Source organism: Neodiprion lecontei, chromosome 5 (assembly GCF_021901455.1).
Source record: "Neodiprion lecontei isolate iyNeoLeco1 chromosome 5, iyNeoLeco1.1, whole genome shotgun sequence".
Lineage (NCBI taxonomy): Eukaryota > Metazoa > Arthropoda > Insecta > Hymenoptera > Diprionidae > Neodiprion > Neodiprion lecontei.
Window position 1 is genome coordinate 2,056,528 of NC_060264.1, and position 280,110 is coordinate 2,336,637.

General features: G+C 37.5%; 29 protein-coding genes and 1 long non-coding RNA gene across 72 annotated transcripts in view; 16 read left to right on the plus strand and 14 right to left on the minus strand.

Annotated features, from left to right (window-relative positions):
• Nucleotides 1-4,070: 4,070 nt before the first annotated feature.
• LOC107228016 lies at nt 4,071-20,396 on the plus strand. Its single transcript, XM_046740161.1, has 15 exons — nt 4,071-4,119; nt 11,785-11,886; nt 12,479-12,658; nt 13,270-13,361; nt 13,668-13,781; nt 13,983-14,018; nt 15,292-15,429; nt 15,822-16,055; nt 16,621-16,749; nt 17,037-17,231; nt 17,994-18,075; nt 18,152-18,365; nt 19,119-19,337; nt 19,445-19,536; nt 19,614-20,396. The coding sequence occupies exons 2-15, from the start codon at nt 11,806-11,808 to the stop codon at nt 19,773-19,775; spliced, it is 1,968 nt and encodes a 655-aa protein (XP_046596117.1). The 5' UTR covers nt 4,071-4,119; nt 11,785-11,805; the 3' UTR covers nt 19,776-20,396.
• Nucleotides 20,397-20,773: 377 nt separating this feature from the next.
• Nucleotides 20,774-25,068, minus strand: LOC107228026 (ankyrin repeat and zinc finger domain-containing protein 1). 3 transcript variants are annotated; one of them, XM_046740159.1, is made up of 13 exons: nt 24,810-24,891; nt 24,497-24,680; nt 24,168-24,374; nt 23,750-24,096; nt 23,446-23,560; nt 23,132-23,286; nt 22,790-23,015; nt 22,453-22,713; nt 22,165-22,371; nt 21,808-22,090; nt 21,539-21,680; nt 21,281-21,454; nt 20,774-21,208 (listed from the first exon to the last, which is right to left on the minus strand). In XM_046740159.1, the coding sequence occupies exons 2-13, from the start codon at nt 24,594-24,596 to the stop codon at nt 21,041-21,043; spliced, it is 2,385 nt and encodes a 794-aa protein (XP_046596115.1). In that variant the 5' UTR covers nt 24,597-24,680; nt 24,810-24,891; the 3' UTR covers nt 20,774-21,040. The 3 variants fall into 3 exon arrangements, 2 of the variants coding, with proteins under 2 accessions (XP_046596115.1, XP_015524854.1); XR_006904420.1 differs by lacking the exon at nt 20,774-21,208 and adding an exon at nt 24,961-25,068 and having other exon boundaries at nt 21,394-21,454; nt 21,539-21,615; nt 24,810-24,887; XM_015669368.2 differs by lacking the exon at nt 24,810-24,891 and having other exon boundaries at nt 24,497-24,795.
• A 344-nt stretch (nt 25,069-25,412) lies between these two features.
• Nucleotides 25,413-28,486, minus strand: LOC107228027. The gene is made up of 3 exons (XM_015669369.2): nt 28,151-28,486; nt 27,092-27,437; nt 25,413-27,005 (listed from the first exon to the last, which is right to left on the minus strand). Exons 1-3 carry the CDS (start codon nt 28,332-28,334, stop codon nt 26,918-26,920), a joined length of 618 nt encoding a protein of 205 aa, XP_015524855.1. The 5' UTR covers nt 28,335-28,486; the 3' UTR covers nt 25,413-26,917.
• Nucleotides 28,487-29,510: 1,024 nt separating this feature from the next.
• On the plus strand, nt 29,511-39,240 carry LOC107228030 (unconventional myosin ID). 2 transcript variants are annotated; one of them, XM_015669371.2, is made up of 15 exons: nt 29,511-29,711; nt 31,630-31,736; nt 32,965-33,160; nt 33,419-33,638; nt 33,857-34,069; nt 34,284-34,484; nt 34,567-34,768; nt 34,861-35,030; nt 35,125-35,385; nt 35,514-35,758; nt 35,862-36,024; nt 36,119-36,451; nt 36,533-36,723; nt 36,864-37,112; nt 37,190-39,240. In XM_015669371.2, exons 1-15 carry the CDS (start codon nt 29,623-29,625, stop codon nt 37,398-37,400), a joined length of 3,051 nt encoding a protein of 1,016 aa, XP_015524857.1. In that variant the 5' UTR covers nt 29,511-29,622; the 3' UTR covers nt 37,401-39,240. The 2 variants fall into 2 exon arrangements, with proteins under 2 accessions (XP_015524857.1, XP_046596108.1); XM_046740152.1 differs by lacking the exons at nt 32,965-33,160; nt 33,419-33,638 and having other exon boundaries at nt 29,573-29,711.
• A 13-nt stretch (nt 39,241-39,253) lies between these two features.
• LOC107228037 (ubiquitin carboxyl-terminal hydrolase 5) lies at nt 39,254-43,195 on the minus strand. 2 transcript variants are annotated; one of them, XM_046740158.1, is made up of 13 exons: nt 42,893-43,195; nt 42,688-42,813; nt 42,263-42,424; nt 42,078-42,184; nt 41,455-41,982; nt 41,296-41,367; nt 40,999-41,191; nt 40,762-40,914; nt 40,506-40,687; nt 40,008-40,393; nt 39,661-39,870; nt 39,486-39,595; nt 39,254-39,395 (listed from the first exon to the last, which is right to left on the minus strand). In XM_046740158.1, the coding sequence occupies exons 1-13, from the start codon at nt 42,986-42,988 to the stop codon at nt 39,330-39,332; spliced, it is 2,391 nt and encodes a 796-aa protein (XP_046596114.1). In that variant the 5' UTR covers nt 42,989-43,195; the 3' UTR covers nt 39,254-39,329. The 2 variants fall into 2 exon arrangements, with proteins under 2 accessions (XP_046596114.1, XP_015524866.1); XM_015669380.2 differs by having other exon boundaries at nt 42,263-42,439; nt 42,893-43,193.
• Nucleotides 43,196-43,696: 501 nt separating this feature from the next.
• LOC107228042 (replication protein A 70 kDa DNA-binding subunit) lies at nt 43,697-48,185 on the plus strand. The gene is made up of 13 exons (XM_015669385.2): nt 43,697-44,018; nt 44,091-44,138; nt 44,465-44,661; nt 44,791-44,957; nt 45,190-45,292; nt 45,377-45,539; nt 45,688-45,892; nt 45,984-46,096; nt 46,180-46,346; nt 46,433-46,670; nt 46,813-46,896; nt 46,977-47,171; nt 47,301-48,185. The coding sequence occupies exons 1-13, from the start codon at nt 43,989-43,991 to the stop codon at nt 47,412-47,414; spliced, it is 1,824 nt and encodes a 607-aa protein (XP_015524871.1). The 5' UTR covers nt 43,697-43,988; the 3' UTR covers nt 47,415-48,185.
• Nucleotides 48,186-48,399: 214 nt separating this feature from the next.
• Nucleotides 48,400-54,660, plus strand: LOC107228010 (ATP-dependent translocase ABCB1-like). Its single transcript, XM_015669349.2, has 19 exons — nt 48,400-48,553; nt 48,632-48,689; nt 48,965-49,329; nt 49,413-49,584; nt 50,029-50,349; nt 50,412-50,636; nt 50,728-50,853; nt 50,934-51,137; nt 51,228-51,398; nt 51,562-51,723; nt 51,872-51,976; nt 52,118-52,279; nt 52,353-52,457; nt 52,590-52,955; nt 53,103-53,344; nt 53,442-53,601; nt 53,726-53,920; nt 54,017-54,370; nt 54,446-54,660. Exons 1-19 carry the CDS (start codon nt 48,423-48,425, stop codon nt 54,635-54,637), a joined length of 3,816 nt encoding a protein of 1,271 aa, XP_015524835.1. The 5' UTR covers nt 48,400-48,422; the 3' UTR covers nt 54,638-54,660.
• A 2,249-nt stretch (nt 54,661-56,909) lies between these two features.
• On the plus strand, nt 56,910-63,855 carry LOC107228031 (ATP-dependent translocase ABCB1). Its single transcript, XM_015669372.2, has 19 exons — nt 56,910-57,059; nt 57,146-57,203; nt 57,663-58,027; nt 58,107-58,278; nt 58,701-59,021; nt 59,136-59,360; nt 59,467-59,592; nt 59,680-59,883; nt 59,964-60,134; nt 60,255-60,416; nt 60,527-60,622; nt 60,762-60,926; nt 61,011-61,115; nt 61,236-61,601; nt 61,771-62,012; nt 62,090-62,249; nt 62,426-62,620; nt 62,942-63,295; nt 63,371-63,855. The coding sequence occupies exons 1-19, from the start codon at nt 56,929-56,931 to the stop codon at nt 63,560-63,562; spliced, it is 3,810 nt and encodes a 1,269-aa protein (XP_015524858.1). The 5' UTR covers nt 56,910-56,928; the 3' UTR covers nt 63,563-63,855.
• A 1,334-nt stretch (nt 63,856-65,189) lies between these two features.
• Nucleotides 65,190-66,775, minus strand: LOC107228036. 2 transcript variants are annotated; one of them, XM_046740166.1, is made up of 5 exons: nt 66,631-66,775; nt 66,191-66,336; nt 65,926-66,082; nt 65,720-65,839; nt 65,190-65,544 (listed from the first exon to the last, which is right to left on the minus strand). In XM_046740166.1, the coding sequence occupies exons 1-5, from the start codon at nt 66,695-66,697 to the stop codon at nt 65,348-65,350; spliced, it is 687 nt and encodes a 228-aa protein (XP_046596122.1). In that variant the 5' UTR covers nt 66,698-66,775; the 3' UTR covers nt 65,190-65,347. The 2 variants fall into 2 exon arrangements, with proteins under 2 accessions (XP_046596122.1, XP_015524865.1); XM_015669379.2 differs by lacking the exon at nt 66,631-66,775 and adding an exon at nt 66,436-66,624.
• A 172-nt stretch (nt 66,776-66,947) lies between these two features.
• Nucleotides 66,948-69,606, plus strand: LOC107228035 (bifunctional coenzyme A synthase). Its single transcript, XM_015669378.2, has 5 exons — nt 66,948-67,539; nt 67,628-67,971; nt 68,060-68,314; nt 68,406-68,588; nt 68,662-69,606. The coding sequence occupies exons 1-5, from the start codon at nt 66,963-66,965 to the stop codon at nt 68,863-68,865; spliced, it is 1,563 nt and encodes a 520-aa protein (XP_015524864.1). The 5' UTR covers nt 66,948-66,962; the 3' UTR covers nt 68,866-69,606.
• Nucleotides 69,607-70,097: 491 nt separating this feature from the next.
• LOC107228034 (tyrosine-protein phosphatase non-receptor type 4) lies at nt 70,098-80,049 on the plus strand. Of its 6 annotated transcripts, XM_015669376.2 has the most exons (18): nt 70,098-71,228; nt 71,396-71,489; nt 72,330-72,541; nt 72,621-72,752; nt 72,956-72,998; nt 73,170-73,337; nt 73,440-73,560; nt 73,782-73,869; nt 74,556-74,708; nt 74,814-75,046; nt 75,504-75,674; nt 75,992-76,169; nt 76,314-76,481; nt 76,756-76,931; nt 77,044-77,243; nt 77,341-77,684; nt 77,867-78,151; nt 78,252-80,049. In XM_015669376.2, exons 2-18 carry the CDS (start codon nt 71,474-71,476, stop codon nt 78,333-78,335), a joined length of 2,772 nt encoding a protein of 923 aa, XP_015524862.1. In that variant the 5' UTR covers nt 70,098-71,228; nt 71,396-71,473; the 3' UTR covers nt 78,336-80,049. The 6 variants fall into 6 exon arrangements, with proteins under 6 accessions (XP_015524862.1, XP_046596113.1, XP_046596111.1 ...); XM_046740157.1 differs by lacking the exon at nt 71,396-71,489; XM_046740155.1 differs by lacking the exon at nt 71,396-71,489 and having other exon boundaries at nt 70,098-70,388.
• A 128-nt stretch (nt 80,050-80,177) lies between these two features.
• LOC107228014 (tRNA N(3)-methylcytidine methyltransferase METTL2) lies at nt 80,178-82,140 on the minus strand. The gene is made up of 6 exons (XM_015669354.2): nt 81,871-82,140; nt 81,512-81,664; nt 81,054-81,368; nt 80,871-80,984; nt 80,397-80,569; nt 80,178-80,317 (listed from the first exon to the last, which is right to left on the minus strand). Exons 1-6 carry the CDS (start codon nt 81,978-81,980, stop codon nt 80,178-80,180), a joined length of 1,005 nt encoding a protein of 334 aa, XP_015524840.1. The 5' UTR covers nt 81,981-82,140.
• A 5,286-nt stretch (nt 82,141-87,426) lies between these two features.
• On the minus strand, nt 87,427-95,653 carry LOC107228013 (putative inorganic phosphate cotransporter). 3 transcript variants are annotated; one of them, XM_046740075.1, is made up of 9 exons: nt 93,480-95,653; nt 93,156-93,429; nt 92,486-92,625; nt 92,094-92,394; nt 91,713-91,954; nt 90,897-90,926; nt 90,261-90,410; nt 88,354-88,731; nt 87,427-88,224 (listed from the first exon to the last, which is right to left on the minus strand). In XM_046740075.1, exons 2-9 carry the CDS (start codon nt 93,247-93,249, stop codon nt 87,985-87,987), a joined length of 1,575 nt encoding a protein of 524 aa, XP_046596031.1. In that variant the 5' UTR covers nt 93,250-93,429; nt 93,480-95,653; the 3' UTR covers nt 87,427-87,984. The 3 variants fall into 3 exon arrangements, with proteins under 3 accessions (XP_046596031.1, XP_015524838.1, XP_015524839.1); XM_015669352.2 differs by having other exon boundaries at nt 93,156-95,653; XM_015669353.2 differs by lacking the exon at nt 90,897-90,926 and having other exon boundaries at nt 93,156-95,653.
• A 190-nt stretch (nt 95,654-95,843) lies between these two features.
• Nucleotides 95,844-102,327, minus strand: LOC107228029 (putative inorganic phosphate cotransporter). Of its 2 annotated transcripts, none has more exons than XM_015669370.2 (8): nt 102,106-102,327; nt 99,984-100,117; nt 98,841-99,141; nt 97,635-97,873; nt 97,373-97,522; nt 96,600-96,977; nt 96,333-96,465; nt 95,844-96,186 (listed from the first exon to the last, which is right to left on the minus strand). In XM_015669370.2, the coding sequence occupies exons 1-8, from the start codon at nt 102,185-102,187 to the stop codon at nt 96,131-96,133; spliced, it is 1,473 nt and encodes a 490-aa protein (XP_015524856.1). In that variant the 5' UTR covers nt 102,188-102,327; the 3' UTR covers nt 95,844-96,130. The 2 variants fall into 2 exon arrangements, with proteins under 2 accessions (XP_015524856.1, XP_046596033.1); XM_046740077.1 differs by lacking the exon at nt 102,106-102,327 and adding an exon at nt 99,303-99,438 and having other exon boundaries at nt 99,984-100,120.
• Nucleotides 102,328-102,626: 299 nt separating this feature from the next.
• Nucleotides 102,627-106,269, minus strand: LOC107228012 (protein suppressor of hairy wing). 3 transcript variants are annotated; one of them, XM_046740086.1, is made up of 6 exons: nt 106,136-106,269; nt 104,527-104,719; nt 104,270-104,409; nt 103,856-104,018; nt 103,478-103,732; nt 102,627-103,412 (listed from the first exon to the last, which is right to left on the minus strand). In XM_046740086.1, the coding sequence occupies exons 2-6, from the start codon at nt 104,674-104,676 to the stop codon at nt 103,236-103,238; spliced, it is 885 nt and encodes a 294-aa protein (XP_046596042.1). In that variant the 5' UTR covers nt 104,677-104,719; nt 106,136-106,269; the 3' UTR covers nt 102,627-103,235. The 3 variants fall into 3 exon arrangements, with proteins under 3 accessions (XP_046596042.1, XP_015524837.1, XP_046596041.1); XM_015669351.2 differs by lacking the exon at nt 106,136-106,269 and adding an exon at nt 105,161-106,095; XM_046740085.1 differs by lacking the exon at nt 106,136-106,269 and adding an exon at nt 104,903-105,046.
• LOC107228043 (protein deltex) lies at nt 106,136-110,051 on the minus strand. 3 transcript variants are annotated; one of them, XM_046740074.1, is made up of 7 exons: nt 109,410-109,865; nt 108,724-108,931; nt 108,348-108,617; nt 107,911-108,199; nt 107,515-107,836; nt 107,073-107,432; nt 106,136-106,373 (listed from the first exon to the last, which is right to left on the minus strand). In XM_046740074.1, exons 1-6 carry the CDS (start codon nt 109,559-109,561, stop codon nt 107,078-107,080), a joined length of 1,596 nt encoding a protein of 531 aa, XP_046596030.1. In that variant the 5' UTR covers nt 109,562-109,865; the 3' UTR covers nt 106,136-106,373; nt 107,073-107,077. The 3 variants fall into 3 exon arrangements, with proteins under 3 accessions (XP_046596030.1, XP_046596029.1, XP_015524874.1); XM_046740073.1 differs by lacking the exon at nt 106,136-106,373 and adding an exon at nt 109,926-110,051 and having other exon boundaries at nt 106,451-107,432; nt 109,410-109,820; XM_015669388.2 differs by lacking the exon at nt 106,136-106,373 and having other exon boundaries at nt 106,451-107,432; nt 108,724-108,916.
• Nucleotides 110,052-110,057: 6 nt separating this feature from the next.
• On the plus strand, nt 110,058-113,861 carry LOC107228046 (ubiquitin carboxyl-terminal hydrolase 30). Of its 3 annotated transcripts, none has more exons than XM_015669391.2 (6): nt 110,058-110,971; nt 111,156-111,314; nt 111,386-111,552; nt 111,669-112,097; nt 112,183-112,521; nt 112,615-113,861. In XM_015669391.2, exons 1-6 carry the CDS (start codon nt 110,872-110,874, stop codon nt 112,867-112,869), a joined length of 1,449 nt encoding a protein of 482 aa, XP_015524877.1. In that variant the 5' UTR covers nt 110,058-110,871; the 3' UTR covers nt 112,870-113,861. The 3 variants fall into 3 exon arrangements, with proteins under 3 accessions (XP_015524877.1, XP_046596034.1, XP_046596035.1); XM_046740078.1 differs by having other exon boundaries at nt 110,955-111,056; XM_046740079.1 differs by lacking the exon at nt 110,058-110,971 and having other exon boundaries at nt 111,179-111,314; nt 111,388-111,552.
• A 142-nt stretch (nt 113,862-114,003) lies between these two features.
• On the plus strand, nt 114,004-115,675 carry LOC107228009 (N-glycosylase/DNA lyase). The gene is made up of 3 exons (XM_015669347.2): nt 114,004-114,430; nt 114,569-114,880; nt 114,952-115,675. The coding sequence occupies exons 1-3, from the start codon at nt 114,303-114,305 to the stop codon at nt 115,568-115,570; spliced, it is 1,059 nt and encodes a 352-aa protein (XP_015524833.1). The 5' UTR covers nt 114,004-114,302; the 3' UTR covers nt 115,571-115,675.
• Nucleotides 115,649-117,852, minus strand: LOC107228019 (SPRY domain-containing SOCS box protein 3). 2 transcript variants are annotated; one of them, XM_015669359.2, is made up of 6 exons: nt 117,716-117,852; nt 117,439-117,641; nt 116,924-117,114; nt 116,612-116,840; nt 116,313-116,540; nt 115,649-116,234 (listed from the first exon to the last, which is right to left on the minus strand). In XM_015669359.2, the coding sequence occupies exons 2-6, from the start codon at nt 117,545-117,547 to the stop codon at nt 116,032-116,034; spliced, it is 960 nt and encodes a 319-aa protein (XP_015524845.1). In that variant the 5' UTR covers nt 117,548-117,641; nt 117,716-117,852; the 3' UTR covers nt 115,649-116,031. The 2 variants fall into 2 exon arrangements, with proteins under 2 accessions (XP_015524845.1, XP_015524846.1); XM_015669360.2 differs by lacking the exon at nt 117,716-117,852 and having other exon boundaries at nt 117,439-117,657.
• Nucleotides 117,853-118,242: 390 nt separating this feature from the next.
• Nucleotides 118,243-127,315, plus strand: LOC107228017 (protein KIAA0100). Its single transcript, XM_015669357.2, has 17 exons — nt 118,243-118,345; nt 118,418-118,516; nt 118,609-118,735; nt 118,830-119,021; nt 119,116-119,367; nt 119,443-119,604; nt 119,688-119,900; nt 119,960-120,227; nt 120,289-120,511; nt 120,584-120,702; nt 120,770-121,090; nt 121,205-121,638; nt 121,712-123,806; nt 123,896-124,140; nt 124,206-125,262; nt 125,351-125,568; nt 125,642-127,315. Exons 2-17 carry the CDS (start codon nt 118,458-118,460, stop codon nt 125,924-125,926), a joined length of 6,270 nt encoding a protein of 2,089 aa, XP_015524843.1. The 5' UTR covers nt 118,243-118,345; nt 118,418-118,457; the 3' UTR covers nt 125,927-127,315.
• Nucleotides 126,548-128,403, minus strand: LOC107228020 (sesquipedalian-1). Its single transcript, XM_015669362.2, has 2 exons — nt 127,979-128,403; nt 126,548-127,905 (listed from the first exon to the last, which is right to left on the minus strand). Exons 1-2 carry the CDS (start codon nt 128,270-128,272, stop codon nt 127,549-127,551), a joined length of 651 nt encoding a protein of 216 aa, XP_015524848.1. The 5' UTR covers nt 128,273-128,403; the 3' UTR covers nt 126,548-127,548.
• Nucleotides 128,404-128,705: 302 nt separating this feature from the next.
• LOC107228018 (corepressor interacting with RBPJ 1) lies at nt 128,706-131,020 on the plus strand. The gene is made up of 6 exons (XM_015669358.2): nt 128,706-128,951; nt 129,063-129,157; nt 129,240-129,490; nt 129,583-129,715; nt 129,962-130,093; nt 130,182-131,020. Exons 1-6 carry the CDS (start codon nt 128,880-128,882, stop codon nt 130,594-130,596), a joined length of 1,098 nt encoding a protein of 365 aa, XP_015524844.1. The 5' UTR covers nt 128,706-128,879; the 3' UTR covers nt 130,597-131,020.
• Nucleotides 131,021-135,700: 4,680 nt separating this feature from the next.
• LOC107228033 (ribosomal protein S6 kinase beta-1) lies at nt 135,701-143,677 on the minus strand. Of its 5 annotated transcripts, none has more exons than XM_046740083.1 (14): nt 143,463-143,677; nt 143,088-143,259; nt 142,606-142,646; nt 141,067-141,241; nt 140,855-140,938; nt 140,096-140,229; nt 139,944-140,006; nt 139,505-139,633; nt 139,285-139,375; nt 139,081-139,197; nt 138,511-138,642; nt 138,314-138,421; nt 137,995-138,173; nt 135,701-137,865 (listed from the first exon to the last, which is right to left on the minus strand). In XM_046740083.1, the coding sequence occupies exons 2-14, from the start codon at nt 143,202-143,204 to the stop codon at nt 137,790-137,792; spliced, it is 1,446 nt and encodes a 481-aa protein (XP_046596039.1). In that variant the 5' UTR covers nt 143,205-143,259; nt 143,463-143,677; the 3' UTR covers nt 135,701-137,789. The 5 variants fall into 5 exon arrangements, with proteins under 5 accessions (XP_046596039.1, XP_046596036.1, XP_046596038.1 ...); XM_046740080.1 differs by having other exon boundaries at nt 143,439-143,677; XM_046740082.1 differs by having other exon boundaries at nt 143,428-143,677.
• A 141-nt stretch (nt 143,678-143,818) lies between these two features.
• Nucleotides 143,819-146,854, plus strand: LOC107228032 (RPA-interacting protein). The gene is made up of 3 exons (XM_015669374.2): nt 143,819-144,110; nt 144,521-144,740; nt 144,825-146,854. The coding sequence occupies exons 1-3, from the start codon at nt 144,003-144,005 to the stop codon at nt 145,160-145,162; spliced, it is 666 nt and encodes a 221-aa protein (XP_015524860.1). The 5' UTR covers nt 143,819-144,002; the 3' UTR covers nt 145,163-146,854.
• A 77-nt stretch (nt 146,855-146,931) lies between these two features.
• On the minus strand, nt 146,932-172,314 carry LOC107228025 (MLX-interacting protein). Of its 5 annotated transcripts, none has more exons than XM_046740070.1 (16): nt 172,191-172,314; nt 167,851-168,644; nt 158,985-159,091; nt 155,907-155,980; nt 153,766-153,891; nt 153,436-153,658; nt 153,236-153,331; nt 151,562-151,937; nt 150,888-151,431; nt 150,611-150,799; nt 150,219-150,363; nt 149,942-150,138; nt 149,404-149,852; nt 149,191-149,314; nt 148,977-149,106; nt 146,932-148,859 (listed from the first exon to the last, which is right to left on the minus strand). In XM_046740070.1, the coding sequence occupies exons 2-16, from the start codon at nt 168,189-168,191 to the stop codon at nt 148,738-148,740; spliced, it is 3,243 nt and encodes a 1,080-aa protein (XP_046596026.1). In that variant the 5' UTR covers nt 168,192-168,644; nt 172,191-172,314; the 3' UTR covers nt 146,932-148,737. The 5 variants fall into 5 exon arrangements, with proteins under 5 accessions (XP_046596026.1, XP_046596025.1, XP_046596027.1 ...); XM_046740069.1 differs by having other exon boundaries at nt 172,164-172,305; XM_046740071.1 differs by having other exon boundaries at nt 158,985-159,087; nt 171,890-172,305.
• A 1,365-nt stretch (nt 172,315-173,679) lies between these two features.
• LOC107228024 lies at nt 173,680-184,026 on the minus strand. Of its 2 annotated transcripts, XM_015669366.2 has the most exons (4): nt 183,664-184,026; nt 183,195-183,582; nt 174,323-174,472; nt 173,683-174,244 (listed from the first exon to the last, which is right to left on the minus strand). In XM_015669366.2, the coding sequence occupies exons 2-4, from the start codon at nt 183,327-183,329 to the stop codon at nt 174,164-174,166; spliced, it is 366 nt and encodes a 121-aa protein (XP_015524852.1). In that variant the 5' UTR covers nt 183,330-183,582; nt 183,664-184,026; the 3' UTR covers nt 173,683-174,163. The 2 variants fall into 2 exon arrangements, with proteins under 2 accessions (XP_046596045.1, XP_015524852.1); XM_046740089.1 differs by lacking the exons at nt 183,195-183,582; nt 183,664-184,026 and adding an exon at nt 175,476-175,726 and having other exon boundaries at nt 173,680-174,244.
• LOC107228021 lies at nt 177,572-178,882 on the plus strand. 2 transcript variants are annotated; one of them, XM_046740088.1, is made up of 4 exons: nt 177,572-177,703; nt 177,784-178,088; nt 178,168-178,338; nt 178,436-178,882. In XM_046740088.1, exons 2-4 carry the CDS (start codon nt 177,877-177,879, stop codon nt 178,512-178,514), a joined length of 462 nt encoding a protein of 153 aa, XP_046596044.1. In that variant the 5' UTR covers nt 177,572-177,703; nt 177,784-177,876; the 3' UTR covers nt 178,515-178,882. The 2 variants fall into 2 exon arrangements, with proteins under 2 accessions (XP_046596044.1, XP_015524849.1); XM_015669363.2 differs by having other exon boundaries at nt 177,671-178,088.
• Nucleotides 181,463-182,926, plus strand: LOC107228023. The gene is made up of 3 exons (XM_015669365.2): nt 181,463-181,827; nt 181,888-182,058; nt 182,152-182,926. The coding sequence occupies exons 1-3, from the start codon at nt 181,761-181,763 to the stop codon at nt 182,304-182,306; spliced, it is 393 nt and encodes a 130-aa protein (XP_015524851.1). The 5' UTR covers nt 181,463-181,760; the 3' UTR covers nt 182,307-182,926.
• Nucleotides 184,027-184,077: 51 nt separating the features above from the next.
• LOC124294530 lies at nt 184,078-185,334 on the plus strand. Its single transcript, XR_006904414.1, has 2 exons — nt 184,078-184,338; nt 184,421-185,334. It is a non-coding gene; the product is annotated as an uncharacterized LOC124294530 (long non-coding RNA).
• A 2,800-nt stretch (nt 185,335-188,134) lies between these two features.
• Nucleotides 188,135-280,110, plus strand: part of LOC107225027 (RNA binding protein fox-1 homolog 2) — a 126,012-nt gene continuing 34,036 nt past the window's right edge. For 3 of the 13 annotated variants that reach the window (XM_046742210.1, XM_046742208.1, XM_046742211.1), the window contains exons 1-7: nt 188,147-188,636; nt 207,222-207,342; nt 254,075-254,362; nt 257,253-257,525; nt 259,948-260,001; nt 271,244-271,336; nt 279,860-279,914. In XM_046742210.1, the coding sequence (XP_046598166.1) occupies nt 254,078-254,362; nt 257,253-257,525; nt 259,948-260,001; nt 271,244-271,336; nt 279,860-279,914 (760 nt within the window). In that variant the 5' untranslated portion in view covers nt 188,147-188,636; nt 207,222-207,342; nt 254,075-254,077. Of the gene's footprint in view, nt 188,637-207,221; nt 207,343-254,074; nt 254,363-257,252; nt 257,526-259,947; nt 260,002-271,243; nt 271,337-279,859; nt 279,915-280,110 lie in introns of all 13 variants that reach the window. The other 10 variants (XM_046742203.1, XM_046742205.1, XM_046742206.1 and 7 more) reach the window with 8 other exon arrangements.

The window sequence follows — 280,110 nt, forward strand, 5'->3', positions numbered from 1 at the left end:
ACTCGAGTTTGTCGGGAATAAATTTCGTCGGTACGATAAGCCGGGGTCGTCTCTCGTATCCGAGCCTTAGAGCGTCGGGTGAGAATTACATGAACCTTAGAATAGACGAGGAGAGATTGTCAGCGCCGAACGTTAACTCGGCCGGTCTTCAGGACCGGGAATTTGAACTGCGTCGAGGATCCCACGACGCGACTCACGTCCTACGCCGCGATCCTCCTCACAAAAGGGAACGACTTTCGCAGCCAACGCTGGTCCCCGGGGATTACTACCCGGGTCGAGGCCATCAGAGACTGTCGCAGCCGTGTCTGAGCTCGGGACGAGACCTTCAGGCGATACTGAACTCGCCGATAAAGCACAAGCGGTTCTTCCCCCCGCCGAAGGTCGCCAGTCAGAGAGACAGGCTGTACCAAATGGACTTCGGAACGCCAAGATCACGGCTACTCAGGGAATCGCAGCCCTCTATCGACCTGTCCAAGTTCAACAGAGACAGATTCTCGATACCGGAACTGGAAACGTCGAACGACTTGAAGCTGATGGCCGGTACCCCGAAGCAGAGATACAGCCTGGACAGTTCTCTTAACGAGCCGAGACGGCGTTCGAGGCTTTTGCCGATAGCGAGTTCGCCGATATCCGAGAACCTTACGGGCAAGATGGATCAGCACCAAATCGCCGAGGGAAAGAACGCGGCCGATGGTCTCGAGTCCGTTCTTATAACCAGCACGACACCGTTGCTGCCCAGGGTCGAGGGAGTCTTCGACCCACAACTGCCGATAATCTCGTCGTTACCTGCACCGACGGCGAACAATTCTAACCAGCGAATGTCGGTCCCGGACATAAGCACGTCGAGTTTACGCCGCTTGTTGGATCCTCCTGCCAAGCAGAGGCACAGCCTGACTGAAAACCCCCGACATTGTCTGATTCCGTCGATAAAAAAGTCAACGAAAAGGGTCAGAAACGGTCTACAGCGAATGATATGCACCGTGGACAGTAACAAGCTAAAGACGGAAACGTACAGGGATTCGGTCGAGGCGAATGACCAGATATCCAAGGACCACGAACCACCACCACCACCATCGAATAACAACGTTCAGCGGCACTATTCCTACACCTACGAAACAACGACCGAAGACTCGGCTTGCAGTGGGAAAGTAAAAGAGAAGGCAATCATGTCGATTGTACCGAGGAAGAAGTTTCTCGAGAGTAACTTCGACAGGAATGAACAGGTGATAACAACCGTGATAGAGAGCGAGGTACCGATGATACTGACAAGCCCGAAGAGCATGAGCAAACCAACGATTTACGGATGCGAGACTCCAAAGTGGATGAGAAAGTACCTCCGAGAACCGGAAACTGACAATGAGTCGACACCAGAGATGCCAAGAAGACAGAGTCGAACGAGCAAAATTAAGGCCTGGCAAACCTCGAATCAAGACTCGGTGGACTCGGTCGACTCGGAGAAATTAACGGCGGAGTGCGTCAACTTTCAACCAACATTTGAGGATACGGTAGTCAAACGGAAAGCGGACAAGGGACGGAACGATACTCGTAAGGTGCGGATCGACGCGTCGGCATTCAAGTCCGGCTGGATAGAAACAGAAATTTGCAGATTGTACGGACTCGACTGCAGCGACGGCACAGATACCGAGGAGGAATCGACCTCGATATAAGATCAACGTCTCCGTCGCGTTAACCTTCAGGTGGCACCTCGGGGTCGTTGAAGATCCCAATTGAAAATTGCATGCAGTAACGAAGCAATTTAATATTTTGACTTAAATTTTTTTTGGGTATTCGCTTAAGGGTGGGAGGTGATACAGCTTGGACGGTCTAAAATCATGCCTGTTTGTGGGAGTTTTTTGTTTCTTTTTAAGAAAATGAAAACACTTGAAGCGATTTAAGTTTTAATCGATAAACAAGTTTTAAAGATTGTGTAAATATTTCAAGTCGATCGGACGAAAATTGACCGAGGAATTTGCGCCACCGGATTGAAAACGTTATCGTTCGATAATTATACGCGCCATTCCGCCATTTTGTTGTTAATTTCAATGAAAAAATTCTAAAATATTCTTAGAACTATAAACAGTAAAGCCCTCAAACTCAAATTGTTCCGAGTGTTGTCATCTTCTGAAAAATAAAAACTCCTAAAAATAGGTATGATTTCAAACCGTCCAAAGTGTACCCCCCCCCCCCCCCCCCCTTCCAACGTATCTTTTACAAGTTAAAAAAGGTTGCAACAATAATTTTTAATTTTAATCGACTCCAAGGTGCCAACTTCACTAACCAATTGCCGGCGTGATTGAAAGCTCGAAGTAAATTAATCGAAGAGTCCAACAATGAGGAATAATTAGTCAAAGAGTGGATTAATTACGTTATCTACATAGTTTGAATTACCACCGACGACAACAAAAAATTATTTATAATTTCATTTAAATTTTATAATTATTATCAGCGTATGGCAGGGTGAGACATTCATAGTATATAATTAATACAATTCTCTACGAAGAAAATATTGTGAAATAATAAATTAAATTTTCTTCATTAAAACCCGTCACACTGGATCGTAAAGAATTTTTTCCATGCCACAACTCTTTCTATTCTGTAATATCTGTCGTCTCTGAGTCATTTACATGATATTATAAATATAAACTTGTTAGATCACTTTAAGACATTCTAAATATCTCAACAGCTGTATAAATGAATTATTGCAAATTTTTATCGATAATGTATCGCAATGTTTTTTTACCGTTCTTTTCTTTTTTTCTTGCGTCGTTGAAATCGTTTCGAAAATTTCCCCACCATCGTATAATTAAAAATAAACAAATAAGTTTCTAAGGTAGTAGTACATATACTGCGACGAAAAAAAAAAATAAAACTTCAAATCACTGTTATACATATATTATAAATATTTAATATTAAATGTACGATATTATTGGTACAAGATCAATTTGTGCGCGTAAAATACTAGTCATTCGTAAATTGAAAATATATATATATATATATATATATATACATATATACATACGTATTATGCGATAAGGATGTATTTTAGATTGTTGTTATTATTATCATCGTCGCAATTACATACGTGTAACTTACAACATATATAATTTTTTTTAAATTTCACCAATCTCGCTGATTGAAAGATTATTTTTAACTTACCTAACCACCGAGTGATAAAAAATTAAATATATACACGGATATACGTATATTCAATTGTTTTATCTCATCGTCGCACTTTGATAGTAATTATTATTATTATTATTATTATTATTATTAACGTTGTTACTACTATTGCAAAACTATTGTTGTTATTATTATTATTATTTATATCATTATTTATATTATTACCGATATTATTATACCGCATCTGTTAAGTTTACGCTTAGAAAAATAAATCTTGAAAAAAGCTTTAAAAAAAGAAAACAAACGTCACGCAATTAGCGAAACCAGCGGTATTTATACTGATATTGTCGGCACTGAAATTTCTTATTAGACGCGTCGTCTTTCAGCCATTTTGTATCGTTCAAGTCACTTAACAACAACGTCTCACCACACGGTATATAGCATATAATTACTATATCTGCAATCTTTACTTTACCGCGCGGTCAACACGCATCGCGTACTATAACATAATGTAACAATTTTCTAATATTATCATATACATACATGTGCCATATATACATGAAGTATAAAGACGTTGATTTATAATCAAATACACGTACGTATTATACGTCAAATTCGGAATAGATAACAATACATGCAGTTACATGTGTGAAATAAAAAATCCCGGTATTAATAGAATTATTAGTCACGCATACAGTTTAATGCAAAATCGAATGAAATATGTAATAATAATTTGTGTCGCGTAGTGAAATAACCATAAATTCGTAAAAAGAACAGAAAAAGAAAAAAAAAAAAAAACCCCATCGGTAACAAATACAAACTTTGCGTAAATAAATAATTATAATATACGTATATTATTCTTTTTCTTTTTTTTTTTTTTTGGTTTCTCAATTAAAAAAAAAAAAAAAAAAGAAAGGCAACGTATAAAAATAAGATGAGAAAGGAACGCGTATCCAAGCAATGATCAACTAAACGAAGACGGAGGAATTGAAACAAATGGTAAGCGTATTTCTCAATTGGCAATTACCGTACATTAAACACTATAACTATTTATACTCGGGAAGAATCAGCGGCGGCTGCTTATTTCTCCGAGTCTTTGACTCGCGCGTATAGCTGGATTAGTCATATTATCCACGGAATTTGTATTATTTTTCTAACGATAGTATGAAAATTATTCGGTCAACAACGAGTCGTAACAAATAAGTTAGGCGTACATCAATTACGTGGCTTTTCACGCCGACTCGGTAAACGGTTTACCCGAATGAAATTTTTCATTTCCGTTCGCCAACGATTTTTTATTTTTTATTTTTTTTTCGCATTAACAAAACCCCTGAAAAGCTTTTGACATTTTTTTCAAATTCATCATCAATCACTCGTGATTTTTCAAACCCCTCTCGAAACCGTCCGAATTGACTTTTACGAAACGAGAGAACGAGAAAAAAAAAAAAAAAAATGAACAAAATGATTTGTTTCTCGAAATTAAACATTTTCACGCGAGACTCAAGGTGGGACTTTTTTCTGATTTTTTTTTTCTTCCGATCGTTTTTCTATTTTCATACTTGTCAAAAATCTATCACAACACGTCATACCGCATCTCCGATTCGATTGCTGATTAATTTATTTTTTTTTTTCTTCTTTTTTCATCGCTTCCCTGGTTCCAAGATACACTCGCGATTTTTTGCTTTTCCCTTTCATAATTTCGTAACGAATTTTCAACAGGTACGAAAATCAAGAATGAATATGAACGGAAATAATGAAGAACATTATTCTACACAAATCGTCGAACCGTAATGATACATTAATGTAACGATGATTTCTAATTATTTCAACAAGAGAGAGGATCAGGTTTACCGTAAAATAATCGCCTTGAAATAACTCATGAAAATCTTTACGATTCACGAGACTTGTATCCGTTGAAAATACAAGAAACGTAAACTTGAGGTATAACATATTGTTTACGCAATCGATATTATTAATCTAACGAATATACGCGGATAAAATTTCAATTAAAAAATTCAAACGTAATAATGCTCCGATAATCTCGTGTTTTTACACAATTGCAATCCTCCCCCCCCCCCCCCCCCCCCCCCTCTCCGTCACTGGAATTGAAACGCAGTATTCAAAGCTGCGTAATATAATACGTGCGTATAATACACTTGCGAGAGAAATTTTTAGTTCCGGTTATCGCTCGTTCCTTAACTGTTTTCATTTTTTACCACAATCGACAAAATATACTTCCATATAGAGAATGAAAATCAGTTTTCCAGCTGTTACCGGAAGGTCTGTTATCCGTTGCTATTCTTTCTCATTACTATCGCCGTTGCCATATTTTTTTGCAACCGTTGCGAAAATTTAACGCTCGTGCAAGAATAAATTGACGTTAAAGCCTTGTTCAACTTAAAAAAAGTAGAATAAACCTCACGAACTGATTTTGCGTTGCAACGACCAAAAAAAAAAGGATCAACGATAACGCAAAATTGTTACGCTCATCTCGTTTTTCCTAATTCCAACAATATTCAAACACTTTTTTTTTTTTTAACGATACCCGTTTCGATCAATTTTTCCAGTCACTGTTAACAAATGAAATATTTCTCCGTCAAATCCATCGCACCAATGAATATTCAAAATTAATCTAAATCCGGTGAATGCATCCGCACGAGAAAACACATCGGAACGTAAAAGATGAAAAAAGTAAAACAACGCGTGCGAAAAAAACAGAAATAAAAAATAACTGGTTGAACAAACAACCGCGGTTACATGGATTTTTACGATAATCAAACTAAATCGTCCTCACGCTGCTGCCGTCGTACTAAACAATAATTATTATTATTATTATTATTATTATTATTATTGTACACGATATAGTTTCGCAATACTCGTTATACGTGTCGTCAAGTTTCTGTAACAACAATAACAAATAAAAAAAACAATAACAACAACGATAACGGGAGAATCGAGGACGATCACAGCGAAGTCGGTCAAGTTCGATCTCATTTTCATCCCCCGGCTAGGCGCTCTTGCGTATCCCAATTTAGATATCCTTACAGGATGTACACCTTGTGTATAAAATACACACGATATATAAACATATGTATACATACGTGTACATGTATATACCTTCCCCGCTGCCCGGCTGCCTTTTCTCCTCCTCGTTAAGTAAAGCTTCTTCACGGAGGGGTGGGTGGGGGGTTATCGCGTTACGTTGCCTTTCATCCCTCGCATCCTTTTTTTGTAATCCAAGTTATACAACACGTATTCTTGCACACATCGGTTATTTTATAGGTAAGCGTTGAACGGATGATAAAAAAAAAAAAAATTTGTCCCTACGCCTATGCGTATGCATATATATATGTGTATGTATACATATATATATGTATGTATGTATGTATGTACCTATATCGGGGTGGTTATTATTTGCCCAATGTTCGAATTTCAATCGTGCAAACCCCCCTCATTTGTTTCTGAATTTGAAGATAAGAAACAGAAAAAAAAAAAAAAAAACCTTTTAACCCGATATTAACGTCCTAACTCGATGTTTACTTATTTTACGTTACGGAAAAATGCGTGCGTTTGACATTTTTTTTTTTTTTTTTTAAAGAAATCTAATACCGAAATTATCTTAAAACCGTGTACCATAAAAAATATTTCCTCTTTTGTGCCGCAGTAAAAAATTTCTTTTTTAACAATTTGTATGCAAAAAAAAAAAAAAAAAAAATCCAACACTCATCATGTTATTAGCGAAAAACGAAGAAATAGATGGAAATTGAATGGTTAGATTTGCGTAACGTTATACGAAGCATATTTTTTGCCGGGCAAAGATTGTTTCCATTTTTTTTTTTTACGATACAAAGTTTACAACGTGACAAACAATCTTTTTTAAGAAAAAAAAATTTCGAACGCATACACTTTTCCATACGAAAATTCGACTGCTTTGCGGGGGCGTCTTTGGGGATTTAGCCAATGTTTTTTTCTTTTTTTTTTTTTGCCTACATATGTTTGTTACTTTTGAGGGGTGGATGAACGCGGAGAAATGACGACACGACCAAAATAAGAAACAACCCAAGCCAAGGGAGAAATCTTTATACGTATGTATTCCTAAACTACGCGTATAAGAATCGATTCTTCCTTTAGTTTGAAAAACAAAAGTACTTACGAATGCTGTTAGTATATATATACATATGTATGTGTGTGTGTGTGTGTGTTTTTTTGTAACTATACCTATGTATAAAAAGTATTGTAGACAGCAGCGAACTGGTCCTTTGGACGTAAACAATTTTAAAAGGTGGATTTAGAACGGGACGACTGCAGACGTCGCGACGCCACAACTTCACCCCTCAATTTACTACCCGAGTAAGGTCCAACTTTTGGAAAAACAAGCTTTACTACACTGAGAATAATTTCATTTCCTACAGTGACTAGAAAAATTGATTGAAACGGGTGTCGTTAAAAAAAAAAAAAAAAAAAAAAACGTAACGAGAAAGAATACCAACGGCTAGAAAACTAATTTTCATTTTATACCTAGAACTATATTTCTCGATTTTGTTAAAAAAAAAAAAAAAAAAAATGATAACAGTTAAGGAACTAAAAATTTCTCTCGGTATCCGAGGTCGGAATTTATTTAAAAGCGACAATCTTATCCAATTATCCGTCTGTCGAGATGATCGCGGATCGATACGGAAAATCAGGTATCGGTTAATTATGCAAAAAGAAACCAGAAACGGAACAAAAAAAAAAAAAAAAACACGACAAACATGAAATCACCGCGGTAAATGTACGAATGAAAAAAAGAAAAAAAAAAAAGTAGAAAATAACGCATCACGGTCGTGTGTAAGAATATACGAAGGAGGAAAACCTCGAGGACGCTTGTCCTATTAAATTCGACACGATACCAATTTCAGGACATTCAAATTACCGCTGCGCGTATAAAAGTTTACATTGATACAGAGAGGTAATTTCCCTTCGTTAAACTGTAAATTATATACATATATATATATATATATATTTAACTATATTTACAAACAATATTTCTCTTCGGGGTTTTTTTTTTTTTTGTCAGATTGAAAATTAAGATAACGATTAATTTTCAATTTTTATTTCCTAATTGTATTTATACTGTAATAACGTGTAGAGAAAAAATTTGACCTTCGAATGAAGAAGAAAAAAAAAATATATATATATATATATAATAACAACATCAACCCGTTACGGAACATAAATTGATCGAACAGATTTGTTCCTTTTTTTTTATTTTTTTTTTTGTTTTTTTTTCCCCGACAAGTATGTATTGAAAAGAAGGCGATGCACATAAAAGATTACATTATAGGTGTACGTATGAACGTGACATAATTTAATCGCGATAGGTAGATGAAGAGAGAGAGAGAGATAGGGGGAGAGAGGCATACCTCCGTAACCTTGTGAGGAGAGGGTTACGTGAGGCGGGGATTCCCGAGGGATGATAGGATAAGGTTTTGCGCGAGCGCCCTGATGCAACAATTTTCTCCCCCCCCCCCCCCCCCCCTCCGGCAATTATACCATTGTTCGTAAGGACTTTGTCACAATCTCTGACTCCGTAAACGACGGACGCGTCGACGGTATTTGAAAAACTATCCAAGCTTTTGCAAAAATTTTTCTCCCACCTCGTCCGACATCGACGTGTTGTAAAATTTCAACCTCTTCTTTTTCACGCCGTCTTTCAAAACTTACTGCGATAAACTTCACGAGTGTGAAACGATAACGCCGCGCGTTGTTCGCAAGAACGTAATTGCGAAAAAAGTAAAACGAATAAGAAGAAAAAAAAAAAACAAAAAAAAACAAAAAAAAAATATCGATACGGAGCGTGTTTTCGAAAGGTAATTAGAAGGAAGGAAAGAAAAATAATACATCGACGACTCTTCGTTCGAATGAGAGAGAGAAAAAAAAAATACGACGAAAAACGAAACACTGACAAAAAAAAAAAAAAAAAAAACAAACAAACAACAGCAACGACAAATCACCGCGAGAAATTTTTACTTCCGGTCACCGCTTCGGTACTTTCATCCGATATTCAAACAGTTTTCTTCAACGATACCCGTTTTACTGAATTTTTCCAGTCACCGTAACAAATGAAATTTCTCTCAGTGATTGACACGATCTTTTTTTTCATTTTTTGTGGTTTCATAAGAAACAGTAATAAAATGAAACGATTTAGAAAAAAAAAACAATTTTCCATCCTCAATCTTCGTAAAATTAGAAAACATAAAATAAAAAAAAGAAATCCGTTTTCTCGCGTCAAGTGCCGAGCTGCGTGATTTGCGTTGTACGATAATGATAACAACAACGGTAACAACAATAATAATATCGATACGGTGAAAAAAAAAAAAAATATATATATATATATACGCATGCGTATATGGTGATATAGTTTATGTGAATATTGAAAGGGAATCCGACGATTATCGGAAGTACGGATGAGCTGCCGCCGCTTGCTTTCGGTATTTCAACATTATCCGTACCTTCTAGGACATTGAAAATGTGTCGTGCAAACTTGCTAACAGGGTTCTAAAGCTGTGACCGACTATGGCGTTATAACTAACTGTACGTAACATGATACACGCGTATCAGGATTGTAAAGGTATGCATACGTTGGAATTAATCAGACGTTCACTTATTTGGCGACAAGTTATAAAAGCGAGATTCAATTATAGCCTTAGACCCAATTAGCAAGCTTACGCGACATCATTTCAAAATCGGAGAAGGTAGGATAATATTACATATCGAATGTTCGAAGCGGCAGCGTCGTCGGCATCCTATAATCGCATAAAATATAATAATTAAATGTTTAAACACTCATACGTATAGGTGTATATGTGTATATGTGCGTATTCACGCGTGTACGAAGACAAATATGAATAAGAAGAAGAACGATCGACGTGAAAAACGACAATACTGTTAATAATTACTAATACATGTTTGTTAACGTGAAAAGTTTTTTTTCGGAACGGTAATTAAATTGCGATATTATTCTCGCGTGTTTGTAGGTGAATATCGAATATGCGCGGATCGATCGTTTTTTTTTTTTGTTGTTGTTGTTGTTGTTGTTGGTGGTGGTGTTTTTGTTGTTGTCGTTGTTGTTGTTGTTGTATACAAATTATAAACTGTACGAATGAAATTACTTCGGGGTCAATTGATGCGCGAAAATTGACCGTCAAAATTGCATATTTCCCGATAAAATAAAAAAATTACGAATCGCCGCTGTTTAGACCTGTCTTTATTTACTTACGAATCTGTAAGAAATAATTTTCATGCGCTTATTTTGCGCATTGTTATTTATTTATTTACGTTTTTATGCAAGTACAATATTTCCCAATATTATCGTTTGCGGCGTTCGTATATATATATAAACTGTAGGTATGCAAAACGTAAAAACCACATAGAAATTCGGAATTTCTTAGCACAAGTTTTTTCGTTCGATAAAACACAGGTACAGGTATAATAGAGCAAAAATTAAAAGAAATCGTAATAAAAAACATGATAAAAAAGAATATATATCTCGTTTATCGGACCGAATGTGTAAAAATATCAGGTGTAAAAAAAATAATAACAAGAAGAAAGGCAATCAAGTAAACTTGGTGCAATTTGCGTTATACGATTATTAATTTTAACCGAGAACTACGTGTCGTTCATTTTCGCGTATCGATATATATATATATATTATTATATATATGTATGTATGTATATAAATATTATACCTGTCCTTAAGAAGAGTGAAATCAAATTTCGATCGTCACAACCCTGAAATTGGTTGAAGATAATTTTTAAAAAATCGCGTGACTAATGCCAAAAGGGCGTACTACAGCAGTTAGATAGGGATCCATGCCAAAAGGGCGTATAAAAAAATTTTTTTTTGCCATTCGACTTAAAATCACTCGAAACGTAAAGATCTGCAAAAAAAAATTTTTAGATGTACTAACGCCGAAAGGGCGTATCTCAAGATATACGCCCTTTTGGCTTTAGGAAATTGCCGGCCTAAAGCCAAAAGGGCGTATAAAAAAAATCAAGATTTTTCAAAATTTTGAATAAAAATTGCATATTATTGAGTAAGGAATAAATTAGAAATTATTATCAAAAAAATAATACGCCCTTTTGGCTTTATAACTTGAGATATACGCCCTTTTGGCTTTGAAAATTTTTTTTTCATTTTTAGGCTTAGAATATATTGACAAAACGATTGGCACAAAAAAAAAAAATTATACGCCCTTTTGGTTTTGAAAAGCCAAAAGGGCGTACAATTTTTATACGCCCTTTTGGCATTAGTCACGCGAAATATTGCATAATTATCCACCCCTAGAAAGTCTTACTTTTTCTCATGGAAAATTCACTGATTTTTCCAAGTTTTTAATCAAAATTGCGAAATGGTAAGATTAGGAAAAAAATATGAACGAAGATGAATTTGTACCGTTTAAAACGCCACTTGGAAAATTTGGCTATCTCTATTTTTGACGCCGCCAACCAATTTTTTGTGCGACAAGAATGGAGGGGGTAGAAAAAAGGATGTGCAAAATGTTTGTTTTTTTAAATCATTTCGAACCAATTTGAAGGGTACGAGCATCGAAACTCGATTTCACCGTCATTAAAGACAGGTCTAATAAATCTAGTATGAAAAAAATGATTGTTATCAATATCCAGTGACAAGGGAGAAGAAACAAAATGACCGTCGAAGAATCACCGAAATCGCGGAGGCCTTCCAGTGGAACAGGAAACGAAAACACTGAGCTAAAAAGCAGTCAGGTAAGTGAATAATTTTAATTATACACTCGGTTAATTACGTTACAAGTAAAACAACAGATGGCGTTTGAAAATTCATGTATTCAATATTCGCAGTCAGATCTTCTCTCTCTCTCTCTCTCTCTCATTTCTTCATCTTGATCTATATTATTTCCATTTTTTCATTTTCTTTGTCGTTATACTTTTGTTCTACAATATTGCTAGCCCTGATCCTGCTGCCACGCAGTTATCTCACCGCCACATAATTGTCATCCAGATTTCAGATATTTGAATAAAAAATTTCATTTGTTACAGTAACTAGAAAAATTGAGTAAAACAGATATCGTTAAAAAAAACTGTTTGAATATTGGATAGAATTACGAAAAAAAAACAAAAAAAAAAAAACAAAAAACGCCGTTATTTCGCGATTCTTCAACTGTCCGAAACTTTCGTTTATTAAACCGTAATAAAATCAAAACTCATTTAATACATCAAAATCTCAGTTCCTTAAAAAATGATTGTAAATTTCTTTACAAACGATGATTTTTTTTTTTTTTTTCACCAACAATCCGTTACCGACAAACGTTTTACCGACTTGAACCTCGTTAATTTTAAGGTAAAACCAAAGACCGGATGTTTCCGTATAAACCCTGGATCAAAAGACGGTCAACGAGTATACTTGATCCAGATGATTTTACTGCCATTTATACCGATAGCCGCGCTTATAGCCCAAAGTTGTCACAGCATGGCGACGGCCGTAAAAGTTCTTCACAGAGCGGAAAACGTCGAACAACAGGTGACGCGATTTTACAAAAGATTAAGTATAACTCTTACATACCTATAGGCATAACAATACGATTATTTAAATAAATTTTCCGCACGAGCCTCGAACGAATGATTTTGCGTAACTGGGCGCAGAAAGAAAAAAAAAAAAAAAAAACGAACCTAACCAATCAGTCGTTACTCCACGTCAAAACTCATAGAAAGAATGAATCTCCGATCCCATAATCATTCCGCTAATTAATCCAAATCTTTCTGTTGTCCCCCCCCCCCCCTCCCCCCTCTTCCTCCTGCTCCTCCTCACCTCCGACATCGACGACGCTGTCTTTAACTCGTTATATTCGCTTTTATCAATTTCCGTCATTACGATTAATTATCCAGGTTAGTGATGAAAAAAAAAAAACGAAAAGAAGAGAAAAAAAAAAAAAAAAAAGAAACGCTGCAGCTTCGGTTTGTTACGTCATTCGAATAATGCAATTAATGCGATTGCCTCGCGGAAAATGTATAATCCGTAATCTTGGACAAAGTGAAGAAAAAGGAAAGAAAGAAAAAAAAAAAACCAACAACATTTTTAACAATCACGTAACGATCGTTGAACAGATTATTTTCTTCCCGTTTCTCTTTCAGATCGGTATTACAGTTGAGATCGGACGTTTGTTAACCGCGTTTCAACAGGAACGAACGCAAAGTGCTATTTACATATTTACCGGTGAGAACAGGTGAGTTTTCTTTTCTTTTCTTTTTTTTCTTTTTTTATCTTTTATTACACATATCGTATAAAACAGATATACGCGTACGTGTATTCATTTATTTAACAAAAATAATCATAAATTTTACCAATCAATTTTGAGAACAAAATAATACGAATCGTTGTATAATGTTAGATATTTTTTTAACTCGTACAATAAATATCAATAATATATTGTTAAAACTTCATATATGTATATATATATATATATATATATATATATATATGAAGTTTTAACAAAATATTGCATATTATTCACAAATTTTAACATTCGCAGAACGGCACTGAACAACGCTTACGCAAATACGGACGAGCTGCTGAGGGATGCAAATTGGAGTTCTTGGAACGAAGATTCGTCGTCCGGCATCCGTTTTCACTTGACGAATTTCAGGTGGCTCTATAACTTTAACCTCAAATACACGTATAACATTTTGTTTTGTTGTTATTGAATTTTATACGAAAGTTTTAAACGGTTATTTAGACTTGTCGTTATTTTTTATTTTTTTTTTTTTTATTGTGTTTTTTTTTTTCTGCCCACTCTGTTTGTTATTTTCAACAACAATTTAACGAAGTACAGATTTATCTGTTTCAGCAAAGTGCGACGTGACGTTTTAATTACAAGAACAGCGTAAGTCCGATTGGTATAAGAATTGTTTTCGTTGTAATTGTAAATCTGGACAACAGGGGATTAATGATGAAATAATAATAACGAATAATCGAGACCTAACGCATTTTGCAATAACTGTGAATGCGGACAATTGTAGAAAGAAACTTGAGATACTTTGCAAGTTCTGCGTGTAACTGCGTAAAAAATTTCACCAATTTTTAAGAATCGATTGAAAACTTTTATGAAAATTGGTATTGTGAGGCTTTTTGAGTCGCTAATCACTAAACTGAGGTCAGACTTGCGAAATTTAAATTTGGCGTATTCGATAAACTGAAGAAAAAAAACTAAAAACATTTGGATTTTTATGAAAATTGATACTCGTCGGTTTGTTGGGCGGATGATCGCGAATCTGAAGTCGGATTGCGAAATCCAAAATGACGATTCAATGCGACGGAAAAAAAATCTAAAAATATTCCGATTTCGGTGGAAATTGGCAGGCGCAGATTTTTCGGGTCATCGATAACGAATCCAAGATCAGACTTCCAAAATTTGTAACGCTGGATCCGTTAGAGTGGTTAAAAATAACAAAAAATCGTCATATTTTCACGTAACACTCTTTTTCTCTCTCTCTTTCTCTCTCTCTCTCTATGAACTTGGAACCTGCAGTGTGGGAACTGGAAGTTCGAAAGCTGGCTCATGGCCAGCGTAAAACCGCTTGTTTTTTCGTTTCCTCTTTACGAACGTATCGCTTAGTAATCACGAGTATTCGTCAAGTTGCTACGACAAATAGAAGTCTGATCCTGAAACAGACTTTCTAGTTTCCATGTCACGTCGCAGCGTGTAACAGCCAGCGAGTGATATCATGTTCTTTTAAGGATATAAAAAAAAGTGCACGTCAATAATTGTACGAATAATTTGATACGGATGCACCGCATAGCGTAACATACCTGACGCAATTGGATATCGAGAAATTTGCAATCGTGTAAACAGGACCAAATTTGCATGGTAATATTTTCTTTTGCCGCGGCCATGATATCGTCATTGAATTCCGATATCGTCGTACGAAACACAGCAAATAATCCATGCGCGCGACTTTCGCACAAATCAATATTTATTCGCATAATCGCTAATCGGTGCAAAATTAATTACGAAATAATTTCCTTCTTCCGTTCCATTCTTCATTATATCATACATCCTTTATTCCTTGAGAATAAAAATGAAAAACATTGAAAATCAAGCGATTTACGAGTAACGTACGCAATTATTTTTTTTTTTTTTAATCGCTTCTCTCCAGGTGCGGAAACCTGACGCAGGAATGTGGCAACGGGGCGGCCGTTGAAGGCATGACGAGATGGTACGTAAGAGCGAATCACCAAATGCTGGAGCGAATCTCAGAACGCATAGGAAGCACGGCGACGGGAAATGTCTGGAGGTACGGTGACGCGGATGAAGGAAGACTCTCTTTAATTCCAATTTATCAAACCGGCAGAGAAATAGAGACAGGAATTGAAAAATAGAGATTTGTCGTTTTGCTAATTCCGGTGTTTGAAAAAACTTTCAAAGGAGCCTGCAGAATCCTTACGGAAATTCGTTCGATCGAATCGTTTGATTTAAAGTCCCCTCGAAGCTTTACAATCCATGAAAATCACGAAATCCATAGATATCAAAAAAATCTGTTCTCACCTTTCTTCCGAAGCCTGTATCTCGAAAACTGCTGATTTTTGGTATTTGTGTCCGTGAGAATTATTGATCGGGAGGATATGTACTATAACGTGATGAAAATGCAGCCAAATTCCATGAGAATTTTCTTTTGCATTTTCACAGATTGCTGATAGCGTACAAGTACATAATGAGAAGCGTGGAACACGTGACGATATCCGTGATATTCGGATTGCAAAAGTACACCGAGGGACAGCTCAGCAATCAAGGATTAACTTCGTACGTCGAACACGATACTCTGGCTCGCGAGTATTTCGAGGCGATTCACCATTTTGCCCCGGGGCTTTTGCCTCTCGCAGACGACGAAGCTGGCGGTATTAAACGGGAGGTTGATCGTCGGTGAGTTGTTTACTTCGCACGATTTTTCTGGTTTCAATAAATCCGGCATCGTTTCATTCTTTTTTTTTTTTTTTTTTCTCTACTTTTACGAAATATTGCTTTTCAATTAACGGTAAAAAGAGTGGTGATTGTTTTTTTTTTTTTTTTATTTGCCATAATTTCATTAACGCACCTTATATTATTGACGAATTAATCAGTGCATTGTTTACTTTTATAAAAATATAATTTACACAGTATTCCTGGAAATAGGAAATACACAGGGAAATTTACTTGAAGAATCCTGATATTTTATTTTGAAAATGTCTGTTCAAAAGAAGAAATTAGAACGTCGATAATTGTATTTTAAACATTTACGATTCGTAAAATTCATGTAGATCACTTTGCGCCTTGTCGCAGGCAACTCGTCGTCGAAATCGCAAACGTGCGATGGGTTGCCTGCCGCCAGGCGTTCGAATTTTCAACTTGTACCACATACCGGGTGTCGAATTCCTTCAAAGGATAATCGAAAAAAGGAGATCATAATTTTTCCTTTGAAAATCAAATATCCGCATCTTCAAACTTTCAGACGCGAGGAAATTTCGTCAAATGTGAAAAGCGCGAGTAACATGATGTTACTGAACTCCTACTACATCGAAATGAACGAATACGTGGAAGTTCTCCGGAGTTACGGAACCGAATTGCAACACCTGATTCGGTACGTAAACGTCTGAAATCTCACTAGAAAACCCGATACAATTATGAATAACTGAGTAGAACAGACAAACGAACGAGTAAAGAAAACCAAATAGAAGATGACGGAGGCGAATTTCGAGAAGAAATTATCGTTACACCGTAATGAGAATGATAGGCATAGATGTATAAAAGATGGGCTGTAGCCAAGGTGTGAGAATTTCGAGACAGAGAGAGAGAGAGAGAGAGAGAGAGAGGGAGAGAGAGGGAGAGTTGAAATAAGAATGGAAAAATCTATTGTACTGTTTTCAGCACTGGGTCTATTTTTGCTCGTAGGCAGCACCTTTTCAAAGAAATGAGGTCTGCGTCTAACCAGCAGGGTGTAGTCATCGCGATCCTAGCGCTGGTCCTGATTATCTCACCAGTGATAATCCTGCTAATCGGAAACGCGGCTCTAACGATTCAATACTTTGCGGGATCCCTCGTCTCGAGGACTCAGGAACTGAGGTAACGGTTAAACCGTTCGATTTTCAAACGACAATTAAATACGCTGCACGTACATACCTAGTATGTATGTACTAGGGTGGTCTTTGAAAAGGTAATTTTAAAATTTCGACCGGCTCCACATAATTAAAAAATAATTTCGTAATTCTTTCTATTCAACCCTTTCAGGGGTACATCAAATCCACCGAACGGATTGAGATAAAACTTGGTGCGGGTGTTTTTTGGAATGCTGATTACGAAACTGAACTCAAAATTTGAAAACTAAGAGTGTTGGATCCAATATGATGAACGAAAACCCCAAAGTCGATTGATATCGCCATATTGTATCCACCGTTTTGAACTTTTTAATTTCGAGTTCGGATTTGTAATCACCGACCTCGAAAGCCTCCGATTAACGAGTTTTATTGAAATATAATCACTTTTTGAATTTTGCCTCACCATATTGGATCCGCCATTTTGAATTTACAAATTTTGAGTTCAGATTCGTAATCAGCGATCCAAGAAAAACCTTCCTATACCAAATTTCATCTGAATCTGTTTGATAAATTTTCTGTGCCCTTGAAAGGGTCGAATGGAATCCACCCTCTTTGGAGCACGGGTTAGAGTCGAGATAAAAAAACTGAAAAAATTAGGGAATAATTTTTTAATTATCTGGAGCCGATTTGGGGGGCGAGTCGGTCAAAATTGAATAACGACCTTTTTAAAGGCCATCCTCGTACGTATGCATTTACATACATACTCGTACAATGGATGATTTACTCGCAGAAGGGAAAAGGGAAAGAGCGATCGTTTGCTCTTTCAAATGCTGCCGCCGACCGTCGTCAAACAGCTCAAACAACAGAAGCAGGTAAGCCGAAAACTGTGGAAGAAAAAACAATCGTCAAACTCACCTTCCGTCTCCCGTTTTCTTTTTTTTTCCCCAGGTGCCGGCGGAGGACTTTGAATCCGTGACGATATACTTCAGCGACATCGTCGGCTTCACCGACCTCAGCTCCAACAGCACGCCGATGGAGATCGTCAACATGCTCAACACTCTCTACAGGCTCTTCGATTCCCGGATCCAAAAATACGACGTCTATAAGGTCGAGACGATCGGCGACGCGTACATGGTCGTCAGCGGATTGCCGCAGAGAAACGGTACCGATTCTTACACTGCGTAGAAAAACTCGATACGCCGATCGCGGGGTTGACACGGAATGAAAACGCGGACCGGCAGGATTTCACTTCGGTTCGAAAGATAACTGCGTAACGACGGCTAACTTCACGACACTGGTCGAGCCAATCGCGTAGTCGTCGATGACAAGTGACGCTCATTTCGAAATCGAGACACGACACAAACGGCGTACAACGCGAAACTTTTTTCATATACACTTTTCATCACTTTAAAAAAGGCGATTTGAAAGACTGAAGCTATCCGAAGCCTCAGATTTACTCGGAGCTTCCGTATAACGCGACGAAAACTGAATAACTGAGAAGTTAGCCCCGCACGACTCGCCCGCGACACGACCGAACGAACAGTTGAGAGCTACTAATTGTATGTATTTAGAGCCGTAAGAGGCGCCACCGGCGTGAGGTTGGCGCTTGGCGCGAAGGGCTGAGTTTGAATTTCTCAAGAAGTTAATAAATAAATTGCACGCACTTAAGCACGGCACTCGCATCTCAATTGTAAAACTCGATTAACACGCTTTTTTTGATATTTATCAGAGTTCTGAAAATATATACCATACAACCACGAAACTTTTGATAATTATCTATATCTGAAAACATGGAAGAGACGAAATTTTTGTGAATGATGAAAAAGGGGGGACCTGACGATTTATTGGCAGGAAAGTTCGCACGTAATTATCGTTGCCACTTACAAATTAATGATGTATGTAATTTTCAACGCAGGGTCTAAGCACGTTGGTGAGATAGCGACAATGTCGCTCGATCTTTTGTCTGGAATACGATGCTACACTATACCGCATCGCCAAGGAGAGAGGCTCGAAATTCGAATAGGGGTGAACACAGGTCCCTGCGTCGCTGGGGTTGTCGGCACAACGATGCCACGATACTGTCTCTTCGGGGATACGATTAACACTGCGAGTAGGATGGAATCGACAGGAGAAGGTTCGCTACCAAACTCAAATTCTTCAACGTTCAACTTGTTCTTGAAATTTTCATTTTCACTCTACGATAAACAATTTGACTTACTCGATTCGTTTGACTCTCAACAGCGATGAAGATCCAAGTATCGCAAAACACAAAAGATGCACTCGACGATTTAGGAGGCTACATTACAGAGTTGAGAGGAAGTATGGAAGTTAAAGTAAGTGTGCGGAAGATGGAACAGCTGCGTGATAATCGATCTTTACCACACACTAATTACTTCAACATTTATTTTAGGGTAAAGGAATGATGAACACCTACTGGCTTACGGGAAAAGAAGAGGAGCTACCTCCGCCTGTCGACCAAGTGGAAAGCATTTTTACGCTGTGTTCGTTCATAGAGCCAGAATTTTTGCAGATTATAAACGAAATGGACGATACTCCATTCTCAATGTTGTAGAGCCAAGAGAATAAACCGTCGCTGTACAGAACGGAGCAGAGTTCAGAGGCTTACACTATAGAGATGAACGTGTATTTGAAATTTCGATTCAGTAAATCTCTGATTACGTCAAACAAATCGACCACCATTTAATTTTACAGAAATGTAGCTTTGAATATCGATTATATAAAAGTGAAATATAGAAGGCGTGTATCTGTTGGATATCAATTTTTAAAAGAAAAAAACGGATGCAGCTAACGCGTTCAAATGATAAATATGTGCAATTTACATATCAGTAGATATTGAATTATCTGTCCTGTCGCTATACGTTCTCAGTGTTATCGTTGTCCAATTAGAACGTATCATTATAGTGGTACAAAAATGAACGAAGATGTGTGTCAATTAATGTATCGTATCGATTAAGTAAATTGGTTAGTCTTAATTATAGATGGTGCATTACTGAATATATTGAATTAAGATTTAATATTCAGACGTAAATATTGGAAAAGTATTTTACTGGTTGGGATCAATAATGTAGGAAGGATGTACGTACAAGAAAATATAATTTGGAAATATGAAATAACTGTAAGTTCAGTAAACAAACGCGTAAACATGCTATATTATAAGGGAGAAATATACGTTTTTCAATGTATCTCAAGTTATTTTATTACCACCAAATAATATTCGAATGAGATTAAAAGTTGACTAAGACTTTATTGCGTTCTTTGTTTCACAAGACAATGCGCTACTTCGCTGATTGATGATGAAAGACCAACTTGAAGGAAGACTTTACTGACTTTTTGGTAAAATTTTATAGAATCATTTCTAAAAAATGACGTACACACGTTTTCACATACGGTTTAATCAGCAATCATCCCAGCACACTGAATTACCAAGTTTTCTGTAATAACTATATTTACCACTCAATAGATGACAATATATAATCATGCCACAGAACATATTGCATTAACACTGTACTCAATATCACACTCGTAGCACGGTCGCCGTAACTATCAATCTAAGCTTTCTAAAATTTTATTTGATAAAATTGTATGCGTAATGCGAATACAAGGCACAGGCACATTATAAACCTGACAGATTTTTAGGGTACATTTAATATTTAGGATGTATCAAGTTCTGTCACCTGTGTCTGTTCACGTAATTATCGAGATATGAACTTGTTTTAAAACAATGAGTCCAAATAAAAAGTAAGTAAAAATAAAACACGTACCTAAATCCTTTTTGAGAAACTAATTAATCTGTAGATATTATGCATTAAAATTTTGCTAGTTCTGCTTCACGCCACGATGACTTTTCAGGCAAACCATGGAGCAGAAGCGGTTGGCATTATACTCAAAAGGTATTTGATTGGTCATGTCAGTACCACACTCAAAGCATCGAGAAAATATCATCCCTCCCTGTTGCATGATACGACGTTCGGCAGCCAACGCTCTCTGGAAGATAAAATTGTACCAATGAGATGTTGTATTGTGGAAAAATACCATTTAGAATAACAATCAGCTTACCTTTTCTCTGTCACTGAGATTGAGAAACCGCTTTTTGAGCGCTTCTTCTTGCCTCTGATTGTCCAATTCCTTTTTCTTTATTTTCTCCTTTTCTCGTTTAGCTTTCTTCAGTAACTTCTTCTTTTCAGCTAATTCTAGTTCCATTTCATCAGTCAGCGGGCCAGGTATTTGGGACTTGAGAAATTGATAAGTATACACAATAACACGCTTGTTAAATCAGATAGCTCAGAAAAGTGACTAAAATCAGCGTTCGATTACCTTGGTATAATCAAATTTGTTGGGATTAGCGGCCATAAATCTTCTGAACGTATTTCTTGTCTCTTTATCAACTGTTGCTGTGTAGGGAGTTTGAAATTTTTTATTCTTATTACACGGGTCTGAACCAATTTCCAGTAAACTCCTGAAAGGCAGAAGAAAAAAAACTTGACACAAGCTGTCGCTTTGAAAATTCTCAAACTGTGCCACATTTTCAAAGACTGCCATACAAATTTTTACGGAATTCAAGACTAATATTTCTCAAATCTTACCATACGACTTTAAGATATCCACCATTAGCTGCGAGATGTAAGGGGGTATTGCCTTCTTCGTTAGATTCGTTAACGAGCTTCACAACGTTGTCCATTTTCATGAAATTAGTAGGATCTTCGTTTATCTCCTGACCATTTGCTAACTGTTCTTCTAAACTCTGGCACCTTTGAATCTCACTCAATGCTGATTCCAGAGCAGACGAGAGCAGCTCTATGTCTCCCAATTTACAAGCGGTCCATAATTTCTGTTTCAAATTATACAGGCTTGCATTCGGTGACGGTTCTGCAGAACGAAAAAGAATAGCAACCACACGGTGTTGGTTATTCGATAATTAACTAATCAAATCGCCAAATCACCGTCATTTTTCTCTTTTTTGGACTTCCTCTTTTGCCGGCGTCCTTTTTTAGCCTTAATGTATCGCGGCACTGTGTCTTGGAAGGCTTGGAGATGCTCGTTGAAATCCATCTCAAGGCTCTGTTCAATCAACGGAACTTCATTTGTCGGACCACTATCATCGTCAGATTCTGACTCGGAAGAGGACTGAGCTAATCGCGCTACGATGTCTGGAATGTACAATGAAAACATTTTTGAATATTTGAAAATTAATAACTCCCTATCGGTTCAAATTTTGGCATAGTTATTACCAGGCAACGGACGCCGAGGGCTTTTCCGAGGTTTTGCTCTATCTATGTGAGACTTAAGACTGCGATATTGTCGTTCCAATGACGTTTGCGACATTCTCTTCGATTTTTCGTTATCGACAGCACCATTGGTAAAAGGAGGGATGATTTCTGAGGTGGGCGTACTTTCCGGTATTCCGTCAAGAATGTCGACCTTTGATACCTTTTTCCGAATCGGTTGTTTTGGTGAAATGGGAAACGAATCTGTAAACTCCGTAGCCGAGCCTATACGAGAACAAAACGAAGATAAAAAAACTTTTTCACATAAAACGTGGACATTTTCTTTCAATAAATTACCCACCGTACACCTCCAGACTGCTCAGAATATCATACACTCTTTTAACTTCGTTGAATGTCGCACGCCTAGTAGGAAAAGGCAGCGGCCTTAGTCTTGGATCGTTTTTATCAAGCGGAGGATTTTTACCGCCGAATAAAACGGTGCGATTTTGAGGTCCGACTGCTCTGTACAAAATCAACGAGGAACTAACAAGGTGTGTTGTCCACGATTCCAATATCTCTTGAATGTGCTAAAAAAATTCATGAGACATGTTATTGATACGATAGCTATTGTAGTAATGAATTCAACTTCAGTTACAACGCTACGGTGCAACCATAGTTTAGACAATGAATGTGAATACCGTACTTGAATAAGTGCAGCCTCATTATATCGCCGCAAACTAGCTCCCGCACTCTTTGGATGCGTTCCTGCACTTCTGTTGTCTCTTGAGCTTTGAGAGCCGCCTTGCTTGGCACGCACGGTGTAGCAATGATATGTTTTATGAACTACAGGTATGCCATCTGGACATAAATTTGATGCGTTGAAATTGGATAAAACAATGTCTGGCTCAAAGTAAGGTCAGTGTATTGAATACTTAGCGTATTTAAGATCAGATCAGATGGATATGTAAAAAATTCACCTGGAATAAGTGAATAAAATGTATTCAAGTGCTAAATTACTCTGAAATACTGCAGCCGCAAAGTGGCCACCTCCCAGCATAATGACAGTCCATGTAGTATTTTTCCCACTCTCAAGCGCCTGTGCAACCATCTCTATGTCTAGCTCCGGAATTTCCTAAAATGTAATTCCATCTCGCCTGACCATCTCTTTAACAAACAATAGGCCGAATCATTTGGATAAAGTGTATTTTCATGCGGAGGTAGCAGTGCAGAAGCATTTTACTACTTCCAGAGTGTACCTCTTGTCTCATAACTGGGTTCAGAGTGATTCGTAGATTAAACGAGCAATTGAATTCCTTCTTACCTTCTTATTATGAAGCAGGCATCGATATATGCTGAATATATTTCCTTCATCATTTTCAAAAAATACTTTAGAGTGACGACTCGCGACGAGGAGAAGCTCCTGTGCTCGCTTCTTCTGCAAAGCATCCTCATCCAACTCAGTGTCCGAACTATCGGAAACGGATTCAGCTATTTTTCTCTTTCGCTCCTCTTTCCGGTTCTTGTCGTCCACGGGTATGAGTATGCTGCTACTTGTTGTTTTACTATTTCCCGCTTTGGAGTCGGTGCGTGAACTTCCAGTCTCAGAGGTCCCAGTCTCGTCGTCATTTTCAGACTCAGATTCACTCCCCGAAATGCTTGACACATCGTCTGAAAGTATTCAATTTTCGTATTAATTGTGATCAAAGGAGAATTTCCCGCTAATGTTAAACGTTATTCACCCTTGTCAGCCATTAAGCTGAAGTTTCCTTCACTGATGGACTTTAAACCACCCAGCCGCTGTTTGAGATTGTAACGATGCCAGTCTAGCTTGTAATGAAGCCTCTGCTGGGCTTTGTCCTCAAAAACTGTATTGCAAAAGGAGCAGCTCAGCGAGTCCGAAACAACAAGTTCCTCCAACTGGCAGAGTACTTTTTCCACGCCTAAGGCTGGGGGTAAATATTTTTTTTTAAAACATATGACACCTGTCAGTTTGTAGATAACGCGATGTTGTCACACGATCTAGATGATAAAATTATCAAAACTATGTACCGTGAATTTTGAAACTCACCAGAGGCTGATTTCAACTGCATACATTGCGCAACCTTTATTCCTTTGGTTATATTAACGAAGTCGTCGCGATTGTGTATTCTGAACACCTGATGATCCATTTTTCCTTTGTTTCTTTTTCTCTAAGCTCTAAACCTTTACTACTTTTTATTAGCGGCTCTCACGGATCCTGGGATAAAATTACACTGAAATAGTGATAATTAACTTGATTAGAATACGAGGCTTACAAGCAAATTCAATACGTCCGCGAAAAAATTTCACGGACGATGCAACGCGGAAGATTTGCACAATACTGCGAAAGTACGAAAAGATACCTCGATTACATCATCGCCAAGATATTCGATCCGTGTCAAAAACATCTGTCTCGAAACTGCTATGACGTCCCTCCGTCCCTACGTGAAGAAAGTAAAATTCCACGTTGCGAGGCTTTCGGTGAAGAAAAAAAAAACAAAGAAAATTTATCACCTGCTGCATCCGTTTCTCGGTTTTCGTTTTCTTGATTTTTTTTTAAATAAAATTTGTGCTAATTAGGCCCCTTTCCGACAACATCCAATCGCGATTGATGAGCTTCAACCAATCAGCTGCCATCCATGTGCCTGATATTTTCAATTCAGAACTTACTACATATTTTCACTACAGCTGCGACTCCCGCGCGATTTAAAAAACGTAAGCTTGCAGAGATGGTTTTTTTCTTTTCTTACGATAAAATTGTCACTGTTATATATATATATATATATATCTTTTCTCTCGCGTTGCTTTCAATTAATCAAAGGCCGTGAATAACTTGTAAAATATAAAAATTTCGGAGTCACCGGATTAGTGGGTAACAGAAGAAAAAAAAAAGAATTGCCCGTCGTGTCTGGTTAAAAGATGGGAAAGGAAGGAAGTGACAGGGGAAATAAACTGGAGAATTATAATGATTACGAGTAGTTCTTTAATCTACTACAATTCATAAATCTTATAGAGTTGCACAGAATGATTAAAGAAATAGCCAAAAACAATTTGAGAAGTACATATAATACAGTTTTTGCCTGTATAGTGATGAAAGCAATTAAGCATCAAAGCGATTTGAACAAATTCCAGTTTGTTCTTATCAATTATTCCTATACTACTAATTTTAATAAAGCTATTTGTATGGGTATAAAATTTATTGAGAACTGTTATTGTAGCAATCACCGAGAACAAGACCACACTCTGTACATTATTTCATGTACATACGTGTAGCTATTAAATTAACGTACTTATCAATTGTGCATGAAGGAAATAATAATAATAATCATCAATACAATGCTAGACATACGAATTCAATGAAGTTACAGAATTTGACTCTCTAAAAAACATTTAGGAGCAAATAAAATAAAGCTGTACAGTCAACGAAAGAAAACATGGATTGGTATAATGCTCACAAGCAAAATAAAAAAGTGGAAAGAAAAAATATTATCGTGACTCTCCTCATTAGCCACTAAGGATGCAATGTGTATACATATGTTTAAGTATATGTGTAAAAAACTCTGTGATACAATTAATTTATAGATAGAACCAGTATAATACGTAATACAAAATCACATTTTCCCCGCAGAAAGCAAGTATGTCTCTGACCACATCCTTGTGACAATTTACACAATTTAAAGCACAATCATAATGAGTGTTAAATATAGCAGCTATTAAGTCAGTCTTACAGTAATATTAGTTAAATTAGTTAGTTAGTATTTTTTCATATCCTAAATTACACATTTTGTATATATGTATATAAAACTCTTTGTACCAAAACAGTTTGTTCTTCTTTCATCTTTTTTTCATTCTTAAAAAAATGTGTAAATATTGCGCTGTATAGCAAGTTTGATTTACGAAAAGAGCTCTGTACTTGAGTATACCCGTGTATTTGTAGGAAACCATAGCATAGTATAGGAATTGTAAATTGAAGGAAAAGTAAAAAAAAAAACATTTTGTGAACCGCAAGTTAGAAGTGCAATAGTAATGCACGCTAATCCATGCAACATAAATACATGAGCTTTTCCTAGGTACATAGTGACAAAAGACCAGAAAAAAGATAAAAATAAGCTAAAATATTACTCTAATTATTCATCAGATTAATACTTGACATATCCATAATATTTATATAAGTTTTCCATAAATAACGACATGAATTTACATGTTATAAAAAATCATAATAAATAAAATAAACAACTATGTTATATATTTTGAATATATATATATATGTGTGTGTGTGTGTGTGTGTGTGTGTAATGTGTGTCTGTCTGTGTGTGTTTATACTGTACAATATAGCACTACACAGATATTTGATCAATTACTTTCATCAAAGATTTGCGTTACAAACAAAACAATACACTTTTAAAGTGTTAGCTGCTCCGAACACAACATCTCGTCTTCCACTTTACCTGAGATAACGCCATAGCGCAAATCACAAAGTCAAGTATATAAAGATCAAAATCCCATTGAGCACACCAACAAAGTAGTTTACCTGCATGCTGTACCTTGACGACTGGCCACTGCAAAGAATATTTTAGCATATACTTTAAGAATAAGTTTGGCTGAAGGTAAAAACGAAGCTATCATCATTTACTAGGTGACCTACCTTTTTTTCAAGAGGCTCAAAGGGGATGGCGGATTAACTCCGGGTACACTACTGTCCTTGTAAACAATGTACCAAGTGAAACCCATCATTGCCAATCCGCTCAGAGTTGCTCGTATCCAGAGCCAATTGTTTCTTGAAAATCTGACAACGGCACTGGACACCGCCTCTTCGTATCGCTGGCTAACGTTAACTAACTTTTCACCAGCAGTCACCAATCGATCGCTGCTAAACTCGAATCGCGGTTTTAGGCTTGATATGCTCATGACGGAGAGGTTGGAGATGCTAGGAAAAGCGGGCATTGATGGCAGTTTGTAATCGCCTTGGATTTGCCACTGCAAATCGACGCCTGGGGAGAGGAGGCACATTTGTTAATTGACAAAACACATCGCAAACAAATCTTCAAGCATGCACATATCGGTACAGAGGTATATGTATATTGGATAGCATAGGGCATATTCCAGGGATTCGGCACCACTATTGTTACGAATATTTTATTAACGACGAACACGACCCTGGGCTGGATAGGTGCTGGTCATCGGATAAAAATAGAAGGTCTGATTACACGAAATTCGTTCAACTACGATATATACATATTACGAATTTTGAAATCGCATTGGAAATGATGACGGATAATTTAATTTTTCTATCAGATTTTGACGATTCATCTTTTCCATTGCGATTTACGTTATAATTTCTAACGACTCATCGTGTACGAGAACGAATCATTGACATCGATTTTAATTTATCCGAGAAATATCTCAAGTCTCCTGCACGCTCACCGTCGGTTCGGAATTCATGTGGCGTCACCGTAAAAAGGCACACCTCTTTAAAAAATAAAAAAAATAAAACAAACAAACTTTTGACACGGACTATTCTATCCCTACGGCGATACCTGTAAGGGTGTACGTCATAATGCATATATGTATATGCGTATGTAGATACGACACACCTGTCCAGGAGTAAACAATCACCTGATTGTACGCTACGCGTTTCACATTTATCATACTCAAATAATCTATTGTAGAGAACGACCCAACGCTCGTTACGTGAGTGACTTACCGTAATTCAGGAGTAATTTCCCGATAACAATCGACAGCGAGAAGCAGAATAGGAACAAGCTGAAGGTCCATTCGTTTATCTGTAACTTTTCCCGAAATCCGTGGTAATTTTTGTTGGTCTCGGTTTCTGCATGACCGTTGTTACTCGGCTTCCAGCCGTTCGTTTTGGAGAACGACATGTTCATCTTTTAATATCTTTTCGGCTATTTAAAGAGCCTGCAAGCTGCGACTCACACACTGTAATACCTGGCGCAGATTCTCCTTATGGGCGAGAAACTCCCGACCCAACGAGAGGCTTAGGACCCACTACCCGATTCTTCGAGTTTCGACTGACTTCACGATTACTCACGCAACAGTGTAGTAACGGCCAAAAATAATCATGAACGAAATGCGAGGCCAGACACCCGCTCGCGTCGAGTGCGCATGCGTCAGAGAAAAAAAAAGAACTCGGGCTCTGAACTTTCAGTGCTGTATCAAGTTAGAACGGACCCATCAAACATCAACCGGAGTTGTTCTGATTTTGATTTCCGTAATATTGGGATCAATTTCAATTTGCAGTGTGTCATCCGGTGGAAAAAAAATCAAACTGATGCAGCCAGGCTGACAGCTGACCGTGTTTTTTCGTGTTTGGAGCGTAGAACAGGTATATTATTGATTATGTTTAATTAATTTGCGTGACTTGAGTAATTTCAAACTCCAATAATTACGATCTGCCTTCATTAAAATCAAAAACTTAGGTTATGTGGTGATAAAACGACGCCGACAACCAGGCTCTGACGTCATGAGGACATTTTACAACAGCCCAGTCGAAACGGACATTAGAAATTGCAGTAATTGAATACCACAATTTTCTCAATCTCATCGTTGTCGGGGGGCTGAGGATCGTTGATAATCTAAATCCAGAATTTCAACCAACTTCTACAGTTGCTTTGGCCGCCATATTGAATTTAGAGGGAATTTGTTTTTGCTAAATAACTCGCCAATTTTCGTCTTTTCAATAAAAATGGTAATAACCAAACTTCTAGGAAACTTAACTCTCTACAACTTTGGCCGTGACAATTTTTTACCTGCAATTGATACTTTTTGACTTAAACCTGAAAAAAGAGGGTGAAATTAAATTACCGCATTATCTCGTTTATTTTTAACTCTAGCGCATCATTGAAGATGAACAAACTCGTAGGAAATGAAATTCTCCGCCATTTCGATGAGAGGAAGATAAAATTGGGATATGCAATTATCGCGAACAATAAGGCAGAATTAGGCTCCAGAATCATACAGCACTGTCGGTTGGTGGTTGCCGGTGGCGCTGCGGTGGTGGGAGCGAAGTTGGCATTTAGCATTCGTGATTCGTTTGCCGGCGAGCAGTACGCGCTGTCAGGTTGCGGTGTTTGAAAGATTTGACATCAGTTTGCGTTCGCGCGCCTCGTGCGATAGAAGCGTTGGTTAAACATTACAACAGTGCGATAGGTATCGATGGCAGACCAGGAGGACGTCGGTATTGGTGATTTCGTCCTGCTGGACGAAATCACGTTGGAAAAAGTGGTGGATAACCTGTGTGTCAGGTAAATATAATATCTCACGTTAATACGCGCAGACGACGAGCGGCCTATAAGGTAGTTCTCGATCAGCAATTTTTTCTTTATTTGGTATAAAAGACGTCGAGGTTCGCTACCGGTTGAAAATGATATCCTCGTGTCGAGAAATCGGCTCGCAAACGTTAGCAGAAACTAGAAACCCCCTTGCGCCCCGATCGAAAGATACGGCTCTTCTTATTTCTAACGTCGACCGTAAAGAGGGCGTGGCTAAACAATTGCAGGTGGTTGCAACTTACATTTCGAACTTGAACGCGTCGTACGGCGCGCATATTAATGATATTTACTCGACGCGATTTACACATGTGGCAACGTGCGGCCTCGATAAAAATTTTAGATTTTAATCGGAAGAAGAAGAAGAAGAAGTTTAGTAATACACCCGTGAACGAACGCTCGGAGAAAAAACTGTCACTTTATGTCAGCCCTCTCTATTTCTCTCTCTCTCTCTCTACGATATGTTTTTTACTCTATAAATAAAATCCCTCGTCGCGTACTCGACTCGGTTTGTCGGTGGCACGCTAAGAGAAAACATTCCTTTGTCGTAAGTGTTAAGGATACTATCGCGCGTTATGACCTCATAGCGTTTTTGGTCTGGTGACGTAAAAATAAACTGCAAGGACGTTTTCGTTCCTAACGATACGAGCACACGTTTATGTACGATGTATGTACAATGAACGTATACTACATAACACACCGCATGAATGTCCTACTATACGTATGTATCATCTGGAACATGAGTCATTCTCCAGCTCCTCACTCAACCTACGCCGATGATACATTCTCTCAATGTTGCACGTAACAATTTATGCATAATCCTACACGTTTACTTGCATACAATGAAAATTAACCGCCCTTGTAATCCGTATGCGAATACTGTTCGTATCGGCATATGTAAATTGGTATAATACGAGGACGATGGAAAAGGGTTTTCCACTTTACTTCCGAACTGGAGTTAAAGTTTCAATAGACTTTCACCCAACAAATCACTTCTCACCCAAACCTGGCCAAATGAAAATTCTGAATTTATTCAAAAATATGTAAACCGTTGAAAATTAACTTACCCAGCAAATAGTAAAACCTTTCAAGAAAAAGAGTTTTCCAATCTTTGAATTTTCCAGAAGCAAGCTGTAATGTAATTGGGTCAGATCGCTTCTGTTATTCAGAACGAGTCATTCTAACTTTACCTACAAATCCATGTATTTTCCACAAATGAAATGCGTCAGAGTTTGATAAGAGATTTTCTTCCACCGTGCATTGTACTTTCCCAATTTTATTTCTTTAAACAAACTTTGCTCTGAATTATCACTGTAAAAAATACTTTACCAGAGACTTTCCTGTCTTTTGTCTGTATTTTCAATTACGCGTGCGTTTTACAGTACCGATGCAATAAAGACGTACAACGTTGCCATTATTATTATTATTGTTATTGTTATTATTATTATTTCCTTATTATATCATCTCGCTGTGCTGTTACCGTATATAAGTCACGCATAAGTGTTATTATCTGAAGTGAGATTACGTTATCTTGTGAAAGAATGGGAAAATGGGGAGAAAAAAAAAACCGTTAACTTCCACTGATAAAGCCAATCTCGTCGACCATTAGTCAAGGACAAAATTATATTTCTAAACAATTAATGGCTAATAATAATTACTGAATCGATCAAGAACTGCAGTGTCTTGAAGCTTGCATTTTATTGATTTAAATACGGCCAAGGATGGTCGATTCATTGCTGGAACTTGTAGAATCAAAGAAAACTTAGACGAAAATATCAGCCTTATTTAAGAACAGGGGTATATGTTTAAATTAAAAAAAAAAAAATTCCCTGGTGTTCACTGGGAAAAGCAAGTTCGATATATGATTTTTATTTATTTTTGTTCTTATCGCTAGATTCAATGGCGGAAAAATCTACACCTACATCGGCGAGGTTTGCGTCAGCGTCAACCCGTACAGAACTACAAATATCTATGGTCACGACCAGATTACTAAATACAAAGGTAACCACTGCGGCCAATGTTAGCTTTGGCTATCTTGCACTATCTGTGCGCAAATATGCTATCAGAAAGACGTTTTTTTCAAATTGCGCTTAGCTAGAGTGTCTACACTGAGCCGAGTTATCGCACAAGCTAGAAATGCACTTGTCGCGTATACCAGTTCAATCTTCATTTACCGTTCGTTGCTGTCCGTCGAACATTTAACGTCAATATTTCCCAAAATCGAGGATTACGTCTGCCGAATATAAAATGAATGTCCTCAAGGTGACAGTGACACATTTGTCTTATCTATGAAATATCAATGGCAGAAAATGACACAGATAGAAACTATGAGTCAGATACTCGGTAATTTTGATAAGGATATATAATTTGGAAACAATTTGATAAAGTGCAATTGATTTTATGTAACGCTGACATGTGTCCACTCACACACTCTGGAAGGTTAATGAATAAGAAAACATTTCCGTTAATTCAAACTTTGTTAATGTGTCTTGTTTTTTATTTTGAACGTTGATCATTTTCTAATAATATCGTTTCGATTCTAGAACAACGGTTGAATTCCGAAGTTACTATTGGGCAACATCATTGAAAACAGAGAGCGAGTTAGATAATGAATGTTGACTTTCCAGTTCTAGTTACAGTAATGAGTAACAACAAGGGAAAGTCGACTCCAGGTTCACATTATAAGTCAGCTGTAAAAAGTAAAGTCACTCTGCTTGAAAGGAACGATTTAACTGTAATTAGAAAACTATTAATAATCGTCTGAAAAATCAACTTGTGCACCAAGCATTGGTGTAGAGCTAACTTACTTATCTGTTCAAATTTTTATCGTTTTTTTATAAACCGGATCAGATTAGGTAGCAAAAATACATGTGTAACTTTCGTGATAAATGGAATTTTACGTGCCTATAATTCTAGCTAAATTAGTCATACATTGTTAAATGTTTATCGTGCATCAACGAGCCATTGAACTGTAAACAATGCAGATGACAGGGTAAAAACAGGTGTGTAAATTGAATCGTTGAGCCGTGCAACGGTATTCACTGTGACCATTGTATCGCGATGAAAAAAGGTTCTGCTTGAATGTCTTACCATTATATGCAGTTTAGTCGAATGTCACACACAATTGATCGATTTACTATCAATCAACTTCCATGTTGATAGTCTCTTATCGTATGCTGCACGTTTGTTTGTTCAATGAGAAGAAAGGAATTTGCTTTGAAATTTTCAGGAAGAGAATTGTTCGAAAATGTGCCGCACATTTTTGCTATTGCTGATGCGGCGCATAGAGAGATGAAACAGCAAGGCCGCGATACCTGTATAGTTATCAGCGGGGAATCGGGATCAGGAAAAACAGAAGCTAGTAAAATTATTATGAAATATATAGCAGCTGTGACAAATCAGGGAGGCCAGCAAGAGATCGAAAGGTACGAATTTCGCTTGAACTTAAACTTTGGTTGATGTCAAACTCGTTTTATTGCAATGAGACAAATCTTTGATTTTTTACCATTGATCATGAATTATATGCAACGGATAAAAATCATCCTTGGTTTTGACAATGAAAAATAGAACCTGATTATTTTCATATTTTTTCAAAAGAAAGGTATGAGTATGTATTCAAGTAGCCCGATCTTCTTACCGATACTATTTTTTCCTCAACGTCGACTGATTATAATTACTTTCAGAGTAAAGAATGTACTCATACAATCAAACGCGATTTTGGAAGCATTTGGTAATGCAAAAACAAATCGTAACGACAATTCGTCGCGATTTGGAAAATATATGGATATAAACTTTGACTTCAAAGGCGACCCTATCGGAGGTCACATTAGCAACTATCTGCTTGAAAAATCCCGCGTCGTACACCAGCAAAAGGGAGAACGTAATTTCCACTGCTTTTATCAGGTATGATTGATGGAATTGAATTACGTCACGTAAGAAAGAAAAAATTCGGTACGTCTGTGTTATGATTACATTGAAAGTATGTTATCAGTACATAATCACCTGTCGGAATAGATAAAACTGACTGAATTTAGAAATGATTAATTTATGCCGACTAAACATTGGCTTTTATATCAACGTGCTCTCAAAAATGATACTACAAAGAAATTAAATATTTTCAGCTACTCAATGGATGTCCAGAGGTTGAATTAAATAAATTAGGATTACTCAGAGATCCTAACGAATATCATTACGCTAGGCAGGGGGACACCAGTCGTACCGGCAATTCAGACAGAGCTGACTTCAAAACTGTTTCATCTGCTTTGACAACTCTCGGATTTTCACAAAACGAAATCCAGACAACCTGGAACATAATTGCAGCCATTTTACACATTGTTAGTTTTAATAGTTTTTTCTAAACATAAATTTTCTATTATTTTATTATCGCAAAATTGATCGCGTCACAAGTAATCAGTTTTTTTACCCATGATTAAAGTCACTTGATGGCAATTTGTTTCTTTTTTTATTCAACAAAATACTATCTGAAGTCTTGTGGCACAATTTAGAGTAGAGAAAGATCTTTGAATTAAATAATGTTGATTGCTTCAGGGAAACATCAAGTTTTCATTGATCGAGGAAAAATTATCGATTGATGGTAGTTCCCTGAATGATGCGGCTGAACGTCTTTCCCTAAGTCATCAGGACCTTAGCATTGCTCTTTCACAAAGAGTTATAGCTGCAGGTGGAGAAGTTATGCAAAAGACGCATACTCTTGTAGAAGCTGAATACGGCAGAGATGCTTTAGCCAAGGTGAACGAATGATGGATTTTTATTGTATAACACAGTATAGGCCGTGTTTTTATCATTTATTTTATATACAATTACCTTACAGGCGATCTATGATAGATTATTTACATGGATTATAAACCGAATTAACGATACCATAAATGTCGACCAAACCAACATCACTAAGACCTATAAAAGTACACTGATCGGTGTGCTTGATATTTACGGTTTTGAAATTTTCGATGTCAACAGTTTTGAGCAGTTTTGCATAAATTATTGCAACGAAAAATTGCAGCAGCTTTTTATCGGTTAGTAAAGAGATAATGTTACCCTTTTTTTTTTACAAATCAAGGTGCGACGACGAGGTGCATTATTTTAACTTGTAAATTTCAATTCTTAGAGTTGGTGTTGAAGCAAGAGCAAGAAGAATACAACAGAGAAGGCATAGCATGGAAGAATATTGAATACTTCAACAATCAAGTGATATGTGATCTTGTGGAACAACAGCACAAGGGTATTTTGGCGATTATGGATGAAGCTTGTCTTAACGTTGGAAAAGTAAACGATGCGGTGCGTAATTTTTGTACTTTCTTAAAACTTCCGACCAAACCAGTGAATTGAAAATCAACAGACTTCATTTAATTTAAATTACTTCCGCTTACAGATGCTCCTTGAAGCTCTAGATAAAAAGCTTGCTGATCACAAACACTATACTTCAAGACAATTGAGACCAATGGATAAAGAGCTCGAGCATAAAACTCATTTCAGAATCAAACATTACGCAGGTGACGTTGTGTATGATATCAATGGGTTCATAGAGAAGAATAAAGACACTCTTTTCCAAGATTTCAAACGTCTATTATTTGGAAGTAGCAATTCTATAATCAGTAACATGTGGCCAGAAGGTGCTCAAGACATCACAAAAGTGAGTATCAGATATTAGTTATCGAGAGAGAGTTAAACTATCTTTATTTCGATACGAGCTCAGCTTCCTCTTAGCATAGTCATTACTTTCGCATTTTTGTATTAACAATATTTCATCGCATTCTATAGACTACGAAACGGCCGTTAACCGCCGGCACTTTGTTCCGCAACTCAATGGTTGCTCTAGTCAAAAATCTAACGAGCAAAGAGCCGTTCTACGTCCGTTGTATCAAACCCAACGAAGTCAAATCACCGGTTGTATTTGACAATGAAAGAGTTAGTCATCAAGTAAGGTACCTGGGATTAGTTGAAAATATACTTGTCAGAAGAGCCGGATTTGTATACAGGCAACGTTACGATAGATTCTTGAAAAGGTAATTACGTTTATCAAAATATTCAAATCGGGGAATCATACTTCTCACCAAGTATATTTAGACGCGACCATTATTATTAACAAATGCGTACTTCGCTGCGCAGGTACAAAATGATTTCACAGTATACCTGGCCAAACTTCAGAGGTGGTACCGATAAAGAGGGAGTTAGAACTCTGATGGAAGAAAAAGGTTTCGCCGACGACGTGATGTACGGTCATACTAAGATATTTGTACGGTCCCCTCGTACGTTGTTTGCTCTTGAAAAGGTAATTTTTTCTTGACCCGAGAAATTTTGCAAGCAGTCGATTTAACTACCAAGTGCAAAGAGAGTCATAATATGATATAACAATTTCATTTCAGGCAAGAAGCGACTTGATACCGGGTATTGTTATATTATTGCAAAAACAGTGGAGAGGCTATTTGTGTCGGCAACGTTACAAGAAGATGAAGGCCGCTCTTGTTATAATGGCATATTACCGCAAGTACAAACAGCGTTCTTATATACAGCAGCTGGAACGAACTTTCAGAAATGCAAGCTCCCTACGAGATTACGGCAGGAGCTTGCCATGGCCAGCGGAAAATTTTGCTATCAGACCTGTTATACCTTCCTTGAAAAAAATGTATGCTAGATGGCGGGCTTGGATGGTACTCAAAGTTATTCCCAGAGAAGATTGGCCGCAATTGCGAATCAAGGTTCTTTTAATTGTTCACTTTCTCATTGATTCAAACTCGGGCGACCAGATTTTCTTATTTATAAGAATTCTTATTTTTTAGATGGCAGCTGCGTCCGCGTTGCGTTCTAAACGACATAATTGGGGTCAAGAACGCCGCTGGGAGGGTAATTACTTGTCAAAACAGGACGAAAATCCCCACAGCAGTACTTTCAATACTTCGATAAATAATCTTAAAAATACAGATCACTTTACGTCAATACTCTTCAGTGGATTCATCTTAAAAACAAATAAGTAATGCAATTTTTTTCGCTTAGACACTTTTATAGCACTATCAAATTTCTGACTTCACTGTCTAATAAGCTTTCCTCTTTTTTTTTACTTCTGTCATTCTTAGAGATTATATTTAATGCTTTTCTTTAACTTGTCCACAGATTTCAAAAGGTTGCTGAGCGAGTTTTTGTCGTAACCGATCATGCTGTGTATAAACTTGATAATTCCAAGTTTAAGTCCATGAAAAAGGGAACCCCCTTCGCCAATATCACTGGCTTGAGTGTTTCACCAGGTAAAGACCAGCTCATAGGAATCCATACCAACCTGGGAAACGATTTCATATTTTCAATTCTGAGCAAAGAAGACAGAGTTGGTGAACTTGTTGGCATTCTTTGCAACAGATTTTATCAGTAAGTCGAATCTACTATCGCATTCATATTTTCTATGTAAAATTGTCAACATTAATCAATTTGAATTCTCCTTACAGGCTACAACGAGCTGATCTCCCGGTGACAGTTGCATCGTCATTCAATTGCAAGCTTGGCAATAAGAGTAAAGTAGTGAAAGTTAATGTACAGCCCGAGTTGTTAGAACCGACATTTAAAAAAGATGGTAGTAATATTATTTATGGTATACCTCCGTCACCCGCTATCAATAATGGAAATGATACCAGATTAGACATCAAGCATGCTAGCTAATTTCTAACTGGACATTTATACTTACAATCAAGATCCTTGCGTAAAATATTCCAAGTTAGGTGAGAAAAACAAAAAACACGAAATATACATCAATATTTCATAACTTCCAGTATATTTTCTTGTATATATTAATAAGTATTTAATGCAGCGATAGTTGGCTGTACTTAATACAATTATAAGTTTCCATTTTTCAAGCATTACCTAACATCTGAGAAAAAGTTTTTGTTTTTTAATTCTCTTTTACCCCCCAACGGAAGTACGTGCCTTTAACTTTTATTGATTTGAAATGATGTTGTTAATTACATATGTATAAAGTATGATACTATAAGTACCAAAGGAAAACAAATTACTTTTGACATTTGTCTGTAATTTATATGCATTATAAGAGTGAAAACAATGGTGCTTGAGGAATGTTGGTTAGCCTAATAGTAGTATTTCTTGATTAGTGAATAATAGCAAAGATATATAATATTTTTGATGATACGGTTCATTTAAAACGACAGCTTCGTATGAAGAGATTTCTTTTAGTACGATGTTCACAAATCAAATAATATGTATATTTCTAGTTCCATAATTGTCAAACATTTATTTGATGTGTTGAAACAAACTGTGAACAAAGCTTGTTTCGATAGATGATTACGTTTTACATATTTTGAGGAAGTTGAAAGAAAGGGTGCAGAAAACTTGCGTCATATCCCAAAGAAATTATTGACGCTTTAAAATCGACGTACTTAAAACTGTGATTGATGACAAGTAATATTCCCAATCAATTCATTATATTTCAGCGTAATACTGCTTATTTATTTGAATCGTTACTAACATAGTTTTATCCTCACAACTAATGAAATGTAAAAAAAATCAGACACAGAAACAGAATGTATAAGCATTGAGCTATATAGATATACACAGGTTATATACAATTTAGTAAAACGTCAGTACACCGGTATAAAACTATTAAGCATTGTGCCATTGCATGAAAAAAAAGAAAAAAAAATTATTCTCATTCATAAGCTTGATATTTGATGAGAGTTTCTGTAAAATGAGTCGATTACATCTACTTATGGCGAATGTTTTTACTTGCTTGTAATTACTATATAAATCAATTTTAAATTATATTTACATAGAATGTAAGAGATTTGTTACTTAATACGAGCGTTTGACCATGTTCAAAACAGAAACGTTTAAATGCGAACAGCATAATGCGAAGTGATACAATATTAGAGAAACACGTGAATTACGTGCACAAGTGCCATATAAATTCTTTTCCTCTTATCGTTGAATTGACATGATACATACAAACTTTAAATATTTTCTAACATGTTCCAAAGTGGGGAAAAGAAATTCTGACTTACCACGAAGACGCAGTAATTCAATTCCTACTTTTTAACAGAAACTGCACCACTATACATGCACTGTCAGTGATGTTGAAACTTAAAACTGTTTTTACTACGGCCAATCTGACGAAAGGATATACCTAACTTCAGATTTGAAATTTTAAGCATTTACAATTTTCGAAACGTTTTCCCCAATTACTATTACACAATCATGAATTTTATTCGCTCGATTTTATGTGAAGTTTCAACCACGAGTATTGATAATACAACTGATGTCAATATTTGAAGACATTTTTTTCTAATACAGATTTCTATGTACTGTTATACGTGCCTTAATAAATAATTAAGTAAAAAAGTTTTCTGCTATACTTTAGTCTTTAAATTAAGAGGACGAAAAATTGTTAGTAAGTGTATAAACGATGATTCGCATATAATTTCTGTGCAGGATACATCATCAAGTTCAATAAAACGTACAAATTAAACGAATTAGATAATGAATAATGAAAGAATGCGTTGACATGATTTAGATTTTTATTTTATTGTTAAATTTTGGTGTACGATAAAAAGTTTTTACAAAACATGCCCATTCAAATTTCTATTCGATACGTTGATACAGGTATAAGTAGCCCAATTCCTTTGGTGGATTTTCAGATAGTGCAACCTGGAATGTAGATACAACTCAATGAAATGCGCTGCACATTATGATTTTGGTAGCATACAAAAGAAATGTCTCAGAAGACATAACGCTCACCTTTTCATCGTTGAATATTACCCAGCGATTATCTTTCAGCAAATGACAAACGTAGTGGCCAACCATAGTTGAGGTACCCATATGAGAAATGAAACCAACTAATTTGTATCCTGAATCAAAATGAAAATTTAATATTTGACTCGATACTTTAAGTCATAATTAATGCATAACTCACGTTCATTTCCATCTCTAAACGCAGCATCCTGCACCGGACCTTCTTCTGTGTCAGGAGCATCCAGTTCTGCTTGGTGACTGAAAATCCAGTCTGCTGCGCGTTCGAGATTGTTATCGGTTGCTTTCAAAGCCTTAGTTGCTTGTTCTTTGGTGAAACCCATGCTCATCACCATTTGGAGGGCTTCTTCGTTCGGTTTGAAGTCCGTTTTTCCTAAAATTACAGATTTCATTAATTCAAATCTCTTGGCTTTTCGACACGCTCATTTCTTTTTACAACTACTGAATAATTCACCATGCCAATGTTTCATAACGTAATTAATCATTTTGAAATTTGACAGAATTACTTGCCTGCCTTCATGTCGATACCCGGAGGCACAAATGGATCTGCAAAATCGGAATCTAGGATATGCTCCATGAGCCAGTTAGTTGCGGCTTCCAAGCCTCGATTTTCCGTGAAGAATAACGATCTCTTGCAAGCTTCTGGTGGAAAACCCATATCCTTCAACTGTTCGAGAATGGCTTCATCGAAAACAGGAGGTGGCGGTTCAGAGCCGGCAAGTTCCGGTAGCAATTCTTCTCCACTTTGTAATCCCAGCCCACGAAGCATACTTAAATCCAACTGATCTGGCATCTCGATAGCAACGTCCAATTTAATGGGGATCCAATCTTCTCTCAGGGTGAATTTTTTTAGATGAATAACCAAGTAATCCGGAAAACTTGCGAGACTCGTGACCCTGTGAAAGTAGTTCATCTTATCAGTGCCATTGTTTAAAAAAAGTTATGTACGTTTGTGCGAACAAAGTATAAAATAAGCTAGATAAATATTTTCTAAAAAATAGACCGTACTTGCATGCATTTGTTTTCTGGTTTAGAGCTGTACTATAAAATTGTTCTACAATTTCAGGCTGGGTGAACATCTCCAGACACGATGAAAGTTTTATTCGAGGTCTGACGATGCTGTTGGAATCCATCTTTTGACCCTTTGCTTCTACTTCCTTTTTCTTTGCCTCAAAAGCAGCGACTTCTTCCTGTGAACACGAAACTAGCGGTTCATGGATCGCAAAAATAGCGTGATAGACAAAAAATTGTCATAAAATCGTACCTGATTTACAGCTGCTTTGAGCGGTATGGGAAGTGGCAGCAAATATTCGGGACGATGAGTGTACTTAACTTTGCCAGATCCTCCACATTGATATCTTTCCTCCACTTTAAATTTAAAGCAATCTGCAGGATTGGCTTGATGACGGCTATTGCGCTACTCAACAGAAAGTTACTTAATGATTCGATTATTAAAAAAAGTGTGCTCTGGTTACAGATTCTGTAATGATCCAATAATTACATCTAAAAGATCTATCAGCCGGAGGAAAAATTCTTGTGCATCTTGCTGATGGTTGGTTGAAAAGTCCGGATGACTACGACCGACAAGAGTCTTGAACATTCTCGGAGGTATGCCTTGGCGTCGTTCGTCTTCCGAGCCAGACGGCGGCTGAACAGAGTACTTCCCAGAGACTAGACCCACTCCTAATTTTGCCCTGATAACATTGCTTCGTTATGTATGCGTACTTCCAAAGATATCTTGTATTGTTTAGTGATAACTATTGGGCATGATCAACGAAGCATACTTTGCAAAACTTACATTTGTGTATTAAAATCGTTTGCAGGATCATTGCCAGACTGTTGAAAAAGTTGCGGAGCTCCCTCAACATATCTGTAATCGTACAACAGAGCACACAGTAAACAAATTTGTCAAAGAGAACGAATTCGACAGACTAGGAGTTTATGGTGAAGAATATACCTTTTTATAAAGTCAGGTATGGTGAACACCATCTGCATGACGCTATTCAGGTAACAGGAATTACCCAAATTAACGAGTCCCGTGTATCCAGGGCCGTAAATAGCAGTTAATTTGCTCGCAGCCTCCTGAAGTGCTACCCATTCATCAAATTTCTGATTAAGGTCCAACTCTAATTCGACCATAGATTTATCAGTCTTCTCCATATGGGTAATATTGATGCCCCAGTGTGCTAGATGCGTGATAAGATGCGGATCTTCAACCATGTCATCTTCATCGTAAGAAAAAACATCCCCTTTTCCTTCTTTGGTAATTGTTCCGAGCTTAACAGCCAAAGGGTGGCCCGTGGTGCGATAGTGTTCAATGGCATGATCATTCCCACCAGTTCCGTCATAAAACTTCCGCCCGCAGAGTATTGACCCATCGGTTAAATTGAGCCATAGGTTCGTGGTCAAATCACAGTTCTCACATTTCCAGCCGCTTGGAGGAATCTTCTTTCCATTGCCCAACTGTTTTAAATTTGCGGCATGCCTGGATAATGAAAAAATAACCTGGTTTAGCCTTGGTAATAATAATTCAGTACATGTAAAGCCAACATTATCAATTTCGTCAGTTTTGTCTATTACTTTGAAACTATTCTCGCTTCTCCGTCCCAAGTTCCAGCTAAGGCTTCTGTTTCTGCTAACTTTGAGGCAGACTCTGCTTCCAATAGAGATTTTATGGCAGTTTTAACCTGGCGAATAATTTAACGATTGATTTAAATTCTTCACTGGATACTGCTTATTTGCGCACTACTTAATATAGCACATACTTGTTCAGGCAAATCATCCTTAGGATACGGTATTGTTACATAATTGGGCAATATAACAATCTCGTAGGATTCGTCATACTCGTATTTTTTAGTATCCGGTGTGAATCCTCCCACAACCCCGATCGCTAAACGGGTTATTTTTTTCTCAGGACCATCCCCTTGCTGCTCGGCAGGTATCTGTAATACGTTATAGATAAATAGTTGGAAAAATAAGTGCCATAAATGTCAGTATCCAGAAGTATATTTTTAATTGTTGTTTCACCATCTGTTTCCACTGCATTCAACGACTCTCGTAAACATATTTAGAGAAAGACTTATACGTTATGCCTTGAGAACTTAGCCGTAACATTTTGGAATAAATTTTGCAGAATGTAACTGACGTATGGTAAGCTATAATTGAAAACAAGTAAAGGAAGCATACTTACTTCTTTTTTTGATCTCTTCAAGCGAAGAAATACAGGGTTATTGGTCCTTTGATAGTAAGCATCGACATGATCCTGACCTAGTCCCAAATATGTTGTAAGATTGAGGTAGAGTCCATTCGGCGATTCCTTGTATAGAATTTATACGATTAGACTTGATACGGAAAAATGAGAGGTACAGTGCGACAGAATAAAATATGAAACTCACTGGTGTGTCAAACGAGAAAACACATTCATCTTTATATATTTTGTCTCCCCGCTGGGGTATTTTTATTTTATTTAAGTACTGTACTAGCTCGCCCATCGTGTCAAACAGTAGATCTAATTTAATATACGTGGGAAATTAATATCAGGAGGATTCTTTACGCACTAGACAGTCCGTAGTTTCATTCTTTTTGTAAATATGATGAATATAACCAACAAATATCTAGCCGGCCACAATTGATGTCAATGATTTGCGTTAATCAAAGGGAAACCGATGTGGAACCGGAAATCAACAGTCAAGCGGCGTTTTACTGCAACACATAGTTATACCTATGTATAGTTTCAAGAGATTGTCCCGGTATGTAATAGCGAATGCGAAACCGTTGGCTATGCATTCCCAAAATTAGCTGGCAGGGCTAAAAACTTCGTATGATAGAGATACAGCTACCGCCGAATTCGGCAGTGCAAAAGAAATAAGAGATTGTTGACAGCACTGGGAGCTAACACCCGTATTCATAGTCCCTCCTTATCTCAAGGATAAAGAACGCCTTGATGAAGGCTTCCTTGAATCTCGAGGCGTCCTCGTTTCATAGTCACAACTTGGCTCTCCCTTCCAGAAGGAAGACATATTTAGGGATATGTGATTGCTTATAGTGGTAAAACTGCTGATGAGAGTGTATAACCTCAAAGAAGTTAACCTGTAAACTGGCTGTGATCGCGTCATACGGGTCATAAGTGCACAGACGCCAAGCGCAAGCGCAAGCGTTGGCGACATGAAACGAAACAGCCAATCGCAGTGCCGAAGGTTTCCTCAAGGAAGCTCGAGATCTGCCTTGAAAGAAGGAGGCCAATAAGATTCCTTATTCTGTCGAGGAAGGTCTATGAAATGTGAAATGAGGAACAAGGAATCCTTGTTATTTCATTGTTTGGCGCGAAACAACTTGTCCGGTGTCTTCGAGGCACGCTTCACCAACCTCACTTCCTTTACGTTTTAATGACACTGAGCAAGTGAATCTCCTACTCCGCATCACGGTTCTTCAAACTTTCAGAGATATTTTTTGAGAATTGAACAGGTGACCGCTTCTCGTTACTCCGGAAAAATGTACGAACTTAGTGAAGGAGCCTTGGACGTAAGTTTCCTGACGTATCTTATTAACATATTCGTGTAATAATCGTTCATGTCAATGAATTTTTTCCCACAGCAAATCATGAACGGTGTCGAGGTCGAAAAGCCGATTTTACAGATATTGGTGAGCAGATCCATTCAATATTATACGTGATTCATACACTGGATACCCATAAAACAGAATTTCATTGTTAACCATCTGCCAACAGTCACGCTGAAGCATCAATCCACCAATACTCCAATCTAATAACGATCGAACAGTCGCTTAATCCACATACTTCAATTCATTCTAATACAATTGAGATTGAATTATTCTTTTAACTATTATGATACATCCTTGAAGTAAAGCGCCTTCGTTGTCTCAGATGTTTAATATTTTGTTTTCAAACTTCCCCTGTTCTATCTACTATTTCTGGAAATTCTTGTTTCGTCATAATACTTTTCTTTCAGGGACACAAAAAGCTGCAATCGGCGAGCACTCAGGAGCGCTATCGCCTCCTAGTTTCAGATGGTAAAAGAATTAACTCATACGCGATGTTGGCTACACAGCTAAACTCGCTGATTACCAACGACCAACTGACAGAGTTTTCCGTGTGCCAAGTTAATCGATACGCAATTAGTATGATCAACAATTCAGGAACACAGAAGTAAGTTCACAGGAAAACAAGTGTTACATGTTCCATATCACTATTTTTTTTTATTAGAATCGTCGGACATATTTTTTCATGGATTGCTGATGTTTTTTCTGAATTTCGGTTTACTATTTGATCAATCAGGAGAGTGATGGTCATACTCAACATTGACGTTAAGATTCCGGGCACTGAAGTGGGCTGCAAAATAGGAAATCCTACCCAGCAAGACGGCAATGTACAGAACGGAGATTCTACTCCTGCTGCCCGATCAGCAGCGCCTGTACCAAAAACTAATAATTCCTCAAATTCTGGTAAACCGTGAAAAACACTTGTGTTATTGCATGAATCAGAATCGTCGGTATTATCCAATCTTAATTAAATACTATTTTGATACTGTTAAACACTAAAAGATTCATATTTACTTATTTCTTTTTAATTAACCTTTTTATTCTTATGTTATGCTATGGCGAAACACTATTTTTTTTTTTTTTTTTTTTTAACTGAATTTGTGGCAAAATTATATATAAATCTCACTTTTAATAGTTCGTCCTGGAAGACAGCAGCAATCTTATCTTAATGATTCAGTATCCTCTGGTGCTGGTATCTCAACTACACCGATAGAAGCCCTGAGTCCTTATCAAAACAGGTAATCATGTCATTTAGCAGTTTTAGTTTTTGTGGTGTAAAAAATATGCAACTACAAATTGAAAGTTGTGTATTTACTTAACAGGTGGGTAATCAGAGCTAGAGTAGCCAATAAGTCAGCTATAAAAACGTGGAGCAATGCACGTGGCGAAGGTTCCCTCTTTTCTATGGATTTAGTCGATGAGACTGGCGAGATTCGCTGCACTGCATTCAGAGATCAATGTGACAAATTTTACAACATGATCGAGGTATGTTCAGATTAACTCATTTTCATGCAATCATTTGTGACTACTTGTGACTACGCATTAACTTGTGACTAATATCAGTTGTTATAGTAACGTAATATATTGTTAAAATTATTCAAATTTTTTTTATCAAGTTTTTCTTTCTTACTAGTTTGGAAAAATTTACTATATTTCACGTTGTCAACTGAAGCCAGCGAACAAGCAATTCAGTAATTTGAAAAATGAATACGAGATGACAATGACATCCGAAACAGAGGTTGTTCCTTGTCACGACGATTCTGACGAGATCCCAACAGTGAAGTACGATTTTGCACCAATCAGTGAAATTGATGGAAAGGAGCCGAATGCAATAATTGGTATGTTTTTGTTATTCCCATTCACGGGCCTGTGTTAAGAAATGAGATATCAAATATTTTTTTACTCGTACTGGTATATTCTTTTTTCTAGATGTGCTTGGCGTTTGCAAATCTTGTAGTGATATCACAACTGTAGTTGCGAGGACTACAAGAAAAGAGCTTAAGAAGAGGGATGTCAATCTTGTTGACGAAAGCAATACAATGGTACCAGAAGAATTTCTAGCATATCACCACAAGTTCAACATACCTAGTAAAACTGACTAATTGTCACATCTTATTCAATTCAGGTTACTCTCACATTATGGGGAACCCAGGCGGACGAGTTTGATGGATCTTCTAATCCTGTTGTTGCCGTGAAAGGTGCACGTCTTGCCGAATTTAATGGTGGAAAATCTCTGTCTACCCTTAATTCGTCAGTGCTCCAGATTGACCCAGACATTCCCGAAGCTCATAGGTACAAACTGTCAATCTTCCGATTCTCATAGCAACAGATTTGCACACAATGAGACAGTTTGACTGAATATCATTGTTACTTATTAGGCTCCGTGGTTGGTACAACACAACTGGATGCACAGAGAATGTGCATACCATTTCTAAGGGGCTGGGCGGTGGCAGTGGGGGAATGAATGGTCCGTGGTTGACGTTCAAGGAGGCTAAAGACATGCAGCTGGGCTGCAGAGAAACTCCCGACTACTTCATCGTCAAGGCAACTATCAATATGATAAGGACTGAAAACTCTCTTTACAAAGCGTGCCCGACCGATGACTGTAAAAAAAAAGTAAGTAACTCGTGATACTGATGAAGCGCGCACATCTGGAAAAATTGCCCTTAAAAATGTCACACTTTGAAACAAATGCCTCAGTGAAAGAATAATGTACCCAAATGTAGCCCAACAATAATTTTTTTTTTCCATACAACAGCTTATCGATCAGTCCAATGAAATGTATCGTTGTGAAAAGTGTAACAGGAACTATCCAAACTTCAAATATCGACTGCTGGCCAGTGTGAGTATCAAATACAATATTAGTGTGTCAATTTCTGAGAGTGCAGTCTTGTGACTCAATCATGAATATTCTTGTCTCAGATCAATCTCGCAGACTGGACAGACAACCAATGGGTAACCGCGTTCAATGAGGAGGCTGAAAAGATTTTGGGAATGACGGCACAAGAAATTGGTGAATTGAAGGATAATGATGATGAAGCGTTTCTTGAAAAGTTCGGTGAATCTGCTTTCAAAACTTTCCTTCTCAAATTGAGAGTAAAAATGGAAAACTATAGCGTAAGTCATTCAGCTTCCATTCAAATTTGTAGGTTACTTTTTCAGGATATCAAATATAATTTTTATCCAGTTCTAAATTGGAACAACTGTTTTTCAACACCTAAGCCTAAATGCCATTTGTTTTTACAGGATGAGAACAGATTGAAGTCCACCGTAGTGAATGTGACCCCGCTGGATATTAAAAGCTACAACAATCATCTGATCGCGCAAATTAAAGAACTTTCCAACATGGGCAAGGCATAAATTTTTAGCCCAAGTTTCGATTACTTAAATGTTGAAACGTTATTGTAAGGTATTATTATTATTATTATTGTTGTTATTATTGTTATTTTCACTATACCGAGCTTGTAACAGCGGTTTGTACAATTTATGCAATGCTGATTCGGTTTAATGTTATCAATATATTAAGTTAATTTATATAAGTGTCCCATGAATATTGCTACTCTAATGAATATTTTTAATTGATCACCAATATTCCACGATCTTTGCTCTATGTGCTCGAATATATTGTACCATTTATAAATACGGTATTGTTCCGAATATACCCCGAGGTTTTTTTTTTTTTTTTGTTAGCATCCGCCAAGATCGTCCTCGTCTTATATGTAGTTAACTAAGAAAAACTCCCTCAAATACTGTCTTAGAATTGGGGGTTGGCTTGTACTCTGAACAATACGGTACATATATTTACTCGTATACTTATTAAAATAAACTTCGAATTTTGCTGTAAATTTGGTCGTATTTTAACTCGAGATACGTGAACTGAAAATCGGCAGCTATGAAGAATGTTGGCAGTTATGCTGAGGTCTGATTAGCCTGGAAATTTTCGTAGGCTCACGATCAATGATAATAACTCTAACACCCCTAATACATTTATGAGAAAGCAAGTTCTGGAACTGGTAATATTTCGTATCAAGGTCGTTTTTTTTAAATTTATGGGCATATTACTAAATAAGAAAACTTGAGAAAAATTATTTTAGAATGCTTTATAAATAAAAAATTGAAGTTAAAGGAAAATGAAAGAAGTGAATTAAACATTTTTGTCAGACAGATATTTTGCTACAAAACTGATCATATCTGATAATCTTAATTCAGCAAGTCACTTACTACATTCTGATAAGCTTATGTTTCTGACTATAAATTGACAAAGTTATTTTTCTATATCTTGATAGTGTACTGATATGACACGTGTTGCTTGGAATATCTCGTATAATATAACTTAGTATAGTGTCAGTCGACATTGACAAAACAATCATGAAGAGTTCTAAAAAATTGAAACTAACTCTGCCAGATGAAAAACGTGCAACTGAATTTCCTAACACAGATCCCATTAAAATAACAGGGTTTCGAATTAACGAACACACAATTGATGGAACTGAGAAAAGGTCAGTTATTTTGAATAATAATGAAAAGCTTGTATTACTTTATACATTGTACTTACGTTTTTACACATTAATTTTCAGCCAAACAACAGAGTTAACGAAACTCACAAAATACCGACCAATTGCATATTACAAGTTGGTAAGTATTTTATTTACTATGACTTGGTTGTTCCACCTCCCTGGTAAAATTTACCTTCTAAATAAACTGCTAAAGTGCCAATGTAATTAAGATGAGGTGCCTTATTGCGGGTAAATTTTATCAAGAAGATAGCGAATAATCGGAGTTCATTGGCAGATTTTATTAATTGACATAATTTTATATTGATTCTCATTACGAATTACCCTCCCACTAATAATTCAGTCAGACTATTGAATGACTAGGTATCTCTATACATGTCAGATTTTCTTTTACAGTACAGATACACTAATGCTTTGGACAAGTTTCTTCTCATTATTGGTGGCATTTGTGCCATCGCCACTGGATGTTGTGCACCAATTAATACACTGCTATTGGGCCAGCTCGTCGGAGCAGTGGTAGATGCAACGCTAACTGCTGATTCCACAGGGCTCATGGATGCAGTTATATTATTTTCGATAGGGAACGTCAGTGTCGCTACTTTCTTGCTAATATTTTCTTATGTGAGCATTGTTATCTACAATTACGTTGGGCAACGTCAGATATACCGAATCCGGAACATGAACTTTCAATCTGCTTTGCATCAAGAGGTTTCATGGTATGACTTAAACCCAAGTAGCGATATAGCAAGCAGATTGGCAGAGTGAGTACCGTTACAAACTATTAGTTGATAGAGTCAATCTTTGCCATTATTGATGTCACAACTTATATATAATGTTTTAAAAGGGATATAACTAAACTAGAAGATGGAATCTCGGAAAAGGCCGTTATGTTCATCCACAATATGAGTTCTGTTGTGAGCTGCTTTGTACTAGGATTTGTAAGGGGATGGGCACTCGCTCTAGTCTGTCTCGTCACATTCCCTATCGCAGTCCTAATAATGGAGACAATTATGAGGGTAAATATTCCAATTTAGTTTTCACAGGCAATTTGACACTGATAAACTTTCTCCACTGACCCAATTTTGTCTTTTCGTCTTGCACTGTATCACATATTACGTTACATGGCATAACTCAAGCACGTTTTGCAGCTTATCTGAACTTAAGTATTGATTGGAGTTATCATATGAATAACAGATTAAATCTAACATTTTTCCATCGGCATAATACACAAAATTCACATAATCTAAAACACGACTATATTTCACTTCTCGCAGGATATGTGTTATAAGATATCAGAATAATATTGCCAAGTTTTCTTTGGTATTCTGCGAAAACTACAATTGTCTTATAGTATTTTAATACTGCTCTTTATTCCGTAGTTATATATATATAAATGATAACTTTTATAATACTTTATTCTACCTTCAAAATAAAATTACATATATGTGAACATTGTTTAGATAACTTCTCGGTTGTCCCGCCACGAAATTGAAGCGTACGCCAAAGCAGGAACAATTGCTGAAGAAGTACTATCAGCAATGCGCACTGTGGTTGCATTTGGAGGGCAAAAGCTAGAACTCAAAAGATATGCCGAAAATTTGTCGTATGCATATTATAACAACGTAAAGAAAGGTTTTTTTTCTGGCCTGGGGTTTGGATTATCGTGGATCTTCATATATTCTAACTATGCATTATCATTTTGGTTTGGCGTTGGACTTGTTATCGAAGAAAGAGATCTTGATGAGAGTGAACAAACTTATAATGCTGCTAATATGATCACAGTAAGTTGCTTTAATAAGCCACATTTGTTTAACAGTCTGAAGGTTCATGAAAAACTTCACAGATATTCTTTGCCATCCTGATGGGTTGCCAAAACTTCGGAACAGCTTCGCCATTTATTGACGCTTTTGGAACCGCTAAGGCAGCAGGTTCTAAAATTTTTGCTGTTATTGAGAGAAACTCTTCTATCAACAGCTTGTCAAATGATGGTAATAAACCAATGGAGATAAATGGACAAATCGTGTTTAAAAATGTTCTTTTCAAATATCCTTCGAGACCAAATGTTGAGGTTTGTTATCATTGGCTCGGACAAAATTCTTCATTCAATGACAACATTTACGCTATGGTACATCTGTATATACTGAAAGTCTTAATAATAGGTATTGAAGAGTTTAAACCTCAGGATCAATCCTGGAGAGACTGTGGCATTAGTAGGTGGATCAGGATGCGGTAAATCAACTTGTATTCAGCTTTTACAAAGATTCTACGATCCGTCCGAGGGGCAAGTAAGTTTGCACTCCAATATCGTCATATTAGGAACTTTGTCTGTGTAGTTCTTAAAAATTTAAAGACGTTTATCTTTCAGATTCTCTTGGATGGGCATGACTTGAAAGATCTGAATGTGTCATGGTTGAGAAGTAACATAGGAGTTGTTGGTCAGGAGCCTGTGCTATTTGGTACAACTATTGCTGAGAATATTCGTTATGGAAAAATTGATGCGACTGACGAAGAGATTACTGCTGCAGCTAAGAAGGCAAACGCTCATGATTTCATCATAAAATTGCACAAGGTAAATGTTGTAAGATGTCTCATACATACTAAGTCTCAATTCAATTGAATTTTGACTTAAAATTGAAATTTAAGCTTCTGTTGGTTTCAGGGATATGATACATTGGTTGGTGAAAGGGGAGCTCAAATTTCAGGTGGACAAAAACAAAGAATCGCAATAGCCAGAGCGATTGTACGAAACCCAAAGATCTTGCTCCTTGACGAAGCTACATCGGCTCTCGATACACGCAGTGAAGCAAAAGTACAAGCTGCACTTGATAAGGTAATTCAATTTATTTTCTACGTGTAAATTGTTGCGACATTATACTGTGCAACAAAATCTGATTCAAAGTAGAGAAAATACCATTACTTGATCTGTATATTATAAGATGAAATCATGATTCATTTAAAAATAAGTGTAATATTTCAACGTTATACCATTTCAGGCAAGTGAAGGAAGAACTACAATTATTGTAGCGCACAGACTATCTACAATAAGAAGTGCAGATAAAATTATTGTACTTTCTAAAGGCTTAGTGGTAGAGCAAGGGAATCACAATGAATTAATGGCATTCAAAAAACATTACTATGAACTTGTTACTACGCAAGTGAGTCTCGTGTTATAGCCCAGATAATTGAAACTAGCGAAATGCTGATAAATACCTTACACTATTATATACTTTATGAGATTAATGATACTTTTGTCATCTTCCTGTCAATTATTTTACAAGATTTATCAGTGCTTTACTACTTTAGATATATGAAAGCGAAGAAGCTGACGGGGCAAATATCTTACTCAGTTATGCAAAGGATAACGACAGTGATGACGAAGATGATCAAAAAATTGTTACGAATGTAAAGGTGGGTTTTCTTTCTTCAAGTTGTACAATAACGAACCTTACTCAGTATCGGTTATTACCTAGTATAATTCAGTCTCCTTAAATGATAAGTTTCTGTACATAAGCATTGATAATTCTCGTTGTTGTTGATCATATTTTATAGGATTTTGAAACAGAAGCTATAGACACAGGGAACATCTCCATCAGGAACGTTATAAAATATAACATGCCTGAAATTCATTATATTATTATCGCATGTTTGGCATCTATTATTGTCGGCTGTGCTCCACCAGTATTTGCTATCCTGTTTGGTGATATAATCGGAGTAAGAATCATGTATGCGATTATGTCTTACCTTAAAAGCAAACTCATTGGTATTCATGAATTGATTATTACAGGTTTTATCATATTCTGATACTGAGCAAATTAGAAGCGAATCCAACGTTTATTGTCTATACTTCGTAGGTATTGGTTTCGCAATTGGGATTGTAACTTTCATACAGGTAAATTATTCTCGATTTCAATATGATCTGATTCCGACTAATGTCACTGAATAACATTGATTTTAGTTTGATCTACTTAATTTATAAGAAAACTTCAATTTACATCTATGATGATGAAACTAAACATTGTAGATATTTCTTTTTGACTTCGCTGGTGAACGACTAACGATGCGTATGCGTGAGTTAGCTTTCGGTGCAATGTTAAAGCAAGAAATGGCTTGGTTTGACGATACTAATAATGGAACTGGATCTCTGTGTGCAAAACTATCTGGCGAAGCTGCTGCTATACAAGGTGCAACTGGACAGCGAATCGGTGTCCTAATACAGTCAGTCAGTACAATCACGCTCGGTCTGACCATTTCCATGTATTATGAGTGGCGATTGGGACTGGTTGGTCTTGCATTTATGCCATTTATTCTCGCTACTATTTATATGCAAGGTATCATGATGGCACACGAAGCTCTGAAGTATCAGAAATCCTTGGAAGATTCTACAAAGGTATATTAGACAATAGTATAATACTCCTTTCCTAGCCTAGCTGCAAAATTTTGCTGGGTTTGATTCTCTGTAAAATATTCTATGGTTTATAATTTCAACTAATGATTTATCCTTTTTTTCACTTTGAAGTTGTATTCGTTCTTCTAGATTGCGGTTGAAGCAGTGACCAACATTCGTACAGTCGCTGGACTTGGAAGGGAGGAAACTTTCCAGCTGGCATATGCAGAGGCAATGAATCCATCTTTCCAACTTGCTAAAAGAAATACCCACTATCGTGCTTTGGTATTTGCCTGTGCCAGGTCTATTGTTTTATATGCGTTTGCTGTTGTTATGTGGTATGGCGGGACGCTAATTAATAACGAAGGACTAGACTATCCCATAGTTTTCAAGTGAGTCAACAAGTCACTGAGAAACTTGAATGGTACACGTCTTTATTTGATTTGATATATTCGTAACGTATCCGATCAATTATTTATTTTCAAAAAGGGTTGCCCAAGCTCTCATCATGGGCACTGTGATGGTGGCTAATGCATCAGCCTTCGCACCAGATTACCAAAAGGGTTTAATTGCAGCTGCCAAAGTTTTTGCGCTATTTAACAGAAAACCAAAGATCGTGGATCCAGCTAACCCCCAAGAAACGAAGCAGGTGAGCATATTTTAGAAGCGTTCAACATCAGTTTTTGATTATTTTTTGGGCACACCATCCGCAACTTGATTTATCAACTTAAATTTTACTTCACAAGACTTTTCACATGCCCAAACTCTTTCAGACTGACATGGGTAAAGTCGAATACAACTCAGTTACATTCGAGTATCCGACTAGACCAGGAATCACAATTTTAAAAGCTTTAGATCTTGATGTTCCTTCGGGAAAAACAATTGCCTTAATTGGATCAAGTGGATGTGGCAAAAGCACAATTATTCAATTGCTTGAACGATTTTATGATCCAAATTCAGGCACTGTTGTAAGTTATCTTACGTTTCAGAAATCAATGATATGAACATTAGATATGTTGAACTGATGTTAAAGTTTAGGTAATGAGTAATGCGTTTTTCTTTAGGAACTGGATAACACAGATATTTCATCTGTGACCCTTGTTTCCTTGAGATCTAATTTAGGGATAGTATCACAAGAACCATCGTTGTTTGCCCGCACAATTGCCGAAAACATTGCCTACGGCGATAATTCACGACAAGTTCCGATGGTAGATATTATCAGCGCCGCTAAAAAAGCCAATATACACGAGTTCATCCTGTCTCTTCCGCTCGGATATGACACCAAGCTCGGTACTAAAGGTACACAGATTTCTGGAGGTCAAAAACAAAGAATAGCTATCGCCAGAGCTTTAATAAGGAATCCCAAAGTTCTTTTGCTTGATGAAGCAACCTCTGCTCTCGATATGGAAAGTGAGAAGGTAAGATTTTGTAGCCATACTCACTGAAAATACGGTTATTCATGGCATTTATTTATTCTTTACACCCTCGTGCAGATTGTTCAAGCAGCACTGGATGAAGCGAAAGAAGGTAGAACTTGTATAACTATCGCACACAGACTTTCTACTATCCAAGATGCAGACAAGATATGTGTATTGGACCAAGGTGTTGTAGTGGAAAGTGGAACGCATACAGAGCTCGTTGCTAAAAAAGGACTGTACTACAAATTACGTATGTTACAGGGATGAGAAATAAAGGGTTGCATTTATAATCATTAGTATTAATACTTGAACCTCTGATAGCACTAACATTTCCATGCTAGGCTGTGGATATCTAGAGTGTGAAAATGTTCCATCTTAACTTCAATGCCGATTTCATATATCCGTAATCTTATGATTTAGTATGATTAGATCGTTTAGAAGATAGAATTATAGTGAATTTATCTCCTTGGCCCTACAGTAAAATTTGAAGGACATAGCATGTGGCGATCAAACTGATCTTTTTTTTACCTGGATTGCTTATGCTAACATTCACATCATTTTCGGTTGATTAGAAGCGATTTTATAGCATCCCTGCACAATCACTGTGCTCATATAAATTTCTTCATAGTATATAATTCTGCCAAGAGAGTAGACTACCCACAAACGCGACCAATTTCAATAATACGTCATTTTAACACAGCTAATAACAGAAGTGCAAATAAGGCTTTGGTTAAAAAACAATTTTCGTTTTAATCCAATGAATGCCAACGAAACTCTGGCATCGGACATTTCCAAAGTCTAAGTTGATCAGAGAAAGACCCGATATTGAATGTACCAAAGAAATTAACAATAAAAATAAAATCATGGTGTTAAAAATTATTCTTTCACATTTTTATTCATACTGATGATGTAGACCTCAGGTGGACCAGATAATAAAGTGCACTTTATTTTTTCAACTTACATAATTCTAATTCTGTTTAATCTCTACGGTAAGATCTGTTGTGATAAACAAAATTACCTGATAGAACATACCTATTAAATGATTAAATATGAAATTTCACGATTCGTGATTAATCACAAGTAAATATAACTAAGAAAATTTACATATATATATATACATATATGTGAGTAGGCTGCTAAAAAATTGTGTAAATTTTGAGAATTTATATCTTGACGACCAATTCTTCAAATCAATTGGCGTTTATTTTATTCGAAAGTCTGCAGATTAAATTTGATTTACATCTTTTCATTATTATGATCAGTCGATAGGAAGCATTGTTATTGACAATAATGTCGACCATTTCGCCGTCAGTGACACATTTTTTAGTGCTCATGATGCCAAAAATGGCTCAACCGATTTACCTCAAATTGGACGACAATATTATTGAATACTCTATCTTCTTTGTCATAGCCCGATTTATTTTTCATTCGTTTTTATTAAAGAAATTGTAACTTATCAAAGTTGAGAATCTATTGTTTCTCCAAAATTCAGGACCCTTTTTAATTATTCATTAAGCGACAAAAAAAATATGAAGTGTAAATAAAAAGTGGGATCGTGGCAAAGAAGAGAAACTATCCGAGAATACTGTCGCCCAATTTGATGTAGATTGGTTAAACCGTTTTTTAGATGTGGTTAGCACTGTCAAACATGTCAGCAAATAAAATGATTTATGTTAATAGTGAATAACAATACTCCATCTTAATTTATTGTAATAAACGAAATGTATGGATAAAGCTGGATCTACATACTTTTGAATGAAACAAACCCCGATCAAATTGAATAATTGTTTCTCGAAATAAAAATTCCTCACTTTCGTCAATTTTTTCAGTCACTACTTATACACTTTGCACCAACATATTGTGTAATAAATTTAAAAAAATATTTCACGTATCGATGTGCGTGCAAGAGTACAAATTTCATAATTGGTATGGTAGATTTATACTGACAGTGACGATTTTGATTATACAAAAAAAAAACAGTTGTGATATTTTCCGTAAATTTATTATACATATATAATTATATACACAGTGTTTTATTATACAGAGAATTTACAGTGACTCATACCAATGACTCTCATTTTGTTCCCAGCCAAAGATAAGCATATTGATTTCAAAGATATTGAATTCATTCTTATGATATCGAACTGGAAAATTGAGTAAGCTTGACTTCTGTATTAAAGAATTTCATTGTATTGGATTTAAAGTCTGTTGCACAGAATTCTGACAAACGGACGAAAAATTTTATTAATGTGTCCAATGTTTATGCACTCTCCAAAGTTGTTGAAAAGTATGTATTCAAATATTCGCAAGGCTTGAGCTTATTACATCATTGGCAACTTTGGGCGAAAAACCCAGGTAATCAGAAGAGAAAATATAACAGAGTTAACAACCGGTATTGCAAAGTCTGTAAGTATTGCGTTTGAGCCTAATCAAGGTTGTCATTGTATAATCTTGATAAAACATTGATTAGATATCTGTCGATCGGTTTAAATTACGTAGGTACATTCAATTCAGTTCATTCTATAGCAGGGCTGCAGTATGCTAACTTGTCAGTTACCATGAAGAACGTCAAGAAATTAGAGCTAGCTATGGTAGCCCAGGACCCAAGCACCATTTCATCTAAAGCTAATCCCATTGAAATATTAGGGTTCCGACCGACTGATGAAGAGTCTAAAGAAACTGAAAATCAGTAAGTAACTTCTAATTATTATTTTACAAGTTACATATTTATTTCATACACTTATGCTGAAGTTTTTTTCTTCAATAATCTTTCAGCAAGTCTGCAGAAAAGCCAAAACCCCCAGAATATCCAGCAATATCTTTTTGGAAATTGGTAAATGTTTTACTCATACTATTTTATATTTATTTCAACCAGTGTTTTTCAACGTTCTTGAATTCGCGACCCCTTTGCAAGTAAAAAAAATTTACTGACCCCCCAGGTCTATAATAAAACTATGCTAGTGATTTCAAAGAATTTTTAAAATGAAAGGATTCCTCGCAAAACATCCTTTTTGTTTTTTACTTTTATCTGGCTTGCCACTGCGAGCCCCCGAGCAAGACTTGGCGATCCCCCTGGGGGTCACGACGCATAGGTTGAAAAACACTGATCTATACTATTGATTTCTCGGAAACATTATTTTAGATGTTACAATTAAATGTCTAATTAATTATGTAATGCTTAATCTTCGACAAGCACCGACCCACTGTCCAGTCTGATTATTATTTATTCATTCGATCAACACGTGGATCTATTTCTTAGATTATTATAACCATATCCAATTTATTTTTTCAGTTTAAATACTCTGATGGATGTGAAAAGTTTTTTCTCGTCATTGGCGCTATTTCCGCGGTTGTTACCGGTTTTTGTCAGCCAGCTAATATATATATTTATGGTGATCTGATAGGATCAATGGTACAAGCAGCACTTCTCGAGGACTATACGCAGCTTATGGATTCAGTTGTGTTATTTGCAATTTTGAATTCAGTCATTGGAATTATTATGCTCTCATTCAGTTACATAAGCATAATGTTATACAACATTGCTGGACAGCGTCAGATATACAGAATTCGAAATATGTATTTAGAATCTGCGCTACATCAGGACATTTCATGGTACGATTTAACTCCAAGTGGTGATGTCGCAAGCAGATTGGCAGAGTAAGTTTAACCAGATAATGGTCATGAATGTTTTAAGCACCCTGAACATGAAATTGTTTAATTTGTAAAATTTCTACAGGGATATAACTAAGCTAGAAGAAGGAATTTCTGAAAAGACTGTTATGTTCATCCATAACATGAGTGCCTTCGTGGGGTGTGTTATCGTAGCATTCACCAAGGGATGGAAACTCGCACTCGTCTGCATGGTTTCACTCCCTGTCACAGTGCTAGTCATTGGAGCAGTTGTATCGGTAATTATACTTCCATGATCTTTAAACATTATTTTATCATAGATAAATTTTAATTTCGGAGTGTTTTTCAGAGTTCTATTAATCTTGTGAGTCATCATCACATCCGGTGTACTCTTAATTTTATCTGTAAATAACTGGAGGCAAAATAGCACGCATAGTTCAACGCGACATTTCAATACTGATTAGATCCGGTACTCGCTGTTGTATTTAGATCCAACATTACTACTTCACGTCAGATAATACTAAATAATAATCTAGAGATCTAAAATATCTTATTATTTATGACAGCTTATCATTTAGGTCATATCGGAATGACTCTGCAAACTTGAATAGAGACACGTCTGCTAAATCAAATTTTCATTGCAAAAATGCATTGACTATGCTTATCTTTTGAAAATTGAATATTCACAAATTTATTGCAGATTACTTCTCGATTGGCACGCAAGGAAATTGAAGCATACGCTAAAGCAGGATCAATTGCAGAAGAAGTACTGTCGGCAATGCGTACTGTTGTTGCATTTGGGGGCCAGAAACTAGAACTAACAAGATATACAGAGAATTTAATATATGCCTATAAGAATAATACGAAGAGAGCTATGTTCTCAGGATTTGGGTTTGGAATGCTATGGTTTTTCATATACTCCAGCTATGCGCTATCGTTCTGGTACGGCGTCGGCCTTATTATTGAAGAACGGAACCTCGATACAAGTGAACAGACATATGATGCTGCTACAATGATCACAGTAAGATGGTCGTTCAAAAAATGTATTTAATTTCTAGTTCATATTCAAATTAACTCTTCTTCTAAACCCTCAGTTATTTCAGTCTGGATTTTCAATTTTCGAGAATTTTCGCAGGTATTCTTAGCTGTGATGATGGGATCTATGAACTTTGGAACAGCTTCTCCGTTTATAGAAGCTTTTGGAATTGCCAAAGCAGCAGGGGCTAAAGTTTTCGCTGTTATTGAAAGAAAGTCTTCCATCGACAGTCTGTCAAATGATGGTGTTAAGCCGAAAAACACCAATGGAGCTATTGAATTCAAAAATGTTGTTTTCAATTACCCTTCACGGCCAGATATTGAGGTATGTTACAGACAGATCTTATTTTTAAGTGTTTCAATCGTCAAGGAAATGGAAAATTCCCAACCATTTTTCATGCTAAAATTGAATTGAAATATTTTTTCGTTAGGTTTTGGGAGGTTTAAACCTGACTATCAATCCAGGAGAAACAGTGGCGTTAGTAGGTGGATCTGGGTGTGGGAAATCAACGTGTATTCAGCTTTTACAAAGGTTCTATGATCCACCTGGGGGACAAGTAAGTCTATGTTTAAATGTCGCATTATTACTAACTACATACTACGTCGTTTGGAAGAAAGGTTCTGAACTTACTCTGTACTATTAGATTCTTTTAGACGGGCAGGACTTGAAAGACTTGAATGTTGAATGGCTGAGAAGCAACATCGGAATTGTTGGTCAGGAACCCGTGTTGTTTGACACAACCATCGCTGAGAACATTCGTTATGGAAAAATTAATGCAACTGAAGAAGAAATTGTCGCTGCAGCTAAGAAGGCAAATGCACACGATTTTATTACAAAGCTGCATAAGGTAAGCATTATAATATGTTTCGAAGTCAGTGAGACAAATTTTAATGCAACACACTAAACTGAAACTTGAATGAATTTCAGGGGTATGACACATTGGTTGGTGAAAGGGGAGCTCAAATTTCAGGTGGGCAAAAGCAAAGAATCGCTATAGCCCGAGCATTAGTACGAAACCCAAGGATCTTGCTCCTCGACGAAGCAACTTCAGCTCTGGATACTCGTAGTGAAGCGAAAGTACAAGCGGCACTAGATAGGGTGATTCAATTTCTTTTATACATTTCAGTTGGGGCTCCACTGCCGATATCACAAACTGAACAAAATACCTGGTACAATTTCAGTCAACAATAGCTGATATCATATTTTAATATCTTCCAGGCAAGTGAAGGAAGAACTACCATTATTGTAGCTCACAGACTATCGACAATAAGAGATGCAAATAAAATCATTGTACTCGCGAAAGGTATAGCGGTAGAGCAAGGAAGTCACGACGATTTAATGAAATTGAAACAACACTATTATGGTCTAGTTACTTCGCAGGTAATTTTTTTTTTTTTTTTACCTTTGATCGTTACGTGATCGAAGTTCATTTATTGCAATAGATTTGCTGCACAATAACTTCAACACTTATCAATGTTAAAATATTTTAGATATCTGAACTAGAAGAATCAGGCAGAAAAGATCAAACACGTAGTGATGAAATAGAAGAAGATGAAGATAATGAAAAAGTAATCATGAATAGACAGGTACGCTTTGTAGGCTGTGTTACGATTGAAGTGATTCACATGCACGGACGATACATGAATCATAATGTTTGATATGACTATCTGGTACACTGCTTGTCAAATATCATAAATACCTGTTATCTGTGACAATATTTTTTAGAATACTTTGTACGAAGAAGTTACAGAAACTTCGGCAGTCTCTATGCTCAATGTTCTAAAGTATAATGAACCTGAAAAATATTATATTATTCTTGCCTGTTTGACCTCTGCCATCGTTGGATGTTCTACACCGTTATTTGCCATTCTATTCGGGGACCTGATCGGGGTAAGAATCAGACGATTCTTCAGGATATGACTATTTGAATTTTTCTTGAAAAACTTGACTTATGCTATTGAAATAACATTCCAGATTCTATCATATCCTGACGTTGACCAAGTTAGAAGTGAAACCAACATGTATTGCCTCTATTTTGTGCTGATTGGGATCCTAGTTGGGTCAGCTACTTTTATCCAGGTAAATAATTTATAGACTTTATTTGTAAAAACTAAACTTTTAATCATAAGGTCAATGAAATTTAGCTGGCGCATTATTGTATTAGCGTCGATTAATCAAACATAACTTTTAATATCGCAGATATTCGTTTTTGGTATTGCTGGTGAACGACTTACAATGAGGATGCGAGAATTAGCATTTGGCACGATGTTGAAACAAGAGATGGCTTGGTTTGACGTTCCCAGTAACGGGACTGGTTCTCTATGTGCTAAACTGTCTGGAGAAGCTGCTGCTATACAGGGTGCAACTGGACAGCGAATTGGTACCCTTATACAATCTGCCACTACAATTGTACTGGGCTTGGCACTTGCTATGTACTATGAATGGAGATTAGGACTTGTCGGAACAGCATTTATACCGTTCATTCTAGTCACTATTTATCTCCAAGGCTTAATAATGCATAAGGAATCTTTCGATTATCACAAGAGCTTAGAACAATCTACCAAGGTATCCAAACCAGAAATAGTCTTCAGTTTGAATTTCTTACTACATATCTTATCACTTGGTCAATTCAGGGTTTGACTCTCTCTGCCTATTAATTATTATTATTCGAGTATGAAAAGCTCGTTGTTGGTTACATTTAACACATAAATTAATTTAAAATTCAACATTGTAGATAGCAGTTGAAGCAGTGTCTAACATTCGTACAGTTGCTGGACTTGGAAGAGAAGAAACTTTCCAAATAGCATACGCAGATGCAATGAGACCTTCTTTTGAACTTGGTAAAAAGAATACCCATGTACGTGCCATAGTATTTGCTCTTGCCAGATCCATTCTTTACTTTGCATATGCTGTTGTTATGTGGTATGGCGGAACTTTGATCACCAACGAAGGATTAAACTATGCTGTGGTATTCAAGTAAGCGAATTGTTTGGACCGAATCTGTTACTAAAACAATACTGTTATATTTAATTGATTATTTATGTTCTCTAAAGGGTTGCCCAGGCTCTCATCATGGGCACAGTGATGGTCGCTAATGCCTTAGCGTTTGCGCCAAACTATCAGAAAGGTTTAATTGCAGCTGGAAAAATATTTGCACTCATCAACAGAAAACCAGCGATAGTAGATCCGAAAAATCCAAACGAAGAAAAATGGGTAATTACTATTGTAGCATTTTTTTTTTTCGCATATTACCTATTCATGCTGAAATTTCTAACTCGTTTAAGATATAATTTATTCTTTGTCACGTAATTGTGGTACTCGTCATGCTAAATCCAATACGCCTTATTACTGGAATTTAATATCATTGATACCATTCAAAATCCTTTCAGAACATCACCGGTGAGGTCAATTACAATTCCGTCACATTCGAGTATCCTACCAGGCCTGGAATCGTAATCTTAAAAGCGTTGAATCTTGAAATACCATCAGGCAAAACAATCGCATTGATCGGATCTAGCGGATGTGGAAAGAGCACAACCATTCAGCTACTCGAAAGATTTTATGATCCGAATATCGGCAGTGTTGTAAGTCACACCATGTTCAGTGCGTAGTTGTGAAGTTCATACACACCTTTGTTGAATCCAATTCAAATTATTAACATTAAAATAACAAAACATTAAGAAAAAACTCACAAATTGGTAATTTTAGGAAGACTTTAAAGTAGGCTATTTTTTAAAACATGAGCACGCTTTGCTATATTTCTATTTATTGAATTTTAGACAATCTTAAGGTTGCGCTATAACGATTTCGCCTAAACAGGCACTGTCACAATAACGTTGTTACCTTCAATCTCAATTTGTCAAAGCAGTCCTTCAATAACTAAAAATGGACATTTATTTCCCTAGGAACTGGACAATAAAGATATCTCATCTGTAACTCTGGATTCTCTGAGATCCCATCTGGGTATAGTGTCGCAAGAACCATCATTGTTTGCTCGCACAATAGCCGAAAATATTGCCTATGGCGATAACTCAAGAAACGTATTAATGTCGGACATAGAGGCTGCTGCTAAAAAAGCGAATATACACACGTTTATCACGTCACTTCCACTTGGATATGATACTAAACTTGGTGATAAAGGTACCCAAATTTCCGGAGGTCAAAAACAAAGAATAGCTATCGCCAGAGCTTTAGTTAGAAATCCCAAAGTTCTTTTGCTTGACGAAGCTACATCTGCTCTTGACATGGAAAGTGAAAAGGTAAAATTTTGCAGCCACATTCACTGAAAATACGGTTATTCGTGGTATTTACTTGTTCTTTACACTCTTATGCAGATTGTACAAGCAGCACTGGACGAGGCAAAAGAAGGCAGAACATGCATAACTATCGCACACAGACTCTCTACCATCCAAGATGCTGACAAAATATGCGTTTTGGATAGAGGCGTTGTAGCGGAAAGTGGAACGCATGCAGAGCTTGTTGCTAAAAAGGGGCTTTATTACAAACTACGCACTCTACAATCCTAAAAGTGCTAGGACCAACTTCGATATAACATTGGTCAAACCAAACAATACCAGTATTCAAACCAAGCGCGTAAAAATATTGTTTACTAGTTGAATAGCCACAACTTCTTGTCACAACAGTCTCAAGTTTAGTGCCCAGTATATTATGTAATTTTCTAGCTTATATATAATTAGTTACACCCTAAAAGTGTAACAATGTTTAGTATTTTAGTAATCACTTTCAACCTCGTCAATTGTATTTTATTTAAAATCTTCATTAGATGCTGTACAATCCGCGACTAAAGCAATGCAAAGCACATCTTCTTATTACTTTCTTCTATTCTAATGATTTTTGCGTAATCCAACCTAATATTCTTCTGCAGCAAATCATAAATTTTGTGCCTCATTATTACTATCACATTACACGCGGACTTCGACCAATCTTTTCTGATTTTTCATTGGACATTTAATCATTTATTACCATTAACGTTCAACGTGTAACTTATTGTTTCATTAACGTCCATGTACCTATGTATAATTTATCATGTATCTATTGCGTATTATTGTATATTATTAACAGGGTGGTGACCGACCGGAAAAACCGAGAATAGTCAGCGAATTTCGTCTATCAGGAAAAGTCAAGAAATTATAATAGTCTACAGGAAAAAAACGTACATTTTTTATAAATAGCTTTCAAATTTCAAGTGGGCTTTAAAATTTTGCCAAGTTTGCTTTTGGAAATGGTATTGTGCAATTTCTACACGCACACACACACGCACGCACACATAGTTTTTAATATTTTCGATGTACCTGATTGTTAGTTTTGTGAAAAAAAGATAGAGAATTCTGAATTATTTGACAAGAAAAGTCAGGGAATTTTATTTAAGCAAAATTCTTGCCACCCGTATTAAAAAAAAAAAAAAACAGATAAAAACGAGAATTGATTAAAAATCATTAAACACAATTCACAGCGGCAGTTTTTTTTTTATGTTAAATACTACGCGGTAAACACGTTTCCTCGGGACTTTTCATCAATCACTTGCTATGAGTTACAAAAGTAGAATCAATCCAAATAAGGGAATTCACATCTTGGATAACAGAGTATGCTCTGAAAATTTCAAATTTCACTTTCTGAGGTCTGGTAGTAGGTTGGACTGCCCGTATGATTGGGCTTGATTATCTTCAAAACAGTTTAAGATAAAGATCTGAATTTTTCAGGATGTATTGGATTTCCATCTTGCCTAGAATCAAGTAACTGAGTATCATCCTGAAAATTTCATATTTCAATCTACAGCCATAGGGCACGAAAAGTAAACGTTAAACATATAATGTTAAAATTAGCATTATTAAAATGAAGCATTTTTTGCTCAAAAGAAATGACATCAGATATTCTCATGTACTGCAAAATAATCGTTTATTAATTTTCACTTAAGACTTTGTGTGTACATACATGAATTCTTGTTTCCAAGAAACCTTATACAAAGCTGGCGTACTATAATGGATATAAAACTTGGTCAATGAAACGGATACAACAATAGTTTCATATTGTTAAGGAGCTTCAACCCCACAACATACTTTTGCCCGTATCATTTGGTTAGTTTTAAAGTTAAGGCTTTCATGGAATCACAGAAGATGCTTCCGCCAAAGTGGAAATATTTTATGATGAACGAGAATTATTCAACCAGTGTGTAAATGGCGAATAATTAATGGCTAAAACTGGTGACAAGACCATCCAAAACTTTTTATTAAGTAAAACCAGTAGGTGTTAAACCTCCTTAATATTAATTATGGCTGTACACTACAATAGAATCAATGTCTAAACGAAGGTTTATATTTAGAATAGACCTGAATATTTTCAAGAACTAAAGGAACTGACATAGATCTGTAATCATATGTGGCAGCCTTAGTGTGCACCAATATCCACTCGGTCAGACGTTTGTGACAACCTTGTGTTGCCATTTTTAAGATTACCTTAAAACAACGACTATTTGGGTCCAAAGTGCATCCTAATAAAAAATGGACAAGCGAAATGAACGTTAATACAGGGTGCGATTGCCCAAAACGTCTTGCGATTTATATGCTGCGAAACTACTGTGGAATCTATTGACGACCAACATGCGTCGTCCCATTTACGTTCGCCTGGTTATAGACTAAAAATTTTTATTTAGGCTGCATGCATACCTGAATTAAACAATACATCCAGGCACGATAAATCTTTACTTTCTGGGTGATTTAGGTAGTGATAAATTGCTAAGCAGAGTGCATTTTCACCAGACTGCGTTGCCAGCCATGGATTAGCGCCTGTAAAGGTGTTTGATAACATTGGACGAACACCGAATGGTTGAAAAATACAAATTTATCTTCTGATATCAAGATTGAACATTTACCTTTAGCCAACATGTACTCCACTAAACATGTATGACCGTTATAACACACTAATTGAAATGGGGTAAGTCCGCTTGGTTCAAGGCTGACGTTTATCAAATACGGACAATCCCTTACTAGCCTAATGCATTTTGAGGCATAGCAAGTATCGTAACATCTCTGAAAAATTGAATACAAAATATTTTGCACCTATTCTTGTTGTACTTGCAAGAATGATAACAGATGGTAGAAATTTGGAAGTGAAAAATATGAGGATGCAATTCTTACACTGGCTGTATGATGTAACTGTGCCAATAGCTTTTTATAGTTTATAAACTTGGAACTGTCGTCTTCGGAGTGAATAATATCGACATATCGATTAACCAGCTCCGGAGGAGCTACCTCGGGTTGCGAGAACACCGTGTCGTGTTTCCCTAGATTTCAACATACGTATAATTAAGAACATAAGATTTTCAGATTCGAAAATGACTTATAGTGATCGGCAATATAGAGGTTGACAGCGTTGTACACACTTTTCAAGAGTATGATTAGACTTGACATAAGTACAACGATAAATAACACGAGCCAAAGCGATATGTAAGTAACGTCATTATTTGTTAGCAACTCTTCAAGCGTACTGAATAAAACTTCGTACGACGTTACATGGTAGCTACGAATTTTTTTCCGCAAATTGTTCATTTTAACGCGTGTACGACAATGAATCTCACATTTAAATTGAAGTTGCAGTCCGCGAGCAGACGATGTGTTTACTGCCGGTATCTTCACGGACCGCATCCCTCATTTTGGTCGTAAACCCATAAATGCGAGAACGTCGTTCGACACGTGTTACGTGTTCGTGACGTGACTCGGCAGTTGTCGGATTCAAAAAAGAAAAGCGTGTTCTTCAAGTTTATATATTGTGCCGATAACTGCCGTAGTTAAATGGAAGATCGTATTGGTATTTCATCGACAGTGGCAACGTGATCAGCGCGTCAACATCTCGATCGAAAGGGAGAGAAAAATTAACATCCTCGTTACTTTGAGGTTATAAAAAGTTAACATGGTAAACACTGGTCTGCTGATCCTAACTAATGCAACGAAAGTGTCAAAGATATTACCGGTGATAAAAAAACATGTATTGAAGACATTGTACATTCAATATTTTCCCGAGAGAAATCTCTTGTTGTCAGGTAATTACAAGCCTCGATGGCAAGGGCCAAAATATGCCCAGACCATATCTCGCATTTACTCAATCGCCTCATCCCACTCACCGAGCTTGGATGTTCGAGTTCTACTTTCGGGGATAAAGAATCCAAGTACCCCTATCATAAACACAAAGAAGCCGGTGGAAATGGTTATATTTGATCAGACCTATACTAACAACGATGCAGTTTCATTTATACAAGATTATCTCGCCAACACCTGCATGGGGTGCAGTTTTATAACTTGCGATGAAAAGGCTGTGGAGAAAAACGAAGATGATATCACGCCAGTAGACGATCTTCTCTATAAAAACGTTGTTCTCGGTGGCACATTTGATCGACTCCATAACGGGCATAAGATTTTACTTAGTAGAGCAGTTCTCAAATGCACCCAAAAGCTCACTGTAGGAGTAACAGACACCAACATGCTGCTTTGTAAGCAATTTATGATTTGTCACCTTAGCATGAAATAATATAAGCTTATTTTTCCATTTCATTTAATCGGTCAATTCTTCTTTTGCAGCAAAAATACTTTGGGAATTGATAGAGCCGACTGAGAAGAGGATAGAACGTGTGAAAGAGTTCTTGGAAGACATCGATCCGTCTTTAGCATACGATATTGTATCGATCAATGATATGTACGGTCCTACAAAGGACGATCCATCGTTTGAGATGATCGTTGTTAGTGAGGAAACGGTGAGAGGAGGTGATAAGATAAACGAGGTTCGCGTTAAAAAGGGACTAAACAAATTAGCCATGGATGTTATACGCTTGGAAGCTGATCCACACTACCAGGAACACGAGGAAGAAAAATTAAGTTCTAGCAATTACAGAATGCGGCTGCTTGGAACGAGGCTTAAAGATCCAGTGAGGGATTTTCAATACAGTTGTAAAGCTCATTAATTGAATGTACTTGGAGCTTAGAAAAATTATTAGATATTTGAACATGTTTCAGGTGATAAAAGACAAGCCATTAAAGCCGTATATAATTGGTCTAACAGGAGGTATAGCAAGCGGAAAATCGTCCGTTGGAGAAAAATTGAAAAATTTAGGAGCTGCATTAGTGAATTGTGATAAAATAGCCCATGACCTTTATGCACCTGGAAAGCTATGTTTTAACATAATTGTAGAGAATTTTGGCAACAATGTATTGAACCAAGATGGATTCATAGATAGAAAAGCTCTCGGGAAAATAGTTTTTAACGATAAAGTAAGTCAATACTTCTGTTTATAATTTTTCCACTAGATGTTTGTGACAATTTGTATTCTACATGTGATTAATTATCCAATATTTACTGAAGGCACAACTCGAAAAACTGAACAGCTTGGTCTGGCCTGCTATTTTGGAGCAAGCAAAGACTGAGATTGATAAACTTTACAAGGAGGGATATGAGATAATTGTAATGGAAGCCGCTGTTCTCATACAAGCTGGATGGCTGTCTGTTTGTCATGAAATATGGACGTGCATTATTCCCAAGGAGGAGGTAAACAAGTAAATACTATAAGTTGTAACATTCCGTACTTCAGATCTCCTAACATTTGTAATTATAAATACAGGCAATCAAGAGGGTGATGGAGAGGAATGGATTGACCGAAAGTGAAGCAAAGTCACGAGTTGAAGCCCAGCCTAGTAATACAGAGCAAATAAATAGTGCCAATGTTGTAGTTTCTACAATGTGGTCGCACAGCGTGACGCAGAAGCAGATCCAAAAAGCTTGGGATTTACTAAAAACGTACTTGGCCCGATACTCTAGCAGCTAACAAATCATTCCTTTCAGACGAATCGTGTAGGCTGTAAAATTGTTTTTTGTATTGTCTCTGGTACTTTGAAGTTTGAGACACTAATGGAACGAGTACAAAATTTGTTTTGTAAATACCATTTCTCTTTTATTTACATTTGGCTGTACTTATAGCAGCTGTACAAAGGAGGTTCCTAGAGCCAAGCTATCAAATAGTGTAAGAAACAACGAGTAGTCGAGCTTATAACCATGCTCGGTAACATCGATTCTATTATTTTTTGTTAAACTTTTCATTTATTCTTGTAATCGATTCTCTGTGTAACCTGCGGTAAAACGTTCATAGTCTACTGGTTCCGAAACAGTGGTGTACTTATATCTCGTGAAGGAATTTCTGTAAACATGATATAGGACGAAATTGTAACGCAGGCTGAAAGAAATAAGACTAGAATCTGAAAATTTCAGTAAAAAAATTTGCATTTATAGCGATGCTGTAACAAGACAAAACTGATAATGAGTTAAAGATGCTGGGCTACAAATTCATCGGATCTTCAATTGAAAAATCATCTTAGTTAAATTCGTAACATTGCTTGTAGGTACTCGAGCTCACGAAAAATGTTTACGCTGCTGACATCATCGTTGAATTTCCAAGTCTGTATGTTTAGTTAGTATATACTTGGAGCATGTAGTACTGGAGGTAGCATCTTGAGTACAGAAAGTGTGGCGAAGCAGTGAGATGAGTGAGATAAAGCACTTATGCTATGTATGTGCAACCTGTCTCTCTCGCTCCACAACCTAGTTCGCCGATAAGTTTCTTTTCGGCCAATCAAATGCAGAGTGAGAGAGACGGAGTATCCGGGGTAATCCGGGTATAGGTATACCTATATCTCGCTCTCTCAACACTACGGCCACAGTTTTCGCGAGGTTGACGACGTGAGTGGTTATGTTGAACTTGGAGGATTGCGTGCGCGCGCACATCGATAATGCAGTCAGGTTGCAGGCAGTGTAACGACCAACAGCCACCTTCACTTCAGTCGGTTGCGTTGCATTGACGGAAATTTGTCGCGAAAAGTACGAAGAGGAGATGAGTGAATAAATAAAAGAAAGTTTGAAAATATAATCTGTTTGTAAATAATAATTCGACAACAACGAAGTCGCGATTGGTTTCCTTCCGCTTTGTTAAGTCATTGTTCATAATAATAAATTCCCCACGCACGTGCAGTGTCTTTAGTCATATATATACAATAATATGAAAGTGGCATTTCTGAATTGATCGCCCTGTGTAAATTACGAAACGTCGTGTACCCCTGTAATACACGCATACTAGCCTTGCACACGTGCCACACTGTCAGTCGTCAATTAGCATACACAACGGTGCGGTGCTGTGTAGGCTATGTACGATCGTCCGAGTGGTCAGTGTTTTATGAAACCAGGCTATCTTTAGCCCGCGGACTCGAAGCCATGCATCCAGCCATTGGTTGAGTGAAAGTGCATAAAAAGCAACCCGCTTTACGCACGTTTACGAACATACGTGCGTTTGATGAATGGGTGAGTTTAAACGAACCAACTAGCGGTTAACCAGTGTCAAATGGTGACCCGTACGTGCGGTTAGGCATCGAAATTACACGGATAAGAAGAGAGAACCGCCGTGCCCGTGCAATACTGTGCAGTTGTTAACCGTTCGCGCGGGCATCGCCGCGTCTTTCGGATTGAAACCAAGTCGTTAATAAAAACTAACGTTCTTTCGAATTAAGCGTATGCATGACTCGGCACGCATTAATTGATCCTGGAGGACCGAAATACATAAAGTGGTCAGACTGATTGACCGACTCCAAAAGTTGGCGAGAGAGAGAGAAAGAGAGAGAGTGAGAGGGGGGACGTACGGATACGTATGCACGTTACCTCTCGGTGCCATGGTGTCATCAACGATATTCGTAAACACGAAAGCGCTTCGTTCGGCAGGCGCACCTTAACAGGTTGCATGCGTTCAAAGTTTGAACGATGATAGAGTCGAAGTGTCATTCAAAAATCGTCGGATCTGAATACCGAGGTGACGGAGCACCGGACGACGACGAGGTCGGGACTGGACCGGCGTTGAATTATTAATAACCCAACGTTTCCCGTCTCTGAAAACATACTAGCCAGGAGTTAACATTGTCGACGATTATTGCGAAAAATTTTATTGGGAACTTCTGATATCCTGTATCCGTCTCGTATCGCAATCAAAAGAAACATTCCGATGCTGTTGAGCGAGAAAAAGTGGACTGAAAGATAAAAAATTGGAAATCTTCAAGGGGAAAGAAATATATTTTGGGAGCTAAACGAAAATCGAAATAAATAAAATAGAAAAAAATCACAACTACTTCGCGGTTATAATATATCATGAATGTAAGTTCGAGTGTTCACTTTTTAAACATTTTTTATTTTTTTATTTCTTTCTCTTCTCTCTAACGTCTTTATTTCAATCTCCTTTCCTTACCGTTACATCTCTCAACTATTTTGAGAGTATGTGTATGCTGATCTGCTCTAAATCCAACTGGTTTATGTATGTATAGCGATGGGATAGGCGATGGGGTCTCGTTACGTAATACCAACTGGATCACTGACCTAAAAACTTAGTTAATTTAGTCCCAATGACATCCGAAGAATGTAATTACACATTTATTTTCTATTTATCAAACTTGCGGCTATGATGTTTTTTTTGTTTTTTTTTTTTTAACAGCTAATATTTTTTTCATCGTTACATGGTGTTATTTTTGTTGATGAGTTGACTAAAAAAAATGTTTCTTTGTTTCGATGCTTCGTTTTTCTCCCTCGTAGTGTCTAGTTCCTTGTTATCGATGTCGCAGAGAATTAGTATACGTCGAGGTCTGCTCTTTTATGTTTTTTTTTATTTCTACTTTTGTAAACGTTGTATACATTTCAGAGTTTGTTTTTCCAACGGTTATCAAATTAAATACTTTTCCTAAACGACCGCTGTGCACATTCCTAAAAATACTACGCATCAGCAAAAGAATTATATTGAGTCAAGATCTTTATCCAACCATCTGAACACGATCTGATTTAGTCATCTTTTTACTGTGAAGTTTTTCTGCTCCTGCTAATTTATCAGTAAACTTCTACTCAAATACTCTGCAATACTGTTTTTTTTTTTTTTCCCGTACAACCAATTTTTATCACTTTTGTCAAACAATAATTTATTATCACATGACTTACGACGGTGGGCACAGCTGAAAACTACTTAATTTAATCGTACTTTGCGAAATTCGTAAAATTGTCAAGTCATCTGGAACAAGGAATTACACTAACAGCTGTTCAATATTCGCAATAGATTCAAACCCTTGGCTTCGTTACTTCCCCCATTTTTTTTATTTTATTTATTTTTTTTGTAGCCTGGTGTGGAATCAAATCATTGAATAATTAACGATTCAAGTTTTCATTGTATTTTCTTCGAGATGTTACTTTAGTCCATGATCTTTCAATATTCAGGTCGCTGGAGCGGCAGAGAGGTGGTACCGCGACGGTGGTTGACTCGTTTTCGCTTTAGCGAAATGATTGAGAGTGTGTCTCGGAGAGCGTTGAGTGGCTCCAGTGGGAGCTACCACGTTCGCGGTGCAGAACTGGCGCGCGATCGAAGACTAAAATCCCTCTCGGCAACTGTAGTATTCCTCGACGATACTCAACACACCTTTCAGTTAGACGTAAGTTTGGTTATCAATTTTTTTTTTTGCCTCTCTTATCGTTTTATATACTCATGTAGTTATAAAAAATCTGTTTCAGAAAAGAGCCAAGGGACAGGTGCTTTTGGATATGGTCTATCAACATTTAGAGTTGATTGAAAAGGATTATTTCGGTCTACAGTATACAGACAACGGTGCCACACCTTCAGCTTGTCCCAATCCAGATATAATGGTCAGTTCACAGAGCGATTTGAGTAGATATAGCTTTGTCAGAAGTTTTGTCAAACTTACTGTTACGATTTCTTATATTTGCTCATTATGTATTTTTTTGAATTTGCCGAGTTGCCTGTATATTAACAGTGTTGTTCTATTTTACTAATTCATTTTACCACTCGTATCCCACATTGTGATACACATACGTATACTCTGTTTCAGCGATGGCTAGATCCCGCGAAACCAGTGAAGAAACAGATCAGAAGTAAGGATAAAGCCAACAGTTTTCAAAATAGCGAATAATGTTCCATTTTTATAGCTAGCACACAAATTCATTTCAAAATCCTTAATGGAGACATAATCAGTGTGTTTGATTAATAATAGAACGATAATGTCAATATTTTAGATTGCAACTAATCGTATTATATATTTACAGGTGGACAATTCTTTTTTCGAGTTAAATTTTATGTCTCTGATCCGAGCAAGCTGCAGGAAGAGTATACGAGATATCAGTTCTACCTACAAATTCGAAGGGATATTTTACAGGGAAGACTTCAACTACCTCCAAGTACAGCTTGTCTTATCGCAAGCTATACCGTTCAATGTAATGACCTAAAACACGTTTCATGCTTATCTGAAATCATGAAATTTAAATATTTTTACTATATTGCTAAGTTTTGTATTGAAGAAAGTTTGCCCCTTGCAGCTGAGCTGGGAGACTATCATCCGGAGGAACATGGCCCTGGATATTTATCTCGACTTCAATTAATTCCAGGGCAAACAGAAGACATGGAGAAAAAGATTGCTGAACTGCACAAACTTCACAAGTACGTTTAGGGTTATATTTTTAACAAAAATGAGTTGTTGCTCTGCATAATGAGAGGTTTCTCTTTAGTTAATGCAGCAAAAAATATTCCCATCGTTGTTGATGGGTGCAAAATACACAGGTGTTGTTTGTCTTTTTATTTTTGGTTGTAAAAAATGAATGCCATTTCCTCATTAACTAGTGTTGTGTGAACGCTATAATTCAATTGGTTTATTTACACAGAGGACAGCTACCCGCCGATGCAGAGTACAATTTCCTGGATCATGCTAAGCGACTGGATATGTATGGAGTCGAGTTACATAAGGCAAGGGTATGCACGATTGCCGTTGTATTTGTTCTGGCCTTTACAGATTTCCTACAGTATTGTATATATACGTATATACTTTTTGTGAATGCACCTCAGTTATGCATGAGTTGAATTGTTGGATATAAAAAAAGAACTATTTGTATTCCTAGTCCTTGGTTTTTGTGAATATAGCAAAGTTTTAAGAGAATTTCTGAAAACAATGGCATGAGAATAGTTTAATAAAGAAATTTTAGCTTCAGCCTTTTTGGCGTCAGGGTAAAATCGTGTCGTCATTCACGTGTAGTTTTACATTTTCAAATAGTAACAATTTCAATTACTTTGTCAATGCCACATACTTGTTTACATGATGCTAATTATCGTGTTGTGAATATTATTTTCATGTTTCATGCACGGCTGTAGCCTTAAATATTGAGTAGAGATGTAACACTGTAAATGTAATGGCTCTTTGTGAAATTTTTACTATCGCGTTCGTCATAAAAATTGAATTTTGAAAGATTCCCAAACTATCTCGAGGCAAAAAAATTTTCATCGACGAAAATTTTAAAAGATTGAATAAGACAAATATTTTCACTCACCGTAGATCCCCAATAATTAGCCAAACTGTAGATACAAATTTCAAAGGTATTTGAATAATGAGCTTTTCAAATAATAACTTTAATAATTTTAGTTTCTTTCTTTTCTGTTCACAGGATTCAACGAATAAAGAAATTCAGTTGGGAGTTACTTCCATAGGCTTAGTAGTCTTTCAAAATAATATAAGAATAAATGTATTTTCATGGTCGAAGATTGTTAAGATTTCATTTAAACGAAAACAATTTTTCATCCAGCTCAGAAGAGAACAGGTAATGTTATCGATAGACTAATATCCTCTAATTATCCAGTTATGAGTACTTGAACTGTGCGGATAATATTCTCCATACTTATAAAAAATTCTTACATGTATTCAGTCTGAAAACTACGATACTCTGCTTGGATTCAATATGCAAACATATCGCAGTTCAAAAAACCTATGGAAAGCGTGCGTTGAACATCACACCTTCTTCAGGCTTCACAGTCCGAAAATGCGTTCCAGACGTTTCCCTCTCACGTTGAGTAGTCGGTTCACATATTCCGGCCGAACTGAATTCCAAACTGTAGAAGATGGGAAACATCGTGCACGAGTAGAAAGAACCTTCATTAGGTAAGATGATGAATCATCCTATATTATGTGCGACGAAAATTAATCTCCTTATGGTTTGATTTAATTGGTCCCGGTTTCATTCCAAATAAAAACTACAATTTTCTTAACAAATGTTTAAATGGATAAGCTGATGGTCTTTATATGTAGCTATAGTTCTGGGATAAATTCTTTATCGCCCCAGATAAGGTTATCTATATATCAATAACAAGCTATTGATAGCTTGCTTCTAAATTTTATTCATACGCATTTGAATCAGTGCCGAGGTAAGCTGTAATGAAACGCGTGGAAAAGTATTTGGCAAAAAAAATCAGCCAGCTATTAAATTCTTATATAAATATCGTTGTTCCAAGGTGTGTAAAAATGATTGTGTTGAATAACTGTGTTACAAAACTGTGACGTATTCCACAAACTGTCTCGTATCAGGTAGCTCATCTAACAAGTGAAAATTACCTTTTAGGTCACCTAGCAAACGATTAGTGCATGGTGTCACGTCGGTACCAATTGTTGAAGATAAAGGGAAATTATCACTACAACCTGGCAGACCTGTGCGACCGTACGACAACAAAGTTCAATCTCTGGGTTCCAGAGAACCGCGGCAAGCATGGGGTGAAGGAAATCCTAGCGATGAGTCAGTAAATCATGTAATTCTCTACCCAGTTTAACCCCATTAGCTTGTAATATTGCGCCTTCAGCCTTGTCCAAATGATGAAAGTTTTAACAGATTTCTGTGTTTGTTGTTAAACTCTATGTACTGTGAATAATAATAATGACGGTTCAGAGATTTTATTTAAGTAAAAAGTATTTTAATTGTATATTTGATTTGATAGTAAAGTTACGCATGTGTCATCTACTCTAATGCGTCTTGTATCATCCACTGAAGTCAATGTTGCTTGTACATGTTGCATGATCTGGTGATCTTGGATTGGTTCATTCAACACTACACAGTGAGGGTGGTTTTTTGTCCCTCAGAGAGGAAATAACTGGAACTCATATGCAAAGCGGAGCATTTTCCCCCCTACTTGGCTCAAGAGTTTTGAGTTATGCGGACGACGATACAGCTATTGAAAGAAATATCTACGATCTTCCAGACTACAGTGAACCCACTAGTTCTCCTGCACCCCAGGTTAATCAATGATGTGTTTTAAGTACATTATTGTAATCTCTTGACATCGTTGTAGTCAACTACCTGTGTGATAATTCAATATATCCGCTGAATCTGCTTTGGTAGGTAGAAATAAATATTAAAGCTTTCATCATCTTATCACAGATACTAGAAGATGGCTTAGTCAATATAAGACTTACACCGGATGAACAAGGACGCTTTGGTTTTAATGTAAAAGGGGGACTCGATCTTGAGATGCCAATATTGGTATCACGTGTAGCACCTAATACACCAGCTGACCGCTGCTATCCCAAGTTGAATGAAGGAGACCAGGTAAACATACCATATTTTAACAACAATTTAAAGAATTGGTGTGAGTCCTTACTGGGGATTTGTGATTATTGAGCTTGATAAAACAAATATGTGAAACTTGCGATGACAAAATTTTGTTAGTAATCAATCCTAAATGACAATAAAACTAGACTGTTATATCCGTCAGTGCAATTATACCAAATAACGCACTTATATAAATGGTGCTAAACAAAGTTAATTCGAATTAAGCTTACTTGAAAATTAAACCACTTATTTAATGCTTATCTACATTTAGGTAGTTTGCATCAACGGAATTGACGTAAATGGCATGCTGCATGAACACGTCGTTAATTTAATACGACAATCTCGTGACTCGGGAACCGGTGAGCTCACACTGACAGTGAGGCCCAATGCTTTGTATAACGCACTTGCTGGAAATGATGAAGCTTCAGAAGAGGAACCGCCATACAGGTATAATTGACTCAAACAAAAATACCTACTTTAGAGATTCAATTATTCGACTTTTCATAATTGATCTAAATTCGCTATCGTTTTTTAACACTTGCAAATAATTTTTCTGTAGGTACGTCCCAGATGTCCCGCATGCCACTGTTGGCTTGGATGCTCTTGCTCAATCAATGCTGTTGCTTGCCGATGGGCTAGCAAGTGGAGCTCTAATTGCGCAATACGAACAGTTATACAGAAAAAATCCTGAGCTTGTAGCGCTTGAGTCGAAAAAGCCCGAAAATCAAAATAAAAATCGATATCGGGATATCTCTCCATGTAAGTTTCAAACCATATCTGCTTTTCCATTTTTATTACATTTATTATTTTCTAAATATTGCATTATAATGACAATATTTAACAACATTATTTACAGATGACGTTACAAGAGTTATATTAATGGGGAGTATTAACGGCGACTACATAAATGCAAATTATGTAAATATGGAGATTCCTGGGTCAGGAATTATCAATCGATATATTGCAACTCAGGGACCTTTATCCTCGACGGTCGCTGATTTTTGGCAAATGGTCTTGGAAGCAGGTAGTACGCTAGTAGTAATGCTCACAACATTGGTGGAACGTGGGCGAGCAAAATGTCACCAGTATTGGCCTGCGTTCAACGAGACGCTTACTTTGAGAAACTTGACGTTAACTTCGACTGCCGAAAACATCGAAGATACATTTGTCTTCCGAGAATTTATTCTCCGTGATATTAATGTAAGAGAAATTTTTCTTAATTTGTGTCGTAACTTTTTAAACCAAGAATTGTACATAGTTTTAAATCAGCTCATTCCAAGGTGAGCATTTATACTTGAAAAACGCATTTAATTTTCGGCGATGTGAATTCAATTCGGGTTCTCTTAAAATTCCATCTCCCACGTAAATTATTTAATTTTCAGACTGGCGAGGAGCGAGATATAACACATATGCAATATTGTGCTTGGCCGGATCACGGGGTACCCAGTGACTGGAGACAGTTTACAACTTTTACGGAACGTGTAAGGGCTGCACGTACAGGAATGGTAGAGCCCGCTGTTGTTCACTGTTCGGCAGGAATCGGTCGAACAGGTGTTTTGGTTTTGATGGAAACTGCTCTCTGCTTAATGGAAGCTAATCAGCCTGTTTATCCTCTTGACATTGTTCGCTCTATGAGGGACCAAAGAGCCATGATGATACAGAATGCTGTAAGTAAAATACCAATAACTTTATTGGTTCTCTTTTTCTATTATGAATTCTCATTACGCGTTTAGGTTGAAAATCTAAATCTAAATTGTTTTATTTCAGAGTCAATACAGGTTCGTTTGCGAAGCTGTTCATAAGGCATACACGGAAGGAATTGCCAAACCACTACCAGAATTCAGCAGATGAAAGTAAAGGGTTGTTTAAGAAACGTAAAAGAAAAATTACAATGCCATAGTCGCCTTACTCTCCGTTGTTTGATATTCGGATAGTATAGGTTGAATTCGTATAGTTTTATACCCTGACAATAATATTTTTAATCGTCTAGTAAAATGAATATCAATTCAACAAATCTTCAATCCGAATTCAGGGATTTATACTTACCTACTTTTGTAGTAAGTATTTAACAGTATGTCACTAAGCTGTTCTCAGCAGGTGGATATCATAAATTATACCACGATATTATTTTATATTGTACTCTGGAACAACGTCTAGGATTTCTATTTATATTTATCTTATAACGCGAAAACATTTAATTCTCCCAGTAAACCTTTTTTTTTTCATTGTATTAAAATCGATATGATTATTTTATATAAAGATTGTTGATCTTTTACTCGTCCAAATGGATATGTTTTACAAATTAGTACAGGCTCACGAAGCATTTATTTGCGGCGTATTAATAATGGGTATATCAACAATTATCTTGGTCTGTACAATAACGCGTGTTCCAACTAGTACTTGATACAAGGCTAATATCATGCTCGTACTTACACATGTGCATAAATGTCTGGATGATTGGTATCTTAGAAAAATTATCTTGACAAAAATACTACCATCACAAACGTTATCCGACAAATTACTCGGTTAGTTCTATTATTCTATTGTAAAACAACAGAATACGAAAATTCTTGGACCAATATTTTTTTAGAATGTGTACGGGTCTGATGTACTATCAGGGTCAGCAAAGAAGTAGTCTGATGTGGGAAAATGATTTGTGGAATGTTCTTTTTTTTTCTTTCAATACAAATTAAAGTAACAAAAATTAAATTTAGAGGCTTAAGAACAGTGCCTTGCAATGGGCTATTTAACACAGTAAGAAACGTGAATCACACATTTATATTCATATAAACAAAAAATTGGGCAACTTTTTTTTTAGTTCCTTAAAATATTATATCCGAGCTTTCCGCAATATGTTAAATTTGCGATTGTAAGTTTTTGTATCATTATAAATAATTTCAAAGCATTACACACGTACGATTAATTTATGCCGTAACTTTAATATGTAAATAGAAATAACATGGAAAGAAGACAAAATTGAATTTGTTTTAATTAGAAATTGTATTAACAAAATATTAATTACCGGATGTCTGGTATCTATATAATGGTCATATCGTCCATCTTTCTAAGTGATATACATTCTATATTCATTATATTAAGTAGTGCAAAAAATCTAGGCAAATCATTGGCAAATCATTTTAATTTCATTGTCAAAATCTTAATTGAACAATAACGTGAGCGTGCATAATAAATAATACGAACCAGTATTGATAAGTACAATACATATACGTTTATATGTGTATACGTATGTATGTATGTATAATATACATACATACGTACATACATACATATATATATATATATATATATATATATATATATATTATATATAAATTGAAAATTTTAGTACAAAAATCGTGAAACACACATTTATATAAATCATTGTCAGTTAACAAGTATTACCAGGAGTTATAATTAATTAACTGTGCTTAAGCTGTATTGAGAATAATGTCCAGTAATGTATTAAGGTGAATCTTCATTGGTAAGACATTGGTAGCTGTCTAGTCTTGTGATTGATTTGTACTTGTCAATTATTTAAATAAAATCATTTTACAAAAGTTTTAAACGTAATGTGATCATATTACGCACTTCTTACCTCACAAAGTACTTCGGTATTAAAACTGTTCCAAAATTATAAAGTATCGAAAGCGTCCTAATTCTTTTTTGATTTTTCTCTTACAACGGTTCCTATCGTCAAAATGGCTTTCGATACTTAGCTTGTATCCATACCCTATACATAGTGAGTAATTTACCACGATTCACTTGTAATCTCCTATCTATTATATTCTGCTCCTGTACAAACCCATGGCTGACAAACATATTCCTAATTTCATCTGAAATTGAAAATAAAGAAGTTCAAAAGATAATTGCAAACAAAGAATAACTCAACATGCCTTGAATATAATCAATGACCTTGGGTGAAGAAATAAACTCTTGTACCGTCCCCTCGAGCATAAAAATTATCAGACAAACATCTCCCTTTTTTGAACCTCAGCTGAGCCAAATCATACCTTCCATAATCTCTGAATAGGACTAAGCCGCCGGGTTTCAAGTATCGGTGAATCTGTTTAAGCACATTACCCATTCTGAAAAAAAAAAAGAAGTTGAAGTTGTTGGCATGAGGAAACATCTTTCAAGAATCAATATTTCACAACTTTAGAATGATCAGTTTGTAAAATAGAAGTGCGAATCGCTTTATTATGGTTTACTGAATTTCGGACAGTACTCATGTTGCCAAATAACGATATTTCCTATAAATTCAATGTTGTGTTAACATTATATAAATTTCAGCTTGATGTAAAAATATTTGAGGATAATCAGTTTCACTTAAAATATATAATTTGAGACTAAATTTGCCATTTTCAAATATCTTAAACAGATACATACTTATCCGGATGAATGGCAGATAACACGAATATCAAGACAATGATGTCTAGGCTTTGTTCATCAAATGGGGGAGCCCAATTTTCCTGTGTTGCATCAAGAACAAATGCCTGGCATCTGTAAAAGGGGGTTAATAAGCAATAAAATCATTGATGCTGAATTAAATATGCCCAAAATGTTATTTACCTTGACTGGTCATATGCAGAATTTTCTTTTAAGATGTTTATTGCAGTTGAAGAAAAATCGCAACAGTAAACAAACAAACTTGGATCTGTGTTGTAAAGGAGAATAGGAAACACTGTGTTTCCAACACCGCAACCAATTTCTAATATCCGTGAACTTAATAAATCTGACAATTGTGACGTTTGACAACATTCATCTTTATTTTCAGGTCCTGCAGATTGCGGAAACACTCGCACAGGTTGAAGGGAGTCCTTTGTCACAGTGCTGGGCGCGAGTTCGGGAAATTCGGTGAACAGCCAGTGTCTATCCTTGAAAAATCTGCAGAAAAGTGATTAAATCAAGAGAATGTAACAAGCCTAGAAGAACTGGCATCATGAGTTTATTATTAGTCACAGAATATGTGAAATTTATGCAATGGTGATGATGTAGGAATTTTACTCTAACATAAATGATGTGTATACCTGTTCTGATGAATCTTATAAAACTTATCCCAGTAAATATCTGCATCTTTTTCAAATTTCGCAATCTGTTCAGGACTTGTGAGAACTGCAGAATTTTCGGCGACTTTCTCACGAGCCTTTCGTTCCTGTTCTTCATCCCATGTCACGTTATCCCTTCAAAACATGAGTCATGCGGTACATTTAAGCTTTCATTAACGAGCGGGTTAGGCGTAAATTCATGGGTGGAGTGGAAGTACAAACGCTTCGTTTTTAAAAAATATGTACCATGTTTGTTGGATTAGTCTAGGTTAGGTTAGGTTAGATCGTGATTGATTGTAACAAATACGATTGCCACGTGAATTATTACATAATGTCCCTACCACGCGTTGTGTTGGAAAACTTGGGCATTTTCAGTGAGAGTTCGATTACCAAACTGTGGCCTTTTCTGAATATATTTCTCAATTTCCGAACTGTCCAAACCTTCCGCCATTCTTCAGACAGGAACTCTCGAACCTCGTTTTGGAGATGGGTTTTAAAAAGTTACAATTACGCGCGTTCCCGCGGCGTTTATGCCATACACGAGAAATCCATAAATACCGTGGTGTGAGTAGAGATGAAAGTAGTAAACAGGTCAAGCTTATTGGCGTAAGTATGCGTACCGTCACGAGCTGGTGACGTGACGGCGTATGAAATTACCACGTTGGTTGTATCTTTGAATAATGGTGATCTAGTAAAGGTAACCCCTTTGCATTTTTGAGGAAAATTTTGGCAATTTTGAAAAGTGCTGGCATAAATTCTTTCATGCACTATTCCGACGTAGTTTTGCGAGAGAAATCGATTGGGCACAGTCCCAATACGCTGCGATAAACGCATCAAAAGTTGCAGCCAAAAAACGAAAACCTTTTTTTTTCTACATTTTTCAGCAGGTGTTTTTCTTTCGTAATTTCTCTCCTGTTGGTCCCACGCTCTTTTCGCTGCGTTTTCCGAGTTCCTGGGGGTCCAATCGGTCGGGAAAGGGTCATACAAATCACTTCTGAGACGAAAGATTTTTTGGTCAAAAAAAATGGAAGGTTAACCCCTTTGTATTTTTGGCGAAAATTTTCGCGATTTTGAAAAGTATTGGAATCAATTCTTCCTGGCACTGTTCCGACGTAATTTTGCGAGAGAAATCGATTGGGCGCAGTCCCAATACGCTGCGATCAACGCATCAAAAGTTACAGCCAAAAAACGAAAACCTGTGTTTTCGACATTTTTCAGCAGGTGCTTTTTTCTTCGTAATTTCTCTCCTGTTGGTCCCACGCTCTTTTCGCTGCGTTTTCCGAGTTCCTGGGGGTCCAATTGGTCGGGAAAGGGTCATACAAATCACTTCTGAGACGAAAGATTTTTTGGTCAAAAAAAAAGGAAGGTTAACCCCTTTGTATTTTTGGCGAAAATTTTCGCGATTTTGAAAAGTATTGGAATCAATTCTTCCTGGCACTGTTCCGACGTAATTTTGCGAGAGAAATCGATTGGGCGCAGTCCCAATACGCTGCGATCAACGCATCAAAAGTTACAGCCAAAAAACGAGAACCTGTGTTTTCGACATTTTTCAGCAGGTGCTTTTTTCTTCGTAATTTCTCTCCTGTTGGTCCCACGCTCTTTTCGCTGCGTTTTCCGAGTTCCTGGTGGTCCAATTGGTCGGGAAAGGGTCATACAAATCACTTCTGAGACGAAAGATTTTTTGGTCAAAAAAAAAGGAAGGTTAACCCCTTTGTATTTTTGGCGAAAATTTTCGCGATTTTGAAAAGTATTGGAATCAATTCTTCCTGGCACTGTTCCGACGTAATTTTGCGAGAGAAATCGATTGGGCGCAGTCCCAATACGCTGCGATCAACGCATCAAAAGTTACAGCCAAAAAACGAAAACCTGTGTTTTCGACATTTTTCAGGAGGTGCTTTTTTCTTCGTAATTTCTCTCCTGTTGGTCCCACGCTCTCTTCGCTGCGTTTTCCGTGTTCCTGGGGGTCCAATTGGTCGGGAAAGGGTCATACAAATCACTTCTGAGACGAAAGATTTTTTGGTCAAAAAAAAAGGAAGGTTAACCCCTTTGTATTTTTGGCGAAAATTTTCGCGATTTTGAAAAGTGCTGGAATCAATTCTTCCTGGCACTGTTCCGACGTAATTTTGCGAGAGAAATCGATTGGGAGCAGTCCCAATACGCTGCGATCAACGCATCAAAAGTTACAGCCAAAAAACGAAAACCTGTGTTTTCGACATTTTTCAGCAGGTGCTTTTTTCTTCGTAATTTCTCTCCTGTTGGTCCCACGCTCTTTTCGCTGCGTTTTCCGAGTTCCTGGGGGTCCAATTGGTCGGGAAAGGGTCATACAAATCACTTCTGAGACGAAAGATTTTTTGGTCAAAAAAAAAGGAAGGTTAACCCCTTTGTATTTTTGGCGAAAATTTTCGCGATTTTGAAAAGTGCTGGAATCAATTCTTCCTGGCACTGTTCCGACGTAATTTTGCGAGAGAAATCGATTGGGAGCAGTCCCAATACGCTGCGATCAACGCATCAAAAGTTACAGCCAAAAAACGAGAACCTGTGTTTTCGACATTTTTCAACAGGTGCTTTTTTCTTCGTAATTTCTCTCCTGTTGGTCCCACGCTCTTTTCGCTGCATTTTCCGAGTTCCTGGTGGTCCAATTGGTCGGGAAAGGGTCATACAAATCACTTCTGAGACGAAAGATTTTTTGGTCAAAAAAAAAGGAAGGTTAACCCCTTTGTATTTTTGGCGAAAATTTTCGCGATTTTGAAAAGTGCTGGAATCAATTCTTCCTGGCACTGTTCCGACGTAATTTTGCGAGAGAAATCGATTGGGAGCAGTCCCAATACGCTGTGATCAACGCATCAAAAGTTACAGCCAAAAAACGAAAACCTGTGTTTTCGACATTTTTCAGCAGGTGCTTTTTTCTTCGTAATTTCTCTCCTGTTGGTCCCACGCTCTTTTCGCTGCGTTTTCCGAGTTCCTGGGGGTCCAATTGTTCGGGAAAGGGTCATACAAATCACTTCTGAGACGAAAGATTTTTTGGTCAAAAAAAAAGGAAGGTTAACCCCTTTGTATTTTTGGCGAAAATTTTCGCGATTTTGAAAAGTATTGGAATCAATTCTTCCTGGCACTGTTCCGACGTAATTTTGCGAGAGAAATCGATTGGGCGCAGTCCCAATACGCTGCGATCAACGCATCAAAAGTTACAGCCAAAAAACGAGAACCTGTGTTTTCGACATTTTTCAGCAGGTGCTTTTTTCTTCGTAATTTCTCTCCTGTTGGTCCCACGCTCTTTTCGCTGCGTTTTCCGAGTTCCTGGTGGTCCAATTGGTCGGGAAAGGGTCATACAAATCACTTCTGAGACGAAAGATTTTTTGGTCAAAAAAAAAGGAAGGTTAACCCCTTTGTATTTTTGGCGAAAATTTTCGCGATTTTGAAAAGTGCTGGAATCAATTCTTCCTGGCACTGTTCCGACGTAATTTTGCGAGAGAAATCGATTGGGAGCAGTCCCAATACGCTGCGATCAACGCATCAAAAGTTACAGCCAAAAAACGAAAACCTGTGTTTTCGACATTTTTCAGCAGGTGCTTTTTTCTTCGTAATTTCTCTCCTGTTGGTCCCACGCTCTTTTCGCTACGTTTTCCGAGTTCCTGGGGGTCCAATTGGTCGGGAAAGGGTCATACAAATCACTTCTGAGACGAAAGATTTTTTGGTCAAAAAAAAAGGAAGGTTAACCCCTTTGTATTTTTGGCGAAAATTTTCGCGATTTTGAAAAGTATTGGAATCAATTCTTCCTGGCACTGTTCCGACGTAATTTTGCGAGAGAAATCGATTGGGCGCAGTCCCAATACGCTGCGATCAACGCATCAAAAGTTACAGCCAAAAAACGAAAACCTGTGTTTTCGACATTTTTCAGCAGGTGCTTTTTTCTTCGTAATTTCTCTCCTGTTGGTCCCACGCTCTTTTCGCTGCGTTTTCCGAGTTCCTGGTGGTCCAATTGGTCGGGAAAGGGTCATACAAATCACTTCTGAGACGAAAGATTTTTTGGTCAAAAAAAAAGGAAGGTTAACCCCTTTGTATTTTTGGCGAAAATTTTCGCGATTTTGAAAAGTGCTGGAATCAATTCTTCCTGGCACTGTTCCGACGTAATTTTGCGAGAGAAATCGATTGGGAGCAGTCCCAATACGCTGCGATCAACGCATCAAAAGTTACAGCCAAAAAACGAAAACCTGTGTTTTCGACATTTTTCAGCAGGTGCTTTTTTCTTCGTAATTTCTCTCCTGTTGGTCCCACGCTCTTTTCGCTACGTTTTCCGAGTTCCTGGGGGTCCAATTGGTCGGGAAAGGGTCATACAAATCACTTCTGAGACGAAAGATTTTTTGGTCAAAAAAAAAGGAAGGTTAACCCCTTTGTATTTTTGGCGAAAATTTTCGCGATTTTGAAAAGTATTGGAATCAATTCTTCCTGGCACTGTTCCGACGTAATTTTGCGAGAGAAATCGATTGGGCGCAGTCCCAATACGCTGCGATCAACGCATCAAAAGTTACAGCCAAAAAACGAAAACCTGTGTTTTCGACATTTTTCAGGAGGTGCTTTTTTCTTCGTAATTTCTCTCCTGTTGGTCCCACGCTCTCTTCGCTGCGTTTTCCGTGTTCCTGGGGGTCCAATTAGTCAGGAAAGGATTACACAATTCGATTCTGACAATGAGACCAATAATTTCTACATGAATAAATTCGCACTGGATTGTCAAAGAGGTGGGCAAGAATAAGAACTGATTTATAGCTGAATAGTTTTAGTTTCATTTTTAGTTTATTGAATATGCCTTAATTCTAGTACAAGTGGTTGGGTGTTAGTGTATAGTATCTTTACAAGTTTCTATATTCTATCAAACTCAAAGACAAGAAAAATGCTGAAAAGTCATTCAACATTACGTACGAAATCTGCCAATTGTACAAGTTAAAAGGAGTGCAACATGCCTCATCTTAAGTCGAATATGATAAATGCCGTTCGTGATGGTTATCATTGTAGTTCGTCAGTTTAGTTTAAGTTTCGGCCTGCGTGGAGGTGCAATTTATCCCTGTTTGCAGTATAGGATGCGTGTCATATTGTATTGTTACCATTTGATGTAACCTGAAATGAAATGAATTAATAAATACATAGATTTTATCGTATTTTCTTCGTTTTTACTGAGGTGTTTGTTCAACAATATTTTTAATCCCTCTTTCACGATCCCTGTTGTTCTATTGGATTGTCAAGTGTGATTAGAATCGATTTGAAGACGAAAACATTCTAACCCCACGGTCGAAGAGTCAACAAGGCAAACATTTAGCATTTTTTCACTTCTATTTTTGGTGTAAATTTTGACGACTTTAAAAAATGCTGGAAACAATTCTTTGATGCACTATATCAACGTACTTTTGCGAGAGGAATCTATTGTGTGCTATCTGAATACAATGCGAACAACGAATCAAGAGTTACCGCCAATGAATGAAGGATTTTCTTCCTAATTTCTCTGCTATTGGTCCTACGCTGTTCGTAATGTCTTTTTTTGCATTCCTGAGGGTCCAATCAGTATAGAAAGAGCCGTACTAATCGATTCTGAGACGAAAAAATGTGGGCTCTCAAAATTGCAAAAAAGCAAGGCTAACCCCTTATAATTTTGGCAGTCATAATTTGACCGATTTGGAGAAATGCTTAAAATAAATTTTCTATACACTATATCGACGTAATTTTACGAGAGGAATCCATTGCGCGTAGTGCGAATAAGCTATGAGCAACGGATCAGTAGTTACAGCCTAAAAACGAGAAAATTTTCTTCATATTTTCTCAGCTGCTTTTCCTACGACTATTTAAATGCCGTTTTCAAATTCATTGCGGTGCGATTAGTCTAGAAAGTGTCATCGATAACTGAGATATTAAGTCCCAGAATACGTGTAATTCAGAGTTGGTTTTTCATTTTAACCACTAGATACAGCAACATACAGATTTCAATTAATTTGGTAATATCAAGAATAGGTCATAAAGATATTTGTATTTTCACAAACATTTTCAGAACTTACATTCTACTGTTGTCAGTTATCCTATTAGTGGTCCAAACACCGACATTATGATCCTGACCATAAAATTACAAACACAAAATATGATTTACGTTATATACAATTATACGCTGCAAATATACTATTTCTATTACTGTACAATGAATATAAATACACGTACTACTTTATAAATAATTTATCATTTTCCCATTGATTTAAATACCCCTTCCCCCTCCCGCCCCCCATAATATATTTTCGTATACGCAGTGAGTGCGTCGAGCGATTTTGCACTGTTCCATCCAATTATATAACTCTACGAAAGATGGAAAGTAACGACGCTTTGTACTTTCGGAATGCTTAAAAAAAGTTGGCAGTTTCGTTATCATGGCTATTATTTTCTGGTCATACTGCGTTGACCCTCGATTCCTTTGGCCAAGACTAGTATCTTTCCTTATGTGAAATTTTCTCAAGCTGTAACGAGTCGTTGGCCTTTCTGTACGACGCAGGCGATATTTGATCACATTTTTCCGACATTTTTCTGTTAGGAATCGAATCGGTTCGCGACGGTTCGTTCCACCACTGTATATCACCCGATCCGAATAACATGAAAAACAGATTTCCCAAGAAGTAAAATCCGGAGGAGATAAAGAAGACCGTCCTCCATTGCGCGACTTCGTGCTAGAAAAAAGAAGGTTAATATAATTAATTACACCAGTTTTTCCACTTGACTTTCATTCTCGCAATTATAATAAAACAGGAGAAACTTAACATATACATATATACACACACACATATATACATACTAACCGGATTAGTGACTATGAATCCCGTGATCAGGGGTGCGAGGATGGCGAAAATGTTTGCAGTACCGTTGGTCATCCCCATCAGGGTACCGGCGAAGTTCGGACTGAGATCCATGTGGTTAACTTGATATCCGCAGAGCGTGCCGACGTTGAAGGCAACGGCGATCACGAGAATGGCGACGGCCAGGACGGTTTGGCTCTTGTCCACGTAGCCTAACGCTATCAAGGCAATCGCGGGAATCCAGTGACCGATCGTGTTGCAGATCTTCCGGGACTTCCCCGTCGATACCCATCCTCGCTTCAACGTCCAATCCGAGATGTAGCTCGTCGGGAAACTCAATATCCACATTACCAAGTACGGAAGCGCGGAGATAAGACCATTCTATAATCATGGAGCAAAAAGCGTCAGTGTATATTATATGGTTTCCATCCACTTACAGGTATCAAATATAACAAAAGGGAAAATTTTTCCTCTGGATTTCACGTTTCTCATACATTACAGCTGTTCGAGCATTTCGACAAGTTTTCGGATTCGATCTGTTTTCAATTAGAAGGTCTAAAAATGTGCACAAAGATCGGCAAATGTTATAGTTTCTGATAGGTGGAATTGCCGGAGGAAATTCTGTTAGGTACAAGCTGAAGTCACGTTTGAACAGCGAGGTTTATACATTGAAACTACTACACGTATGAGTTACGAAATCAGGTCGATTGCTATGCAGGTGACGGCATAATCGCTGCGGTCTGACGACGCTTCGGAGCTGTTTATTTTTTCTTATAAATTGACGTACGTGTCCGTTGATCCTTTCCGAGTAGGAATTACCAGAGTTACCTTCGGTAGATCGCGTATCGTGTATCATACGAACTTGACCGCCATAAAACGAACTTCTGGACATGGTTAACCCGGGCGTTTCAATTCAATCCGCGTTACATTCCGCGAAGCAAACGACACATCTCTGCCCTCGGCGAAGGTTCAATGTTACTTCCAGGCGTACGTATACGTATACATATGACTTATGATATGTTACACGTATACCTAGAATGATATCCGTACCCATATATGTATATATATATATATATAAATAAATAAATACGCTGCACGATCGAACGCGTCCTCGTTGCGGTCGTTGATTTCCGACAATATTATAGGCGATAAAATTGTTGTTAATTTAGTTTGCCGTGACGTCAATTATTATTTTTCGCGACGATATTTCCAGGTGGTGTGTCGTCTGCATTAACGCACGGTTGTATTAATTTATTGAACAAGCCATATCCTGTCGTCGTATAAATCATTACAATCGATAATAAATCTCGCAATTCGCATTGCAAAATGGGGTATTGTTCGGAATACTTTGCTACCGATGATCGTATCTTACATTATTAAGTGTACGTTGGCATATATGGAATCGCGAGGTATTCCAGACAGGCGGAACTCTCCCGCAGGTTAAGATTACTCCATTTGCCACACAATTAAATCACGATTGTGTAATTCATATAATTCATAACATTTTCCTCACGTAACTCTTTAATAATTAATCAAAACTGCATAATACCGGAATCCAGATATTTCTCTAATAGATATAAGGCATTTATGTATGATGTACGTACATACGTGGAGTGATGATTAAATATACCCAGGGCAATGTGGGTCGACTCTTTGCCGCATCGCTTTGCATGATTATTTGATAAAAGAGAGTAAAAAAAAAAAAAAAAAATTGAAGTAAACCCGCCAAGTATTTCTCTATATCAATTATTGAACAATGATTATGCGACTATGTGTGCCATACAATTGCAATTATCCGGTTAATTCCTGCGAAAAGCGCTTATCGGTCCAGTTGATCTCGATCGCAATCAATCGGAACACGAGACTGTAAGTCTGGTCTAGTTATCTCGTTCATCGTTATTTGCACTCACCTCTTTGATGTTGAAGTCTAGAATGGCGTGAAGATACGTTGGGATTTCCGTCAGCAGCATCCAGAATCCCCACGTTTGGGCGCAGTGGACGACTAACAAGGCCCACATCGGTTGTGACGTAAATATCGCCTTCCACGGGGTCGAAAGAACCTAAGGTGACGAAGAGTTATTGAGACGTACGTATGTCGGTATATACTACATGTATTATACATTCGCAATTAGCTAATCGTGCAAATCTATCCGCCATCATGCGCATACGTACACACGTATAAGACGTTGAAATTCCACATGTTCGGTCATAAATGATTAATCAAATAGAAAAAATAGCTATGGAGAAAGGATTATTGACATATATTAGCACCCCGAATCCAGCAATGGGCTTTCGTTGGGGTCAAATTTAAAAAAATTCAAGTAATGATGCTCGAAAATTACTAAGCATGACAGTGTTTATAGGCAACAGTTCCGCAGCCTTGTGAGCAAAACGTGTGCAGAATAAATTGAGATAACAATCAGTGCGTCGATGATAGCAATAAGGTAGTGAGGGATTAGTTGCATATTTTTGGTATACAAAATTAGTATTATATTAATCGACATGCACTTGATAAATCGGGTACTGTAACGAGACCCCGTATTTACCTTCGTGGTAGTCGGATCGCTTTCGGGAAGCTGGAAAAATGAGAAAACAAGTTTTCGTTTAAAATCACGTACTTTTACCGCATCCAGACAGAGAGACTTTTTGATTCACCGAATGCCAATGAGCCGCATTTGCTGGCTTGATAGCGCAGTGGAATTTGGCGTAAGTCAATAATTATAATATGTACAAGATTTGCAAACACTCGCGGGACAAACAAAAAAAAAAAACGCCTAATGTGTACCAGCAACTCACACCTGTCGAAATATTCCAAAGTTCGGATAAGGAAATATTTAAAAAAATAAAGGTTTTAATGCATGTATGCATAAACAACTGAGAGTCCGATTCTTGGAAGGGGATGAAGGTAAAGTGAAAATTGATGGGAATAATTAATGGACTGAATGGTATCATTGTTACCCATGGAAATGATTCCAGAAAGGTGCGAATATTATTTGGAAATAGACGCGTGAATTATGCGGCTCTAATTGATTAAATAATTTTCGTACTAAGGTGCGAGATTTCCGAGTGAGGCAAGAAAATATTCGGCTCTAATTACCCTCGGATTTATACGTGTCCGCAATAATGCAGCATACGCCAAAGTCAATTGACATTCAACACATGTTCAACACATTTGACAACTAGCTGTCGCGGGTGAGTAGCTAACGTATATTACAGACTCGCGACCTGCAACGAAGGCCGGCGCTAGATAGTTTTTTTAACTATGTCTTTTTTCCTGTTCTCGTCATGTTTGCACATAAAATTTGGGTAAAACATCTGCAGAAAACCGTGACCAGGTGCTCATATTTCACAAGTAGTCTCACCTGGTCTTGGCAGTCCGAAGTCCGGAGACTGAGCTCAATGTATTGACGCTCCTCAGACGAGATCGACGGATGATTTGCTGGGCTGTCGGCACCGTAGAAGAACCACCATATGCTCCAGGCGATCGTCACGGTTCCCCAAAGGTAAAATACACTAGGCCATCCCGCCGAGGATCCGGCAAGAAATCCGGATATCGGAAGCGCGACTAGGGTACCGAATTGGTGACCAGCGTAGACGAACGAGCCTGAAATTCCAAACGAATAAATAACGTAAGAGAGATCAATAAAATTATATGTTAACCGACCTAGCTTGTGTACCTGCAGATGAGGTAATTCATTTCTGTCAATCTTGCGGAAAATGACGATGATGGAAGTGAGACTTACCAAGGCGGCCGCGTTCCTCTGGTGGAGCCCATTTGGACAAGAGAGTGTGAAGCGAGGGTAGAACGCATCCCTGGCAAAGTCCCATAAGCACACGACAGAAGCACACGAATATCCATCCTCCGTATCGGGCCGCAGCCGGAATAAGAAGGCTGATCCCACCGCAGATGAATACGGCGATGGCGAGAAGTTTTCGGGCCCCAAAACGCTGGGCGATCAGGCCTGCAGGTACCTGGATCAGCACATAGCCCCAGAAGAAGGAACTTAGGATGAGAGACTGCACCGATGGCTCCCAGTTGTACGTCTGGATGGGGGGAAAGAGATTTATTGATACTGCGTTCGGTATTCACGGCCATTTACCATATATAGCGGAATATCGTTCTCCGAGGACTCACGTCGAAATTCCCATTAGTTGGAGTATCCTCGTCACTTGTCATCGCGACGATCGCAACGGACATGTTCACTCGGACCGTGTAGCCGCATGAGAGTCCAAGGAACATGAGCAGCGCTTGGAAGTGCCTCGAGCCGAAGGTAGCTAATCGTGGAAAATGAAAAATCAAGTCTTAAGGACACAATCGGCAATCCATTGAAAGCGATTTCCTGCGAACGTTTTTGAAACGTATAATTGTCAACGAGTCCTGCGACTGACTCGTAGATCATATAGGTATTCGAAGAAGTTTTTATTGTATTATATGAGGAAATCAGCATGATACTGTGAAAAACTGTTGACAATTATAGTGTTCGATTATTATCAGATCATCTTCAGACTTTGCACAATAAGATGACTATGCAGCATGAAGAGGCATTGTATGATACGTATGTGCTCAATGGAGTACAGAGATAAAGAATCTTTATCTCCGACTCTCTAACCGTTAAAAACTCTCGAAATTTATGATGCACTGCGCACATACATTGGTACTCTATACACTACATTGGAAACTATGACTCTAGCTATTACACTTATTACAGACAATAGTTTTAGAGGATTAAAAAATCTTTCTCGCCGCGACCTCTCGTCGCATGATTTCATTCCATCAAAAATCACACATTATCCGTATAACTCACCGCTCGGTTTGACTCCCTGGGTCTTTGACTTGACGGTACCATCTTCGCCGGATGCAGGAGGCGCGGTGCTCAAAGCTGTTGCCTGGGGTGCCATTTCCCGACAATACGATTTCCCCGATGTTTTGCCGGGACGAAATTGATGAAAGAAATCAGGAGGAACACTGTTCGAGAAAAATTTGAGAGTAGAAAATTGAAAAACCGATCACCGGACGGGGAAACGCCGCTAGTTCTTCGCTGCAGCTGCAGAGGACGATTGAATCAACCTGCGGGACGACTTTATATCAAGACCAGCAGTGAATCTCTCCCACCTTCCCGCAAAGTTACCTGCGACAACCACATCTGTAGCTTATAATACTCGACGTACTCGAGGCACTTGCAGGGGACGTTGTTTAATTTCCTGAACTGACCGCGGGGTTGCCCGAGTCCAGGGTAACGTCCTCCGGTTGTTGCGCGGTGAGGAATTTTAACGCGTTGACGGGTGTAAGTGGAAAATTTTTTTTTGTCACTCCGTCATTACTTTCGTAAGAAAAAACACGGTGATTTAGTAATTTGTGGAATTATTATTCTAAGTAAGTTGTTCGTATTTACCGCGATATTGCTAAGTAGCTGGGAATCGGACGTAATACTTGAAATGTTATTGCTTGCGCATCCTCGATTTATTTGTATTTTTTCCACACTAAACGGTTGGTCTAATTAAAAAACCACGACGGGTGTCAACCTCGAAATCGTACATCAGAAATACATACTGACTCTGCGACAGCGTTACATGTACAACGCGTTACGTGTGACTCTTGGACCTTGGAAGTTCCATTTCTATCCAAGTATTTTATAGCGCGACAAGCTTATTATAGTTGTAATTTTACCAACGGCTTATGAGGAATATTTAGTTCAATGTCACAGACAAAAATGAATACCCAATAATGATGATAATAGTAATGATACAACAATTACAATATGCAGTCGTAATCGCTGCTAACACTGGAGTAATGATCTTTCTTTTTGTCCATTCACATGGCAATAGTTGTCAATCAAACAGAATCGTGCAACGAATACAGGAGACTACAGATTTTGACAGAATATTGTATTCCATTATTGATTGGAAAATCAGAGAATTAACTATAATCGCAAACACTTAAAGGGAAGAAAAGAAAGGTAAAAAATGTGTACTGCACCAATGGTGCGGTAGTTATCATGCTTCCTATATACTTCACGAACTGTAGATAGCGTACTACGGGTATATTTATTAAATATTGCTTTAAGCATTGCAGAAATACTTGTCTCGATTGCATTTTTCATAATTCAATCGAGCTGCGATGATCCTAATGTTAAAATAAAGAGGAGGTGGCTGCATGCTGCTTGCAGTGACTCTGTAACTATACTCATTGTCAGTGTAGCCCATTCGTCTCCAATTATTTTTTCATAACTGTCCTGTATGAATGCAACGATGTGTGCATGTACACACGTTTACCGAGCTGATAAAGCGTATAATACGTACAAAACCAGTGTCAGTTTATGATATTGTACAATTCATGAGGTCACTCGATTGGAATCTGTGGCATCCGATTGTGGCTAAACAGGTTAAACAGGATAAGGAAAAACGGCTGGAATTGCCATTTTTCAAAAATGTAAAATGGCACCTCCAGCCTTTGATAATTCTCCTCTTCAATTCGCTCCCATATCAATTCCTAAACTCAAGCCAATTATTCTCCATCTTTCTCTCTTTGCATCCCTGCATGCATTGGTGGTGATATTAAAGTTGACAATGTCCTCCTGCTTCCTTAAATGCATATGTACTAAGGCTTTGGCGAATTTCTAATCATACAAATGAAATATTCTACATTATTATTTATGACTTTATCATTTATATTACTTAGTATAACTAACTATATTACGCAGTATAATCAAATAGTATTATTATTCGGATGTCTGCTTGACAAATACCGACAGACTGTAATTTCGATGAGTAATTAACACACAGAAGACTGAAGAAATAGAGAAAAGAAAGTAAGACGAAGCTAATTTCAGCCAATTAAGGTGTAAGGAATAGCCTTAAACAGCATCGCATATTCATTGTAATTCAGACTTCAATGAGTTAGCGGTGTAAATGAATAATCTTTGACATATTTGATATTAGATATAGATGTATGCTCGTAATAAACAGAGACAGGTGAAACGGATGTATATTGTTCGATAGCAGCCATCTTTACGTGGTCACGGTTATATATCAACCTCATTTTTCTTCAATAAAAACATTGATCAATACCGTATTGTTCAGAGTAAAAGCCGACCCCGCATATAAGACGACCCCTAATTCCGAGACAGTATTTCATCAGAGTGTTTGTCTTAATTACCTGCACATAAGACAGGTCCGCGTATAAAACGGGGAGGATTTTGACGGGTGCTGTTAACGACCAAAAACTTTGGCTTATATTCGGAACAATACGGTAATTAACTTAGTACATCGGTGCATGTTATATTCTTAAAGATAATAAAACTACTCACAAACAAACGTGTAACATCCCTTTCACTTGTCAGTTGATCAAGAATTTGTAGTAATGTATCATCTATCCGTATCAGAATTTTGAATCTGCTAATTTTTTACCCTCTACATTGAAAACTGATCATATACTGATTCACATTCACAGTGTCTTGGTTTATTAAAATTACATAAAAAAAATACAAATTTGCTTTATGTTTTTTTATACTTTGGCTTTATTGTGTAAGGCATACTAAATACTTGACTAATGCTGACTTGTAGCGGTGCAGGTTCTTCCATTTTGTATATTATACAAGTTGCCCCACGCGTTTTCGTTCCTCTCACACGGAAATCAGAATTGCATTTTAGTCGAGCTTCGTAAGTATTTTACTTGAGTGGTGCTCATACTTGATGAATAAATGTACGCAATAATACTGTCAGGTAGTATTACCGAAAATTGTAGAGAAGACCGCCTCAGCTAATTCCGCGTCCCATATTGTTACTTATTTTCAGACTTGCCGTCGGTCTTTTTGCTGCTCTGATTTCTTCCGTTCTCTGTAGAATTCAAGATGTAAAATGAACATTAGATAACATGCACATAGTATTTAGGATTTTCCGGACTAAGAACCCCAACACACGTATAAATACGTACACCTATATTAGGTACTTATTTATGATAAAAAAAAAATAACGATACCGACCACTATCCGGTTTCACCTCGGTATCATTCCACGGCTGGACTTCAGCTTTTCCAAACAAAACAAACACTAAGTTACAAAGGATATAGATTCCTGCCGAGATGAAGAAGACAGTTCTCCACTGAGTGAGGTCCGTCTGTATGACAAAAATATATTTACAATCGGGGAGTATAAGAAGCAAGTTTGCATGTGTTGTTCTAAAAATGACTTAGGGAAATTCTCTGATAGAACAATAATTATAGCTTAAAAAACACGAATCTTTTTACTTACGAGATCGGTAACGATTAGACCGCAAATTAGAGGGGCGACAATGGACATAATGTTCGCTATACAATTAGTGATGGCCATCAAAGTCCCCGCAAAGTTTGGACTCAAGTCAATGTGGTTGATTTGGTAACCGCAGAGTGAGCCGGCGTTTAATCCGACCGCAAAAACGAGAATGACAACCGCGATCACGGTATGTTCGGCGGTCGCGTAGCCGAGACCCATCAAAGCGACCGCTGGACCCCAGTGCCCAATGCTGTTCGAGACCTTCCTTGAAACAGCTCGTGAAACCCAGCCGCGCCGTATCACGTAATCAGAAAACCAGCTGAACGGAAAACTGAGCAGCCACATAGCCAAGTAAGGTAACGCGGAGATGAAACCGTTCTGAAAATAACAAGAATTGATTTCAAAGGCCCGATTAGCCGACTCGGTCTGGAGTATCATCGGTAGTAATATAAGGAAAGTTCTGCGTATAGCTCCCGATACCGACATTTAACTGTTTCATAGCTCAGGCGCAAACCCTTTTTTTCTGATAATCGATACAATGGTAACGTAGAGCGCAAGGCGAAAGATGTTTTTTCGATGATCGATGAAGTCGACCAGAATAGGGATTACTCTTACCCCAAAAAAAGAGTTTGTGTCTGAGCTGTGAAGCAGCTAAAAATGTTGGTGAGATGTCGGTATGGGGATCTGTACACAAATTTCTCTTTATATCACTACTTTCGTCGTTTCAGCCTTACCTATTGATCAAACGTTATACAGCGTTTCCTAATTATTACCTTTGAGATGTCGAATCCCAAAATATGATTCATGTAGCTAGGCATTTCCGTGAGCAATGTCCAATAGCCCCAGTTTTGACCGCAGTGAACGATGATCAAAGACCAAACAGGAACTGAGGTGATTATCTTTATCCACGGTGTGGAATGTTGCTGCCGAATGTATAAACAATGAATTAATAATTTTCATTTCCTTGCATGTTCACAGAGTAGCGCAAACCGAATTGATGCAGCAATTAGCAGTAATTTAATGAATTCCATTTACCGTTTGTACATCGACCTGCCCGAGGCTTGTCTCGATGTAGTCTTTCTCCGCGGGTTTGATGCTCCGGTGACGAGCCGGACTGTCTGAGCCCCAGATAAAGAAGACGACAGACCAGACGATGGTGATCGCACCTACGAGGTAGAAGATGCTCGGCCATCCGGCCGACGATGCGGCAAGAAGTCCAGAAACCGGAAGTCCGATTACTGTTCCAAACTGCGCTCCCGCGTACGCGTAAGTTCCTGAAAATAAAAATTTTTAACGACACGATCATAACGATAACACCAAGATTAATGATATAATTGCAATATACCAACGCAGAATGACAAAAACATATATACTTGTTATACTTTACTTGACGTTCGACCCCCCAGTTTCTTCATTTTTTTTTCTTCTAGCTTTATCCTATTTCGAAGTGTGAAAAACATTTGAGTAGAATTTAAAAGAGAACCTGATAATTGATATCGTTTCAGGTTTTTTTTAATGAAGAAAAAATATACGAAAATCTACGTTACTCTCGAATGGCATGACATGGTGTGTAGACGAGTGTCTACAGGTGAGTTAGGTTCAGTTAACACGACATAAGTTAATTGTTTGAGATTACGCAATTCCAAAACAACAAAAAATTATGTAACCGTGTCTGCGATACGAAATGTACGCAAATCGCACGCGCAACCTATATAACGTAAAGATTTTATGTACGCTGATTTCTTAATACATTCTACAGCTATAACATGCCGCGTTAATCTCTTGTTTACGTACATACTCTTATAGCTGTATCGCATTTAGTTATTTTATCAGGTTTCTTTTTTCTTCAGTTTTTTTTTGTCTTTATCCTTAAAAATATTCAAATATACGTATGAAGAAGACAGAAGATGCTCACATTACACACCAGATAACACGTGATATTATCGTTGTTTATACTGCCCAGTTTGTTACCTTTTTTTCCACTTTCGTTGAATCTTATAATGACTTATACAAATTATGAAAATAAATTAAAGAGAATAAGAATTTTGCATATATACGAGACGCACACGGGGAAAAGACTTGGGCTACTGTAAAAATTTACATGGGTTCAAACCTAAAATTGAACACCGAAAGTGTCCATTCAGCATTGCACGTTGTCAAGTTCCTACTTTGAGTGACCAATTTTACACCTGAATTTGTGGGTGGTAATTTTGAAAATCTTTTAAAATCTTCGCAGTTTACCCAATCGTGCACGTTCGTTAGGCGGAACCCATTTTCCAAGAAGAGTGTGGACGGAGGGAAGAACGCAGCCCTGGGAAAGTCCCATGACGATTCTGCAGGCGCATACGGCACCCCAGTCTCCGACACGGGCGGCAACCGGTATCAAAATGTTGACAACCCCGCAAACGAACATGCATAATGACCAAAGTTTTGCGGCACTCCACAGGTGAGCGATTTGGCCTGCAGGTATCTGAGTTATGACGTAGCCCCAAAAGAAGGAGCTCAGTATATACGATTGCGTCGACGAGTCCCAGCCAAAATCCTGCGGGAGATGAGAGAAAAATTAATTTATCAGTATGTTTGTGAAATGAGGATATTAAATTGTACATTTTGTACATCTCACATTGTGCCTAACGATAATTGTGCTTAAACAATGTCGATTAACTGCTATGTAGATTTAAATTCAGTGAATATCAAATGTACCAATCGTCGAGAAGCGTGGGAATATCGATGAGGATGCTTGCGCATGCACACACCTGCGGCATTGCAATCAGCTTCTTGATTGGACGATTTCAAAACTGTATGATTGAAAAATCACCAGACCGTTATAACAAGGAATCTAAAATTCAAATTAGAAATGATTATAATTCGATCCGATGAAAATCGTTTTAAATGAGGAAGAAAAAAAAGTGTTCAATTTCAGGACATAATTTCGCGACCCAATTTACCTAGCCTCGACACTTTAAAAAGTTGATCACCTTAGCCTAGTGCGCTTGTGTGTATGTATGTATGTATTCATACGTACCTATCGCATTTGCAAATCTCCGTCGTACGATAGCAGATTAATAAAGAAAGAGCGCGAGCACTTTGCAAAGATGATTCTTTTTTCTTGTCTGATTCAGTTCTTACAACTCGAGTGTAATAATACACTATAATATGCATAATATTATCGAAAAAAAATGAGCGGGGTATAATTATAGAATATATTATCTGTACGATAATCACGAGACAGAGAATTCAACCGGTTTCATATTTATACTCAGATTTAAAAAAAACTCGAATCGATGGTAGGTATGAATATAAACCTATAATGTAATGAATGTAATTAAATGTAGTTCAAAGTAGTTAAACTAGATTTAAGTCATTACAATTACAAGTAATTACCTCGATGTCTGGATTTGATGTTGAGGAATCGGACATCGCCACAATAGCCACAGACATGTTGACTCGAAGCATGTAGGCAATGGTCATACCACAAAACATCAACAGTATCTCAAGATGCCTTACGCCAAATCCCCCTGCAGGGTCAGAGACGATTCGAATGAAAAAATATAGGAGTAACGACATTCAAAGGGAAAAATATTCGACGACAAATAAATAAATTGTACATATGTTACAAGAAAATTCTATCATCTAGTGAAGGAAAAAATATTCTTAAAGTACGTATCAGCTTGATCGAATGGAATGAAATGATCGTAAATAAAAAAAAATTCAAAAATCAGATCACTTATTAGATCACTTTGGTACATGTACATGTGTACAAGGAATTAAAAAACATTGACGTTTTAATCACCGATCGACGATGATTAAGACGCTATCATTGTACAGAGATCTCATATTTCACGGAGGATTTATCGTTGAATTTGAGTTCCAGCTTCTATTTAATAAATATAAGTAATTATCGAGATCCAAACTCGCACATTTTTTACGGACGTAATCTCACTCGGTGTATAACACCAATACGGATCGACGCAACTGAATGTTGTCGATAAGCAAATAATATATCGTACATACATCAGACTTCGAGATTGTGTAATAAACTAATAGGCTATATGGTAATCATTCAAAACTCGCTCATTCGCGATAGGATTACATATATTGTTTACAGACCCAGAGATATATAATTCATGCATTCATCACGTACCGTGCGTCTAACATACAACGTTGAATATCCATTTTCCTGAATTGCATTGATGGTATCAATTCCTCATCCAGACGGATGTATTTTTCGCAGAGGTAGCAAGTTTGCTTCCACGAATCTTCGTCGTTACCGTAACGTAACAATCAATTCCAATATAACTCATGCGGTACGAACAATAATTGTTGTAATTATTATAACAAGCCAAACTAAATAGAAGAAAAATATTGTATCGCATTTCGTTCCAGTAAACCACACGACCTTGAAACGTTTGTCGAACGTCATTCAGGTTCATTGCTTTTGTTTTGTACCATATTAATTTTTTTTTTCTATCCGTTCTGATCGCTATGAAGCCGTTCATAGTCAGCTATCAATGATATTATATCAACGATAGAACGCCTTTTACAAGCCGCAAAATAATCTAATAGTCGTCGAGTATATTAGATTACTAAATTAATATACCGTATATGACAAAAACATCAATCGCGGCGGAGATATGATCGTGCTGATAGAAAATCTGTGACACAGGTATGAAGTATACAAAGGCAGTTTAAATAAGCTTGTTATTCACCTGATTCTCATTTTTACAAAATACGGCTGACGTATGGTATGTATGTGCATATGTTTTCAGCCTTAATTCTCATCTCGATAGCTATAACACAGTACAAGACAAGAATGAGAAAAGACCTCCACCTCATATCTACGTCGGATATTAAACACATTGAAGTTAGTAACGTTATCGTGACGATTCGCGCTGATGAAAAACCGTTATTTCGCGTTCTTTGAATTGTCTGAAATCAGCAAGCCGTGATAAAACAAAACACACTCGTATTTCGAGATCTTAGTTCCTTCAAAATAGTGATTTTTTCACCAATGTTTCGTTACGATAACATTACCAACTTCAATCTCGTAGATATTAAAATACTTGATGAAATAGTTTTGACTGTAAATTTGGCAAAACATCTCCATGTGTTCCCACTACACGCATATGAATTTGTCCAAGGCACAGGTGGTGAGGTGTGTGCCAATATCTGGAATTGACAATGAGCTTGATCTCAACTATCCACATGGTTCGAACCTATGTTCCATATTCGAAATATCGATGTAAACACTCTCTCCGCGCATATAGATACATAGTTCTTAATCTGTAATCGTTCTTTTTTTCGTGATGACAAGTCGCAATTCACACAGACTTTCACGGGACGCGTAGGTGATTATAGGCTCGCCTTCAAAACCGGATTACATGGCATGATAATTAATGAAATGGTAAGAGTAACTGGTTGATTGCTGTCTAGTTGCTCGATCTCTCATCGCATAATTATTAATTGGCGTATGTCGCACGTTATGGAAATATGGGAGATCTCGTACCTGGGGCCTTCGCCTCAGGGGCGTCCGCAGGAGCGTCCGCGACCGGCAAAGTGCCAACACTATCCCGAGGAGCTGCAGTCATTTCGCGTCGAACTGGCCGCAAGAATTATCAAACCCAACTTCTTATACCGGATCGACATGCAGCATGTCTCTCAACCCCCCCTCAGAACCAGCAAACTCTTGTCAAGACTTTGAATACTCCGTCCTAGCCTCCCCCCCTCCTTTTCCCGCCTCACGAAGATTGAGTATTCCATAAATATCTCTGCGATTCTTATTAGGTGAAAGATTGACCTTTCTCATCCATCCAGTTTCCTATTGAACTCGCCGCAATATATTTCACTGCAAATAGTTCGCGCATGCTCGATTTTTTTTTTACACTTTGCTTTTAAGCAACATATGGAAATATACAAGACAAATTGGCGTGAAACGAATGATAGCGAATCCCAAGGAATAACTCGCGCAGTAAAATGTACGCGTGAGCGATTAACTGTGGAATGCAAATATTGTATACAGTGTTCATGGCGAAAAAACCGATCTGTGACCTTGGAATTTCGTCTGCCATTTGGCTTGAGGCAGTTTTATACATTTTTTTTTTTTTCATGCTGTACCTTGTTATACAAAACTAGCCAAGCATACCTTCAATATCGGCAAAGAATTCTCGCCTATGTAATACGTATATTGAGGGTAAAATTTCGAATACCCTGTAGATACAACTTTGTATATTTATGTGTTACAGATGTATCACGCAAAACGATATGCTCAGCACATTCAGAGTTTGGTATTTTTTAATTCTCATCCGTTGTATTGAACTTGTTTCTCGGAATAAGATAAAGAAAGAGATAATGAAAAATCGACTAATAGCTTAGCCAGTAATTTTCCGTACATTAACTATTCAACATGACCATGTAGTGATGAATTGTCATCAAAACTACTCTGAATGCACAATCAAAGAAAACTAATTACAGCATATTTAGGTGAAGAAGGAAGCTGATTATTATCATTATTTCTGTTATCTCGGGCGTATTAAGTACTTTTCTCGGCCTCTATAATTTATCTCAAACGATAATTATTTAGTAATAATAATGTGGGTAACAAGGCTGCGTCGTTCAGGCTGCACAACTCTGACTCCGTTAACTGGACTTTATTCGTTGGTCCAGCGGTAAATCACTTTTGGAGTCACTAGTGTCGCTCGAATCACTCAAGTCTTCATCTCCAATTTGCTGCTGTTGTGGGCCTTCATCGTCTTCTTCAGAGGAGGTGAAATCACCATAGACTCTTTTACTCGAGACCCGCTGTACCTTTTTTTTCTGAAACAGATCATTCAATTATAATATGTGTCAGATATTTTCCAATTTCGATGTAATGTACGCACCTCTGGCCAACGTTTAGCAGGTCTCTTTGGAGACATATGTTTTGTGAGATATTTATCAGCGATAGGTTCAACCCTACTAATATCAAAGTCTTGATCGACCTTTGTCACAGTTTGCAGTCTTTGTTGCTCCGACGTAACATATCGATCTTCAGGCTGATGAAAAATGTTGTGTGCGTCATATGCTCTCTTGCTGCAAAATATAGCCGCACAGGTAGTACATTTTATCAGGTGGTCAGGAACTGTCTCTCTCTCCTTCTGTGGTAATGATAAAAAATGGTCATAAAATCGTACCAGTTTTCGAATCACGCTATCGTTTCGGTCAGGTGTAAACAAAACCGAAATTCGGCAGCAGAAAACACGATTGATCGCAACACTTACCTGTGTGTGTGCGTTTTCCAAGTGCTGTTGAAGATTGAACTTTATAACATATTCTGCTCCACATAAATGGCAATAATATGCACTCAACGCGTCATTCATGGAGTTTACTTTGATTTTGTTACTCGGTGGTGGCGTCAGTATTGGTTGAAAGAGATGAACCATTCTGGAAATTGAAAATTTTTGGCAAATCTTCAACATGATAACGAATGTTCCATTTTCGTTTACATCCGACCAACACATGTGCATGACGTTTAATTATATTGAAAAGTGTTACTGCCGTATAAAGTCTTAGATCAATCGAACCTGCTCAATTAAATTAATGTGGATAAATAAAGATCGATGGCATACGTAACAAGTTATAGTTGAACCTTTTTTTTTAATCTTATACTGATTATGAGATTAGAATATTAGTACCTCTTGTGAATTGATCGGTAATGATAGTCCAGAGCTTTTCCATTGTAAAATAAAACGTCACATTGTTTGCAACACTTGTGATGATTTGTATTTGTACTGCTCTCAGGGTCATGAGTAGCTTGGTGATTATCTCGATGAGTCTGGAAAAAAATAATTATTAAAAAAATATGATCAAAAAATAAGAAAAGAGAATCATTCGTAGAAGTGTGGAATGTGAGAAACCAAAGATCTCAAAAACAAGTAAAAACAAACCTGACCTTTAATGGAAACTGCATACCGCAGTAAGGACAGTAAAACTTCGTCGGTGAATTTGGATGCACCTTAAACCTGTGCCTTATAGTGGCAGGTATTGTATCAAATGATTGTCCACAAATATCACATCGTGTTTCAGCATTAGTTTTCTGCATACACGGCCGTCCCCGTGCGTCAATCTCCTTGTTGGCATGTTTTCTGTTCATAATGACAAAAAGATAATAATTGTAATAGGAAAGGATGTTTATAATTTTAAAACAGTAAAGAACCATAATTCCATAATCACAATTTACCCATACACTCTGAATTTTACATGTCAAAATCTTGAAACATATTAAATAATATTGAATTATTTCAGTGATCAATTTATTTGATTCGTACATTGTTTGCGTCGTTGTTTGTGTTTCGACCATCAAGCTACTTTATTCCGTGATTAATCTGTCACATAACGGCGGACTGACAGTACGGGAGTAAGCAAAAAACATAACCAACAAAGTGTAACTTTTGACGTGAAGAATGGGCGATTTATTAAATAACAGAAAAAATTGGAAAAAAAATAAAATAAAATAAAATAATAGAAGAGTAAACGAACGGAACAAATCGCGAAGAGTGAGGTACATAAAGGTATATTATGATTACCTGAAGTGTTCCTGAAGAGCTTCTTTGGAATCTAATTTCGAATCGCACAGAACGCAATTATGGTGCTCCTTAACTTTACTCATTTATGCTAGCAATAACGGATGAAAAGCTTTTGCGTATCAATTAACAACGAATATAGTTTAAGTCTGTTACAGTTATTGTTGTTGTTGTTGTTGTTGTTGTTGTTAAGATACACTCTCCCCACACACGAGTGATTCTTTACTTGTGTGTCGCAACAATTTCGCGCCTAGCGGAAACCGCTGTCACACGGAGACGGCTCGGTTTTGCCTCGCGACTCGATATTATTTTCTGACAATTTTAGGTGCAGAGTCACATTGATCACAATGATTCACACCAACTAAAAACCAATCACGTTTCAATGCTTTAATCTGAGAGACATTCAGAGAAATTTCCGAATATTATCATATTAGAATTTCATCGTTTACAGGGTTCGTTTAAATCAGAAAAATCAATCCTCGGCCATCTTGAGCATATCTGGAGTCCCCCTGATCACAATGTGATAGAGTTGGCCTTACTTCACACCGTTGGGCGATCATTTTAAATGATGTTATGGAGACATAATCAATTGTCAACATTCTGCCATTTCTTTTTTTTTTCTCACTCCCTGACTTTTGTAATAATTAACTCACTGGTAATTTATATACGCATGACTTGCAAACGAACATCGCCACGTATGTTTGCCGAGTTGCCGCAGTTCTCGGCGCCAAGAAATTTGAATTATACCACGGATTACCAAAAAGTGTCCAAGTCGTTTCGATATCCTTCACGAGTTTGGGCCGATTAAAATATGTATTTTTTAAATTTCAACTCAGAATTCAAGCTCATAATAATACTCCCGATAATGCGTATCTGTGTTGGCATATATCATCTGGCTATACTGATACCAAAAAACGCTACTGGAGTATACCATAAAGAATTGAGTATCCCAAATCATTAGATATAGCATGAATGTACTTGTTTTTGTATCTGCTTTGAATTCTGCGGGATTTGCACTATTCGGAGAATTCTCAGACTTTCCAAAGCTTTGGGTCCCTTCTCTGATTGTGATTAAGTAGACCCTGGCCGTCTATCTGCCAACCTGACTGAAGTATCTGTCAGTATGTTGAAATTTGTGCAATATCTGCTAGTGTCCAAACACGGCACTCGCAAGGTACATACAGGAAGAACGAAAAAGGTTGGTTATTGGTTGAATCTGAAATTAGTTAAATTACAATCTGATGAGAAAGTGTAATTTGTATATTTTATACTAATTGTTATATTTATTTAATATATTTCTATCATAAATATATCTATATATCTATTTTCATTAATACCATTTTGATGGAGTATAAATCTACGTATATGTATATAGTATATAATATTTTTCTGGAAGCACGGATCACCATTCTCCTCATAGTATTTTGTTCCATTTAAAATTTAACGCAAGGTAAATTAACATTTCGAGATTATAGCAGACTAAAAACAACCGCACGAATATAATGCTGCAGATCCATTTAACTACACAAAATTTGAGAAATATATTTCAAAAAACTTGAAAAAAAATGTGCGGAATACACACACACACACATGCTAACGCACACGCACACACGCACACGCTCTCACGCTTATATGTAAGTATAATATAAAGCTATTAATATTGAATTGCAAATTAAAGCTATTACGCCAACGATAATTATTGTATAATACGTAAGGCATTGTTGAGACCATCTTGCATGTCCCAAATAGTATTAATATTCGCCAGAATTTATTCACCACGAAAAAAAATTGATTTCTTGTTTGGCAGACTGTTTCCTCTTGTTCAGTCAGTCTTTTCTCGTCAGTTTAACTGCACAGCTGCTCAGCCCAACCCTGATCTAAAGAATATTTTCGCAAAGCGAAAACGTCGAAATACCTGAGTCAATGAAGCTCTTGGTAGAAACCAGTCACTGATTGGCCATCGGAAACTCCTTGTGCCGCGAGTTCCGCGAGCGTTCGTTCCAAGTATGAAGCATCGGGATACCCATGTCCCAAGGTCGACGGACCTAACTCAGTTTTATGATGAATTTCGTTCCAGGTAACGACATCTTCTCGGCCCGTAGTCACTGACCGTCCAACGGTGAAGATCAACCTTCTCTCGAAAGCGATTTGCAGTAGTCTTAGGACTTTTCTGCCTGTGTCGTTGTCGGGGAGATAACAAACTCGAGGAAAGCCAACTGCGTAGTATGTTTGGCCAGGATTTGGGTGCTCAGGACCCTGAATTCCTGATGGAATGCTAGAAACCAACAAGAAACGCGTAAAATCGAGAAAACCGAATGAAATCAAGTCAGTTTTGCGAGAATGTTACGCCTACTTACTCGTAAGTTATTTGAATTGTGTTCGTGTTCGGGAATCCAGGAAGAGACCGCGGTATTCTGGTCCAATTCATTGTCCCTGGAGGTTGGTTTCCTCTCTTTTCTCCATATATCAATCGGCACACTGGACACTGTATGTACATTGGTTGCTGTTGTGAACTAATCATTGCGTTTAGACACGCTAGGTGTAACCTGTGTCTGCAGCGAGTCAACTCGACTGTCAGAGGCTCAGGAGAGCCCAAACAAACAGGACACGAATCAGCACCGGCACTTTCAACCACCCTTACATACTGAGATATGACATCAGGAGCTTCGACTACAACGCCTGAAACGAATGATTGGCCTTAATGTTGGATGTACTCTCTTTCTTGCAATATGTTGAGTAAGCTTCTTGCTCACCAATAACTGAATCCTTGAAGGCATCGTCACTCCCTACACTGCTGTCTAATAAATCAACATAATTTTCGTGACTGAGATAGGTGGATACTGTATCAACGCTAGGACGCCGACCACTTTTGGTGCTGCTTGAATCAATGTCTAGTAAATTGGAATCCCGTGTCTTGCGTTTTTGAACTGGTTCTGTAGTGCTTTCTACTGGCACGTTTTCCGCATGCTTATTACCGAAAATATTCAAGTTATTCAATATCACACGAGCGATGTTTGTTGGTCCTGTATCGCCATGTTTTCCCTAAAAAAATGTTATGCTTGAAATCATTATAGGTTCTGATCAAGTTTTGACTCTAGTATTGATGTAAGCTTTCAAAGGTTCTTCTCAAACCCATTTTATGAGATGATTCAACTACTTTACTAATCAATCATCGAGCACTTTGCATTACCTTCTTGCTACTCTTCTTTCCAGTCCCATTGGGTAATTTCTTATGTGTTGGTTTAGCATGTGGATTTTTGACAGTTCCATTTAGTCCTCTTCTTCCAGTAGTCGGTGGCAATTCCTCAAGCGCAACTTTCACTAAAGGATACGGTGCCTGCTGTATACGTCTGATCGGGCGTACATAACCTGTGCAACATCTAACTTGAGTAAGGTTGCAAAAATTTATTATGTAAGGAAAGCCGAGGTATGTTTTGGAAACGTCAATTGTTTTGTCACCCTGGAAAAATCAAAAGGTAATAAATTAATTAAGAGAAATATTGCTCTTATACGATTTATAAATATTCGAACCAGAAAAGTTACATCTTAGAATTTTTTAAACGCACCCGTGCCCATGCTTCCTCTATGAGGCACTGGACCTCCATGTCGTAAGTGTGCCAATCGTCAGTGTCACCGACCCATTCCCACTTGGCACCTTTTCCTGCCGGTGATCCAGGCAAGTAAAATTTTCTCCTAACGTTATGAGTTTCCGTGCCATCGTCACTGCACTGCGTCTTTGTCCTCAGATTGATGTAGTATCTGATACAGACGAAACTGTCGTTTTTTTTCATAACAGATGGAAAAATACACCGAAAACTAATCAAGTCCTAGCAAGAAGACCTTGCAATACCCAATAAGCAATACTGAGAAGAATACAAGTGTGTACGCAGAAATATGTGGCTATTTTTCAGGGAACGAAATTCTCAAGCTTGCTATTATTAAATCCCAAGCATCGTGGAACCAATCGAGCTGAAATATTTAGACTATTCAATAATTTATATCATCTTCTCTTGGTAACTCAACGAAGGAAGAATTCAACTTTCCAATTTTCAATAGAGAATCGTTCCAAGTAGCATCTAATGGTGGGGTAAGATCGGGTCAGTTTTAATCTTTTACGGTAAATACGATTTTAGATAAAATATGAATATCAGGGTACGATTAAAATACAAAGCAAGCTGCATGGTAAAAAAAAATGACAGAGCTCATAGAAATGATCCATTGCCATTTTAGTGTAAATTTTATTTTCTCATACCTGTCGAGGCTCGGATCTGCGTCGTTCAAGAATACCCTGGTAAGTTTTTTGCAATGGGCTCTCTCCAGGTGCTGGGAAACCGCCGGACTGTACGGCCTCCATCTAGCTTGTCGATTTTCCCATTCCCACACGACGACTGCGTGCCCACTCATCTTCCTCGATCCTTCAGGTTCGAGTGAAGTGGGTGAAGATGAGAATGGTGTAAATAGAACGGTCAACGGTCAAGGCCGCTCTCACAGGACGCTGAGCGCCGCGAAAGATGAACTGGGACGAACGTGGCGATCAACTCGGTTCGACGTGACCGTGGGAACATTTTTCGAATTCATACAGCTCCGCCCGCACACCGTAGAGAGTATCGGTGTTGTCTGTCCTCCTCCCCTCCGCCCCTCTCCACGATCCTTTTGTATACGTCTGCGTAACGAGAACGTAAATATTGGAGTTTCAGTTTACTCCGTATTAGCCGACGGGTTATTCGCTAAGTAACGGCGATCCGTTTTCTCGCTCTGTTTCATTTACCCTTCGATGACTGAACAATCGACTTGAAATCACCGGAGTCGGCACAGAATTAAAAGAGAAAAGGATGGACGCTGCTTCCTCCAAGCGCACTTGTCACTTCCCAGCCTTCCCAGCATCCGACTCCCCTAGCCAGGCTTAACGCCGAGGAGAGAATTTACTACAATTTTATAGTTCTCACTGTTTTTCACTTGAGAATTGCAATGCACGTTATACGATGATAAACGTTTCCGTGCACATTTGTCATTGTCAACTATTCCCTTTATCGAATTAGTTGATTACGGTTAACAATCTGATGAATTAAATTCCTGCATTATACGTTACGATTGTATGCATAGTGTTATGCACACATAGGTACACAACGCACATGTATACATTAAACATGGCATAAATGACACCTGTCGACCCTTTTTTCTTTACATTTATCTCGTAAGATTCGAAAGTCAGAATGCAGAGCTCACGTCGTTTTTTTTCTACGAATTCGAGATGATCAAGTGTAACGGCTCTGCGTAATTCATAAATTTACAAAACATGGATAGGGTTCATTGCTCTACATTTTTTTTCCAACGAGCCAAGTATGCGTTTCCGATTCCTGAATTTCTATTCGAAGGGTTGGCAAGGCTGTCATTGCCCATTTGTATTGAGCATTGACCACTTCACCGTTCGTCGGAGACGGCTCTGCACAATTCGGGTCGGACCCGTACTGTGGATTAAAAATACAAGAAAAAATTTTGTAAACAGAGAAGTGGCAAAGTAGCCGTCTCAAATCGTGTCTTAGGCAAATGAACTATGCGGTGAAATGATCGGGCGATGAAGACTTGCTGTAATAATGAAATAACGCAGCTCATTCTCACACGATATATCACAAATAGGTTATAACCGTTTCTGCTGGATATCTAACAATATTTAATATTGTTTCTACACTTCAACTTATAAACTTCTACGCAAAATGGATGTTGAGAAAATTGCTATGGTCGCCGGTGTCGGGTTTGCCCTTGTTATCGGCGCTTTTGTACTTTGGGGACCTTCGCCTAGGCCTAGGCGAAGAGGTAATAGCATACAAGTAGCGATCGACGATTGTCTCCTTTCCTTCACAAGTCTTTCAATTGATGAAGTCATTTTTAATATTATACAGTAATGAACCGTTGCCCGTTTTATCCTAATTACTCAAAAAACTAGCTTGTTTACCTATAATCATTCCTCTTGGAATTTATGTCATTGTCGTTATTCTAGGCCAAATTATTGGACTCACCAATCTAGGATACACTTGTTTCATGAACGCGCTTCTCCAGTCTCTAGCAGCGTGTCCAATGTTTGTCGGCTGGCTTCGGACGCAGCTTGTCAACAATGAAAATGGCCAATTTGCCCGGAGCCTTCTCTCCATTCTAGATAGTAAGCTTGCTCTCGTTTTGAGTACTGCATAAACAATTGTAACAAATATGTAAATGATTTTTATTGTTAAGAGGTAAATGGCTTCTGCGACGAAATGATATATGGAGACGTAACACCAATTGAAATAATAACGTCCCTTGGACCACTATGGATCTTCACACCTGGACACCAAGATGCTCACGAGCTATTCCACGTTGTACTCGGTGCTCTGCAGGCTGAAATGCAGCCACTTAACAGAGTGCGTACAAAGCAAAGAATTTTTTTTTCCTTTTCAGCATAAGGAATGCAAATATGACTTTGGCTCTTGAAAGACTGAAAGTGCCAGTTTAACTAACAGCTGGATATTAATTGCAGAAAGGTTGTCTGTCGGACGCCTTGCCTAAAACTGACATTCCTGTGACGTCCGATATTAGGGGATCCGGCGATCCATTTGGGATGCGGACAAGTGTGTCTTGCAACGATATTACAAGGAAAGATGAGGCTCGAGAATCAGATGTACACAATACCTGTCTTCCCGATCAAATGACAGCCTCCACCAAGTCGATTCCAAAAGCATTCGGTAGTTCCATTGACGGCGCAAAGCCAGGAATGATTATTGCCCGGTCTTCTGAGGTGATATCCAGAGATGGTGAAGGAGAAAACTCGAAAGCAGCTTTCCCTTTTCGAGCATGGAATTCTCTCTGCACAATTCCTGGCCCTAGCATTCCTGCCATGTCAAACGTGACGCATCCCTTCTCAGGACTTCTTACTAGCCAATTACAGTGCACAAATTGCAACTGGAAGGTGAGGCGTGGATGTTTTTTGTTGATTATGATCAATCTGACGTAGTTATCCATTAGTAATTGCAAATTCCTTAACATTTTTTCAGTCTTCCGTCCATTATGACAAATTTGAAAGCGTTTCCTTACCATTACCGCCAGCCAGTAACACTCTGACTTGGCGGCGTCACACACTGGCTGAGTTGTTGTCACGTTTTGTGACCAGCGAAGTGATCCATGATGTACAATGTGATGGATGTGGCTTGCGATGTCCGGCTGTCAAGACTCTGACGCTGGGAAAATTACCAAAATGCTTGTGTCTTCATATTCCCAGAACAACTTGGGGTCCATCAGGGGCGCCTGTAAAAAGAGACGATCCTATAATATTTCCAGAAATATTAATACTCGATCCTTTTACGTTTACTGAAGCTAAGAAGAGGAATTCTCAGGTACAATTGAGAATCTCGGCTGCAATTTATGTAATATTCAATATATTTCTTGGTGTTTCCTTTGAGTTAAATATATTGCAATTTTATGTACAGGGCAAACCGCAAGCGATGATCGGTATGCTGGACCAAAATTCAGGCATTGGCAGGAACAGGAACAGGTACAAATTGCAGTCTGTGGTAGAGCATCGCGGTCCTGTAGACGCCGGGCACTTTGTATCTTATCGACGAGGAAACAGGCCCGGCCAATGGATGTACACGTCGGATGTAACGGTAGAATGTACGACACTGACAGATGTATTGTGTGCCAGTCCGTACTTGCTTTTCTACGAACGAATTAACGGATCTTAAACGTAACCAGAGGTTGAGGTGGATAACATATCACGTTCGAACGTGAGACATTATTGCCAAGTATTGAAATCAATCATACCGACAATGTCACCAAAGAATGCAAGCATAGCTGACATTGTTCAACATAGTTTGCGATGCAATCAATTTATTTGATAAGAGTATTGTTCGTATTTGACAACGATTATCCTAATATCGAGAGATTTGATACTTTTTTAGTTTTATCACGTGATTGTTATTTTCAGTCTAGGATTCGAGTAGTCAGTTTTACCATTTATCGGAATTGTAGACGGGTATACATGTAAACGGAAACGTATGTTTTTATAAGACTCAATCGGCGTGATAGCCAAGAGTTACTATTATATGGAATAAGACTGTGCCCACGGGGTTGTGAACTGATACGAGCGTAGAGTTTTGTATTTCTTACTCCAGAAGAGTTTAAAACGAATAATTTTTTCTTATTCATGTATACATTTACGTAACTTGTACAATATGATATTTGCAAAGCACGGATCTAATTTATATCTAGTTACTATTTTACATATATTCGAGTCTATTATTTATTAACTACTAGGGCTTTGACCATGCGCTATTAGCTATATCACAGTGAACGAGTCACTTTACCATGCAACATCCATTCTCCGAATCCCTTATAGATCCCTGTATTGTGACCGAAAAACCCCTTTAAGGTATCAAAAACTTATATATCTTAAATATTGTGTTTAGAATAGTATATACCATGTAACTTTCAACTGACGTATTGTGCATTGTCGATAAAGATTCCTTTAAGGTTTTGTAGATGCGTTATCTTAAAATGTGCCAAAAGGTTACTGCCAGTCCCAATAATTTAGAGCATAAATATAAACAATAGACAGCGCCCAACATCTATATTATAGGATTCGAGTTGTTAAGTAAACGATTGTAATTTATACACACGTATATAAACTATAATGAACTTGAAGCAAGGAAGCGGTTAATTAAAGATTTGATGGTTATTTTACTTTGTAATGATTTTGGATTTTCAAATTAATGTATTGACTTGAAATATTTAGTTTTAGATAAATGAATCGAATCGTAGTGCATGTGTATAAACTGTTGTTTAACTGGTAAAGATATATCATATTTAATTCTTACATTAGCATCGTTAATTTATTTTTGGGGCCTTCATGTTTTACAAAAATAGTTGATACGTTTGCATAGGTTATTATAGATAATATGAAATTAATTATAATATAGAAATATGCAATTAAAACTTTTTTACGTTAAAAATACCCGCTTTGTATTTCACTATTCTAACATCGATTGCTTGTCAAACAACTCAGGGCTTCCAGAGACGTGGGTTACCGACTGAGTTAACCGCGGCGGGTAGTTTTGTACCCGTCCAAAATAGGAAAAACGGTGAGGCGTTGAAACCGTGATGTCTTTATACAACCGTGATGATAAACAAGCTTGGAAAAATGAGTAGAGTAATAAACACGGTACCGGGATCAACGATGCACAACATATCCTTCTCCGAAAGTGAGTTAGGACTTGGTCTAACACTTACCGGCGGTCAGAGTTTTAGGTTAGTTGAAGTTCAAAAAGTTTCAACGTCAATTGACTAATTCTAACCAGATAACAAGGCTTGGACAATGTTAATAGTTCTCCTTAATTTTAAGCCTGATTTGAGTCCGCATTCTATTTGTCAGTTTCTTATTCAAAGGTGGGTCGAGGTTGACGGTGCTCAAACTTTCCGCGGTATATTTGCTGGACGAGTTTGGACCTTGAAGCAGAACAAAACTCATCTCCAGTATCGTGTACACGGCCCCTTGGAAAGTGACCCAAAAAACAGACAAATCCTATCACGATATTTGCGCAAAGAGATATCTTTGAAGCACAACGTAAGAAAATGGTCAGCGGTTGATCCGCACTTCAAAAAGGCCTGGGAAACAGTGAAAGGTGTGCGGATACTGAATCAAGATATTGTGGAGAATTTATTTGCCTTCATTTGCAGCTCAAATAATAACATCATAAGGTAATCCTTGTAAATCTCACTCAATCAGGTTTTAATAACAAATTGGACTAAATCAATTTATTGTTTTACAGAATATCCGGCATGGTTGACAAACTCTGCAGATTCTTTGGCAAGAAATTATGCTGCATTGATGACAAGCAGTATTATGATTTTCCGACGATAGAATCGTTGGCAGAGAAAAACGTGGAAATGATCCTAAAGGAAGCTGGGTTTGGCTATCGTGCTGGCTATATAGCCAATACCGCTAAGAGGCTAATAGAATTGGGTGGCGAAACGTGGTTGAAACAGTTGCATAAAGACACTGATCAATCTTACCCTATTGCGAGGGAAAAGTTGATTACACTTCCAGGAATTGGTCCTAAAGTGGCTGATTGTATATGCCTCATGTCACTAGGTTATCTGGAAGCAATTCCAGTAGACACGCATATTTTTCAAGTAGCTCGAGCATGCTATATGCCGCAGTTAGAAACTCAAAAGACTGTTACTCCAAAAATACACAACGAAGTCAGCACATTCTTGCGCAATCTTTGGGGCCCGCTTGCCGGTTGGGCCCAGGCTGTTGTATTCTGCGCAAAATTAAATAATAACGATTTAGCTCTAAGTAAAAAGAAACGTGGCTCAAGCAACAAGGCTGTAAATGGGAAGATGGTTAAAAAATTGAAGAAGAGTGTAGTTAGGTCAAAAGAATAGGTGAATGAAATCACGAGCAATTTAGCACATCAAAGTTTATCATTTAATGTGTAATGTTTGTAAAAAAAAAGAATGAAATGTTGAAGGAGTATTTTAATTTTTTAATAAAAGTTGAAAATTTTATGAATGTAGGTTTTGTCCTTTACACCTTATTGAGATACAATTTTCAGAATAACTACTAAATATATACATATATATATATATATATACATATACATACATTTTTTTATATACATATTTACTTGAAAGTATTAAAATCAAAACACCGGAAATATAAATAAAGACATGAATATACATCAACTTTACAACATGAAATAAGTTTAATGCAAAAACTTTTGTTTACATATCGTCGAAATTAGAATAAGTATAACAGCCTGGCTCACCTGATTTAAAAGATGAGAAAACCTGCTGTGCGATACTATCGCACGTTCACGCTACAACCTATCATTAGCGCAATGGTCTCAGTCGCAGCATATCGTACATAGAGGTAGAGCAAATAGAACAGAAGTCGTATTCCCACACATTTCACATTCACGTCTCGCAGTGCCAGGCATACTGCCATCGTCTTGGGTCAAGCTTCGTCTACTCTTCTTAAAACCTACTACCGCAACATCGAATTCATCCAAAATATTAAAATCTTCCGATAATTCATCTTCGTCCTTGTCTGAAATAAAGTAAGCTTTATATTCTTGGAGTAAGGCCTGATGTGGTCAAATATTAGAAAATTTATTACGAATCTTACTGTAACTGCTTTGCAGTATATTAGCGAAAATGCTAGTCGTGAGATGGCGGAGACCAGGAAAACCCTCTAGTAGCATAGTTCGGAGCGAGGGTTTCAGGGCAGCTAAGCACTCAAGTTGTAATGTCACTGGGATTGAGCTGCTGTGCGTTATGCGTATTTTGCTTTGTGCAGCTGTGGAACTGATCATTGGATATAATTCTAAGCCTCTAAGTCCAGTGAAAGCGATTCCTGGCACAGGAAAACATGCTCTGTAGATTCGGAACTAAAAGATTACTCATTCAAAGCATTATATTATTTACCAAGTGGTTTTCTATTCAAATAAAACTCCAATGTTCCTCTCCATGTATCCAGATGAACTCCGACAAGACTACCTTGTGCAAAGGGCAGGCTGTACTTCTGCTTCTGTCCCCGATGCTGAATATCTCCTTTGTACGAAAAACCCCAAGACTCCGAGTCCAGACCAAGTAATGAAGTAAAAGTGAGACCAGAACTTTCTAAGTTTACTTTGCTTGTGCCGACGCCTATCATCTATGGAAGCAAAGGAAGCAATAAGTCTTGTTAAGTCTGTACCATAAACGGAGCGATTCTTTGAGAACAGATTTAACGCTCACAATGTCAGTTCCGTAAACTTGGGTAATCATTTTGACCTCCCAATAATGATGTCTTCCACTGGCCATTAATTTGTTACCTCGAACAGCCGAGGTTCCCATGCTGTAGCCGGGGTTGAAATTCACCTCTAGGTTCATTTTTGAAAGGCGCAAAGTCTTGCTGGCATATTTCTCGTCCCACTGCCATTCTATCTCTAGGAAGAAAAAATAAGCAAGATAGTTGCTTAACCCTTTCGGTACGGACACATTCTACGTCGCGCCGTCCCTACTGACTGAGCAGTCGCGGCAAGCGTACAGTCATCGCTCGTACAGAGCGAGCGTCAGGCGTTGGGTGACTATAGTCACCGCTCAGACAGAGCGAGCGTCGGGCGTTTGGTCACTATAGACACCGCTCGGGCCGAAAGGGTTAAATTACATTTTACGCCGACGAAAAAACTCACTGTAAATTTTTGAATTTAATATTTGAAATAAATGTAGTCAGATCGTTCTGAAAATATGAATCACAAGCGAATAAATACCATTTTGCTCGCCACATAGACAGTCCTCTTTGCAATCACAGTATCGTTCCCCCGGCGTCACAAGTAAAGCATCCAAATCGTCACGCATTTTGCAGTCAATAAAGTACATTCAGAAACTATGAGGGTGAAAACCCGATGAAGAAGATGTATGCAAACTTATTCGCAATCAGCTGTGCAGCGTTGGCCGGTCCGCCTAACCTAATCTAAAAATATCCTAACCTTAATTGCGTTACAGTATCGCCAGATAAAACTATCCGAATACGAGCTTAATACCTACTCTTTTCGATGCGAAGACGCTGGGGTATCACTTGTTTATCCTCCTTGTAGTTTGGGCAGCGAGAAACTAGCGTGTGACTTAAACCAACAGGCCATTACGGTTTTTGCGTGGTAAAACTTGACTTGTGGCATTCGGCAAGGTCGTTGATTCCACGCATCTGTCAGTGACGAATATACGCGTAGGGGATTTTTACGAGCGATACGAACCGGTACGAAAGTGAAATAAATAAATACGGTGTTTACGCGACTTCTTGTTTGTTATTTCTCGACAGTTTTTAACCACGATAGATAAAATGGAATTTAATGATAATCAATGACTCATCGACCATGTCCATTTTATAGTTTCCGTAAAGATAGGTCAGTTTTTTTTACATCGGTCAGATCAGGTGGGGTTCGTAGCTGTCATTCACGCACGCCTACGTCAGATTTTTCGTAGATACTTTTTATCCTTTTTATAATCGAATTTCATTAATTGGGCCTCTGCTATCACGAGTGGCTTAAGACATGACGATTAATTTTTTCGGTGACCAAACTTGCCACACGAAATTAAATCGTTTATTACTGATATGAGTTAACCATCGGCTACGGGCTGACTAAGCGCCTATGTACAATTTCGAAAGACTGAAGTATTGTATGTATAACATATGTACATAGGTTAGAATTACATGTAAATAATTTATTACACAACGATTATAATTGGCAGCGTAACACCCAAATGCTACTGTTATATTAAAATTTTCAAAATGACGGGGCTACTCGCGTTTATTCTCATCTGTCTCTTTCTCTACTGCAATTTTACATGGTAAGATTCTTCTATATTTTTAAAAAATTTTGACTTTGTTTTTTTCACTTGTCGTACAACGTGCACTTTCAAATTCACTGTCTCATGCTTAGGGTGATACCGAGACTACTGGCATGGCTCGTAAAACGTCGTTACAAAATTCACCTTAGAGTCGGCCACATTTCCCTGCCCTACTTCATACTGCGAGATGTTACTGTTACCAAAAATGGGTTTACTGTGGTACGTGCATGTAATGACTGATGGAGGAATTTTCAAAATACCCATATGTCCTCTATTTAGGACTTTTCTACTGTCTTGTTAATACATCTTTCAGCAAATCGAAGAAATTACTGTACGAAGCAGCTTATTCAGCAGCGATGTTGCTAAGCTGCTGGCCGTTGTAATGCGCGACGTCCGTATCAACAAAGATGTCCCGGTTCAACCTTCTTATCCAAAGAAAGATTATAACAAACCACTCGATTTTAGAAACAAGAAAATACCGCCGATCATTATCACGTTTGTACAGGTATTCTAGGGCATAGCTGGCAATAATACAATAATCTGATTTGTAATTTACTCAATTCAATTCGTAATGTACGAAAACAATTCTCTTCATTCAGTTCATGGCTGTTCACGTCGAAAACCTGAGTCTTCTAGCCCTAGGGAATGGTTGGTTGGCCAATGGGAGTGCGGAGAGTCTAAGTTTGGATGGTAGTGTTGTTCACGGGACACGGACTCTTCTTGCATCTGCTGCTGTTGCTGGTGGGGCGATGAAATTATTGCGACACGCATCTGATGCTTGTCTGGCACAGATCAGCTTCGCAGGGAACATTGAGGCAACGTTAAAGGCACAGGGGGAACTGTCTGTGGAGGTTCGTTTCATGACATGTCAGCCAGTGAAGCTGAAATGTGTAAAATATCTACATTGAATACATTCTTCTCCACAGAAACTATACATAGGCGTGACTCAAACCGAGGGGTCTGGGGGGGCAGGTCTTCTACAATTTTTCAAAGATAGAAAAACTTTGACGCCCACTGAGCAGTCTAGCAAAGCACTTGATCGTTTCACTGGACCACTGCTAGCTCGATTGGCTCCAATGATACCTAAAGTATGTAAAGAATATGTCAAAAATTTATTGCTACTTAGTATTAATTGCCATGCGACACATTTACCTGAAACTTCAACTTTTAGAATTTGACTGTGAAAATGGGGAGTTCTTCAGTGATTGCTGGGAGAGAAGATGGAGGGCGAGTTGGCCTCGAGGGAATGATGAAAGGACTGCATGTGAATGCCAGATTCCAACCAGCAGGTCCGCAATTGTACTTAGCTGTGAAATTGGATGGACTATCGATTCGTGGAAAGCAGCCAGTCTTAACTCTGCAAACACTGTCAATAGATTCTAGGGTAAATAGCAACACGCTTTAAAAGTATTCCAGAGAACTAATAATTATTTATGAAAATAGTTGGAAGAAGATGTTTTACGGATAGCGACCCAGCTACATAATCTCTCCGTGACTTTTGACTATGCCGATTGGGACACAGTGTTACTCAGCAGTAGCTATGATATGTCAAAGCCAGACGTCGACTTGACGTCAAACAAGAATTTCTCTTGGCCTGGAATACGAGCTATAACCGATCTGTATGGTGGAAATTTATTCATTAAATTACCTGACAGTCAAGAAGCATCGTGTGGTTTATCTCACGTGAAACTTTCGTTGGATAGAATAGCAGGTAATATTTGAATGGTAAAATGTTGAAAAACGCACTACTTTGATGCTTCATCGCCATTTAGACAAGACCATGGGGTGGAACACAGAGTTGTCCGTCGAATCTCTAAGGTGGACTCTAGACAGTGAAGACGAAGGTGCTCCAGGAACTTCTCATCGATGGGGAAGCCCGTTATATGTTGGAGTATTTCTAGCAACAACGCGTCCAAATGCTGTCGGAGTATTTCTTGACGAACTGAGGGCAGAATGGAGCCCCAAGCTTGCAAGATTCTTAGAGCAAAGCTTCAAGTAAGTGATTGCAGTCTACAAAATTCATGTTCAGAGTATTTTTGGTATATTTTTAACGAAATGTATTTTCAGGTATTACAACCAGCGAAGGACATTAATGCACAGGCAGTCAAACATCCCAAAACAAGATGAGATTCAGTTCAACCTGAAAATGAGAAATTGCAATTTGTTTTTCATAGCTGAGAATGAATGTGAGCAGCTAAATATTCTTGAATAAGTAATAACTGTTGGCTATCGTTGACTATATAATTATTTCAGTATCTGTGATGGTGCGCATGGATTCCTCGAGTCTGGAACACAATTCCGATCATTTTATAGCTGTTGCCGAAGGTGTATGTGCTATAACGCTAGACAAAGATAAACCAATCTTATGTGAACGTGCGCAAGCTCTTTCAAGTCCTTTCTTAGCCCTCAGGAAGTGCAAAGGAGCCATTACAAACGGTAGTATTAATCTCAGCTTGGATGGATCCAGCTTGGCTTGGAGTCCCAACCTGCATCTTAGACTACTGCAGCTTTGGCACGAAGCTGCAGATTTTAGAATGATAGCATTCACAAAACAGGGCGAAACTTTAACTACAGGTGAGAAAGGTGGATAATGTTGAAATTGCAGATCAAGAAATCCTGTATTTTGTATAACTAGTTTTCGTAACTGGAAATATGACAATTAAACCATCCCTAAATTATTTGCTACAGACTCCGTAAAAACAAAGCGATCTATGGATTTATTAGCTACTGGTGGTATTACCTTGTCAATTGTGATATCGCCAAGGCATTTCCTTGAGTTATCTTTGGATGAGCTTCGTTGGACTGCGGGTGAATGGAGGTTTAATTACTTGAGAGCTGCGCTGGATAGGGCAGATATATTGACAGTCGAAGGCGTGGAGCTTATCCGAATTTCTGAAAGTGAGGAAGTCAGATTAGAAAGAGCGAATAACGAGGGCTTTGACTTGGACTGGAACACGACATGGGGCCTTTACATAGAATCGTGTAAAGCTTGTTTTCCTTACGAACATCAGTACACAAATGCCATACAAAATGAACTGATGAGCATCCGAAAATGGCTTGACCAAATTCATGCACGAGAATCTATGGCGGAAAAGCAATTGCCGAATGACCTAGTGATCAAAGTTAGCATCTTCCATTATTAGAATTTATATATTGCTAATGTAAACGGTATTAAGACAAGCAATTTATTTTCAGATCAAGGAATGGTTATTTGAAGTAAGAGATGATCCTTTCGAAGTTCGCCTACGAGACAATTACGAACTTCTTGAAGACGAGTACAAAGAAAGTTTGAAGCGACAAGCAATGTTAGACTCCAAAGTACAAGAGTTGTGTAGAGCGCATTTGCTCCTTCCTCAAGGTAAAGTAGACGAGCTCTACGCCAGTTTAAACAAAAAGAATGCGGAAATATACGTTCAAAGATGGAAACAAATGCAGCGAGCTGGTCCTGTAAGAACGCGGCTCTGTGCCTGGACTATGCAAGATTTGGAAATAATAATATTAGCTGATCCGACGATTCACGGAACAGAAAAAGCGGTCAAGGCATTAAGAGAAATGGACCCTGAATCTCCTTGGCCCGAGGACGGTCTTGAATTTAGCACATTGTGGGTGAGAGGGGTCTCTGTCAAATGCACAGAATGGAAGCTACAGTTACGTGATTTCCCGCAACCACTGTTGTTAGTCGAGGGTCTAAGCATTTGGGGTAGATTAGCTGGAGCCGAGGCCTTGGCACCACCTCGAGCAAGGAGAACAGTTAGAATTGAAGTCGGAGCTCCCTGGGACGATATAGTAGTAGAGCGAGGCATGACGTCTCTGAAATACTACCATGACTTAAACTGGGACATTGATAAATTCAGATACGCCTTTGGACCTTGCTGGGAGCCTGTAATTGCTCAGTGTAATCTGAGCTTCGAAAAGATCATTCATCCCTCGAGAGATCCGAGTCCGCCACTTCCGTTCTGGGACAAGATGAGGCTTTCTTTTCACGGCAGATTAACGCTGTGCGTTAAACAATTGACTATATTGCTGCATGCCTCCCTAGATCCGTATAATACGACCGAAGAGATGGAATTGACTTGGACAGGATTGGAGTTGGATTGGACTCTGGGAAGAATAATAATCAAGGGTGACTTGGACGTCTGCGTTAGAACTGCAAGCAAATACGACGACTGTCGGCTTTTGCACTTGCCTAATGTCAGGATGAGCGTCAAATTGGCATGGGTTTGCTTGGGGGATCCTCGTGATCACCACGCTGCTATACCCTGCGCTCCAGACAGGCTACCAGAGTATTCTAGCAATCAGGAACATGATTCGTTCAGAGCTTTCAGGTCCCAGAATTTGAATGTCAGTCTTGCTTTAGAAACGAAACCAACCGGTTCCCCAACTTCAACCAGTGCTCCTATTGCGTTGCTGTATGGAAGCACCTTACGATGGTTTGAAAGTTTGAAATTCATACTATCAGGAGCTACCAGACCAACGCGAAAAGGACCACTCTTCAAAAACATACGACCAAGGAAAAAGCAATTGAGCAGACACTACAGAAAGGTCAGATTGACACTGGCTTTTCATAGATTTCACGTAAGCTACTGGATGTCGTCCTCCATGCAACGCGGCTTTGAAGTTACAGGAGGAAGAGTTGGGTGCAGTTCAGAACACAATTTGTCACTATATCCAATCGATGATGGTTTAAGGCACAGACCAAGAGCTGAATGGTCGGTGATTTACATGAACTGTGAGCTCAGTGATGCAGAAATTTGGCTGCAGCGAGCCCTACAAGAAGAAAAAGAGAGCACACCACTCCGACAAAAGGTTGAGAAATATTACTGCCTAAGTGTTGCCAGAGTTAGCTATGGAAGGGAAGCCAAAATTGCCGGGGTTTACGGCGATACTCCGACACATAGATTGGTTGTACACGACCTGCGCGGAGCTTGGACGAAAACGAACAGAGACGTGGCGTTTGCACTGTTTGATTCGTTCATAAAGAGTCAGCAGCTTAAGAAAAATCTCTCTACTGCAGCTCTCAAAGGTTTTCACAGGGAAAAAAATACTTCAACACCTAATAAAAACAGGACTAGACCAGTTGATGGGCAGAGCACTCCAGTTCAAGTGACACCGTCACCAGTTACTAAACCTCAGCAGGGAGAAGCTGCTGGAATGTTGCAAAGATTGATTGCCGAGGCCGCCAATAAACCTAAAGCTTTTAGCGACGATTTATCTGGACAAACTAGAGGACAGCAGCTGCGAGGATTAGCCGCATGCCATCAGGATGATGTGATGCATAAAAATTGGTTGAGTAAGATGTCATTTCGTTATCGTTTTCACTCCACTTGTAGTTAGCGAAGTAGAAAGTTTGAAGATATGGGTAAATAAAAAATGTTACAGTTGCACTGGTCAATAGTCAAGTCCTCCTCAAAGGAATCGAGACGCGTGGCTACGTCATTCTTTCTGCAGCAAAGGCAGAGATACTTCAGCGTGTTCACAGACCGGTTTGGAGGGAGAGAACGCTTGTTTCAAAAACAACGTGGGTCGGTTCTCTCGAGTGCATGCAATATTATGCCACAGTCAGTGCTAACATTGACGACAACATCGATGATAACATCATGTGGCTTACCCTCGACAATATTCAGGTAATTATTTTGAATGTAAGTAAATAAGACGAAGAAAAAACTTTCTTACTTTATAAACGTTGCAGGAAAAAGACTCAACTGTGATAGCGGAGCTACCAGATGTTCCGGCTCTTGTTGGATCCGGGCAAAGTGTTGGCGGAGTGGTCAGCCAGACTGTTGGAGGAGGTGGCGGGTCTCAGCATCAACTCCAAAGGATTGTCTCTCGCTGCAAATGTGAATTCTTCTACGTTGGTTACGGTCAGTCTTTGGATGCTGGATGTCTTGACGAAGTTCCACCTCCTCCAGGCGAAGAAGTTAGTCCTTGGGAGCGTAAGGAGCTCTCGGCAGCTGACGCATTTACATTGACGCACCACGATCTTGATGTGTGCACAAACTCGCTCCAGTATGCAATGATCCTAGATATTGTTAACAATTTATTACTGTATGTTGAGCCCAGGAGAAAAGAGGCTCTAGAAAGACTACAGAGAATGAGATTCCAATTGCAGCTTCATTCCGTTGAGGATCAGAAACGACCCATACAACAGCTTCAGAATACCGTGCGGGGTCTAGTTGCAAAATTACGCAGATTGGAGAAGGAAACACACCTATTTCAGAAGGCCTTGGCTGAAGAACCGAGTCCGGAACTACTGGAAGAAAAGGAAAGATTAGATGCAAGAGTTTACGAATGTAAAGAACAGCTCAATGCGCGTGCCGAAGAATTAGATGTTATGTTAAGCTGTTACAAAGAGACAACCGCTCCAGCTGCTGCCTCGACAACAGTAAAGGATAAACCAGCGGCAGTTGCTAGAGTGGCAGAGATTTGTTTCAAATATGCACAATGGAGGCTTACGGACGCTGATGGGCAATTAGGCATTGCCGATCTTGTTCTGAAAAACTTTCTTTATACCAAAACAAGCAAGACTGATGATTCTGTTGAACATTTGTTAGAATTGGGTTACGTCATTATGACAAATTTACTTCCAAATCAAGTTTATACTGAGGTACTCACTCCGACAGAACTCCAAAGTAACATGCCGGTAGAAAGACAAAGAGCTCTCAGAGTATTTTGTCGTGAGAAGGCACCAGTTGCTGGAATATCTGTAAAGGAACACTTTGAGATCAATGTTGTTCCTTTGACGATAGGTAATGTGATTTTTGAATTCATTCTAATGCCGCATGTAAAGAATAAATTGGAATTCCAAAATTGAAACGAGCAATAAACTGCTTTCAGGGCTGACTAAGAAATTCTTTAATACCATGCTGAAGTTTTGTTTTCCGGAAAGAGATCCAGAGGGAATTGAGGAACCACCAGCTCCCCAGAGAGATTCCTCTTTTTATGTACCAATGGAACGGCGGGATGATGTAGAAAAGATGAAAGAAAGAGCCGATAAGAATAAACTCTTCATCTATATAAAAATACCAGAAGTCCCTGTTCGAGTTTCCTACAAGGTATAAAGAAGAAATTAGTAAATTCATCATAAATCTCTGATTATTTCCATCTCTGACTAACATGTTTATACAGGGTAACAAAGAAAAAAATTTGGAAGATGTGAGAGACTTTGCATTGGTCATACCTACCTTGGAATATCACAATGTGACTTGGACGTGGCTGGACCTGTTACTGGCAATGAAGAGCGATTCCAGACGAGTTATCTTAAGCCAAGCAATAAAACAGAAGCTACAAATTAAACCGAGAGGTCCTCAGCAAAAGGCACCCCCGCAAGAGGAAGACAAGGCCCGTCTTCTACTTGGAGCCAGGCATTTGCCGGGTGATGCACGTAAAAAAGGTGTCTTTAAGTTCAAGTAAATATTCTCTCTGGTTCAAGTAAGTTTTTTCCCTCTTTGGTTATACGTAGTGGATAATTGGTAATTTTAACTATCATTAATAACACTCAGGATTTGTACAATAATTTCATATACAATTATAGTATTTAATATATAATTTACGGTAAATTTATAAACCTCCCATCGATTAGTAATATGGCATCCATTATTTTTTTTTAGAGGTCTCTTATTTGAAATTTATATTTTTTAATGCAACAACTTTGAGCATAAGACTGTAAGTAATACAATTTTGGTCATCGAGAAATTGAAAGTAAAAGTGTGATTATGAATTGAAAATTTTTTGAACTGTTTACTTGCAGAGAAAACCACATAAACGCAAATAAAAATTAACAATTTCGATGTGAATAGAGTATCCAAGGAAACAACTGATCAAACTCCAGTGCAGACTACAATTATAGTATTTCAATGGGTAGAGCCATATGATAATTGATGACAAGCAAGCAAAATAAACTTAATATATAAAAGCTTTTAAATTATCACGAGTAGTATTAAAGTAATCGATTATTTTATTTTTTTTACTCTAATTTTTAAGTAAAGCACGTGGCTTGTTTGCGAAATGACATGGATATGTATAAAATACTGATTAAAAGGCGACTTGAAGCGTTTATTTCTACCACTGAAATATGTCAATGGGGTTTGTCTTTGTGACTACCCAATAACGACAGATTAAGACCCAGATAAATTTGCGATATACATATAGCATGAACAATTGGACACTTATATAATATACGTATAAGGATTTGATTCTATACAAGTACTTTGTACAGAATTCTATTTCGTACAGCTTTTTAATAACACTACGTAGACTAGCGTCTCACATTTACCTAAATATCATCAATGTCATATTCCAATCATATTTTTATTAAATACATGGTGATGTGAAATTTTATGACCATGTGACTCAACCACCATAAAACTTTTTTCAACACTATTTTTTTCTGTGAGGTTAATCAATCATGTATTTTTTACACACAATGTTTAATGTACTGCAATATTTTACCACAGCTGGCTGTTGACTTATTTATTAGATTATTAATATAATGTTGACTAATAAAATACTTATTTAGGTATTTACACAAGAAAATGAATTACCCATTATTTCTCTAATCCTGTTGTATCATTGCCGTCACTACAAATATATGTATTATATTTATAGCGATCTACGCACTGATCTGTAATTTGTCTCAAGTAATATTTAAGTAGCATTTCGCTTTTGGATCACGAGAATGAGGACGAATGCATTCTATGATCAGTACAATTCGAATCTCGCGTTTGAAAATTATAAATATGGTGATAAAATTCATCAGTGATGATACATATGAACTGCATCAAAACCGATTCTCGTATTAAATTCGGGAAAAAGCATTTTTAAAGAGATACGATTAGAAATACTTGAACAATGAGTCAAATGCGATGTACACTATAAATTTCCATCGGACATTGATAAATGGAAGAATCTCATCCATCAAATCAAATTGTAGAATTGCATTAGAAACATCGAGAATCGAAAGAGCATAGAAGTAAATTTCTGGTTATTATCTAACAATTATTTGCAACTATATTTACCCGCAATAAGTCTTTCTATTACAGTGCTATAAGTGGAGCTTCGACGCTCCGTTTAGAGTGTCTCCATTCATTAAGATCGGCCAATATCCTCCTCCCGTAAGCGGTATGGAGCTCTCTAAAAGTAATTCTCGTTCTTGGAATATTCTCGGTTCTTCCTGGAGCAGATCTGACACTTTGAGATCGATGATGAGTATCAGGTTTGTTAAATGGATTGTGGCGTTGTCTAGGTGGCGCCTTGGGAGATTCAACAGGTGGAGAAGTAGGTGTGACTTCTTCCTCCGCAGCGTCCAGCTGCCGTTGTAGTTCGGCAACCATTAATTTCATGTAATCATAACTAGCGCATGCCAATGCCTTCATCCACTGCTCCATTGAATCCTACGAATTTATAAAAAAACAAAATAAGGCTTCCGGCCAATTGAAAGTTGGAGACAAGGAGAAAAATACTCACTTGCGACTCGGCTCCCAAGGCGTAGCTTCTGTTGTTGGGACCGTGGAAAACGATTTTGAAACCAAACTGCTCCTCGTCTTCAGCGAGCTCGATGGTGCACCCTTCGAGGACGATCATCCCGACAGGTTCCTTGTCGCCTCGCCGATCGAAATAGAACAAAATGTTGCCCTTGAGGACAAACCACCGCCTCTGGTATCCTCCTTTGACTTCGCCGCGTTTGTTGAGCCATCCCTCGCGGTCTACAGGAGTTGCTGACGTCGCGAAAGCGACCATATTTTTCTCGTTTATTTTCATCGCGTCGAAATGGTGTATTATTGGCTCTCTACGTCTTTCGCCTCAAATATTTGTTAGGTTATGTTGACCTGTCAGGTGCGTACGGACACGGCCATATTGGATCTGACGTCGACTATCGCTCATTTTTTCCTCGTACTCATGTGACGCATGTCGTTGACAGCTACGCTCATGTTAGGTTTTAAAAGCGCTGTAACAGTTGGAAAAATATTGAAGTTCTTGACAAAAATTATTTGAGTTGCTAAATTCGATAATATTTTAACGCGAAATAATTCGGAGTGAAATTGTTCATAAATTTTTTATAAAAAAAATATTAAACTGTGCTGTGTAATTTAATTCTAAAATGAGTCCGGTAAACGACCACAGTTTTTAGTTTCAAAAAATGCCGACTCTTCGACGTGGCAGCAGTACTTTCAGTTTGCTTTTTCACAACTCTTCACCACTCTTCATCGTGTCTGATGATTGTGGTGTCACCTGAATTAACCTCGTCATTTTTATTTGTCAAAGAAGTATTGACCGTGGTATTGAGTGTTGTGTATTTAATTTTCTGTCAGCTGCGCCATTTTTTTCTAAAACACGTTGATTATTGTTTACAACATAATCACCAGTCATGGGAAAAGGATTCAATAATTACATGTGCAAGAAATTCTTTCACCCAGCATCTAGGGATAATTTAAAGCGAGTACGTATACGACACATACGATATAATACGAGAAATTCTATGATTCACTCGCGAACCCGTCAACGTTAGATGATCAACGATCTAAAATCGATATTAACGAATGATTAACAGGTATGGATGGCCGAGCAACAGGCTGAGGCGTATAAGAAGAAACAAGAGGAATTACGTGTACAGTACGAGAAGGAACAGGATCTTCACAACAACAAGTTAATATCCGCATTGATTACATACATTCAAGGCAATATCGAAAGCGTGGTCGATAATAAAGTGCAATTTAATTATTTCCAGAGCTCTGCTGAGCAAGGAGAGTAAAGACAAATTGAGCGTAAATTTTATGTACGAACCTCCGCCAGGGGCAAAAAAAGAAAGAGAAAAGGAAGACAACGAGCCTGAGTATAAATTTGAGTGGCAACGAAAGTATAACGCGCCGAGAGAAAGCTACTGTAAAGGAGACAGTGAGATTAGAGATCAACCTTTTGGTATACAGGTTCGGAACGTTCGTTGTATAAAATGCCACAAGTGGGGTCACATCAACACAGGTAAATTTAATTCTTTCTGTTTATGAAAATAAGAAAATTAGCATTTTCTAGTCACACATCTTGATTTTTTTTCTCTATTCTCTCCCTCGCAGACAAAGAATGCCCGCTGTATAGCCAAGCGATGAGCGTAGTAATGGCCAATACCCAAACTCAACCAGCATCACCAGCTCCCGATGCTCTGACTCTGGTCCAGCAAATGAGGGATGATGGATTGGCACTGAAAAAGTAAATTTCAGCACAATTTTTAGTCAACTCGAGTCATATCTTGTAATAATTTACTCTTTTTGAGTCTGGAACGTACTCTCTCTACAGCTATCATATCTTCCTGATATGACTGTGGCTTATATTTTCATTACGACTGTATTACTATAATCCATCAGGGTGAAAATAAAGATATTATGAGGCACGACTATAGTATATACTACACAGTAGGGACGAATTGAATCTGGTGATACTGATTTTTTTGTTTAGATCGGCTCTGGATGCTCAACAACACCTCAGGGTACCGGAACACCAAGATCTGATGGTTTCTGAAGATGAAGAGCAGTCTGAGGTTAATTTTTTGAGATCTCTTTCGAAAAAAGAGAAAAAAAAGCTGCTCAAGTGAGTATTGAATAGGGGCGTGCGTTTGTGAGATTAATTAATCTGTAGAAACATTGTACAAAGTTTGAATTTTGTTTTTCTTCTATAGGAAATTGGAAAAACTTGAAAAGAAAAGCCGGAAAGAAAAGAAGAAAAAGGTGAAAAAACATGATGCTAAATCTAGCAGTAGCGATGATAGTAGTTCAGAAAGTACAGATGCACATAGCGATAGAAAGAAAAAGAATAAGAAGGCCCGGTCCGAAAAGGAACCAGCATTCCACTTGGACGGCAATTTCGAATACAAAGATACTGAAGGAAGAAGGTATGGTGATAAGAAAAAAAAGCATAGAAAAGATAATAAATGTAAAGCTGATACTGATAATAAAAATAGAGAAGAAAAAGAAAACTATAGGAATAAATCTAGCAAAGAACATCATAGTAATGGAAGAAAGAGGAGTTATAGTCAATCTAATGAAGAGCAACGTACGGAGCAACATAGAAGAGAGAAGAAAGGAAAATATTAATTAAAATTTAGATGTACGTACCTAAAATATGTAATTTAGTTGATTCCGCTCTTTCGATTCCTTGAGTTTGAGACGAGACTCACTCAGAGTATCTTTGTTAGCTGGTTAAAAACCAACACCCAAGCTTATGGGTGTTTTACTTATATAAATATGTAATGTAGGTAATAAGCAATTGTTACTTTCAATTCTTATTGCATAGTTGAAAAAATGGTCATTAAATTATGTGGAATTAGGAAATTATATCGTTAAGAATTAAAATTACCGTTATAAACATATTATGCATATGTCACATTCGGTTATTACATGCATACATACATACTTAGATGCTAGGTATAAGTAAAAATAAAATTGTACACAAGCGAAGGAAAACTGTTCTATACGATGTACAAAATTTGAAATAAAATTCAATTGATAACAGTGAGAATCTGTTGTGTAAAATTATTAACCATAATATCAATGGTGGACAAGTTTAGGTTAGTCTGTTTCGAAAGCAGACAAAGGATTCTTAGTCAATTTGGTGTGAAATATAAAGTACCTTAATTGGCAACAGTAATAATTATGATCGACGAAAATAAAAGTTAACAAAAAGAGACATTCCTGTAGATTTATTCAATTTACTTACAATATTAACGGAAGCGCTTCTATAAGAGGGCCTTAAACCTTTTCTAATAAATCAAATACGTCCTTCTCGCAAGGATAAAAATATATTACCTGTGCATTATTATTTATATGCGTGTATAATATTTTTATTTTTTTTTTATATTAGGTACTTTAAGGTTGTAACTCAATCCCAGTAATATTTATAATTTATATCATATTCATTCACCTGTAAGCCACAATTTAACTATTCGATATAAGTTTCATTTTATCCTATTCATTGTAGATGTAACATATTAAGGAAATTTCAAAGTGGAACAACAAATTCATGCTCTTCAATTCCGTCGCTCTTCATATACGTGAACTTAAAAAGCTAACAAGACTTAAATACGTCAAGTTTGACATTGAACAATATTATCATTTACATATCAATATTGAAGAAAAACATTTTATTCTTTTTAATTATATATCAGGAGGTTGGCATAACTTTTGTACATACAGAAGCGACGTGAAACCGACAGTTGGAATTGAACAATTGTAAATGAGCATGCGGCTTGTAAGTGAATAAATACGGTATTAGATTTTAAAAATATATACCTATAATAACGTAAGTCTATATTACAAACACCACACACTCAGGTATACAAGGCTACAAGCAAATGTGCGTTATTTACGAAATATTTTTTACACAACGAAGGCCGATGTCGTAAATAATTCTTTCGATATTGAGGAATAATCTGAAACACGAAACTGATGACACAGCCTTCACAGAAAATGTATGCATACAATATTATATACATGTACAATATGATAGTATAATGTTTCTAATCAAATCAATTCTAACACTATAAAGTTCTGTGATTAGTTAATAGACTTTACATATCTAGTGTAAACTATATTATTTTAATTTACTTTATTCAAGATTTATCATATAGTCACTTAATTTTTATTTTCATTTTCCTTATCTATAAACGAACGAAGACAAGCAACTGTTCAATAAATTTTGTAACTATTATTTTAAATTTTTCTCTTCGTTTCGCTTTTTTCCTCACCTCCTCTTTTATCGCTTTCATTCAAACACGCATGAAGATTCGATGAGAAAATTCCTCAAACACCAAAAACGTATATTTTGCATGAATGGTAAATGAAATAAGTTCTTAAAGCTAGTTTTTCCCGTGTATTATATAACTACAGTATACTTTTGATTACAATAAACAATATGATTTAAATAATAAATAATAATATTTAAATTAACGCACATTTATTTGCAGACTCTATTTTTTTTTTTCTTGTTTCTCTTTCTTTTTATTTTTTCTTATAAATCGTTCATCTAAATTGCCATCATAGTGTATTTTAAATGAATAAAGAAATTTTGTTTCAATAAAGCTGCAAAAAATCGAATCATTGCTTTCTGTGGGATTCATTAAAATACGTAAATATGTACACACGCATAGTTTGGCAGTTTATTTCATTGCACCAGTTAGCAAATTAAAAAAAGAGTGGTATAAAATGTATCATTAATTATTTTTTAAAGATATTTTACCATGTATTATTTTGCCGATATCAGTGATATATGAGTGAATGGCGATAAAATTGGGTTAATCAAAAATTATTTTCAACGATACACCAAATTTTCTCCATTAAAAATAGATTGTAGGGGTAATAACGATAATAAGATTTATCAAGGGTAAACTGAAATAAGAGAATCGCGAGGAATGAAGGAGGAAACAAAAAAACAGAAACAATTCAACCAAGACATTGGTATAAAAATTCTTGCGATTACCACATGTATTTAAACAATTTATTCTTAGCAATTTGCATGAATTTATACTACGGTGCATATATGTATGTACACTCGCGTACCTCTGTACGTATAGTTTTAGTTTAATTACTTTTAAAACAGTTTTAATGGAGAAAGCTTCTTTTCTATTCACTTTTTTACAACAATGAATCCCAAAAAAGGCGTGGTGTACAACTTCTTTTTTTTCTTTTTTTTTTCTCCCCGATACAATATACATTATAGTCAATTACATTTATTATTAAACTAGGCTTCTGAATTAATATAATAACGTAATATTAACAATAATTATAACCAATTTACTTAAGCGAAATCCTACTAACGACTGCAGAGTCATTATTTTTAAAGAAAAAACAAACGGGGGGAAAAAAAATACATCACTCGAACTAATTACACTAACGAAATAAGCGGCTCACGACTTTGATGCAAGACAATTAACAAAACAACAACAAAACATCATCAATAATAATAATAGTAATAATAATAATAACCCGAAGTTTCACCACTCCAATCTTTTCAAAATCACGCTATAATATTGTACCAAAAAAACATTTATTGGCTTTTTTTCTTTTCGTACCGTCGATAGCATGTATTCAAATGCTATTGCCGCATGCCACTCACAGACTTTAGTATCCTTTATCGATAATGTGCAATACAATATAATCTATAGAAAATGTAAAAGCAAACTGCTCAGTGTTCATTTAATATCGACAAATTATCATTATTGTATTTCCCTTCTAATTTTCTCCTCTTTTTTTTTCAATACATATCTATTGATATACATATAAAAAAGATAGCTTAATAGCATGATATTATAATACATGTATACGCATAATAAAGCATTATGACATGTACAGTCAATCTTTATCCACTAGTTGATCAACATTTCAGACATATTGTCATGGTTGAAATTTTCTAATCGAACTTCGGTGTCATTCGTTCACTTTATACATATGTGTCATATTATTGCATCGCAATATTTGGTCGATCAAGTCCCGATGTTCATCACGCACAGTGTATGTATATTGTATGTTTTTAAAAATGTTAACAAACCAGTAGACAAGTTAGAAGGCTGATGTTATAATAAGGTTAAAGTACGAGACGAGGAAAGATACAAAGACAGTTGTGTTTTTAAGGGGCGTTTGCTTGTATTTATCACATCTAGAATTTGCCATAAACAATAAGAGAACACAATGAATTCATTGTAATCATTGCCACGTTACGAAATCTATTTGAAAATCTTTTATTTTATACAATTTCCAGGCAAACCTCTACGAAAACATAAAGAAAAAAAAAGGCATTTACATTCTCCGTGTAGGTGTATTTCAAGAAGCATAGGATTTTCTAATTGAGTTTTTCATTATGACACTTTATATTTCACTTATTTGCCAATAATTACCTCTACAATAATCACGTATTACCCAACGGCAGATCAATGTGGTATCACCTTTTTGTGTGTACATTCACAATAGAGGAGATAGTGTTCAATTTTTCAAGTTAACGTTTTTTTTTTTTGCTCTCCTTATTTCTCTACTCTAACACAAGATACGGACGTTTAATTTCCTTTATTATACAATGATGAGTTTTCAGCTTGTTGTTAATATTCTACTCGTACAAAAGTGAAGTACAAATTTTACTGAATAATAAAAAAAAGTTTGCCAAAGTTGGTCAATAACGGTCTGTTAAATGCAAAGTTCGCTACTAGTAATAGTCTTATACTGTCTTATATGAGTTTATGTTTCTATTTTCGTTACTTTTGCGTACTGTCTAAATGTATATTGTTAATCAAACGATTAAATTATTAGGCCATGTAATATACTGTATAAAAAACTAGAAAAATTTCAGTACGCAGTTAATATTCCAGCATCTCGTATTAGGGTAAAGAGAGAAGTATCATGAAGCTATAATAATTTATCCAAATATAGGTATAGGTAGTAGCATAATGGCGACCTATCAATACATACATAGTTAGTTATATGGTATTAAACGCCTATACTATCATTATTATTATTTACTATTATATTAATTATATTAATTATTATTGTTGTTATTATTATTATTATTAGGTTGTTTTGTATTTATTATCTACAGCAATTCAAGAGTGTTGTAACAAGACCAAGTATCGTACGAGAGATCCTAGGGTAGCGTCTTTGTCAAGATTCGAGTAATACAGAACGTTTTCATGTACTAAACCCAGTTTAATGAATCATAATATCATTCCTTATATATTGTTAAATCTGTAGGCACGTTTTTAGTTCACTAGGTAAGAGTATGCGTTATTATCATTATCATTATTATTATTTTCTTTCCTTTTACTAATCTTTATAATATGTATATTAGATTATTTACTGCAAATCACGAAATCATATGGACGAGATATTGTCACTTCACTCGAGATATGCGTGTTTGTTGTTGCAGTTTTCTTTTCGCTGTTCTTTGTTTTTCACATTCATAAATTTCTTTTTTGCACCTTTTCTGCCTATTTTTTTTTCTCTTCTTTTTTTCATTCGCGTATAATACAATCAATAATCATCGTTATTATAATATTATTATTCTTATCATTATTATTATTATTATTGTATAATATTGGGTGTACGCGTGTGTATATATATATATACTATGTATTTATGTAGTTTATGTAAAAGGTAATGCTAGCCGGCTATGGTGGCTGGTGAACACTTGGGCAGTCTGAAGTCTGAGTGAGTGGTCTTAGGATCTTAAATAACTTGTTATCATGTGGCAATTTTTTTTTTTTTTGCTCCTTTTTTTCATTATTTCGCACACGGCTTTTGTCCTGTTCAGTAGAATCATAGGTAGGGGAAATACCAAAATTTCACAATTATTATTATCGTAGTACACAAGAGATAAATTGTATGTTATATACTCTCAATTTATACGTATGATATAAAAATATAAAAGAAGCACCTTACTTTACTATAACATGCAGATTACGATGAACAAATGTTTTGCTTTTTTTTATATTTTTGTTTTCATTCGTTTCTTGTTTTTTTTTTTAAATCCTTTTTTTTATTTTATTATTATCCTCGTAACCAATCAGAAAATTGTATCGCTGATACTGACATTGATATGACTATGTATTTATTTCTTCATATTAACAACTATATTCTGTGGTTGTAGTGTGGATTTGAATATTTTTTGATTTAGCTCCATTGCGGCTGCTTGCAGAAAGAGAAAGAGAGAGAGAGAGAGAGAGAGAGAGAGAGAAAGAGAGAGAGTCGAACAAAGAGGACAGGATAATCAGAGAATAAATAGTCTCTCGGTTAATTTTTGTTTCTATAACAATGCGCAATAAACGCTTAAGTACGCGGAATACATCTTCGTCGTGAAAAATTTCTTGAGATTTCCTCAATTTCTATCATCAAAATTAAACGAAGACGTTTTTGTGAGATCTGCGACCGTTGTTATTTTCACTTTTTACCTTTCATCCAAACAGAAATGGAATAAAAATAAAGGCAAAATAAAATTGTAAGATACGTCGTTTAAGGTATTAGAGATTTTTCTATGCCCACAAATAAAAAAGAAGAAACAAAAGAGTGAAAAGAAGAAAGAAAATGTATTTGAAGACTGCACACGTTGTGTTTTTCATAGAAATTGTACATCGTAAACTTAATGACCAAAAAAAAATAAAAAATTATTAAGATGAAATAAAATGTAATATCTGTGCTACTATGCATCTAATTAGTTGGAACTAAGCATCTAGGGTATATTCTTTGGATGCTCTTATAGGATTCCCTTCTTCTACAATTGTAAATTTTTTTTTGCTTTTCCCCCCGCTTTCTTGTACCCGGTGGTCAAGAGTTTCGAGAAACCGCGATGAAGAGAGAGAGTAAAAGCTGTAGTATACATTCGTAATATGATTCTACTGAAACAGCTTTGTACCCCTGTGAATAACTCTCACTCGATGAACAGTTTGTGTGGTACAAGCTTCAAGCCAGTGGCGGAGCAGCCGCAGTAGCCTAAGGCCATCAATAATTGTGAATTTATTCATTTACTGTTGGATTTCCATTTCCGACGATTCTCGGTGTTTGTAATGTACGTATAATAATATTAATGTAAATGAAAAATATCTGTGAAATCGCCGAGAATTTTATGGTATTTAAGTGATATACTATACATATTAAACGAGTATCTACCTTGCGATTAATATCGAAAAAAATAAAAAAAGAAACAAAATCAGAGTGAAGGTGAAATGAATCGTTTCTCGAATGCAATATTTCACGCTGTACGATGATTGATTATTTCCTTGATCTATATGTTTCGATTTTCTTTGTTTTTTTTTTTTCATAATTTGTCATAAGTGTAGGCCTTTTCCCGGATTTGTTGGCAGGCAGCACCGCCGCTCTTCAAGCACGATATCTTAACTAATATTATATTTATAATTATTTTTTTATATTCAATTAAAAAAAAAAAAAACGAATTAGCTAAATGTTGCTGCTGGGCGAGCATAACGATTTGTAAATAACTTATTACCCCTCGACGTTCCCGCCAGTGAATCGAATTTGTATTTAAATTGGCACAGGGATCGTTAATAAACAGTTTTCAAAAATCTCAGCTTCACTTCGTCATAACGATCGTACAGCCCCCAAGTAAAAGTAACCTGCTAATCCCTCCTCATTTTTGTATTACAAACAACCATATTATTTTCTCTCTTTTTTTTCTATCATATCGTAAGTTTTCTGTCATTTTTATAAAAATCCATCCCACAGAACTTCTAGGATTTGTCACAGAAGCCCAGCAGCTGAAAAAATTATCAGCCCATACTATTGCGCTGCAACCACTATACATGACCAGGCAATTGGCCTATCTCCATCATTTCTGCATCTTCCATAGTATTGTGGTCCATTGGATGATGCCTGTAAGTGAATTGCCACCTTGTTAATCGCTCGTTTAGCTTCTACGTATATCTGACAATTAATGTCCACTCGAGACGCAAATGGGACGAGCAAACGAACAAGAAAAAAAAAACATATCAAACTGCTTACCTATGGTTTAGGAAGTGCGAGGTTGGGTGTAGATGAGCATGAGGTGTCCTTGGTGAGAAGCTACGCAGACCACCGCTCTGACTACTGCCAAGCACGCACTTTCTAGGGCTCCTGGCCTTGACGATACGTGGTTGCGTGTACATTTCGTCCAGGACGCTTGGCGCAACATAGGTAAATCCCTGAATAGTTTCAAAAACAACCTTTTCAAACAGCATGACTACATATCTGATCGATATCTGAACTTTCTCTCTGCGGTATTTAGGAAATTACATTTGCCCTAAGGGAGAAAGTAAGAGTACGGCAAGTCATAGATTCTTACCTGAAAAACCATATTGGCGGACTCACTGAGCGTAGATTCGTCCGGAGAATCAATCGGCGTTTGTCTCGTGAATTTCGTGTCAAATTGCGAAACATCGTCCTCGGAGCTCTTCAATGAAAATTGGGAAAAACAGAAGTGGACTTGGACTTGTTGTGAAAAGAAGAAATATTATCCTCACATGAAAATTATTCACTTACCAAAGATGGTTTTATGGGAGGTTCGAGTTTGCGAGATGCGACATCTTGCCAATTTATATGTTTGAAGAATTGGTGAATTCTGATTGCATCTCCGTCGCCCGGACCAGATCCAAGCCTCTGCTGTACTTGTCTCTGTTTCAAAGGAAGAAAAAAGTAAGAGACAAAACCACAATAAGTATTTCTATTATTCTGCAAATTCATTTTTTATACGAGGTACGAATGTGTATGTTGAAAAAAAATAAATGAATAAAAAAATTGAGATACGATCAGGATTAAAAATCTGTATGTACCTTAAGTTGCGCTGGAAGTGGAAGGGAAAAGGAAGTGTATCATACAACAGGGACAAAGGAGTGTTCTCGTACATTCCCAGAAAAAGGTCATCTATACTAGAAAGTTACCATTTTACACATACACTGCCTTTGAACAGCATTAATTAAATGAACACAAGACTAAAAAAGTGGAATATTAAAAAATTGTAGCAGAATTATTCGAATTCCGTTTATGGCGTCACTAAGAAGGTGTAGAAGATCAATTTTACAAAGTCATTGATTATCAATGCCAATTACTTGCCTTCAACAATTTTCGAATGAGATCTCTTGCATCGGGAGTCAAATATTGCGGTAAATTCAATTTTCCCTTCAATATCTTTTCAATCGTCTTCTTTCTGTTCTCCGCCGTGAATGGGGGCTGTAAAGTCGACAAAACGACAAAGTGTTAATGAAGACACAGTTTGCTTTGACGTTGGTACAACACATTGTAGGGCCAAAAACTCACAGCGCCGGTAAGCATGTCGTACATCAGAGCACCCAGGCTCCACCAGTCAACAGCTTTGCCGTGTCCGCTTCTTGTCAAGATTTCCGGTGCCCTGTTCGTCGAGACAATATTATGATCAACGTTGTTTGAAAAAAAGCTTGTTTAGGTGCAAAAAACAAACCCGTGATGATATTCTAAGAACAGATTCAACGGCTCTTACTCTCTCTGAGAATTCACTCACATGTATTCTATAGTTCCGCAAAAAGTATGAGTAACTATTCCTTCCTGTATATGTTCCTTGCACAATCCGAAATCAGTTAGTTTCACGTGTCCCTGGGCATCCAAAAGGATATTCTCTGGCTTTAAGTCTCTGAAAGTTGTACGAGTAAACTGAGAATCTCATAAACACAAGGTGGTTTATAATTGTTTGCATGAAGAATGATTGATAGTATTTTTCAATACACTCACAGTTGAGATTAAAAAAAGAATCAAGGGAAGATAAGCTCTTCATGGTAATTAATAAAGTTTGAAAGTGACAAGATAAGAATATCACGTAGCCAGTATTCGCTGGTTTTTGATACAAAATTGGATACTTTGTAAACAAAAATATAACGTATTTTTATTTTCATCGCAATGGGTTTTATTAATTTTTATAAAATATATACTGTTTCGATTCCTACCTGTATATAATGCCCTGGATGTGGAGATGCTCAAGGGCCAATATAATTTCGGACAAGTAAAAACTGCAACAAAATAAAAGTTTTACAGTGTTCGACAGACTCGATACCGAATTGCAAAATAAAAAAAAAAAAAAAAAAATTAGTCAACTCACCAAGCTGTGTCTTCAAGGAAAATTCCTTCACGTTCCAAATGCATGAATAGCTCTCCGCCGCTCAAATATTCAAGAATCAAGTATAGTTTGCCTCCAGTTTGAAAAGCATACATTAAATCGACGATAAAGGGGTGCTGAAAAAATGGCCGATATTGAAGAGATCAATTAGTGCTGCAAAGATGAACAAAAGCACGATGTACTTGAAAGTAAAACAAATGTGCGAAAATTTTGCGGTTTATAATTAATTGCGACATCAAGGCCTCCGGTGACAGTACAAATAAAGTTGAAAGTGATAAAACGTTGTTATATAAGGCAGAAGGTAACAACCCAAGTTGGTGGTTAAATGCGCTTAACTTGTGAGTATAATAATGCAGGATAATTTAACACCTTATGATTTGATGAAACTATTAGCTTTCAGAGATTCGTGCCACATTTTTTTGCATAGATTTAGCTACCAAATTTCAGTCAATGCTGATGTGTTAGCTTACTAAATTTGGCCGTTGGTATCAGGTTCATGGTCATAACAACGTTTCAATTTCAGAAAATGACTCTTGTTATAAACATGTGTATTTTTTACTCAGACCCAACATTCACAGTTGAGTAAAATGTAAAAATTATTTTCAAGTATCACACAATGTTCTAAATTCGAGACAGAACACCAATTGAGACGAATATATTTGCTGTAGTCGAAACGTTGCAATAAATTATCATATTTGAGGTCACAGTTACATAAGTATATATAATCATAGATAGATTTACCTTTACAGCTTCTAATATGTTTCTCTCTGCTTTGGTATGAGCTGTGTCTTTTTGGTTTCGAACTATGGACGCTTTGCGTAGCACCTGTTGAAAATTCGAGTAAGAAGCATAGAAATGCAGATTAAAAAAAAAAATAATTCAATATCCAGTTTAGGAAGTTTCATCTTTAAAACATTAAAAAATCGTTCTCTAGATGGCAAAGGTTAGCTCACCTTCATAGCAAAAATTGTTCCACTATCTTGGCCAGTAACTTTGCGCACTTGAAAAACTTTGCCGTATCCCCCCTTTCCTAAAACTTTGCGCAGTTCAAAATCCTGGGGACCGGTCTTTTCCTTTCCTGTATTTACATTTTGTTCAGACAATTGAACGGTTTCCAAGTCTTCGGACCTGAGGAATATTGTATTGTGTCATCAATTGCTATCGAATCTCAAAAAAAGAACAAACATCTTAATCATAAGGAATGAGAAACTAGTTATATATTTACTGTAATAATAAAAAGCAATTTATCTATAAGTGCTTAAACAAAAAAAAAAAAACATCCATCAAAGCTCGCCTATTGATGTAAAGGCTGATGAAAATACAATTTGACAAATCGATTTGAACTATTGAGACTTTACTGAAAAAGACAGTAACAAGTAAGATTCCAGCTACAGATATTTTCCCTCGTTGTCGTTACAATAGTGAAAGGTCAATGATGAGGATGGTGGCAATGCGACGAGTTTATAAATAATTGTTTCTACAGCTGAAATAGAGAAAGTGAAAACAATGCAGTTTGTGGGTTATTTTTGTTTCTCCTTTCTCTCTCTCTCTCTCTACTTCTCTTTCTTTCTTGCTCACTCTGTCTGTCTACCTCCCCCTCCCCTCTCCCCCCTCACCCTCTTCTCCTCTAACTGGCATAAACACTTAGTCATTGGTTGAATAAACGTGCGAGTAACTCTGTAAGTAAGTTACTAATGGATAGACTCTGACTTTAGATAAAATAGTTTGAATCACATTCAATACGCGCAAGTCCCATAATAACAGTGTCTACTTTTATTACATTTTTATTCAACGGTCACAAAACGTTTTCAGGTATCTCAGATCGACGAGATCGACAATTTCAGTTTGCAACATATTATAGGGAACATTTTTTTTACCTCATTACTATTTGCCATGTTAAATTTGAAACAAAAACAAGAAAATATGACTGAAATATTCTCAGATAGCAAAAATATATTATTTTGCAGAAATTTATCCCTGTTCGCATGAATCACAAAGCAGGCACAAAGAACAATGGTGAAATGGGTAAGTGACAAAAAAAGCGACATTGAAATGAATATAAAGGTAACAACAGAAGTTGGAAAGAAAGAAAAGAAACACAAAGCAATTTGAAACGAAAATGACAATTCGACGACTAAGTTCGTTATTGATGAGAATTGAAGATACCGTCGTGAAAATTTCCAATAACATTAAACGTATAGTGAAGTAAAGTGATAGCAGATACTTGCTGGTTTTCAAGTACTATTAAGAATGGTCGTAAACAGAAAGCATGCTGCGTTACAGACAATTATTGGCATTATATTATTCATGATAAACATAGTGATTATAGAATTAATGGTTTTTCGGATTCCACGTTTTTTTTGTTTCTTTTTTTTTGTCACTTTTCAATGACCATTGAGAAAAATACGAATGATCGTTAATATGTGAAAATAGAAAATAAACGAAGAACGATATTTCAAGGGATTCAAATTCGTTCAATGTATAAAACTTACTCGATTATCGCATTGACATTGGGATCATCGTCGTACTCTCCCTGTAGGCAATAAAAAGCATGGTTAGGTTTAAGGTCGTCGCATTTAGCTCGTATATTTCACGTGAGACGAGGAGAACTCTCCAGTGGGTGGTGAGTGCATAATAATTTTTGCCGCAGCACGGCAGACGAAGTATAAATAATATCGAAAATCAGCTATCATAATAGAAAGCACGCTCGGAACTTCCAATTCGAGGCTATTCGTATGCATATGCTTTCATTTTTTTTTTTTTTATTTTTTATTTTTTTTTATCCCCAAATCATTTTACATCATTTACACAAAGATCTCATTTTTCTCTGTCTCGTTCCTTATTAATTTTCCGGCCAATTTTCTCTCGTCCACTTTCTCCCGTATACGAAAAGAAGAAATAACCGAAGCGGGCGAATAACAACGAGGAGAAAAATAAGATCGGTAATGAAACTAACGTATGAAAAAAAAATTACCTCTCCAATCTCGATGACATCGTCGTCCGAATCATCCTGGACCGTGTCAGCGTCGGGTAATTCTATATCAAACACTCCTGCCATATTATGTGTGTTACCGATATCACGTTCACTCATCTCACATAACACTCTTACGGTGGTGAAATTCTTCCGTCGTTAAAATCACCGTGCACTGTTAGGAAAATTGTTTTGGTATAACAATATTGGTTAATATACCATACCGAATTAAAATATACAACCTCGAGGACGCGTGGGGAGGAGGGACGGGGAGTCGGGATAAGAGGGTGAGATGGGAGGGGGGAGGGGTACTTGCTTGATATCGTCCACTCTCCTCACTCACTCTACGCTCACCACACTCGTGTTACGTTGCTTTACTTTGGTTTTACTTGCTTCACTCCACGCCTGCCTTCATGTGTGCGATCACCTCGCGATTGGGGTTAGGTACGTACGATACTCGACTCGATGGTCTGCTCACTGCCGACTGGTGGCGTCCCGTAAACAGCTCGAAGTTCGAGACTAGATAATCGACGACCAATCACGCGTCACTTACGACCGTCTCCACCAATCAGAGCCGTCTAAACACACGGCCAAATTGTAACGGGGCGAGTAGCGGAGCGCTCGCGCATGCGAATTCCAAGCATGCGAACATATTGCCTGTACTATTTATGTAGCAGGGATAATGCGGCGGGGGGGGGGGGGGGGGGGGGGGGGTGAGAAAAAAAAAGAAAGTAGAACGATTCAAAAGAAAGAGAGGAAACAAAAGAAGAGCGTATTGAAATTCGAAACGTTCGAAACTGAAACTTCGTTTTACGAAAAATTTAGAACGAGAATATTATTGAACGCTCGGTCGAACGGCACGAATACTCTTAATAAGAAGTGTCAACAACATTTATTTGTACACGCAAGCTAGAAAATATGGCCAATCTTCTCCTGAGTCCTACGATGTCGGCGAAACTGAAGAACCGGGAATCTGCGAGAAAGCTTAAGAACGGTTCACCGAAACTTCAGGAGGTGCTGAGGCAGGTTAGTTTTCGCGTCCCGAGATGATTAATATTTTCTTCTATTCGTCTGATCCGCGAGAATGCGCGGTGACAAGCGGGCGGCAAAGGAAGGGGGCGCCCGACGTGAGTGACCCACTTGCACTCCGTCAATGGCTCGAATTTATGAATGGAGCTACCAGTCTATATATTACACCGTAGTCGTAGTAGTACCTTTGGCTCGATAGTGTTGTACGAGTCACTCGTCACTCCGTAGTTACAAAATGATTACGTACTTCCCGTTCACTGTCGATTTTTCAAGATTCGTCCCTCTGTCTTCCTCTAGCCCATCTTTCTTCTCTCTTTCCTTTTTCAAGTTTTCAAAAGTGACAAACACATGACTCACCCCTCCCCACCAGGCCCGGCGTCTGTTCATTCTTGATGAGTTTGTTTCAGCGATGCAGAGATCAAATGCGACAGAAACGTGGTCAGCTGTTCAACAAAGGTAGAATTGGTCTTGACGATGACGAACACGTGCACGAAGTCCTCACAGAAATAGTTAGACGAGAGTTGAGTAGCCTCGGTACATCGAACTGGAGTAATTCGAGTTCTCCACAAGATCTGTTGGATCCCGACGAGGCTCTTGACATAGAAAAGGAAATGCTGGAGGAGCAAGGTATTGAAGTGTTGAGAATATTTTAACCGCAGAAGTTGAAACGATGTTGTCGCAATGATTAATTTGTCATTTTTTCGTTGAAAGAATCTTGGATAATGGAGGAGTATGAGCGGCTGGTTCAGAACGAGGAAGAGATGTTGGCTCTCTTTGCCGAGGAAGGTCTAAGCGAACAAGTTATTTGTCCAATTTGCCAGAGAGCTGCACTCTCGGATGTTAGAGATGCGATAGTATGCAATTTTTGCGGCCTGACTTTGCCATCTGTAGTCAGCGTCAATGATTTGGGAAGAATAATCAATGAGAATGTCAATGCTCACGCCGAAACATGCAGCGAACTTCCAGGCTTCAGTGTTGTCCCGGAAAATAATAACAATTCTCTTTATTTGGTTTGCCAAAGATGCGGTACACTTTCTGTTATAATCTAATGAACTGTTAAGCAGACATTTCAAACTAAATAGCAAAGCGTCACTGGTTTGTAAATTGAGAAAATAAGAAAAGAATAGTTATAATCTAACAAATTGTTAATGAAAAATTTAATAATAAATAACAAAGCTTTGCTGGATTCGTAAAAAAAAAAGAATAGTTATAATCTGACGAATTATTGATAAAAAAATTCAGAACTGAATTATAAAGCTTCACTGGATTATTCGTAAAAAAAAGGAAGATATTTTGATAACCGAATTTATTTCAAAGAAATCCCATAAAAATCGCGAAGACGAAATGAAATATAACCCACTTATTACTATTGACAAAATTCCTGAGGCAAGTTCCAATAAAATATAAAAAAAAATCAATTCAATGTGATATACTGCCTAATGAAAATTAATAATTACTCGACAACTTTGTACATAAATGTAATACGCACTTCTAACTTTTAAGTGAAGTTGTTAGTTTGTAGAATTTTCGTGTTACCATCTAATTAAAATGTCACGTGTAACCTATATTTATTTAAATAATTTTCATTCATAAATGTATTTATTCTCCATCTTTTCTAAGTGTTCATAAATATTAAACATTTTCGACAATGTGAATATCAACATTCCTCTATTCTGGTGTATTATTAATTTCGTTGCAAAATTGATTTTCTAGAGATGAATAAATTGTAAAAACTTGTGATAGTAAAACACTTGTTTATGTATCAATACTGCTGATCATAATAAAACAATATTAACTAAATTTCATTCCGTTTTCCTTCAGGCGATATCAAGAACTTGCGAAAGTAAGAAAAACTAGATGAACACTTTACGTTTAATCACACGGATCATTAGAATTTGTTATAGATAATATTACGCTCAAGAAAAATGTTAATTAAATTATAGCTTACCAGAGTTAAGAAATTTTATGTTCTTTTATTTGTATATATATATATGCATGTATGTATGTGTGTGGATATATATATGTATACATATATCATTTGGATATAACAACTAGGTGAGTGTCATGATTATTATGATACATATTGTACAAAACAACATCCATTCACGTAATATATTTTTACCACGTATTGGTCTATGGTTTATACAGTTTTAGAATATTATGTTATTCCAAACTTTGTCAAGGTCATTTGTTGTTTGAAGGCCATCAAAAACGAATAAATAAACATTCGAATAAAATTGTAAATATTGAAAAAAGAATAAAAAAGAAAAAAAATATCAACACCCAAATCGGCGTAAGCAATAAGTTCATTATCTTTTTTTCAGGCCTCAAAACTCACAATTGAATGTGGTTCATTGCGTTTCGTTTTTACAAATTTTTGACCGTTTGCACTTGAATTCTGACGATCCTCCATACTTGATAACCGCGATACAAATGACTGAAAAAATTAATTTTTCAATTACGTAAATCAAGTTCGATTATAGGGTGGAAATGTAGGGAACGGATTTAATGTAATCGCGGTAGTCACTTACTCAAATATGTATATTACTATACATATCATGTAAACGACGTATGCACAACGTCGCACAGGTGAAAGATTTCTTTTTAAGGTAAGTACCAATAGGTTGCGTTAAATAATATTGCAGAATAAAGTCACGTGCCGTAAATTGAGTACCAAGCGAAGACTACGGTAATTTTTGCTAGTCAAGATCATCAAGTTATTACGTATTTAAACATAAGATTCTAGTAATGAAAAAATATTTGTAGATGATAAAATTCAAAAAACAAATATCTACCCTTACAGTGAAAAGGTGTTACATTAACGAATGAAATGAATATTTATTCTTCTTGTTTCCTTACTAATTTTAAACAACTCAACGATATGCAGAGGTCCTTCGCAACTACATCAGTTTCATCAGACACAACTGAATCATAATAAATGATTTGTACATTATAACATGAAATTTAACAACGGTAATAATAATGAAAATTGGACAAAAAAATCTCATATCCCGTAAGATTAGCGGTTTTGGATACGCAAGATTTTGTATCCATGAGCAAACCTTTGTTACATGCATTTACCAGCAATCTCATTATTCTACTAACACATTTTTCCGCAGATTAGAGGTATTTTACATTTACATTTCAAGTTATTTTTTTCTCTCAAAATTGCTTCGCAGGCACATATTGAAGAAGACATTTTTAAGGGTACGTTATGAAGTCTGTGTTAGTCGTGCACTAAAGACCAGGGCAAACGTCGTGAACATATTCGTTTATAATATATTATATTATATTACAGAACATAATGTCTAAAATTGATCAACCATTCAAATTTCTGAGAATATGGGTAGTAATTTTAGCATTACTAGAAAACCATAGTGACAAACGAAAAACGTTCAACCCCGTACCATCTGGTAAATTGATAATATTCATTGAATATTACAAAATTACATCACACGTATAACGAGCAATATCATCAGAGCATACCTGTATATAAGTATGTATATTCCTATACTTATAATTTTTGAACGTGTGGTAGAATTAAGAAAAAAAAAGTATATAAAAAGATAATGGCACGTGTCATCGAAAATTGTTTCCTTTTTTACTCTCTTCGTTTACATTGCACAAATGTAATTCGCGTCGTCTCCAGAATTAAAAAAATGTTCGAATTTTGGTACCCCGTTAATGTACCAAACTTTTATTCCCTTGTGACGATTTCACGATGTAAGCACTATAATATATGGTATACAAATTGAATTCAGACGCACACATACACACGGACGCGACATAGTAGTACCTATACATATTTCCTGTTAAATAAACCTGATACAAAAAAGATTGTTAATATGTATGGTTTCAATCAACCGATAATATAAAAAATTCTTAACATTTTTAACACTTATTATCTACATATACATATTTTTTGCTTTTACCCCGTCAGCTTTCTTAACACATCTAAGTATACATACCCTAACGTATCTTTATACTCATTGTTTAAAAAATATATAATCGTAATGTTATACAATTATGTACTCTGTGATTGTTCGGTTTAAACTGTTCTTTTTTTCCCTCTAATTACTTCCATGGGATTTTTCATTGGAATCTAGCAATGTCCTCAGCTGAGTTCCAGCGGCACTTACGAAACTATGTCTAAATTACCCCGTTAACGATAGCAAGTAACTGACAAAGTTCATGAGACATGGTCCTTTAGCCACCATACGATAGGCGATAGATTAAGACAGAGTAAAGAGAAGAGGTAATGTCGCCAATTGATAAGATCGATGTAGACATAACATAATGTATTAATCCGCCAGTGATGACAAATTAATTCTATAAAAATTCTGCAATGAAACTTCAATTGGTCGGTTTAATATCTTCTCCGTACTGAAATATCCATGTATGTATGCTCGTACTATCTCACGCCGGAGGTTTTTGCCGCTTGTAGAATTTCAATCGTATCGTGATTTTTCACAACATGCCCGATACAGACTAAAGGTTTTCGACTATAAATTTCATGGTAACTGTCCTGCTTTGTTTATGCCCGTTACGTACGCATTGAAAGTTCTGTAGGTACAGTATTTTTTTTCAACACCTCATAAAGTCTATGATTTTTAAGGGCAAATCGTCACTGAGCAGGCCGACGCTGATCCGTTCGATTAACAGCTGCCAACGCCTCCTCGGGAAGACGACTAGGGTCTGATAAAATATCAGTTGCTGTACAAAGGCACCTCAGAGAGTTTAGAACAGCTGAAAATTAAATTAACCATAAAAATTAACAAGATAAAACGTTGAAAATTTGTAAATTCAACAACTATTTCACCTATCTTTCTTCCGCGTCAAAGCTATAAAGTCGAGAGAGCTCACCTGGCCTGAGATCTACAAGGGAACAGTGCTGCTCTACCCAAAGCATTGTACTTCTGTACAAGTCCTCTAGGCTCGCGGTAGACACCGAAGTATTGAAGGAAACCATCAATGGCTCAAGTAAAATGCTGAACTGTGTTTTAGAGTCAAGGAATGTTAGAGATATTCATTTATAAGTAGATTAATCAGTCAAGCTTTAGTCATCGAGAAAGGATACAATCCAGAACTTCCAATTTTCACGCGTCCGTGTTCGCACGTAGTCATCAAACATCTCCTTCATTTTACTTGTCCTGTGCCTGGAAACCGGGGCTCCGGTTGCAGGAAGCATCAATTGACAATTGCTAAAGAAAATAAAATTCATTGTTGCGACCGGCTGAAGTAAATCGAATGACACGACTGTGTCAATATTTCTTTGCAACGTTTGCTTCACCTTATAGAAGAATTGAGGCATTCTATCTGCTGTCTCAAACTGTCCATTTCGTCTTTAAGCTGATTCCTCTCCGCCCTAAGTTGCCTGACATAGTCAGCCCCCTTTTGCAGCATAGCAGCCTTGCTCAATTTGCTATTAGGATTTTGATTCAACTGAGGTATTAAACTGTGCAGCATGTCAAATCCATTCTTAATATTGTATCTCCGTTTCTGCTCGGCATGAATGTGCCCCACTCTTCGTTGTTCCTTATACTGCCCTCGCTCAGGGTCACCCTTAACGTAAGTCCGACTCGGCGACAATGGGCTTCCTATACTCATCGGACTATGAAGCGGGCTAAGACTTAGGCCTTGCGGACTGTGCGCGCTAGAATTATCTTTCGGTGAACCAGGGCTGCCGATTGGTTGCTGTGGCTGACTGTTGGCACCGAGCAAGATTGGCTGCCCGCTCGACTGCATCACCCGTGCGGATTAAAGTTAATGTCAAATATGACTGTCAAGACTAGAGAATTTGCAATCAGATATTTTCATCAAAATTTTACCTGCTGCTGCGTCTGTACAGGAGTCGCTTGAATAGATTGAACAGTTACTGGTGTGGTAATAAGGAGAGTTGTGCCACTGGTTTGAGCAGGAGACTGAGCCGACGATGGCATAGGTAATATGTGTTTTACTCCACTAGGTTGACTGACGGGCGTCACTTTCTCAGGTCCGCTACTAACTGTGTAAAGGTTCGACGTGTCTGCAAGGGAAACGGGAGGATAATTATTCGGTTAATAGTAAAATGTAATATGAAGAAATTTCTCATGCATCTTAACGTACTGTTGGTAAGCAGCTGGGCAAGTAGAACGTTGTTGTTCAGATTGAGCGCAGGATCGCTAACTGCTGAGACTAGGGGAGGTGGATTAACTCTAGGAGGCACTAAAGACGAGCTGCTGCGTGATCGATTTCTAGACTTCATTTGGTACTGAAAAAATACAAAAATTTATATGAAATGAAATTCTTCTGTTTTTGTGGTGTTGAATGATCAATCTAAAATCACGAATTATTTAAAGATAAAACCACACACACGTTTGGATCTGTGATCTTTTTACTAAAAGTGTCGGAAGTCGGGATGGAAAAGATAAGTACTAGGGCAAGACCACGTAATTTAATTTGACTTTGAATTATTTCTGAATATTCGATTCGTAACAAAATTATAAGTATCTAGGAACCTTCGGTACAGCAAACACTTCTTCTTTTTCGGTAGTAGGGACAACCGGTCGTGGCAAAAGTTTGGCAGGATGCTGTGCTGGAGCGGTGGGGTCCAGTCTGACAGGTCTGTATTGAAAAGAGGTCCCCAATACTTGTGACTGATTTTGCTGGGGGGTGGACATCGGGGAGACTTGCTGCGCAGGTAAATTCTGTTGGGCAGAAATATTGAAAACTGTTTTTAAAACCTGAATTAAGAGTAAACGAGATCCATTAACTTGGTGTCAAATTTATTTCTACCTTGTAACTGCTTGAGCCAGTGAACTTGCATTGTTGGGAGGTAAACTTTTGCGACGGAAGAGTGAATTTGTAGCCCTGCACCGGTTGGACCGCTTTGTATGGTTTCGATGTCGAGGTTGCCAATGGCATTGGCCTTATTGTCCTTTGTTGGGTTTGCGGCGGAGAAGGTGGTTGAGAATAATTTTGCACATGGCTTGTCACCGGAGCTACATGGTTACTGGTCACAGTTTGGTTATTGAGCGAATTTATTTGGGGTTGATTAGACGGCGAGTTTAGTTGAACAGTCTGCATCTCCATTGAATAATTCTGCTGTTGTTGTTGCTGCCGTCGTTGCTGCTGCTGGTGTTGCTCTTGCGTAGGAGAAGGTTGCTGATACGTTAAGCTTTGCTGCTGGCTGGTTTGTTGATATGCATTTTGCTGCGCCAAATGATTCGACCTAGTTGTAGATCTGCTTTGTCTACCTTTTCCTCTGCTAGGTTGTCTCGACGGTGTTGCTTCTGCGTAGCTCTGCTGAACGGCGTTATAACTTTCTGATATACTACTCCTGTTGCATGAAATATAGAAAAAAATTGGTCAACACTCGAAGGACTGAAATTAAAATATGATTTAAATAGTAAACTGTTGCGGATTTGAAGAATGAGAGCAAGAAATCATGTATAGTTGCAAAAACTGACATGTTATTTTTGTAAGCTGTAGACTGTTGCTGCTGCTGCTGCTGTTGTTGTTGTTGTTGATGTTGCTGCTGCTGCTGCTGCTGCTGCTGCTGCTGCTGTTGTTGTTGTTGTTGTTGTTGTTGTTGTTGATGTTGCTGCTGCTGACCGAACAGTTTGGCTGTAAACTGGAGATTCTGCATGGTGTCCGTCTGTTGTTGACTCGTCGTAGTCGTTGAATTCAACTGCGGCTGTATATCCATCGATGGGATTTGGTTTATTTGATTGGCTTGGCTTATGGGCGGCATGAGATCCAGTTCGGAGTAATTATTGTTCAATGAACTGCTACGAAAAACGTCTTCTTCTTCCGGCACCGGTGGTAGTTTTGAGTTGAAGAATTCTGCAGAGATGATCAAAGCCTCGTCAGTTGTTAAAACGACAAATTCTAACTATATTCAACAAAACTAAACGGCTATTATAGAATCTTGGTGATCGGTCAATTAAGTAAACGTATTTTTAGTTAACGTTTCGACCCGGATATGGGCCCTCCTCAGAACGATTTATTTATTTAACTGTCAAGAACAACAGAAAATTTTTTTAAAAAATAATAATACTAGAAGTACAATCAGACATTAAATATTGTAGATGTAATACTCTCAGGGATATTATATATTATTGGTTAGTGAGAACAATTTGATTAATTGAAAAAAGAAAGGCTTAAGGTGTTATTTACCTTTTTTTAAAAAGTAAGTGGACTAAGATGTAGTCGAATTCACAATTTACAATTTGTGGAGACAATGTTCTTTGAGTGACGGTAGTCAATGTCAATCTTCTAGTTATTTTACATGTAGGAGTTATTAGTTGGAAGTCATTAATTAAAAAGATTAAAGAACTATGTTTCTTCACAGTCAATATGTCATTGTGTTAAAAGGTTTTAAAGAAGGTCTTTTTAGCAGTAAAATTAGTTTGCAAAGTGTCCAAGAAGTGGAGCTAGGCTCTTTATGACTATGTTCCTCATGTCTAACAAAAATTATTATTGGTTGAACCGATTGGGTCAACAGGTGAATAACGACTGATGGGAGAAACAAATATGATCCAGAGTGAAGGTGAACCTAATATAAACAATTATACAGAAAAACAAAAATATTTTGTGAAAAAAAATTATGTAGAAAAACTGTGTTATGGGGACAAAAATTTGTGTATCTAGTTAAGGTTAAACAATATTTGTTGTGTGGGCGGAGATTAGAGGTTTGTAAATATTACTTAAATGTTCAACATCTTGTCTAAGATTAACGGAATTGGTGTGACCTACAATGTTGCACATTTCTAGTAATAGTCTTTTATAATAATTGGGTGCTTCACAAAGGATGTTTGTATTGTCGTAGTTAAAAGTATGTTGTTTATTGATACTATGTTTTGTTAGAGCGGTGTGACGTTCTTCAATCTCATGTACATTGCGTTGATGTTCTTTGATTCTGGTGTTAAGATGGCGGCCAGTTTGTCCGATATAAACTTGGTTGCAATCATTGCAAGGTATTTTATACACAACGTTGGATCGTTTGCCAATGGGGATCTTATCTTTTCCCGTGTCAAAGACTAATTATAAATCTTTTGAATTTTTTCCAACAAACTTGACATTATGTTTGGTCGAGGTCGAGAATTCTTATTCATCAAAACTAAACGGCTGCAATGGCTTACCTTGTAATGGCTCAAGAGTATCCATAAAATCGTCAAGATTGGGCTGCAACGGTCCAAGACTTGGTTGAATAAAATCGGCCAAACTGGCAACTCGAGCTGTGAATAATACAATTTACAATGCATTGATAAGAGAATAAAAACCGATGAAAAAATCATGCGAGTTTATTGAGCACAAAAAATTGTGAGACTATTATACTGACCAATTTCTCTTGGGTCAGGAAAGTGAAATGGTTGATTAGAGCTAATCGTAGAGAACAGGGTATCGGTCATCAGCTCCATGTAATCCTCATCGACCATCATGCTGTGCAAAGTGTCCCCTCCTAGCGTCCCACCTGTTACACCGTACAAACTTCCTATTCCTCCGCCAAAGCCACCCGCATTTCCCAATCCACCATCCCAATCCAACATATCCATCGATTCCAACTGTAACCAGAGAATTTTTTCCAATTTGACAAACGTGTTTGATTCACGTATAGTCAAAAACTGATGCCAAGATTTGCCATTAAAATATATGAAAATGTTTCATTTACCATATCGCTGCCATCTTTGTTTGTCCAGCCGAGTACCTTGTTGCGATAAAACATGCGCCATTTCTTGTACTCTGCCGTAACAGCAGCTAGTTTTCTCTTCCAGTACTTTCCCTCCAAAACTACGGCCTGTAAGACAAACGTGACGATCAGGAGCGTTCTAAAGAAAATCTATTCTAAAACACCAGACAGGGAAGCCAGTACGACTGGCAGAGACAATTGCAACAACATTAACTACTGGGAGCTATGGCGAGAAGAAGCCAAGGAATTCAACATCGTTAAGTGTCAGACTTGGTTGCATGGTTTCCTTTTCATTAACGAAAGAATTACACCACATTTATATTGGTCACAGACATACATCATACATTTATTATTGTATGTAAGCGCTGATTTCAACAGAGTAAGTTTATTTTATCCATTTCATTAAATTTTTCAAATCGTACAATACTTCAATTCCTAATTCTTTCTAAGAGTTCTTTATTCGCATAAATTTCTCTTACAAACATTGTGCATTATGTCGTTAAATTGCTGCGACAAAGAACTTAATCATTCAACCTCGCAGGGAACTATATAATATTGTTAATTTAATCGTACACTGCCTTACAATACATGCACATACACAAAGAAGCGTGGATAAGACATTTGATAAAGAGTTTAAAAACTATTCGAATATGGTGCGTCGGTGGTTCTCAATAGAGTAGACTTTATAACTATCCTCCACAGCTCTCCTAAGAATCACGAAGTTATAGAATCTCTTCAAGTTGGTGACTAAGTAGAAAAAGAAGACAGGAAGAAAAGAAAAATAGACATTTCTTGTTTGAATTCTACCATTCGCATGTGGCGATACTCAGGAATCTGTGTTATACTTTTATGAAACGTTTCGATGAAAAAAAAACGTGCTCATTCTTGTTCCGTAGAATTATAAACTAATCAGACGTTATCGTCAGCGCGGAAATAAATTTTTTTTCTGGTAACTAGTCAGTCATGAGAGACACTGCACCCTAGTGAACGTGTGTGATCCGTGTCCCTGGCGATGACACGAGTGTTCCAGGGGTTAAACAAGATAGCGACTGATTTGCCATTTTTTACGTACGTGAAATACGTATGTTTAATATATTTTTCCGTATTTTTAGTTTTCGTCTCGATACGACAATGTGTAGCGCTCGCGGTTTCTTTCAGTATGAGCCGTTAAGCTCTTGCAAGATGATAACTTTATTGGATGTATTAAGTGGCGATAATAAAGGACCGTTTACAAGACTTACGATCCCATCTATGATATCTCTTTCCAAATACATAGGTTATCAGACTCAAATCTCTCTGTGTGTGTGTGTGTGTGTATTCTCATTTACGCATGGATTGTCGTATACTTGGCCGCAGTGATTTTCGCAATGAGACGGCTTATTTTTTCGTCGAGTAGGTTACGTTGGCAATGCGGAATTAGGCCGCAGCGCCACTGCCGGCCATCCACGAAAAAGGCTCCATTTATGTAAACATAATTTAACAGGGTGTACAGTTGTTGGTCGAAACGTAATTCCATGAGAATTTCACGTTTTCCACATCAAATTTACGATTTTTCCAGGTCAACTTGAAGTACGCGATAAATGAAAATACGACAGAAATATAAACAAGAATAGTTCATTTTCGCAGCCTCAAGATAGATACAGGTGCGATATTCAAAATTTTTAGAGTAATTCAGAATTTCAACGTCAATTTTGAAGATTTGGCTAAATTTTCATGAACCTATACTTAAGTTTACAAGATTCCAGATACGTCATGAAATTCCATGAGATTTCCAGGTTTTTTCACGAAGGTTTTCATTCGATTAATCGGGAAAAAAAAATCGATTATTTCTGGTCGCTCTTAGCGTTATGTTATGTTATGGGGCTGCGGGCTGATTCGGCATTGCCAACGTAACCTACTCGGCGAAAAAATAAGCCGTCTCATTGTGAGAATCACTGCGGCCAAGTGTACGTACGTGTGTGTCCGTATTTCTCGCAACATCTCGCCGCCATCCCAGAGATAAGGTATTCCGCCCATCCATACGTAACACAACTATTACACACATCGACGCCGATATTACACATATTGCATAGTTAGCTTGAAGATAGAAATATAACAATAATAAATTAAAAAAGATCACTTACCTCTGGTTTATTGTGCGTATCGACATCCAAGGGCGACGCAAATTGGCACACCAGAGTGTTTTGCTTGAGTATAACTGAAAAATCGGAGAAAGACAACAATTAGATAAACATTTGACGGAACAAATTTTATCAACAGATTTTTCCAATTTAGAATATTACTACAAGCTTCTATTAAACAAGGACCGAAGTAATTTTTTGCATATATATATATAATTTTTTTTTTTTTGCTATAGAAATTCTTAATTGACGAGTAACAAAAAAAAAACAAACAAATCACGAATAACGTGGTTCATTTATATATTAACTTAGCAGTGATGTGATCAAGTTGACGAAATTTTTTTTTCCTCACTCTTACAATAAGAAGATATCAAGAACTGATCTGCACTGTTTGAAGGATCTGCAGCTGCGATCGGATCGAAGAAGAAGAAGAAGAAGATGATGAATAACAATTGCACCGTAATCGTGTCTTTCCGAAGCCGTTAACAACCATGCAGACTATTAACGATACTAATTAACTTCCCACAATTTCATCCATAGAAGAATCGAAGACTTCTTCCTTGTCTGCGGCGTGATTAACAACGAACGCAACTGGATTTATAACGATCCCGGTCGTTGTTCCGATACCGACTTTGCACCGTTTCATTTTGCAATATGCCGTAGGACTGCAGGACGCCCAGGATTCCCCCCTTTTGCCAAACTTCAACCGAACCGACGATTTGAAAATTTCCCTTACTTCCGTTTTGTGTCTGACGTAGATATAAAAAAATACGTCTCTTCTTAACCGTCCTCCACGATAAACGTACCAAATTTTCGACGTCCCTATAACTAATTAATCAATCAACCCTCCCTCCAATCACCCTCAATTCCGTTACAAAATCAAGTTTTTTTTTTTCGCGTATTTTTTACCTCCCACGATCGATCAGTGTAACGTAATAAAAGCGTCGTTTAAATTTTTATGGTTGAAGAAAAAAAACAAAACAAAATGACTAAATAAAAAATGAAATGATTATATCAGGTAAAGGAAAGAAAAATCTACGTCATCAAAACTGAAGAAAAAAAAACGTCAGTTATAACGAATTCAACAACAACGACCGTAAAAATAAACAATAAGAAAACCGGCTGGATCACGTATTTTAAGTTACTGCAAAGTATATGGTTATAGGAAGCGAATTTATCGATAAATTAGCTTCTACGTAGAACGGCACCGATTCTTGTGATTGTCGAGCGTGTATCTGTTGTGCGATATATTTAACGGGATCAAGTCGTCTCGACCCGAGGAATCGCCAACGTTAAACTGACGAGAGAGGCGCGATGATAAAGGAGCCGGAGGTTCAACGTATCCGCAATATATGTAAGCGTTAATTGGCGAGATTCAAAGGTGGGGACAACAGAGAACGATTCTCATCGTCGTTTCGTGTCTCACGTGCCGTGCCCGCTTGGTATCGCTATTTTTCTACTATCCCCCCCCACCCACGCTTCTTGACCAAAGTTTTTTTACTAAAATATTTAACGGTAGCAGCGCTGCCAACCCTAAAGAATTTAGAGTCCGTTTAAGGAAAAAAGGAAATATTGCCCTTCGGGTAGGAATCCTAAGAAAATCTCAAGATCTTTGACGAAATTTCATTACCGATAACGAAATCTCTAAATATTGTCTGTGAAATCGAAACGACAGATTAAAAATCAACCAATTGTCAGATTCCTGAGAAAATATGCACCAATTAGACAGCGTATGAAATTTTCAGAGGCAATTATTTGACAAGTTGGTGATCCTAGATATTAAAAATAAAAACATATTATACGAGTTTCCAATATCTTTATAATTACAATTCAGATTCCATAGGATAGAAATCAGTCCCTGCACTGAGAGAAATTTAACTATTTTCTTTTTTTACCACAATCGAAAAACTAAAACATACCGTGTAATCGTGTATTTACTGCGTTTCGATAGCGTCAAAGAATGAATCTTGAAATAGAGAATTATAAAGAACTCGCAGAATTGTTTTGGCGCGATTTAAGGAAATATTCGTCCGATAAGTTGGCAGCGCCGATTGTCGGCCGTGCCGCAAAAGCACGTGTGAAAATCGTGCGGCTGTTATGCTGCAGGGGAGACAATTACCGGCCAAATCTAACGATCTCAAATCGTAATCTCTCGCGTCGTCCAACCTTGCAAAATAACTATTTATCGTTAGTCGCGCCTTTTTTTCCGCTAATTCCCACCTGCCGCATGTCGTGCGATCACGTTTATTATACTCTATATACGTACACACGTATATACACATATGTATATGTATATATACGCACAATCGTTATCGCCTTTTCACAGATTAGAAAAACTAGTGTTATACGTACGAGTTTCTGTATGTAATAATAATGCGCACCTTTGGACCGACGGACGTAAAAAAAAGAAGAAAAAGAAGTTAAAAAAAAAAAGAAAAAATAGTTACGCGAGGCGCAACTGCTTGGCGGCCAAAATTTTATCAGTTCTTTTCTTCGTTGCTCTAGATACATTATATATATATAATATGTATATGTATATATATATAATTATATATATATATATATAATATGTACTTGGAAGTTTACATCACGCGTAGAATGAATTGTAATGTTTATATTCCGATTGGGGTTACAACATTAGGTGTTATATATGAATATATTTCAATATCAGACACAGGAAAATAAATTATGAAATTTATAAAAACCGTGGCCTTGTAATCGAATCCGATTCAAATGCATATATTATACAATAATCCTAACGAGGAAAAAATAGCTTTGGTCGGCAATAATTCCCTATCCCTGTTTTTGAACTTGTCTCCCCCCTGTCCGTTTGAACTCACTTATCGGAATGCCTAATTACACAACATTATAATATACGTATTATTGCACAAAAGTTGACCGTCGTATCGTATTTAAAAGCTTCGCTTCGTTATGCGCGCACGCACGAATATCGAATATAATTTTCTTAAGCTTTTGCGGAGTTGTATTTTCTCTCTTTTTTTTTTTCTTTTTAAATACAGAAACGATCGTATCTTATCGGACTTCATTACAATGTAACGGTGTCGCATTATCGTTACTCACACTGCATGTGCCAGCATCTCCATATCACGTTGTTCAAACGGATTTTGTCCTTCCACCGGAGTCTGATACCTTTGAAACGGTTCCATTTTGGCGATGTCAACTTCTGTCTGGAACAAATTTTTATTTCTCATATAGTACAACTGTATATACGATTGTACGTATAAATACATACATGCGTGTGTGTGTGTGTGTGTCGTAAGAAAAAAATTACGATATTAAAGTTATTGGTAAGGAAACATTTTGGGAAAAAACATCACTTATATTTTCTTATATGTGTATACACACACACACACCCGCACACGCATACACACGATTACTTTGAAGGAACGAAGATTTCAAAATATTACTATGAATTCTCTTGTCATACGGTTTACCGAATTTCAAATAATTCGAAGCTCCCAAAATAACGGTTTTTTCCCCAGCACGAATCGTCGTTAAGATAACGTAATTAACTTCAATATGCTGTAAAAAAATTCCCATTTACGAAAACATATTGCCAAGCATCTGTATAACCCTGAATTTTAGAACAATTTTATTTTATATTAGAGGCGAGATAAGCTGCCTGATTAGAATACCGTATAAGCTTAAGTTAATTCTTCCGTCTCTTTGATTTTTTTCCTTATTTTATTCTTTTTTCTTCTGATTTCCTTCTAATTGGTGATTTCGAAAGAATGTAATTAACAACGATGATGACGATGATGATAGTAATTAACGAGTGTACGCGGAGCATTCCACATTTCACGCTCCCATTATCACGAGGTGTTTGAAAATCACATTTCGAATCATAGAATCTGTGCGAATTATATCAGATTTTTAGAAATGGCGTTTTTTTGATTGGTTTCCCCATGTTTTTCTTTTTCTTTCGAATTTTACCGGTGGCTGAAAGAGACTTTTTTTTTCGAGTCGGTACGAACATCATACTAAAAAATGATTAAAATCGACGAGGGTGAGGTACATTGGCTGCTGATTTGACGTGGAATGCCCCATATGTGTGAATTAAAAAAAAAAATTTTCCACATTCTTACGCAACTCCGTGCCTACTGCGGATTGCCCCGGGGCAAATTATCTAAAACGTACTTATTATTACAAGAACGTGTCTAGAGTTAAACCTCTCGAGCCTTGCTGCCGATCGGCTTGCCTACAACTTGCGAGAGTCTCGCCTTTTCCTTGCTTTGCCTTGTCGCATTCTATCGGCACCGAATTTCCTTATAGTCTGTGTAAATATATGAACATACGTGTTTTTGATAATTGCAACGCAAAATCAGTTCCTTCGGTTTACTCTACTTTTTTTTAGCTAAACAAGGCTTCAACGTCAATTTATTCTTGCACGAGCATTAAATTTTCGCAACGGTTGCCCAGAAAATCTAGCAACAGCGATCGTGATGATAAAGAGTAGTAACGGACACTAGACTTTCCGGTAACATCTGTAAAACTAATTTTCATTTTCTACCTAGAACAATATTTTTCGATTGTGGTAAAAAATGAAAATAGTTAACCGGAACTATAAATTTCTCCCAGTGTGTACGTATACGTGACGTTGTTGAGAAACGTGTACTATCATTATTGTTATTATCATCGTCATTAATATTATCATCATTTTTAACATTGTACAACCCGGAGTATAAAGTGGGAACTGTAAACGACCGAGTGTTACACATAACATGTGACGTCGGGATATCAGCTGCTCGTGCCGACGACGAAACGAAAGCGAAACACGCTCGTGTCGATGATGCATGTGTCCGTAGGCATGTATGCACGTACGTGTGTATATACACGTATGTATAATATCGTATGTAACAAGACGTGCCTACGAAGGAGGCTCGTCGTCGGTCTCTCCGATTCACCCACGTGTTTTTGTCAATTGCCTGTGTACATGATCTACCTTATATAATACCGTATATTCCATACATGTATACAGCAAAACACGAGAGATGGAAAGAGAGGGAGAGGGAGAGAGAGAGAGAGAGAGAATAATTAATTAAAAAAAAAAAATTACAATTTTATATGCCTCTATTACATACCTATATTGTTGACTTGACAATAAGAAGAGGGAGAGAGAGAGAAAGAGAGAGATAAATTAGTGTAAAGTCGAAACTTGGATGCCTAATATACATACGCAGATGTTATGTAAATGTAGGGAGGGGTATACGTAACAATTAATTAAACATGACCAAGCGTATTATTCAATTTAGAGTATCATATTATTATACGGTAGGTACACGAAATTGTCTCTCCGCCGTCATATAAAACGATTGCGGTGTTGTACCGTTATCCTTGTGATTGTTTGTCGTTGTTTTAATTTCGTTGTATGCACTACGGATGTACGCTTGGGAAGAACGAATCCGAGACGGTTAATTTTTTTCCACTAGACAGTTAAGTTGGCAACACTGAGATACCTGCAGCGCCACGGTCGGCCGAGCGCGAAACAAACTCGATCTCAATAAACGTAACACAACCCGTGACCGTCGAATCTAACAATATTAGGGTGGTCTTTGTTTTTGGGCGTTGACGATTTTTTTCCGTTCCACCCTCCAAATCAACTTCGAACGATGCAAGGCAAACAAAATATAAAAATGAGCTAATTTTCAAAGATTTTAACCTCACTTTCGAGATATTCCGCTTTGTGATCAAACTTTCTCACGGAAATATTTACATGGAAAAAACTTTTTTCTTTTTTCCTTACTATATATTTTATCGTAAGAGTAACGATGTTCCGAAAAATCTGTAACTGCGAAGGTTTCAGTTGGCACTAGTGTTGCTATATTGCCATGTACGATTATGCGTAATTTTTCTTCGAACTATTATCGAGACGAAGAAAAAGAAACGCACCAACAATAAAATTAAATGCCACAGCATACCTGCGATGAAGATTTTCATACCCTCTGATCTCTCGTATCCGATCGTATTATACATTGAAAAAATGAATTTGTTATTTTCAAGAGTGCGAAAAAAAAATAAATAAGTAAATAAATAATAATCGTATAATACGTAACAAAATAAACCAATCAATGAAAAACGAGACAAATTAATACACCGTGTGCAATAATAATAAGCATACTGTGATAATCGTCGGTTATGCGAGTCCTATTTTTAAATTTCTGCCGTATAGATTAGGCCTAATACAGGTGTGCCTGGGTATAATAATATCAATCTATATAGGATATAGAGATAAAGATAATGATGCATACACATATGTTAAATACACACACACACACACACACACATATGCTGTGTACGCGCCTCTAGCGTCTCCACCTATCGTCGCAGGTATAATTGTTTCACGCGTACAAGGGGGGAGGGGGGTAGACGACATGGCATGCATGGCTACGTGCATACGTATAACGTACTGTACGATAAGATATCTGCAAGGGTGTTAATGTATCGCCGCGTATAGATTTACAACGATGTTGTTCGTCCTCTGCGACGACGATAAGACAGAAGTACGAGGAGGAGGAGGAGGAGGAAGGAAAGGAAAGAAGTAAAATTTTTTCTGGTATCTTTTGATTCTCACTTCGCCGATTCTCCTTATCGGAGAGACAAAAATTTTTTTTTTTCTTTCGTCTCGTTTCGTTTTGTACTTGGTATACAGTATTGGAAATATTCAACTTTCAATTTTAACGCGCTTGAATTGTCGCGTCAACATTTAACTTGTACGTTGTACTTTTGTTTTTCATCTAGTAATACGTTCAAAAAAGAAAGTAAAAAAAAAAAAGGATGGAAGTATTAAATTTTACAATACATAGTAACAGTAAGAACATTGACGATAATAATAATTATTATTATTATTATACCAAAGAAAAGCAAAGAGCTTCAGGAACTTTAGCGTTTGAGCGGTGCTGTGAAAAAGAAAGATGAAAAGAATAAAAGAAGAAAAGAAAAAGGTTCGTATCTGTATCGGTATTTAGTAAATTCGAAATTCTGTAATAAGTACAACACAACAGTTGCACATATACTATCGTAATATACGTACATACAACAAACGTGGCTCAATAACCTGCGGATGAGTGAGCAAAATTTAATTTTGGAAAACCCGCGCATAGACGTAGGAGTTGTGTTTTATAAATATATATCTGTATATAATACATATACAGGTATCTTACGCATCGATATTCATTCCGTACAAAAATAGCTACTATCTCGTCCTTCTCTATTTCTTTTTTCGCCAATTGAGAGAGAGGGAGAGAAGCATATAAGAAGGTGAACAGCTGATACACACAGACGCACGCATCCGTACATATATTTTCATGTATCAGAAATAGTTGCTGGCGGTGGCATTGACCGCTTATACGCTAATATTGAATCCATTCTGCCATGCTGGATGCTGCTGCCGCTGCACAAACAAAGGCAAAGACAGGGCCCGAGATCTTGTTTTACTTTACAACTATATTCTCTCTCTGTCTCTCTTTCTTTCTCGCGCAATTTCTTATTCTTCTTGCCTTTTTAAACTCAATCGCGGATTCGATTCGCGACGAGCGGACTCTCCGTTCGATAATGATTGATTATCTAGTTTTTCTCGCGACGCGAAAACGGTTCGAATCCGAGGCAAATGAAATGTGGGAGAATAAATAAAAAAAATAAAAAAATAAATAATAAAACAATCACCAGCAACATCGTCTTGGGTCAAATAAGATAATGGCGTAATTAAAAAGGCGCACACACATATATATTGTATTCATATATATGTATATGTATAATTTCCCTTCCAATTTTACCTTTTTATTACACATAAGTATAACCTACCCGATAAATTAAAGAGATCCTCTAATAATAATAATTTTACGCGATTAATTCGAAGCATTAATTATTAATATAAATCAATGCACGCATTTTTTTACAGTACAATTATAAACACCAGGGTTGTCACCAATTTTTGAGACAAAAATTCCATCACATTTCCAGGTTTTCCAAGATCTAAGACCTAGTTTTCCGCGACATTTTCGCAGTTTCCAGCAAGTTACTAAAACCTAAATCGTTCAGCTTGTTAACTCTGTATTCCGTTGGAATTCAATTCGAATCGTGTAAGAAAAATACAACGTACAAAAAAAAGTCAGTTTAAGCAAATTTCTTTTCTCGGGGATAAAAAGTAAACTTGACACCTCGACAAGTCATTTCTAATACCTACGATAGAAAACTGGTGTTTTTAGTTTATTCCATGACCAAATTAAAAATCCCCAGACAATTCCAGGTTTACCACAACCCCTTCTAAATTCCCTAACATTGGCCACCCTGCAGACGTAAGCGTATATCGTATGAGACAAATTTTATCCACAATATAGGTATATTATATATTATACAGAGTTATTCGGACTGCGAGAAGCGTCTCTCTGCATAAAATCATGCGTGTACTGAATTATTATCGAACGTGCGTACATATGTTATACATTCTATTTACCATTATTAGTTTCGCGCGCTCAACGATCGGCAGCCTCGTCGTCTTTTCTTATCGGACGTAACTCGCGAGCTCAAAGTCCGATTTCAAATAAATATGTATATATTCGCGTACGTTTATTATAAATATTATATGCGTTATATGAAAAATTATTGTGGAGAATTTCGTACGATTGTGCGAAACGCGATCCTTTCTAATAACGAGGCTGAAGTTAGTCACGTTAACGTGACGACGAAACCTATAGGGAAAAAATCACTAGTTTGCAATTTTATAGTTTCCTTATTATAATTTACCGCACTTTAAAAAATTTCTGAAACCGATAAATATGACGATTTTATCCGAAACGCGAATCATTAAAACAAATTTACCAACGTCGGCTTGATAAAAATTACTATTTTGAAATTTCTAGTGACTTTAAAGTGGGCAAGATTTTAAAATCTGAATTACCGCTTCGCCCTATCGTATAATTCACTGAATTTCAGAGTTTTCTAAAATTGCAAAATAAGGGTGTTTCCGAAAGGTGAATCGTCGGAATGACGTTAGCCTAACTTAAGCCTCATTTTTAATAAGGTCTTGCAATCGGTTGCAAGTCTCGTACAAAAAACAAACGGCAGATGCGGAGGCCCTGAACTTCAACCTCGCGGAGTTGAGAGCTTATTTTGCGTAAGTGAAATGATGAGAGTGATTTTTCGAAACTGTTTAACATTATTATTAAGAGAACGATGGCTATAATAAAATTTCGATACTTTTCATTCGTACAATAATAAAACCGTACGTCGGAAATTTAATGTCAATTAAATGTAATCGTATATCGAATATAACATGCATCATATAAAGATTTAGATATTAGTTTGTAAAAATATGAATTAAGCATATTGTAGGTGAATTAGTCGACTCGATCTAGAACGAATTTTACAATACCAAAGACGTATGAATTGCGTAATACTGAGATCGCCTTGGTAATCCCTCTCCTTTCCGTTCTTTAGTCCGTCTACAAATGACCCATTTGATAAAAAAAATTATTTAATCTATTTATCCTGCAGCTTTTATTATTCTCGCGGCAAAGAATTTAAAAAAAGACTTGACTAATTTACTGCAGGATTTACCCGTGGACATTTTTTTTCTTTTTTTTTTTTTTAACTTTGTATGTACCAGAAAAAATTCTCAATAAAACAAATATTACGTATTTGTTACATAATTACGGTGAAGATTTTTTTCATCGACTTTTCGGATAACGTCGCATCTATATAATGTGTGTGCTTATAAATTAGGGTAGTTTTTCTTTCAATTTTTTTTTTTTTTTCTTACGAACCCTTCGAAAATTTAGTTTTTAGCCTGAAACGAAGCTTCCTGAAACTGGAACACGGTAGGAAAATTCTAAAAGATGTCTAATCCGGTTTGAATTTTTCAAACACTCTAAACGAAATATCTGGAAAACTCTACAAGTTGGAAAGCTGTTTTTGGTTTCATTTTGTAGATAATCGAATCTTGTGATCAATAAAGAATTGTTGTTGTTGTTGTTGTTATTATTATTGTTATTATTATTATTATATGATAAACGTATATATATATATTCAAATGGGAGAAAACAGGCGTAGAGACAAAGTGACGTCCACGGTAGCGGAAGAAGAGTCTGTCAGGTTACAAAATGATCGATCGATCGAATCAATCGCGTCGCGAGTATAAACCGGCGTCTTGAATGGCATAAGAAGAGAAAAAGACGAAGAAGAAGAAGAAGAAGAAGAAGAAGAAGAAGAAGAAGAGTATAAGGTACAGTATTTTACACCAACGACAACAATAATATAACATTATGTACATACATGCGTATTATAACGATGAGAAAAAGGAGTCTCGAGCCACACGTAAGTGGCGAAAAACAAATAAATCTTAACGAAGCCAATTGCAGCTTGTTCTTCGGCACGTGAACGTCGACGAGTCGTCGATAACAATAATGACAATAATAACACACGTTATGCACATCGGCGGCAATTGGAATATAAAAGTTTTCTGCCGTCGTCTTTATTATTTTTCTCGGCCCTCTCCAATTACCGCACAAGTTCGTCGTCAAGAAGAAGATCCTCCCGATCCACGACAAATTCGATTTTTATACCTACTTTTCAGCTTCCGATTCGCCCCCCCCCCCCCCCCGCCTTTTTTTTTAGAAGAGACAAAAGAATAAGGGAAGTTATTGCAAACAGCGTGGAAATGAAAAGTTGACTTTTCACTAGATCTCGAAATTTCTAAACGACTAGAGTCAATTTATTTCTTTTCAACGATATCTGCAGGAGAACGACTCAACGGATTTGGATGATTCTCGTCTCAATCGACGCAGCTTTTCTCAGCTTGGAACTGACTAAGATCTAAATTTCGTCGACCTCGTTGTTTCTGAGTTATTTAGATAGCAAAATAGAAAAGAAGTGAAACAGCATTTGAACTTCCCGTTTTCAAACTCATTTCGAGCTACGACAATAATAACAACAACAACAATAACAGCCGCAATGAAAATTGAATATCGGATTGGATTCCTAATTACCGTCTCAAAAAATCATAGAGATATGAAATTTCAAAGCCGAAGAGCATGTTTTCGGTTTCTCGTCCGCCGTATAGTATCCGCCATCTTGAATTTTGCAAATTTCATATCATATTCGTGATCAGCAATTTCGAAAACCGTCAAGTACCGAGTTTCGTCCGAATCGATTTATTCTGGATTTTGGTCCGCCATATTGAATCCGGCATTTTGTAACATCTGCAATCTAATCTCAGATTCGCGATCAGCGGTTGGAGAAACTTCGGGGTACCAAGGTTTATCAGAATCCTTTGATCCGATCTCAAGATAACATGATGTTTGTTTTCTTTTTTGGGATCGTGTTATTTAAATAATTCAAAAATTACTGAACCGATTAAAGCCAAACTGTGATTAATTCTAAGTTTGGAAAAGCCGCGACAATTGAGGCCAAATTCATTGAAATCCGGTAAATCGTTGTCGAGATATCGTCGGACAAATAAATTGATCGCATACGTTCTCATACGTGCATCAGGGTGGCCACAAATTTTTGGGAAAAAAATTCCCTGACATTTCCAGATTTTCCATAACCTAAAATCTAGTTTCCCCCGACATTTTCCCAGTTCTAGTAACTTACTGACAATAAAACCTAAATCGCTCAGCTTATTAACTCTATGTTCGGATCAAATTCAATTCGAATTTAAGCGAGATACAATGTACAAAAAAAGTCAGTTTAGGCCAGTTTCTTTTTTCGAGGATTAAAAGTAAACTCGTTACCTCGAAAAATCATTTCCAACTACCACGATAGAAAACTGATATTTAATAAAAATCTATTGTCTGGTGATAACAACAACGTCCTTTTTGTTTTCTCTAAAAACAGAGATACGAAAAGTTAAAAAACTCATCCGTCAGCGTTTCTTATTCGACTTCATTCTTACTTCATCAACGCAAAAATAAGCAAAACTCTAACTCACCTGTAGGCGAGGGACATGCATTGAAAGAGTTTGTTCAGGGAAGTCTCGATGCTCAGCTGCTGTGAGGAGTTTCTGCTGGTCGACGATCCGGTGACAAATTTCTCCAAGGAAAATCCTGGCGGCGCTATTATGGCGAGACGAGCGGCCTCCTCCTCGGGCACGGGAACGGCAAGCTCGTCCTCGTCATCCTGGGCCTCCGCCTCGAAGTCCGAAACCATAAAGTGACCCGAGTGAATCGTCTCTCTCGCATCCTTCGGCTCTCTTTTCACAACCGTCGCCGAGGACGATGACGGCGTTCCCATCGTCGTTGCCGCCTTCCGGTACATAATTTCGGTTTGCATCTCGGCGAAAGTTTATTTCCTCATTCCTCGATTTCAGTCTCTCAATTTACATTAAAATAAGAGTAAGAAATAGAATTATTTTAAATTGTATTCCTCTCGCCTGCCTTTGTTTCGGAAACACTACATGTATTATATATTCGTAAAGCATATATTGTGTATATATATATATATACACATAGCATAATAATATTAAGATTGTTTTCCCGTTCCTTTCTCTTTTACATACGTAGGTATAATAGTTTACTTTTCCTCTTCTTGTTTCTTTTCTTTTTTGTTTTTTTTTTTTTTTTTTTGTTTTTGGTTGGTTCGTTTCGTTCTTTGTTTAAACGGCGAGTGTACTTTGTAAACGGTGCGTGATGTTTTTACCACACGGTGGAAATCGTCGGACACGTGCAACACACACTTGCGCGTACGATCAGCTGTTGTTTGTTGATGTTTTAGTTGTAACGGTATCTGTAAATTGAGAACAAAAAGAAAACTGTTAACGAGTGGTCGAGAAAAACACGTTTTTATTACACGCGTACTTTATGCATGTAAATAATTAACGAAAATCTCTCGCTTTGAAGGAAAATAATCGCGTACGTAAGACGCAAGATTAGAAGGAAAAAACAAACAATCAGATAGATAAATAATGAGAATTACTACGCGCAGCGTGCCTAGCCTAATATGGTCAAGCTTTGTAACATTATGTTTATTATTGTTATACATGTAAAGGGCCTTGACGTGTTAATCAGGCTTGCAATTAGACCGTCCGATACACGCACGTGTCATAAGAACTATATTTCCGGTGAAAAAACATGACGCTAAACTTATAGTGACGACAAATGAGGAGTAAAAAATTACGAGTTTTAAGTTGGTAACGTTTTCGTTACGAAATATTGAGGAAAACGTCAGTATTTTCTTATTTTTTACGATGACTTTGAAGGAACGAATATTTCAAAATATGAGTATATTTTGTTTTATTACGGTTTACCGAATTTTAAACAATCCCATAATAACAGGTTAAAGTTAGGAACGTTATCTTAACGACGATTCATGCCGAGGAAAAATTGTTACTTTGCAATTTTGATGGAATTGTTTGAAATTCGGTAAGCCGTAATAAATATTAATAGTGATTTTCTTCCGCAATGTTTCGTTACGATAAAGTTACTGACTTCAATCCCGTTAAAAAAAATCTCAAAGTGAAAACGATTTGCTAGCCCGAACACGGCAATTGGATTTTTACGGAATTGGATTGGCAAAATACGCGAGTCGTATAATTGCTGTATTAAAAAATTCGAAGTAACAACGTAACCTAAAAATGCTTCGTTGTAACATTAAATTTGCGAACAACAACAATTACATTTTTGAAAAAAAAAGAGTCTGCATGAATTATATTTTCAAGTGAATTAGCCAGCAAGACGATAACAAAGAAGAGTGAATAACGGAAGAGAAATAAAAAGAGAGGAAAAGAGAAAGAAAGAGAGAGAGAGAGAGAGAAAGACAAGATAACAATTTTTACAAGGCAAACAGCGAGTTCTTTCGCCGTTCAAGAGTCTGAAAAGGAACGAACGATCTACAAAGTCATATTATCATTTCTGAAACATAATAACACGAGAGAGCAGCGCCGGTGGTTACACATCGGACTTTTCTATTTCCCACGAAAATAATATGGAAAAAATGGTTTTCGCGCTTTGTAATTTTTATAACTAGCTAACGATCGGTCCTAACGAAAAAATTCACAGACACACTTTTGTACAGAGTTGAACGTTCTTCAAAGAAAGTCTCTCTTATCGTTTTACGATAAATCTACTCTTTCAAGTAAGATTTTTTTATCAACATCCTCTAATAACTTTTGAACGAGTGAATTTATCAGAAAATAATAAGAGACCTTTTTTGAAGATCGTTCAATTCCCCACCAAAATACGTCTGCGAATTTTTTGTACGACGCATTTTTATCTAGTTATAAAAATCAGAAAGAGCAAATATTTTTTTCCGTATTCATTGTTATGGAAACTAGAAAAGTTCGATGCGAAACCTCTTGAATGATATTAATATTTCGAGCTAAAGCTGTAACAGGCGTATTATTTATATCTAAATGGAACTTTTGAACCTGTTTGAACGAAGGAGAATAATTTATTTTTTATTTAAAAAAAACCTGATAGACGCGCAAGATTTTTCGCGGCACGCATATCGTGCGTTATTTTATCACCCATCAATCCCCCCCCCCCCCCCCCCCCTTCCGACACCCTGTATTTCAACAATTTTCCACCCCGCCGCGGAACGCACGACGACAAATTTGTACTCTTGCATACATAAAACAAGACTATAAATACACGACACGTGTGTGTAAACTTAAATTTAACGCGGTTTCGCGTTAGCTTCCTCGTACCTTTAACGGCCGTTAAAGAGAGTGTGGTAAAGTAGTGAAAACGTCGTTACGACCACCGTCGGTCCAAAAATAACGCGCATAAGGGGGCGAGAGTCGACGAAAAAGCTCCGCGCGAATCAAAGACCTATCGCAATATACGTACTTTAAGAGGGAAACAAAATAGTAGAAGTCCTCCTTACCGACGGCACAGGATTTCGCAGTTTTTCGTACGAAATTGCAAGTATACATAGCTTTTAAAAAAACTGTGCGTCCTTGCATACTTTGTATAAAAAAAAAAACTTCCTTCTCTCTTTCCCCTCAACGGCGGGGGGTAGAAAACTTGAAAAATAATACCTTTGGTCCGCGTGTGGAATAAAACCGAGTTTTCCGCCGTCGGCAAATCGCGACGGATAGATAGCGTTTGTAAAACACCAATAAGGTTCCCTTATTTGCTTATCCCTTCTTTCCGCGATGCAAAGAGGATCATACGCGGGACCCGGAGGTTGTAAACGACGTAGTTATTATTTGCATGTAAGTGTAACGTAAACGGCGGGGCCGTCCGTCCAATGCGGAGAATTAAATCCCCGCCCGTCCTTCGCCCGACGAACCGGGATTTCAACACCTACCGCCAGGTCAGGGAGTAAACTTTAGCGACTTACTTTCCCAATCTCAATCGTTCGGGGCAACGTGGCGAATCTAGGTTCAGAAACGCGAGCGAAATGCTTCTCGGTTTTCACCAACATAGAGACATACTCGACAACGCGTTACAGTACTTGCAGAGCAACGAATAATATTCGCGCTCACGGTCTTTCTAATCGAGGCGAAGGAGAAAGAGAGTATGGAAAAACGGTGATATAAATATTTTACGCGAACCGTCCTGCTGGTAGCAACGTGAATTTTACAAGCATTGCCAAGTCTACGGTTTCTCAAGCCTCGAATCTGACCACCACGGGCAATGCAATACGGGTGGCGCGTCGACTCGCGTGTAAATTATCAGGGATTAGAAAACTCTTCTTTTTGATCTTCAAAAATTCGGGAGTGAATATTATCGTCCAGAAGAATTATAATCCCTTTTCGAGCCCCCCCCCGGCCTCGAGATCTTTTTTCCACGATTGTCGCCCCGAACGCGCTCTTCACCCGACTTCCACTCGTGTTTACGCACCGTTGTTGCGCTGATCGTTATTATGATTATTATTGTTGTTGCAACGGGGCTATTTTTCGCGCTTTAATATCGTTCTCGAGCACACGGGCAACACTATTTCCGCACCATTAGCTCGCGGATGCGTGTGTGTGTGTGTGTGTGTGTGTGTGTGCGTGTGTGTGCGTATGCAGTGCTGCGATCCCGTACCTCTATGCACAACCTTGTACGCGCGTAAGAGTCAGAGTTCCTTCCTCCTTCTCGTTGTTACTGTTGTTGGTGTCGCTGTTGTTGTCGTCGTTTCACACCGAGGATTTAGTAACCTCTGAACTATGACTCGTGTCATTTGTTGCGGTAACACCGGGTCGAAGGGCACGATCCCTCGGCGACGAGACCCATTACAACTTTACTACGCGGCACGAGGACGAAGTACCTCATTCTGGTAGCACCGCCATTTACGCGTCAATCTAACGCACTATCGTACCGTAAAACGTCGTACGTATGTACGCACCTCCGTCCGTCCGTTCGTTCGTGCGTTCCTCGTCGCGTTCCGTTGTTGTTACGTTTCACAGCTGATGACCACGACCAACCGACCATTGAGATCTGGCTCCCGTAGCAGCGCCGTCGAACTGCGACGACCGCTGTGAAACTAATTGCGACCGCAGCGCCATCCACGGAAAATCTGCCCTCGACCAACCGCGGCCCCTTCTTACCGACCGAGTTTGCCGCCGTTACTGAGACTGGTTGAATCAACCTCTGACAATGAGCAGCTAATGCATAGGGGATCTTCTTTCTCGCCTTAATTAATTCGCCGACATTGATGTCAGGCGTACCAATATTCTTGTCGAGATACCGCATCTCATCGGCCTTGCCAACCGTAGAAAAATTTCAGTAGGATTTCTAAAGAAATTTGAGTCCGTTCAAAGAAAAGAGAAAAGTTGTTTTCGCGTTAAGAAATATTGCCGTTGAGGCCGGAATGTGAATAAAATCTGAACATCTTTGACGAAATTTCAATACTGATAAAAAAATCTCTGAATATGTTTCAATACCGTTAAACATCACTCTTGAAAATGAGAAATATCACGACTTATTATGGCGCCATTAAATTACCTGAACGAATTATTGTGGTGCCATCTAAATAGATATATTCGTTTGATGGGTTGGCAACGCCGCTTGACATACGTTACAAGATACACGAATCAATTCTGCCGCGCAACAATGTAGGCCCGCGGACTTTGGAATATAATCTTTCGGTGAGAATAGGAACCAAGGGAGTTACTACGCGAAATATTACAGCAATACTTGCGCCTGTATCACGCAATCAATCATCGACTACTAGTTTCAATGCTGCGCATTGTTTTGTCTAGTGATAATAATTGTTACCTGCGTGCGATGGGCGGCCTTTGATTTCCGGTATTCGTTCTTTGCTCCATTCCAATCGATACTTCAACGTGATTCCGTATTGTTCTCAAGAAATCCAATTCCTATTTTCTTCGCAGGAAACCGTCAAATGCAACGGGCAATATCTGTTTTGTACCTGTCCCTGTTTCCGACTGTTATTCGAAAAAATTCGACTTTATTCATACCGACGAATTCCAATTTTCGTCGTAGTTTCAACGTGGCCTTCATTATAAAATTATCACAATGAGCTTGATATGTTTAGTCCATGATTGAGAACCTTTTGGCTGCTTTCTAGAGTCTCTTTGTTGCGTAACAAACCGTATGATTATCGAACTGCGAAAAAAATGCCAATCAGTTTTGAGTGAAGAATAAACAAATTATAGTTTAAACAAGTAGGCGAAGATGGCGGGGTGGTAGAGTCAACCGGTGACGCCATCCGTGATGAAATTCAAAATTAGGCGCGAGATTTAAATGTGGAAACAATTCGTTAGACCTAAACGAGTGGCATTAAATTAATTAGATAATTGAGCTCGATCAACCGAGTTCATTTTTGATAGTTAATAATGACATCATATGATCTTTCATTTGTAACTGCAGGATATAAATGATTTTTTATTATTGAAAATAGCATTAGCATAGTTATTATAATAGTACCTAGATAGTGTCAATTCTTTCGTAATAAATATACGTAAAACTTTAAAAGGCGATTACAATATTTACGTGCGTTACACGTCTGCATTTAAAAATTGTATATAGAAAGTATCGCGCTCAGTACCGCAAAATTTATATTTTTTTTTCTTACTATGGATACACACAAACGCGTACCTAGCGTAGGCGACGGTGTAGATAAGTATATTAAAGCCACGAGTATTTCACTTCAGTTTACCATTAATTATATATACATATACTTATACATGTATGTATGTATAATCTAAATACTAGTTTAAATTCGTGATATAATTAGAAAAATTTATCGAACGTTAAAAAGAATTCAATTACTAATAGATACACTACCTGGCGTGATCGAATCTCGAATACATATACGTGATGACGGATGAAAAATTATGCCGTATAATGCATAAGTTATTTCCGGGGTCGACCACTTCGCTGCATGAAGCAACCCTTGAAGGAATTCAGTCTTACGTCAATTTCTCCCTCCTCCAACTGCGAATAAAATAAGATCGTTGTGAAGCTTGAGCGATATGAACTTTTTTTTCCTACGGTTCGCTGTGCAGCGCTTACCTGGTCGGGAAGGTAGATCTCCTGGTAACAGGATGGCGAAACGCATTCCCTGATGCATCGCACCTTCGTTATGCTGTTACCCTGTTGCTGCAGCATCCTGCAGGCTCCGCTCTGCTCGCAGGCCTGTTCGAACTCCCTGAAGAGCAGCTCCTGTTTCAAAGAGAAAGGATACAAATGAGGACAATCATGCTTCGAGCAAGTAATATTATTTTCTGCATTCAAGGAATAGGAGGAATATGGTATATCGTATTACTGTTAGGCAAGTTTCGTCTTGCAAAACGGAAGTAAGTAAGCTTGATGCTACCCCCGGTGATAATGATTTCTACGAATTTTTTTTGAGGAAATTTGGACATTTCTTACAATTATGCATAGTTTCTCATGAAAACTTGTACATTTTCATGAAAATTTGTATTCTTTCAGTAAAAAAATCTACAAGCTGCTGCAATTTTTGAAAATTTACGAAAATTAACAATTCTATACGAAAAACTAGGCATGTATTTACACGTTTTTAAGAATCAATACGAATTTTGATCAAGAACGTTCGAAATTTGAATCAAGGACGTTCGTGCAGTATTCCTTTCCAACCGACTCCGGCAGGTTGTAGGAGGGTAGGGCGGTACTTCGAACCACTTGCATTGTTATGTCTGGCGCGGTAGCTGTTCGGGGACAATTGGCAGGGCGATGAGTCAGCAAATGAGGGCCAGGCAGGCACTTTTCATCTCTTTGACGACGAGTGCCTAATTTGTTTGTGTGTACAAGCACGCCGCCGCACGCGTAGGAGCGGCGCATGAACGGCCGCTTCGCCGAGAGTAGCGAAACGGAAACGAACGAGAAAGACAGAGAGAGAAAGAGATGCCTCGAGCGCCGTTTCAACCGGATGAAAAAACGGCGCCGTAGTCGATGAACACTAAGCACAAATCCCGCGAGCAGAATGAACTGGATCCACGGACCATTGGGCGGATCGCAGAGTTAGTTCAGGGATAACCAGTTTGATCCAGCATTTGTTGATAGCAAGACACCGGCAGGAGTAGCCGGCATAATCACGTCTCGCATCCTAGCATCCCATTGCAAATATAAAACACCGGGACCGATCGACGGGAACATCAATAAGCCCGTAGTTGCGGGCCTTGCTGGATAGTCTTCCAAAACGAACCTTCGAGAATGTCGAGGATAACCGGGCTCTGGCCTCTCCTGGCGGTGCTCCTCGCCTGTTGCACCCTCTTCGGTGAGTCAGACTTTGTTCAAACGTACGTTCACGCATATCGTAACTCATGTCTGGACGATTTAATAGACGGTTCGACGGCCATCCAGTGCTACGAGTGCAACAGTCACACGGACAGCCGGTGTCTCGATGACGTTCTTCCGAACTCGATGAAGACGCAATGCCACGACCAGCACACCTTGTGTAGGAAAATCGATCAGATGATCGAGTTTAAGGTTAACGGTCGTACGTTCAACTTGCGTTATATACCCTACGTCATTTCCTCGATGATCCGATGATTCGGTCCGACTATTTCTTACTTCCAAAGTTCTTGTCAACGGCTCAATATCATCTTGCGACGTGAGCTTCACGTTTCGGAACTTGTACATTTAGATTCTGATTACAGTTCCCGAGGATAGACGAATCGTAAGATCGTGCGGATGGGACGAGTCAAAGTACAAAGGCGAGTGCTACGACAGGAGTGGATTCGGTGGTATACAAAGGGTCTGCTCGTGCACAGGTGATAATTGCAACGGCAACGGTCATCATTCCTCCTCCTTGGTTAACGTCTTGTTATCATCCGTTGCTCTGTTTATTCTAACCAGAGAGATATCCGCGTTCTAAGATTCGCAGCTCTGACGCACCCGTTATACAATATTGACGCCTATAAAAAAAATTACTCACGTCAGGTTTTTTCTTGTCTTTTGGTTAGTTGTTTGTTGCAGGTTTTTTTATGTATTTCCAGCAAGCAATTAACCAAAACTCTATATATCTCTATAGTGAAATATAAATTATTTTCATTCAAATATGACGCGGAATAAAGAGAGTTTTGACTATTATTATTAACAATACTATAGGGTTCTAAAAATTTTCAAACAAAAAGTTAATCAGACAATGAGGAATTGTGTATAGATTAGTTTTTAACCTTGAGAGGGTCGGCCTGGCTCTTTCAGGAGTCAGCAGATAATTCGAAAAAATATCGAATTTCAAGGGAAAAAAGTTGGCCCTCTAAAGGTTAATATACCAGTCAATAACTTAATACATCACGCGAATTTGCAACGATAATGAAAATTTATATCAGACCAAATATATCTGTATCATATCTAAATATACCTAGACGCATGTACACACAGAAGCTGAGAGTGAATGAAATTGTACTTGTAATGTACGTATAATGAAAGATGTTTGTATTTTTGAAAGTCAAAAATTTTATAAGTATGAATGTATATATATGTGAAATAAAAAAAAATTTTCCGAAAATAATTTGTGTCCAATTGTTTTTCACGTAATTTCTAAGTATGTTCTACATTCCGTGAAACACATGACAAAGGAGATGTTGGGAACTCTATGAGTAACCTTACCGGGACTTCGACTCGAGCCCTCGAAATTATTGCTTATACCATTCGGTCATGGAATATGAAACTTGATTATATACATGTATGAATCGTCAATCATATGTTGCAGGACTAATACTGAAAAAGTGAATTTATTTCGAAGGCTACACTGTTAGAAAAATTTACCTAAGCATAATGTCCCAGCAAGTCCACTTTATGTTTGTGTTATTAGCTACATTTCTGTTAGTAAATATGCCGCAAATTATTGAAATTTTAAAATTTAACTTGTCATATCAACATTTAATTTGTAAAGTGTCCTTTTTTTTCACTTAGTAATATATTAAAAAATTGATAAAATCAACCCAAAAACTGGAGTGGATCTGCTGTGACATGTTTTTTCTAACCGTGTGTAACGTACTTATGTGAATGACGATTCCCTCTGCTCTCAGAACCGTGTAACAATCGTTTTATCACAGAATTGTTCGGTGCATGTTACGTTCTCACTATAAACCGGAAGTAACCTGGATAGTACGATGGTGAGGCTTCTTTGTAGCTCACTCAGGTCAGAGGAGGGATAATTCGCCGGTTACATTGTCCGACGCATGGTCGCGGATTGGGAATAATCGGCACAGGACTATGATTCAGTGTCTGATGATTTTTTTTCTTCCTGTCCGTTGCGGAGCGCCACGCGTTGCCAGTTTATTAGGAGTGGCACGCGAATGGACGATTTGCGCCGACTCGACGGGTGAAGTCAGCGAGGATTTGAAATAGTCCTCGGAAAAGATGTGCTCTGGCTTTGCTCATGCATTTGCCAAGTATCTTTCGTCCGGTTAGATGCTGCACTTGGTAAAAAGTCTCTCTTGACATCTTCCGTGCACCGATCGGATTCCCACCGACCTTAATAAACCCGGTTGCTCGAAGGGCAGGTAGACGGCGAAGTGCGGAATGATCTGGACCCCGCGTAACCACTTGACCAATTACTAAGTTCAGAGGTGACCAGTTCAATCCAGTGTCCGTTGATGGCAAAACACCGGGTTTCGCCTGGTGCGATGCCTCGCATCCCCGGGTCCATCCCACGTCCGAACAAGGAGCACTCATCACCGGCATTCACGATAAGCCGGCCGTTCGTTGGTCTCAGTAGACGTGAAGAAGTTTGTAAGAATGTCGCCGGGAACGAGGATGGTCCTTTCACTCATGTTGCCGATCCTCGTCTGCGCCTCGATACTATTCGGTGAGTCTGATTCCGCACGCTCTGCACTCGTCGCCAATTGTTACAATTGTGTCTAATTGATTTTCATGCACCCGCTAAGGCGATTCGAGTGCCCTGGAGTGCTTCGAGTGCAACAGCCACATCGACAAACGGTGCGCCGATTCCGTTCCTCCCGACTCGCTGAAGAGAATATGCCACAACAACGAGAACGGCATCAAGTACAGCTTGTGTCGGAAGATCGATCAGACGGTAGATTTCTCCGTCTACGAACGTGAGTCCTGCGATTTTGCATCTGCACATCCCACACCCCGGATCCTCGATTAAGTCGAGATTTCGACATCCTCAATGAACTGTGCTTGCGATTCCAGTGAAACCGGAGAGACGAATCATAAGAACCTGTGGCTGGGACGAATCGAGGTTCCGAAATCAGTGCTACGAAAAGGGTGAATACGGGGGTTACCAGAAGGTCTGCTCGTGTTACGGTAACAATTGTAATGCCGGAGATGGCCACACGCCCATCTTCTTTCTCGTCCTGTCGTCATCTTTCATTCTTGGCATCCTCACGAGAGAATTGTATACTTTGTAATTTGTAAGACTGCATTGTGCACTGTACAATCCGCAAGTCCTTTTGCTGCATGCGGTTTTTTGATGTTCTAGTCGTTGCTTTTGTTCGTTGTTTTCTGTAATCTTCGTCCTATACGTTTTAACGAACAAACCAAATCATTCATCTATTAAAACATTACGTACAGGTGTATAAATTATTATATTTGTCAAAACAGTGCAGGATACAAATACATGATCAGTTGTTATTGGTATACACGTGTACCTGTGGTTGAAATAGATTTCTTTCCGCCCCGTCACCATACCTATTCTGATAGAGTGGGAAAATATTTAGCCTTCTTACAGACGCCACCCTATACGCACTGCAGGTACTAATCACGCTGTATGTAATACTTCCTTCGTACAATGTATGCATTGACATCATCCTCAAATTACGCAACGCGTCGGGGGCGGGTGTCTTGTGAGTGGCGTGAATACCTCGTTCTGAAATTATGATTGGCACATCATTTACCGTATTAACAACCATTAGGAAATCAAAAGTATAAACCCTGTTTAACAGTTATCCAGATTTATATTTATATTGGAGAATTTGGATGTTGTATTCTACGTTGAGAGAATCCCGTTTTGGATCAGTGCGAGGTAAATTCGTACATGCGTGCGAATTTACAGAAAATCTACGAGCGAGTGATTCAGTTACGCAATGAAAAAATGTGCCGACAAATACTACAAATTGAAAATAAATTAAATTTCCAAAAATGGATTGCTTATCTACTTCGAGGAAACGATTATCAGGTTTGTTTTTTAATCGCTGAAACGCAAAATAGTGTCACAATTCTGAAATTCAAATTGTTGATTCTGATGAAAAAAATATCAAACAAGAGTCTATATCAATCTGGGATACTTTCCGTGTCAGTGTTACGTATTTCGTTTCATGTAACATAGAGCGCTGTACATTTTAAACATTTTTTGATGGTCAGTTCAAATTGTAGCGCGTGGAAGCTGTCGAATTAGTCACACTCAAGTTTATAAACTTGTATTTACAATTAGGTATCACGATTAGGCAAGAAGGTCTGCATATTTTTATTTTATTACGCATGTCAGCGAAGTCTGCGTTGGACTCGTTCGCATGAGAACTATTAATAATTCATATTTTGATACACTTTAATCCTACGTCCCATCGCCGTCCCATTGCATATTAATTCGTGACTGACAAATGAAGTTATATCACACAAAGCATGCTGTTCTGCGTTATACAAATTTTTTTACGTCAAATTACAAATAATAGCTGGACTTGTTAGTTGTAGAATAATTTTCTTCTTTCACGTAAAATATACATCATCAGTTTTTCATACTACATATACGTTTCAGAGAATGTTCAAATGCTTTCTCATCGATTATCACGATAATTTCAACAACTGATCCTTAGCTGTCGTAACCCTAAAAGTGGTGGCATCATTGTTCAAAAAAGCGAAGTGATGCTCGGTGCAATTTTTACGCCGCAATATTTATGCATTGTAGATAAAAAACGATGTAAATGATTTTTAACTTTTTATCATTACTTCTTACATTTACGAACTTTTCAACACTGGCTCTGATTTTCTTTCCGTCCGTTCATTCGCATCGTAGTACAGTCATATGAGGTGAAAAAAGGAGTAAACCTCAAAATCGAAGATAATAAGCTATAAACTTGGGTAAATCTTTGTTTTGACATTCTATAAGTCAGCTGAAAATTTTTGTAGAATCTCGTGTACGTGAGTCAAGATATTCGAGGTAAAAGGTTGTAAAACCGGTTTTTTGTAAATATCTTGTCTCCTTTGCTCTAAATGACATTTGGAGTAGTTTACAAAAGTTGTAGAGCATAAAATTCTCTGCAAATTTGGTCTGACGCAACGTTTTATACAATTAACCGTTCTTGAGATATGAAGCTAAAAGTGGGAAGCGCTTAGCCGTAGGTATGATAACGCTAGGTCAACCGTGGAATGAGTTTCATTATTAATAGCAGGCATGTGGCTTATATAATAATCCTCTTGGGAATTAATTAGTAAAAAACCATTAATTATAGTAGATAACTAAGGTTTCATCATAATTACAATATTTTTAGTAAATAATTAACTTTATAAACCGTAATAAGTAGTGGATTCCATGGTCATCTTCATCTCCACGTAATCCTGACATGGTTCAAGCGACTTTCTATGCTATTTTTATACTCATGCAAATCACTTAAACCATCAATCAAATATATCGAGATCGACACTCGCTTTTGTTTCTGTCTCCGTAAACTTTTCACTGATCTGTATAGATCGGTGTAACTTCTGCATAGAACGCTGCTTCTCTATGATATCTTTAGACCTACAACTTTCTATTCGGACGTTATGTATCTGTGGTCTGAAAGCCAGAGGAAGAAAATTCTTCGTTATTACATACGTACAACATATTATACACATCATTGATTGCACTGAAGTAGAGCTGAAATGAAAGCTCTTCAAACTCGTATTCTCGAATTTTGCAGTTAGTTGTGAAATGGGGGGAAGGGGGAGGGGGGACATATCAATGAACCCTAATGAAACTCACTCAACTTCAGACTGATTGATTAATTATAAAAGACCCAACTTTCGCTTGACAATTATAATCCAAGTTACTCTACGGACCCAGATGATAAAACAATTATCTTCTACGCTTATACAGTGAACAGAAGTTCACTGTTTTATCATCGGGGTCCGTAGAGTTACTTGGATTATAATCGTCACACCAGAGTCAAGTCTTTTATAATCAGCCTCTCTAAACTCGAGTGAATTTTATTAGGTGCCATTGATATGTGATAATATTGTCGCCATCTAGGCCAATAAGTCTTCTCTTCGCGGTAAAGAGACTGCGTCGGCTTGCACGTGGGTTTATTTTTTACGTACTTGGCCTGACTCTGTTGACGATGAGTCTCTTGATTAGGCACCAACGTTATCAAAGTGAGATAATACATTTTATTCTGTTTGCGGTTTCTAATAACTTAAATAAAGTTCAAAGATCACTATAGTTTATCCAGCGTTTATCCAACATTATAATATAACGCTGAGCCCTCGTATCGTCCATTCCGAACGAGTCCGTCATTCGTAAACCGTGTTCAGAGTTCATAAAAAAATGTCGACGCCAAGATCAGCCAGGCTCGTGTCTCTGCTGGCGGTGTTCCTGGTCTGTTTCTTCATTGGTGAGTCTGATTTTCCACATTCGTCGCAACAATTGTAATCCACATTTTGCGGTATAACAGAAGGTTCGAGGGCGTTGGAGTGCTACGACTGCAACAGCCATATTGACCCCTTGTGCGCCGATGAGATCCCACCCGAATCGGCGAAAAAGCCTTGCAACGAACTTCCTGGTGGTTCTGGGTACACCCTGTGTCGCAAGATCGAACAGACGATCGATTTTTCAGTCAACGACCGTTAGTCCGCATCCTTTTTTTTATCACGCTCTTTATTTTACGTCGTCTGATATGCCAAGGCTTCGAAAACTTTAATTGACCTCTTAATCGCAGTGGAACCTGACAGACGCATCGTAAGGATGTGTGGTTGGGACGAATCCAGTTACAGCAACTCGTGCTACGAGAAAAGGCCGTCTCCAGGTATCGTACAGAAAGTTTGCGCCTGTCGCTACGACTATTGCAACGGTGGTGGTTTTTCATCCTGGTGATCCTTACCCGAAAAAGCTGGTGCAATTTTACCGCAGGTTCAAATTCTTTGTTCGTTTCATTTTTTCATACATGAATAAAGTACGTAAGTAAAGGGAGAAACTATGACGTTGCTGAGAATTGTCAAGTTCAATTAAAGCGATCTTGCTGAATCAGGAGAGCAAGAGAGTTCTGTCGTAAAACTTTATTTCTAATCTAATTAGAACTAGGAGATTTTCTTTCCCACGCAAACGTACGAGGCGAAAATTACATCTGTTACGAAAATTGAAGGCTGAAGACAGGCGTGATTGTTATGCTGCTGTCGTATTATCACGTTGTGTGTACTTAACCCGACTAGATATCGATGAATATTATTATACGTATAAACTGTTTCCCCAGACTCGTTGGGTCAAATGCCAAGATAGCGCATGGAGATATACTCATGCGATAAAATTTACTATCCTGCGATAAAAATGAACATTGATGTGAACAACGTTTTGTTGGGATGAATGTGTGCATGTCTGACGCATTTCGTAAAATCATCATACCCGCCGGAGCTGCATGTGTGCAGTTATAATTATCATTTAGTTACGTATACCAAATTTGTAAAAATGACAGACAACGATATTTTTTTGCACTTCAAGACTTGTTTTTACTTCACTATTACCCGCAGTAACGTTCAAAAATGTCTTTTTAAAATTGTTAAACGTATCGTGCGCAGCGGCAAGTACTGTAATTTCAAACAGATAAAGACGTGCATAAAATGATAAACCGTGCAGGATAAGGCCTGTCCCAAAAATATAGGTATGTATGTACCTACAGACATACAACTTTGCGACGTGGTTATGATACTATAGTATACGGCGCGTGAAAATTTCGTTCATTTTGACCAATTCAACAATCTGACTTACGTTTTTTCCCGTTTCCTTGTACGGAAATTCCGGAAACGTGAACGTCTTCGAGGTCCCATCGGCGGTTCGTCCTGTGCGAAGTTGACCGAAGATCAGCAGGATAATCGCGAGGACGCGGGGCGTCGCGGCCGCCATCTTTTCACCAACGGGATCAATAAGCGTACGGTGGCGACTCCAGTGTTCCCGGCGAACGAGATACCGACGCGCCGAAATTACTCCTTACGACTTTTCCACCGCTCAACCCCCGTCGCCAGGTTTTCTTCAGGTCAAATCTGAGGTCAAATGTCAGTCTTCTTTCCCGGCTCTTTTTTTCAACCTCCATAAACCAGAAGTGGATCCGGCTTTGATCCCCCAGCATGGCCCTTATTATACCCATTCACGTTTTCCTCTGCGTATAAAGGGGGAAAAATAAACTTAACAAAAACTGTAAGATTATACTTTGTTTCTCTATAATTTTTCGAGTACGGACCTTTTGCGTGTGGTTAGAATTTTTCGCACCTATTCGTTCTGCGATCGAAATAGCCATTTTCATCCATCTGTCCGTGTCGACATTACATTTTCGAAGGCAGCTTGGATGTGAGTAAACCGTATTCAGGCGTGACTACGCATGCATGAAGATGAAACAGTGAATGCAGGCGCGCTGTCCACAGTGCAGCAACAAGTTAATCTATAGGAACTGGAGCAGTGGGAACGGAGGCGCCTGATCGGGAATCGATATTCATAACCTCGATTCGTGTGGCCCATCAGTGTCAGTCTCTGAACCACACCGTGCGCCGTCGGCGAGGAATGGGACGAGGTACATAATCGTGTGGGGACTCATTCGGGTGTAGCGATGTATGTCTTTCTCAGCGGTCCACGGACTGCAACAAATGTATGAAGGGAGTTTTAACCATGCATTAATATTCAGTTTCAACTGTAATACTGTAAATTGTAACATATTATATAGATCTGCACACCATTGAATCACCACTCACGGCACATATCTAGAATTCTCTATATACGCGTGCAATGCGGTCAATTTATAACTCTAGTCACCATCCAGGTGTAACGTCTGACGAAGCATTACAGCGGTGGACTCGACCCGGAGTAACTAGGGTTCTAATTAAGCAGATGGTACACACCGCGACGTACAAATGGACGGATAGTACGTACCACCTATGTCACATGATGGATGAACTGTGTACACACGCATATTTATGTAGTTCTGTGTTCCTATATCCGCGCAGAGTGAGGACACAGGCCCGGAGGCCACGTTCAGCCATGGATAATACATACCTATACGTGCAGAAGTGTAACTAACATCAACAATAAGAGCGAAACTGGAAGACAGGCACTCTCGCAACTTCCAGTTGTACCCCATCCTGCAGGCATCTATACTCTGCGTAGTCAGATACATAGGTATAAACGCCAAGCGCACAGGGTGTTCCTGATCAAACGTAAGTTGTACATAGGTTTGTGGGATAGGTACAGCTGGTTGAGTTTTCGTCATAGGTACTCTCTTTTGCCCTCCGCACGACATCGATCACGGTCCCTGCAATGCAAATAAAGCGTGAAAATAAAGGTAATTACTCGGTAAAATCGACCGAATTTCATCGTACAGACGAATTATATCGGCGGACGTAAATTGTACCTACGTGAGATTGTCAACTCAGCAGTTCAAAGCCAATATCTTCGAATTTCAAGAGGCCTGTATCTGACTCAAGAATGACTCGAGCTAATTAAGTTTAACCTCTTCCTCGTTCTTCTGCAGGAGTCTTCAATTCCCGTCGGCTAGGATGATCGGCGCTGCGCGGTGCCTTTGCAGCTGGTATATTCAAGTAGTAGAACTCGGTAACAAGGCAGGCGTGGACTGCAGGAACTGACAGCTCGGCCCTGCAATTTCAGTATTATTATACACTACCTACTCGCACATCCATTAGAGCTGAAATGTAATTTGGAATCAACATCGTATCTAGGACACGAACGGCAACAATGCGTACCGTATGACTTCGTGTACATATTTATATTGTATACGTATGCACCTTATTGTCAAAATGATTGATTTTACTTCAATAATGCTCTGCTACGTCTTTTTCGAAGACCATAGTATCAGTCGCTCTGACCATCGATCATTGAATATAATAATATTTCTTTTACATAATTCTCATTGACATGAATTTAAAGCTCATAGACCGAAGGATTCGAGCATTGATTAACCGCATGGCTCCGGTACGTGGAGAAAGATTTAATACGGTGTTAAAACGCCTTCGTCGACGAAAATACGTAATCATGGAAATATTGTAAAACTCACGACTCGCTCCACGCCGGACCCTCTACCTTTTTGTACGTTGAACTTCAATTGCTCATTCCTCAATTTTCCCTGACGAGAATCGATCGTTCAAACTGTCGCACGTCACTGTTTCCCTTTTCCCTAGTGTCGATACTCATTGTCGACGGGCAGTACCTCGGCTTTTTATCGGTGCCGTCGTATCCGTTATTATACAGGTATTTTTCTTCGGTGATAAAATTAACAGAAGGATGGCTTGTCGAATGCAAGGACCCCATCAAGTCCTTTATATACACCGCCCACGCTGCTTTTGCCGCGTCACCGTCCGTGTCGTTCGTGACGCTCTGAAATTCCCATTCGCTATATTATACACCAATCAAACTTTCTAAGGACTATACAATACGTCATATTACATGTATGTAAACATGGGTATATGCAGATGGGCCCAGCCTTTGTCGGGAAGAATTATTCCGAATTCTTGAAGGCCGTATTGGATTATTCGACAAAGGTGAGCGTGTACCGAAAAAGATACAACCGTGCAAACAGGTGCGGTTTGAACTTTCGAAATTAATATAATTTCCCCGACTGTTTTATATACCCACCCGCTTATATGAATATTTGTTTCCCTGTGTTTCCGAGCTTTAATCAAAAGTAAAGGGCGCACGTTTGTTTTCAGCCGGTGGGCTCCAGCTCACATACATATAGCAAGCCCCAAAAGCTCCGCCTGAAACTTTATCCTTCTTCTATTCCCGCTTTTCCTTTTTGTCTTTTTTCCCGTTAACTCGTGAGTTTTCTCGACGATGCGAAAACGGCGAGACTCGACGATGCGTTCGGGCTGGGCTACCACTTCGAGGAGGTTTAAGATAGGTAGGCAAGAGGTGTACCTACCGACATATTATTGATCTGCTTCAGCCCCCTTGCCCTCCGCCCCGCGCACCGTGACCTACCGATGCGATAAAACGGCTCCGTTCGCACGCGTCGAACCGATCGTCGAACGAACGTGACCTCTGCTCATCTTACATACTTATTACATACCCGACGTTTTTAATGCCCTCCTCGCTTAATAGATTTCCTTCAACAGGCTCCTCTCGCCGTGATAAGAGTTCGATCCATCGCCTCTGTCGCAGGTCCAGCTGCAATAATGATAAAAGAAACGCGGATCATGTGGAGCATGAACTATTGTATTTTTTTTTAGTTTTCTACGACATACGCTATCGAGTCCTGGTCTTATAAACATCAGGATTTCAATCGAGAAGTGTTTTAATTAGTATTCGAAGTTGAGAATTTACGCGATTGCGTTTCATACCAAACTTGCTAACTATAGGTAGATAGGATTATTCATCGCCATTACCTCGCCTCGAGAATCCACACCCGCTCGATTTTCTTATCTCTGCCATGTTTTGCGAACTGTTCCTGAGGGATTCGCGACATGTATATGGCGATGAGGGTTTCCGCAGACGGGTTCAATTCTGTCAAGTTGGCTCTGGTTAGGATTCGGCTGGTAATATTTGCGCTGTTGCACTGTAATAATTGCAAGAGAAAGTTTGCGGTTACAGTTTCGCTGTCTTGTGTAACATCATATTACATGTATCATTACGGCGGTGAGCATCATACTTACAGAAACTCGTATTTCTGTACTTACCGCATGGTACGTTGAAAACTTGGCAAAATGAAAAAACCAGCCGTATTTCTATCCGAGGGCTGCGTAAGCCCGCCAGCACGCGATATCTGCGACCCTCTGAAAGATAAACGGAATACGTGCCTTGAGAATCTTTCGATCGTGCAAGTTATACGCACACAAGACTGCGGGAAAACGTCGCCTCAAAGTAGTCAAAATTTTTATCAATCCTTACGCGGCTAAAAATTTCTAGGTTTCATTAAACAAAAGTTTTCGAATTGGTCACAAATTTGTTGCTGAGAATTCAATCGTACGTTCTGATTCTTCCAAAGTACAATATTTAACGGTCGGAACAAATGAATACGCGCGGGATATAATCGGTTCGAAATACGGAAGCCGCATTCGGCAGGCGATTGTTTATGGTGACTTATTTTTCAAGGTCAAACAAGCGTCGAGTATTAATGGCTGCGTTTTATTTGCCAACTTCCGGAAAGGAAAGGCTTAGACAAAGTTGCTGATTGACTAATTTATCGCCAGAGATCGATCAGACGAGTCCTTCAGTTCTTTCGTTTTCACAAAATGTGTTAAATAACACACATCCGACGATGCGTACTACAATTTGTTGAGTCGGTAAGGCTGGTAAACAAATAAAAATATGCACAGCGTGAAAGTCGGATCGAGAATCCCAATCTGGTTCGTTACGAAAGTCGAGTGTGTACAGCGAACAAATGCCATTCCAGACGAGAGAAAGAGGCGAATCGTCTGAACGACGATACAAAAGTGTGTAAAATTTACTGCGTATAACTTATTCCTTGACACCAGTATCACCTAATCCAACTCCAAACGTGAGAATCTGGTAACCGGCTCATTCAAGGAAACTGCTCAACCCGCCAAATATTCCTAGATGAGGTACAACAACAAATATCATACGAGATCCTCGTGAGTACGTCAGGATATCTAATTTTTGTTACAGGCGATTCTTCGCGAGTAGGGTGAGAGGCGACGGACCTCGAAGTTCGCACCGTTTCCATGAGGCGTCGCCTTGGTGCGCGCATTCGCGGCACGCGGTGCCGCGCTTCGAGGTTCGAGCGAGTCAGTCAGTAAGTTGACATTATCAACGTGCCGCGTGTGTCGCGTCCGGTCCCGATGACCGCAGTCGCCTCGAGTTTAACGACGTTATAAATACGTACTCGACGATACCCGTAAGAAGTGAAACGAGTGCCGTCGCATCGCGTCGTGTGGTGTTCATGTTGTGATTTGTCAGTGATTGGTGTGAAGTTGCCGGTTACCCGCATCGCTGATTCTTGATCAACGTAATCGACAGACTCACGGCATGTATTCGACGCAGGGGTGACGGTTATCATTCGTGCCGCGATGCCAACTTGCAGTGCGCTTTGCCTTCCGTAAAAATACGAGATCTGGATTCATCGAAGCTGCTGAGAAATCAAGAGAGAATCTTTGAACTAGCTGCTGTTCAACGGTCTCGCTTACAGAGGAAGAGCTCCGCATCATCAATTCTGGACTATAAATACACACGCCACCGTCACCGTCGTCATCGGTGAGTCGTTTGTGTATACGTATTGTAATAAACGTTTGATTCTCTCGAGTCTACGCGTCGCGATCCCAAAACAATACTTTCGGTGTTCAAAATCGTTCGAATACCGAATACCGGCTCCCGATGTTCTTATGTTTCGCTCAAACGTCGCAATCTTCACGAGGATCGAAAATTTATACCCAGCGAGCGAAGGACAACGCGTTCGCGAATCGTGCTTCTCACTCACGTGCGAAACTTTGCGATCACCTGCAGCTCTCGCAAGAAGTTTACTGACTCCGTCCTCGACGCAGGTTTCGATCGAGTCTAACCGGATTCCTCCAGAGTTCTTGTTTCTCGATCGATTTCGTGTGCGTGTATTTACCCGTACACGCGTGACTCTGGGTCATTCGCTCCGGCACGCGTTTAGCGTATGATTTATCGTGTCTGGAAAGATTCGAATAATCCCTAATTCAAAGTGCTGCAAACGCTTAGCGAATGTACAAATCGAACGAGTCTGAAGTGAGTAGCGTTATCTTAACAAAACATTGGTGAAATAAATCACTATTTTCTTATTTTTACAATGATTTTTAAAGAACTGTTATTACAACATATGAGAGTATGTTTTGTTTCATTACCGTTTACCGAATTTCAAACCATTCGAAAATCGCGATGTAACGGTTTTTCCTCGGCATAAATCGTTACGGTAACGTGTTACTAATTTCAACACGGTCAAAACGTTGGAAGGTCAGAGGCGATCCTCGTTTTTTTAATAATACGTCTTTATCTCCGACCATTCGGTGTTGAATATGTAAACACAATTCAAGCCCGCATGGCATCTCACTCGATTATAGCCCATGCACCATGAATAATATTGAATTTTATACGCCTCATCTGTTTTTGTACCGACGTGAAGTTGGCGCGTTGTTTGCCTCGCCGATTATTTTTTCCAATCCAACCGCCTCCTAGCTATTGTGTATACTTGTATGCTCTTCGTGATCGCAACACGACCTGCATCAGCACGTGGAGCCGGTTTGAATTTCATCGTATCTCTCTTCTTCCTTTTTTCATTTGTTACCGCGTTTTTTATGGTCGCCGCCGGACAATCGGTGAATGCGTTTTTTTGCTTCTCTACTTTTTTTTTTTTTTTTTTCCTTTCACACACTTCATTTACAGATAAGAAACAACGCGATACCAGTTCACTTGCGTATGTATATAATGTATAATTGATGCCGAAACGTTGCTCTCGATTTCTTCTCCTTCTCGCTTGTAGTAATATAACGGTGACGACTTATTCGGCTGTGACGACGATGGCATCAATTTAAATCATTTCACTCGCCATGTGGACGACGGTATCAAGTTTTTTTCTTTTCTTTTTATATCGGTCAAAGTTATTTTCAGTCCCTGGATGTTAAAAATCCGTTGCCAGATATATCTCTCTCTGACAACGAGTCCAACTGTTTGTAATATAATCACGAAACACTCGTTCATTTTCACGAATGCAAAACAGCAAAGGGGAAGTAAATTTTGTCTATAATATGCGATATTTCAAGGGGCGGGACAGCAAATAACTTTCAATTATTCAAGCAAGTTCAAAATCATGTAATCAACCGTTTGTAAATGTTATGCTATCGATATCGCTTGTCTGTCGTTTTTTTTTTTTTTTTTTTCTTCCTCCCCTCATCACTTTACAACGAAGTTATTGCCGCTGTTGCTGTGGTTTTTACGATAACGCGAATGGCATACCTTATTCCTTTTCTCCGTTTCCTTATCTTGTTGCGATATTTTATTGCAATATGCTTGAATGGATATAACAATGTCTACAATACATACGTATATAATATACTCTTATGCATGTCAACGAAACACAATGAAATTCAAATATATATGTACACATGTACACACACGCGCACAATAAATTCGATTCTCGGAATGATGCGTGTATAAACCGCCATTGAATCATGCTTCAGCAACTATATCATAATAATAACAATAACAATAACAATGACACTTGGATTCAACACGACAACGAACACAACGGACAAATAAGTAATTCTCGTATGTTTAAAGAGCGAAGTCGACCAGGCATTTTGGCGGGACGTATATATGTATTAACAACAATAATAGTAACGATGATGATAACGATCATAATGTAGAATGAAGTCCTCCGAGTGGTTGGGGATCGTTTCAATGGCCGGTATCGATCCGTTCTGTGGAATTGATAAAAAATTGTCTATAATCATCGTTTGATGTCAGGTGCGCGGTGCGCGTATTATTTATGTGGAATTTGTCGAGTCAACAGATACGTTGGGTATTTTTTATTCCTTCTCGTATTACAGTATATTGTGTATCGCGTAGTGTGTGTGTGTGTGTGTGCGCAATGAGATCGTTCGGAGAGTGAGAATGAGAGAAAAAAAAAAAAAATAACAACAACGCCGACACAACACCTGATTACAGATGATGTAGAAAATCGTTTATCAAGAGAGTTTAAAATTCACAGCGTAAACAGCATTGAACAGTCGAGTAGAGCAGAGAATAACAAACGAGAATACATTCGGAGAGTCTCTTGTGGAAGAAGCTCAAAGTTGTGGGAATAATAAGTATCAGATATCGCGGCGATGTAGATGAAAAAGAAGAAAAAGGATGATATTACAGACTTCCCGACGGTGCCTGAGGCGGGGTAATCGATTCGATCCCCGCACCTAAATCGATCCTTTATCTATTCGCCAGCTCTTTGAAGTACGAACGATAAATTCATTCGCGCACCCTGTATCGATATGACGTATAGTTATATCCAATCCGCTAATGGAGAATCTATCGAAACTCTCAACACCGTTTGAAATTTATGGAATAATGCATGGATGCATAGAGAGAAATGTTTACCAAGTGTGTAATAAACAAACGTGGATGAATATTCGTCAGACGATTATATCGCTACCGTCTTATTTCCCGTATTTAATTAACGAGTCGTGTTAACGCTATTTTAAAATCAATCCTCGGTTATCTTTGATTAACTTTGTAATAATCGACCAATTTACGCGCGCGCGCCTACGGAAAGTCGTTTTTTTGTTCCCGGTGTAGAAAATGGGGCACGAGAAGAAGGGATGGAGATGTATCGTAGATATGGGGCATTCCGAGACAAATTAGCAGATTCTGATTTCTTTAAAACGGTTCTCTTTTCAAATTTCTCGGTATAAATTGACCGCGGAATCGTGTTATTTTCATGATTCCGTGATCTGTTTTCGTATGAAAATCGCACTAAAAAATGATTAAAATTCAAGAGGGTGAGGTACTAAATGGGATGCTAATTTGACGTAGAATGCCCCATGTATATATACACACACACACACACACATAAAATTGCTCTGTAAGACGGGGTGTATTAAATCATTCGACGTTAAAAGTTTTTCAAGCCTTGTTTAAATTGCTACTCACTCGCCATAATCCCCCCTCCAAACCTGTTTAATTTAAAAAAACAATAAACACAGCAAAGCAGAAACGGATTTAAAATTTTCATTTAATTAGGCTTACGAAAGATTCTTAATATCAGTTCGGTATAAATTATTTATAATAAGTATATTTGAATATACATACGGAGATTGATTCGTGATGTGAATAACAATAATAATAATAACGGATGGTTTTTGTCAAATATACGATTCCTTCCATTTTTTTTTTTTTCAATGTACACGTTACATCTCGATCATTGAAACACGATCCCAACGTAAACGAAGAATATCCTCATAAATCATGACATTTCATTTATTCTTCTTATTCCATGTGTGTCCATTGCTAATTATTATCAACGTATCGATTCGGTTATATCCACTTGCATTAATTTTGACATCGCAAACATATGTCCCAATCAATTTTGCAATATCGTCTAGCTTACGGTTTTTTCGGCACAAAAATCTGACGTCTCTCAAATGTAACGCTAAAAATATATCCGAGGTCCGAATATTGCGTTTGCCGTTGGTCAGCTTGATCATTCGTTTTAATTACAATTTGTGGTAAAAGAAAAAAAAAAAAGAAAAAGAAAAGAGAAACAATCGCTTTAAGTGCACGTAATTAGTTATCGCGTATTATTAGGTTTGCAAGAGAAGAACGGTGATTGTGCTAAGAGAGAGAGAGAGAGAGGTCTGATTTATATATATATATATATGTACGTATCTATGGGGCCTGACTTTCCTTAACGAGACTAATTTGCCCGGGTCAAACGCGAGATATCGGGTTAATTCTCTCTCTCTCTCTCTCTCTCTCTCTCTCTCTCTCTCTCTCTCTCTCTTCTAGTCGTCATAATTATTCTCCATTTACTTGGATAGATTTCAGGCATTATCGGTACTCACAAGTTGCAGCCATACACAGGCTTTGTAACTTTCTAATCCAGTTTTGTTTTTTTTTATTTTTTTCTTTTCTTTCAAATTTTTCCTCACGACTTGTCCTCCTCCACCACCTCTCTTGCGTATAATAATCTTCTTATCCCGTCATATTTTAATTTCTCATCATCTTCTTTCCTCTGACACCTTTTTTTTTTTTTACATTTCTACGAAATGTGCACGATGTAAAAAAAAAGTTTATCACGTTGACGATTTTTCAAATTTGTTTAACAATAATCACATAGAAGACGAATTGAACATCCCGTAAGTGATAAGAAAAAAAATTAGGTTTCAAGGGTTTTCGACGAATTATTTGAAGCTGATTCGGCGCGCGGTTCAGAAAAAATTCCTCGTCACCCTAAATAACGACATATATATATATATATATATATATATATATTATGATGGTTCTTAATAGGGTTGTTTTTGAATTTTTATTCACCCAGGGTCTTAAAGGGTTTGAAATTGATGAAAAGAAAATAGGCTGGAAAATTCGAGCTCTCTGTATAAAAGTGCTCACTAATATAGTCCGCTTTGTGACAGATGTGTCTTTGTACGGAAATAATATGCAAAAGATCTTTTTTTTTCTCTTTGAAATGTTACGAGCCGTTGACGAATATACAGAAAACTATTGTAAACACATATTTTTGTTGAGAATTGAATTTTCTACAACAAAAGCTCCGATGCGTAAAATTTGTAAATGAAACCGTTCGCGTGTTAATTAACGCTCAATATTCATTTTCCGGGGTATTTTTCTTTTCGTCAATTTCCAAGCTTTTCAAACGCTGGCTGCATAAAAATTCAAAAACAACCATTCTAATGTATATTATATATATATACACACACACACGCATACAAATGTGACGTTCGTGAGGAAAGCTGCATTCAGAGATAAACTGATATTTATATATATGTGTATATTATATATATATAACGTTACAATAGGATAGCTTTCCTGCACAATGGGAGAAAGACGTATTTTCCGCCTTTATATTACGCGCGCGTAACTTCCTTATTATTTATTTCTCTCCGTCTTCATCTTCCTGCGTTTACAGGCTGTTCGTTTCCCCGAAAACTTTCACTCCGCTCATTTTCTACGCATACATTTTACATTAATACGTGTACGTATTTACGTGTAACATTGTACGTAAATAATATTATTATACGTTGTACGTAATGTAGTACGTGTGTAATATGTGTATTCCCGGCTTTGAAATTAACACCGAGTCGCTGAAGGGCAGAAGTTGGGCGGGAGGGAGGGAGGACCGAGGTAACAAAAGGTACCTCGTACCTCACTGTGGGTCTACGGACTGAATTTTTCAAACGAGCACCGTTCCCTCACCCCCCCCCCCCATCCCCCTTTTTTCTTCTCTTCCTTCTCTTCCAGTTTCTCTCTGGCTGGTTGACTGTCGAGAAAGAGAAAGAAAGAGAGAGAAATGATGTGAAGGAAGGGAGGACGGAGAGGAGAGAAGAGGAGAGGAGAGGAACAGAGCGGCGTTCGCCTCATGTTTTATCATCCATTTTATTCGACTACCGAAACGGACGTCGCGACGTCGACGTTTTTCCCTGGAGGAATACGGAGGACTCGCTTTCTCCCCTCGTTTCAAGGAATTCTCTTTCTTCCTTCCTTCCTTCCTTCCTTCTTTTCTTACTTCCTTATTCTCCCTTGAACGCGGGGGGGGGCGTGACGTGATAAAAAAAAAAAAGAAAAGAGATGTCGTTCTTTATTCGAATTATATGATTAACGAATTTTTAATATCGGGACATTTTATTTAGTGTATAATGAATTAATTGTAAATCGTACGAGTCGGACGGTTTTTTTTTCACCACAATTGTGTTTAAACGTGTTTCTCATTAATCCTCCCGAATCTTTGTTGCGTCAATTTTGTTACACGTGTGTCGTGCGTGTGAAAAAAAAAAAAAAAAAAAATCGGAGAGCAATAATATCCTGTTCAATTTGCTGTTTTTTAATTTTAATTTTTTTTATTTTTGATCCCTCCTCACCGTTCAACCATTTCGTAATACGTATAAATAAATGCGAAGCGAACTTTAGGTATATATATTCACACGTTGAATCGGTTGTCGTGCAAAAAAAAAAAAAGATGGCGGAACAACATGCGATTACTGTGACGTTGTTATCAGTTTAATAACAAATGAAGTTTCGCGTTATCGAAGAAATAAGAATATAAAGATTTTGTGAGTCACAAGATTGTTTTTTTTTTGTTTACTTCTATCCTTACCACATTCGACCGGATCGATCGATTCACCAGTTGGACTATTTTATTTGTCATTGTTGTTGTTGTTGTTGTTTATTTTTATTTTTTTATTTTTTTACCCAACCTGTTTTCATCGACACCGCGGCACGATGTTTAAATAATTTTTGCGACGTGTTGAAAGACGAAACGTCTTTTCATCCTTCTTCGTAACAATATTATTGTCTTACGAAATTCGTTTTGCAAATTTAGTTTTCGTTTGATATATGCATTGGTATACGTTTACACACACACACACACACACACACACACTTAACTGCGAGTATAAAAAAGGGAGGAAAATTGACGATGAAAAATCCGAGAGCGGATGACAAGGTAAAGGGAAAGGAAAAAGGAAAGGAAAACGAGGAGGAGATTTCTCGAAAGTAATTGCTGGGACCCGTAAGAAGGCCCCGCCGCCACCCTCGTCATCCGGAACGCCTTCCTGCCTTCCTTTCTGCCCCTTTCCCCTAATTCATCCCTCTCACTTATCCCACGTGCCCGTCATTCGTAGGGCAGCAGAGCAGCCTTACCTCCGAAACCTGTAGCAGAGGGTATCTTTTTCAGTCTGGGTCCAAACGTAGCCTATTATATTTATTTATTTATTTATTTATTTATTTATTTATTAAATAAATTAATATTAAATACGGGCAGAGCCCAATTACACGGTCGACGGAGATCAACGACCAAAATTTTCACAGAGAGACCGAGCGAATGATTTTTAATGGAAATAGGTGCTCGCTCGAAGATTGTACAGACCGATTGTTACAATAATAAAAATAATAAAAATAAAAATACAAATAAAAATAAAAAATTATAAAAAAAACGATAAAATTGGTAAATCGTTTCATTCTCTTTCCTCTTGAATTTTAAACAACCCCTCCCACCCCCCTCTTCATATTATGTGCGCGTGTAAAGAAATAAACAAACGAATGAAAAGTTAAGAGTAAAGGGGCGAAGCGATTCGCCAATTTTATCGGTTTTTTTTTTTTTTTCTACACAAGTATATACATGAATATTTTCACACGAATCAGGTAAACAACACACGAGCATGTGTCGTAAATCGTTCCTTCGATTTTTGACACTGTTATTGAAAAGAAGAAAAAAAAGAAACATAATTCAAAAGAGAGCACTAATAATGCTTTTTTTTTTTTTACTTCAACATGTTTTTTTTTTTTTTTATTTTATCATTCTTCTCTATTATTCGCGAGAACAACGCAACGCTTATTATATTATTATTGTTGTTGTTGTTGTTGTTGTTGTTGTCAGGTATACCTACTCCCCGTTATAAGTATACACAACTACGTGCGTATAATATGTATGTATGTATGTATAATATATGCACGGTGTTCCTCACCTTCGTGTTTCGCTCTTCGGTTTGTATCGATTGAACCTGGCCGCTCTGTGCTCTGCCATGTCACTCGACTCCACTCCACGCTCCTCTTCTTTTCCTCCTTCTCCTCCTTCCTCCTTTTTTGCTTCGCGTATTTTCCCCTCTCTTCTTTATTCTTCCTCTTATCCGACTCCCTGTAAAAACCTACAAAACGTTCCCTCCTCTCCTGCCGGACGACCGATTCTACCTTTTTTTTTTTTTTTTTTTAACTCTCTTTGCAATACGTACGCGTGTATCTTGCTAGAGATGGAAACAAAAAATAAATAAACAAATGCAAAAAATTCCCATCATCGAGGATAAAATTTGAGGAGAATTACCAGCGGCAGGTGGAGGACAAAACTTATTGCGATTGGGAAATGAAAACGAAACGTAACGGAAACGAGGAATCGATATTCGAACGGCAAATCTATTTTCCCTCAATCATCTTGTATCAATATACTTATGTGTATATGTTTAAGCATATAATACGTTATACATAATGCTGTGTGCATCATATATATATATATATGTATATATGTGTGTGTATACGTATGTCAGGTATTACAGAATCTTACAATCCCAAATCGAATGAGAATCAAAAATATTTTCCAAGATTAATTTAAATTTTCCACCCCATTTGAGGTATTGGTTAAAAGGGAATTAAGCTCCGTTGCAGAAAGTGTGCGGAAGAAGGAAGAGGGAAAAAAAAAAAGAAAGAGAAAGTTGGACGCGAGAGAGAAGGAAAAACAAAGTTATCGAACAATTATTCGTCGCCAAGTTCTTTATTACATTCATCCGCGTTTCTTTAGTTGTCTTATTGTTTATAACTGAAAGTTGTTACTTAAAGCACATAATGTATTGTGTAGTATTGCGTGTGTCGTATACGTGCAATGAGAAGAGAGGAGAAGAGAATAGAATGGAATGGAAAAGGGGAGAGAAGGGAATAATGATTGTCGCCGACTCGGAAACTTTTCCCTCCTAATAATTATAAACAACTAACTGTTCTGGTTACGTGGATACGTATGGGCGTGATTTATTATACGTTGTAATAATATACCCAAGTGTACCTACGTACATACTTACGCATGATGAATGAATGGGGGGAGAAGTTGCTTTGGAAACAAGCCGCGTCTCTCCTTCACGGCCGCTTTCTCTTCATTTCGCGAATAAGGATCAGAGAGAGAGAGAGAGAGAGAAAATTGAAACAATGAAATACAGTTATATATGCACTTGTGTAATCGCGAAAAAATTTTGCGAGCAATTTTTCCTTCGTGTATTTTTGTACATTCGTCGTCACGAGTCAGGAATTATTTAATTATTGTTGATGAAAATCAAATGAATCCTGTGAAATTTCATGCGTTCAATGTAAGAAGTTTTTGTAACAGAAAACAATTACAAAAAAAAAGAAAATGAATAAAGTTTGTATAACCAGTCGAACTTCGCGATTGATTTGATCCATTTTATTGCGTCAATTTATTTTACAATTGTATTTTCCTACTTCTCGTGGTTCGTGTTACTCGGCTCTAAATAAGGATAAACGAACCTTACTCTCCTCAACGACTTTCGAGGGTGAGGATAATACCGGCCTAGTTTTCTCAATCGTATACCTACCTGGGTATAATACAGTATATACTGCTAAAATCAGTATTATCTTATAGCTACCAATACGTGTTGTGCCGTCTCTGTGTTTTACGTGTATATGAGGATGAGGTATACAAATACCGGGATAGTCTCTTGAAAGTTGAAAACGAATCGCGCACGCGCGAGTTTTATCGGCTCTTCGCGCAGGCTGGCCAACCCGAGTTTTCAGCCGTCAAACTCTTTCCGCCGGCGACGCGGTTCCTACGAATTTTCGAGGTTAGGATCTCGAACAATCGAGACGGCGACTCGGAAAGGTTCCGGAAGCATTTGTCGTCGGGGCGGAAAGTCGATTCTTCGAAGAACGGTCGGAACTCGACGCTTACGCTCTTTGAAAATTCAAACGCAGACATTTTGCGTAGGTTGGCCCGCCTGCGTCGCGGACAAGAATATCGCCGCGGGAACGTTTCGCCGACCAATGAGATTTGATCATTCGGCGCGTGCGCGGTTCATTTTCAAGTTTCGAGAGATTCTCCTGGTACGTATAGAAGAAAAGAGACGTGGCTATTAATTCGAACGTTTTCGGCGCTTCTTCCTCTCTCTCTCTCTCTCTCTCTTTCTCTCTCTCTCTTACATACACGTAGACGGTATGGATGTGTAAAAACAGTCTTTTCTTTCCCTCAACCCCTGATATACCCTTGTACATATACATGCTATGTATTTCCATTAAACCAGACTGATTATACTTTCTCACGCCACCGGTTAAAATAACCTGCATTCATCTATCGCATGTCTACATATACATATATAAGAGGAGGGGAAGACGTTATTGCACAGTTTTTATTTTTTAGATTTTTAAAACTTCTCACGTACAATAACAACAACAACAATAATAATAATAGTAATATGTGAATACAAAACTGACAAGTTGGATGTGAATTATTATTGCACCTTATTTACGTATGTATGTAAAATAAGGTTTATAGTGGGGAATTTGTTTTACCACAAGTAGCAAAAAATTTGGATGTTCTGTTATCGTTAAGAGATTATAGATATTTCGTCGTGTTTATAATAAGCTGGGAAATTATTTTCTCCGTTTACCTATAATGTTAAAAAAAAAAAAAGAATTATCATTCCCCCTCTACTGACTGTAGTACCGATACGAATATTGTTTTTTTTTTTTGCCGTAATATCGCATACCATATCAATCTTGTATCTTCATCGTGTATTTTGATCATCTATCAAATGTATGATATTATATCGACGGAGATTATTCATAGTCTTTCCAATGACGATTAAATCTTTATTTGCTTCTAACATTCGTTTATTTTTATTTTTCACACTGTATGTGGAGATAATAGGTTGTATATAGTGTACGGCGATGGATATTAAACTCAAAATAATTGATGCATCGATTAATCGAACACGACTCGATCAAATCGGTAAAAATAAATCGATTAATCGATTACGTTGTATTTATTTATTTATTTATTTATTTTGAAACCTTAAACACATAAATTGATTTATATCGTATTGCGTCGTTCGTGAGATTAAAAAAAGCAAAAACCAATCGTGAGGAAAATAATCGAGTCGATCGGATCAATCGAGTTTGAAAAATAATCGATTATTTTATGCTCATTCCTAGCGTTGGTAGGTATAAAACTTGGGTCGTAACACGTATACTTGGAAGTTTGATGTTGAACAACCATTCGTTGAGTTATTAACGAGGATCGTCAGTTGTAATTGGTACGATAATTAAGGGGGGCTGAAACGAACCATCGACGAACGAGGTTCTTGTTCAAACCAACCAACCCTTCGTAAACCCTCGTATATTTCGCAACGCGAAGGTGACGACCACCCCCTTTGCTCTGAACCAGTTATACCCAACCTACTACCTACCCATACTTACACTTGGGGAGAATGAATCCGAGACGGGTAATTTTTTACACTAGACAGTTACGTTGGCAACACTGAGAAACCTGCAGCGCCACGGTCGGGGGAGAAGAAGATCTTTTCTTAATTCTTCTTCTTCTCTTCATTATCACCTTAATGTAGGTACATATATGTACAGAAATCTTTTCAACCCTTCCAGTCAGAATTTGATCATTTTTAAACCCAAGATGGCGGAACCAATATGGCGATTGTAAAGTTGAAAAAACTGTAAAAATTCAATGATTCTGGACGAAACTTGTTATACGCCGGGGTTTTTCGGGTTATTCGAAGTAGCAAGATCACTCGAACTTGTAAATAAACTGTGACAAGGTTAGAATATGGAAATATTTGAGTTTGAACGCAGAGCATTTTACCGTGGCTGCAGTGGTTACAGATTGTGCGATACTATTCTTCTACATTTTTCTCTTTCCCAGTTTTAGTCCTGCAATTTATCGTTCAATGTATAAACGACATGTAATATTTTCTTCCGAATCTTACGCATGTACGACAATAATCGAAAACAAACAAACAAACAGCGATGATATAAATGAAAATTTCAGCAAGTTCGAACCGCCTTATTGGCTTGTTATCACATATTATAACGGTACAAGGTATCCTCGAGATACGGAGTAGTTTATAATTTATTTCGACGTAACGACGCGGAGTCCTCGTTAACTCCTCGCAATCAGCAACGTGTAATCGTATAACTCGGGATTAGCTCTGCAAATAAACCTCCAGTGCACGCGGCAGGGTGTTTAAATCCTTACTGCATGCAGACATTTACACGTATCGCGCCTCCGTGCTACACCTTAATCTCTCCAATTATTTGGTGAGCAATAATCGATCCGGGTATGACGATCGAGTTCCTTCGTCTTTGAAAATTTGGAAAAACGGAAACGATGGAAAGAGAGTAAACGTAAGTTGGTTGTTAAACTTTTGTACGTTTTGTGTGTGCGGTTTTTTTTTTCCTACTGTTTCGGTATTTTTCATTCGGTGAATCGTTGATCGTTTCGTTTCATTTTGTACGTTGCGTTTTGTTTCATCAACCGATATCCACGGATTCGGAATAACAACAACAACAATAATGATAATAATTTAGAAAAATTGAAAATCTCTTGAAACTTGAAAATGAACCGCGCACGCGCGAGTTTTATCATCTCTTCGCGCAGGCTGGCCAACCCGAGTTTTCAGCCGTCAAACTCTTTCCGCCGGCGACGTGGTTCCTACCAATTTTCGAGGTTAGGATCTCGAACAATCGAGACGGCGACTCGGAAAGGTTTCGGAAGCATTTGTCGTCGGGGCGGAAAGTCGATTCTTCGAAGAACGGTCGGAACTCGACGCTTACGCTCTTTGGAAATTCAAACGCAGACATTTTGCGTAGGTTGGCCCGCCTGCGTCGCGGACAAGAATATCGCCGCGGGAACGTTTCGCCGACCAATGAGATTTGATCATTCGGCGCACGCGCGGTTCATTTTCAAGTTTCAAGAGATTCTCCCGGTATACGTGCATTAAACATACGTACGATGCGCATGCCAGTGTGTACACGTTTAATCCTCTGCCGCAACGGACATGAAATAGCAATTTATGTTCGTACATACAAACAAGTCCACGGTGTGTGGGTGGATAGTATAATATAAACGCAACCCAGCAACGAGAGCGGTTTTCAAGTTAGCGACAGTCTGCAGAGGTGTACATGCATCTATGTGTATATGTACACACACATATATGTTATATACATACGTATATATATATGTCATCTCGCATGACGCGACGCAGTCAAAGCTTTGTGCGCCGTGTCCACGGCAAGAAACTTTGTGGAGGCTGCTGGGGGGTGAAACTGCATTTGCCGTCGGGGGGGGGGGACAAGAGTTGTACGGTACATTTATACGTGTATTAATATTATACGATATTTAAGAGACGTGTAAATTAAGGAACAGTTGGATAATATGAGAATGATGAAGTTGGTAACGTTTAGGATAAATTTGAGGAAAAATCGTTACTTCTCACAATCAGGAATGACGGAAATTGAGTAAAAACGCGATAGATAAAATATGCGAGTTGCAAATGATACTTTTGAAACGTCGAGACTTCTCGCAGAAAGTTATTCTAAAATTGCGCCGTTATGATTGCGTTTCGTACAGTTGATACACGTTTGCATGTATAATGTATAGAAAAATAATAAAAACATCAATAATAACAGTAGTAATGTAAACGATTTAATTGACAAGTTGTGAATGTGGCATATAAATGAGAAAAGAGATGTAACAAGAAGAAGAGGAGGAAATTTATTTTCAATTGTTGAGAAATTGTAATCAATGAAGATCAACGGGAAACGGATATCGTACTTATTGGCAAAAAAAAAAAAAAAAGAAAAGAAGAGGGCAAAGGAAAAAAAGAAAAAAACAAATTTACGTTCTAAGCTGCATATAATCGCAGCTAATGAATTTTCTTTTCATCCCCATTTTTATTTTCAGCTATATATATATATATATATAGCTATATATATATTTGTTATATGTAAACATATGCATGCATTACTTAAACGTCGAACGTGAGAATTGCAACGGAGAGAACAAGGCAATAAAACTTTCGCGGGTTTTGCAAATTACTGTCGTAAAGGGGAAATTGCGGAAGTGTAAATAAATATACAAGGAGGAACCCTTTTCCTCATCCTCCTCCAACTTTCCGCCTCCTTCTCTTCTTCAAGTCTTTCTTCTCACCTCGGCTCGACTCGAGCTGGAGCTCGCTGGGTACATAATTTATTTATTTTCCGCCCCATTTGCCAACCAAACTATATATTATAACGATGGGTTGTTAAATTTTCTCTCCCCCCCCCCCACCCCTCCCTCCCTCCCCTCTCCCCTTTTTTCTGCAGCAGTTCATTATTTCACGAATTTATTCTTCCATTTTTATTCTTCTTCTTCGTTAATCTTCTTTTTGTTCTCTCTTCTTTTATACAACAAGCGTTTTCGCTCGGGTTGCAGGCAGAAGCTGAAAAAAAAAAAAAAAAAAAACAAATAAATAAAAAATCCATTTCAGTCATATTATTATTATATTGTTATATAATTTTTGCGAGAACTGATGTGATTATCAAATTTCGTTCCTAATCGATATAACTATGTGTATATTAGGGTGTTTTTCTTTTTCTTTTTTTAAAATTATTTTTCTCCTCACGTACTCCTCGAAACGTTAGTTTTTAGCCCGAAACGAAGCCCCGTGAAACCGGAACACTCGCTAGGAAAATTCTAAAAGGTGCCTCGTCCGGTTTGAATTTTTACAACACTCTAACCGAAATATCTGTAAAAATCTACAAGTTTGGAAACTGTTCGTTCGGTTTCATTTTTGTAGATAATCAATTCTTTCGTGTCAAAAAAAGAGGGTCTCATTAAAGGTTTTATTCGATTTACTTGTGAATTAATTGCAAAAGAAAATAAAAGAAGAAAAAAAAAAAGAAACGCGTCACAATTTCCTCGATGATAAATTAAACCGACGGCGTTTCTAATTCAGTTTGTAGTTTACGCGGCAGATGTTAATTATTATTTCACGGGTATTGGGTATAAATAATTTAACAACTCCCCCGATGTACGTACTTGAATTTTACATTAGGTAATGTAAAGTATACATATAAAATAATAATGTTAATTAACTCTCCCTGCGGCTTTCATCTAATTCACAAAATTTAAGTAAATATCAAAATATTCTTCCTCATTAAGGCGCGCTGCTCTTTCCGCTTAACGTCCTTTCTTTCGTCCTTCCTTTTTAATCCTCGTCCTTCCGGCTTCGTCGAATCCTTTCTTATTCTTTTATCTTTCATCCCCCCTCAAGCTTCTCCCGTATTTTTCCTCGATAAACTCTTATCGTTCTTGTTTATATTCTTCCTTTTTTTTGTTTTTTTTTTTTACTCCTTTCGCCCTCTCCTCCATTCTCCCCTTCACCCGTTTTTCCCCACTTTTTTCGAATCAGGATAAGATGTATTTTCATTTGCGAAAATGCAAATAATTCAAAATTCACGAATAAATATTCCTGCAAGTTGTCTGTTAAAAATGTGAGAAAAGTATTAAAAAAAAAAAAAAAGAAAGAGGAAAACAAAAAATAAAATCGCTAGTTCATCGCAGCAGCGTGTTTCTAATTCGTTTGCGCGGATCGAAATGACGTTTCGCCTGCGTTGGAATTCCATCGGACCTTGTTCGAAACAAGGTTACGGAAAAGGTAAACGTTTCCCAAAACAGCCGGAGCCTCGCACAGAGCTGGGTGTGGTTATAGAAGCAGGCACTTCACCCTTGCGATACCCTGTGTGGTGTATATCCCTCTCGACTCGCATCGAGGACACTTCCCTCGAGTTGTTGAACCGCCAGAAAGAACCCGCATTCTCTTGTCTCGAAGAGCTTTTCTTTTTTACCAACGGCGCCGTTCCTCAAGTTGATCAAATTATTCGTCAATTGGCGGGTGATTATGGAAAATTGAAATTTTCATAAGGCGTTGTTTGATTACGGTGTTAAAGTATAAAATCCCCCCCCCCCCCCCCCCCCCCCCCCATTTCATTTTATAATTTGTTATTTTTATTGTATTATAATAGGTGTAACTACTTGTAGTCAAACTTTTTCTATTCTTCAAGTATTTATTTATTTATTTTGGTTGTATACTCGGAGGAATGCGAGAAGAAAATTCGAAAATTCTGTCTTTTATAATAGCGAATTAATTTCTTTTCTTCTTCTTCTTCTTCTTCTTCTTCTTTTTTTGATAAAACTTATTCAAACAAGTTTAAAGATATTTATTCCTCAAAAATTTTACGCGTAGACTCCTTGGCGCAGAAGAGAAGTGAAGAAATTATTTGGTGCGCGTGAAATTTTTTTTTACACGAATTTCTGGCTATTATATTCGTATAATGAAGGGATGATGAAAAATACTTTTCATTAACGTACCTATATAGGTATGTATTATATATTCTACTTGGCGAGTTGGATTTTCCAGTTCGTTCATATACGTGCTTTATACAGCATACATATAATTCCAAATCCAGGATTAAAAGGAATTTTTTGCTCTACGGGAGTAGAATTTTCTTCTTTTAGGTTTTTTTTCTTTCTTTCTTTCTTTCTTTTTTTTTTTTTTCTTTTACACACGTATGCCTGAGGATTTTATATTTTTCTTTCTTTTCAATTCTTATATTTCACATTCCTTACACATATATGTAATACATTATAAACTGTGCGTGTAATCCAGTCCTCGTATTTTTTTTTCTTTCCTTTTTTCCTCACTGAAATCGAGTCCGGAAGAGTTTCACTTTTTTTTTATTCATTTTTTGATCTCATATTTACCTTCCTTTTTTCTCCGCGATCCTTCACCAAAGCTCGAGAGTTTTCCTTTGAATCGAATTATAAAAATTCCATCGGCAAGAATCAGGAATACAATTTATTTATTTATTTATTTATTTATTTTTTTTTCACGATTCTTACAAATCATTTTCGAATTTGTTCAACCGATATACGTATCGGTCTCGTATCGTTTTGCGTAAAATTCGGTACACCCGTTATTGCCCTCGCTACCTTTTCGTCTGGAAAATACGCCGAGGTAGCTCGCGGCTGCTGTGTTATGCCGTCATGTCCATGCGGAAAAGCAACCCCCTGTGCAATATAACGAGGATCGAGGAGGGAAATAGCCTTCCGGCCTTTTCGAGGCTAACGAGGATTCAATAAACCCGTCGCTGCGGTCTCAGCGTTGCCGATTTCCCCTCGGCGCTACGAAATTTGTGCGGGGGGGGGGAAAGAAAATAAAGAAATATAAGTGACAAATTCAAAAACAATTGAACGGACGTCAATGAATAAAAGAATTGCCTAGTCTGCATGAATGAATACGTATCATAATAATGATGATGATAATAATCAATATAATGATGATGATGATGATAATAATAATAGTAAAACAGGCTAGGAGAGTTTTGGGTACAGAGTCAGTTACCGACACTTCGCTCAAAGGTTTGTGTCTTGGCTAATTGTAAGTAAACTGTCGGTAACGAAATCTGTATCCAGAATCTGTATAATAATAGTAATGACAATGACAATGATAATAATAATCGATGTAACGATATTAGAATAGGCTAGAAGAGTTTTGAGTACAGATTCAGTTACCGACACTTCACTCAAAGGTTTGTGTCTTGGCTAATTGTAAGTAAACTGTCGGTAACGAAATCTGTATCCAGAATCTGTATAATAATAGTAATGACAATGACAATGATAATAATAATCGATGTAACGATATCAGAATAGGCTAGAAGAGTTTTGAGTACAGATTCAGTTACCGACATTGCACTAAAATGTTTTCATCTTGGCTAATTGTGAGCGAACTGTCGGTAACGGAATCTGTATCCGGAACTCTACTTGTCTGTTCTACTAGTAATGATGATAATGAGAATAAGATTGGGATGCAAAGGGCATCTAAAAATTTTCCAAAACATTTTCATATCTTCCGGTGCTTTGGGGTGTGGAAAATGGAAATAAAAAAAAAAAAAAAAAAAAGAGAACATATGTCGAAGGGAATAAAAAATTTTACCCACCAAACCGCGGTGTTTGAATTCGGTATGCACGGAGTGGTAGAAAGAGTAATTGAAACGGCGTCTAATCTGCGAATCTCTGTCCGTCTGTCTGTACTTGTCGGTCGGAATGCCGGGAATCTAGATTGAAAACTGTAAATTGCACTAGCTGGCCTCGTTTTCGCCTGAAGGGTCTGCAGCGCCGTGAGAATAATACGTTGCGATAACTATCAAACAACCTGCTGCAACTTTTCTCCCTCTCTCTCTCTGTGTTTGTCAGTTTTCATTATTACACCCTTTGCAACTCGATTGCACGTATATTATCAAAAAAAAAAAAAAAAACAACAAAAAACAACGATGCGCGTTGATTTCCGTGTCTTCGATACGCGATGATCAAGTTTTTACCAATTTTCCTTCACTTAAACGATAATTTTATTATTATTGTTGTTATTATTATTATTGTTGTTATTATTATTATTATTTCTTTTCGCTGTTGCGCTTTCATCGAATCAAAAACATGGAATTTTTGAATCTCGAGGTAACGCAGTTTCTCTGCTTTTTTTTATATAATTGCAGAAATTTGCCGGGGTAGAGGAAACGGAAACGCAAACGGAAAGGAAGAGGATAGGAGAGGAAATTGTTATACGAGAAGGAGGATTTCATTCGTCAAGACGTGACGACATCGGTAATACGCTATGTGAGTAAATTTACAATTTTGCATTATACATACCTGCGATCTGTACGTATAATAAATGTCTCACGAAAACTAGCGTTAATCAGCTTTACAATTTTACGTATAGCTTTACGTAAACGTTACTTTTACTGCTTAAATGTCTGAAAAAAAGTGGTAATCAAGTTGAGAAGATAATTCGCTTTTTATAATAACAATGCCAAAAAGTTGTTGACGAGTTGTGTGAACAAAAATTTGTGTGACAAATCTCTGGTGGAATTCTTTTAATATCGTATGAAACGAATTCGTTGGTTTTTGCCGAATACCTGAAAATTTATTTCGAATTTTCGGTGATTTTTAATAACCGGTTTTCGAGAATTTAACAAATATTGAAAAATTGATCATAAGTCCTGAATTGTTGCGACAAGTTTTCTTGAACGGTCATACGTTACACTGAAAAAGTTTTAGACGCATCGAACGAATAGTTTCATAAATAGAGGGTTGGAAAATTTTGAAAAACGAAATTATTGAAAATCGCTGAAAAATCAATGAATTCATTTTATATGAAATAAAAAAAGTTTCACCGGAGATTTGTTGCACAAATTTTTGTTTAAACAATTTATCGACAACTTTTCGGCATTGTTATTATTCAAAACAAATTGTCTCGCGAACTTTTGGCTGGAAATACAAGTCCCTTAACATTTTAATACAGAGGTAAAAAACATGCGTGATTCGTAATAATTATATTTGGAAACTGATCGTAGCGACGGAGTCTAAAATTGATGTAATCGAAATATTTTGCCTCGGATATTCTTGGCCAGCGTTTAATTACAATATATATGTAACCCCGTTAATCGTTTATCTGCGAAAGAAGAAACGGTAAATTTTCGGCCCTGAAATTTTAACGATTGTAGGTAGCTTCGGTTCTTCAGATATGCATCGTTGCACGCCATCGTACAATCATTCCTTATTCTACGTAATATACGATACGATTATTCAGCGAGGCGCCGTCCTTCGGCTATGCGGTAGAAAATTAAGTGAAACGGAAGCAGAAAACTCGGAGAAGATAAATATCGACAATTTTTTACAAATTTTTATCGTTTTAGACATCGAGGTTATCGGATGTTAACGACGTTTTATAACTATCGGTAGCGATGATTTTGTTTCTTCTTTTTTTTTCATTGAAAATCACCCGCTTCGCTTGTTAATTATTATAACGAGCAGCGAGTGTGTTGTACGGTCGACAAATCAAATTCGAAATTCGAAACTAACTTGCCGACACCCGCTGGTTATATCATCGTCGATACGTAACCCAAAGTTAAACATTTCGGCGAATTTAAACAACGACGATCAATACTTGCAGAGACGAAACTGCATCGTAATTCCACGGTTTGCGTTCTCGCGATTTTCGCGCGCTCGTTGTTGTTGCATATTATTGCAGTTTTGTAACGTGAGAAAATGAAAAATAACAATACATGTGTGAGAAAAAACGACAATGATGAACAATGTGGTTTTTGTGCGCGAAGAAATTATTCGCCGTTTAATTTAATTTGCAAAGAATCGTGATATTTGCACGAATTCTGATTCTCCATTTGTCGTTACACCGATTTTATGTAACCGACGTAAAAGCTTGTATCTAAACATCTGAGGATTTCAAATTATATTACATAAATATTGAACAAAAATTTACGCACAACAACGAAAGTTTTTGCAAACTTGTTCAATCAGAAGCTTATTAAACAAAAATGACAACGGCACGCGTTTCAAATATCCTCGATAAACTTCTCTAAACCGTTGCGATTCTCTTGATCGCAAAAATCGACGTACATTCTTCCTTGTGCATTTCGCTAATGGCAAATCACATCGGATCGCAACGCGTTGCATCGAAGCGTCGCGGTGCGATCCAATTCTTTTGAAGAACGGAGCAATCTTAACGTCAAACGCGTATAAGCTGAGAGTCGGATCGACGCCGCTATGTACAACACCTATATCTACAATACATACATGTATATCTTTGTGTGCACATAAATATACATGTACAAGGTTCGGCGGGCGTTGAAATCGATCTGTTGAACTCGGCTTGACTCCCCCCACCCCCATCGTTCCTTCCCTTCCTCCTTTTTCTCGAGGATGCGAACGCCACCGTTTAATCAACCCTTTCACTGGGTGTCGACCAAGTGATTCCCTCATCATTTAATGCGTTTACATGCAACGATTTTTTTTTAATTTTATTTTAAACACAAAATCAGGGCCCGTGCTTCGCAAAGGCGAAATAAAACTAATTGATCGATTAATTAGTACTGAGTTTTAGCTTGTTTATGCAACTTTTATATATATATTATACACACACACACACACTAATGTATTATAGTACACAAAGATCATATCACATTTGGTTCAGTTTCGTGAAATTTTCTTTCCCAATCTTTGGTCGGTTCTCCTAATTTAATCTCTCTGAACGTTTTTTTTTTTATCTCTCTTTGTATTATCGTTTTACGATATTTTTCTCCTTGACAAGTATGCCGATATATTTGAACAATACATGTCATATCGTCTTGTATTAATTGAAAATACGAAATCTTATACGTTTATGTGAATTAATTCTGTTTTGTATATACCTAGTCGTACACGGTACATGATGGATTTCTTTTGTCATCGTAACGATAATCTCTATGCAAGGATATGATCTTGAGTAAGTTTAGAACGATCGAGGAGACAGTCAGGTGTCGGAAATCAAGGACGTGGGAACGCGGGTAATTATCTGCTGTCTGTTCTTTTCTATTTATTCAGTAGAGACTCACAGGTTCGGCTAAGGAAATTTGAAATCTAGATTGAAGTCGCGCCGCGTTTCAGAGTGTCGATCGGAAAGACGGATTTCTGTCTTACCGACGCTGAGGAGTCGCCGAGTATCGTTGCTTGGCCGTTGTGGCGCTTTCGGCCCGCGGCGGGCGGGAAAAGTGTTGAAACAATTGAATAGCAAACTTTTATACGGGAAGAACATTACACTTCACTTCGCTTTGAAAAGTGACGAAGAAATATCGAAGACGGGGGTATTGTTGCCAAGTTGATGTTCGCAGTGACGATAAAGGAACGCCGTAGACTCGCAACGATGCTTAACCTGATTATTCGGCTTCGTAATATACAGATTAGACGCGACTTGAATTACGAATGGGAGGAACTCGATCGTGAGATATGGGTACGTCGATTTCCACATTCCCATTTTTAACCTTCCTGCTGCCTCATTTTTCCAACGTTGAGAAACAAAACTCTGACCATTTCCATCAACGACGATTCTTAACCGTGTACATGGAAATTGACGAAAGTATTAATTTCAATTATTCTCGCTTTGATTAGCTGCATATCGGCATTACCGTTAGTTTTCTTCGAGTTCGGAGAATTCAATTGTTCGAACCTTATATTTCGAACCATTGTACCTCAGTTGTCTCGATTCAACGCCTTGTGTAATGATAAGCCGTGGGGGGGAAAATCGAATTGGAATATTCTCATTTCTCGCGATATTGTTTATATTTCGATTACTTGGAAAATGCGAAATTGTGAAAACACAGGAATAGAAGTTTGAAAAATCGGGAACAAATGGACTGCGTCAAGGAACGAAGGTAACAGTAATTACGGGAAGCGAGTTACCATACCGTTACCGTAGGTAACTTACCGACCGAATGTTGTATCCACGTTATTACCATCTCGTTCTGCCTTACCGTGAGAGCAATACGAGAACCAAAATTGCTACGTAAATGCCTGTTCGGCTCGTGTCTCCGTCTACAGTGATACTTTGCATTCGTTCGCATATTTCAGCGTCTTTCTCCCTCTCCCGCCGTGGTAATTAATTAATTACCTACTCAGGGCAATTTGAGAGAATTTTTGCCAGTTTAAAAATTTTTTTTTTAATTCTTATTACCGGATTTTGATCGTAACATAGTCATGGCTAGATTGTTAGGACGAGGTATCATTCAGTCGTTCGCATAGAAATCAGTGTACGGATTTGCGTGCGCGTTGATTTATTCCGAATACGTATATGCATAATGCATAACAGACGATCCTGATTACGAGATTAATTACAAGTGTAACAACAATATGAGACGACTTCCAAATCGCTTCTAGTCAATACCTTCTATTTACCCCCATGCAAAACGTCGATTACACACCGCTACGCGTGTGTTTTGCGTGTAACGAAATATCGTCATGCATAAAACATTTGAAATTTTTCCATCCGTTCTCCACCGCTCTCATTTCAACCGCAACTCCCCTCTTTCGTCATACTAGTGATCCTCATTTCTCACTTATCATCCCCTGGCTGATCAACGTCGCTGTAACTAATCTACAAACCCGTAACAATCGGATAAGCGCTAAAAATCATGAAAGGACATTGACATATTTTACATGACATACTCGATCCGCGAGTTGGATCAACGTAATTTCGAGACACTGGAAATGCGCACACGTTTCAACATCCATTGATGTACACGTGCGTGCGGGGAATTTCTTCAATGTTTGTACAAAGGAGCTAAAGAGAGACGGACGAAATAGACTAACGTCGATTTAAGCATGTATGGGTATGCAGAGCGAGAGAGTGGAGGTGCGTGATTTGAACAACTGATTCACCACGTATTCCCGGAGAATATATTTAGACCGATTTCTGGACCAATGCCAGATGAGAAGAAGGTGTACAGAGGCCCTGTAATCCGATATTATACACGCGGTGGGAGAGGAGGGCAGTCGTAAGGTTGGAATCGTCGGTATTGGACCGCCTTCTTTTCGCACAAAGAAATCCACCGTTCTCCTAATAATCAAGACTAGGGGCCGGATTAACGTGCGGTTACATTCTTATAATTGTTTTTTATCTTTTTTTTTTTAATTTAAAATCATTTTCTATACACAAAGTACGATGTCGGAGGCAGAAAATGCAGTTATTCATGTTTTTAGTTTTTCAAGTATTTCCATATTTTCTTATTTCATTGATAATCGTGACGATGTTTATTCGCTGAAATATCTGCCAGTTTTACAGAATAATCTCCTCCCCACCTCTCGCTTTTAAAATAATCGTTACTTACAGTATCTTGGAATTATCCGAAGATTCGGTAAATCGGAATGAATCAAAACTTGCAAGCTGATATTTTTTTAAAAACGTAACCATTGTACAAAAAACTGATATTCTGATATACCAAAAACGGGAAAAATTCTTTTGTCCGAGGTTTCGTAACGTCAACGTTACTGAACACTTGAACCTCGCCTGCAACAATCGTTGAGCAAACGTTCGTTTGTTACGAAAATTTTTTTTATCACCCCGAGTCACAATTTACGGTGCGATGAACGAACTTATTTTGTTACAGCCGAGATTTCAACTAGGTACAAAAGCCTGCCTGGTTTATATACCGTACAAGCATCTCAGTGGGGAAATAATCGTTTTCACCTTGGTATAAAAGTATATATGTGCATGTTCGCGCTGTGTATATCCTATAATATAGATCCTAAAGCTACTCCGCGCTGAGAGAGAACGAAACTAAGGATCGAGAGATCAGCTCCGCACAGCTGTGCTGTTAAAAAGCGCAAGGTCGATTATATAGGCATAGTTTTATAACTCCCTTGTCGATTTTCCTCTCTTCTTTCGTTGTAATTTTCATGTTTAATTTTTTTTTTTTTTTTTTTATAACATTGCAATAGCTACAAATTAACTACTTTCAGACTTTATCCTTTGTTCGTGCTTCTTTCCGAATTTCGTGATTCTGGGCTAACGAAAAAAATGTCACGAGTATGAAAATATTGCGGGACGAATGGACGTATCTTTTTGATCGCGTTGAGTTGAAAAGCTTGATTTTTTTACACCCCTGATACTTCTAAACGTTCCCGAGAAAAAGGCTCTTGACGGACGGACAACGATGTGATCCTTCGTAAGGGTTTCGTTTTTTGATTTTCAGGTTTTAATTTTACTGTATTTTTTTTTTCTTTCTCTTATTTTTCTTCCGCTTACCGCAGCAATTATTTCGTCAAATTTTATTCAGGTATTTAAGAATCCGCGTTGAATTTTGGAAATTGTACGGTTACAATTAACAGACTCAAGTTTTAATCTTGATTTATTTTGTCGCGATGATATTTACATATGATTAAATATATGTATATATATATTTATTTTTTTTTTACAAATAATTTCTAATTCCGGACGAGATTGAATTTAGTATTTATAACTAAAAAAAAAAAAAAAAAAATCGTTTCTTTCGTGTTACATTTATAGCTATTATGATAGATAGCCGTTGGGTTTACAGAAAAAGTATAAACAGAAAAACGATAATATCTGTATTTAAATTTTTGAATGATTTCCGTAGGAAATATGCACAAACATAGAAAAAATGGTGAAATTTAGCTCCTGATTATTATTTCTTCATCTCTCCATCCGCCTCTCCAGCTTTGCGGCTGGTTGTTTATTAACATTGGAGGCAACGTTATACGACAGCCGACGTGCATGCATTTATACTATAATAATGTATTATATTTATGCCTGTACTCAGAGCTCTGCTTATAAGCAGAAGCAGCAGCAGCAGCAGCAGCAGTGAAGTTTCAACGTTTCTCGATGTTATTTTTGTGAAATAAAAAAGCGGATGTATACGTACGATCTCGTGCATACGGCGGAAAAGCGACAAAAAATATACAAATCGTTAAAATACAGGGAAAAACGAGACGCGGTGGCGAAGAAAATACGACGAGGCAAAGAGTGCTTTTATCTAACCTTTAAAACTATTGAAACGTGATGTACAGACTCAACAGAATTATACTTATCGCGGTCAGCCGAAATCTTTACAAATCCATACACTTTGTATCAACACCGAATTGCGGTTTGACCGAAAGCCGAATCGTTATTTCTCGTTTTATCTCACGTGTGGAAATCTCAGTTCGATCGTTGGTGAAAATTTTTATCAATCGTTTCAAGAAATAGTTTTCCATCTTTTTTTTTTTCTCTTTTTTTCTTACGATTCTTAGACGTTTTTGACACGTTTCAGACGTTGAGTTCTTTATTTTTTTTTTTTTTTCAAAACTTTCGCTTTTCTCCCAGTGCGAGAATGATTCTGCAAAATAAATCGCGTCGTTCGATTTGTCGGAAAATTTTACCCCTATTTCGTACAATTGACAATTATTTGATCTGCCGCACGTATTTCGAGAAAATATTTTAAGAAAAAAAATGACATTGGAATATTGTTATCTCACCGACGTTGTCGATAAAAACATGTTTAAAAATTGATATTCAGTCCTTGAGACGTTTTTGTATCCGAAGACTTTGCTAGGGAGTGAATTTCGGTAAAGGTTTACTTTGAAGAAAAAATCATTATTTCAGCTTTCGTTCATTATTTGTCAAGTTTTTGATCCGACGAATTTTTCACCCGACTGCCTTGCTCGCTCGCTCGCTCGCTCGGTCTTTTCCCACGTGCATAAAACGAAACGAAACCCGCTCTCGTTCGAATATTCGAGAGAAGAAGAAGAAGAAGTAGAAGAAGGGTCAGGGAATGTAAATTGTAAACGTGATACGCAGCTGCCGGCATGCCTCGCTGTTCAACGTCAACTTTTTGCCGGGAATGAATTTTCTCCGACTCGAGTTTTGCCACGCGTTGTTTAACGCAACGATATATGCCCTCAGCTTCCTTTTCATCATCTCGACACAACTCTCTCGCCTGCCTATTCAATTATACGCCCAGAGTATGCAGAGCGGCTGACTCGTTGCAGCGATCATCATTGCTCGTTACGATACGCGTCGGTGTTTCTCCTTTGTCCGATGTAAAGAAAAAAAAAAAAAAATGAAAAAATACCATCAATTACACGTTACTTTGTCACGTGGAGCGATTTTGGTGTGCATTTGTTTATTTATTTATTTATTTTTTTCATCAAATACGTAACGAAACAGGCGTGGAAATCTTTTCAAAGTGGAAAAAAAGAATTTTTTAGATTTTTTTTTTTTTTTGCGGGGTGGGGGGGGGGGGGGGATTTTCAGACCGTTTGAAACATCGTTGAAAAAACAAAAAAAAAAAAAAAAAGCAATGGAAACAAAAATCGGTCCGTTGTGTACATTTTTGGAAAAAAAGATACAGTTTTTTTAGGATTTAAAAAAAAAAAGAAACCGTTCTTTTCAAAAAATCACTCTGAATATTTATAAATCGTTGACGTTAATTTGTAAAAAATTAAGAACACCGTTTCAGAGTTTGTTTATTTGGGACAATTGTAAGACGAATTTTGAAAAATAAATTTAAAAAATGCACGAGGGTCAAACGTTTGTTGGGTTCGCGTGGGATTCGCCGTGTATAATTTGATTTATTTTCTTCTTTTTTTTTTCATCCAACTATCCGACGAAAAATAGAAATGAATTTGATCAAAGATCGTAGAATAAAAATATACCGGTCTTGGTCGTTTTTAAATTTATAACAACGAGACGAGAACTCGTCGAATTTTGTCGGTTTTTGAATGATCCCTATGATTATAGATACGCTTATTGTTAACGCATATGATTGTTGGAATACACAATCCTCGAACTGATGAGTCTACTTGAAATAAAATATTGAGGGTATGAGGTAAATGTAATAACTATAAGTAGAGGATACACCGTTGTATTATTATAATGATAGTAACTACGGTCGTAAGATACAGTTATATATACGTATATAAAGCGTAACGATAATGAAGATTAGGCAAATTTTCGTCATTTCCATAACGGTATAACTTGGCTACCGCTTACCGTCCTTTGGTCCGAAAAGTATTTCTATATTCACAGATTACATCCATCATTGTAAGAACGTCTTCTTCTATTTTATTTAAAAAATTCTTCAATCATGGAGAAACAAAATAACAAAAAGTATAAAAAGCAGAACAAAAATTAAATGAAAAAAATTCGGGATAAATGAATACTTGGCAAAAATTGGAGAGAATTGAAAGAGTCGAGAGTTGGCAGGGAATGCCCCATATTTTCTATACATACCGAATAAACGGGGGCCGCCTCGGGAGTAAATAGAAGCACTTTCTACATCGCAGGGACGTATAGCATTTGTGTATGTATGCGTGTGTATGATGAATGTATGGATGGATGGATGGATGGATGGATGGATGGATGGATGGATGGATGGATGGATGGATGGATGGATGGATGGATGAAGGAGAGCCGTAGATAGAGGGGCTCTCCCATCGTCAGTCGCTATGGTAACCCTCTCTTAACCGCAGCGAATTCTCTCTCTCTCTCTCTCTACTAGTCTTCTTCTCTTTCTTCTTCTACGAGCAAAAATTTTTCATCCCCTATATCAGACTTGAACCACCATATAACACGACGTAAGTGTCCTTTTAAACGCAACACGCATCCGCCTAAATCCTTGAATTATTTATAGCTTTAGGTACACGTATAATTGTGTTGAGAAGAATTTACGTAACATTTTGTACATGTACAAGGAAAAACGTAAAGAAAAACTTGTAACAACAGGTATAATTTTATAATCAGCAAAGTTGAATATCGAATCAGGTGCACGACTTTTGGATTCTTGTTAGAAGACAGGGTGGTAATGAAATTATGGTTAAATTTTTACTGTCGGTCGAGAATTTAACGGAAAAATGGAAGGATTTTCAAATTCCTTACACCTTGCACTTCTTGTAGATGTATAATCACCAAACACTCCAATATATTTCCCTGCAGGGTCGTGATTCTATTCGTTTACGGGTAATAAAACCTGACAAAGTTTATGCAGTTTATAAACTGTACAAAGTTATCCGGTTAAATAAGCTAAGTTTCGGGTACACCGGCTAGCCGAATTACCGTTCCCCTGAATTTTTGCAAGGCGTTGTTCGTTCGCAAGTCGGGTCGGTTCTCACTACGGTTCCTTGGAAACAACCCCCCCCACACACGCATGCATACACAAACACACACACACACGCACACGTGTCTACAACCCTGCAAACGGCATCTGGACTCCATGTGAAAAGCAGATGTGCACAACGTAATGGTATGCATACATACATGCGTACATATGCGTAATGCACAGAACAGAGGTACAGACGCGCAACCCCAAACATCGTAGCTTCGCAGCGTGTTTTATATACATATACCAGGAGAATCTGTTGAAACTTGAAAACGAACCGCGCACGCGCGAGTTTTATCATCTCTTCGCGCAGGCTGGCCAACCCGAGTTTTCAGCCGTCAAACTCTTTCCGCCGGCGACGTGGTTCCTACGAATTTTCGAGGTTAGGATCTCGAACAATCGAGACGGCGACTCGGAAAGGTTTCGGAAGCATTTGTCGTCGGGGCGGAAAGTCGATTCTTCGAAGAACGGTCGGAACTCGACGCTTACGCTCTTTGAAAATTCAAACGTAGACATTTTGCGTAGGTTGGCCCGCCTGCGTCGCGGACAAGAATATCGCCGCGGGAACGTTTCGCCGACCAATGAGATTTGATCATTCGGCGCACGCGCGGTTCATTTTCAAGTTTCGAGAGATTCTCCCGGTATATGTATATATGTATATCGATATATATGGGGCATTCCACGACGAACTCGGTAAACGTATTTGACCATGACATTGTTTTATTTCACCAAAGATTTTTCCTACCGTAGTACGAATTCGCCTTGAAACGGTTAAGAAAAACATTTAGATTTTTTTTCTTGTTCTTTTTTCGTAATAAGTGAATTTGGATGTTCTTGAAATGGATTGAAAGAAAAATCATAGGGTAAAGACGAGTTATTAGAAGAAAAGTGTACATTTTTTTTTAATCATCCCTTCAGGGATCGTATTAACGTAGGAAAAATCGTTGGTGAAATTGACAAATGTCATGGTAAACCGGTTTACCGAGTTGGCGTGGAATGCCCCATATATACGTATACGCATCTATATCGTATGCGTATGTACACAGTTCCAAAAACGTATATCGGTGTACACGCGTGCGTTGGTGGAGAAGAGGGTGCGTGTAGTTACGTACACGCGTGCATACCTTGTAACGTCGATTCGTAGGCAAAGACGCACACATTCACTACGGCTAAATATATACCTATCATCATCGTGCCTCTTCGCGATGCCGCAATCCAAAAGCTGTTCGTGTTTATGACGCGAGGTGTGTTGACGCCTGTGTGCAATTAATTGACAGAGATCATTCGCCGGGCAATTTTACCCCCCCTATCTTAAAAACAGCGCCAAAAGATGACTCGGGATTTTCTTCTCACCCTTTTTTTTTTCGTTTTTATTTTTTGGCACGCTCTTCATCGTTCCACTATAACTGCTCTCGCTCTCTTTCTTGCCGGTGTGTTGTATTTTTTTTTTTTATTTATCCTTTTTTACTTCGGTTTTCTATTCATTTTCATACACACGGTTAGAAAGAAAACGAAAAATAATGTCCCAGCAGGTCCGAGAAAATTTTTGGATCGTTTTGACCATTTATTTTACGCATAACTGAGTGAGAGAAAAAAAACCTGAAACTTAGAAATCAAGCGTCGATATGACAATTTAAACGTTAAAATTACAAAACATTCTTTCATATTCATATTCAGAGTATTGTAACAAATATGAGACAAATACAAAGTGGAATTACTGGGACATTATGTTTAGTTATTGCTTTTTTCCAACGGTTTACCATTGAGTTTGTTAATTTGTAATCGGTATTAGTGATCATGTATTACATAACGAACTTGTTCGTTTACTAGAAATATATGACGTATATTTTCTATGGAGGTACTGGAATTACTTTACCCTTATGTATACATGTATTCAGATCTGTAACATAAACCCCGTAGCGAACGAAACACTTTCACGGCTAGTTTCCCCTTCACGAAATACGCCGTAAAGAATCCCAACTTACACGCAGACGCGAAGTGTTTTATTGCATATATATTATTTTTATACACGTGTAACGCATGTGTAATGTATAATTTTTTAATCCTCAAGGTAAACGATTCGGTTTTCTATACTTTCATTCGTACACGGTAAAAAGAAGTTTAATTTTTTAATTTTTTTTTTGCAATATTGCAAACTGACTGGGCGAGAAAAAAAGATTCTTTTTTTTTACGCTACTTATTCACGTCGATCTTATTTCGTAAAAATCATCCTCGTCGTCAAATCCCTGATACTCTTGATAACTATTTTATCCGGCATCCCGCGTAGGCATATAATCCGTTATGCGTGTGTGTTAGTTCGTTACATTACATCCGAGAGCATAGGAAGCGTTATAAATTTTTTGTGCGCACCCCTCGAACTCTGCTGGGTTGCCAGGGCAACTCGAGATGCAAGAGGGGAAGCCGACAGCGTCGATCCTAATTATTATACTTATTCATCTACAGGGTGAATATAAGTTTTGAACAACGATCCATATTCCTTAGTTTTACTGTGCGTATTAAAAAGTTATTAGTTAACTAACTACTCTGTGTTTTAATCCAGATTATAAACGTAACGAAAGAAAAAGTAAGAAATAGTTTATAAATAACATACATATACCGGGAGAATCTCTTGAAACCTGAAAACGAACCGCGCACGCGCGAGTTTTATCGGCTCTTCGCGCAGGCTGGCCAACCCGAGTTTTCGGCCGTCAAACTCTTTCCGCCGGCGACGTGGTTCCTACGAATTTTCGAGGTTAGGATCTCGAACAATCGAGACGGCGACTCGGAAAGGTTTCGGAAGCATTTGTCGTCGGGGCGGAAAGTCGATTCTTCGAAGAACGGTCGGAACTCGACGCTTACGCTCTTTGAAAATTCAAACGCAGACATTTTGCGTAGGTTGGCCCGCCTGCGTCGCGGACGAGAATATCGCCGCGGGAACGTTTCGCCGACCAATGAGATTTAATTATTCGGCGCGTGCGCGGTTCATTTTCAAGTATGTATATATGTATATATATATATATATTGAAAATTTGAACTTGAATTTTATATACTATACGTTTACAGATTTAAACTATAGTCGATTAAGTCAACTACGATTATTCGGTCAGAGATGGGAATTTTTGATATTCCCACAGGTATTTTCTTATCGCATATCGCCCGTGAGGTTTATCTTATTACACTCTGGTGTAAAATAAGACTCGCGTTGCTCGCGTGCACCGAGGAGGTGTTCCTCCTACTTCTTCTTCTTCTTCAGCTCACGTGGGGCCAAATACTTGTCGTAGACCTCCTCTGCGAAACTGTTTCATTAAAATAGATTCACCCTATCCAGAATTGTACGTCGTTGGTGTTCCAGAAAAGACAACAAAAAAGTAAAAAAATAAAATAAAAATTGTACAATCTCTCTCTAATCTCTGGATACAACGATCGACCTGAACCAGAAAAAAAAAAAGAATTATTTTTCCTTGATCAACGGATATAGAACGAGATGGATCATCAACGGGTACGATAATAATAATGATAATAGCAATAATAATAATAACATCGGTTGGAAAAGTCGTAAAACGTTGACGGGAATATAATGCTTGTAAATTTTTTTTTTTTTTTATACGCTTTCAATTTTTACAGCATTAACTACTAAAAGACAGCGAGTAAAAAGTGTAGGAAAATGGAGTTATAAATAAAATTATGTACTCACTTGTTTGTATAATCTTTGTACATTGAATCGGTATTATTCATCCGTTGGATGTAATAACACGAATTATATTATTTATAGGGGTAGGAGGTTTAGCAGAGCGTTTAGAGTTTAGCATACGTACAGAGTAACGCAAGGAGAGTATCTTTTTTTTTTTTTTTTTTTTTTTATTACTTCTGCAAAAAATTCTTACATACTTCTCGATTTCGATAATTATAGAAATTACGCATCCCCAAGGCACTTGCTTTATACCGCCGTCCCAGTTCGTTCCAAATTCTCACGTGTCACGGCACATAGACGCGTGAACGAGCAAGTGTGCGTTTTGTACGTATGAATATACACGCCGTTCCTTGAAAGTTTTCCGAATACGTTGTAGGTAACGTCGAATCGCGCGATTCTTGAAAAAAGCCAAATAAACTAATCATTCAATCTCTTTTTCTTTCTCTCTCTCTCTCTCAGTTTCTCTCTTTTTTCCTTTTTCTCCTGCTCATCTTTCGCTAGCTGTGATTTTTCTTCTCACGTTTATTTATCCGGCATTACATGTATAGATATAATACGGTAGATTTGGAGCTATGCGTTGGCGGCGTATTCGGAATACGTGGATGAATACTCTTTCGTAAGTATAGTTCGACGGATATTATAGGCGTTGAAAATTTTCTGCAGACGTTTTTAGTCGGGATTCTAATGGGATCGGTACAGTTTGTATTTGTAATATTGTTACAAAGGGTGGAGATTACCCGTTTCTTTCACTTTTCTAACGATCTGGTAGTCGGCATGGATAAAAGAAGTTTGAATATTCATATATCGTGAAATGAATAAGGTTGCTGCGTCAAACGATATTATTTTTAAAAAAAAAACCTGTCTTGTTATATACCGACTTTAAATTTTTCCCAAAACAATTTAATTATCTCGACAGGCTCTCGAACGAAATTATTTATCGTAACGTAAAGAAAGTTACGATATCTTTAATAATCGTACGATTAATCGGTAATTTGTAAGGTGAGAGGGGAATTTTTCGAGGATTTGAACAATGAACTATACTTATGTTCGTTGAATGAACGCATGCATGCATGCAAATATTCCGTGAAACAACACAAGCGGTTCGTGGTTCACGAGGAACAAACTGACAAAACAACGAAGCAGGCATGCAAGCAAACAAACAAACAAACAAACAAACAAACAAACTAAGTGAAACGAATAAACAGAAGCGCGAGAAACGAGAAATTCACTGTATACCTGTGTATAATGCGGGAGATCGAAACAGCGTCGAATTAAAAATGAAAATAAAAAAAAAGAAAAGAAAAAACAATTCGTGCAAATCGCTGGATTTCAGAAATTTATTTGATGTAATAACTCGCGACGCGATATTATAAATATAATGATACGAAATAGTTGATCGCCGATCGATGAGGCTGAAGTTAATTAGTATCGTTATTTGGATGACTCACGTTTCTAATATAAATTTAAAAAAACACGATGTTAGGTAATTTGACAATCGCAGAAATGTCTGAAATGCAGTAAAATCGTAATATGACAAAACTGAAATATGTGTTTATATTTATTTATTTATTTATTTTTTTTAACTTTAATCAATCATTCAACGTCGCTGTATAAACTTGTAAAAATAGTAATTATTCCCAACAATGTTTCGTTGCGGTTGGTTAACGCTACCACATAACTTTGGCAGTAGTAACGATTACAATAGTTTCAAAACACTATCTTTTCTCTATTTTCAATACGCTTGGTACATTATGCGTACATATATGTATATACAGATACCAGAGGGTATTATACAAAATTTATCGCTAAATATCACATCATTCCCTTGTATTATAAAACAATGAACGACATATACGATATAGTTGAAAATTGCTAAACGTCTTTAATTTTATTCGCCATGCTTCGGGAGGGGCGGTTCTTGTTTTTTTTTTTTTTTTCTTCTTTATAAATCATCTCCGCATCTCCCTCCTCCTCCTCTTATTCTTCTTCTTCTTCTTCTTCTTCTTTTTCCTCCTCCTGTAATTCCTTTTCCCCGTTTTCTTTCAATCTTTCCTCGAATAACACTCTCGACGACGAAAAGATGGAAGCAAGGAAATTTCCCGGCGTCGTGTGCAGCCTCGGCATCGACGACGCTGCAGCCGTCGGGGCGTTGGGGTGCGGAGAGGGGGGCGAGGGGCGAGTGAGGGAGATTCGGTAAGGGTGCCCGTCTATCCTGCAGGAACCTACAACGGGGCGCTCGACCGTCGACGTCGACGTCGTCTCGGTTAAGCCCCCGGGCCTCGAAAACGTGGGGAGCTCTCTCTGCCCCTAACGCAACGACGACGGCGCGGCATCGACCGCAATGCTGCAAACGAGAACGAAAGGCCGCCGCCTTCCCCTCTCCTCTCCCCTCCTCTCCGCCCCTCCCTTCCAACCCCTCGTCGATCCCACCATCGGCGTCATCCTCTATTCCTCGTCTCGTTCCCTCCCTACCCTCTTGTCCTGCCCTCGGCATGTGTACCTACATACATACATACATACATACATACATACATACATACATACATAAATACATACATACATACATACATACATACATACATACATACATACATACATACATACATACATACATACATACACTGGCGGCGAACTCACTGAACGCCGACGCCGACGCCAGAGATGAGGAGGGCAAAGAAAAACACTCCGATGCCTGACTGACCCGCATGAATATGTGTGCACGGTTGTACCGAGACACGAATCGTTTCGTTATCTTTGGAAGATAATGCATACATATTTTGTATTCTTATTTTGTTTTTTTTTTTTTTTTTTGCCTTATTTCGATACCTAATTGCGTTTTAATATTTTTTCGTTTTGTTTATTTATTTTTTTTTCACCATGCCGCCCGTTGGTATGTCGAACTTTGACCTTTCTACAGCCCCTCTTCCATATTATTCCTCCCATTCCTCCCATTCCTCTCCCTCAGCCGTTAACCGACAGATTGACGCGAGATTTGTGCAGATCAAGGCCAAGTTCGTTCGACGGGTGATAGATTATTATTATTATTATTATTATTATTTCGTTGCGCGTAACGCGTTACGATCGGTGAAGCTGAATAGGGGGATGGTGGGGGGGCTGATGATCGTAGAACGAAGAAACGGAAAAAAAAAACCGTCTAATCGTGTCTTTGCAATGTATCGTTTTATTTCGTATCCTCGAACGTACGATATTACGCATCATATGTCTGATATAATTATTATTTTTCATTTGGCTTTGTTCGATGTGTTACAAAATTGAATATAGACGATTTGTTGTTATTGTTCGTATCACCGCTTATTTCGGCGCATGTATCACGTGACGCACCGCACTTACGCGCACACGCAACGCGATGCGACGCACAGACTCCGTGATGCGTATGCGCATTCGTGTCTGTGTATATACTTATATACACACACACACACGCACACACACAACTATACATTCATCACGGAGGCCGGATGCGGAGAACTGCAGGGGACGAACGACGAGTAGCGACGGCTGTAGCAGCAGCAGCAGCAGCAGCAACAGCAGCAGCAGCTACGATGAGGGGAGAAAGAAAGAGACAGAGAGAGAGAGAGAGAGAGATAGAGAGAAAGTCATACTTTAGTCTGGAATCTTGTCAAATATTTGCTCCGATTGAACAAACATATATATGTATATATATATATACATGTATATGTACGTACATACATATGCATGCATGTGTGCAGTCAGTCATATAGGTTTATTATATGTACGTATATACGTAGGCATATGTGATGTGCAAACATGATTAGAGACGAAATTACATTTTCTATATGTATATATATATATATATATATATACAGTATTATACGTATCTAAGAAATACGGTTTATCGGAAAAAACGATGATTTTCTCGGTGGTACAGCTTGCTGTCAAGATGATGCAGAAAAATATTGCGTATGAAGAGAGAAAAAAATTGAAAATTAAAAATATTAACAACCCTTTTCAAACGTCGATTGCATATCTTCGGTGTATGCGTAAATGTAAACGGTTATTATTTAATCGTCACAGATTCCGTGTGACATGGGGAGAGGTAAGAAAATTCGAATTGTCGATTGACTACAATGGTCAGAATATCAAATTTTCATAGAAACGAAACGCTTGAACATCAAATTTAAAAATGTGAAACGTCATCAAAGTACAGGTAATTGTAAATACAGCAATGTCAAAACGTTAAACCGTAAAATCTAGAAACCGTATACGATTTTACAGTTCGGCAATTCTATGTTTCTGACCTTACCCGTTATTTTACTATTTTGAAATCTTGTAAATTAAGCTGTCGCTTTTTTCCAAAAATTCTATAAAAATCGCGACCGTTCAATTTACTTCTTCTTTCTCACATTTCCGTATCTCAACCTCCCCCCCCCCCCGCTCCGTGTGATACGTACGAATAAAAAAAAAAAAAAAAAAAACACGTGCGAAAATTGAGGTGGAAAAACAGAACGAGCAGCGGCGTCTCGGCGAGCATTCGTACCGCACGCATACGTATGCACGCGCGCAAGTACACAACGAAAATACACAGCGCGTGCGTACGCTAGAGAAAGGAGCCAGCGTCATGATTTTCGGAACGCTCTAGGGGGGGTGGGAGGGCGAGAATCGACGCGTCGAGAGGTGCGCAGTCGTTCGGATTTAGTTCGTCTCGCGGCCGCAAGGCGGCGCTGACCGTCTTCTAGGCAGGCGGGATCCATCGATGCTTGAACCCCGCCGCCTCCGCCGTGTCGCAGGACTGCCCGGCATCATCGGCATTTCGCAGCAGCAGCTTTGTCGTCAGTCGCAGAGGGACGACGCATCCGTTTGGGAGGTTAATACTTGTGAGACGCGCGGCGCGGACGGTTTTTTTTTTTCGTTTGCTATTCATTCGAAAGATATCGAATTCCAACCCGGACACGCTGTTAACAAACGACGCCCCGCGTACGTCGTCGCCAGACCCGCTCGTCTTTGTTTTCTGAGCCGTTTGTCCGTTCCTGACACGTTGTTGCACGTTGTTCGTGGTTTGTGGTTATTCGTTGTTCCTCGTTTTTTTTTTTTTTTCTTTTTACAAAAGAAAAGGGGAATCCCTCCCCACCATCCAACCCTCAATCTTGTTGTACACGTGCGCGTTTCATTCATCGTTTATTTGTGATACGATTGTTCGTAATAATGACGATTAACGGTTGTACGAGTTTCGTCGAGACAAATTGTACGACGATTATAATGATTTCATCAAGAATTGTGTATTGAAAAAATAATATAACGAACGTATAAATATAGGAATAATTTGTATAAATTAATATACGAAAAAGTGAGTGAAGCGTGTAGAGAATATTATATCTGTCGAGATAAGATTCTTCTACTACCACTACTACTTGCTTCTTTCTTTCTTCCGTTCGTTCGTTCGCTCGTTCGTTCGTTTTACCTACATAATATTTCGTTGTGCGCTGCCGCTGCTGCTGCTGCTGCTGCAGCAACGTTTCGTTTCGTTCACTACGACTACTTACGTGCTGTGTTGCATATTCAAGTTTGAATAATTCTCACACTCCTCGCAGCCCGAAACTCGAAGTTCCGCGTCGCCGGGCGTGAGATAAAAATCGCATAAACAACAGCAGCAACAACAACAACAACAACAGTAATAATAATAATAATAGTAAAAACTATACATTTTATTGCATACGTCGGCTTATATCACGAAGTTATTTGAAATTGCTCCAATTTACAACGCGGTGTTTGGTGATTGTTGTTGTCTTTTTTTTATCTTCCCATACCGTGGTGAATATTATACAGAATTATGAATACTTGTGGATAAATAATACAAAATATAATAAAAATAACGAATATAACGATAAAAAATCGTAAAAGAAGTAGTTTTCCTTCTTTTCGCTTCGATACTGGTGTATGTGTATGTGTACGTGCGTGCGTGCGTGCATCTCGTTTTCATTTTTTCGCTCCGATTCGTGAAAAGAAATAAAAAGAAAAATAAATAAATAAATAAATAAATAAATTAATCAAATCGTCGAAAACAGTGAAAACTTCGTTACGACTGTGATGTGTGCAGTGAAAGTATATTGATCAAAAAAAAAAAAAAAGGAAAAGAAAAAAAACTACCCCGGCATCAGCAACGCCGCTACCTGCTCGACTCGCTGCTGACTTCACACGCCGAGGAAGACGAGAATTGATCCGGCGTTCTTCTTCCTTCTATACTCTGTTTGAAAATCCGATCCCCCTCCATCCCCCCACTCCCCCCCCTTTCCCGGCTGTGTTGTTGGCTGGGAGGTAAAAAGGGAGGACAGTCTGGGATTTTTTTCCGGCCCTTTTAAATTCCCTTCCATATCTCTCTCTCTCTCTCCTCCTCTCTAGCTCCTTTTTTCCCCCCTCTCTCCTTTCTTCATTTTCAACAACGGTGGAGCAAAACGGCCTCAAACTGTGGGGCTCTGGGGCGTTCTTTTTACCTCCGCAAGGGGTCTACTATCCCGTAAGTGACGACACAGAGATTCTAAAGATTCATACACGATTCGCATTTTATTGCATGATTGCGTAACGGTCCGGTATGGAACGATTTTAACGATTAATTTCGCCTTTATTTCGATCCGACGGCCGCCGGCGCGTGTGGTTTTTACACCACGTATTTTTCTCTGTAATTTACACGGCATCTTTGGCATCTCTCTCCATCTCTCTCTCTCGCTTCGTCGAGAACGTTCTTCGTCGACGTTGTCGTTATTCTTCGTTTGCGCCAGGAACGGATCTCCGCATGCATCGCGCGTGTGTGTGTGTGTTGCGTACACGTACTGGTTTTAATATTCAATCGACGGCAGAGGTCAACTGCTTTGTTTAGCCGCTACGACGACGACGACGACGACGACGGCATGGCTGGCACAGCGCGAATAACCGCGCGTCCGAGTTTAAACTCGCAAACGAAACACGAACGTGAATGCAAAACCGAGGTTTTAACACCTCCTCCCCCAACGCCATCGCATGTTTGTCCGTGTGCGTAGACGTGTACTTACTCCAGTTGGAAACGATTCGTTTTAGAAATGTTTAATTGATTAACCAGTTATTTGCTATTTTTGACTTTTCAATTCCGTACCTTTTTGTTGTACCGTGTATGCAATGCGAAACATGTTTCGTATCACGTCTCTCTGTATCTTTTTCTTTCTCTCTCCGCGCTATGTCCAACATCTATTTTCAACATGTTAAACATATTCTATCTAACATTCTCTGCATCCTTTCCCTCACTGAGAGAAATTTTTATTTCCGGTTACCGCTCGGTACTCAACTATTTTCATTATTTAACAAAATCGAAAAATATTGTTCCAGGTAGAAAATGAAAATTAGTTTTCCAGCTGTTACCGGAAAGTCTAGCATCCGTTGCTATTCTTTCTCATTACGATCACTGTTGCTATATTTTCTAGCAACTGTTGCGAAAATTTAATGCTCGTGCAACGATAAATTGACGTTAAAGCCTTGTTTGACTTTAAAAACTAGAGTAAACCTCACAAACTGAGTTTGCGTTGCGTTGCAATTTTGCGTTTTTCGCAAGTCCAACAATATTCAAACAGTTTTCTTTAACGATACCTGTTTTACTCAATTTTTCTAGTTACTGTAACGCATAAAATTTTCTCTCAATCGTCAAACTCTTTAACGCGTCATCCGCAATGTGTCGTCACGACGTTTAATTCGACGAAATAGAAACCACCACCACAATAAACCAACCACCGCGATAAGGACGATGACGTCGTCACGCGACTATTGTTGTATTGATTTTAATACCCGTGTAACGTTGAAGTAAGTTTGTTCGTTACCGTTAACGATGTATGGATCTATGTACGTATGTGACTAACATAGGTGTGACATTTGTTGATATACCTAACCTACTAATTGTTAACGCTTGTCGGAACATCGTTTTGTCAATTCAACGCCAGCTGATCGACGTCCAATTTTATCTTTTCTGCTACCCTAAACACCGTTAAGGACGCGTTCTGGTCGATTTCAACCTTGACGTGTGTATCTCCAAATATCGAAGCTCGCGTATTCATTCTCAAACGGGAAAAGAGAGCTTGACAGCTACGTTCTGTACACAGTTGTGATCAAAAAAACAAAAAAAGAAAAAAACTTCTGTACGTTTTCATTTGACGCCGAAATAAAGAAAAAGAAAAAAAAAAGACGCCGATTCTACGCAATCGTAACATTAAATTCGTAGAATTCATACCGTTTCTTTATCTTTTCTTCATAATTGTGTATAGAATTGTGGCTGTTGAACCCTCTTTTTCGATTTGAGGTTACGTAAGACTTTGATGTTTGGAGATGATACGTAAGTCAAGGGACCATCAACCCCCCCAATAACATTTTAATGAAACCGATTGTACACCCGCCAAGTTATCGTGTCTGATGGAAGTAGCACAGAACGCAACTTTTGTTCGATCGTCCCTGTTTTATCATAGATCGTTGTCTTTTGATCAGGTTCATTTTACTTCCTATTTCCCTCACCACTCAATAAATAATCTCTCCGACTCGTCGCGTTGCCTTCCTTCGGAGTTCTCCGACTGACTCACCGGTATACCTCCTTACCTACCTTACGTATGTTTTACAAATGGTACACCTGGTCTATGTATTATTATATACCCATGCACGGATAAATGTGTTTCGTCGTATTTGGTCAGTAACGACGGTAACTAACGTTCAAATTAAACGTCATGTCTCCTCTGTTTAACTGCCTTTCCGATCCAATGCCTTTATCTGTTACACGTGATATTTTTTTCGTTCTCTGCTTTGCGTACGACTTCGTTTGAAATTTTTTGTAGACAGATGACGATTGAATCGTTCGCTATAAATTTTACGTTTACCGACGTTCAGAGTACATCGACGCTCCGGTGTTCACGATCTTAAAAACGAATCTTACGCGATTGCTTCTTTTGTTGTTTTAAGAAAAAAAATTATTGTATTCGCTTGTGATTTGGTATAATTACGTGCAATATACGTGTAACATCGATCGGTCTGGTATGTTATGATTTATGTAACGCTTTGTAGCACGATGGAACGACGGTAGCTCACTTATATTGCTCTTCGGCGCATCGATTAATATACACCCTCACACGTATAAAACGCAGCGCGCGGAATTGTGAATAGATAATCGGTAAATTCGTCGTCGATTAATGTAGACAGGTATATTTATCATGCATGCACACGCGGTATTATATTGACAGACAATGACTTCGACGTGGATTGATTAATTAATCATTCGTTTTGCGTGTGTATGTTCGTACATGGCGTACGCATACGGCATAATATATGTATGGTACCATTGTAGGATACACACAATGCACGCTATAAAACACAGTACGCGGCACGTAAAGGCATTCGTACACCGTGTGTATAAATTAACGTTACCCACATAAGCGTTGGATGTGAAATTGGCCGTGTGTGTAAGGTCGGCGACCCCCTTCCCCACCTTTTCTTTCTTTTTCTTTCCCTTTTTCTCTTTTATTCCATCCGCATCGCCATCGAACAAACGTTTGTAATATATCTACCATACATAGGCATGTATATTAACTACTCAAAACTCGAGATTTGACGCAATTTTGATTCGAGAAAGTTGTTGTTGGACAAGTTGATTGCATAATCGTCATCATCGTCGTTGTGCGATTAATCATTTGAATGAAAGTTAGCTGGCCCGGCATTCCGTGCGTTATCCTAACCTAACGTAACAATCTAATAACGGTACAAAGTCGGAACCTAAAAACTGAATCGTCTTGAATTTTCTTTCGTATCGTTGGCTTTTATTTATTTATTTATTTACTCATTGTTTTTTTTTTTTTTTTCTTTCCATCCGCTCGTCGAGTAGTTGATATTTCCATGTTTTGTTCTCGCACTTTTGCCGTTCTTCGTATTGTCAGAATCCTTTTTCGGTGAATAAAATTTCATCGTTCGTTCATTTGCGCGACTGCTTGTTTATGAAAAAAAACAAATAAAAAGGAAAGTTGCACGCATCAGCATGTACAACAGCACTGCAGCGACGGAAATATAATAACGCATGTTTCCAGCGTCGAGATTATTTATCCGAAAAAGTTTTTCCTCGATTTTTTTTTTGTTAACATCTAAAAATATCACGCATTATACTACACGGGAATTTAATAGCAATTATACCGATACTATAGATTTAGAAGAAGATTAGGTTGTAGAGTACGACGATTGACGAATAACCGGTCGGTCTCTGTTCTTTCTTTTTCTCTATTCATTTTGCAAGTATCACCGGTATCACAGTCATCATCGTCGTTGTCGTCCACCACCACGTTCTACTATCATGCTACACCTAGGCAACCAATTTACGCAGAGGCATTTCGCGGCTTGGCTTTGCTCGGCTTGGCTCTCGGATCGGCTTGGTTTCTTCTCGTTCGTGTTCGTTCTTCGAGTTAGTTGGCCGAAAGCCAGCCAGCCAACCAGCCAGCCTCCGTACTTTACTCATCTCATCGCGTATAATCTCTCTTCTCTCCTCTCCTCTCCCCTCCTCTGATCTAGCGTTGTGTGTCGAGATTGACCATGATGCCCCCCATCGCATAACTCACAACACACACACACCGTGTGTAGAGGTATAGATTTTACTACTACGGTATGAAGTACCATCGGTGGAGAATTGTTCGCGCCTATTTCCTGCCTCGCAATCAATCTCTCTCTCTCTCTCTACTTTATATATATATATATAACTTTTAACTTACGCACACGTGGATGCAAATCATTTCGTTTCTTCAACGTGCCTCTTCACTTTGGTATGGCATACCTACGATCTTAGTGTGCGGTACCAGTCACTAGTGGTTGTAGTAATGGCAGTAGTGCAATATATAGGTATAGGTATAGGTATATACGCATCGTCTATCTCATCGTCGCGAATATCGATCGATCGAAGCACCAATTTCCCTCTAGGTCCGTCCACCACCAACATCCAGTTCAATCTCTGTTTTCTCATTTCTTTGCCAAGAAGAAGAAGAAGGAAGAAGAAAAAGAACTGTGTGCGCGTGTATTTTATATCTATGTTCCGCGCTGCAAAGAAAGCAACAGCAGCAGCGGTTTATTTTTCTTTTTTTTTTTTGTATACTCAAGTCGAAAACATTGTTCCAAAAGACGAGAAAAATAAATGCCGTCAAAGTTTAAGCTCTGAATATCGATATTAAGAGGTGCATTATTGCGATTTTTTGTATCCCGTTTAAATGACACGAGAAACTTGTTCTTTCTTGTACTTTTTTTTTTTTCTTTTGTTACTTTGGGATCTTACAATTCCTCAACCATGGAACGTATTTTTTTTGTTTTTCGTAGGGAATTGAAACGGTCTACAAAAAAGGTTTATTTATTTTTTTTTTGTCATTTTATGACACATCTAGTATTTGAAAAGTTATTTAAGGTCATTAAAAACACGACGAAAAAGAATTACGGTAATAATGAAAGCTGAAATTTATATGGAACAAGCCATATAACTTATATGTTTATTACTGTATGATCCTATAAATATGATCTTTGCGATATGTAGTAAGTAAAATATTGGGGAAAAATAAAACTTTTGATTTATCTTTTTCTTCGTTATATTTCGGCTGTTCTCACGTATCGTTGTTGTTGTTATTGTTGTTATTATTATTATCGTCTTGAAATTAGCTTCTTAATGATTCATGTCGTCCGACGCTCCCTGTCTTGGTTTGCTTTTCTGCTTCTTCTCCTTCTTCTTCTTCCTTTTTCCATTTTCATTCTTCGTATTCGTTTGCCCTATTGACCTTTTCTTATCGGTCCGCGTTCTTCGCTTTACAGATAGAGGAAAGAATGATTGAGAAAGAGAAAATGCTACGGTTCTACGTATTTGGTGCAATGCGTTCGTTGGTCGAAGAGATTATTTATACAGGCTTATTCAAATATTTTTCAAACTCGTATCGCGTGAAGCAATGTTCACGTATTTTCTCATATAGGTGTGTAGATGTACGTATAAAACATATAAAACGTATACAACGTACGTTGAAGAAAATTTCCTGTAAATATTTTGCTTTCTTACTTGCAAAGCGTATTTGTTAAATGGAAAAGGAAATATTGCGATGTTTTTAGTAATTATTATCGGTAACGACGAAACATTTCGGAACAAATATCACTCGTGCATTCTTGTATATTTACAATTGCTTCGAGGGAACGACCATTTTTAAAATATCACTGTGCCTTCTTTTTTTTCAAATAATTCGAAAATTTCCGAAGTAACGGCTTCTGGCCACGGGATGAATCGTCGTTGAGAATATATATATATATATGCAAACAATTATAATTTGCCGATTGTTTCGGGATGAATCGGGAGATGGACGTAAACATTTTTGAACTTATTGTAATGGAAATTTATGTAAGTATAATTGATAAACTGATCGTACCGTACGACTCAGAATATTGTTATTATTATTGTCGTTAACACGTCGTCGTCGTCAATACGGGTATAAATTCCTTATTCTTGATTTAAAAAAGTAATTTCTTCTTCTAAATATATAACAGATACGTATAATTGGATTTCATTGAGCGGAGGGATGGAAAAAAAAGTTTTACAGGGAATCTTTTTTTTTTTTTTATTTTTCCAATTTTGACGCATACCCGAATCATCCCGTATACGTTTCAGAACGCATGTACATATTGTATGAACGTATCCTGCATCTGTAGGCACATGTGCGGCATGTAAATACATGCATAAGCAAAGATAGGACGGCTTCGTCGTTCGTTCGGGTCAAGACTTCGGGTCACGTTGAAAGAACGATAGCCGTGTTTGTAACGTTATATTATTCACAGCGTGTAAGTAATAACAACCTCTCTGTGGAAGCTTAATGTATTACAAGAAATTATCATCATCAACGCGTATATGCAGGCTGAGGCAGGCATGCTAGATATTTTTTAAACTGTTGGTAATTATTAAAACGCGTTATGCGTAAATGGAAAATATTTTTTACGCTATGATTTAAATTTTTAACGTGTACCATATATGTGTATACGTATAAGGACCTTGAATAACTTTTGAAAGTGTAGATATTTGTTATAAAATTATAGGGGGACCTTTTTTTCTACAGCGTTCAATTCCCTAAGAAAATACGTTTTGACGACTTGTATAAAATTCCAGTGTCTGGAAAACTATTTTTTCACGTTATTTAAATGGGACATGGAAAATCGCGATGAGGCATCTTTAAATATTAATATTAAGAGATGAAAATTGGACAGCATCGTTTTTTTTTTTTTTTTATCATTTCGAACAATATTTTCGACCTGAGTTTAAGAAAAGAAAAAAAATATTGTCGGTCGTTGTATATTACGAATTTACGTTATTAATCTTGATATTAGCTTTAAGACAGAGTTAATATATGAAAAAGCAACATCTGTAAAACAATTTTTGTCGTTTCTATTTAAGTTGAGCAAGCCGGTCGAAACGTCGCGATAAACTATTTTTCTAACAATCAATTTTATAATTACCAAATTCGACGAATTCTTTGTTCATAATAAATCGTTCAACGTCGCTGACTTCAAATTAGTATATTATATATAAAAATATAGGCAGAATTTTCGGAATAGCAATAAAGTATCTCTTAATCTTCTTTATCTTCTTTAAACCTTGTCTGGGTTTTTCCCACGATCTCATTAGTTCGTCGTTCTTCGGGTATGCTTTTCTTCCGTTGTCTTTCATTATATACCGGGAGAATCTCTTGAAACTTGAAAACGAACCGCGCACGCGCGAGTTTTATCGGCTCTTCGCGCAGGCTGGCCAACCCGAGTTTTCAGCCGTCAAACTCTTTCCGCCGGCGACGTGGTTCCTACGAATTTTCGAGGTTAGGATCTCGAACAATCGAGACGGCGACTCGGAAAGGTTTCGGAAGCATTTGTCGTCGGGGCGGAAAGTCGATTCTTCGAAGAACGGTCGGAACTCGATGCTTACGCTCTTTGAAAATTCAAACGCAGACATTTTGCGTAGGTTGGCCCGCCTGCGTCGCGGACAAGAATATCGCCGCGGGAACGTTTCGCCGACCAATGAGATTTGATCATTCGGCGCACGCGCGGTTCGTTTTCAAGTTTCGAGAGATTCCCCCGGTATATGTATACGTTCAAAATATACCTGAACAATTTGTATACATTTATTATACCTGGTAGATACCTTTTCTACAGCAGCTGCATACCTGAGCCGATCCTCGTTCTCAAGATACGTGTATTAACTATATATTTGAACGCACAGTGTTGCTGTTCTTTTAATATTGCACCCATGTTTTCTGTTTTTGTCTTTGCTTTTGCCCTTCTTGTGTCGAGAGATATTTATTTTTTTCTTCTTCCTTGTTTTTTGTACGAGACTCACCGTGGAATTTAGACGATGCATTTACGCACAAGTATCGCACGAATATGTATAAAACAAGGTTCATATTCATCTTTCATAACGAAAAAGTGTTCAAATGTTGATACAATGAACAAAGACCGTCTTTTCATGATTGAGTTTGTTTTTTCCGCAGTAGACAACATCGCAGATTAATTATAATAATTCGTTCATTCGTTGATTGGAATTCACGATACCAGACGTTTGTGTATGTATAATATAATATAACGTGATTCCTTTGAGGGATGATAATAATAATAATAATTAAAAAAAAAAAAATAAGAAAAATAAAAAAAAGATGGATTGTTACGGTTAAAAATCTGATAACGTTGCAATAAATCGCGAGTGCATACATGTGCCAATCATTTATTCATCCGTATACAACACTCTGGTTTATTGTTATTTTACTTATATAAATACACTCACACGTTTCGTATACTCTCGCATTGTCGTCGTCGTCTATTAATGAGCATTGTATCGAGGTTCTGTGGCGCGTTGTGTTTCAGCATAAAAGCTAATACGTCCGTACAACTATCGAACACACGCATTTACATCGCTCTGTGCTGTTATATTATTCCTGCTATGGTACAAGAAGCCAAAGGCATCAACGACTCGCTGCAGGTTTGCAGCAGCTGCTTTTCAACGCCGCTTCAATTTCGCGTTAACGCCTCTCTTTGTTTTACGCCACGCACGATGATATTATCATGATAATTAGACGGAGAGTTGAATTGAGTTGGCTGGTCGTTTGTTTGTTTGTTTGCTTGCTTCTTTCCTCCTGATTATTGATAAACAACGCACGTTTTTTTTTATCCGTAATGAAAATTAAGGGGGAATTTATGGCGAGAGAAAATCGATTTTTCGACTTTGGTCTTTGCAATTTTGTAGACCGTATCGAATTTGGTCGTAAATGTATTTTTGAGGGATCGAAAACTTGGGAATGAGATGCCCTAAATTTTTACGTCGAAAAACGACTCTATTCTTGTTTTCGTCACGATTTTAAAAAACGGTCAATTATTTCTCTCGAAATAAAGTTATCGAAATAAAATCTTGTGACAAATTTGCGTGTGGATTGAAAGTGGATAATGTAAGAAAAATTTGTACGCTTACGCTACAAATATTAAGTGAGAAGTTTACTCTAAAAGATGTAAAAAAAAAAAAAAAAACAAAACGTGTATCCGAAACCTTTGAATAAAAAAATTGACCGAAATTCGGACGATTCAGTATTTTTCATTCATTTTAACGAAACGATTCAACGTAAACGTTTTTCCTTTTTCCGCTTGTATTTTTCGTGTTCTCTGTTCGTGGAAAAGTCCGATTAGATCGTTTCACTTTCACGTGACGTTATAATTAAAACCGTATTTGCACGTAATTGCCGCGATGGTCGGGCATAATAATCATCATTGTTTCTCCGTCAGTTGGGTCTTGGATGATGATGATGAGGAGGAGGAGGAGAGAGGGAGGGAGGGAGGGAGAGTTTCGTGTAATCCTTCGCAAAGACGGGTCGGGAGGAGAGATGAAATGCCAGACCTGGAATCCTGCGGGTCTCTCGTTTCTCTCTCTCTCTCTCTCTTCCTTCCTTCTCTACTCGGCTATGAGGTCATGTACCACCATTGGAACAAGAGAGGAACAGATTTTGTAGGAGAGAAGCCCTGAGGAGGAGGAGGAGGAGGTTAGTCCGGCGCCTGCGGGTAGCCGTGCTCGGGGTTGGTTCTCTTCTTTGGTTATTCGGATCCATGGATCTCTCTCTCTCTCTCTCTCCAGTTACTTGGTGCTTCAGCATCTGTGTGTGAGTAGAGAATGAGGGAGAGGAGGAGGAGTCCGACTTGGTTCGCTTACCTCCTGAATCCTCCAGGAATCCTCTTCTCTCTCGGAGTATCTGAAACTCCATACAGAAACACCACCACCACCACCATCACCACCATCACCACACTGCGGAGAGACCCCGTTATTAGAGGTATCTATACGTGGTCCGAAATTAAACCCTTTATCATTCGACACCGTTAATCACCGACCGGGTGATTCCCCCTTTCTTGCTTCCTTCCTCCGGGCAATTCTGATCATCCCAATGGACCCAGCAGAGGATAGGTTAGATGTTGCCAGTTCAATGTTTCCAGTTCGTCTCTTCTTCTTCTTCTTCTTCTTCTTCGATTAGTCAGGTTCCCGCGCTTGTGCATCCCTAATTTTTTTTTTTTTTTTTTTGTTTCACATATTTTCCCCGCAGGCTTGTTTTGTTAATATCCGACACAGCTGCGTAAATGTGAACAAAACTGTGAGTTTGACGATCAAGAAGCATGATTACGATGATGAAAAAGAGCCTGACGAAGAAGAATCTAGGTGTATGTATGTATACGGGGCATTCCATGACATCTAGATCGAAATTTTTTTACTTCGATGACTCGGATTGATTTTATCATTTTTCCGTACGAAAGTACATTACGAAAAATGTAATGGCGATTTTTTTTTTTTTTTTTTCCTAGAACTTCTTTGACCCAGATTATCTGAGGTACGATTTAAAAAGTGATGAAAATTAATTTTTTTAATTTACAAGTACGTCGGAAGAATCTTATAATATGTAAGAAAATTTTTGACATCTGTTAGAAGATGATGATTTTATAACTTGAAAAGATGAATAAGAAGAATGAATAACAAATAATTCACAATTATTATTATTGGAATTTTTGATATAAGAACGAACGTAAAAGTTTACCGTAATATCTCTCTTGTGAGTAGATATTTTTCGGCCCATATTATAAAGAGCTTTCACGTTCATTCTTATTTCATAAATTCAATCTAGTTATAATAATTTTTTTCTCGTTTGTTTTAATTTTTTCTTACCAATCCTTTGATGTTACGAAATCTTCGTTCTCCTAACAGGCGTCAAAAGTTTTATTAATATTATATCAGAGTTTATCTGAATTTTTTCAGATTTTAGAAAGTGTATCTTTTCTTCCAATTTTTAAATCGTACTTCATACACGTTGGTTAGAAAAATTCTGAAGAATATCGCTATCGCGTTTTTCGTCTTATTATAAAGCCAGTCTCCGATACATCGATGTAAAATCTTGATAGCAATGTCACGGAACGCACCGTATACGTAAGAATGAAAAAATCAACTCGTAATCGATCTCCAATGTTTTCGTATTTTTCTTTATTTCTTTCAATTTGTTCAGCTGGTTATCGTATCATGTCTACAGATTATTTGTCCAAGAACAACTTTTAACCGTGCGTCTCGTTCTTTTTGCAATATCGTTAGTAACGACACACGTATACGTATATCTAAATCGTGAATACAAAGCTTGATTATCTGACGTAGATTTTTTTATTGAAAATTTTAATCGAGTGAAAAATGTATACCTAACGAGAATTCTTGCAACAGCGAGCGTTAGTTTCTCGTTCATCTTCGTTTGTATCGACGAATCGCCAATATCGTCGTACAGGCGTACACACGTCTAATCGTAAGAGACACAACGCGGCAGCAGCGAAAAAATTGCAAAAAGTGAAAAGTTCGCTGTTTTTCAATTTTTGAATACCACCGAACGAGCTGAATTTACAAAACATAAAGAGTGTCTCGCTTTGTTGTACGCGGTTCAACGAATTTCGCACAGTTGAAACATCCGATGTCTGTGATTTACGGCAACGTAACCAACTTGGACGCGATGAAAGTAGAAAATTAAGGGGGTATTCTAGTGTAGAGGCATGAATTTGAGGTGTTTTTTGAAGTGCTATAAACAAAAAACAAAAAATATTTTTACCATCCATTTTTTTTATCAGGCGTTTATTATTATTTCACGATTACAAAAAAAAAAAAAAAAAAAAAAAAAAAAAAACAAGTCAAAAAATACAAAATTGAAAGTGCTATGAGTTGTTGAAGTGGGGGGTACAAAAAAAATGGCGCGCCAATGTTGTCACGATTGCAAGCATTTTCAAAATCAGAAAAAAAAAAAAAAAAAAGATTATTAATCTACATAAATGCAGCTATCGTACTAACTAAAAAAAAAGTCGAAAAAAAATTTTTTTTTGCCAAATTACGGCTGTCCGAAAAAATAATACGTTTTTTTTTTTGACTTTTTTGGACGTTTCTGAATTTTTTAAAAATAGTAAAAATTATTATTTCGTTATAATAATAGTTCGTGCGATAGAGACATGTATTGAGAAGATTCTCACCAAATTTCAAGTAAATCGGTTCAATAGAACTTGGGAAATCATGTCAACCGTTTTGAAAAATGTAGTTTTGAGAAAAACGCGTTTAAAGTTTCGAGTAAAATTCGTTCCAGCCGAGCCAGTATTGAAGACGTGTCACTAAAATAGCTATATCTCTGGAAATAATTGAAATTTTGACTTGTCCTTTTAAGGACACATTCTTGAAGGGTTAAGCTTTGAAAATATAAAAAAAAAAAAAAAATCGATTTTTTCAAATTTCTACACTAGAATACCCCCTTAAACAAGAATGGGGCGTGCAAGGGAAGAAATTACATTTATAGGGGATGGATGGATGGTTGGTTGGTTGGTTGGTTGGTTGGTTGGTTGGTTGGTTGGTTGGTTGGTTGGTTGGTTGGTTGGTTGGTTGGTTGGTTGGTTGGTTGGTTGGTTGGTTCAGGGTCCCCGGGGTTCTCAAGGAGAGAAGTACATGCGTACACCCATGTATGCAACTGCGTACGTTTATGTACACACACGCACACACACACACACCTACGTCGCGTGGGAGGTTACGTCATTGATTGAAAGAGCACTCGTCGTCGGCGGCGGCTGCAGCGGCAGCGTGGGTCGCAAAGTTTGTACGCCTGTATGAGGAGGAGATCGCCGAGGAGATGAGGGTCGGAGGCGCATGCGCGACGTCGTTTCTTCCCCCTTCGATACCCCTACTTTTGTTATTGTCCACTGGGATTGGGGGTAGTGGTGGTCGGTCGCAGGGTGTGGCACTTACGCTGCGTTTTTATCTTGTCGCTGTTTTTTTTTTTTTTTTTTTTTTTCTTCCTCTTCCAATTTTTATGCTTTTCAGGGTTCGTTCGGCAGACGATCTTTTCCGCGTATCTAAATATCGTCGTGTATATTCGCTGAGAGAATGCTGTATTTTCTTGCAACTGTTGCGAAAATTTAACGCTCGCGCAACGACAAATTGACGATAAAGCCTCGTTTGACTGAAAAAGTAGAGTAAACCTCGGAAACTGATTTTGCGTTGCGATTACCAAAAAAGAATCGACGATAGCGCAAAATCGTTGGGCTTGCCTCGTTTTTCGTTATTCCAACGATATTCGAACAGTTTTTTTTTAACGATACCAGTTTTTTTTTACTCAATTCTTCTAGTTACTGTAAAAAATTTAATTTTAGTCAGTGTACGTTGTGTTGAAAGTTGGTGACGCTCTTGTAATGATTAACGTTTCGGAAAATCTAATATTTCACAGTTTCAGGAATTTTTGATGTTCGGTTAATCGTAATAATGCAAAGTTTATTCATACATTTTGATAACCTAATTAATTCATAGTCAATATAAAGTTGAAAAATAGTAATTTTTCCCTCTACCTAATCTTTCTTCGTTACTAACCTCAGCCTCGTGTTAAATGCTCCTGGAATTACTCGAGGTCCTGGAAATGTCCTTGAATTCGTTAAAGATCACTTTATCGTACAGATTTGGAAACGTTGATGAATAATTCTCTCCTTGCCCGAAATGAACTCCCTGACGATGAATTTAACGATATCGATAAGAAATGAGAATTTTTTCCTTAAAGAAAAATGCCTTATAGGACGGTTATGCGTAAAACTCTTTGATATTATTTAATCCATTCGCTGACCCAGGTTCTAGTTTGGCATTTCTGTTACTACACTTTTTCCACTTTTTTTATTTTCTATCGACCAAAATCTAAGAATTTAGTAACTAACGTACGTACTAAAACTTCCGGTGTCGCATTCCTAAACGCGTCGATTTCGTAGGTAATTCGCACGGTACAAAACGACGTCGAACACGCGAAAAACATGGCGGTGTTTACTGTAATATGACGTATTCAAGCATATCACACTGGTCAGCAAAAAATTTATTAAAGAGCAAGGTGTTTACTAATTTTTAAACATATATATATACATAATATAGTCGTTACTTTGTTACATCTACTATATGATTAAAATTGAATGTTTTTATCGTTTTTACCTGAATAACGTTTTTTGATTCAGGGTGTTTTGTCGTAACTTTGAAACTAATCGAACGTAACTAATCGAATGGTGTTTAGAGTGAATAAAAAAAAACATCCCGAATCGAGAAGAAAGAAAAAAAAAAATAAGGTTAATCAAAACGATAAACGTTGAATTTTACTGGCGTAATAGTAGCTGTAACGTAAAAAATAGATCCGATCGAGTCGAGATAAATTTGATTTTATAACGGGGGTAGATAAGTATTTGAAAATTAATTTGAAAGGGTAGATAAGTATACAAATATAACCTCATTTTTGTTTATAAAAACTGTCGTTTTGGACAAATTAAAAGAGGAAAAAAAAATAAAAAATCACATTACAATAAAACTATTCGTATGTAAAATATTATAATATCAATTCTGTCACGCTAAACTTTGTTACCAACATAATCGGTGGAAATTTCTAGCGTTACGTTTCTTTTTTTTTTTTTTTGATGACCAGTGTTGTATCAACGTGACGTACGATTCAAGATTTACGTTAATTTTATTAATATTCTCTCGCCTTTTTCCTTCTCTGGATTCAACACACACACGAATCATCGTAGCGGTGCAAAAAAAAAATATTAGATTGTTTAATAACAACAGATGCTGCGACCGGTGCACGAAGACGATCGGATGAAGTTCGGTGACCTTTTAGAAAATTTTTTTTCCAACAACACCGATTATATCCGTTTACTTCGGACGCGTAGTTTATCGCATCGCGGTCATGATTATTGTCATTTGTTCTTACGCTTTTTTTTTTACCCCGTTTTCCCATTTCAATTTTAACACGCTGTTTCAACAATCTACACAAGTTCGCAAGCAGTATTATTGACATAGGATGATAGAGATTTGCATTTCTGCATTACGTACGGCGATAAGAAAACCGACGATCACGGGAGTGTCGGTGTAACATCGATACAGATTTAATAACGTTGAGAACTTGGGGGGAAATTATCATCATCATCGTCATCGTCGTCGTCGGTTCATGCTATTTTATTAGGTACACGTGTATCATAAACGAGTGCATCTTTTTATTATTCCGTTATTATCTCAGACTGTTTTTTAACCCGACTTTTATACCGATTCAACAAGAAGTGGAGGAAAAATATCAAGATTTTTATTGTATAGGATGTATAGTACAATCTTAAAATTACGCTATTCCGATTATCGGTATATTTTTTTTTATCTTTTTTCCTTCATTTTTTTTTTTATTGACCTTTCGCTTCGTTCATACTTCGACACACACACACACACACACACACACACACACACCTTGGTTTATATCGAGTGGATGTGCTGACGCTGCTCGTTACGAGAGACTCCGACCGAGGTCGAATTTTAAATCATCGAGCCAACGAGGCTCGTCCGCTAAACGATGCGAGGGGCGGTGAAGGGCGGGGGAGGAGGTGAGGAGGAGGACCCCCTTAACCATCCCTTTAGTGTTACTTCCGGGTAACGCCATTTTGACCGGCTTTACGTATACTTTACGTATATAAAGAAAAATGAGTAAATTCGATGTAGACTTTTATAAAATAAATTTTAATTTCTGTATCGTTCACGTAAAATTGTTTTACGGCAGAGTCAGTCCTTTTGGACAATTTTAACACCGTTAATTTTTTACAGCGTGATATAATAACGAGATCGAGGAAAGAAAATTTGCCGGATTTGTACCGAGAGAATCTTTTGATACTTGAAAATCAACCGAGCACGCGCCGAATGATCAAATCTCATTGGTCGGCGAAACGTTCCCGCGGCGATATTCTTGTCCGCGACGCAGGCGGGCCAACCTACGCAAAATGTCTGCGTTTGAATTTTCAAAGAGCGTGAGCGTCGAGTTCCGACCGTTCTTCGAAGAATCGACTTTCCGCCCCGACGACAAATGCTTCCGAAACCTTTCCGAGTCGCCGTCTCGATTGTTCGAGATCCTAACCTCGAAAATTCGTAGGAACCACGTCGCCGGCGGAAAGAGTTTGACGGCTGAAAACTCGGGTTGGCCAGCCTGCGCGAAGAGATGATAAAACTCGCGCGTGCGCGGTTCGTTTTCAACTTTCAAGAGATTCTCCCGGTATATCCTCATTATTGTATTACTCTCAGGCAGATTAAAGATTCTGTCCTAATTAGTTTATTTGTATCATTATCGTTTATCCATAAAATGTTGTACACTGGACGGAAAGAGGTTTTCAAATCTTTAAGTATACACGTGTAGATAATTATCATCCAGCGGTTAAAACCGAACATGCTGTACTTTAATGATCACGGTAAGCTTACGACGGCGGTGTAATAATATCCTAAACCGACACAGTTTTTTTTCCTGTCTCTTCTCTCGCTCGGCATATTCGTTCACATTGTTGGTAAAAAGTAGGCAGGTAATAATCAAACATGTTCCGCGTATGCGAGAGTTTTATTCGGTGCCCGGTTATTACGTGTAACGTATTCGTAATATCGCAACGCGAAGAAGGATAAATATCGTTCGTCGTCGTAGCGTATTTGAGAGTGTATTCTGGTCAGGACTAATTCAGCTCAAAAGTTACGTAACCCGTTGAGAGTTGAAATAAAACCGTATAATCATCGTTGCGTCGGAAGAATTTTGATTAAATTCATACATGGATTAATTTGATGCACTGTAAACGTGTATATGTAAGGGATCGCATAGTTGAAATACTAGGTGGAGGATTACTTGAAAATTGTCCACGTTTCTCTTTGTAATCTGCAAGGTTCAGCCCCGATTATTGAATAAAAAATGAAATTGTCATAAGAAATTTATCCGAATCGGTCATGGAAAATTGTAAAATTTTTGTTCAAGAAACCTGAAAAAGTCGGGGAATTTCGTGATGGAGATTTAGTGGCCACCCTGTATAAATTTATTTTCCGGTAACCTTAATACTAAGGATCAAACAGATACAACCAAAGAAGGTCAATAATTGAGACATTCACCTTATCCGTTATTATTTCTTTCTGTTTCCGTCTAGCCTTTTTTCCTTCCATTCGTTACAACGAAAATTGTCGTAACCAAAACGAGAACATGTGTGTGTGTGTATGCCTTGGTAAAATTAACTTCTCGACTCAAATTGTATATCCCTAAACTAAGCTGCACATATGCGTCTCAGCAGATAAAGGGCCGAAGTACTTTTAACATCTGTCGCTTTTGGGTTCAAAATCCTTCGGCGTCATTTAGACGTTTCTTCTTCTTCTTCTTCTTTTTCTTCTTCTTCTTCTTCTTCTTCTTCTTCTTATTTGCCGCTTCCTCCCCCGCGCGTTAATCTTCGTTGGCTGGCTGCCTTTAACCCCCCCCCCTTCCCTCCTTTCATCTCTCCGTCCGTCCGTCGACGAGACGAGACTCTAACTTCCTTTGAACGAGAGCCTGTAAACTTTGTCACTCAAGATGCTCCACGACGTCGAATATACAAGGAAATTTTTTGAACGTTATACGACGCGACGCAGTGAAATATTAATCCTCCGGAGGTTTACCCTCTCGCTCGTTTTTTACTCTTTCTTCTTCTTCTTCTTCTCCTTCTTTGTTTTTTAACCTTTCTCTGATGTCCCTCATCTCTGCTAACAGGCAGGCAGGCACTCTTTGTGAGACGAGAGATTCACCACCACCACCATCGTCGTCGTCATCTTCATCTTCATCATCATCATCACCACTCGGCATTATGCGGGGTGATGTATAGTTTGTTGGCTGCGGTGAGGGGGGAGGGGGGGGCACGTTTCCTGCGCAGTATGAAAAATAGGAAAAAAAAAAAAGAAAAATTAAAAAAATTATGCGGCAGCACCGGGAGAAAGAAATAAGGAGAAGATTGGTTTTGAAACAAAAAAGAAATATATATACGTATATGTATAGTATAATAATAAACTAACAGTTTTGCTAGGTATAATAATGTCTGGTAATCTTGAACAACGTATTTTACGATATAATATACATGAATGAATTAGGGAAGGATGTATGTTGCGTAATAACATTAACGTTTATAATGCACGCACACATCATTTATATATACGTATAAATTTTGTTCCTTTTTTCTTCTTCTTCTTCTTCTTCTTCGCCGAAATTTATCAACAATATTCATTGATACTGATGGTTTTTTTTTTCGTGGTTGAAAACATCGAAACGGTGCTTTTTTTTATTTACGAGGAGGGCGAAGTTGGTAATTATAACGTCGAGCGAACATCGAGGGGAAAAAAATCTTTACCGTGCAATATCCGAATGATTTTTTTCTAGAATTTGACTTTTAAAAATTTTAGTTTGTTTTGTTTATCATTGTTTATCAAATTTAGTAGAAACGAGAGTATTCTAAACACGCATTGTTAGAGTAACGTTAATCTAACTTTATGTTTGTTAATTCTTTTATATTAATTATTTGCTGTTGTTTGTTGTTTTTTGTTTTTTTTTCTCGATCTTTTTCTCTTCTTCCGACAATTTGCATAGTTTTGTTTTCTTTTATCTGCCCAACGTGTCGACTTGGTCTTTGAATTACATTTTTCCACTTTTATCTCAACTTTCGTTTCTCGTACAGATTCGTCTTTCAAGTACACGGGATGCCCAGCGTTGGGCTGAAGTCAGGAACGTTAACGTTAAAAAAAATCTGACTAAAAATAATTTCTCAAAAAAATGAAAGTCGATCGCTTTATGTTTTTAGTTGTTCGTTACATTTTTTTTTTTTTTGGTCAACATCTCACAAATTATCGTAATTTTAACATTCAAATTGTCATACAAACAGTTTAGTTTCTAATTCGTACTTTTCTTTTCATCCACTTGGCTATGCGTTAAAAAGAGGAACGTTTTCTTTCAAATCGTGTAAAATGAATTTTTCCAAAACAAGAGTATCTTTCGATCATCGTCCTTGTTTACGAATAATTTCGTGACACTTCTGCAAAGGTGCGAAGCATGGATTTTTCCTAAACATTCGTCATTACGGTGTAACGTTTATCATCTCTATACTCATTGCTCGACTCAAAACGCTGCTCTGACGGTTCGTAGTCCAGACTGGCGTTAAATTAATGAAACTAATTGGGTGTAATGACACTCGATATTTAAGCATTCCTACACACGTGTAATTTAGTAGATGCCCGTATTGGATTCTCCGTAACGTAGCCACTCGTCCAAAAAAAAAAAAAAAAAAAAAAAAAACAACTCGAAATATCCGCGTACGTGTGTAAAAAAAGCGTCGCAATATCGAAAAAATTAACGCGTCAGGTGTTTTTTGGTTTTTTTTTTTTTTCATCTTTCTCTTCGCTACCACCACGACTGTTTCGTACGGATTTGTCTACTTTTTCAAAAAGTTTGTTATCTCAGCCTTTCCGTTGATACATCTCCACTAGTGATGCTGCAATAATATCCCCCCCCCCCCCCTTTTTTTTTCATTCTTATCTTCACTTTTTTTTGTCCTTTCTTTTCGAATAACAACAACAACAACAACATTATCTTCTCCGATACGCGATGCGGATGATGGTGGCTTATTTTATGCGTTGGATCTACGTTCTTTTTTCTCTCGCTTCTTCTTCTTCTTCTTGTTTTTCTTCTTCTTATTTAACTTCATTCTCAGTTTTGCGAAAGATTCGTTATCATTTATCACGCTGAAGTTTAGAGTAACGTTATCGTAACGACTATTCGGGCTGAGGAAAATACGGTTTTTTTTCCCCCCTCTCCGCGTTTTTGGAATTGTTTGAAATTCGGTGTATCGTAATAAAACAAAATATACTTACTCGTATTTACAAATATCGGCTGTCGCTTCGTTGCTCGGTCATCGTAAAAATGCGAAAATATTGATTTTATCCTCCGGTGTTTCGTTACGATAACGTTATACAACTAACTTCAATCTCGTTTTATCATTTGTATGCCTAGCAATACAGTGTACAAAATTTGACGGATATGCGAAGAAAAAAATTCACGTTAGTTTAATTCAATTTTTTTATTTTTTTTTTATTTTTTTCTTTCTCCCGTTCAATTACCACGATCAATTAGGTCCAATTAAACTAGTAAACTCTCACAGGCAGCGTTATCATCAGCGTCAGTCCGCTTTTCATTGTACGTTTATGTATACAATTATACGTGTATAGAAAAACCTAAACTACAAACCAACCAATTGTTGGTACTGTTGCGTTACGTTCGGTTACAATGCTATTCGTCGTCGACGTCCTCCTCCTCCTTCGTTCTCGTTTAAACTTATTCAGTACGTATGTATTTGTGCATAATATAATATAACCACTGGCTACATCCATACGTACGTACATCATATTATTCTTGCCAACGATTCTCACATTGATGCGAGTACTTTACGCACGTATACCTACAAATTGTGCCTACATCCCATACAGTAGCAGAAGCAGCGGTTGGTTGGTTGGTTGGTTGGTTGGTCGGTCGTTGGCAATGACGATGGAGATGATTGGCCGGAAGTGACGTCAGGACACGCATCGCGACTCCACTATACCTCTGTTAGAGTTTAAAGTTTGACTTGACACACGTTCGGTTCATACTTTCGAAAAATTCAATGTTTCAATTGAAAGTTCACACCGATTGGTTTGAAATTAAAGATCGTTGGTGTAAATCGTTGGATTACTGACAACTTGTGGTCTTAAAATTGATACTAAAACGGTGCGAACTTTTATAGAATATTTTCGGTGTTGGATCTAACGCCGTATTTTGTTTTTTTTTGTTTTAATATCGAACTGTAACGTATATGGTCTATATATCGTGCAGGTTTATTTTACCTGTACCGGGAGAATCTCTCGAAACTTGAAAACGAACCGCGTGTGCGCCGAATGATCAAATCTCATTGGTCGGCGAAACGTTCCCGCGGCGATATTCTTGTCCGCGACGCAGGCGGGCCAACCTACGCAAAATGTCTGCGTTTGAATTTTCAAAGAGCGTGAGCGTCGAGTTCCGACCGTTCTTCGAAGAATCGACTTTCCGCCCCGACGACAAATGCTTCCGAAACCTTTCCGAGTCGCCGTCTCGATTGTTCGAGATCCTAACCTCGAAAATTCGTAGGAACCACGTCGCCGGCGGAAAGAGTTTGACGGCTGAAAACTCGGGTTGGCCAGCCTGCGCGAACAGCCGATAAAACTCGCGCGTGCGCGGTGCATTTTCAAGTTAGATTTGATGGGCAAAATTATTGTTATATCAAATTGATGTATTTCGCGATGTTGTATTGTTGTTTGTTCTCTTTTTTTCACTCTCTTCATCCAATTCACCGTTTTTGTAGATTGTGGACGCGAACCTTGTGTTTGTAACGTAACTTGTAACACGGTATGGATATGGATACGCGTATTTAACAGGGTTACAAGTTAATTTGCCTGCCTGCCGGCAGCTGCGGTTACGGTATAATATATATAGGTATGCAATAACGGAGGTACGCCGGAAACTCGGGAACTTTGACCATTCTGACCGAGGAATTCGATTCGGTACGAATTGCTTGCGGTGATTATCGACGATTGGCTCGTTACTCAATAATTCGTATATTAATACGTATGCGCGTATTTCGAAAACTTTACCACCCGCGTAACGTGTGTAACGCATGACGTTAAAAGTCGTCTGCATCACGCGTCGAAACATGATTGTGTCACTGAATCTTTGCTTACGATTCGCGAAGTTTTAATTGTTAATCTTTCTCATTATCGTGCGGTTCAAAAATTATTTTCATTCGAAAATATTTGCAGGATTTCGCTTATTTTTCTTCCTCATTTATTCGTGGGTTTAACGGATATTTTTATTTACCGTAGTCTTTTTTCTATATATATATATAAATATTTTTTTTTTTTTTAACACTTTACCGCTACCTCATCACGTGGCTAACTTTCATCGATCAAACAACGACTTATGTATGTACGTATTATCGGACGAAACGATCTTATACTACCGCGCGGTATTTCCGGTCAGGGTTGAGCTACCCAATTAATGTAGGTATGCAACGGAAGTGACGACAATCGTTGTCAATCTGCGGCAGTGCTTTCTGTGAAAAGAAATAACTAGGAGAGAAAAAAAAAAAAAAAAATATGAGAAAAAAATGGAGGAGAGAGAAAGAAAGAGAGTAAAGAAATCGAACGAACTAATGAATGAATTTATTATGTTATACATATTAATGAGTCCAATTGCGTACGAAAAGTTGCTAACATCATGCCTGCCGAATTTTCTTTGTTACACTTGGATGTATATTCTTGTTGTCTTTGTTTATTCATTTTGTTTTTCCCATACTTTTCACAGGCTTCTTCAGTATTTTTTTTTTTTTTTTTTTTTTTAAAGAAATTTTCATCGTTCCCGAAAAAGTTTTCTCATTACTCCGCAGCACAATTTCGTACATCAGGCACGACAGAGAGGAAGAATTTTCGAAAACTTTTATTTTATTTTTTTCTCATCCTCTTCTCTATACTTTTGATCAGGCTGTAATTTTTTCTTTCACCCTACCTTTTTTTTCTTCTTCTTGTTCGAAATATCTTTCGAACCTTTTGCCTGTAGCCCCTTTTTTAAAATTATTATTATTATTATTCCTTCTCTTTGTTTCTTTTAATTTTTCGTTCCAAGAGTTTTCAAAATTTTACACTTCATCGAAAAAATTGTCAAATTTAAGTCCATTCGCATGCATATACATATATTTATAATATTCCATACAGTTAAAATTATCCAACATCTCGTATGTTTCTTTATTATTACTCTCAGCTTTGCGGGGGGGGGGGGGGGGGGGGGATGTTGAAAGTTTGATCATTTTCTTTTTTTTTACACTTCGTCTTATTTCACACGTGACGTAACATAACATCATTAATTATTTTACACGTTTTATATTACACGGCAAAGACGAGCTTGAATGAAAAGGTAAAAAAAAGTGTGCGCGTGTGTGACTCATTCGTGAGTTTAACGCGTGATGTGAAATGAAATTGTTTCACCCTTAAATCTTGATCACATGCGTCACATTACACGCATATATTTTGGTATTTAAAATAATTGTATATATATGGATGTGCATATATTTGCGCGAGTAAGAATTGAGAAATCGAACGATCGGAGCAACGAAAAGGAAGTGTACACGAAGTTGCGGGTGTGTTAATTAAGTGGTTGTAATTATTATATCCTGCGTTGTGAATCGTTGAACCCGCATCGTCGGGGAAGACACGCGGTCATTTTATTTTTTCAATCCCCCCACCCCCACACTCTTGCTTTTTTTTCCGTCTCGTCGCGTATTCCCGGTTTTTCAAAATTAGGACACAAAATGCGAAACATACGAAATGTCCGGTATATTATTTTCTTATTCCTCGTTTCGCGGTCATCTCAATTCGCCGTCGCGTGCTATTTTCCGTACGAAACGTGACTTGAGTGACTTTTGGATATTGTTATGTATATATATATATATAAATGTATATATGTATACATGTATGTACGTATGTATATTGTATATATGTATTATGTACAGGCATCGAAGACGGTTCTTCAATTTCCCCTTGAAGTAGGAAATGTTACAAACCCGATTTCGAATACTGCACAGGATACGAGAAACCGTGGCGAACGTTTCGATTTTCCATCATCGTCTGCGATAAACGATTGTTATTAACCGTCTTTTGTCGTCGGGCAGAGAGTTTCGTTTTATTGTCGATCAGAGTGATCACGATTGTATTTTACACAATACGTACTTACGTATTATTATATTACAACTATGATCGGAAGAAGAAGCTTTCCGATCCGTAGGTATTTGGTTTAGGTTTTTTTTATCTCTCTCTCTCTCTCTCCGTTTTTTTTTTTTTTAAACTCGCACGAAGTAAGAGATGAAAAATTACTCGCAGAAATTTATTATAAATGAAAATATGCGAATTTTGCGCGCGCTGCGATCTACTTCTTGTATCATATTATTATTTTGGGTATGTGTAGGTAGGAAGAGTGAAAGAAAGAAAAAAAGAAGAGGGAAAGAGAGGCAGGAAGTTATTCGTATATCGATTGAATAAGTTTATTCTTAGGCAGCTGTATGCATATATATATATATATATATATATATATATATATATATATATATATATATATATATATATATATATTTATGTATATGTGTGTGTGTGTGTGTACACGTATATGAAACTAGTGCGGGTAAAGTAGCAATGATATAAATTATTTATAACGTTCGATCCAATGTTGTATAATATATATGTATATATTATTATTTATGTGTATGCATGCGTGTGTATGTGTGTATAAATCATCTGTTTATAAATGTGCGGTTTACACTGTAATATCGTATAATATAATATAGTTATGTTATAAATAATTCGTCGTAGTATTTTGTTAGAGAGAGAGAGAGACAGAGAGAGAATTTTAAAAGATACACAAAGAATTTCGTACATTATTTCTGGTTGTACAATTATAGATATAAATGATGAAAATTAACTTTGCGTGGGATTTGGGCGTTTCAGGTACACCGATGTTGACAATAATTAAAATCACGTAATTGAAAAGCCAATTGGTTTGAATTGTCTTTTATTATACAGCCCGTTTGTTAAATTAATTATAATTTATCGGCTAGTAATATTATTTCCATATTTCCGACCGTGTTACGTTTTCGAAAGTAAAATCGGTTTTACACAAAATGGCAAAACTGGAGAGGATGAAAGAGCAGAGTTTTTTCAATATTGTATAAAAGATAAGAGAGGCGTATCAAGTTTTTTTTTTTTTGGCAAATAATACCCGCGCCGACTGTAATTTTCGCTACAAATTTAGCAGATTTTAGTAAAAGCTGCTCTTTCATTCTTCTCCGTTTTTGCATACGACAGGTTTGTGTATAATAGAGACGTATAAAATGTACTTTGTCGAGACGAGAAGTTCTCTCCATTCTCTTCTCTCGCATGACGGGCCGCCTGCATGTCATGGCGGATAAGGATATGGAGAAGGAGAAGGCGAAGGCCTGCGTGCATCGAATTATGCATCGGATGTCTGTCTGTTTCATAGGGTTCAAGTCCGATCGTGTGAGGCCGCGATGGTTTTTTACCCACAACGAAGGTCTGTCCCAGATAATCGATCTCACCGACTCGATTTCTTTTGTAACACGTTACACAGTGGGAGAAATTTTTTTGTTTTCTAACTAGAAAAAATTCGGTAAAACAGTTAACGTTAAAAAAAAAAAGTGGTCGAATATTGTTGGAATTAGGAAAAACGAGGCACGCTTAACCGTTTTGCGCCATCGTCGATCCTTTTTTGGTCGTTGAAACGCAAAATCAGTTTTCATTTTCTATCTGGAACTGTATTTTTCGATTCTGGTAAAAAATGAAAATAGTTGACCGGAACTAAAAATTGTATAGATATTGTATATCTGTTCAGCGAGTGAAACGGTCGATCATCCCCTCGGGGTTTATACCTTCGATGTCGTAACTTATACCACCACCACCACCACTACTACTACTACTACTACTACTACTACTACTACTTCTACTACTATTGCTACCGCTACGCGTATATAGGTATAGAGAGGTATATTAATACGTAGGCATAGAGGAAAGCACGCAGCAGCACGCCGTTTAATATTTGAGATCAATATGTAAGGTTGCTCGGCGCCGTTGTCGTAAAGGCGGGGCTCCTCTTCTCTCACCTTCCATCCTTATCCCCCCGTTGCCTTAGCTTTAGTAAATATAATATAAACACGGGAAAACATATATAAAGGGGAAAATTTTATTTCGTAGAATTTGAAAATTTTGGAAAGTCAAAGTATAGAAAGGTCAGAACGTGGAACAGAAAAATTTAGAATCTGTATACGATTCTGTACCGTTTGGCGTTCTGCGTTCTCCGACCTTTCCGATCTCTTACTTTTCCATACTTCGAGTTTCGACAATTTGTTTTTTTCTTTTTTTTTTCCATTCCGTACAACAAGTTTTCGATTTTTTGTTATCATTCTACATTTCAAACCCGCACAATTCCATCCCCTATATTTTTACCTCTTCGTTCCTCAAACTGTGTATAAAAATTGGTGCAGGGAGAAAAAGAAATCTAGTTTCTTACTCTTCAAAACGATACCTAGTTTCTCGTCTTGTGATTCGGCAGAGTTTCCTTTGTTGTTCTTGTTTTTGTTATCGTTGTTGTTCGTCTATAGATGGAATGAAAATTTCTCTCCCTTCACGTTGACGTCGCGACGCGTGCAGGATCGTCGAGCGAAAAGCACCCGGCGTAGTTCGTTCCGTTCCGTTCCGTTCCGTTCCGTTCTCTCCCTTCTCGTTCTCAAAATAGATATTGTAAAGGCGTTAGGCTGGTAGAGCAACCGGCGTGTTTCATGATTCTATGTACGTACGTACGCCGCCAAAGTACCTACAACCTACATATGCATACGCATACATGTATTCACGTGTATGCGCGCACACACACACACACACATATGCATGCAAACATACGCGTACATACTTCCCGTGTGTCAGACGGCGACGGTTTAAAAGCCGATGGTTGATTTTCTGTGCAGCAGAATTTCGCAATATTTTATATCCTTACTTTTTCTTTTATACAATTTTTTTTGCGAAGTTACCGAGACCGATGACCAAACGTGTTTAGCCTATACGTATATACGGTACAGGGTTTTAATAATTTGCACGAATTAATTGCAGGGTAGTTTGATCTGTTTTTAAAGAATCGTTGGAAACAGGTTGAGACGACAAAAGGGAAGAAAAAAAAAAAAATGAAAATAGAAAGCAAGCAGCAACGTCGATGTTGAACGACAAGCCTAACGATTCGTGATTTTCGTGTTTCAGCACATGGTGCAGACAGGCATGGCTGCGCCTTACGGTGGGGGTGTATTTCCCCCGGCTGTAAACGGCGTCGGTGGCGTCGTCGGCGCCGCGGGAACCGCCGGGGATGTTAAACCCCAGCCACCCGTCACGATTAAGGAGGATCCGAGCGGAGCCCCCCAGCAACCGCCGCCTGGGGCCCAGCAGGGGGCCCCGCAACCCGGGGCCCCGCATCAAGCCGCCCCTGGGGCTCCGACGGTCGCAAGTTTCAGTCCACCTCCACCGCCGAACGGCGTCGATCAGCAGGCGATGGTGAGGAAATATTTTACAATTAGTAAAATATCAACGACGAAGAGATGACGATTCTTTGAAACGCGGTTGTACAACCTCGACGCACGAGAATTAAGTTGGCGGTAACGTCACCGTAACGACGACTGTTTAGAAAAAAAAATCTTTTCATCAAATGATCGTTTGAAATTTCGTTAACCACGATGAGAAAAAAAAAAAAAAAGAAATAAAAGAAAAAAGGAAACGGGTCATATTTTGAAGAAAACCAAATCCTTGAAAATCATTCGATAACTTTAATCCTCGTTTACATCGCGGAGATGAATCGTTGTACGTAAATCGTTCCGATCGTTTGAAGATTGGTAGATATAAATTGTAGGAAAGTAGATAATCGTAAAAAGTTCTCGTGCGAAGTTGACCAAAACGATAAACTTGGCGATAAGATGAATAACAAAACAATTTTACGAGCTTTGTAAATTGAATTGCATAATGTGGAATTAGAATTAGAAGTAGTCATTTTATAGTGAAACGTCTCTGGTCGTTTTCCGTAACTTTTTCAACTTCTGATTCTAATTCTAATTCTACGTTATGCAAAAGATTTTATTGTCATTATTGCAATTGTTCATGGAAGTTTAACGTTTCGTTGATTTCATGAGAGAAATTTGTAACGTTGTTTCAGGGCTGAATAAAACGTCGGGACGAAAGTAATCGCGTCTGATTCATTCTTACACATCGTAGAAGTTAGTTCAGAGTTAATACAAACACCCTGTATAGAGATAGAGATAGATATGTGTGTGCGGAGTGCAGATATATATACGAGGTACGAACAACGACATAATTGATCGTAAAGAAGTAACTCGTTAAATATTTACGAGACTCTAATGATTTTTTAAACACTTTCCACGCAATGCCTCCGGAAGTAACGCTGCTCGTGCATACGCAGACACTAGGAGACTTTTTTTTGTCTCTGTAGGGGGAAAAAAAAAAAAAAAAAAAAACAGAAGCGTAAAGCTTTTCTTCCCCTATGTGGAGTACAAGAGTAAAGTTAAGATAACCACTTTTGCACACTGTGTGCATTAGCGATGTAACGAATGTTCGGATTCGCAAAAATATGTGTGATTGTCGCTAATACTTCGTACTTTGTTCATACAAAATTTTAGTCATCATATGAAATAAGTAAAAAAAACATCAGTTCGACGATGAAGTTTTGTTATAAATGTTTGTTACGGTTGAAGGTGCGCGTTGCGTTTAAAGGTCGCAAGCTGCTCGTGTGTTTCGTAATTGTTGGGTTACCTACACTGAGAAAAATTACATTTGTTACGGTAACTAGAAGAATTCAGTAAAACAGATATCGTTTTTCTTTGTTTTTTTTTTTTTTGGGCAAATTACCTACCCCGTATCTGATGCGGGTAGCTCGACCCTACCGATTTTTCTTATTTGTCCTTCGGACTTTGGTGCGACCTTCTAAAGTTGAATCGAAAATGTCGGTACCTATGTATATAAGCGTACGACAGAGCGTCGCGATTCTGCTAATTTGCATTCAATGCCCGTTGAACCTCTTTGTCTGTCAGTGTGTCTGTGTGTGTGTGTGTGTGTGTGTACGTGCTTAGGTAATTTGTAGGGGAATTTGGGAAAGCGACCCTCGTTGACGATTCTCGTCTCTTCGTTCGGAAGGACAAACGTCGATTTTGAAGAGCGGCTGTCGCTTCTTCGTTCAGAGGAAATTAAACTACGGTGGAGATTTATTACAGTACCCTGTACCTGTTGTACGAGTGTTGGTGTGTGTGTGTGTGTGTGTGTGTGTGTGTGGGGGATTGATTAGGTAGGGGAATGAAAATAATTAATCGGTGCCAAGTGGGATTTCTCTTACCGAGTTTCCGTAGCGTACAGGCAATGTGTATAAGAAGGCATCCTAATCACCTGCCATTTGAACTTGTAATCTTGGGATAATTGAATTTAGAACGCCCTTCTTTAATCTACGACGTTTTACTTCCGTCCTCTTTTGCTAAGCGTATGTCACGTGTGTATATATATATACATATTAGGTTGGTTCAGTAAAAAAAAAAAAAAATTTTAAATGTATATTTTTCGTCGCTGCTTCCTCATAAAACTGTTACTTACGATGAAAAACTCAACGTCGATTTCGCGTGGAAATATCGACGAGAATGAAAATGATTGAAAAATTTAATCTTCTTTGAATTTATTACGATGATTTTTGATACTTCAAATTTTTTCCGTTTTAAGTAATAATAAATAACATCGAAAATATGCAAAATTGAAGAAAATATCCGGAGACCTTTTTTTGTACTAAACATTGTTGCCTGTAAAACGGGTCTTTTGGTATTTTTCATTTATCTACCAATGAGATTTAATTATTTGGCGCATGCGCGGTTGATTTTCAAGAGATTCTCCCGGTATATATGTGTGCATACCCATGACGTATTTGAAATGGTTTTACAAAGTTATTCTGGGTGTAACTTCCCTTCTCGACGTTTGGCTGTATAAATAGTAAAAGCTGGATAGGGATGAGGAGAGACACGCGTGCGAGAGATTCACTCGCGATGTAACGGATACTCTGAGAAAAAGAGAAGAGAAGATAAGCTTTTAGCTTGGTGTTAATAATTTAGAAGAATTCTCTTTCGGTTGTGGTTAAAATTTCACGAGTCATATCACATTAATCTCGTCCAGAGCTATACCTTTTTTTTTTTTTATAACAACGATCAAAAGTAACCTACCAACGCTAAAAATGAGACGTTATTATCACACCGGTAATGTTAATGCCTGTCGTAATAACGTTATTATTAATAATATAATAATAATTTTGATCGACAAGGTACAATTGTAGAAAAAATTATATTATAAAAAGACATATCGTATCGTTCTTTTGGCATACCTTCTTTTCTTCTTCCGATCACAGTCGGAGGTGTTTCAGGCGGCGGTGGCGGCGGCAGCTGCGGCGGCGGTCGCGGGGGGCGGAGGGGCCCAACCACAGTCCCAAAATCAGGGACCCGGCGGCGAGGGAAATCCCGAGGGTAACGTCGAGGCTGCGAGTTTGGTGCCGGTAACGTCGGGCGCAACGACGCCGGCAACTGTGACGCCCGGTGCCGACCTCAAGGGACAACCTAAACGGCTACACGTCAGCAACATACCGTTCAGATTCAGAGATCCGGATCTAAGGGCGATGTTTGGGGTGAGGTTTCATACACTTAAGTCGCGTAACATGGACGCGTCGCCTACGTATGCGTGAACATTAGGGTCGTCCTTAAAGGTCTTAAAATCGATTCTACGTAATTTGAATAATAATGTCGTAATTATTTCAGATTTTTATCTCAAGTATAACCAGAGCTCTAAGAAGGGTGGAGTTCAACATTCAACGATTTCAGGGGCACATCAAATGTACCCAACGGATTTAGAGGAAATTTGGTCCAGGGCGGTTTTTTGAGTCGCTGATTACGAATCTGAACTCAAAATTTGAAAATTCGGAACGGCGGATCCGATATGGCGAACAAAAACCTCGAGAGTCAGTTGATATTGCCATATTGGATCCGCCATTTTGAATTTTGTAATTTCGAGTTCGGATTCGTAATCGGCGACTTCGAAAACCCCCGAGTACCGAGTTCTATCGAAATCAAATGACTTTTTGGATTTCGCTCCGCCGTATCGGATCCGCCATTTTGAATTTTGTAATTTCGAGTTCGGATTCGTAATCGGCGACCTCGAAAACCCCCGAGTACCGAGTTCTATCGAAATCAAATGACTTTTTGGATTTCGCTCCGCCGTATCGGATCCGCCATTTTGAATTTTGTAATTTCGAGTTCGGATTCGTAATCGGCGACTTCGAAAACCCCCGAGTACCGAGTTCTATCGAAATCAAATGACTTTTTGGATTTCGCTCCGCCGTATCGGATCCGCCATTTTGAATTTTGTAATTTCGAGTTCGGATTCGTAATCGGCGACTTCGAAAACCCCCGAGTACCGAGTTCTATCGAAATCAAATGACTTTTTGGATTTCGCTCCGCCGTATCGGATCCGCCATTTTGAATTTTGTAATTTCGAGTTCGGATTCGTAATCGGCGACCTCGAAAACCCCCGAGTACCGAGTTCTATCGAAATCAAATGACTTTTTGGATTTCGCTCCGCCGTATCGGATCCGCCATTTTGAATTTTGTAATTTCGAGTTCGGATTCGTAATCGGCGACTTCGAAAACCCCCGAGTACCGAGTTCTATCGAAATCAAATGACTTTTTGGATTTCGCTCCGCCGTATCGGATCCGCCATTTTGAATTTTGTAATTTCGAGTTCGGATTCGTAATCGGCGACTTCGAAAACCCCCGAGTACCGAGTTCTATCGAAATCAAATGACTTTTTGGATTTCGCTCCGCCGTATCGGATCCGCCATTTTGAATTTTGTAATTTCGAGTTCGGATTCGTAATCGGCAACCCAAGTAAAACCCTCCTGTACCAAATTTCATCTAAATCCGTTGGGTAGGTTTGATGTATCCCTGAAAGCGTTGAATGGAATCAACCCTCTTTGAGGCACAGGTTGAAGTTGAGATAAAAATCTGAAGAAATTAGGGAGTTATTTTTGAATTATATGGAGTCGATTTGTGGGGTTAGTGGATTGAAATTCAATAATGACCTTAAGGACCACCCTACTGCACATATTTTATTCTATTATCAAATTGTTATATTATTGAATTTAAAAAACAAAAATTACCGTTCATATACCTATCATGTATTTATTAAAAATTAGTATAGGATATTAAACTATCCGGTCGAGGTGTTAATTCATTCTCGAAACTTGGCGTACACCCGCCACGATATGTTACAAAGTCGCTTGTAATGATTGAAATCCCGGAAACATTTGAAATCTCTTGTAATCATTTAAAATCCTTGAAATCTTTGGAAAATTATTGTAATCTTTTGAATTATTTAAAATCACTGAAATCTTTTGCAATCATTCGAATTCCTTGAAATCATTGAAATTCCCGGAATCTTTTGTAATACGTATTCAAGTAAATATGTGCTTGTCAAAAATTATAAAGAGGTTGATATTATACATTTTGTCACTATTTCTTTATGTTTCTTTTTTTTTTTTTTCTCTTCACTTTATCGTACTTCTCGAACATTCTATTTCAAATCAAACGTACCTTACAATAATCTCTCAAGTTTACGGGGGCTAAATTGATTGGTAAAGAAAATCGGTCATTCTTCTGGCGGATAAATTCATTCATTCAATTTGATAATAACTATCGGAGGAAGAAGAATAAAGTAAACGGAGATAAAAAGAAGAAGTCGAAGTCGAACTCGAGAGCTAGAAGAGATGAAATTATATCTTTGTTCGCCTTTCGCTCCCGGGTTAAGAAAAGAAAAAAAGAAAAGAAATCACTCTCAACGGTGGCTCTATTGTGCCGTCATATAATTCGCAAGAATGATCTTTGCGCGATATCTTTCTCTCGTGCAATTAATAGAATTGATATTATATATACATGTAGATAAAGTTCATTGTTTGCGCATATCGCATGGAATAGAATATTTTACACATGTTAAATCATTAGTGTATTAAATATGTATAAAATTGACTTGACGGAACGCTAATATCTTTGTTTCAGCAATTCGGACCGATCCTCGACGTAGAGATTATTTTCAACGAACGCGGAAGCAAGGTAAGATACTCTCGATATTATTCCTCGCCTATACTCGGCTATGTCCAACTATATTGTATATACATATCCATATATCCATACGATATTGAACACACATTTAATAATACCGATACTGGTTGAAGTTATATACCGATTGACAGAATCGAACAACAAAACACAACGACGTATGATCAATTAACACTTAACACGTCCCAGGCTGAGCCAGTCGCATTTTATGTAATATACAATTAAACATATATATATATACTTACGATGTTTGCATATTGTATAAAATTTTTCCTCTTGCATTTTAATCGCTAAACGGACGCTAATTTTTCTATTTTATTTTTTTCTCCCTCGTTTTTGGTGTAACACGCTGCAGTAATAATTCGCTTCGCTTTGTTCGTTACTTATTGTTCCTATTATTATTTTTTTTTTATTAATCTTTCGTTACTTATACTGTTATTACAATACCTGTAATATATTATAACACTGAAAACGTTACGCGGTGTTTAGAAATCACTATTAATTTATTACGCACTTGTTTCTTATTTCTATTCTTCCTATTATTATTATTATTATTATTATTATTATTATTATTATTATTATTACTACAACTCTTGTACGATTACAATATTTATTTATTTATTTATTTATTTATTTATTTATTTATTTTAAGGTTTCCTTGCTCGCTGTTCTTTTCGTATCTTTTTTTCTTTTGTTTGTTTTTTTTTTTTTTTTTCAATTTTTCACCGCTTTGCCATGTATAAATTATAACCTACGGCTGAAGCGATGAATAAGTTTAACACAAGTATGCTGTAATTCTATCTTTTTTTTTTTTTTGCCTTGTAATCGTGTCATTTCTTCAAACCGAACGAAAAGAAGGGGGAAAAAACAATAACAATAACAATAATTTAAAATTTCTCCTCATTATTGTTGTTATTGTTGTTGTTTATCTCGTTGCTGTTCTTGTTCTTGTTGTTGTTATTATTGTTATTGTTATTATTATTATTATTATTGTTGTTGTTATTATTATTATTACTGCTACGGCAACAGAGAGACGCGATGACCTACCGGGCGTAGATTTGTAAATAGTTTTATTACATAACGCAATCAACGACGATTTAATCTGCCGTTCGTACGTTCGATTCAACGACGATTCGTGTATTAGGTAGAATTTATTTTGCTAGCCAATTATTTAGGACCTAGCGAAGATAATAAAGCGAATTTTTTTTTTTTTACGCGTTCCAATCTCGAGGATATATCGAGACTTGAAACGCGACTTTTCGTGCACAATGTTGTTGTACATCATCGACAGCGGACGTAGAAATTTTAATCATCATCGCTTAAGAACAGGGATGAAAATAGGTTTTGCAATCGAGACGCGAAATCGCGCGAGTTTCATCGATTCGCGCGCCCCGCTTTCGTATAATTTGTACTGGCGAGGCTCTGGGACAAGAGGACGGGTTTTTTTTTTTTCAAATTTTTTTTTTTTTCATGTGTATATACATATATCAATCAATGTACAGTACTCGATTATTTATCTTGTTATGTACAAAATAATTGTAATTGTCAATATGCGAATTTAGAACATGGAATTCGGAGGAATTTTCAAGCTAATTTAAGAAATAACAAGGAAACGCGTGTTATACGTGTTTATTGTTGTAACACGATGCAAGGAAATTCGAGAAAATAATTACGGACACGCGAAAAACGCGAATGATGAGAGATTCCATGTTGAAAATTTGCGACGGATGCTTTTCTATTTTACAGGAAACAAAAACGCAGCGACGGTAACGACAAAAAAAATTTCGTCCAATAATGCCGAATGTCGTTCTTTTATTTTTACCGTTTTCAATTTCAATTTGTTTATTTCCACGGAAATTCAACAGACACATTACAGCGTGTATCACTTTCGAGGTGTAAACATAAAATCTTGGATGGAAAGTTTCTTTTTTTTCGTTTTTTTTTTTTTTTTTTTTTTTATCTCATCCCTCCCGCGTCTCGGCAGCAAAATATGCAAAATAACGAATCTTCGGGACAATTTCATCTGTGTTTGGTAAAATTGTTTTGCGTATTTTATTTTATTTTTTTTTATTTTTTTTTTCCTCTCCCTTTTTCGTATTTTCACGAATACCGCAGACAGAGATTTTTCTTAGTCTTACTGCCGTCTCTTACGAAATTTTGTTTCCGTTGGTTGGAAAAAAAGAAAGAAGCCACTTTCGTCGTTACCGTCGTTGAAGTTTACACGTAGTTGGTAATCGTTTACAGAAATGATTTATCATAAAATATATACAATATACACATATACTTGTGTTATTCGTATATGTATGTTACATATATATTATATACATTATGTATCATGTAGTGTCTACCAAAAACTAACGACGTTCTTATCTTCATTAGTACGCAACGCTTAGGCATACATTTATATTATCATACACACTTACGTCCATGTATATAAATATGATGCTTGTGTCGAGTTTTGAGGGGGCGGCGGGGAGGGAGGGCGTAGAATAAAATGAATCGTCTATACATAGATGTACGTGTATATTGTAAATGTATGTACGCGTAAAAAGTCACCAACTTTCCAGCTGTCTGCACTCTAAATACACACACACATACACACACACACACACACGCACACATACCTTCGTAATTTAAACAAGCTATTGCATAATGATGATTTTTGAAAATGACTCGCGAACGCCGTGTATATAATTAATTAGAAAAAAGAATGATTGTTACGAAAAATTATTTTACACACTTTGTGTGAAATGGAAATTTTGTCGATAGTTCGTTTGGAAAAGTATTCGTCTACACTGAGAGAAATTTTTAGTTCCGCTTACCGGTCAGTACTTGATTATTTTTTATTTTTTAACGCGATCGAAAAATATAGTTCTAGGTAGAAAATGAAAATTAGTTTTATAGACGTTACCGGGAGTTCTAGTATCCGTTACTTGTTCTTTCTCATCGCGATCGCTGTCGCTGTGTTTTCTTGCAACTGTTGCTAAAATTTAACGCTCGTGCAAGAATAAATTGACGATAAAGCCTCGTTTGACTAAAAAAGTAGAGTAAACCTCGGAAACTGATTTCGCGTTGCAACAAGCAAAAAAGGATCAACGATAGCGCAAAATTGTTAGGCGTGCCTCGTTTTTCCTAATTCCAACAATATTCAAACACGTGTTTTTTTTTTTAACGATACCCGTTTTAACGAATTTTTTCAGTTACTTTAACAAATGAAATTTTTCTCAGTGTACGTGTCTACGCTTTCACTGTATAATTCTTACGTCACATTTGCATATAGCATATACACAAACACTCGCGTATGAGAATATACGTACGTGTTCAATACGTAAACTTTACGGTAGTACACGAATTACACAGAGAGACATACATATACAGATGCATACACATAGGTAAATTACATACATATATGATATATTATAATGAATGACCGAAAGCTTCGTCAATGTAAATGGAATGTGGCATCTATTTTTGAATTCGCTACAGCAGCATTTTGTGGCATCTCTAACGTTTGTTTCAAAAACTGTACGAATCGATTTAATGTTGAAATGTAAATCAGGTTATATGCGTAGATACGTAACGATACACGACGATGATTTATCGTTTCGTCAGAATTTGAGATTTACGGTTTTTTCACACTACCGATGTTATTGTATATAAATATATATATATTTTTTTTTATTTATTTTTTCATACATATCGATGATTTGTGTTATTATAACCAATGGAATTTTTCTTTCTTTCTTTTTTCTTTCAATCCCCCCCCCCCCCCCTCTTTTCATTCATACATTATGATATGTTATTATTACCACAGCAATCGTAGTTTGTTTTTTAGTCAGGCTATCGCATTTTTCTATACTCTACATATATTATTATATTACATATCACATGCCTTAAATGTATTTTACATCGTACATAGTTATGTAATATTATAGCCTTCCGCATTCTAGTTTTTTTTTTTTTTTTCCTTTTCTTTTGTCTTACTTTTTCTGTCTTCCAATTCTGCCATTGGTTATACGATATTGATAATATGAGATTTTGTTGTTTAATTCAAAGTTAACCGTAAACTGTAGACTCATTTCACGAACGATCTATTTAAGCATTGCTAACGCCGTTTTCAAACTTTTATTAATGTAACATTCTTGGTAATATGATGATATTGTTATTATTGTTTGTTTTTTTTTTTTTTTTTAATTTTTTTATTTTACTCTGCTTTGTCCGGAAAAGTTATCGATGCGCTGTCCATTTGAATTTGATGAAACTTTTTCAAACTGTCATCTTTCTTGTGAGAAATTGTAATTTTTCAAACTATTGAAAATCGAGAACGAAATCTTGCAATGAGAAGAAAATTGTTTCGCACAAACACGAATGAAGACAAGTCACTATTCACGCATACAAACATAATTACAGGTTATTTATTGTACATACAACAAGCTCGAAACATGTAAGAATTGTTATAGGGATAAATAATAACGAATCGCGATGGATTAGTTTTTTGATTTTTCAAATTCTGCAATCATTTTTACATCGTTCTTTTATAACGCGGTTTTTTCTCGCAATTGTTTTTATTTTTAGAACAACGGTTACTCTTCCTATAATTAGAGAAAATCACACATAATATCATACACGTATAAATCGTTGAGTAGTAGCTGCTGTGCTATCGTGTTACCGTATATATTATAATATTATGTATAATAAATGCTACCGCTGTTGTTCTTCCTTCGCATTGAAATATTGCATTCTCAGTATTATTAACACATTCGCATATAGCGTAATTTCGTATTTCACGATCGTAGTAAAATTTTTAGTATGAATATCAGAATTAAGAAAGAAAGAAAGAAAGAAAGAAAGAAGAAAGAAAATACCAAATAGCAATTGTTAGTATCCTTCCCTTCAATAACTGCTTAGTTTGCATATGTAGGTATTATTACATACGTATGATAATCTATCTTTCAACTTTTATATGTTATCTTATTGTTATACTTGCCGAGAAAATATCCGTTGATTTCCTTAATAATTTCGAATAATATCTCTAGCCTCTGTTGTATTATTGCGATTAGGCACACGCATTATTATAGGTATAATATATATATTATATACGTATATATATTATGCACGCACACGCAGACGCACACGCAACACTTGCAATCGCTGAAATCCCGGTCGGTGCTTTCTAACGTAAGCCTTGATACCTAGTCGGAGAAGTCACGTGAAAGAAAGAAAATTAGACAAAAAACGATCGTACGAAATCGTACAAAGAAAAGAAAATTATACATACATATATATATGTGTATATTGCGTACACGTGTACGATGATGACAATTTGCAGATTCTCATAATCGTCTGTGCGTCATCGGTAACAGAATCATCCGTCGTCTGCTATTGTTCAATCCTCTTCCAACTTCAAATGATCTTTGTTACTTCGTATAATCCCGGAAAAACCTCCGAGTATAGTAAATTTCGGTCGGAATCGTCGAATTTTGATAGTTTTATCGATTTTACAACCGCCATATTCGATCCGCCATCTTGGATTTAAATATTGTAAAATTCCGAATTCAGATTCGTAATCAGCGATCACAAAAACCTCGCGAGTAACAGAATTCAGGACAAAATATTGTGTTGAAATATGTGGGACTGAAATGGTTGATGCGCATGCGCTAGAATTCGACAGCAGTTGTTTTCCCAGGGTGACCAATCGTCATGGATTTTTTTCGACGAATCGTCGCCGTGTATGTAACCTGAAAAATTTTCACAACTCTCGGTGTTGAACGCATGTGACATTTTTTTAGGTTAATTTCACGACGGTTGGTCAGCCTGGCAAAACAACTGTTCTCGAATCGCAGCGTATGCGTATTAAACCGTAACAAATGACGAACGATTCTGTCGATGGATAAAATCACTCCGTTTTAAAGTGTAAATAATTAATTTTACACTTGGTGAAAACGATGATCGTTTATATACGTATATATGTATGTGTAAAAAAGATTGATACAGTTATTTTTGTATATCACATACATACCGGGACAATCTGTTGAAAGTTGAAAACGAACCGCGCACGCGCGAGTTTTATCGGCTGTTCGCGCAGGCTGGCCAACCCGAGTTTTCAGCCGTCAAACTCTTTCCGCCGGCGACGCGGTTCCTACGAATTTTCGAGGTTAAGATCTCGAACAATCGAGACGGCGACTCGGAAAGGTTTCGGAAGCATTTGTCGTCGGGGCGGAAAGTCGATTCTTCGAAGAACGGTCGGAACTCGACGCTTACGCTCTTTGAAAATTCAAACGCAGACATTTTGCGTAGGTTGGCCCGCCTGCGTCGCGGACAAGAATATCGCCGCGGGAACGTTTCGCCGACCAATGAGATTTGATCATTCGGCGCACGCGCGGTTCATTTTCAAGTTTCAAGAGATTCTCCCGGCATGATAGGTCGCACTTCGTTGTTTCTTGATTTGTTATTCGTACACACACGTGTATGGTATATGTGTGTAATATCATGTGAATTGAATATCGGATGCACGATGACTCGAATCAATTATTACCTATATCTACATTATATGCAACTGGCAACTCGCAATCGTAGAATATTATTAGGTATATTATACACACATATAGGTATAATATACATATAAATCGCTATTATATCACGTTATTATGAACAAAAATTACACTCGCACAAAGACATTTTCAGTTATATAATCTATGCATATTTCACATGACTTCAAGGGGTTTAAAATATAATTGGATCGTTTTCTGTTTCGCTGTTTTCTGGTTTAAAAGCAAACAAAAAAATATAATGAAACAATAATCTAGTCAAACAACTGAGTTAGGATACGATGAAGAAATTATTATTCAAATATTTTTAACAATAAATAGAAGTTGGTTAATTGAATAATGTTACCTTTTTCTTTTTTAACGGTTCAAACGGTTTACGCACTTCGGTTTTCTGCTTGTGGTGCAGCAGCTGCGGTTTATACCTTTTGCAGAGAGAAAGAGAGAGGGAGAGAGAAAGAATTGCTTTTGTCAAGATCCGCTAAGTGTACTGGAATTCGTTCCAGCTGTATATTATCACGTGTTTTTTACGATTGCTCAATTGACCGTGACTTTTGCCTGATCGTACCGAATATAACCTATTATACGTTGCACGTCATCAATATACGTAACACTACGTATGTACGTTATACGTATAATCGGTAAAACAGAGTAGCCACACACAAGGAAACAATAGAAAGTCTAGAATTGCCGGGAGATTTTTAATTTGGTAGTGAAAGGAAAGTGAAAATGTATCAGTTTTCTATCATGGGAATTGGAAATGATTTTTTGATGTAACAAGTTTACTTTTTTACCTAGAGAAAAGAAATTGGCTTAAACTTGCGTTTTTTCTACGTTGTTATAATTTTCTTAAATTCGAAGTTGCAATTTTAAGTCGAGCCCAGAGTTAATAAGCCGAACTATTTAGGTTTTAGTAAGTTACTGGAACCGGGAAAATGGGGGAAACTGGGTTTTAGGTTTTGAAAACCTGGAAATGTGATGAAAATTTTTTTTTTCCCAAAACTTTGTGGCCACCCTGTATAATGTATATTTTAGCGAAACGTGCGTTGTTTTTTTTTTTTTTTCCTGTTGTTTTTTGTTGCCTCATTTACTTACTCGCTTACTTTGCACCCTTGGTTTATATCCAAGGTACTCGCCTACTTTCCTCTGAAACACACACGTCTGAATGTAGGCTAATTGTAAGACACGTGAAAAAGTGCAGGCAGGCAACTGCTGCAACTCTGACGGACGGATTATTATCGTTATACATGTACAGTTGACGCTTCACGCTCTCGCGTTATTAAACCGCGATGGCGTGAGATCGCGATCTATACTTGTAACAAGGAAGTATAATTATAATGTGGATATCAGTTTTTATCGTAGAGAAACACACAGAGAGAGAGAGAGAGAGAGAGAGAGGGAGGGCGAGGAAGAAAAACGAAGAGAAAAAGAAAGAGAGCAGTCATTTTCCAATCATTATAATTTACTTTCTCGTTTTAATAAACGCGACCGAGTCTTGGAACGAAAATCCCCGTTTGAAGAGGATCCGTGGGAATGAGAGAAAATAAAGAATAGAACGAAGACGACTATTGTTCATATTTTTTATTTTTTTTTTAAACCTCGTTGTGAGGAAATTAGGAACGAATCGAAAAAGGAAATTATTATTTTCACCTCACAATTAAACAAAGTATCGCGCGATTATGTTTCATTTATTTTTACATCGTAACACATTCGATGTACGAATTCATTCGGTTCTCAAATTATTGTTCGTCTCTTATCTCAAGGTAATACTCGTATATCGAGTCAGTTGAATTCGGTACGATCATGTAAACGAACGCGAAGGAAAATTCGACAGGTTTACGATTCGGGTAAATTTTAACAACACGACACGAACAACAAGTGCACGTAGATTTATACATAAAAATATGACGTGTTGGGTTTTTTTTTTTTTTTTCTCTCTCTCTTCTTGCCGGATAGGCGATTACTTACGTCGTAGGATTTCATCGGCACGCTTCGCGTTACTTTTACCGCATGGATTGTTTCGGCAGTTACTTGACACCGATTTTTTGGAAACCTCTCGCGTGAAACGCCTTTCAAACGAAACAACTTTACGCGATCGCACGATTATATCCTCCCTCATCCAATTTAAGCCTCTACCCACTTTTTTATTTCATTGTTTTTCCCTTCCCACTCGCAACTTCTCGCCAAGTGTATAATATATTTACATGTGTAATAGAATGAGTGGGAAAAAAAAAAAAAAAAAAAAAAAAAATGGACCATTTTTTGGTTTTTTTCAAAATTCAAGACGTCAAAGTTTCAGCTCTTAATGTGTTAATATTTAGATGTGCATAAGCGCGATTTTCTATTTCCCATTTAAATAACTTTTTTTCTATTGTTTTTGATTTTTTCATCAAGTATGGAATTTTATATTTTATACTGATAAGACTGGAACGTTTGTTTGTAGGGAATTGAACGCTCCGCAAAAAAGGTCTCTTGTCGTTTTATGATAAATAATCTATTCTGTCAAAATTTATTCAAGGTCCTTTGTTGAACTTGTTAATTACGTGGAATATCTTTCTTCTTTTTATTTATCGATCGCGAGTTGCTTCTATTTTATTTTTCTGGTCCCTTCCTACGTAGAAAACTGTTTCAACATGCGTGGCGAGAATTGGGGAGAAATTTTCGTCCGAATTTAGTTGAACTTTCGTTAATTTTTTCAGTATAATCAGTTGTCATCGGTATTTTACGCTCTTTTTTCTTTTTCTTTTTTTTTCTTTCCTCATCAACGAATCGTATTCGCAATTCGCGTTACTTTGCCACCCGACGATCCTTTCGTTTAACTTCGTCCGATCATCCTATGATTCGTTTATGTTCCTATTTATCCGATACGTCGAGAGGGCGAAGACGGAATTAATTTTTCAACCCTGTGGGAGGAGTAAAAATCGTTTGCGAGAGTGCTTTTGAAAGTAATAGGATTATTCGGTGGGGGGGGGGATCTATGGAGAGGACGTAAAAGCCGGAGTATAATTGAGTTTCCTACACAATTGAGTGAGAATCACGTCAAGAATATATACATATATATTGATTTTTTTTTTTTTTAAACTTTAATTTTTGCGAAAATTTATGAAGATCTCGGCGTTTGATATTGAAAATATTCATTTTATTAAAAATGATCTCGATGCAATCGAACGGATCAAGTCGGTGTGATCTGAATATGGAACGATAGAAAAAAATTCACTCACGATTAACGAAGTGCACAAAATTTTATATACATTTTATACCGCAGAAAGATACGACAAAATTGCTGGATCGTTTTTTATTTTGTATCACGTTCCTTAGTTCAGTTTCGTCGGAACACGATTGTAAAACGGGTGAAATTCAGACGTTTAACGTTCGTGTAAGCAGGTTGAAGATAGAATATAACCGCGGATTCAGAAAATCAAAACCTCGCTATTCTCGCCTTTTTATACGTACGCAATCATCACACATATGCAAACACGCACGTTCGCAATCAAACACACAGATTAACCGTTTACAATTCACACACGTTATGACACATTCAACAATAACGTCATAGGCATAATAACAAGTGATGAGAAGGCGGTTAAGTGTTGATTGAACCAAAAGATAGAGAAACATGAAACGTGCATCCAAATAATCCCCACCTGTAACGCAAAAATTATCTTCCATTATATATATATGTATGTATATATGCACACATTTATATACATTTACGTGCAATATTTTTTCTCACCCCAGTTATATATTTCACCTTTCACGTTTTCGGAGAACGAGGAAAAATTTTTACACTCGCAAGAAAACTGCGACGAAAATAGGAAAAAATTAGAGAACGGTTGATTTTATTTTTTTTTTTCTTTCTTTCTATTTACCCGTTTGTTAATACGTGGATATATTTTTTGTATATGAATACATGTACGTATACATATATATATATGTATGTATAATGACATGAAATGACACGACATGATATGATTACGAGAGATGATTAATGTGACCATGACCATGATTTTATCATATTTATATACTTATTTGTTGCACGTTGTTTGGTGCGTCTCCGTATATAAAAAACACAGTATGAGGCACGCCTCGCTGTCTCTCCCATTATTCGTCCCTCGCCCATCCTCGCCGTTTGACACGATTTAAAGAAAGGACGCAACTTTCAAGCTAAACTCTCCCCGATCTCGTTGTTCAATCAACGTCGTTATCGTACGTTGAATCATCATGCGTCACAACTCGCAAGCAGTAACGAAATTACCCCTCACACGTTGCGACTAAGACAACGGGACAGAAAAAAAGATTTAAAAAGAAGAAGAAAAAAAAAAAAGAGTCGCGGTGTTTTTTTTTTTTTTTTTCTTCATCCCATTTCCTTTTCCTTATCTTCGACACTCCCTTCGAGTTGTCAAACGAGGAACGGCGCGGCGAGGGGTGTGGAATGGAGGGGTTTTGGGGGGTGGGGGTGGGGAGTACATACGTAACGACAATCATACAGTATCAAATTAATCGTATTAACCGTAAAATGTTATTAATAATGATAATAATGATAATGATAATGATGATAATGATAATGATGATAATGATAATATGATAACGACCAACAGCTATGTATAAAATATTAGAAAAGAGGCAGCGGTGCGCGCGGCAATCTGTAAGTTGAGTTTAATGCATGTTGTTTTGTCTGTCCTTGCATGCAGGGATTCGGTTTTGTAACATTCGCAAATAGTGCAGACGCGGACCGGGCACGCGAGAGACTTCACGGCACCGTGGTTGAGGGCAGAAAGATTGAGGTGTGCATGAATTCTTATACTTATATATAAATACGCATATATACACGCACACACACTAAACACACACACACACACACACACACACACACACGCACAGATTCTTATTGTTATATATAAATAATTTAAACGAATTACACACACGTGTGAACGTGTGCGTCGTGAGTGCGTTCGTATGCGTGTGTGTGTATGCATATCGTGTGATGATAGTGATAATATACGTACACACGCACACACACACGCGCACGCGCACGCCACGCACGCACGCACGCACGCACGCAACATACATCGTACATACCTTGTTGTATCTTTAATTAATTTTTACGTTTAATACGATCGTCGTGGACGAGAGAGGAGAGGTAAAAAAAAAAACAAAAATAACCAACGTAAACGAAAAACGAACAAACGATTAATTGCTCACGCATCTTTATCCGATCGATTATCTAATTTTTCATATCGTCAAAGTTGGTATTTTTAATTTTTTTTCAATCTTTTATTTTTATTTTTTTCCCCCCTATTCTCGAATCGCCGTTCGTTCGTTTATATACGTGTATATATATATATATATATATATATACATATATGTATATGTATGTATATATATTTACATATTATATCATGTGACACGATACGATTTTGATTAGAATTATCCTCTATCCGTTTCATAATCTATATATATATTCTATATATACATATATGTATATAGAATAATAGAAAACCATCGAAGGAAAATGAGTATGGAAAAATCGTCGTGTTTATGTAAATATATGTTTAGAATATTTGTGTGTGTGTATACAGGAAAAATAATATATATATATATATACATCTATATATATATATACACACACATAAAAATCACGCACGTACCTTTGCTATGAATATACAATTACATGTACATGTATATAATACTACACAATATCATGCGTATATATATATATATAAATATATATATATGTATGTATTAAATACGATCGATAAGCCCGTATGTTGTTATCATAACTTTTACGTATACATGTATCGTATATGCATGCGCGGGTACGTCGATATGCTCGTAATATATATACACGGAGAGGTGATGGACTTTATTTATTTATTTCTTTTTTAACACAACGAAGTAAGGCTTCGAATTGAGATTCAAAACTGAAAGAAGACGAGAAAAACTTAAAAAAAAAAAAGAAGTAACAACACGCGTGCAAAAATTCTACGCATTATGAGTAATAACTTATCCTTGGCGAAAGATTGGCTTAATTTTGTGATAAACTTGATGAAGAAGAAGAAGAAGAAGAAGAAGAAATACCTTTAACAAGTTATACACGAGTGTCAAAAGTGAAGATTATTAATCGAAGAAGTTAATGAAAGAGTGAAGTTTGTGAATACGATTAAAAAAAAAAAAACAAAAATTAAAAAAACATAAATAAATAAATAAATAAATGTGGTCTCCTTTTTTTTTTTTTTTTTCTAAATTGCCGATCGTTGATTTGTCGTTTGTTCCTTATATTTTGCCTCAATCGCCAAGGATATGATTTTTTTTTTTTCTTCTTTTTCCCCGCGCTACATCTGTAGAGTTTTTATCCAGAGTAAATTAAAATCATGAATACGAATGGCAGAGCAGACAGTTGGTAAGAAATTCAAATTAAGAAAAGAAACAAGTGAAAACAATCATCTTTGATCTTAAAAAAATGATAACTTGATGAGAGATGGGGGGAGAAGGAGAGAGAGAGAGAGAGAAAAAGAAGTGAATTTTACAAGGAAGAAAGTAAAACGAGCGTGAGATCGTATCTGGTGTATCAGAATATATCGTGAAGTAAATAACGACGAGTAAATGAAAAGGAAAAAAAAAAAAAAGAAAAAAATCCGACCAATATCGGCGAGGATTAAATGAAAAAATTGTTAATGAAAAATTACCACAAGTTTCCGGACTTCGCTTACGCATCGTAATAATTTATATACGTTGTGTCGTCTTAATTTTTGCTCCCCTCGTTTGTAGAGATGTGCGCCTGTCCGCTGAATCTGCGAGATGAACTCGTGCGAGTGTGGGAAAACAAAAAAACAAAAAAACAAATCAACAAACCGTCGATCGATAAGATCGATCGAGAGAAAGACAGTTTTGTGCGGTAGAAGGTAATCGATTGAAAAAAATAAAACGAGTAAACGTCAAGGATCACGATGTCAGCAAACTGTAACAACAAAGCTAAATAATGAAACGAAGTAAAATGAAAATGAAAAACAATAAAAAAAACAAAAACAAACAAAAAAAAACAAACGCTAAAAATTAAAATGACGACGAGAAATAAAAAGAGAGAGAGAGAGAGAGAGAGAGAAAGAGGGAGAGAGAGCGAGAGAAAGAACGTGAGAGAGAGAGAGAGAGAGAGTGAAAGAGAGAGAGAGAGAGAGAGAGAGAGAGAAAGAGACAAAGACATCGACACACAGACAATACTCAGTGATCGGCCTCACGGTGTGTCGAAAAAAGGTAAGATCGCCGCAAAGAATGTTCGCTCTCTCTTATTGAACACAGATTTGATGAAAAAAAAAAAAAAAAAGAAAATAAATTAATAATATTAACGATGGAAAAAAAGAAAAAAATGAAAGAAATATGCTTCAACAATTTTATTTATACAAGAATTGACGTTGTTATTTTTTATTTTTTGTTATCGCTGTAATATTATTGGTATTATATTGTTACGACTTAGTGTTTAGTATCGTCATTGTCGTCATTGTGTCTATATTTTAATCATTTTTTTTTTTTTTTTCGTCTCTTCAATTATTTCGATCAGGACGTTCTTGTTTTTTCGTTTTCTTTTCCTCTTCCGGAGAAAAAAAAAAAGAAAAAAGAAATGCAAACTTCTAGAACTCTGCAGTACAATAAGTACAACATTCATTTATTGCTAGTCGGTCGAAAATCGCGCGAAAAAATTTACTTAGGTAAATTTTTTCCATTCATCCGCTGCACGTGGATTGCAAAATTTTACAAAGACGTGTTTCCCATTTACAATAATAAACAGGGACGAAACTGCAATTCGATTATTAAATGTTGTTCTTAATTATAACATAAGGTTTTATGATTCACAGCTGTCGATCTGATGATATAAATTTGTGTTCGCATAAATTAGAGAGAGATTACTAATGTTTATGTGCTCGTATTACGGATACATATGTATCATGTTTTATTGTATTTATAATGTACCCAAGGAAAAATTTATCCACCGTAATTTTTCTTTTACGTATACCAATACATATATGTAATATGTATATATATATATATATATACACACAACTGTGCAATTTCGTCGTTCAATTTCCGGAACCACGATGATATTAAAAATGTGCTGATCAAGGCCGTTGATACAATTTACGGTGGGAATGAAAATTGCTCAGCGATTAGATTTGGAAAATAGAAAGTTGCGAAGCTTGCGTGCCCGCGTGGGAAATTAATTGGACAACGATTATTCACTGATATTTTTTATTTATTTATTCATTTATTTATTTATTATTATTATTATTGTTAGTTTATCAGATTCAGCCAATTTGTTTTTTTCTCCATCTTTAAGCGTTCGTTGTTCCGTTTTTAATAAGAAGAGAAAAGAATTAACGTACGGATTAGTGTTGTTGGAATAAAAAATAATCGCACAGCGATGAAAGGAAATTTTTTTTTTTTTTTTTTTGTTTTTGGAAAAATACAAGAGACTCGAAGGGAAAGGAAAATTTTTACCCCTCGAGATGAGAAAAGTAGACGCGAGGAAGGGAGGTTGTCGAAAGAAGTTACACACCGTCACATTCTTTTCGACCGTGTCACGTTTCCGCGATACTCGTAAATTTCTCTTAAACGTGCCGCAGTTTCTTCTTCACTAGGAGCTCTGAATTCCTGGGGGAGGAGTGGAAAAAAAAAAGGAACAAACAGAATGATAAAAATGGAAAACGTGGGATGTAACTTCCGGTGGAAATGAAGGGTTCCGTACAGAGGCGTAAATTAAGGGCAAAGCGAGCCAAAGAAGTAACGACCGTTTCCTTTTTCACCCTCACCTTTTATCATTTTTCTTTTTTATGCAATATCTTTTCTCTCCTTTACCTCGGGATCACGTTTCGTACGAGGGGGAGAAATATTATAGTCAGCAAGGGTGAAGAAGGTGAAGTAATACGAAAAGCTTTACTTTGATTGCAGGTATAACAAAGCGAGATGAAAAATTGTCGTAATATATTTTCTCTCCTTCCTACCTTTTGTCAGTTGGTCGAATTAAAATCTAGGTCAAATTATACGTAGATTATGTTTGAAGAAAATTCGATTAAAATAACATCACACAATTTGAATTCTCTCGGTATTCCAGTGTTGAAATCGTTTGCAATGATAATATTTTCTCTTATCGGGGAGTTTGAAATCTTCTTTTTTTTTTATTATTATAACTATTCTTGCACAAAATTGAAAACAATAACTTTTGAGACGGTATAACGAATTATAAGTAATTAAACAAGCTCTCTCTTCATGTTAAACTTGTTACACGGGTCTAGGTTAGGACCTCAAACACCCGAAACTCTCTCGCGTTTATTCCTAGAGCAAATATTTGTCTTGCCAAAGTCAATTTTCTTCCTTCATTTTTCCACCCCCCCCCCCTCCTTTCTTGCTTCAAGAATTTATAAGCGAATGGCTTAGGTTAGGTTGGATTAGATTAAATGAAAATGTTGGGTTACGTTGAATGAGAAAATTTTCAAAACACGTAGCTATGTTAGGTTAGGTTTGCTTGTAGATATCTTTCAGTATACGTAGGGTGACGACGTCAAACCGGGAAATGAGGAAATATTTAATCTTTGGACAATTCGGGCGAATTCTTCAAATACTCACCAAAGTCAAGGAAAATATTGGAAATATACGAGTGTATCTTTTTTTTTTTTTTTGTCAAAATTATCTCAGTTCTGTAAATAATAATTAACGTTAAATTAAATGTCGATTCGTTTGACACTGGAGAAATAATTTCACGATTTTCGCTTCGAAGTAACTTAACTTTGCTTAATTTTATCTCAATTCTCTACGTGTTACGTTGAACAGCATATTTGCGGAAAAAAATGTTTGGGAATTTTTAGAAAATGGATTTTGGAATTCCGCGTCATCCTGATTACGTGTTACGCGATATTCCGAACGTTCAGATACGACAGCCAGTGAAATTCAGGTAACTAGGAAAATTATTCAACAGTTGTAAAGTCTTCGTTAAATCCTTTATACGTAACACTAGCGTGTTTTACGCTTTTTTCCACGCTTCTTTTCCCCGTACGCAAAGTACCACCGCTCAAGACCTTCAAGTCCTAGGAGTTGAAAAGTGGCACTTTCCGTACTCCGCGCATGCGCCGTAGCTAAAAAATCCGACGTCACGCTATCCTAACCTCAATTTCGTGCCACGTGAAAAACCGCGCGAAACACTCTTGGCAACAATGCAGCAACTGTTTTTTCGACTCGCGTATTTTCGATACTCGTTTCCGACTCGCGTTACAAATCAAAAAAAAAAAAAGAAAAAAAAAAAAAAATACCCAGTTCCCCTCCTCGTTACGCAATATAATATTCGACCGTGCTCCGAGGCTGCGCCGAGCAAAGATTCCTACCCTCGAAAATCGCAACCTTTTCCAAGGCAACGACGAGCAGAGACGCTTGCGTCATGTCGGGGGCTGATCGATATACGAAAGCGAGAGAGAGAGAGAGAGAGAGAGAGAAGGAGGGGGAAAAGAGACTTCCGACATTCGTTAGCGGCTCTCTACCGTAAGATGAATAATAATCGTCGTACCTGCGACATGATTTAGCCAATTTATCGCAACCTTCGTTCGCCTCTACGTACAGCTATTGGATCGTAATTCCACCATACGAAAACCCACCTAACCTAACCTATTCTCATCGGGAAATTCTTCCTTCAGCCTATGTTTCTTCATCTCCATAAATTTGACTTGCTAAGGACGATGTCGAGGACGAGGATCTACCGCTTCTTGCCCGTTTCTTGCCCGCTTCTCTCTTCTTATTCACCGTCGAGTAACAACAACTTGTGCAACGTCCGCCTGCCGGACATAACCCATAAAATTTGAACCAAAATTATGCGCACGTTTGCCGCCGGGACCTCGATAACTTTCCTCCGACATGGGCATGGGGGGGGGGAGGGTGCGAAATCCGTCGGAATCGCGAGCTAATCGAGACCGGAATTTATCTCCGATCCTCCGTCTGGTAATTTATTAAATCACCGTATACGAGCACATTAAACAATTCACGTTAATGGTTTTCGCGAAAGTTTATGCAATTCACGTGAAAAACAGGCGACTGCCGGCTATGCGATTGGCAACGAAATTTCATCGAAGAGATGATATTTTTTGTATTATTCCTGGAAAGAAAAAGGAGAAGAAAAGAAAAGAAACAAAACATCGAAGAAATTGCGCGAAACCGAAACGAAATTGGATAAAATCGGTAGAGTGAGAGTAAAAAAGAAAAAGAACAAAAACGTATGCGTTAGTATAACTGTGTATATATATATATATACAAATATACATATATACAAATATTTTTATCAAGAATTTTATTTCTTTTATTTTTACTCAAGCATCCTGCGCGAGGATAATTATTATTGTATCGTTCAGGATGGATTGTTATTACGTGTTGAATGCAGTTCCTACGTATTTGCCTACGTAATATTGTATCGTATGTATTCAACGATGTAAAATCTAAACTCTATAATTTAATTGATTTCGAAGTTTTTTTTTATTTTTTTTTTTTTTTTTTCATTCGTCACTGCAACGGACGTGCGAATTTCACTAACGATTTGCAAAAATTTAAATCGACTTGCGTCCAATTATTAACGATATATATGTATATATATATTTTTTTTTTTTTTTTTTCGGAGTTACATGAATTTGAAATATTTTTATTCGTATTTCGTCATCTTTCCAGCCTTTCGGTTATTTCTTATCTTTGTTTTTATACTACATCTTCTCGCTCGTTTGCAAATATAATTGTAATGAATAATGAATTATTATTATTATTATTATTATTATTACTCAGTATTCGGCAAATCGAATTGAACTGCATTCGGCAACGTTTTTAGTTTCGTATTCTCCGACTTGGATAAGAACTGAGTCGTCGTAACGATGGTAAATAAAATTCTTACGCATCAATGATCCAAAGATTTGATTTTGATAAACGATAACGTAGAAATTATTATTCAAGTCACGTTTATTGCAATGTAAGAACACTTTTTTTTCTTCGGGGCAAGAAACTTTTTATAATCTCTATATTTTTTTTCCTTTTTTTTTTTTTATTTTTTATTTTTTTTCTCGTCGACACCTTGCCACCAAAGTCGGAGAGTGCGGAATTTTTATTTTACTCGTGCAGAATCACGAAGAGCAAGCCGAGCGAACGTTTCTCGAATTTTCTTCGTAACGTTTCATACTTTGAGAATTTTATCGTCGCCATGCAGTCTTCCGCGTAAGTCTTTCTCACTAAGGATTTACGTCATTCTTGTTATTCCCGTTATTCCTCTGGCAGATACGTCTTATTCTTTCTTTTTTTTTTTACTTCCACTTCTTGTGAAGGGGAGAATTTAAATTCGGGAAACGTACCGACTCGAAATCTCGGAAACTGCAGCTCTGCACACACCGAATGAATATTGTATCGAATTAGATTTGTTGTTATTATTACTCTACGCGATATTTTACCTCGTATTTTCAAATATATACGATTATCTTTTACGTCTGAGGGGAAAAGAAAATGAATATGAATATGAAGAGAGAAATGAAAAAAAAAAAAAAAATGCGTTATTTAAGACTTTTTCGATACAAGACAAATTCAGTGTTTTCGAAAATTTTTCGTATTACACTTGTTTATTCGTTACAGTTATACGTTACTCGTGATTTGAATTTAATTTACTCAATTATTAGACGCGTTTGAAAAGATGAGGTAAAAAAAAAAAAAAAAATTCAAAATCACAGACGAACCTACAATCACGTTTTTTTTTCTCTTTTCTTTTCTTTTATTTTTTCGTTTCTTTCACTTCAGCTATAATAGATTAAACATTGTACAGGTCACGACGTGTAATGACACGTTTCAAGATTTTTCAAAACTATACGTGATTGTACGTTTTGTAATTATTAGTATTACTATTGTTACTATTGTAATAACAATTATTATTATTTATACACAGTTGTTAAATACACACAGGATTTACCCACGGCTTGTGAAATTGACCGGAACATCTTTTTTCGCAATTCATTCTATCGCATGATTTTTTTCCTAAAAATAATTGGTACGTGGAAAAAAAAAAAAAAAATAAATAAAACAAAGTAAAATAAAATGAAAGAAATGCGAAATACCGAAAGTTTCGAGCGTTTCTTTCAATCTTTCAACTTTTCCCCGACAATTTCTCAACGATCGTGCGTCGACTCTTTGTAATGACAAAAAAAAAAAAAACAAAAAACTAAAAATTAAAAAAATGATAGAACACGATCACATTCATCCATCAAAGGCGACGAATAACTGATTTTACTAATACTGATTCGTTAACTGTTCAGGTGAACAACGCCACAGCGAGAGTCCAGACGAAAAAACCACCGACGGTGCCGAACGGTAGGATTTTTATATAATGTTTTCACTATTATTCTATCGTATGATAACGATGCAAAAGTATGGAATGGAAAAACTATCCTAATACGCATTTTTTATTGGAACGAACGAGTTTTTCATTCTCACAGCCGTCATCGTCATGGTCATTGTTATGATTGTCATGTCCGATTTACCTATTTTTTTTTTTACGTATTTAGAA

What these genes read in the sequence shown, in the direction of transcription:
- LOC107228016 (XM_046740161.1), top strand. Translation starts at nt 11,806, where the DNA reads ATGACCGTCGAAGAATCACCGAAATCGCGGAGGCCTTCCAGTGGAACA. An exon ending in CTGAGCTAAAAAGCAGTCAG is followed by an intron (nt 11,887 to 12,478) that starts GTAAGTGAATAA and finishes GTTAATTTTAAG; the next exon opens with GTAAAACCAAAGACCGGATG. An exon ending in GATGGAATCGACAGGAGAAG is followed by an intron (nt 19,338 to 19,444) that starts GTTCGCTACCAA and finishes GACTCTCAACAG; the next exon opens with CGATGAAGATCCAAGTATCG.
- LOC107228026 (XM_046740159.1), bottom strand. Translation starts at nt 24,596, where the DNA reads ATGGATCATCAGGTGTTCAGAATACACAATCGCGACGACTTCGTTAAT. An exon ending in GCAGTTGAAATCAGCCTCTG is followed by an intron (nt 24,375 to 24,496) that starts GTGAGTTTCAAA and finishes ATTTACCCCCAG; the next exon opens with CCTTAGGCGTGGAAAAAGTA. An exon ending in CCCTCGGCGTCCGTTGCCTG is followed by an intron (nt 22,372 to 22,452) that starts GTAATAACTATG and finishes TGTACATTCCAG; the next exon opens with ACATCGTAGCGCGATTAGCT.
- LOC107228027 (XM_015669369.2), bottom strand. Translation starts at nt 28,334, where the DNA reads ATGAACATGTCGTTCTCCAAAACGAACGGCTGGAAGCCGAGTAACAAC. An exon ending in GAAATTACTCCTGAATTACG is followed by an intron (nt 27,438 to 28,150) that starts GTAAGTCACTCA and finishes TCCTCTCCCCAG; the next exon opens with GCGTCGATTTGCAGTGGCAA. An exon ending in TTGAGCCTCTTGAAAAAAAG is followed by an intron (nt 27,006 to 27,091) that starts GTAGGTCACCTA and finishes TATTCTTTGCAG; the next exon opens with TGGCCAGTCGTCAAGGTACA.
- LOC107228030 (XM_015669371.2), top strand. Translation starts at nt 29,623, where the DNA reads ATGGCAGACCAGGAGGACGTCGGTATTGGTGATTTCGTCCTGCTGGAC. An exon ending in CCAGATTACTAAATACAAAG is followed by an intron (nt 31,737 to 32,964) that starts GTAACCACTGCG and finishes TGAAATTTTCAG; the next exon opens with GAAGAGAATTGTTCGAAAAT. An exon ending in GCAGAGATGCTTTAGCCAAG is followed by an intron (nt 34,485 to 34,566) that starts GTGAACGAATGA and finishes ATTACCTTACAG; the next exon opens with GCGATCTATGATAGATTATT.
- LOC107228037 (XM_015669380.2), bottom strand. Translation starts at nt 42,988, where the DNA reads ATGGGCGAGCTAGTACAGTACTTAAATAAAATAAAAATACCCCAGCGG. An exon ending in CAGAAAACAAATGCATGCAA is followed by an intron (nt 40,394 to 40,505) that starts GTACGGTCTATT and finishes CTACTTTCACAG; the next exon opens with GGTCACGAGTCTCGCAAGTT. An exon ending in GTTTAGAGATGGAAATGAAC is followed by an intron (nt 39,596 to 39,660) that starts GTGAGTTATGCA and finishes ATTTTGATTCAG; the next exon opens with GATACAAATTAGTTGGTTTC.
- LOC107228042 (XM_015669385.2), top strand. Translation starts at nt 43,989, where the DNA reads ATGTACGAACTTAGTGAAGGAGCCTTGGAC. An exon ending in AGCCGATTTTACAGATATTG is followed by an intron (nt 44,139 to 44,464) that starts GTGAGCAGATCC and finishes CTTTTCTTTCAG; the next exon opens with GGACACAAAAAGCTGCAATC. An exon ending in GGAGCCGAATGCAATAATTG is followed by an intron (nt 45,893 to 45,983) that starts GTATGTTTTTGT and finishes TCTTTTTTCTAG; the next exon opens with ATGTGCTTGGCGTTTGCAAA.
- LOC107228010 (XM_015669349.2), top strand. Translation starts at nt 48,423, where the DNA reads ATGAAGAGTTCTAAAAAATTGAAACTAACTCTGCCAGATGAAAAACGT. An exon ending in ATGAACTTGTTACTACGCAA is followed by an intron (nt 51,724 to 51,871) that starts GTGAGTCTCGTG and finishes TTACTACTTTAG; the next exon opens with ATATATGAAAGCGAAGAAGC. An exon ending in TGTTTGGTGATATAATCGGA is followed by an intron (nt 52,280 to 52,352) that starts GTAAGAATCATG and finishes TGATTATTACAG; the next exon opens with GTTTTATCATATTCTGATAC.
- LOC107228031 (XM_015669372.2), top strand. Translation starts at nt 56,929, where the DNA reads ATGAAGAACGTCAAGAAATTAGAGCTAGCTATGGTAGCCCAGGACCCA. An exon ending in TCATTGGAGCAGTTGTATCG is followed by an intron (nt 58,279 to 58,700) that starts GTAATTATACTT and finishes AATTTATTGCAG; the next exon opens with ATTACTTCTCGATTGGCACG. An exon ending in TACAAGCGGCACTAGATAGG is followed by an intron (nt 60,135 to 60,254) that starts GTGATTCAATTT and finishes AATATCTTCCAG; the next exon opens with GCAAGTGAAGGAAGAACTAC.
- LOC107228036 (XM_015669379.2), bottom strand. Translation starts at nt 66,601, where the DNA reads ATGAACAATTTGCGGAAAAAAATTCGTAGCTACCATGTAACGTCGTAC. An exon ending in AGTTACATCATACAGCCAGT is followed by an intron (nt 66,083 to 66,190) that starts GTAAGAATTGCA and finishes TCAATTTTTCAG; the next exon opens with AGATGTTACGATACTTGCTA. An exon ending in GGAGTACATGTTGGCTAAAG is followed by an intron (nt 65,840 to 65,925) that starts GTAAATGTTCAA and finishes ACACCTTTACAG; the next exon opens with GCGCTAATCCATGGCTGGCA.
- LOC107228035 (XM_015669378.2), top strand. Translation starts at nt 66,963, where the DNA reads ATGGTAAACACTGGTCTGCTGATCCTAACTAATGCAACGAAAGTGTCA. An exon ending in AGACACCAACATGCTGCTTT is followed by an intron (nt 67,540 to 67,627) that starts GTAAGCAATTTA and finishes CTTCTTTTGCAG; the next exon opens with CAAAAATACTTTGGGAATTG. An exon ending in GAACGAGGCTTAAAGATCCA is followed by an intron (nt 67,972 to 68,059) that starts GTGAGGGATTTT and finishes AACATGTTTCAG; the next exon opens with GTGATAAAAGACAAGCCATT.
- LOC107228034 (XM_046740153.1), top strand. Translation starts at nt 71,681, where the DNA reads ATGTCGCAGAGAATTAGTATACGTCGAG. An exon ending in AACACACCTTTCAGTTAGAC is followed by an intron (nt 72,542 to 72,620) that starts GTAAGTTTGGTT and finishes AATCTGTTTCAG; the next exon opens with AAAAGAGCCAAGGGACAGGT. An exon ending in AGTGAAGAAACAGATCAGAA is followed by an intron (nt 72,999 to 73,169) that starts GTAAGGATAAAG and finishes ATATATTTACAG; the next exon opens with GTGGACAATTCTTTTTTCGA.
- LOC107228014 (XM_015669354.2), bottom strand. Translation starts at nt 81,980, where the DNA reads ATGGCGGAAGGTTTGGACAGTTCGGAAATTGAGAAATATATTCAGAAA. An exon ending in GTTTTCCAACACAACGCGTG is followed by an intron (nt 81,665 to 81,870) that starts GTAGGGACATTA and finishes CATGTTTTGAAG; the next exon opens with GGATAACGTGACATGGGATG. An exon ending in TCTGCATATGACCAGTCAAG is followed by an intron (nt 80,985 to 81,053) that starts GTAAATAACATT and finishes CCCCTTTTACAG; the next exon opens with ATGCCAGGCATTTGTTCTTG.
- LOC107228013 (XM_046740075.1), bottom strand. Translation starts at nt 93,249, where the DNA reads ATGGCACCCCAGGCAACAGCTTTGAGCACCGCGCCTCCTGCATCCGGC. An exon ending in AGAGGAACGCGGCCGCCTTG is followed by an intron (nt 91,955 to 92,093) that starts GTAAGTCTCACT and finishes TTGGAATTTCAG; the next exon opens with GCTCGTTCGTCTACGCTGGT. An exon ending in CTTCGGACTGCCAAGACCAG is followed by an intron (nt 90,927 to 91,712) that starts GTGAGACTACTT and finishes TCATTTTTCCAG; the next exon opens with CTTCCCGAAAGCGATCCGAC.
- LOC107228029 (XM_015669370.2), bottom strand. Translation starts at nt 102,187, where the DNA reads ATGACTGCAGCTCCTCGGGATAGTGTTGGCACTTTGCCGGTCGCGGAC. An exon ending in TGGGATTCGACATCTCAAAG is followed by an intron (nt 96,978 to 97,372) that starts GTAATAATTAGG and finishes TGTTATTTTCAG; the next exon opens with AACGGTTTCATCTCCGCGTT. An exon ending in CGAGGTGAAACCGGATAGTG is followed by an intron (nt 96,187 to 96,332) that starts GTCGGTATCGTT and finishes TGAATTCTACAG; the next exon opens with AGAACGGAAGAAATCAGAGC.
- LOC107228012 (XM_015669351.2), bottom strand. Translation starts at nt 105,243, where the DNA reads ATGAGTAAAGTTAAGGAGCACCATAATTGCGTTCTGTGCGATTCGAAA. An exon ending in GCTCTTCAGGAACACTTCAG is followed by an intron (nt 104,720 to 105,160) that starts GTAATCATAATA and finishes CATTATGAACAG; the next exon opens with AAAACATGCCAACAAGGAGA. An exon ending in GTATGCAGTTTCCATTAAAG is followed by an intron (nt 104,410 to 104,526) that starts GTCAGGTTTGTT and finishes ATTTTTTTCCAG; the next exon opens with ACTCATCGAGATAATCACCA.
- LOC107228043 (XM_046740074.1), bottom strand. Translation starts at nt 109,561, where the DNA reads ATGAGTGGGCACGCAGTCGTCGTGTGGGAATGGGAAAATCGACAAGCT. An exon ending in GCAGATCCGAGCCTCGACAG is followed by an intron (nt 108,932 to 109,409) that starts GTATGAGAAAAT and finishes AAAAAACGACAG; the next exon opens with TTTCGTCTGTATCAGATACT. An exon ending in GAAAGAAGAGTAGCAAGAAG is followed by an intron (nt 108,200 to 108,347) that starts GTAATGCAAAGT and finishes ACATTTTTTTAG; the next exon opens with GGAAAACATGGCGATACAGG.
- LOC107228046 (XM_015669391.2), top strand. Translation starts at nt 110,872, where the DNA reads ATGGATGTTGAGAAAATTGCTATGGTCGCCGGTGTCGGGTTTGCCCTT. An exon ending in AAATGCAGCCACTTAACAGA is followed by an intron (nt 111,553 to 111,668) that starts GTGCGTACAAAG and finishes TATTAATTGCAG; the next exon opens with AAAGGTTGTCTGTCGGACGC. An exon ending in GCACAAATTGCAACTGGAAG is followed by an intron (nt 112,098 to 112,182) that starts GTGAGGCGTGGA and finishes ACATTTTTTCAG; the next exon opens with TCTTCCGTCCATTATGACAA.
- LOC107228009 (XM_015669347.2), top strand. Translation starts at nt 114,303, where the DNA reads ATGATAAACAAGCTTGGAAAAATGAGTAGAGTAATAAACACGGTACCG. An exon ending in ACCGGCGGTCAGAGTTTTAG is followed by an intron (nt 114,431 to 114,568) that starts GTTAGTTGAAGT and finishes TCTTATTCAAAG; the next exon opens with GTGGGTCGAGGTTGACGGTG. An exon ending in TCAAATAATAACATCATAAG is followed by an intron (nt 114,881 to 114,951) that starts GTAATCCTTGTA and finishes ATTGTTTTACAG; the next exon opens with AATATCCGGCATGGTTGACA.
- LOC107228019 (XM_015669359.2), bottom strand. Translation starts at nt 117,547, where the DNA reads ATGTACTTTATTGACTGCAAAATGCGTGACGATTTGGATGCTTTACTT. An exon ending in AAGTTTACGGAACTGACATT is followed by an intron (nt 116,841 to 116,923) that starts GTGAGCGTTAAA and finishes TTGCTTCCATAG; the next exon opens with ATGATAGGCGTCGGCACAAG. An exon ending in TTTGAATAGAAAACCACTTG is followed by an intron (nt 116,541 to 116,611) that starts GTAAATAATATA and finishes TTCCTGTGCCAG; the next exon opens with GAATCGCTTTCACTGGACTT.
- LOC107228017 (XM_015669357.2), top strand. Translation starts at nt 118,458, where the DNA reads ATGACGGGGCTACTCGCGTTTATTCTCATCTGTCTCTTTCTCTACTGC. An exon ending in CTCTACTGCAATTTTACATG is followed by an intron (nt 118,517 to 118,608) that starts GTAAGATTCTTC and finishes TCTCATGCTTAG; the next exon opens with GGTGATACCGAGACTACTGG. An exon ending in CACTGTCAATAGATTCTAGG is followed by an intron (nt 119,901 to 119,959) that starts GTAAATAGCAAC and finishes TTATGAAAATAG; the next exon opens with TTGGAAGAAGATGTTTTACG.
- LOC107228020 (XM_015669362.2), bottom strand. Translation starts at nt 128,272, where the DNA reads ATGAAAATAAACGAGAAAAATATGGTCGCTTTCGCGACGTCAGCAACT. An exon ending in CCTTGGGAGCCGAGTCGCAA is followed by an intron (nt 127,906 to 127,978) that starts GTGAGTATTTTT and finishes ATAAATTCGTAG; the next exon opens with GATTCAATGGAGCAGTGGAT.
- LOC107228018 (XM_015669358.2), top strand. Translation starts at nt 128,880, where the DNA reads ATGGGAAAAGGATTCAATAATTACATGTGCAAGAAATTCTTTCACCCA. An exon ending in GATGGATTGGCACTGAAAAA is followed by an intron (nt 129,716 to 129,961) that starts GTAAATTTCAGC and finishes TTTTTTGTTTAG; the next exon opens with ATCGGCTCTGGATGCTCAAC. An exon ending in GAGAAAAAAAAGCTGCTCAA is followed by an intron (nt 130,094 to 130,181) that starts GTGAGTATTGAA and finishes TTTCTTCTATAG; the next exon opens with GAAATTGGAAAAACTTGAAA.
- LOC107228033 (XM_046740083.1), bottom strand. Translation starts at nt 143,204, where the DNA reads ATGAGTGAACGTGATATCGGTAACACACATAATATGGCAGGAGTGTTT. An exon ending in ACATATTAGAAGCTGTAAAG is followed by an intron (nt 140,230 to 140,854) that starts GTAAATCTATCT and finishes CCATTTTTTCAG; the next exon opens with CACCCCTTTATCGTCGATTT. An exon ending in TTCCTTGAAGACACAGCTTG is followed by an intron (nt 140,007 to 140,095) that starts GTGAGTTGACTA and finishes ATTTTGTTGCAG; the next exon opens with TTTTTACTTGTCCGAAATTA.
- LOC107228032 (XM_015669374.2), top strand. Translation starts at nt 144,003, where the DNA reads ATGGCCAATCTTCTCCTGAGTCCTACGATGTCGGCGAAACTGAAGAAC. An exon ending in TTCAGGAGGTGCTGAGGCAG is followed by an intron (nt 144,111 to 144,520) that starts GTTAGTTTTCGC and finishes AGTTTGTTTCAG; the next exon opens with CGATGCAGAGATCAAATGCG. An exon ending in GGAAATGCTGGAGGAGCAAG is followed by an intron (nt 144,741 to 144,824) that starts GTATTGAAGTGT and finishes TTTCGTTGAAAG; the next exon opens with AATCTTGGATAATGGAGGAG.
- LOC107228025 (XM_046740070.1), bottom strand. Translation starts at nt 168,191, where the DNA reads ATGCAAACCGAAATTATGTACCGGAAGGCGGCAACGACGATGGGAACG. An exon ending in TGCATGTCCCTCGCCTACAG is followed by an intron (nt 159,092 to 167,850) that starts GTGAGTTAGAGT and finishes AATTTGTTCCAG; the next exon opens with ACAGAAGTTGACATCGCCAA. An exon ending in TCCTGACCCAAGAGAAATTG is followed by an intron (nt 153,332 to 153,435) that starts GTCAGTATAATA and finishes TATTATTCACAG; the next exon opens with CTCGAGTTGCCAGTTTGGCC.
- LOC107228021 (XM_046740088.1), top strand. Translation starts at nt 177,877, where the DNA reads ATGGCAAAACACCGGGTTTCGCCTGGTGCGATGCCTCGCATCCCCGGG. An exon ending in CTGCGCCTCGATACTATTCG is followed by an intron (nt 178,089 to 178,167) that starts GTGAGTCTGATT and finishes GCACCCGCTAAG; the next exon opens with GCGATTCGAGTGCCCTGGAG. An exon ending in AGATTTCTCCGTCTACGAAC is followed by an intron (nt 178,339 to 178,435) that starts GTGAGTCCTGCG and finishes TTGCGATTCCAG; the next exon opens with TGAAACCGGAGAGACGAATC.
- LOC107228023 (XM_015669365.2), top strand. Translation starts at nt 181,761, where the DNA reads ATGTCGACGCCAAGATCAGCCAGGCTCGTGTCTCTGCTGGCGGTGTTC. An exon ending in CCTGGTCTGTTTCTTCATTG is followed by an intron (nt 181,828 to 181,887) that starts GTGAGTCTGATT and finishes GCGGTATAACAG; the next exon opens with AAGGTTCGAGGGCGTTGGAG. An exon ending in CGATTTTTCAGTCAACGACC is followed by an intron (nt 182,059 to 182,151) that starts GTTAGTCCGCAT and finishes TCTTAATCGCAG; the next exon opens with TGGAACCTGACAGACGCATC.
- LOC107228024 (XM_015669366.2), bottom strand. Translation starts at nt 183,329, where the DNA reads ATGGCGGCCGCGACGCCCCGCGTCCTCGCGATTATCCTGCTGATCTTC. An exon ending in ACAAGGAAACGGGAAAAAAC is followed by an intron (nt 174,473 to 183,194) that starts GTAAGTCAGATT and finishes TCTTTGAAACAG; the next exon opens with GAGCTGCTCTTCAGGGAGTT. An exon ending in AGATCTACCTTCCCGACCAG is followed by an intron (nt 174,245 to 174,322) that starts GTAAGCGCTGCA and finishes TTTTATTCGCAG; the next exon opens with TTGGAGGAGGGAGAAATTGA.